Below are 252,299 nucleotides of genomic sequence, written 5' to 3' on the forward strand. Positions count from 1 at the left end.
TGTATGACGTGACACCCATTCAGATTTTACTGTGGGATTATGTGGTGATTTTTTTACATGGATATCAAGGTTTTGTGCTCATCCTCCAGGAGAGTGAAGTTCAAGATTTTTTTTGAAGAAATAATTTTAAGATTTATTGCGAGAAATGATTTAAGGATTTAGTGAAAGAAATGATTTCAGGATTTAATGAAAGAAATGATTTCAGGATTTAATGAAAGAAATGATTTCAGGATTTAGTGAAAGAAACAATGTCAAGATTTTTTGAAAGAAACAATTGCAAGATTTTTTGAAAGAAACAATTGCAAGATTTATTGAGAGAGATAATTTAAAGATTTAGCGAAAAAAATTATTTCAGGATTTAGTGAAAGAAATGATTTTGGGTTTAATGAAAGAAATGATTTCAGGATTTAATGAAAGAAATGATTTCAGGATTTAATGAAAGAAATTATTTCAGGATTTAATGAAAGAAATTATTTCAGGATTTAATGAAAGAAATTATTTCAGGATTTAGTGAAAGAAATTATTTCAGGATTTAATGAAAGAAATTATTTCAGGATTTAATGAAAGAAATTATTTCAGGATTTAGTGAAAGAAATGATTTCAGGATTTAATGAAAGAAATGACCAATATTTATTGTGCGAAACAATTTCAAGATTTTTATAAAGAAACAATGTCAAGATTTTTTGAAAGAAACAATTTCAAGATTCATTGAGAGAAATAATTTCAAGATTTACTGAACGAAGTATTTCAAACAGCTCACGGGGTCACTTAAATAAGTGATTTGGGAATTTGCCGTGGGTCACTCGAGTGGTCCGGAACAGTGCCGCGCTTCACTTAAGGATCGGTAAATGTGCCGTGTGGGCTTCAATGCTCTGGAACTGTGCCGCGTGTCGCTTTCATGATATGCAAATGCGCGTGGTACGTTTGAGTGATCTGGAACTGCGTTGTGTGTCACTTAAGTGATTTGGAACTGCATTGTGTGTCACTTAAGTGATTTGGAACTGCATTGTGTGTCACTTAAGTGATTTGGAACAGAGCCACGGGGCCTTTTTAGTGATCTGGGATAGTGCTCTGCGTCGCTCAAGTAATCCGTAAATGACCGCGGGCCGCTTGAGTCCTCTAAGTGTGCCTCGGGCCGCTTGAATGATTTGTAAATATGTCTCATGCGCCCGTTAATAGATTAGTAGATGCGTCATGAGCCGCTTGAATGATCTGGAACTGTGCCACGAGTCAATTGAGAGATTTGTAAAAATGCCACGGGCCGCTTTATTGTCAGTATTTTGCATGTTTTCATAAGGACACGGCCCGATTCCCGCATGCGTAAGAGTAGTATTTGCCAAGTACCTCATGATTTTTTTGGGGGGAGGGGGCAAAATTTAAACAACAGGGGGTTCTTGGGTCGGAATAACATATTTTCGGTCTGGAATAACATATTCAAGTAAATTACTTTTTTGCCGAACCCCTCTGTAATAAAATTCTGCCTTCGATCCTCCGGCGCGAGTGACAGGTTAAAGATTCTAAATCAGGGGTTCTTAACCTTTTTCCAGCCGCGACCCAAAAAGAAGATTAGCTTTGCGACCCATCGGACTGTCTTTTCGTTTTGTTTTTTTCAAGATTAGTGAAACCAAAGCACAGGGCCAAACCAAAGCAAATACATAATTTGCAGACCGGCAAAAACAGAAATACTAAAAATCTCTCTTTTGCGGACACCGATGGGACAAAAAAAAAATCGTCCGTATAAGAAGGATGGCCGTTAATCAGGGTTTTGAAATGCATACTTTTATTTGCATGGGGGAAATTATTATTTGGCCGTAAAGGAGGGGTGATTGTATCTGAGGGGTGTCCGTTAAGAGAGGTTATACTGTAATATAAAAAATCTAGAGCGTATTTTATTCTTTAAATATGAAATTGTAATGGCTGCATAGATTAGGCAAAAAATTTTCTGGACCTCTGCTGAAAGTTTCCACCGACCAATGGAATTGAAGAAGCACCAGAGAGTAACCCCCTCTGCTAAATAAATTCGATCTAAATTATAGAATACGTGCTGCCACCTACTAATTGGAATGACCATACGTCCCGTATTTCCCGGGACAGTCCCGTTTTTGCATTTTATTTCCCCCTTTCTGTCCAGACTTTTGGTAAAAGATGTGTCCCAGTTCTTTTCCGTTTTTTACATAAAACGCACGTGAATTTTTACTCTTTATTGAAGATGAAGATTGAAATTATTTTTCATCTCATAAATTATATATTATGATAATTGCAACTATAAATAAGAATATTGTTCTCTCAGATATTTGCTATGGGTGAACGTTTTATTTCGCGGAATTCTTTGCAATCCACTGCAATGTACAGTAATGCTTCATTTCCCACCATTCTGATTTCTTCATAATTTCAGCAATATTTAACAACTTTGTTCACTTTTGGCGATGTGTCCTATATTTCCCAGTATTCAAAATCCCAATTTTTCTCGAGGAAATATGGTCAGCGTACTCACTAACACAAGGGAATAATCTCAGCATGAAACTAACAATAGATGGCAGCACAGTTTACGCAATCGTGACTTTTAAACACAAAAATGTCTTGTTGTTTCAATGAAGCTAACAATCTGTCAACTTCAATGACAAAAAACAAAGTCATAGTAAATCAATGTCATAATAAATTAAAATTGATATAAATATTTATGCAAAAAGAATTTTAACAAAAATTAATTCTCTCACTTTCTGAATTTTTTGGTGATTTTTTTTGATAACTGTTATTGAAACAATGTTTTTTAATTCAAGAAACAATATTGATAACGATTTTAATGATTGACATTCAGTGGTCTTTTATTTTTTTGAAAAAAAATTGGTTAACCTTTGACATTTTTTTATGTCAACAGATGGCAGCACACACTCGTAATCTTCTTATTCGTGTTAATTATCTCAATACATACTACTTCATTAAAACAATTTTGCGCGGTATTAAACGTTTTTGTGTTTCGTTATCTTTCTTTTAACATTGTTATTTTTCCTCTTTATTTCGTTAACAGGTATACGTTACGGCCGAAATCCGAAATCGGCCAGTTCTTTCCATAAATCTTGAAATTGTTTCTTTCAAAAAGTCCTGAAACTGTTTCGCACAATAAATATTGAAGTCATTTTTCACTAAATCTTTAAATTATTTCTCTCAATAAATCATGCATTTGTTCTTTCAATAAATCTTGAAATTGTTCCTTTCAATAAATCTTGAAATTGTTCCTTTCAATAAATCTTGAAAATACTTCGTTCAGTCCATCTTGAAATTGTTTCACACACAATAAATATTGAAATTGTTTCACACACAATAAATATTGAAATTATTTCTCTTAATAAATCTGGAAATTATTTCTCTTAATAAATCTGGAAATTATTTCTCTTAATAAATCTGGAAATTATTTCTCTTAATTATTTCTTTTAATAAATCTGGAATTATTTCTCTTAATAAATCTTTCTCTTAATAAATCTGGAATTATTTCTCTTAATAAATCTTTCTCTTAATAAATCTCTTAATAAATCTAATAAAAATTATTTCTCTTAATAAATCTGGAAATTATTTCTCTTAATAAATCTGGAAATTATTTCTCTTAATAAATCTGGAAATTATTTCTCTTAATAAATCTGGAAATTATTTCTCTTAATAAATCTTTCTCTTAATAAATCTGGAATTATTTCTCTTAATTATTTCTCTTAATAAATCTGGAATTATTTCTCTTAATAAATCTGGAAATTATTTCTCTTAATAAATCTGGAAATTATTTCTCTTAATAAATCTGGAAATTATTTCTCTTAATAAATCTGGAAATTATTTCTCTTAATAAATCTGGAAATTATTTCTCTTAATAAATCTGGAAACTATTTCTCTTAATAAATCTGGAAATTATTTCTCTTAATTATTTCTCTTAATAAATCTGGAAATTATTTCTTAAAAAAAAATGTTGAAATTATTTATTTAAAAAAAACCTTGAAATTATTTCTCTCAATAAATCTGGAAATCATTCTTTCGCTAAATCTTTTATTAAAAGCGTTTATTTTGGAAATGCGATAAACATATTTGGATAAATCGAGAAGAGCTATCCATACTTAGGTAAGACAACCATAATTTTTTTATGGGGGAGGGGAGAGGGCGGTGTATTATCTAGTATTAATTATTAGTTTCTTCTTTTGTGATGTATGCTATGCTATTAGGTTGCTGTATTTTGGTTATATTTGACATGAGAATTTTTATGGCCATCCTTTTTGGGCCACCTCGTTGGGCATTTTGCCTGTTGTGGCCTTTGTATTTGTATTTGGATTCCCAACCCGCTCCCCACTTACAAAATTTCACCAAAAGTGTGAACAGTATTCTGGAGAAAATAAGGGGAAATAAATTGCATATAGTCTCTAGTTACATTATTATTATTTTTTTTCTCATATGCCTTCACGTACAACATTCCTTGCGCAAACAGGTTTTAACAGGTTTCAACGATTCAATAACAATCGACGATGTGGCACATGGAGATTGGGAGGGAATTGTCTACGAGTGAATATTCGTTATTGGAGTATAGGTAGCGATTTTCGACCGAAGAACGAATATTTGTCGTTTGTTTCTAGTTTAAAAACAAGCCTCGTTGTGTGCCTCTTAAACGAGCCTCTAAATGTTTCATTTGGCAAGCGTTGAAACATCCAGAGATAATTTTTTCGAGAGGTAATTCTAAAAGCAAATGAGGTACCCTAAATGCTATTACATGACAAAAAAAATTATTATCATTGCTTGAAAAAAATTGTGGAGTATAGCATTTTTAGAAGAAACACGCGGTATTTACATGACTTATATGGATTTGAATATTATAATGATATCACTTATTGTTTGCCAACTTAATTTTTACCATTGGTTGAAGAATGCATAGCAATATATCTCCTCCAAGCATGGTATTTCCCTCGATAATGCAAGGATCAAAAATTGTTTGTGATTGGCTTGCAAAGAAATGAGCGAAATGTGTGAGAGCTGTTCTGCTGATAATTATATGAACTTCACGAACAGCTCACAAGTAAAAAATCGAACGTTTAGGACTTGCTTTGAAGCATCGATGCCGAAACGGGCTCAACATATAGGAAATGTTTACTTGAAAAATATGTTAAAACCATGTTGATTTCGAGAGCAACATTGCCAAATAACGAGTTAAACCAAAGATTTAAAAACTTCCTACATTATGAACTGTTTATACAACTTCGTAGGTAAAACTGTTGCGTCAAAGCCATAGGTGTGCGTCGAACAACCCCCAGTATTTTTTGGCACACGTCCGAGCAAACCAATAACCCATCCTTCTGACGATAGGCGATAAAATTCCCTAGCACAACTAGTATCTCTAACTCCTATCTCTGTTTTCGAGATATGGTGGATAAGGTATTACGGAAAAAAAATTCGTCAAATCTGGGAATTTGTGAAGTTTCTGAGCGATTTGCACGAAAACTAAGCATATACACTGAAGAGCCAAAAAAATTGGTACCCCTGCCTAATATGGTGTAGGGCCCCCGCGAGCCCGCAGAAGTGCCGCAACACGACGTGGCATAAACTCGACTAATGTCTGAAGTAGTGCTGGAGGTAATTGACACCATGAATCCTGCAGGGCTGTCCATAAATCCGTAGGAGTAAGAAAGGGTGGAGATCTCTTCTGAACAGCACGTTGCAAGGCATCCCAGATATGTTCAATAACGTTCATGTTTGGGGATTTAGGTGGCCAGTGGAAGTGTCTAAAGTCAGAAGAGGTTCCTGGAGCCACTTTGTAGCAATTCTGGACGTGTGGGGTGTCGCATTGTCCTGCTGAAACTGTCCAAGTCCGTCAGAATGCACAATGGACATGAATGGGTGCAGGTGATCAGACAGGATACTTACGTACCTGTGAACTGTCAGAGTCGTATCAGGGGTCCCATATCATGCCAACTGCACACGCCCCATACCATCACAGAGCCTCCACCAGCTTGAACAGTCCCCTGTTGAAATGTAGGGTCCTTGGATTCATGAGGTTGTCTCCATACCCGTACACGTCCATCAGCTCGAAGCAATTGGAACCGATACTCGTCAGACCAGGCAACGTGTTTCCAGTCCTCAACAGTCCAATGTCGTTGTTGTCGGGCCCAGGCGAGGCGTAAAACTTTGTGTCGTGCAGTCATCAAGGGTACACGAGTGGCTCCGAAAGCCCATATCGATGATGTTTCTTTGAATGGTTCGCACGCTGACACTTGTTGATGGCCCAGCATTGAAATCTGCAGCAATTTGCGGAAGGGTTGCACGTCTGTCACGTTTAATGATTCTTGTCAGTCGCAGTCGTCGTTGGTCCCGTTCTTGCATGATCTTTTTCCGGCCACAGCGATGTCGTAGATTTAATTTTTTATCGCATTCCCGATATTCACGGTACACTCGTGAAATGGTCGTACGTGAAAATCCAAATTTCATCGCTACCTCGGAGATGCTATGTCCCATTTCTCGTGCACCGACTATAACACCACGTTCAAACTCACTTAAATCTCGATAACCTGCAATTGTAGCAGCAGTAACCGATCTAACAACTATGCCAGACACTTGTTGTGTTATATAGGCATTGCCGACCGCAGCGCCGTACTCTGATTGGTTCCATATCTCTTTATTTGCATACGCATGCCTGTACCAGTTTTTTTGGCTCTTCAGTTTATATTTGGAACGAGCAGAAAAAATCCTTTAAAAGCATTAAAACATTTCCATCAGAATGTCTACTACTAAACCACACAAGCACCTCATCCACATTCCTCTGCGGAATTTCTAACGAATTGTTACACGCTGGAATGTGTGTGTCCGTGTTGTGAACATAACAAAGTTTGTTACTACGTAATGCTGGTTCCCTATGTGTGTAGGGCTTCCATCCGCCATCAATTTTTCTAACTATGATCGAATTTCAATGAATAATTGTACCGTTATAAACATGTTGCTCTTTGTGACGGGACTGTTTAAGGGAGAGATTGGCTCGAAGTTGGAAACAAAGAAAACCAACTTTATCCGACCATCACTAGGGTTCCAACCCGGGTCCATCATCAGAATATCTGGTTTTAATGGTGACCTACAAGCGCCGAAAGATTGGCGAAGTGCAAAATCGAATTGTCGCCAAAATCTATATTCGTCTAATCCGCAAACAGCATTCTAGCTACAATCGGTCAAATTCACCAAAAACTTGTCTCCATTGCACCAGCTTTCGGAAGATCTTACTACAAACCATATTGTGGTCTAGTTCAGGAGAAATTTAACCTTTCCTACACAAAACGCATCATGAAAACAATCTTGATTCGTGATTCATCCACATGCTTGCACACACTCTAGGTCAGTCATTCTCAACCTTTGGAAGCCCCGATTTCGTCTACTTTTGTAAGTAGAAGGCTCGGTCAAACATACGACTAACGGGAAATGAATGGGAAAAAACGAAACAGCCAATCACCCGCGGCCCGGTATTAATGATGTCAGGGCCCGGTACTGGGCTACGGCCCGGTGATTGAGAAACACTTCTCTAGGTCAGCGTTTCTCAGCTGTCGGGCCCTGACAACAGTCATACCGGGCCGAGAATGATTAGACGCTTCATTTTACCCATTCATTATTCCGTTAGTCGTGTGTTATACCGGGCCTTCCACTTAAAAAAAACGAATGAAACCGGGCAGTGAGCTAGCAAAAGTTGAGAACCACTGCTTTAGGTCACTCACTGACCTGGTCCCCCGTATTCAGTCACTCTATTCACATGCTCTCTCACGCTACGGGTCACTGTTTTGCCCACTCAAGTGCATGAAATTTCACTGGATCACTCTTTTGGTCGCTCACCGACTTGATCCCTTACAGTCTCGGTAGCAGGTCCGTCTAAAGAGCATCAAGAGGCCCTAGGCAAAGTCATTTTTTAGTTTTAACCTGATCAAAAATGCTTGTCCGTATTATTTACACACTTACTCTCGAAAATTTTAACCGGATCTCATTTTCATGAGGCCTTTCTCTCTGCTTTCGAGGTGCCCGGGAAAGTCCATGCGTTAAGACGACACTGCTCAGCACAGACATATATTTAGGATTATACAAATTTTGCCACCCTTCTCCCTGATTTTCCTGGCCACTCAGTCCTCAAATTTGCCCTCTAAGCCCCCCCCCCCCAACCTCCCTGTAAATACGCCACTGCCGATAAGTCGCCATTTTATAAGATGCATACGCATTTCCTCCAAGTGAGAGACACTCGTCTTTTAATCTGCCCTCGTTTCCACCCGGCAAATGGTTGAAGATAGAGGTCAGAGGGCAAGGGAACAACAAAATGGAAAGGTTGGACTCCTTCGTAGAAGAAAGGCCTGTGCACGAGCCATTCTTTTCCCACCGCATGATTTTCATAAGAGGAAAAGAACCAGTGGAAAAGAAACCAGGCGACCGACGGCCTCATATTCAGCCTTCTATTATGTATGCACTGAACTAAAGGGTAAAAAAAGGGGCATAATTTAAGAGATTTCCTTTCCTACCCGTTTTCTGCAATGTCTTTAAACGTGATGACCGCCATGACGGAGGTCGACATTAGGATGGGAAAAAAAAAATTATTATACAAGGGGTCATTTTCACTCATTAAAATTCTACTTGAGAGCTAAAAAAAAAAAAGTGATTACATTCTAGCGCAAAATCTTGAAAATGACCGAAAACTGGTGATTATGTGACGCTACTGTTTGTGTGTCATACATGCCAGGTTAATTATCATTCCGTTTCCTTGTACGTTTTGTGAGTACGTATCTGGTTATTATTAGGAGTCTTGGGTTTCCTCTCGATCATGATCATCATCTTTCGTGTTTCTTGTAGGAGGGGGGGGGGAACTTTTCGAATTGAGTTATACGCCATTCATTATTTCATAATTATAATGGTGTCACATGTATCTTCTAATTAAGACTTCTGTTCCGTTTTGTTTTGAAAGCGAATGGACATGTTTTTAATGTTAATTGCCGTCTCTGTAAAGAAAAAACACCACAAGGAAACATTTTTTGATTTGTCACATGAGCCAATGTCACCTGAGTGTGATCGATTCCATTGAGTATTGCTTGAGGAACCTGTTGGATGAGAATATTTTTCGAACGTCGTTTGAAGAGCTTATAACGTGAAGCATTGTTTCGAGAGTTTGCTTGTTGAATCTTTGTTTGGAGTGTAAGCTTGTTGAATCTTTGTTTGGAGTGTAAGCTTGTTGAATCTTTGTTTGGAGTGTAAGCTTGTTGAATCTTTGTTTGGAGTGTAAGCTTGTTGAATCTTTGTTTGGAGTGTCAGCTTGTTGGATCTTTGTTTGGAGTGTAAGCTTGTTGAATCTTTGTTTGGAATGTAAGCTTGTTGAATCTTTGTTTGGAATGTAAGCTTGTTGGAGCATTGTTTGGAGGTTTCACGGCCATCTTTTTACAGCCAACTCGTTGGACAATTTGCCTGCTGTGTCCTTTGTGTCTGTATTTGTATTTGTAAGCTCGTTGGAGCACTGTTTTTTGAAGCATTGTTTGAAGAACTTATAATGTGAAGCATTGTTTGAAGAACTTACAACGTGAAGCATTGTTTGAAGAACTTACAACGTGAAGCATTGTTTGAAGAACTTACAACGTGAAGCATTCATTGTTTGAAGAGCTTGCTTCTTAAACATTGTTTGAAGAGCTTGCTTCTTAAACATTGTTTGAAGAGCTTGCTTCTTAAACATTGTTTGAAGAGCTTGCTTCTTAAACATTGTTTGAAGAGCTTGCTTCCTAAACATTGTTCGGAGAGTTTGCTTGTTAGACATATGGCTTGTGAGTTTTCTTGTTCAAGCGTTGTTTGAAGAGCTCTTGGCGTTAAGAGTTGTTTAAATAACTGGCTTGTTGAACATTGTTGGTAGATTTCGTTTGCCGAAGAAGAGCTTATAACGTGATGCAGCGTTTCATTGTTGAAACGTTGTTTGAAGTTATAACGTGAAATGTTTAGAGAGTGTCATTGAATCATTTTTATTCCCAAGTGCTAGTTTCTTTAAGCATTATTTGAAAAACTTGGGTTTCAGACATTTGCGATTTTTTTTTCCGGGAAACATACCACATATTCATGACCTGTTAAAGATTCCCCCAATAGTGCTCTTCCCCCCCCCCATAATTGTATTTTCAATAGAGTGCTCCAAAGCTCGCAATCACTCCATAAACTAAAGCTACAATAAGTATATGATAATCGCCGATGTATATACACACGCGTACTCTCTGACCCAAAGTACCACGCGTCCCTTAGACAAACGACACTTCTTTTCAGAACACGAAAAGCGATTCATTTCTTATTTCCATCCATAAACAATCAATTTATACAGTAATTTGAGAAAATAACAAATGGAAAATAAACCACGCGAACAGATCATTTCTCACGCAAAATATGGCGAAAAGAGGTTTTCCATTGTCAGTTATTGGTTGCAGGATATTGTTTTCCGACAAACAAACGTGCCCGGAATGCCCTAAAATAATGATAAAACATTATCAACGAAACATACATATAAATGCGCGTGCTTTAGGCACGATAATCTCTGGAACATGACCATTTCACTTAGACCCACACGCACATATTTCTCATGTGGTCACTCCACTGACGTCACAATTATTACGACCGTATTGTTCTGGAATCAGTACGCGAGTGTGTGTGTGTGTGTGTGTGTGGAAAGCGATGCAACCTCTGCGCGAAATTCACTTTTCGATTCTCTGTTCATTTTACGATGAAATACTTGAAAATAATACATATTTGGCGCATCTTTTTCTGTAGGTATTTTTATCACTATGTATGTAATTTTGAATTTATTGCGTTTTTATTTCACGCTGAAAATGTTCTTTTATTACACTGAAAACGTGTTGCATGCCGATACCTGTACGTTCGAGAATGGCACCTGTGAAAGTAGGACCGAGAAAATTTTCCAAGTCGAACTCAGCTATAATGGCTTAGGTTGTAACGGTTTGAAGCAATTTCACCTCAGACATTTCACCCCTGGTTTCGTCCCCGGTACATTTCGTCTCCGGACGTTTAGCCCCAGAAATTTAGCCTGCCTGAGTGATGAAATGAGTGACTGTATGGACCAACTGAGTGACTGTAAATACCAATTGAGTAACTTAATGGACCAATTGAGAGATTGTATGAGTGACTGTATGGTCCAATTGAGTGACCTTATTAGTGATCAAGTTAGTGGCCAATGGAGTAACTGTATGGTCCAATTGAGTGACCTTATTAGTGATCAAGTTAGTGGCCAATGGAGTAACTGTATGACTATATGAATGGCTGTATGGACCAATTGAGTAACTGTATGGACCAATATTGAATGACTATATGAGTCGCCAAGTGAGCAATCGTATGAGTGACAGAGTGATTGGTGAGCCACCCATATGAGTGATCAAGTGAAAGGGTGAGCCATCGTATGAGAGAAGAAGAGAGGATGAGTGAGTGGCACAGTACGTGACCGTATGGGGGACCAAGTAAGTGTGGTTACTCATGCGGTTGCAAACTTGGCCACTCATATGAATCATACAATCACTACCCAAGCACTTCGTCACTCATACGTCATGTCATGCCATGTTACTTCGTCACTTAGGGCTGGCGAAATGTCAAGGGTGAAATGTCCGGGGCGAAATTTCCGGGAGCGAAACGTCGAGGTAAAATGTCGGTTATGAGGCGAAATTTCCGGTTGTAACGACACCGTCAATAAATCTCGGTCGCGGCTGATTTCCATTATAACGTCGATTGAAACGCAATGACTTCTGATATTACGAAATTATTACGACATAGATTCACTAAAATACTGTGTGTTGAGTGTTATATAATTCAAAGAATTACAGTTCTTGAGGAAAAAATCCGTAAAGTAGAAACTATATATGTATCGTTAAATACAAATACAAAAACAACGCTACAACAGGCAAAATGCCCAACGAAGTGGCTGAGGAAAAAGGGGCCCATAACAGAAATATGAATGCCATATATTTCAAACATGCAACCCAATTAAAAATGCAATTACAAACAATATATATAAATAATAAAATATTACAAAATGTAAAAGTGTAAATAAAGCCGAAAATATTATTATTTGGCAGTAAATGAGAGGTGACCGTTAAGGGGGGAGGGGGTTTACTCTTCTTCCATTAACTTCCTACTATTTGTTTTTATCTGCGCACAACTTTTACATCAGTTTCAATGGAAAATTGTGGACTTTGTGTGTATCGTTTGTGGAAATAACCTACTGTAATTGCTTTATCTGACAACAGCAATGAGTTATGATCTGGACATTCAAATCATAATTTCAACTCACTGGAGTCGAATCGGCAACGATTAAGGCAGGCCCGTAGCCAGAAATATCGTTCGGGGCGGAACACTTTCATTCCGGAGGGGGGACCAAAGTGGTAGAACAATAGATTTGGCCATCTTTTTCACTTTTTAGGTCATTTTCCCACATTTCGGGAGGGTCCGGACCCCCAAGTTCCCCAACATCGCTACGGCCTTGGTTGGAGAATAAGGCTTTTCAAAACTATTTAGTATTTCATACTAACCATAAATTCATACCTTCTTGTTACATTATCCATGAAAGATAAAAGCATTATTAGGCTTACGATTTGTTTTTAATTCATACTTTAAATTAGTTTTAAATGTCTTTTTCCGTGAGTGACTTTTGAGTTAATTACGAAGCTTTGAGTTAGTTTGTTACGACGAATGACATCGACCCTACGGAATATTCATTAAAAGAAGATCCAATGTCATTACATTTTATTGCAGTTAAACGTCTGGTTCATTAACATTACTATCTATATGAAGTAGTCGGGGCTGCGTCCTATTGACTTCATAGCTGAGATGTCGTTATAACAGTTGGAATCCTAAGAATTTCTTTGGAATTAAAGGAATCAATATTAATGAACCTTTTCGAATCAGACATCAAAAATGAAATGACAATTACAATGATCCCAATATCCGGACCTTTTCATTTTTCATCAGAAATGTTAGCGCCCTCTATTGGCTCAACGTATTGAAGACAATTTGAATACGTGTGGGCTATGCGTGCTCTATAATTTATTCATCTTAACTTAGTGTTACATATTTTCCATCAATTCCAAATATTTTATTTGATATAAACATTATGTGTATAGCGGTTGTTGTGCATTAACAGTTGACGTGTGAAGCGTAATATTCGATTAAGCGGTGAGAAATCGTTGAATTTATCATATACATATATATGATGCGGGAACTTCAACGTTGTCTCTATATGAGAAATTGTTTTCTTCTGAAAGATTTTATTCGTTTAAGCGGGGCCGACTGTATGTCGCTATACTTATCAACATTAAAAAGCGAGGTTCATTAGTATTATTACCTGAAGGAACTGGTCCGGGCAACTAATTCACGTTAAATTCGAACTGTCGTTATACCCGAGTTTCAGAATAATGTATTTCCGATTCTGTTCGTTAACAGAGATCAGAAGACACAATAAAGTTGAACCGATCATGACTGATGATTGATAATTGCAGTTGTAATTACTTTTTCCGTGGGAAACATACGCTGTACATAATTTGCTATTTTAATTTCGTGAATAGTTATTCAAAGAAATGAGTGAATGTCAGCAGTTTTCAGCAAAATTTTGATTTTCTATGGCTCTCATTATCTTTAGAGAGAGAGCTCTTTCTTCTCTCGTCAAACCTCTACTTGACCCTCGATGACGTACAGGGTCAAGTCGTGATTATCCGCCATCTTGGTGTTCAAAATGGCCGCCGTTCCCATCCTCCTCTACCTGAAGAGAAGTGGTTGCTGTTATTACTGAGGCGTGATTTCCCGACCAAAATAATCGTGAAATAATTCAGCGATAATGATAAGAAATTGGTAAAAATAGATATAGAGTTTATTTTCATTCTCACACAAATAGAAGGCGCTGAACAATAAGAGGACTGTCAGTCAGGGGTCATCATCATCACCCATTCATAGAAGAGGTCATCCACTCGAGTAGTATATTCTGGAATAGCACATAACTCTTTTTACAAAAAAATTAATTCATGAAATTGGACATTTGTCATTTTAAAAAAGCCTCCGTCAACATGTCTGCCATAAACAAGGTATGCTAATATGACCCCATATGCTAATAATTAAACATTGAACAGTTGGAAAATTCGATAGAGAGCACCAATTCGATAGAGATTCCGTAGAGGAGTGTGTGTAAGCTGCCTGTATGGTTGAGTAGTACTACTGCATTTCTTTCTTTGCATTTTATTGCCGCCATAGCAGCAGAGAAGGCTTACTCGCATAGATATGATGTTGAAAAGGACAAAAGTGCGTTAACTGCTTTCTTCGTTAGATCAATAAGGGGCCATTCAAGTATTACGTAAGCAAAATTTTAGCCATATTTTACCCCCCCCCCTTATCAGCAAAAGTCAGCGAAACGCTGACCTCCCCCCCTTCTCAGCAAAATTTCGTCATCAGCTCTGACCCTCTGAATCCTAACTCATATTTTCATAAAGGGTGGTTGATGACGTAAGCATTATCCAAACCCCCCCCCCCCTTGTCATCAAAAGTCAGCAAATCGGAATCCGCCCCCCATCGATGATGACGTAATACTTGAACGGCCCCTAAGATACTCCTCTCTCAGTCCAAGCCAAAAAAAGCAGCCACCGACGCTTCACTCTTTTGGTGAACTTAACTTTGAGTGGGGAATCGGCGCAGAGATTGATGAATTCATCTCGTTCGCAAGCAATGAATGAATGAACGAACACCAGAACTTTGCCACTGGACTTACCCCGTTGCCGAGATCTCTTCCAGCCCAGCTTCGTGGCAGAGTCTGGAACAGTCGTTCGCAAGCAGTGAATCTATTTCCTCAGCACTGTCTGCGAAATCAAATGGTGGGACAACCCAGTCGAGATTCTCAGTGGAAAGAGATGAGATGGAAAGTACATATATCTATTGGATCTTGCAATCTTGATAAGTATTGACAAATGAGGTCTTTCAGCTTATCCGAAGGTGATGTCGCTCTCCGCTGTTAGAGCGAAGAGTTCGACAGCTGGCTGATGCGAAGATAAATCCAAGAAAGAAAATTCATCTGGCCGGGTGAGCACCCAAGAGACCATTAAACTACAAAGCCAATGAATCCTTTTTCCTTAAGCTCGTGCGTGCCGAACCAATACCATCTATAGCAGAAGGACTCCACGCGAAGCTTTGACGTCACTCAAGAAGTCCATTTCACTTGCAGCCATTGGATTTAGCAGGCCGACGCATGCGATATCGTTACCTTTTTTTGCAGTATATCCAATGACTATAGATGGAATGGACTTCTTAATTGTCGTCACGAGCTTCGTATGGAGGCTTTCTGTTATACAGTAGATGGTGTTGTCTGAACGGGGCCGTACATGGGCAGCTAGACCTAACGCAGGCCAAAGCTTACATTGCTGACACTGCCACTAGATGGAGGTTTATCCGATGAGTCTGTCACGCATGAGAGTAATTAATTCGACTTTTAAGACCTTAAGTGGACTGTCTTATGTTTTTTATCTATCTTTATAATATCTCGCGGCACACCTTAGGCGATATTGCGGCACCGTAGGGTGTGGCACCCGGGCACACCGGTTGGAAAACACTGTATTAGAGTAATAACCTCTGATAATAATAATTATTATTATTATATAGAAGCGTAGATTTTACATTCGAGCGTTAAAAAATCATTGTTATATAGTGAATTAGAAACATTTGCACTAATGCTTTATTTATCAGCCATTGTTATCGAGATGCACAGTTGATATATGGAAAAGTGATTGGCGTGTGCGTGTGTGTGTCAGATCTATTTGTTATATTTGTTAATGTTATCGTTCACGTCAGATTCAAGATCAAGATTTCAAGCCGGGATTACAGGTGGATCTTGTGACCCTATGGGTTTTCACCTCTTTTATATCCAAGAAAAAACAATAGCAATAATTACCCCCCCCCCCCAATTAACTGGCTTTCTTTTTTCCCTCTAAGCTAGAATCATGCATTTTTGTTATTCAGCCATTTTGAGGCGTTAAAATGGAATTCTCTAATGCAGTGTTTCTGCCAAGCCCGGCCGTTAAAGGTTCACCTTTTCAATATAATGGCTTTCAGGGGCGAGAATGTTTACATGGGTAATTCTTTTTTTTTTTGGCTTATAAGAATAATTGTGTACACAAATTGAGTTGTTGGTGCTTGGGGTTGGCGGGAATGATTGGCGACAGGGGCCACCTGTAGCCCCTTTATATTCGCGCTCCGGCGACAGGGGCCACCAGCCCTGGCTCCTAGGGCGGGATGGGGTGGGGGGTGCACTGCACCCAAAGCCCCCATCTTTGACTCTCTTCGAGCCCCTCCCACGAGAGGGAGAGGGTTCTCTTGGGTGTCCTCCCAAGGGAGGGCCCCTCTCGACTCTCGTCGAGCCCCCACAAGTAGTACTTTCCTATCCAAGGATGACGTCACTCTCCGCTTTCCATACGAAGGTTTGTAACAGTTGGTTGATGTGAAGATGAATTTGGAAAAAGAAAGAACGGAATATAGCGGAGATAGGCATCATCCTTGGATAAGTCGCCATCTCGTGGCAGTGCCAGCAATTGTGAGCTTGGCCTGAGTTAGGTCCGACTGTCCATGTACGGTCCCGTTCAGCGCACGCGAACGCTAAGGAAAGATTGAGATTCGTTTGCATTTGTAGTCTAGGGCAGTGTTTCTCAACCGTCGGGGACGCAGCCCTGACATCAGTCAAACTGGGCCGTCAGTTGTTTGCTGTTCAATCAATTTTTTCTCATTTATTTCACATTAGTCGCGTGTGTGTGGCCGGGCCTTCCTCTCACAAAAAAGGACATCAACCAGGCCTCTGACTCCCAAAGGTTGAGAACCCATGGTCTAATGTATATCACTAATTACGATAATTTTATTTTATGTACAATACGTTTCGTTGATCCCTTAACGAAGTCTTTCGGGAAAAAACGAAATTTGAATTCGGTGGTAAACTGAATGAAATTGATCAAAAACTGAAGGGCAGGGCTTTTTTTTTGTCATAAATTTGCCTTCGCTATAAGAAGGCCATTGCAAAAAACAATCCACGTGCTTACAAGGATCACAGCTTTCTATGGATTCATATCCATATCATATAAGATTTTATATTCGATCAACCGACAGCTGCAAGTGCGGGGAAAGAGGCACCCCCATGCACTACTCCACAAAATGCCCCCTCACAAAGGAGTTACATTTTGGTGCGCCTTCAGAAGAAAACATACCTTTATGGAGAGCGGAACTTCTGAAAAGGGCAGACCACACGGAGAAAATTGGTAAACTTATACGCCTTCTTGAACATAACCAAAACGACTACATGCCTATAGAAGCTCGTCCACAAAGTAACAGAAAACCCTCGATGGCTGCTTCGTCAGAGAAAGACTCAGACGAGGTGGAGGAATAAAGTGATAAAAGGACGCTCAACATCGCCAGTGAACCGCCCTCCAACACATCCGAAGATACGTTTTCAACTTTCAGCTTAGATACGAAAGCAAACGACAAGTACCGACAACCTCATCTGCCCCCGAAGTGGCACAATGTCGCGAGGCAGAAGATGAACTATACACAGGAAACCCCCAGAGGAGGCGAATGCTCGCGAAGCAGTTTCTGACATTTTTGTAAATAATTGTTAAATTGTTATTTGATGATCACGAAATTCTGCAGAGGTAGGGCTTCGCTGGGTGGTGCGCATGTGCGACATCGGGAGCCACAGCTTGGTAAGGAGCCAGATGGCAGAATTGCATCAAATCAGGTTGGAACGAGCGGCCCACAGGGACACCACTAATGCTAAGCTGCTTGATGGGGCGGGGGGGGGGACTGGATAGTGCCCTCATCATGGATAAAAAGAGGAAAGAGGGCTGGATGTGCCGGACCGGGTGGCCTTCGAATGTATCGCGAGGGCTTCCCGGTCGGACACCTTCAGCACTCTCCAGCACGGACCAACTCAGCCGAGTAAATGGCTAATATCCCTAGCGGGACAGAGCCAGGTCCCTGCCTGGTAAGAAGAAGAAGCTTTCTATAGACTATACTATGGACCGATAATGGCATTAAGTAGGGAAATGCTTAGCAACAAGGAAAGGGGAGGGGGGCTGAAATCACCTTCTAGTCTCGTAGACAGTCTTGATGAAGATAACTTACAGGGAAAAAAGCAAGTTTGTCCTTAAACCTTCAAGCTTTAACATTATACAAATACAACGCCACAACAGGCAAAATGCCCAACGAGGTGGCTGATAAAAAGATGCCCATAAAAATATGGATGTCATATATTTCAAAAAAAAAAAACAGCAACCCAATTAAAAATGCAATTTAATGCAACACAAATTATAAACATTAAAGCTTAAGCTTCAACCTTAAAGCTTCAGAATGAGCAAAAACAAAAAACTTTCTACGGGGAAATTGATAACATTATCCGAAGTCCTGATAACTATAAACGAATTTTTCCCGTGTTATGAAATCAGCCCGTCCCGTTTTTTTCAAAAGTGGAAGTAGAATAATAACATTGCCCGTGATTCTAATATGCAGCGTAGACTTTATTTCGTTCCCCGTAACAATGGTCTTTCAACATGATTCAAAAAAAAAAAGTATCACTTTTGTTGAACAAAAGCTTTCCTTTGTTGTTCCCTCTCAAGTTTCGTCTTTTCATAAAGTTTTTGTACGAAAGTTGAGTAATTTTTGCCACAATAATAGGCGTTACGCCTGCATTAGAAACAATACGCGCGTCAAATGACGAAATTTATCACATGTAACGCTTCGTCTACCTTATTCATAGAAATAAACACTTCCACACTAATCATCTGAAAAAAAGCGTATCATTAATTCGGATGCAGTCACACCAAAAGGGTCAAGCAAATAATTATAAAAAATACAAGAAAAGTATATCCGTTTATAATGTGTTGTATAACATGAGCTTCGTAATCAAAACTGAAAAAATTAATTATGATTATTCGTGCACTTGAATGATATACGGGATCAAATGCCTTTATAATGTCAGGTCTAGACGAACGGGGCCAAGGCTGGAATGAAACAGTGCGCTGAAATGAACCCATAATACGAAAAAGTACGAATGAATATGCATGGATTATTCTCGCTTTTTCGTGCGTTAAATGAAAGGATAATAATAACCTGATGTTTAAATAATATTTCCCGAAATACGTAAAGACGAAAATTACGGAAATGAAACCAAACCGTGACGTCTCGCGATGAAAAGTCTCTCGTATAACATTCACACACCACCTCCCATGTATATTACACGGACAATGCTGAGAAAAATACGCGCCAACAATGCTCTCTTGGAAGTCTCTTTTCTGTAGAAAGAGATAGTTCATTCATCAATCTTCCTGTTTTTTTTTTGTGTTTTTAATTTAGGTCAATGTTTTGACATTGAATGACAGGAAACAATTTTACTCGACGTGGAATTCGTTTCGGGACCGCGTGTGTCTTTTTTGAAAATTGTACGTGCGAAAAGATGGAAACTCTATAGTGCATTCTTCTCTTGTAAAAACCGTGCAATTGTTAGCTTTCCAGTTGTTTTTCTGACGTGTCTCTCTTAGAAATAGTTACTTGTTTTTCAACTCAAAGAAAGTACTGACACACATGACTGACCATATTTTTTCGAAATAAAAACTGGACAATATGCCGAATTGCATGGAAAAAAAATGGATGAATACAATCAAGCGAAAGCCACTAGTTTGAGACTAAAAACGGGACGTATGGTTGGCATAAGTTTCGCCATCACGGCTAGGTTGAACTAAATACGATGTCTCAGAGAACCTTAGGGTTTCTCGGATCCTTTGAACAAAAAAAAAAGTTACATCTAACTAAAAGCGGTGTCTTGGATTACCGTAGAGTTTCTCAGATCATCGGTAGAGAAACGCTGCCTTAAACTATACGTGATATCTCGGGTAAACTTGGAGCTTCTCAGCCAGAAGAGAAACGCTGCCTTAAACTATACGCGGTGGTTTAGGGGAACCTGGAAGCTTCTCAGATCGCTGGTAGAGGGAACTCTGCTTTAAACCGAACAAGATGTCTCGGAGGGACCTCTGAGCTACTCAAATCGCTGGTAGAAAAAACACAGCCTTGAACTATACGTGACGTCTCTCAGGGAACCTTGGAGCTCCTCATATCGTCGGTAGAGAAGCGCTGCCTCAAACTAAACATGATGCCTCGGGGAACCTTGAAGTTTCTCATATCACCGGTAGAGAAACGCTGCCTTGAACTATGCTTGGTCTCGGAAAACCTCGGAGCTTCTCAAACCCCTCGCTGAAAAACGCTACCTTAAACTGATGAAGATATCTCAGGAAACCTCAGGGTTTCTTAGATTCCTTCAACAAGCGAAACGTTATCTTAAACGGAACGAGATGTTTCGGACAACCATGGAGCTTTCCAGATAACTGGTGGAAGAAATGAAAAAGAATGAATGAAAGAGATCACTGGTAGTATAGAGTAAAGCTGCCATATAAACCAAACGCGATATCTCGGGAAACCTTAAAGTTTCTCAGATCACCGGTGGAGAAACGCTGCCTTGAACTATGTGATGTGAGCTACGTGATGTGTCGGGGAACCTCGGAATTTCTCAAATCCCCTTGCTAAAAACGCTATCTTTAAACTGATGAAGATTTTATCTCAGGAAACCTCGGAATTTCTGAAATTACTTTAACAAGAATTTTCTTTACCTTAAACGGAACGAGATGTTTCGGGCAACCATGGAGCTTTCCAAATCACCGGTGGAAGAAATGGAAAAGGAATGAAAGATCACTGGTGGAGTAATGCTGTATTACAAACCAAACGCGATGTCTCGGGGAACCTCGGAGGTCCTCGCATCACCGGTAGAGAAACGCCACCTTAAATTAAAGCGCTTATAGGGAAGAGCAGACTCTTCGTCTTTCACTTTTGAACAAAAATCTAGTTTGCCCCGTGTCAAGTAAAGTCTAATCGTTGAAAAAGGAGCGGGACAGGAAACGGTGATTGGCTGTAGCAATAAATACTCATGTCAAACTTTTCCCTTAAAGATGGGGGATCAGTTAGCCTGGTGTTTCAAGGAGCTCTTCCTTAAAACTAAACTCAGTGATGCAACGTCTTGGGGAACTGTAAGATTACCCAAATCCATATTGAGAAACGCTATCTTATAAACTAAACGGGATTTTCCGGGAAAACTTGATGTCTAGGGTATCTCATATCCTCTTGTTGAGAAATGCTACATTAACTCTTCTTTTGCGGGCGATTTCCAGCTGCAATGATAAAAGTCTTTCATCATTTCTTTTAAGCTGGATCCACACTAGCTAAGGATTCGGTAACACTCGGTAACTTTCTGCAGCTGAAGAACGAGCTTTGAATTCCAGTCAGTGAGGTTGGACTGACATCTCAGTCCCACTGCTAACGATGTGTTAAACTAAATGCGATGAACGCAATTAGGAGAAGTTTTTTTATTACTTCTTGTGATTGAGAAACGCTGCCTTAAACTAAAAGCAACGAACGCAGAATGAATAGAAAAAAAAGCTTTAAGAGAGATTCTGAAGATTGATTTCCTATCTGATCGATAAGGTTTAATGGCCTGATTGACCAGATAAAGTATAGAAATCGATTCATAAACTCTTGATCATAAGCGGTACTTGATCTATTATAGCTCAATTTATAGATATTGGTTGTTTTTTCTCTTTATTTCTTAGTTCATATAATAAATTACCTCGTCATCAATCAGAATTCACGTCACGGTGAAGTTTTGTGACGTCATAGCAGCGAGGATGGCATATTTTTAACCTCTGGCAGTTCTTGGCCTGTTTAAAGTGTGACTTACCTGAGAGAATGAATGACCAACGTATGGTCACGTCTGGAAATGAAAGACATTCCTGAATATTTTTTTGTTCTTAAAATGATAAGGATATTCAAGAATTTTTAATTTTTCTGTGTTTCTTTCAGAAATAGCTGAACGTGTTGGTTACGAATGTGTCCCATTTTGTCCCAGATGTCTACATGTTTTTTTTAGACTTGCTATGAAGATATAATTGTATCCAGTTTCTTCTTTTTTGATGTAATTTCAAATTTCTCGTGCAGTCCATTAAATAACGATACATGGTTTAACAAGGGGTGAGCTGACAGAGCTTTAGTTTTTTAGAGGATCAACCTTACTTTTTTTTAACTTTTTAATCTATGAACTTTACTAGAAAATCATTGTAAAGCATTTTGGTTTTCACAGCCACTGTCGTTTTAATAGACTGCCGCAAAAAGCATTTTTATGTCAACAGCTTGTTATGCAAATCAATGTCATTTTAAGAGACTGTTGGCGAAAAGCATTGACGTTTTGAAAAAGTATTGCGAAAAGCATTGACGTTTTGAAAAAGTGTTGCGAAAAGCATTGTCGTTTTGAAAAAGTGTTGCGAAAAGCATTGTTGTTTTGAAAAACTGCTGTGAAAAGCATTGTCGTTTTAAGAGACTGTTTGCGAAAAGCATTGACGTTTTGAAAAACTGTTGCGAAAAGCATTGACGTTTTGAAAAACTGTTGCGAAAAGCATTGACGTTTTGAAAAACTGTTGCGAAAAGCATTGACGTTTTGAAAAACTGTTGCGAAAAGCATTGACGTTTTGAAAAACTGTTGCGAAAAGCATTGACGTTTTGAAAAACTGTTGCGAAAAGCATTGACGTTTTGAAAAACTGTTGCGAAAAGCATTGACGTTTTGAAAAACTGTTGCGAAAAGCATTGTCGTTTTAAGAGACTTGTGAATACGTTGTCGTTTTGAAAAACTGTTGCGAAAAGCATTGACGTTTTGAAAAAGTGTTGCGAAAAGCATTGTCGTTTTGAAAAAGTGTTGCGAAAAGCATTGTTGTTTTGAAAAACTGCTGTGAAAAGCATTGTCGTTTTAAGAGACTTGTGAATACGTTGTCGTTATGAAAAACTGTTGCGAAAAGCATTGACGTTTTGAAAAAGTGTTGCGAAAAGCATTGACGTTTTGAAAAACTGTTGCGAAAAGCATTGTCGTTTTGAAAAACTGTTGTGAAAAGCATTGTCGTTTTAAGAGACTGTTTGCGAAAAGCATTGTCGTTTTGAAAAAGTGTTGCGAAAAGCATTGACGTTTTGAAAAAGTGTTGCGAAAAGCATTGTCGTTTTGAAAAAGTGTTGCGAAAAGCATTGTTGTTTTGAAAAACTGCTGTGAAAAGCATTGTCGTTTTAAGAGACTTGTGAATACGTTGTCGTTATGAAAAACTGTTGCGAAAAGCATTGACGTTTTGAAAAAGTGTTGCGAAAAGCATTGACGTTTTGAAAAACTGTTGCGAAAAGCATTGTCGTTTTGAAAAACTGTTGTGAAAAGCATTGTCGTTTTAAGAGACTGTTTGCGAAAAGCATTGTCGTTTTGAAAAAATGCTGCGAAAAGCATTGTCGTTTTGAAATCTGTTGCGAAAAGCATTGTCGTTTTGAAAAAGTGTTGCGAAAAGCATTGTTGTTTTGAAAAACTGCTGTGAAAAGCATTGTCGTTTTAAGAGACTTGTGAATACGTTGTCGTTATGAAAAACTGTTGCGAAAAGCATTGACGTTTTGAAAAAGTGTTGCGAAAAGCATTGACGTTTTGAAAAACTGTTGCGAAAAGCATTGTCGTTTTGAAAAACTGTTGTGAAAAGCATTGTCGTTTTAAGAGACTGTTTGCGAAAAGCATTGTCGTTTTGAAAAAGTGTTGCGAAAAGCATTGACGTTTTGAAAAAGTGTTGCGAAAAGCATTGTCGTTTTGAAAAAGTGTTGCGAAAAGCATTGTTGTTTTGAAAAACTGCTGTGAAAAGCATTGTCGTTTTAAGAGACTTGTGAATACGTTGTCGTTATGAAAAACTGTTGCGAAAAGCATTGACGTTTTGAAAAAGTGTTGCGAAAAGCATTGACGTTTTGAAAAACTGTTGCGAAAAGCATTGTCGTTTTGAAAAACTGTTGTGAAAAGCATTGTCGTTTTAAGAGACTGTTTGCGAAAAGCATTGTCGTTTTGAAAAAATGCTGCGAAAAGCATTGTCGTTTTGAAAAAATGCTGCGAAAAGCATTGTCGTTTTGAAATCTGTTGCGAAAAGCATTGTCGTTTTAAGAGACTTGCGAATACTTTGTCGATTTAAGTAGCTGTTGTGAAAAGAATTTTTGTTTTATGAGACTATTTCAAAAACATTATTGTTTGGAACGAATCTAACGAATTGCATTAAAAATCTAACGAAATCATTGAAAAGCATTGTTGTTTTAAGAGACAATTACGAGCATTGTTGTTTTAAGAGACCGTTACGAAAAGCACTGTCATTTTAAGAGTGAAGCATTGTAGTTCCATGTGAGAATGTTATGAAAAGCATTGTTGTTTTGTAGATTGCTACAAAAATTATTGTCGTTCTAAGAGAAAAGCAACAGATTGGTGCGAATGCGTTATCGACTTAAGAGACTTTTGTGAAAAGTTGTTTTTTTTGTTTTAGGAGAGTGTGGCAAAAAGCATTGTTGTTGTTGTAAGACTGTTCCGAAAGCATCGTCGATTTAAGAGTTGTGAAAAGCATCTTTGTTTTACGAGACGGTTGGAAAAAACATTTTACACAGGCTTATATGCGAAAAGAGTCTATTACAAGAAGGGTCTTCTTTTTAGCTTAGTTATGAAAGGCATTATCGTTTTAAGGAAATCGTGAAAAGCGTTATCAATTTAAGAGACTGTTATGAAAATACTTTCTGTTTTAAAAGACTTTTATGAAAAGCCATTCTGTTTTAAGAGACTATTGCATAAGTTATTGCTGCAACTCCCCCTTTTCGAGAAAATCCTGTTTACGTCTATGGTTCCGCACACACTTTTCAAAACGCAATGAATATCTGTATACTCTCATTTTTTAGGGGTGTTTTGTCTTGAAGTTGCTGGCCCTTGGCCCCAAGCGATGGTCCCCATTATCCTGATGAGGGACAACTGGTGGTATAGTTCTCATAGCTCTGCCGAGAGTTTGAATCAGTCAATTTAAACCATTGAGTAATCATTGAATAATTCCAGAATTATTTCTTTCATTAATTCCAGAATTATTTCTTTCATTAATTCCAAAAGTGCTTCTTTCATTAATTCCAAAATTATTTCTTTCATTAATTCCAGAATTATCTCTTTCATTAATTACAAAAATATTTCTTTCATCAAGTCCAAAATAAATCGTTTTGCAATGTTTTGAACTATTTTCTGAAAATGATTGGCGTGCCACGCGAAAAACCTCCGAGGGCCAAATGTGGCCCACGGGCTACGCGTCGAAGACCCCTGTTTTAAACAAACGGAACCAAAAGAGCGATGACCTCGTACATTACATACCATATCAACAGAAGCAACAACATCATCAATTCACTTCTCTCAATTTCACTTTCCCACAATACATATAAGCTCAAGTCTTCATCATCATCCACCCAAGAGAACAAACAATACGAACATGAAATCATTAGGGTCACGTATCCATGATCCTTTTCCCAAAAAAGAAAAACTAAACAAAACATAGTTGCCATATTTTCCACCTACATACAAACGATTGTTATTATTATTGAAAAAGAAAATGATTTTTCAGGTTTTTCACTGTTGTTTTTTGTTTGTTGTTGGTGTTGTTCCATCCCAAATTTCAGCCAGCAGGAATGGGAACGGGGATGGGTGTCAGTTTGATACTCGAAGACAAAGACGTAAGCAATCCTTACAACACTAACAAAGTGTAGAGAGAAAAAAAGAGAGATCATTACACCAAAGTTCACCGAGATATTTTTGGATCGTGGCATTCGGACAGGGGTCACGGCACCACCTTGCGTGGGCAGTTATGCTCGGCTCCTTCGTTTATTAATCACGATGCGTTAAAGACGTTCCTTTCTTCTCCCCCTTTACCCATTTTTAAGTTAAGGCCTGTACGTACGTCTCGGAATGTTTTCGCTCACCCTCAATGTTTTTCTGACCTAATGTTCTTCAACCACTGGTCCTCGTATAGACGCCGGTACGTGGGAATAATCTGCCAGTCCTCGAGAAATTTCTCCCGAAGCTGCTACATATTTTCATATTTAAAAATGTATATATAGTAATATCTCCAAATTTGTGTTTGTTTCTGTTTTAGACGTCACAGCCAGTCTGCAAATTATTTTTCCTGTTTATCTTTTGCCGGTCCGAAAATTATTTCTCACATTCATTTGTTTTCTGTCGGTCTTCAGATTATTTTTTCCTATTTATTTATTTTTTGACGTTCCGCAAAAATTATTCTTCTCACTTACTCATCTTTTGCGGGTCCTCAAGTTATTCCTCGTATTTATTCACTTTTTGTCTGTCCGCAAATTATTCCTCGTATTTATTCACTTTTTGTCTGGCCGCAAATTATTTTTCCTATTTCTACTTAGTCTGTCCGGAAATTATTTTTCCTATTCTACTTAGCCAGTCTGCAAATTGTTTTTCCTATTTCTACTTAGCCGGTCTGCTAATTGTTTTTCCTATTTCTACCTAGTCGGTCCGGAAATTATTTTTCCTATTCTACTTAGCCAGTCTGCAAATTGTTTTTCCTATTTCTACTTAGCCGGTCCGGAAATTATTTTCCCTATTTCTACTTAGCCGGTCTGCTAATTGTTTTTCCTATTTCTACTTAGCCGGTCCGCAAATTGTTTTCCTATTTCTACCTAGTCGGTCCGGAAATTATTTTTCCTATTCTACTTAGCCAGTCTGCAAATTGTTTTTCCTATTTCTACTTAGCCGGTCCGGAAATTATTTTCCCTATTTCTACTTAGCCGGTCTGCTAATTGTTTTCCTATTTCTACCTAGTCGGTCCGGAAATTATTTTTCCTATTCTACTTAGCCAGTCTGCAAATTGTTTTTCCTATTTCTACTTAGCCGGTCCGGAAATTATTTTTCCTATTTCTACTTAGGCGGTCTGCTAATTGTTTTTCCTATTTATACTTAACCGGTCCGAAAATTATTTTTCCCATTTCTACTCAGCCGGTCCGAAAATTGTTTTCCTATTTCTACTTAGTCGGTCCGGAAATTATTTTTCCTATTCTACTTAGCCAGTCTGCAAATTGTTTTTCCTATTTCTACTTAGCCGGTCCGGAAATTATTTTTCGTATTCTACGCAGCCGGTCCGCAAATTGTTTTTCCTATTTCTACTTAGCCGGTTTGCGAATTGTTTTTCTTACTTCGACTTAACCGGCCCGGAAATTATTTTTCCTATTTACACTTGGCCGTTCTGCAAATTACGTCACACATTTATATGTTTTTTGTCGGTCTTCAAATTATTTTTACTCTTTGTTTATTTCTGCCTATACCCAAAATTATTCTTCTCAATTATTTATCTTTAGCCGCTCTGCAAATTATTTTTTTTCCTTTTTATTAATCTTTTTATGCCCGCAAATTAATTCTTATATTTATTTTTTGCAGGACCACATATTGTCCTTCTCAGTTATTTATTATTGACCGTCCGCGAGACATGATCCCTCCCATTTATTTACCTTTTGCGGGCCCTCGAGTTATTATTATTTTTTTTCCTGTTTACTTATCTTTTGCCGATTCTCAAATTCATTTTTAATATTTATTAATTTTTTTTCCGGTCTGCAAATTTTCTTACTTCTGCCGGACTGAGATTTCCCCTCCCCCCCCCCCCCCGGTTTTCATCGGTCCGCAGGTGTGAAAAGGTTAAGAAACACTTGACTGTTTTTCCAACGCAGATAAAAATTTAACACATAAAAGAAAATTAAGTTGTCATTTTGTTGTTTTACAGAACATTTACTAAACGTTGAACTACATAGTGGAACAGCACATTGGATATATTTACATTGTGATAGCGTGTTATACGTTGATTGAGGTAGTTTCAAAATTGAATCGATGTTTTTACAGAAATATGCAGTACAATAAGTGACACAGAAATCAATGGTATATACAAGTATTTCAAAATAATAGAGACCGTTTGTCTCTGTGTCTATTTGAAAAAATATGTATAATGTGTCCGTATGTAACTTTGAATATAGGCAATGTCTTCCAGCATCCCTTGTTCACAAATATGGTTAGGGGCGGGGAGATAAACAACATATAGGCTACAGAACACAACCAGGTTTTGAGTCCCTTCTACTCAGACAAATGCCATTTTAAATCGTTTCTAAGTTCGGTAGTTGGTGAGCTTGTTGAAGGAAGGCCGGGAGAACGTGTTGCCGTGAACACCATCATTCATTCGCTCATCCGACGTTTCGTGAACAGTATCAACTAGAGCAGAAGCTCTAAATTTTTCATGATTCCATTTACAAAATGATATTCATTACTACATAGCAATGTGAAAAAATAGTTAAACGTGTTTTATTATATAATCGCACGGACACCTTGGTTAAAACCCTTAATCTAGAGGCAAAGTGATTTTGTGTCACCTCTCTGTGCAGCTACAAAAGTTGTACATACAGCTGTCCTCCAGTTCTAGCCTAATTTCCTTCACTCTTCACTAACCAAATCTGACAATCTGGATTACGCAATTTTTTCAGCTCGCCTTTCATTCTTCTAATTTCCTATACCCCCTCCCCAAATCTGCCACTCGAAGCAATAATCTTCCGTAATCTTCTTTGGCATCACTCATCGGATCATACAATTCACAGATCAATGACTTATCTCTGTGACGTTGTCACAGTTATTGTGGTCAAGGAACCACCAATATGACGATGAGGGCTGTGAGATGAGAACTTTTTCTCACAGATGGCGGGCAGGAAGTACACAAATGCCATTCAATCGCAATTGCTGGGTTAACGAAAACGAAATGTTGGAAACCATTGGCACAGAGGGTTTGGTTTCAATCGTAGTCCGTGGTTCCCAAGCCTGTGGATGCGCATACTTCCCAGGAGAAGGTACACCGTTAGCTACCCGAGCCATGTCGTGACAAGTTCATGACACGCAACCGCACATTCCAACATGTACCAATTCGTTAGAAGTTCCGCAGAGGAATATGGATGAAATGCATCCGTGGTTTAGTAGTAGTGTAGATACAAACATATAGGAACTGAAATTATTATATGGTCCTTTTCAAGGGTGGGGCTGGCGAGGCCTCAGCTCTGGGGTTCGGGACAATCACCTTTCATTTTTTGCTTTTTCATGCTATAAATTCACTATAGAAGAGCCCATGAAAAGTCTGGCTTGGGGGCTCGCCAAAGATCCCAGCCTAGGGGTTCGATTACAGGATGTGGGGTGGAGGGATAGCATCATCCAAGCACGTGCCAAAAATAATCGGTAACAGAGTTAATACGAAACATCGTACAAAGAAGGTACGCAATTCGCAGACACAAATACTAGGGGGAAGTCGAAGCATAAGAGATTGGGTACTACTGTATTATACGAAAGCCTAGTTTGTTAACGTTACAAAAAATGGCGTCTGTTCAAGCGCAAGAGAAGCTGGAAGACATTGAACATCTGCAAAATTACAAAAGCGCGATTTTTTGCCTATAGTGTTACGAATTGGTCCATGCACTTGAAAAATACATTGAATCCCATACGATAGTGAATAGTTTAAAAATTCATAAAAATTTAAAGAATTGACACATTTGAATGCGATCAGCGAAAAAGATTTTCTTACGAAGGATGATTTTTTTTCGAACAAAAAAATAGCTCAAATTTTTGTCGATGGAGGGCGCTACACGAAAACAAATCACAAGAAATATAAAATGCACAGGGTGAACGATTAACAGCTGGTTTCTGGATTTTCATGTTATTGGTGATTACTTAAGGTTTTCGTTGTGATGTTGGTAGTACTGGAAAAAGCACTATTGGTGGAGTTGTTTCACCTCAGCCGTGAATCGCCGGCTGAAGTTTTGCGAACATTTCGGACACAGAAAGAGATTGAAGAAAGGTTCAGGTTGAAACACTGCTTTTGGATTTTCATACAGCGCCTCCTGTCGATTTGAACTAATTTTTTAACCAAAAAAAATGTCTCACTTTGTGAGAATAACTTTTCCGCAAATCGCATTTAAATATACCAATTCAGTGCCTCAACAGGTGCACCAACACAGGGCCCAATTGGAAGAGGCCATTCTTGGGCCAGAACGGGCCAAATCCTTGCACACGACACAGGAATGGCTAATTACGTACCAATTCATTCGGTTTTTATGAATTTCTTTTAAGAATTATTTACGAAATTATGGGATACCTAGTATATTTCTCATACTCTATAATTATGTTAAAACGGAGTTTATAGTGTCACGCCATCTATATGTACATTGCATTGGGAAATTCTTTTTTCTTTCAAACCGAACGCGGCCTAATACATTGTGACTAGAAAAGTCTCTAGAAGAATATTGCACAGCTTTGAAACTGCAGCGATTTTTTACGTCGCCAACGTTCACTAATGCTCTTGGCACGAGTTATTAGGCTTTCGCGGTTGAAACGCCGGTGGCATCAAAGCTATAGGAAAAATGGCGAATACTCGAGTCACACAAAATGGGTGTCACGAGTTATAGCTTCCTGCATGGACGCCGTCAATGTCCGGTTTCAGTTCCTTCAGCAGGTACAGTAGCGTCTTCAGTTTCTCTCGAGGCTGAGTAAGAGGCAAGCCACCATCCTGCTGAGACATCACGTCCAACAGTACTCGTTGAAGATCAATGTCCTGCTGATGCTTAATCGCTGGTTGCGATGGAATTCCGTTCCCGAAATGAAACGTCCGTTTTGATTTCTTTTGTTTGAACTTCCACTTGGATTCTCCCGTCCAATCACCGTGAAGCCGGTTCGCATTCACGAACGTGTCCAAAGGCATCTGCGGTATTTGGTTCGGCGAGTTCTTTGGGTTCGTTAACATCATGATATTCCCGTGATAGGACGATGCTGATGGTGGAGGTGGCGGGAACGGATGGCCGATGTGGTGAAACGGAACGGGCTTGCGTGTGCCCGAGGAAGCTCGATTCAGGTGAAAAGGCATCACGGGTCGTCTCTTGATTTGCCCCAAAGCCCTGGTTCTCCCGTTGATCTTGATGTGATCTCCGTACTTCCCCTGTTGCCGGAAGGGTAACGTCAGCAGATTCAGGGCCACTTCTCGCCAACTTCGCACCACGTTGAAGAACTGGTCGAGTCCGGTCCAGAAGTAAACTAGGCCCGAAGGGTCCCATACGATTCTAACTATCCGATCTAGAATGTTCCCGTCCTCTTGACAATGTCCAGTTTGATATGATGAAGAGATGACCAGAAGAATTAGAGTGAATTTCTCCAGAAGCATCATGTATCATCCTGTAAGAATCACAAATAATCAATCCAAGTATTCACATGATCAAAGTATTAATAATAAAATCATTATATCATATCAAAAGCTCTTCAGAAACATGTAATGATGAATCCTTTCCTCCAACTAACATCACGCCACGAGAGGCTGAGAATACGGAACCTGCTCACCAGATTGGAGTTCTACGAAGTCATGTTGGCTCTGGCTTGGAAAATTTTGTATTCTTGATAATTTTTAGGACCGCTGGACCATTTGTTCGTACCAGCCACTCTCTATTAAATTCAGCACACATGGACATGTAAAATTCTCGAGAATACTGGGACAATATTCTCTGGAAGGCCTACTATCAAGGGCGTAGCCAGGGGGGGGGGACTTGGGGGTCTGGTTCCCCCCCCCCGAAATGTGAGAAAATGACCGAAAAAAGGGAAAAAGATTGCCAAATCCATTGTTCTGTCACTTTGGTCCCCCCCCCCGAAATGAAAGTGGTCCCCCCCCCCGAACGAAATTTCTGGCTACGCCCCTGCCTACTATTATAAATAACTTGAGAGAATATTCCTATCGTTCTCAATGAAAATATTCTTCAGTTATTTCAAATAGTTCTTCTGGAAAAGATTCTCAAGAATATTTATAATAATGTATATCACACAATAAATATTCTTTATAAATAACTTGAGAATATTCTCATCGAAGATAATACTGGAGAATATTCTCCGGAAGGCAACTATTATTTAAATAACTTGAGAATATTCTTATTATTCTCGATGAGAATATTCTCCAGTTAATTTTATATAAATGTAAAATTCCCTAATAACCTTACGGAAGATTCTCGAAAATATTCTTGAAGTCACAACTTCGCCTTATTTTTACTCGCTAATGTATGTCTGAAAAATTTCAGAACTGTTCAAAACGGGTTTTCAGACTAATTATTCACATTAGATTGAAATTGAATAAAGTAAAGAAAAAGCAGTGTAAAGACTAATGATAAGAAAAAACTTGGATCCTTGGCATGTTCGTACATAACAAATTAGCTAACATGGTACTTCAAATTACCATCAGTAGATAAAGAGTTAAGCGGTCACATACCTCTTAACATGGGGAGAAGTTAAAATATGACTAAAAATACTATTTAACCATCGATTTATTAGAAATTTTTTCACATATTTTTGATTAAATATGCTATCCTATATGCTGGTATAAAATTTTACATATCTTTAATACTAAAGTTTTTAAAAATTTTCAAAAAAATACATTAAAAACAGCTTGAGTGCATGATAAAATGATATGACATCAATGTAACCCTACGATGCTAAAATTAAAATGAAGAAAACGGTTCCTTTCATAAAATGAACTAAAAGATTTCAGATCCATTCATAAATATTTGATTTATTTAAAAAAAAACATAATTTTTTTAAATTTTTAAAAATTTAAATTTTAAATTAAATTTTTGAAAATTTAAATTTTAAATTAAATTTTTGAAAATTTAAATTTTAAATTAAATTTTTGAAAATTTAAATTTTAAATTAAGTTTTAAATAAGTATGAGCCAATGCAATTTCAATCTTTTAGTTCATTTTATGTGAAATGAACCTTTTTCTTCATTTTAGTCTTAATATTGTATGGTTATATCAATGTTATGTCATTTTATCATGCGCGCAAGCTGTTTTTAATGTATATTTTTGAAAATTTTTAAAAAAATTAAGTATAAGAGAGAGATATGTAGAATTTTATACTAGCATAGAATAGAATATTTAATCAAAAATATGTGGAAAAAATTTCTAATAAATCAATGGTTAAAGAGTATTTTTAGTGATATTTTAACTTTTCCCCATGTTAGGAGGTATGTGAACCCCTTTAGCAAAGATGAGCGTGGATCAGAATTTATTCAGGATTTGGCAACTGCAGAAAATATGCTATATGTTTGTATAGTCTGTCATATATCAGATGCACTGCCTGGATCCTCTCTGTAATGAATATGCCGACTGTAAGCCTAATTTCAAATATTATTGAGCGCGTTCGGGACACTAGTGAAAAGAGTACCCGCACGTCATACAATACCAGCGACTCCACCTTAATCATGGACAGATTTAACCTAAGATACCGTTACGAGAATAGAATATTCCAGTTTTCTGTGGTTGCTAAATTTCCGTCTAGGCGTAGGATAGTACTAGGTAGAAATAGAAGCAAGGACCAACAATAGAACAAAAGGAACCAAGTTTGAATTTAGATTCACTTTCTCTTGGATAAGAATTTAAATTTATTTTTTTTATAAGTACGAGTTTTGATTTCAGTTAGCTTAGATAGGAATTTCAATTCAATTAACTTAGGTGGGAACTTTGATTCAGTTAACCCGGATAGAAATTTCGATTCAGGTAACCCGGATAGAAATTTCGATCCAGTTAATCTAGTTAGGAACTTTGGTTCAGTTAGTTGGTAGAAAAATTGTAATTCAGTTACTTGGTAGGACGTTTAATTCAGTTACTTGGTAGGACGTTTAATCAGTTACTTGGTAGGACGTTTAATTTAGTGTCCAGGTACGAACTACAATTCATTTCCTAATTAAGAATTTCTATTCATTGGTTGCGAATATCAATTCATTCACTGGTTGCGAATATCAATTCATTCACTGGTTGCGAATATCAATTCATTCACTGGTTGCGAATATCAATGCATTCACTGGTTAATCAATTTTCATTCAGTGTCAAGGTAAGAATCTCAATTCAATAGAGGATAAGAATTTTAATTAATTTTTTTAGGAAGAATTTTTAATTAATTTTTAGGAAGAATTTTAATTTATTTTTTAGAAAGAATTTTTAATTTATTTTTAGGAAGAAATTTTTAATTTATTTTTAGGAAGAAATTTTGATTCATTTCCCCAGGTAAGAATTTCTATTCATTTATTTGTTATGAATTTTAACTTAGTTACTAGGTAGGAACATCAATTTAGTAACTAGATACGAATTTCTACTCAGTTACTAGGGAGAGTTTGGTTCGATAACTAGGTACGAATTTTTATCTCAGTTACTTAGTAAAAATTTCAATGCAGTTACAGTGGAACCTTTCCTAACGGACACTCCACGTTAACGGACGCTTCTTTGATCCCCGGTCCAGTGGATTAGGGCTTTAATGTATTTCTCTCCCCGTTAGCGGACACTCGATGGCGGACAGTAAAATCAGGAAGACTCTAATTTGTTAATTTTTGTTCATAAACCGAGAATATTTACCATATATTCAAGTATATAAGATTATGTTCAATCCCAAGTTGGTATTGGTAAATATGATGGTTCGTCAATTAATTGCTTGATTAACTGAGCATAACTGTGGACCAGGATGTTGAATTCGAACTGTAATGGCGGTTTTGTTTGTTTATACACGTGAAGAAAGCCAACATTAGAAGAATGATAATGTTGTTATCAATGTTTTTTTCATTTTCTCTTCACACTTATTTTAATTTAATTTAATTTTTATTGCAAAATACGTTTATTGCACGTATCATATACGGATACAAATAATTAATCGGTTTAATGAAGATATAAGGAAGGTTATACACGTAAATTTTCCCACATTTATCAGATTTTTCAACTGTATTTGGTAATTATGCATTATCACCGGTAAAAGTGATAATGCAGTGAAATTTAATCAACCTTTCTTTATCGAGGCGATTGGTGATTATGCATAACCGCCGGTGTACCACTTTTACACACAGTAACATATACATTTTAAAATGCATAGGAATCAATTGCAACCGAAGTAAAACGTCGTACAAATGTGAAAGTCGTATAAAAGAGCTTACACTGTATATCGTACCTCCTCATTAGCGGATACTTTCCGTTAGCGGAAGCAATTTTTGGTCCCGTGGATGTCCGCTATCGAGAGGCTCTACTGTACTAGTTACGAACTTTAATTTGTTACTAGGTACGAATTTTAATCCAGTTACTAGGGACGCATTTCAATTCAGGTACTAAGGACGCATTTACATTCAGTTACTGGGAACGCATTTCAATTCAGGTATTAAGGACGCATTTAAACTCAGTTACTAGGGACGCATTTAAATTCAATTACAAGGGACGCATTTCAATTTAGGCAGTAGGGACACATTTCAATTCAGTTACTTGGGACGCATTTTGATTCAGGTACTAAGGATGCATTTCAATTCAGTTACTAGGGACGCATTTATGTTCAGTTACTAGGGACGCATTTCAATTCAGTTACTAGGGACGCATTTCAATTTAGGCAGTAGGGACACATTTCAATTCAGTTACTTGGGACGCATTTCAATTCAGGTACTAAGGACGCATTTCAATTCAGTTACTAGGGATGCATTTCAATTCAGTTACTGGGTAGGAATTCGAATTCAGTTTCTAGTTACGAACTTTAATTAGTTACTTGGTAAGAATTTCAATTCAGTTACTAGGGACGCATTTATGTTCAGTTACTAGGGACGCATTTATGTTCAGTTACTAGGGACGCATTTCAATTCAGTTACTAGGGACGCATTTCAATTTAGGCAGTAGGGACACATTTCAATTCAGTTACTTGGGACGCATTTCAATTCAAGTACTAAGGACGCATTTCAATTCAGTTACTAGGGACGCATTTATGTTCAGTTACTAGGGACGCATTTCAATTCAGTTACTAGGGATGCATTTCAATTCAGTTACTGGGTAGGAATTCGAATTCAGTTTCTAGTTACGAACTTTAATTAGTTATTTGGTACGAATTTCGATTCAGAAGCACAATATATACAATATTTTATCATGTTTATTTCATGATTTTATATTTTATAGTTTTGCCATTTTTATTTCGTATCAATTTCATCATTATTTGCCGCTGTGGTGGTCGAGTGGTTATAGTGACGGACTCGCGATGCGAGGACCCGGGTTCGAACCCCACAGTGGTTGGTCGGCTGAAGTTGGTTTTCTGTGGTTCCCAACTTCAAGGCACAAATGCGAGCCGATCTCCCCGTTAAAAAGTCTCGCCACAGATAGCAACAGTCCTACAACGATAAATCATCCAATCATAACACTTCACTCATAGTTAGAAAAACTGGTGGCAGATGGCAGCACTACACATAACAAGCATTACAGAGAAACAAAAAACTTCACGTCAGGTTTCACTACACGTACACACGCACGTTCCCGCATGTACCGATTCGTTGGGGGTTCCGCGGGGGGGGGGGGGGTGTAGCAGTGGTAGGTAGGGCCTCCAAAAATGGCTCGGGGATCCATGATGTTGTTGAGTCAGCCACCTCGTTGGGCGATTTGCCTGTTGTGGCTTTGTATTTGTATTATTCGTCTTTAACATCAAAAAAATCCTAGAGTAAAATCCTATCAAATAGGTTAATGAATATTGATCATCGATAAAGTATTTGTGATTTCTCCCCCATCAATTCGATTTGTATCGCATATTTATAGCGAAATATATCTAATGAGTTCAATAACCTACGAACGGCAACGGAATACTGATCAAATTGATTATAATCAAGCGCTTCTTCTCTCTCGAAACTCTTTCACGTTCCGAAAGAAAAAGTGACCTTAAGGCGGGGAAAGAAGACCTTGACCTCAGCTGTGAAAGACATTTTTTTAGGACATTCTCGACTGAAGGCGATTTCACACGCCATTAAACGACTTGATTAAGTCTGACGTCACAGTTACGTAGGACTCGAATCCGCTTGCAAACGTAGTTTCAAATGACCATGTCTTAATTACAGTATATCCTACATTACATAATTACTATATTTGGGTTTTAGAAGCTGAAAATGTATCAATAACTAGTGACCAGACATCCCGAATTTCAATAAAAACTCCACTGTTTAAAAGCATAGTTTTCCAAATTTATTGTTCCATCGCCCTCTTCTTCACAATTTTTTTCTCTCTCATCGCCCCCCTTCCTACTCAAGCGAACCCATAGGATCCTATGTTAAACCTGTAGCTTTTATCGCCCCCCTGGACCGTTCCATCGCCCACCAGGGGGCGATATTGCCCAGTTTTGGAAACACTGGTTTAAAGGCTCGTTCGACAACATTAGGTTAATTTTTACAGAAATAATTAACAAAATTTTGTTGGGATATGGCCCGTATTTTGCCATCTCGAATTATTCATTAAAATGTCCCGTTTTTTCTTCTTCTTATATTTAGAACAATATAGTAGCCCTAAATGAAATAGTGGATGAACATAATTTTCATAAATTATAAATCATATCACGATAATTACAATTTTAGCCATAATCGGCAATATTTTTCCACGTTTGGAAACTTTCTCTGGCAAGATTTCCCGTATTTTTTCATTTCACTATTCATGCGATTTCTACTCCTGACCATAAATCAATGAAGTAATGTCAAATTATGCCATAATAAGAAACACAAAAATTTCCAGAATACGCATGCATACGTACTCTGTTACAAACAGTGCATACCGCTTTCCTCGAGAAATTCCGCGTGTTATACATTAAAAAGGCCATCGGAGTTTCTTAGACGTGGATTATAGACCGCCGCTTATTAACTACTAGTAAACCACACATGCACTTCGTCCATATTCCCCTGCGGAACTTCTAATGAATTGGTACATGCTAGAATGTGTATGTCTGTGTAGCGAGCCTGACATGAAGTTTCTTTCTGTGCAATGCTTGTTGTGTGTAGTGCTTCCATCTGCCATCAATTTTCCTAACTAAGAGCGAAGTTTAATGATTTAAAAATTTTATTATTGTAGAAGCCACTGTTTTTCTCTCCGTGGCGAGACTTTTTAATGGGGAGATCGGCTCGCGATCGCGCCTCGAAGTTGGGAACCACAAAAATACCTACTCCAACCGACTTTCACTGTAGCCCCGTTTACATGTGCAACAATATCCCGGGAAATTCCCGGTAACAGGGATTTTCGCTACAACCCGTTTACATGTCATTTAGTTTATATGCCGGTTTCGCCCCTTCCCCCACTTCTTTTTGGAAGTCGTCACTGGTTTCGTGGGTTGAACGGATGTGGTTGGTTCAAGATGTCTGATGAAGCTTACAGTAGTTTTCGCGGCACAAAAGATTATGGGAGATTAGGTCGGAGTCACTCACCATTATTCCGCAACAAAGACGGGACTCTTTTCACGGATCTTCGTCCCTCCTTTTTTCCCCCTATGAGGAAAAAAAAGTTGCCAGACAGGTAAGGGGTCATTCAAGTATTAGGTCAGTATCGGGGGGGGGGGGGGGGAGAGGGTTTCGGATTTGCTGACTTTTGATGACATTTTAACGAAGTGATTCCTCCGGTCTCTTGGCGTCCGTTATAACGGGATTCGACTGTAGTAGAACGATATGTTATATGTGCGGGAAAAAAATCATTAACAGGAGTATAGAAAAACAGGAGGGAAAGAAAAAAAGCAACTTCTCGTTTGATACGGGGTTATTATAATGCTTTGCCATGGTGAAGAGAGACGGGGAAAAAACACAGAGAACTTGTTTGAGTTTATTCCACTGGTGTTTGGACGCAATATTACGTTCGTGATAGTAAAGGGGTTAATATTCCATTATTGGTGACCGAAAATTTGCGAATGAATACGGAGTATATGCAGAAAATTACGTTACACCTACATACACGCAGAGCCAGAGATCAGACGATTTCCCCTTCCTAGACAATATCACTTTCCCATAAAATACGGAACGATCCTACGAAACTGTAGAATTAGTCGCCCCTCCCGGCACATCACTTCCATGATTACAACATTCTCTGCGTCACTTATTTTGTCGCTCACTCTCTCTGGCAGGTTTCCTCGTTTTCCACATCACTCCCCCCCCCCCCCCCCGATGCTTTAACACCCTCTAGGACGCTCTTTTCATCCCCTCGCTCGCTTGGTAACTCTCTCGGAAATTCCCTACTCACTCCCCAGATCATTCCTTCGTTCATTACCTAGCTAACATAATCTCTAGGTCACTCTTTTCGGTGCACACTAGCCCAGTCCTTCGTCCTGTAGGTTGCTCAGATACTTGAAGGCTCTTTAGATCATTCTTTTAGTCGCTCACTGACCTAATTCCTTCATCTCTAAGCAGAAGCGGATTTATGTGTTTTCGTCTCACCCACCCTTCTCCCATTTTAGTCCAATATTCTTCACTCATTCCACAAATTTACCGCCCTTCTGTAATTGGCACCATGGGCTTCTTGCCTTCCCTCTTCCATGTAAATACGCCTCTGTGCACATTACTTCATGATGCTCATCATTATCAATCCAATTCGCGATTCGCAAAGCAGTATAGGCTTAAAAATTTCATATATGCTCTCAGTCATATTATTTCCGCCGATATATAATATAAATTTAAATTATTAATTATAATCATCAGCAGGGCCGCAACTAGACGCTTGATCACCCGGGGGAAGTACGCATTTCGGCTCCCGCCTTGTAATGTTGAAGGTAAGGTTTGTGAGAACGGAATTCGCGCCCCTTCTGGTCCACCACCCGAGGCACGGGACACGCCTGCTCCCCCTCCCCCTCCCCAATTGCAGCGCTAATGATCAGTTTTCATTTCACATATTTCTAGAGAAAATTGAAACAACGTACTCACTTCCATCCCTGCTGACCACCAGCCACCACGGAGCGCGAATCTCAACGTGTCTCTAACGTCTAGGATGAAGAAGAAGAAGAAGAATCGTCACTTATCCTTTCTTCGGTGAGTGAAGCGAAGATGACAATGGGCAAAAAAAGGGATAATCTTCTTGTTTTCTTCATTCATTCACCGAATGATGATAACGACGGCCATGAAATGTTCCGAACTGAAGCATCTTTCTGAAAGGTTCCGAGTCCAGTCACTCCTGCTGCAGACTGCCGTAATCATCAGCATCATCCTACTGACCTACTCTTCATAAACTAACGCAACCTGTTTCGAGCAGCAGCTTCGTTTCCCTTTTGTTTGTTTCATATATTTGTCTTTTTTTATGTATGTTTTCTTCTACAGCAAATCATTTTTTTAAAAGGAAGAAGAAATTCCTTCTCAATCCTTCAAATTTAAATTGGTTTAAATCCGTATACACATTATAAGAGAAAAAAATGCGTTAATGTGGAACAGGTTCTGAACTTCAAAACGTCAGAAGTTCGCTGGAAAAAAACCAAAAAGTGAATGGGAAATCACTCATCACTCGTTTTTTGGATGATTAGTAGGTTAATAAGGAACAAATTTTAGCATTTTGGCACTTTTGTGTTGTTTTCTCAGAGAATAAGTGGGAAAGTTATTTTTGGCTTCTACGCGACTGCGTTTCGATTTTATTAAAATTATATAACAATTTCCATTCCTGGTTTTGTTAAATCTACTTTCGCAATGAAGGCGGTTGCAAAATTACAACAACTGTTGCGCTAGCCTGATTTGTGCGTTGAAATGAAAAGGAGGGTCGTGAAAATGTATATTTTTGGCGATTGTATTCGGGAAAAAAGGTTTGAATGGATTTTATACCGCAGTATGGAGTAATTGAGGTAATTAATCATGTACAAACTAACCACTGTGTGATAATTCTTCCAAAAAACATGAGAAAAAACTAATTTTTCAGCCTGCTGGATAAACTGAGAACGAACGAGAAATTTCATGTGTTGGGTTGAATTGGACGGCGAGCATTACATTGACAGTTGAAGAGTCGATAGCGTACTTTGACGACACTGGATATGATCCCGACAGTACCAAAATATGCTCGAGTGGCGCAGGTCAGTGGTAAAATGTTCGTCTTCCACTGCGGAGGTTGCCGTCAAGGTCCATGGGATCGAATCCAGCCAAAAACAACACCGCATCAAGTTTTTTACCTATCAAGCCTAGGACGACCACCGCTAGATTGCGCGCCTTCATTTCCCACCCAACTCCATTAGCTGGAAATTGCCATATGGCCATATATGACTGGAGTTGGTGTGCGATAAAGTAGTAGTACCAAAATCTAAAATACAGCAGCGAAAATTCCGACAACACAGTTTTCCCAACCTAACTAAAATCACGACAGAGCGAAATCTCGGAAAAAGTCTTGACTATACCAAAATCTGGCAGTACGTAGTGATTTCTCGCAAATACCAAAATATCGTTCATACCGGAATCACGACAGGCCAATGTCCTTACAGTACCAGAATTCCAACTGACCTAATCCCGATATTACTGAAATCATGACAAACGACAGTCTTGACAACACCGAAATCTATTTTGCATTTGGGGGGGGGGGGGGTCTATGGTATTTTACTGGTGAACCATTGATCCTAGAGAGGCCAGTTAGAAAAAATTTTCAAATAGCATGTAGTGCTCAGATATTTCATTCATATTTCAGGGATTGTATAGCTATCAAAATTAAACAAAAAATTAACTTTTAAACAGTCCCCGTGTACCCTAAAACCCAATTAGAAAGTTTCCCTGCCTCTTCTGATGCCAATAAGAAACATTCCACGTTTCAAAGTTAAATATTCGCTGAGATATTTGATTTCGAAAACAGAGGAAAGTTGGGGTGGGGAAAAACAGCTCTAAAAATGCGGAAAACCCGTTTTCACCCCGCATTAAACGCTGTTTTTTCCTCCCCAAAACTTCCCCCGTTTTTCTAGTTTGAATATTTCAGTGACTATTGCATTTAGAAACGCGGAATGTTTTTTTTGTTGCCATCAGGAGGGACGGCAACAACTTCGTGATTGTGTTCTTGAGCATAGGGTGTCCGTATAACAAGTTAACATTTTTATTTCAGTAACTACAGTCGAATCCCGTTATAACGAACTCCAAGAGACCGGAGAAATCACTTCTTTATAAAGGATTTCCAGGTTTTCACATTGTTCCTATGTAACTTATCTGGGGGATTAGAAAAGTGTTCGTTAAAACGGGATTCGACTGTATATAAAAAAAATGCCCCTTGCAACGTGAATTACCTATCTGAATACTACATGTTATTTGGATACTTTCTCTAATAGGAAATATGGTTCTAACGTAAACGGTTCACCAGTAAAATACCATACGCGCTATTGCCTATGCACCCTGTATATACAGTATATACTTTCTTTTTTTTAATCTCTTAAATTTTTCATTCTTATTTTGTATACAGTTTATAATTGTATGTATGCGCTTTTCTATTGTAATACTGACAGTACCATTACCTATGGCCCTACGTTATACACTGAAGAGCCAAAAAAACTGGTAAAACCTGCCTAATATCGTGTAGGGCCCCCGCGAGCCCGCAGAAGTTCCGCAACACGACGTGTCATGGACTCGACTAATGTCTGAAGTAGTGCTGGAGGTAATTGACACCATGAATCCTGCAGGGCTGTCCATAAATCCGTAGGAGTAAGAGGGGGTGGAGATCTCTTCTGAACAGCACGTTGCAAGGCATCCCAGATATTTTCAATAATGCTCATGTCTGGGGATTTAGGTGGCCAGCGGAAGTGTCTAAAGTCAGAAGAGTGTTCCTGGAGCCACTTTGTAGCAATTCTGGACGTGTGGGGTGTCGCATTGTCCTGCTGAAATTGTCCAAGTCCGTCGGAATGCACAATGGACATGAATGGGTGCAGGTGATCAGACAGGATGCTTACGTACCTGTCACCTGTCAGAGTCGTATCTAGACGCATCAGGGGTCCCATATCACGCCAACTGCACACGCCCCATACCATCACAGAGCCTCCACCAGCTTGAACAGTCCCCTGTTGACAAGAAGGGTCCATGGATTCATGAGGTTGTCTCCATACCCGTACACGTCCATCAGCTCGAAGCAATTGGAACCGAGACTCGTCAGACCAGGCAACGTGTTTCCAGTCCTCAACAGTCTAATGTCGGTGTTGTCGGGCCCAGGCGAGGCGTAAAGCTTTGTGTCGCGCAGTCATCAAGGGTACACGAGTGGGCCTTCGGCTCTGAATGGTTCGTTGAATGGTTCGCACGCTGACACTTGTTGATGGCCCAGCATTGAAATCTGCAGCAATTGGCGGAAGGGTTGCACGTCTGTCACGTTTAATGACTCTCGTCAGTCCCGTTCTTGCATGATCTTTTTCTGGCCGCAGCGATGTCGTAAGATTCAATTTTTTACCGGATTCCCGATATTCACGGTACACTCGTGAAATGGTCGTACGTGAAAATCCAAATTTCATCGCTACCTCGGAGATGCTATGTCCCATCTCTCGTGGACCGACTATAACACCACGTTCAAACTCACTTAAATCTCGATAACCTGTCATTGTAGCAGCAGTAACCGATCTAACAACTATGCCAGACACTAGTTGTGTTATATAGGCGTTGCCGACCGCAGCGCCGTACTCTGATTGGTTCCATATCTCTTTATTTGCATACGCATGCCTGTACCAGTTTTTTTGGCTCTTCAGTTTACAATGCAGTGCATAGGGAGAAAAAAATTCGGCCATACTGAAATCTTGGCAGGCCAAAATCCCGAAAAATTCCCAAAAGACCGAAATCCTGTCATACCAAAAAATCCTTACAGAACAAAATCATTACTAATTATGACTGAAAATTGTTAAAGCAGAATTGACAACGAGTGAGAATTTAGTGCCAATGAAAACTCGAGATCGTGTTCTGCAGAAAATGTCATGCCAAGTATTGCAAATTATAATATCTCTCGCTCATATGAAATGAAAGTTTTTCCCCAGTGGAAACATGCGCGTAATTTGGGTCATGAGTGGTCATAAAGGTCGACTCAGAGTTCATGAAGGTGGTGGTCATTTTAAGGAATCATCAGCGGAATGCATTATGCCCAAAAATGAGTGAAATATCTCCATAAATATGTTTGTAAAACCTTTCCGTAAGTAGTAAAAGTAGTACGGCTATGGATAGCATCATAATAAAGACGCTGCCACGAAATAAAAGAAGGGGGGAAACGCGGAACTCTATATATAAGATTGGATTTTCACAGCTCGTAAGCACCCCAAATATATGACGATTTCAGCACTCGCTGATTGTTCGGATTGACAACAAGCATGAAATGTGCGTGTGAAGTTTTCGGTTCATTCGCGTATATGAATATAATAACCGGCAAGAAGCGCTTTATGACCGCTGGAATCGCATTCGCTCGTGCAGAAAGAATCGCACTTCCTTAACCCAAAATGGCACCGAATAACCGAATAACGGCCATTTATTACCTTATAGGAGAATGTCCTCCAGACCTGCACCCAGAAATGCGTGACAGTCGTGATGATCATCATGCCCCCCCCCCAACAACCCCCAATTCCCAGGAACGATGACTATGACGACACGCTACAGCATCTCCTCCCCGACTTAAATAAAAGTACATATTTTGCCTTATATATACAGGGTGTTCTGTTAATGGACCGACAAACTCAGAGGGTTGTTAGTAGATATAATGAGGGACACCAGTTGCAGTGGAAAAACTCATGCAGGTTTCGACGGCACACTGGAACGACAATAATAACTACAAAAAGATTTATTTGATTAATTATTGCAAGAGTTGTTGGCAGTGGCGGGCCTCTGACATCTTTGCGCAGTCTGCAACAACGTAAAAACAATTCCCGGACGCGCTGGAAGATACCAGGTATGCTTTTGATGTCCGTTTCGTCGTCCGCAGCGCGTGATCCTACTCCAGCGCGTGCGTTTCGCGGCGCTGCTTACGTCAGATACGGTGAGCGAAACCCACGAACGCATTCAGCGATCAACTGACATCCACCTTTCGTGTCCTCTGGACTCGGAGCCTGCGTGCGTTTTTTCGCGATTTCCGCCCTCTCCACGTGGTTTGCGACACCATGCGCCATCGCAGTTTTTGTTCCTCTTGATGCCTACTAACAACCCTCTGAGTATGTCGGTCCATTCACAGTACAACTTGTATATAGCTGCCTGCACTGCCGCCTGGTAGTCGAGTCTTTAGGGATTTAGGTAGCTAGACTCTGACCGAGCAGATTCGGGGTTCGAATTCCGGTTCGAGTATGGGTGTGTTTAGGGGGGGGGGGTCACCGTTCCATGTAAAAAAAAAGTTTTAATTTCTATCCGCCACAGCACGAAAAGGGTGCCAAATGATGTCTTTAGCTCACATATAAATTTGTGACTTACTTACTAACCGAAACGGCGACCCGGTCCATATTCCGAAGAATTTCTGACCGATAGGTCACCGCCGAGGTAAAATAGAGTGTGACAGTGGATCAGAGATATATTCTACTTCTGCCAGTCAATTCTACTGCTGATTCACGGATGTGCGGTTCAGAGCCGGTCAGCATTGCGATCACAAGAATTTCCAGGGTGTGCGAAGTACGTGTTTCTTTGAGAATCACGGGATATATTTTGCCTTTCAGTTCTGCGGGCAAATACATACCTAGTTGCAGCGATGAGCTTGAACAGGTGCTGTGTTCCATCTTTACAGGAAGGGTGAGTTTTCATGGCAAACCAAGTTGGAGAGTAAAACTTGACGGCATACGTTGCTAGAATTATAAAATTTTCAGAAGGAGATTCCATCAAAACGTACAAATGTAGAATTCGATTAGCACGAGTTAGCTATAGGGCATGAGACATTTTGCCTGACGATTTGTTGACCATTTTGGTCATTTTTTGTCGCACCGTGGTCATTTTTCTGCACACGATGGCTAATTAGACCGGGAACCTACAATTTATTGCAGATTCCGAACGGCAGGCTTGTTTTTTATATTCATCTAGAGGTTGGTGCGCTAACCCCTCGATGGAGGACTCCCTGCGGTAGCAATCTTTTTCTGCGGTCATGTCGCTGTTTTTTGTTGTACCCCTGTGTCAGGAAAGTTTTCTGACAAGGACGAACCGGGTATCGAACTCGTGACACCTCTAAACATCCTTTGGTTTTTAAGAAAGTATCTTATCGACCTGGGCTACCGCGCTCCCCAAAGAAGTTTATAACACGAGCTATTATTACTTTCTTTCAAACCATGCACAATTCAGGTCTATCACCATCTATGGGCGATTTACTATCTAGTGCCGGAAATGTAACTGAGTGTGCCTAACATACCTAACAGTCTGAGTGTGTCTGTAGTGGCGTGTTTGATTTTTTTTTCAGTGCCGCCATCTACATTTCAGAAGTAAAGTGATTGGTGTGTTATGATTGAATTACATTTGTGCTGTTTGTAGGTCTGTTGCTCTCTGTGGTGAGACTTTTTTTTAAAGGGGAGTCGTCCCGACGTGCTGCCGTCGATATGCAGAAACAAGTGTCCGAAGGGAAATTCGTTCATATATGCAATAAACAGACAATCCACCACAACGGCTTATCTAACCTTTTTTTTGCAAGAAGACGTATGACATCTCCATACTTACCAAAGTTCACATTAGTTCCACGTCACACCCAACTGCCACTAAAGACTCCATAGATATTTATGATTCCAAGAAGTCGAAAATTGCTTGTTGTATGCATTCAGATGTGCCAGAAGCTGGTGCTTGGACGATGGTTCCATTATCCGTGGAACATTCTCTTCTCTTCAAGAATGCTCTGTCTATACATTTTTGTGTCCTTTTCTGATATATCATTAAAGTTTTATCTTCCGTCTGTCGAAGTATAAAGCAGTTATTTGCAGAATTCTGGTCGCTCGTTGGTCGATTAGGAAACTTTTCTCTCTCTTTGACTACTACTACTTAACCACACATGTACCTCGTCCATATTCCTCTGCGGAACCTCTAACGAATTGGTACATGCGGGAATGTGTGTGTACGTGTAGTAAAACCTGACGTGAAGTTTGTTTCTGTGTAATGCTTGTTATGTGTAGTGCTGCCATCTGCCTTTCTACCTATGAGTGAAGTGTAATGATTGAATAATTGATCGTTGTAGGCCTGTTGCTCTCTGTGGCGAGATCTTTTAATGGCTCGAATTTGCGGCTCGAAGTTGGGAACCACAAGAAACCAACTTCAGCCGCCACCATTATGGCGACGGTGTGGTTCGAACCCGGATCCTCGCCTGTCATTATGACCACTCGACCACCACAGCGGCTCTCTCTCTCTCTCTCTCTCTCTCTCTCTCTCTTTGACTGGTACATTTTGTACTTGGGGGCAAATGCACTCTTCGATGTTCTTACACTTGCACAGGATGAAATAAATGTCAATCAATAATTTACGACAAAACTCTTCTAATTGCTTCTTCGGTATTTTTGGGTGTGATTTTAAAAGATTTTTGTGTATTTCGTACATGATAGGCATTTAACATCGCTTTCACTCGTTTATGTTGGACAGAAGAAATGGACGCTCTTGCCCATATTTCTTTAATTTTTGCTCCGACAATGTCCTCTAGCTCTTTATTAGTTTCATTGTCACGTTTCATTTTATGACGGTTCCACTCATAGAACTTCATAACATCTTCGTAGGTTGGTAATATATTGCAATTTAATGTCACTTGAATCACGGAATAACAGACATTTCCACTTTGAACGAGTATGATCCATGATGAAAATGGCACAAGCGAGCTCAACACAACCTCGTCTTATTTCAGCCGGAGTTATACTGGGAAACATGGGCGCGTCGCATGAGCACGCGTAGGGTCTTCCTAGACTCTCCCCCACCCATCCACCCCTCACAACTACAACGAATTGTCTATGTTTGTAGAAAGTAATGTAACTGGTCAAAACCCTACCTGAAACCTACCTTGAAAAAAAAAAATTGAAAAATATCGAAAAATATCGAAAAAATCAATATCATTCCGGAGGCAGTTACACTAATCAGAATGTAAAAAAAAAATCACATGTGTTATTTTGAGACCATTTTAGCACCTTTTTATCGCTGCGCCCCTTGAAAAATGTGAATTTTATTTTTTTGACCCACCCTAGTGTGTATACCAGCACTAACGAATTCCCCGGACAGATCGTGCGCATGGCTTGGGAATACATGTGTATGGATCAAGTTGATATTATTATTATTCCTTAGTAAGCTGGTGTGAGCAGGATCAAATACGAACCAATGATGAACGAATATTTTAATTATGCTGGTGAATATTTATCTGGCTTCAAGTGGCATCGCACGCAGAAGCACGATGAAGGCCTTCAAGTTATCTTTATTAACGTTCTGGTAAAAAAGGGGGAAACTTATGCTATGCAAATAATACGTTTGAGTAATTCAAAGTGAATGCCTAGCAGTGAACGGAGGCTCTGTTTGTTTATTCCCGTTGCAGTGGAGGCTCTGTGTGTGTGTGTGTGTGTGTGTGTGTGTGTGTGTGTGTGTGTGTGTGTGTGCATTGCATATTATGTAAAGAGAAAGGGAAGCGAAATTGCTTAGCACTGCGGACGGAAGCTTTGTTTCCTCGTTTCCCGTCACAGTGGAGGCGTTGTATATATTTTGTATGTATTGTATATTTAGATCATTCGAATCTTACTCCTGAACATGCCAATTTCACCTTTTTACTTGGCCAGCAAGTCTTCTCCTCACTTTTTTTGAAATCCCAAACTGCGGTCTGCAGCCCTTATGGGGCACTGGGCGCACGTGTTATTTTTCTCCCTAGTCATTGGATTCAGCTATACATTTTAGTCGAATGGCTTGTACGTTGCATCGAGTTGATGGCCGTCTTCATGGGGGGAACGACGCGAGTGATTCGATACTTGCGAGCACGGGGCAAGGGGAGCCACCACTATAAATCTTTGCTAACTTTTCCGACACAACTCTGCCTCTTTTGAGGTAACCGAAGTAAGGTGCTTTGGATCAGTCCGGGGTTGTGAGCGGTTCTATCAATCTATCTACTAACGCTCGCAAAATCAGATCTCATTCTGTAACTGTTATACACTGTGAGTCAATTAAAAAGCGCATGAATTAACTTGCATATATGCGCATACGGGGAGTTTCAGAAATGACTTCGAAATGACAAGATAAACTTTACAAAGATTTTTAACAGCCGGCTGATGCGAAGATATATTTTGGAAAAAAGAGAAACAATTCAACTGCGAAGAATCGAACCCACGTCCTTTCACTTTCCAGGTAAACGCTCTAGACTACAGGGGAAACGAATTTCTCAATCGCTGCCTGTCTTCGCATCAGCTAGCTGTTAAAAACCTTTGTATGGATAGCGGAGAGTGACGGGCAAAATATGTTTGTAAAAAAAATTAAAATAATGAAAGAAAATAGTTTTCCACACTTACTGTGTTTACCAATTTCTATTAACTGGAGGGACGAGATATCTCGTCCAAACGCAAATAGAAGAAATTTTTCACCTCTTTTCTCGTCAACGCGAAGCTTCATTGTAACCCTATAAATGGAAGTTGTTTTCTCCCTCCCCGATTTTTTCGATACTCCTGTTTAGGGATCTTCCCCCTCCACTCATATAATGTATCTTTCCACTATAGGTCTATTGTATTTATTAAAATAGAGAAAAAGACTAAATGGGGGAGAGGTGAGCACTTAGGCGGAGATTGACGTGAAGCAAAAACATTAGGTGACAGCCCCCCCCCCCGAGGGCATACGCTCGGAGATGAACGTGAAAGGCTGAAGGGGGAACGACACGATGATGAAAAGTTGGTTTGGGGACATGTGATGATGATGCCAGTTCATATATATGGTTATACCGGCTCCGTCGTTGACGCTGGGAAGGCATTGCCCCTCCCCGTAACCCCACCTATGGGTGAGCTAAAGGGATGAAATCTACTACACTCATACCCCCCCCCCCCTTCTATTTCTCACATACGAACAATGAAACGAGTTTTTTTAGTTTTATCGCCGATACTTCAAAAACAGATCATCCATATTTTTTGCCAAAAGCCTGCACGTGAAGGGGGTTAATGTTAGTTTCAAAATTACTCAAAACTCGAATTTCACTTGAAGAAATTCCTATGCGCCCCTCCCAAATATTGTGCAATTCACCTTTGTGCCTTTTCCCCAATAAAATAGGTCCCGCACACAAACGCTCCTGCCTGCATAGGAAAATGGTAACCGCCGTATTTGGATCCGTATTTCACTCTTTAGGGGACAGACCCACTTTCCAATATAATCCTGGTCTGAGGAGGGGAAGATTACGCCATCGACACCCCACTCCCGTTTCATGCTGCTCACTCAGCAGTGTGTACTACAACGGTACAATTATTCAATGATTACCCTTCATTCATAGTTAGGAAAATTGATGGCAGATGGCAGCACTACACGTAACAAGCATCACATGCAAACAAACTTCACATTAGATTCGCATCACGTACACGCACATTCCGGCATGTACCAATTCATTAGAGATTCCGTACGAAGTGCATGCACGGTTAAGTAATAGTAGTAGTTGTAGCAGGGGGTGCTTATTCGTGCGCATTTACTCGTTCGGCGATACGATTTATACTTATCGAAAGTGGCGCTGAGATGCTGTCAGTGCCGTCTTAACGAACAGGCATACCCGGGCACCGACCGGGGGGCCCTCAAGAAAATGGATGGCCTCACAAAATAAGAACGGGTTGAAACTTTCGAGAATCCACCAGGAAGGGTCTAAGAAACATCACTTGGAACGGGGGCCCATGATGCTCCGAGCACCCCCAAGTAGTCTATTCCGTATCACGGTTCCGAGCACTCCCCCTCCCCACAAGAATTAATTCATAGAAATCATACTTTCCTACGTAAAATTCAAGTCCAGCCAACCCTCTGGTCTGAAACCACTTCCGACGCCAATGGAAACTAATGCTACTTAATTATTGACGAACCTCTTCAGTGGTTTGGCACCCTGTGTTCCCGCCATCAACTATCCCGCAGAGATGATGGGTTTTGATGTCTCTTGACCCATTTGCGTCCTTCCCTCTCCCCATCCAAATCGGTACCTGGCCTGGTATCAACAAGCAATCGCTTAAAGTAACGGGTTTTTATATTACGTATTACAAGCGGATTATTCCGTTCTCGATGATAAAAGGGCATTCGCGAATTCGAGGGCAACGTTATCCCGCTTCCGGATGCAAATCGATTGAACATGCACACATAGCCGGAAGCGGCCTAGCATGAAAACAATTACACAGTTGTCTATAATTCTATTTGCGTATATTTAAGAAGTTTTATATATATTCAAATAATATGTACATAGAGTGTATCATATATTTGTAGGTTTTAAAAATCATAAAAATCAAAGAAATTGAAAAAGATTTTGAATTTTGTTTGTGAAAGAGTTATTTTCTCGTGAAGAGGAATTTTTTTGGTATTAAAAAAAGTCGTCGATGGAGGACGCTGCACGAAAACAAAAAGCACCAGAAATATTCAAATCAGAGTCCTATAAAATACGGTATACGATTGAGAGCTCATTATACAAATACAAATACAAATACAACGCCACAACAGGCAAATTGCCCAACGAGGTGGCTGACTTAAGAACATCATGGATCCCCGAGCCCTTTTTTACCCTACCTACGAGCCCTACCTACTACTGCTACACCACACATGCACCCCGCCCACAACCCCCCGCGGAACCCCCCAACGAATCGGTACATGCGGGAATGTGTGTGTACGTGTAGTGAAACCTGACGTGAAGTTTGTTCCTGTGTAATGCTTGTTATGTGTCGTGCTGCCATCTGCCACCAGTTTTTTTTTTTTATTATGAGTGAAGTGTTATGATTGAATGATTTATCGTTGTAGGACTGTTGCTCTCTGTGGCGAGACTTTTTAACGGGGAGATCGGCTCGCATTTGCGCCTTGAAGTTGGAAACCACAGAAAACCAACTTCAGCCGACCACCACTGTGGGGTTCGAACCCGGATCCTCGCATCGCGAGTCCGTCACTATAACCACTCGACCACCACACTCGGTACTGTACATCAATTGGCGACGTTAAGAGCTCATTACTCGGTATTGTGCATCAATTGGCGACGATAGAGCTCATTACTCGGTATTGTGCATCAATTGGCGACGATAGAGCTCATTACTCGATACTGTGCATCAATTGGCGACGTTAAGAGCTCATTACTCGGTATTGTGCATCAATTGGCGACGATAGAGCTCATTACTCGGTACTGTGCATCAATTGGCGACGATAGAGCTCATTGCTCGGTACTGTGCATCAATTGGCGACGTTAAGAGCTCATTACTCGGTACTGTGCATCAATTGGCGACGTTAAGAGCTCATTACTCGGTACTGTGCATCAATTGGCGACGTTAAGAGCTCATTACTCGGTACTGTGCATCAATTGTCGACGATAGAGCTCATTACTCGGTACTGTGCATCAATTGGCGACGTTAAGAGCTCATTACTCGGTACTGTGCATCAATTGGCGACGTTAAGAGCTCATTACTCGGTACTGTGCATCAATTGGCGACGATAAGAGCTCATTACTCGGTACTGTGCATCAATTGGCGACGTTAAGAGCTCATTACTCGGTACTGTGCATCAACTGGCAACGATAAGAGCTCATTTCTGAACTTCCTGGTTAATGGGAGGCAGGGATTTGTTGGTGCATGCAAATTTTCCGAGAGAAAAACACCACATTTTCAAATTTTTTCAATTTTAAAATACAGTCGAATCCCGTTATAGTGAACTATAAGAGACTGGAGAAATCACTTCATTATAACGAAATTTCGTTATAAAGGAATTCCAGAATTTTACATTGTTCCTGTGTAAATTTATCTGGGGAGGATTAGAAAAGTGCTCGTTAAAACGAGATTTTCGCTATAACGGCATTCGTTAAAACGGGATTCGACTGTAGTATGAAATTTTCTGCGTCTGTGTTGAAGTTTTCGTGTCCTACCTGTACTAAAAATATAATTCTAAAATATTTCAATATAAGCTGCTGCAGGCAGTTTATTATACACACATGCTTACGTTTTCCTCTCACTAAAATGTAGTTTTTTCTTAGATAAGGAACAGTTTTTCCCGAAGAAAAACTACTCATTCAAAAACTTCTTTGAAACTTTGTGTGTCTCGCAACACTGTGGTGTTACATACTTCAACGTTAGGATTTTTTATTAAAATTATTTAAATAAATTTTCATGGCACAAAATATGGGTAAATTTTGGTGATTTTTGAAAAAGTTGGATGTTGCTAAAGTTAAAATTCAAGAAAGAAGTAATCAACAATTAAAATCCTAAAAGCACGTGTTAAAGTATGTAGCACCATAGCGTTGAGAGACACATACAAAGTTTCAAGACGTTTGAATGAGTAGTGTTGGACAAAAATGTTCCTTATCTAACACACACAAAAAAACTTAATTTTGAGAAAAACGTATTCTAGTGAAAAGCATTAGCATGTGTAACGCCTGCCAGCAGTTTATATTAAAATATGTTTATTACAGGTAGAACAAAAACTTTAACACAGTTACACGCAGAAAATTTCATGCTATTTACAGATTGAAAAATGTGGTTTTTTTGGGAAATTTACGAGCACCAATCCCCTTAATGGCGCTTGCGTAAGGTTTCCTTTGTGATGTTGAGACATTGGTGGATAAAGCACGATTGATGAAATTATTGCACCTCAGCCACGAATCACCGGCTGAAGCTTTACGAACGTTTCAGACACAGAGATTTAAGATAGGTTCAAGTCCGTAACTCTGTGATTTGCTTTCGTGCAGTGCCCTCTATCGATGAAAATTTGAACTATTTTTTTCTGCGCCAAATTTAAAAAAACATCCGACATCGTGAGAAAAATGTTTTCGTAAACCCTATTCAAGCAGGGCCGTCTTAACCATTGGCCCACCCGGGCACGGCCCAGGGGCCTCAAGATAAGCGGGGCCTCAGAAAAACGAGAAGTAATTTAATTTTTGGCAAATTTTCCAGATAGGGCCTCGGAAAAATCACTTGGCCCGGGGGCCCGTGATGCCCTTAAGACGGCCCTGCATTCAAGTATACCAATTCATTAAATTTTGAACACATTTTCAACTGCTTACGAATTTATTGGGACACCCTGTGTATAGGTATCCATCGAGCTTATTTATTACTGGAGGGAGTATGTGACGTCAGCGGTCTCCGCCTTGGCAGTGCTGAGAACGGTGCCGCGATCATTCGTCGGGAGATCACGTGACTCGGTGAAAACACACGATTCTCGTTATTTTCTAATGGAATAAATAGGAGTTTAAAACAATAAATGAAAGAAATAATTTCAGCATCGATGAGATAATTCCAAAATCAATGAAAGATATAATTTCAGTCTTAATGAAAGATAATTCCAAAATTAAGGAAAAAAAAAAGATAATTACAAAATTAGTGAAAGCGATAATTCCAGCATTAATGAAAGATAATTCCAGATTGATGGAAGTGATTTTCCCCTACCTGATAAATTTCCGAAAATTCCAACCGGTTCTAATTTCTGTGCGGCCTTTCTTCCCTTAAGGCCCCGGGCCTTGCCCTGGTGGGCTCATGCGTTAAGAAGGCACTGCCCCTCTGGTGCAGAGCCCGGGCACCACATCCACCGGCTGCCCCCTAATTGGTTCCCTGATCTTGAGAAAAATGTTTTCCCCACTTCGATACATCACTATATCTCTTCACCGACATGAGTGTTTTTGTGGAAGGGGGTGGGGGTTCGCGTTAACCAATAGCTGTCGAAACTTCCAACTTTTTTCTGTTTTTGCTTTTTTTAGCGCTTCTATTCTAGTTGGGGAAAATTATATTGTTGAGTCTCCAATTATATTGATCAGAACAGTAGTGCCAATGGCCATCTGTTCTGGAAATTAGGAAAAGTGATGTCACTATGGATGCGTGCGCAGGCATCCTCCTTTCTCAGTTTTCGAATCTAGTAACCCTATGCATATAGAAATGTCCTCTCCACTTGTCAATACAAGATTCATTGAGAGACTGGTTATTTGTGGAGATGAAGATTACAATTCTATATGCATGATGGCCATCTGGTTGGCCTATGTCATTTAGGGGTTCGAGTCCCCGTGGGGAGCAATGATAAATTATCTTCCTTGTAATCTTCATCTCCACAAATAACCAATGAATCTTGTAGTAACCCCATCTTTGCCGTTATTACTTCAGAAGTTAAATTTGAATTTCGCGCGTTTAATTACTAAAATTTTCAAACAGTGATATAGCTGCTGCCGTCTATTAATAAGTCATCAAATTAAAAAGTATCTGGAGAGTTTGATTCACACCATAAGATGGCAGTACATGTTTTACAATCCTAAAATGACGGCTAAAATTGCTATACTTTCTAGTAACTTGAAAACAAAAATATAAAAATACATTTGATTTTTTTTTATTACGTCACCATATAAACTTTTTCATTTATTTTTTTGAATCTTTTTATTACTTTTATATTACTTCCCTTTTATTTTTATTATTTGTTGCTTGAAAGTGGCAACACCTAGACTTTGTTGACATCTCACACAGCCCACTGGGATCATTTGAACAAGTTCATGTTGATATGAATAAGTTGAGTCAATGTTATCAAGAATAACTCAGAAATCACATGAATCTCAACATAGGAATTAATCTCGCTTCTCCATCGAAGGTATGTAGAGGCATGTTGCGATCACAACATGGATCATGTTCATGTATAATAATAATAACCAATCTCTATACCAGATGTTATCGTAAATTGTTACGCATAATTCAGTGAATCTTGTCAATAATGCAATTTTGGAGTGCTCACAGAATAACGGTGCAACTCATTATTTGGTGATATTTCGATTTCTGTTGCCAAAAAACTAATTTGGTGGTCATAATCGACATTTCGCTGGAAAACGTCGCCAAATCAATGGCGACTGAGAAAATTATTTGTATTGCTTTGATATATGCAGTCGCAAAATTTTCATACCTTTTATCGTGTAAATATAATGGCCCTTAGGCGACAGTGTTTACACGGGTGATTTTTTTTGGCTTATAAGAATGTGTACACAAGTTAAGTTGCTATTTGGGTTGGCGAGAATGATTGTTTACATGAGTGATACTTTACTTATCCAAGGATGATGTCACTCTACGCTTTCCATATCCGAAGCTTTTTAGCAGCTGGTTGATGTGAAGAGATGAAAGAATGGACTGCGTAAAGTGGCATCATCCTTGGATAACTCGCCACCTGGTGGCAGTGTCAGCAATTGCAAACTTGGCCTGAGTTAGGTCCGACTATCCGTGTACGGCCCCCTTCAGTTCTCGCAAGCTTGAAGGAAAGACTGAGGTATTTGTTCGCCTTTGTAGTCTAGTGCAGTATTTCTCAACCGTCAAGCTACGGCCTGGAACTGGGCCATGAGTTGTTCGCTGTTCACCCATTTATTTCCTAGTAGTCGTGTGTATGAATTGGCCTTCCACTCACAAAAAAAAAAAATCAATTGGGCTGCAAATTTCCAAATGTTGAGAATCACTGGTTTAGGGGACTTACCCAGCAAGTGAGAGGACGTGCGTTTGATTCTTTTCAAGAGCAGTTATATTGGTTAATTTTCCATAAGTGCTGTCAGCACCAGTGTGGTGACTTTTTTCCCTTGCTAAAATTGGCAGTCTTCATAGCCGATGCGATGTTTGCTAGTTTTAGCAACCCCTTATCGAACCCCCATAATCAACCGCATATTTCGTTACATTTTTTCTGAATACTTTCTTGTTTATGATTGTTTATCCAATTGATAGTTTTTTCTGTATAAGAATGATTGTTCACATGAGCAGGCTAATTTTTTGGGTATGCAGTTACGTTAGTTAAAGTTAGTTAATACTACGAGTGTTAGTTTGAGTTGGCAAGAAAATGATTGTTTACACAATTTTTTCAGTTTACAAGAATGATTATTTCCTCTCATATTTGGGTTTACGAGAATGATTTTTTACACGAGTATTTGGGTTTACGAGAATGATTGTTTACAGGAGCATGTGGGTTTACAAGAATGATTGTATCCATAAATTATTGTTTGGATTGGCAAAATTGATTGCTCACAGGAGTTTGGTTCGGCAAGAATGATTGTTCACATGAGTACTTGTTTTTGCTTGCTAAAATGCCTGTTTGAATGATCATTTGGTCATTTTATACATGCAAGGACTAATTATACTACTACTTCAAACACCAACTCTGGCCATATCGCTATATTGCAATTTACTGCCATTAGTGAGATGGGTTGGAAGTGAAGGCGCTGCAAGTGATTCCGAATGGCAGCAGTTCTTTTTATAGGCCTACTCACCAAAAGGTTGGTGTGGGACTGGTCTGCTGTAGTTGTATTCTTCTTTGTGATCATGTCGCCGTTTCTGTTGTACCCCCGCATCAGGAAAGTTTCTGATAAGATCGAACCGGGTATCAAACTCGCGACACCTCTAAAAACATCGTTTGATATATTAGGAAAGTCCCTTATTGGCCTGGGCTACCGTGTGTACTGATTGTTTGTATGAAAATTGGTTCGGATTGGCAAGAATCGTTTTTCAACACTCTGTGTTTAACGGCATTTTAGTGCATTGTTTCAAGGCTTGACAAAATTTGAGCACAAAGGTCATCATGGTGACTAATAAAAAGTATTCTTCCGTTATAACCATACTACACTTTTGACATAAAATTGGCTTGTTTATTTCGGCATGCCTTTTTTAAGAAAAAGAACAAATTTATAGACATCACACTGAAGAAAATATTTAAGAGTTACCAAGAGGCATAATTTTGAAGGAAATTCACCAAGAGACAGACAAAAAAAGGTGTCAAACGGTGTAGTCAGGAGCGGCTCTAGCTTACCTATCGCCCCCCTAAAGAAGGCTCTTGCGGGAAGCTGACAGGGCTTCACCATAGGGAACCCTGGAAAAAAAACCAACACAATGGTTGATTAAGCAGTATGTGAGTGTCCATACGTCCTGCTTTTAAAAATGTAGTATTTTTTGTCTTGAGTTACTTTACCATTCTTAATTATGCCAGATAACGCAATTCACATTACAGCTCTTGTTGATGAAGTCATCGTTGCTACTTCTTTACCGCACATCAACTCCAGTCATATATATCACCATATGGCAATTTCCAACTAGTGGAGTTGGGTGGGAAATGAAGCCGCAATCTAATCTCGGTGGTTGCCCCAGGCTTGATAGGTAAATAACTTTTTCTGATGATCTTTTAGCTGGATTCAAACCCATGGACCTTGATGATAACCTTTATAGTGGAAGACAAGCATCTTACCACTACGCCACTCGGGTGCCAGAGTCATCATTACTGGCACTAATCTTCTAAAGGAGGAAGTATAACAAGGCCACTTTTATTTTAAAAAAAAATTATTTTTAAAGTTGTTTCTGATGTGTCAAATATCAGATAAGCAGCCGAATTCCTAGTTTTCCCTCGTTTGGCCATTCCAGAAAAATTACTACATGATGGCATCAAAACGCACTCTTGCCCCTTTGTGGTAGAGTACATTGTTGTTTCTGAAATTATTATTCGAGCGTTGTCTTCTGCCTGAAGTTGTGTCATCGTATTCAATCATTACGCTTCACTCACTTTGCTTCTGTAATATAGATGGCAGTACTGAAAAATCAGAAACAACACTATATACGCACTGAGACGGTTAGATTTACACTTCCGGCACAACTCATTCGGTAGTAAATTGCTCATGGCGACAGACAGAGCGGAGTTGTGCTCAGTTTGAAGAAAGAAAAAAGTTGTATCACCATCTCTTTGTCTGCAAGGTATAACTCAAAAGCTTGATCTCATGCACTAAGCATATTCGAAAGGGGGCCTCACAGACCCAGGGCTCCCACTTATCCTACTTTTCGGTAAAATGTCCTACTTTTCCTACTTTTTTACCAAATCCTATCGACAAAATTTGTGTAATTGATTTTAATTGAGCAGGAAATTATTGATATATTGCCAAATATTACAAATGTTGGAGAATGCAATTAATGATTCTGCCAAAGCAGAAATTGTATCGTTTTTAAGGTAATTTAGAGGGGGGAGGGGGGTATGTGGACCATTTGATTGATTAATTTTTCATTTGTTTAGTTTGAGGGTTCAACAAATATAGTAGTCATTGAAAACTTCTGTCTGGATGGAAAAAATAAGTTTGTATTTATGGTCTTGGACAGTAACTTTCATCATTCAAAATTATGGTGAAAACTTCAAATAGGTGAAACAACAGTTTGCATTCCAAAGCAGTTGGATACATAGGCCTATTCTAGGTTTGGTGATTCTGATGCTACCCAATAGCATTCAGTTGTCTTCTGTATTTTTAAGGCATGAACAATATTTACAATGCTCAGCACAGAGCTAGAAATTGAAGTGCTTCATTTGTCAAAAGTGATTGCACTGGCAGTGAACAGTAAAATGTGAATAAAACAGAAAAATTTAAAAAATGATGAACAACGCAGTAAAACTATCTGGTTCACCTTGCCTTATTTACGTTGGATCTTGTAATTTACACATTTTGCATTGTGCTTTCGAAAGTGGTCTTGAAGGTGTGTCATTCTTAAAAAATGTACGTCTTCGAAATTTGCTGTGCCTTGTTGAAGAGAGTTGACAAGCTCGTCACTTTGGAAGACTCCAAAAAAGAATGGAATATATATGAGGAGAGACAGCAAAGAATTATCTGTGGTTGTTAGTGCACTGTTTTGGCCAAAAATTGGCTAAAATTGGTCATTTGGTTTTGGCTTGACTGAAATAGTGCTAGGGGGGAAAAGAAGTTGATTAAAAATTTAAAAAAAAAAAAATTATTAAAAAAAAATTTTGTTAGTATTTTTTTTCCATTTTACTATGATTATGTTGTCTAAGGGGGTTACCCTCCCCCATCCTACTTTTTAGTCCTGCGTTTTCCTACTTTTTCTCATTTTTTGAGTGGGAGCCCTGCAGACTATAGCCCAGTGTGGCAAATTCGAGAAATGAGTGGTCAAGAAAATTAGTATAATGAGCGCTGAAATTTGTCAAGTTATAAATCTGTCTCTGCCTAGATAGTGAGGGACTAGGTCGGTGAGTGACCAAACGAGTGATCTAGAGCTTGCAAGCCTGTGAATGATGAAAACAGTGTGCCAGCATGTCAGTGACCAGTAAAGTGACCTAAAGAACAAGAGACCAGGTCAATGAGTGTCCTAGAAGGTTTGCAAGCACGTGAGTGACCAAAAAGTGACTTAGAGAAAGAGTAACGGGACTTGGTCAAGAGGGGAAACAGTGACGAAAAAAGCAACTACAGAGGCACATTGACAGGCTGAACGGGCTATAGCCGAGCAAATTTGAGAGGTAAACTGTCATGAAAATTAGACTAGTATGAAAAAAAGACTAGACTGCAAAATTTTCGTACCCAACAGTCAAGTAAACCATAAGTCTGCCTCTGGTCATGTGAATTTTTAGTATTTGATATTAAAAAAAAAAAAAATTGGTGTCTAACACTAAATTTCAAACTGCCGCGCAGGTGCACCCTTGCTTAAGCTGCCCCTGGGTATAGTTTTAACGAAAAAGTGCTCTACAAAACTGGCATTGGTGCCTTATAGTTACACTATTAGCCTACAGTCTGAGGTCAACACAGAATTGCTGGAATTCATGTCAGCTCCTTCGCTAAAATAGCTAAGCAATCATTAAGCCTCAAGTTTTAAAAGAGTATTTAGGACATTTTTTGAGAAAAAGAATCCATGCTTAGAGTCCCCAGCCCCCCGTAAAAAATTTAGTTGTCCTAGCGTCTGTTTTTCTTTTCTTAATTTCTCGAACACCCTACATTGAATTTACATATGGACGAGAGTTTGAGTCTTTTTTTTTTTTTTGAAGTACAGTAAAAAAATTGTGTTTCCATATAAAAAGTGTGTTATATTGTCATTTGCATGATGTTTCTATCGAATGTTACAGGAAACTTCTGTAAGTACCAGATGACTGTGTCCTCATCCAGATATGTACACATTATTATATGGGCTGTGGAAGTACCTCGTCCAAAAAGATGAGTATTTCGTACTCATCCTTGGGTTGGATAATGCTGGGAAAACGGTAACATTTGTTTTGTACTTATCACTCATTATTAGAACCTGGATTAGATGCACTAAAAAAGTGGCGAAATGTGCTCTAAAAGTATGCACTTAAAATGCCAAAATATGCACTTAAAATGCCAAAATATGCACTTAAGACGCCAAAATATGCATTTAAGTATCTCAAAACATGAGGGAAAATGAGTTGTCATGCAAAGAAAATATCCTCACACATGCATATACTTGCATATGGAAAAATAACTTTTACATATTTTTTAGGAAAGGCATTTTTTTTATTTTCAGTTAGTTATGGCTGCTCTGTAACGAAATACCAGTAACAAAAGATTTTGATGCTATTTCTAAAAAAAAATGAACACTTTTGACGCTATCTCTAGAAATAGTGTTACAATGAAACAGTTGATATTTGGAAAATATTAAAAAAAGGCCAAAATATGCAAATGCATATGCAGGCTCTATTCATTAGTATACATTCAATGTTATTTTTGTTTGTGCGTGAAAACCCATCCACTACAGCGTTTCTCAGCATATGGTGCGCGAAGCGCAGGTTGTCCGCTGGTGGACTTGGTGATTTTAATTCTAACTAAATGAAAAATGTTCTTATATATATATTGGTCTAAGCAAATAATCTATCAATAAGTTTTGTTGATTTTAGTAATATTCTTATGTGTGAAAATAGAAATTAGACTTTCACTCCTGGGTAACCATATCTTATTGAGGAAAATGCTGAGCATCGCAATACTAAATATGGAGTAAATTGTAGTCAAAATTTGCTGATTATTGCTAAAATTGCTTAAGAGTGGGGGGAAATAGAAAACTTCTGCAAATCGCAGTTAACCATAATATATTTCATGAAAAAGCATTCATCATGTTTGGGACAGTTTTTATCGAGAAAAATACATAGGGCACAGTCGTATCATGCAATCATATCTTTTATTACGAGAGAGTCAGCCAGAGTGCCCCCGTTGTCAGAGACCATTGCTCATGCTTTTACTTGTTCACATCGTTGACATCATTTTATGACCTCTTTTGGTCAAAGTCATCTAGCACTTCGTGACATTTTATCTGACCATTGCGATGCATCTTGCATATTTAAATTCATCGAAGCCATTAGTTTTTACAACAAATTATAGTATTTTACAATCTACGTCATTGTTTTATGCAACATTGTTTTATTGATATACAGTCGAATACAGTTATAGCAAAAATCTCGTTTTAACAAACACTTTTCCAATCCCCCCCCCCCCCAGGTATGTTTATATAGGGACAATGCAAAGACCTGGAATTCCTTTATAACGAAATTTTGTTTTAACGAAATGATTTCTCCAGTCTCTTGGCATTTGTTATAGCAGGATTTGACTGTATGTACTTTTACTTCCTTTACATGACAAGAACAAATTTTACGTTATTTTTACATGGTCATTTGTTTGGCGCAGTTTGACCAAATTGATCCTTTCACCGGTAAATTCAGAGTCCAATCCTAAAAAAAATGAAAATGAGAGTTTGCATCGTCTATTGAAATTAATAATTTGAATAATGATTTTTTTAAATGCCATGTGTGTGAGTATATTCTGTTCTCTCTCTCTCTCTCCCCTCCCTCTCTCTCACACACACACACAATTCATGATGATAAAAATTGAAGGACCTTAAAGAAAAAACTTTAATTTTGGAAAAGCAGTTGTGTAAGAAGTCGGCCAGTTTAAAAGAAAAAGTTAAATTCCAAACCCAAGTGTTTTGAGAAAAAATAAATAAATTTAATAATGTGTATTTTTCATCAAATTGTGTTTGTTATTTGCGTGTCGTTTGCTTCGATTGTTACTTTTTGAAGCTACTTAAAAAATACAGTTGTCATTATTATATTATATATAAATTATATCTATTATATCTAAATTGGCACTTTAGCATTTCACTAAAGCTTTTTCTTCCATTTTTCTTTTCTTTTGCTAAAGGGATCTTTTATCTAGCTTAAACCCTGATATTTAGGCATTTTTAAGTGCAAATTTGCATATTTTGCCACTTTTTTAGTGCATATAAATTCGGGCTCTAATAATAACAATCTATATATATAAAATTGATTTTCTGTCTGTCTGTCTGTCCGTCTGTCTGTGTATGTTCTCTATACAAATCTTCAATTTTAAATCGATCGTCGCCAAATTTTGCATATATGCCAAATGGGACCCGACTTGAACGATAAGCTACATTAAAAGTTCATCAGAGCTGGGCAAATGCCGGGAATGGGGAAAACCTGTCGGGCAACAATGGTCTGGGGGACGTTCAGAACATTTACTTTGGTTACCGTGGTTCCCTGGCAATGCGTTTCAGACATGTATATGCCTTTACAATGTTTTGTCACTTCTTTAATGCTGCCAGTATATGTGTTTATGCCTTCATAATGGTTTGCAACATTTTCAATCCTCCCAGTAATGAGGCAGAATCATCATCAGCATCACTTTGAGGGTCAGGCAAAGGATGATCCCCCATATAAATCAGTGTTAAAATTACTGATTTAACTGTAGAAATGCAGAAATTTAGTCAAGTTTTCAGCCATATCAATAATTTTAAAAATTGTATTGAACTATGGATTTTTGAAATAATGAGTTGGCTTCGAGATATATATAAAGCCCAGAAAATGAAATATGAAGTAATTAGTCAGACCTACTCTTGAGTTGAATATTCATGTAATAACATTGATTTCAACTTTTTATTTACATCTTCTCAAGCATGAAAATTAATGTCTCCATATTGTCTTTTAATATTCAACTGTACAAATTCATATAGTTTAGGTTGTTTTAAAATTAATTATGGGCCCACGAAGTATATTGAAAAAATTCCACAGATTTAAGCATTTTTGGAAGCTGAAGTTCAAGTGGGGGAGGGAAATCGAAATAACTAGCGCCCCTTAAAAAGGGGGAAAAAATTCATTTCTACATTTCTTTAAATCTAGATTTGTTTATTTCATGAGTAGTGCAGGAAATCGCCATATTGGTTGACTTAGACACAGTTTGTATGCCCCTCAAAGAAAGAGAGAGATATCACGTGATCCAAAAAGCCTCATTGAAGAAAACCCGGGCAGGGCCAGGTATTATAGCTAGTTAAGGGTCATTCAAGTATTACATCAGCATTGAGGAGGGGGTTTCTGATTTGCTGACTTTTGATGGCAAGGGGGGGGGGGGTTTGAACGTTGCATACGTCATCAACCACCCCTTTTTGAAGATATGAAGTATTCTAAGCTGCTGACGGGGGGGGGGGGGGGGGAGAGGTCAAAAATGGCTGATAATCTGTTTATGTAATACTTGAATGGCCCCTTATATGTAAAGCAAAACAAAGTTCTTTAAGTAATTCATGAGAACATGGGATATCCGTTTTAAAAATTGCTGTCCATATTTAAATCCTAGTATTTGATTCTATTTATTTATTCAATTGAATCACAATTACTAAGAGGTTGCAAATCACAAGCAAGGGTGTGAAATTCAAAATTAAGATGCAAATTTGAATTTGTGGGAAAACTTCCCTAATTTTCATTATCCAAAGTTGGTAGCTATGCAGTAGTTTTAACCAATTTTTGGCCAGTTAAAACGACTTTCGGCTGGCCAAAATTACAACCCTGGTTAATTTACAATTAATTGCATGCTATAGAGTCTGCAAAAATTCATGAATTATAATTTCCTCTCTATCCGGAAAAAAAAAAAAAAATTTGGTCGATAAGAAAAATTGCCAAAAAAATTTGACTGAGGATAACATATAAGTATAGCCCTCCGAATCTTCCTGAGATTTCGCTATTTTTATATTGTGTAATATTTTGTATCTTTCCAGACTTTCTTAGAACAGACAAAAACAAAGTTCTCAAAAAACTACAAGGGCTTGAGTCCAGCCAAAATAACGACTACAGTTGGTCTGAACAGTGAGTGCTTCTTTATTTTAATATAACCGATAATTATCAATTTTTTTTTTATGTGTAACATTCTAGGCAGAAAAAAATCAATCGTGGGAAAAAAGCATTTCAACCAACGTAAAGTGAAATTATGCAAAAAACAAAACCAGCAATCTTTGCCGCAAGATGAATAAAACCTATGAAATCCATTGGTTTTCAACAAATATGAAATAAATACCAATTGGTATGATAAAAACTACAGTCAAACCTTGTTAGTGCATCACCTGGGTAGCGTGTTATTCTACTTACCTGGTAACTTTTTGGAAATTCCATTTGTCCTCTATGGGGGGGGGGGGGGGGTTCAAATGCTATTAAACTCCTGATAATACATCACTCACTCCACTTAATGAGTCACTTTTCTGAAAGCACCCTTTTGAAAATTATCATTCAAATGCCATGGGTCTCAGATTCAAACCCGGGGGGAGTATATATTTAAACATCTTATAAGATATTTCCCCTAATGAGCTTGAGGTGACCACCAATAGATGGTGCCTTCTTATTTCCAACCCAACTCATTAATGGCAGTAAATTGCAATGAAGGGATATGGTCAGAGTTGGTGTTGGTGTTTGGTGAAGTAGTAGTGCTTATTGGGAAAAACACAGTATCCTTATCAGACTGGTGATAATTAGGTTGTAGTGATAAGTAAATTCTTAATTTTCATTATAGACTTATTAAGCAAAACATTTGCTGCAGTGAAAACTGTTATTTTATTCTAATTTGTGTTTTATCAATCCAGAGTGCGCAGGGGGGGGGGGGGATCTTCCCTTTCCAAGAGCTGAATAATATGCGGTAAATTTGTTCGACTCGGAATGATCCAATGTACCTGCACAATAAGTCGCTTCTCTGACACCTTGCCCTGGATCCGCCTGCCTCCACTCCATTTGCAGCTGAAGATATCTGCCTCTGCTACATTCGGTGCTGAAGATGTCTACCTCAGCTTCATTTGCAGCTGAAGATATCTTCGGGCTTCATTTGCTGCTGAAGATGTTTGCCTTCTCTCAAACGAGATTCTTTGGAGGGAAGCATAGGAACGATCGTCTCTTCTAAGAGCTGAATAATATCGGAAATGTTATCTGTACTGTAAAATACGAGACGATTTGAAGAACGTTTGCAATTCGCCCCCTCTCAAGATGTTGTCCTGGATCCATGCCTGGTTTACTGTGCCATTCAGTATTTAATACAGATTGATATTGGTCTTTTGAATGTATCATGTGAACCTCATTGAGTCTCGCTTTTCTTATTTTTTTTCATATTCATAACTTCAATGGTTTCAGCTCTGTGGCGAATCAGTCAGAACATATATATATGAACACATGAACTTTGAAAAATTAACCTATTTTCTACCGATTCTTTTTCGGCATTATATCTAGAAAGTCTTTCCTAGATGTGTTGCAGCCTGGGAAAAAATCTCTATATTTGTACCTCAAAACCATACTATCATATGTTCATTACGATAGAATAGGGCGGAGGTCTTTTCTCAACCTTTTTCCAGTTGTGAGCACCCTTACAGCATGTTTAACATGCGAATGCATGAAGTAACGATATTTATCCTTAAATGCGATTTGCCTGGGCGTTTAGTTGGAACGTTGATCAAGTGCTCGCGAGCACAAAATCGAACACGAGCATCGAGCACTCTGGGTACTTCTGGGAGCACCATGGTGCTTGCAAGCAATAAATCGGCCTCCAACGTTCAGAAAACTGATGCTTGAATTGATTAATTAATACACTGAATTAATTGTTCTTAAAATAGTAAAAACTCTCCTGCTTTTTACGGCATATAATTTGTTATCAAATATATATATAATTAAAGTGGAAAAAGGCGGCAAAATTCAAATAACCATATTCAATGCAACAAAGCCATAAATCCACCCCTGATTTTAGTCTGCTTCCGGATATGAACTGGCCATCAAGTGTATAGTCGAAATTTTGATCATGTCACAAGGAAGCGTGTTTTGTTTTCATCGTTGTAATTCTCCGTATTTTTATTTTTTCAGTTGGCCGAATCGATGTTCATGGTGTGAGGCTCAACTTCTGGGATCTTGGTGGTCAAGAGGACCTGCAAGTTCTGTGGGACAAGTATTATGCTGAGTGCCACGGCGTCATATACATCATCGACTCTTCAGATGGGGAGCGGTTACAGGAGTCCAAAGAGGCTTTTGGTGAGAATGACATGCAAGTAGATGCGAGTGTTGTCTAGTTTTGATTTTTTTGTATAGTCATGGAGCAGCGGTTCTCAACCAGTGCTCTGGGGAGTCCTTGGGGCTCCGCAGCCGCTAGAGGAAAATAATAATAATTATCAATATTTTTTAATTATAAAAATAAATCAGTAACTTTGATGAAAAAATAGACCAGAAAGGGATCCGCTTGTGAAAAAAGGTTGAGAACCGCTGTATCATAGAGAAACTGAAATTAATCTCAATAAGATACTCATTTGCATAACTGAACATTTTCTCTTTGTTCGTTATAGTAGTAGTGATTTCTTATCCATTCTTCGAAAGTTTGTGTTTTTGTCTCTTTTCTCACCAGATAAGATGATAAAAAATGAAGCTTTGAGCGGAGTTCCATTACTCGTTGTTGCCAACAAACAAGACATTCCAGTAAGTGGAAGATTTGCCAGTAATTCATTTGTAGTAACAACCTAACTTGAAAAAAAACAAGTCGAGGTAAATGCTTCCATTGATTATATATATATTCCCCCCCCCTCCCTCCTTAACACTAGAACGAATTACCATGAAGTCATTCTGAACCACTTTTCAGACTTTGATGGCTATTTGCAACTGTATTTTTCGAAATTTGAAAATTTCTCTCGACGTGTTTCAATTTGTCCAAAGAAATCTTTTGGAGCAACAACAAAAAATTCTTATAAAAATAATAATAATATGGGACGAGTGCTCTCGTCAAGCAAGAGACTAGAGATCGATTCCCTGTGGGGGCAGTGATGAGTTTTCTTCCTTGTAATCTTCATCTGCACAAATAACTAATCTTTTAATGAATCATAAAAATAAGTCATTCGGTAGATTCTTAAACACTGCTTCTACATGCGCGGAACTGCCGAGCAGTCATTTTGACTGCAGTTGAAAATTTTCATTGCTTAACCAGATTATTTTAAATATAATATGAATGCAATTCATTTTCTCTTATAAGACTAGAGGTTTAGAATCGTTGATGTCTCGGTAAATTTCAGACATAAGCAATTATACAGGGTGTTTCGAAAGTAGATTGGCTAACTTTTTTCTAAAAGGTTGTAGGATGCATCAAAATAATCTATTTTTTGTCTTACAAATACTTGGTCGAAAATGGGATGCAGAGGTTCCAGAGTGCCCTGTAAGGATAATGCCAAGGTTGTGGGGCACATTTTATTTTTGCGACCATGCATTTTGCTACTGCAGGTACAGGTTTGTACGTAAAATGGTCAAGTGGGAGTTCTCTCAAGTTGTGCACTGACTTTGGATCCCATATTTTATCGGACGGAGTCCTTGTTTCCCATATTATTTGGTCTCATTATACATGATGAGGGACAAAACAATTCACCTATTGCAGCAACTTGAAAACAAAAGCGGAAAAGTTGTAACGACCCTTCTTTCTGCTAGTAAATTGAGTATTAACTTTTAACGTAAAAGTTTTTTTGACTGCTCCAGCTAGAATGGGGGGGGGGGGGGGGAACAATAGGTGACATATTCAGGTCACTTGAGCCAGGTTAGGTTTGGAAGTTCACGACCTCAAACCTAATTTTGTGAAAATAAACAAAGCTCCACATTTCTGGATCACTTTAGGGATCTGTGGCATAGTCCCAGATGACTTAAGCGGCCCACTCCACATTTATAGATCACTTAATTGAACCGCGGCATAGTCACAAATAGCTTGAGCAACCCGTCACACAGTTCCACTTGACATCTTCCAAGCAACCTGCAGTATTGGTGTACATCACCCAAGTTACACATGACACAGTTCCAAATCACTCAAGCCACCTGCAGCGCACTTACAGATCTTTTAAGTGAGCCACAGCACATTTGCAGATCACTTAAGTGACTCATGGCACATTTACGGATAATTTAAGTGGCCTGCAACACAGTTCTAGAGCACCTAAGGGGGCCCGCTATGCAGGTCCTCATCATATAAGTTACCCCAACACAGCTCCAGATCACTCAAGCTACCTGGGCACACTTACAGATCACTTAAGTGATACGCGCATGACTCCTGTGGGCTAAAAGGGCTCCAAGACGATTCTGATCTTTCCACGCTATAAATTAACTATAGAGGACCGCGTGAAATGTCTGGCGTGAGCGGCCTGCCAAATATCTCAGCCTAGGGGGGGGGGTCTGCTCCAGGATGTGGTGGCCATGGATCGACGGCAGAGTTCAAGCGCTCTGCTGCACATACTCTGCTCCAGGTTGCTTAAGTAGCCCATGACACATTTTCAAACCAATAAAGTGACCTGCACTCTCCTAAAGGTTGAGTACCCTTGCGTTAAATATAACCATGAAACTCTCTCTTGTTAATTAAAGGTTGCCTTATTTGAGTTAAAATGTTCTTTTTTGCATAACGTAGAATTGCTTGACTGTTCGAAGGATCAAGGAAGTCTTCCGTGAAAGCAGAACACTTATCGGTAAAAGAGACTGTCATGTTACTGCGGCGTCAGCTCTTCGAGGGTATGTACACATTAGACATTTCCAGGGCTTCCACTCTTCCTACTTTTTGGTGAATTGTCCTACTTTCGAGTTTTTGTCCTACTTTTTTACCAAATCCTATATCTACAAAATTAATGTAATTGGTTTTAATTGAGCATGGAATCATCGATATATTGCCAAATAGTACAAATGTTGTGGGTTGCAATTAATGATTCTGCCAAAGCAGAAATTGTACCGTTTTCAAGGTTATTTGGAGAGGAGGGGTGTGTGTGTGGACCATTTGGTTTATTAATTTTTCTTTTGCTTAGTTTGAGGGTTCAACGAGTAATCATTAAAAACTTCTGTGTCTGGATGGAAAAAATGATTTTGTACTTACTTTTCATAGTAACTTTCAGTCATCATTCAGTGAACATTTTGTGTGTAGGTGAAACAACAGTTTGCGTTACAAAGCAGTTGGATTCATAGGCTTATTCTAGGTTTGGTGATTCTGATGATACCCAATAGTATTTCATTTTATCTTCTGTATTTTTAGGGCATCCAGAGGCATAAGCAATGTATACAATACTCAGCGAAGAGTTAGAAAAGAAAGTGCTTCATTTTTCAAAAATGGTTACACTGGTATTGAACAGTAAAATGTAAGCAAATCCCTTTAAAAAAGGGGATTTCGACGCAGTAAAACCATTCAGTTCACCTTGACCTCGATGTAAATAAACATCACACCTTGTAATTTACACATTTTGCACTGTGCTTTTGAAAGTGATCTCGAAAGAGCATCATTCTTAAAAATCGTACATGCCTTAATAATTTGCTGTGTATTGCCGAAGAGAGTTAGTTGACAGATTGGACTGGAAGATTCCAAAAAAAAATGTAATTTATATTGTGAGAACGCACACAGAAAAGAATTATCTGTTGGTGCTAGTGTTTTGGCCGAAAATTGCTTTTGTAACCAAGTCATTTTACTTTGACTCGAGTCAATCTTATAGGATACTGAAATAGTGCTATATAAGGGGAAAAAATTAATGGATATTTTTTGTTATGCTATGATTATATGTTGTCTTGGGGAGGGGGGTGTTTTGACCCTCCCCATCCTTTTTTTTAGTCTTGCTTTTTCCAATTTTTTGAGTGGGAGCCTTGCATTTCACAAGTTTGCATTGGAACTTTGCTCTTTACCTGTTGCTCGGAATAAAAAAGTATTCTTTGTTTTTCCAGGGATGGTGTTCATAGTGGTATAGAATGGGTCGTTCACTGCGTGCAGAGAAATACGATGAGACCTCCAAGAAGAAGTGACGACACCTGATTTACACAAGACTTCGTAAAGATGAGATAACTGTCTCGCAGGACATGGATATTATACAAATTTTGTTTAGAGTTACGAAGAAAAAAACATGGGTTTTTACAATTATAATAAATTATTTTCGATTTTTGCTTTTCCACTTTTTCTTTCATTTAATAATGCTTTGGACCTTGCATTGCTTCTAAGATATATATACCACTAGCTTTTCGCTCACGTGGATTTCGTTATCTGAAAATTACTCGCCAATGATTCCCCCATATAACATTTCACCCCCCCCCCCCCCCCCAATGATCTTCTTAGGATTTCTGAAAATTTGTCCTGTCTTATTAGTGGGCGTCTACATTATAAAATATAATACTAACCAAATATTTCATATTTATAGCTTCAGCGGTTTCAACGAAACACCATGATTGCTCCATATAACCTTTGAACCCCCCCCCCCCACTCTTAGAGGTTGAAATATCAATCAATTTCATATTTTTCACTTCAGCGGTCTAGGCTCATCAGCATGATTTCTCTGTATAACCTTTGAACCCTCTTCGTAAAATGAAACTACTGACCAAATTTCATATTCATAACTTCAATGGTTTCGGCTCGGTGGCGCCAAAATACATATTATATATATATATATAAACACATGAACTTTGAAAAATTAACCCATTTTTAACTGATTCTTTTTCGGCATGATATCTAGAGTCTTTCCTAGATGTATTGCAGGCTGGGAAAAACATCTTTGTCTGTACCTCAGAACCATACCATCATACGTTCATTACACCCCCGTATGGCGAATCATATTCGCCAGGTCGGGGTAAGTAACTCATATGTTCATTACGATAGAATAGGGCGCAGAGGTCTTCTCTCAACCTTTTTCCAGTCGTGAGCACCGTTACAGCAAGTTTAACATGCATGAAATGACGATATTAATCCTTAAATGCGATTCCTTCAAGGTGTTTAGTTGGATCGTTGATCAAGTGCTCGCGAGCACCATGGTGCTTGCAAGCAATGGGTTGAAGATGCCTGGTATATAGGACATGATAGTATGGTTCTGAGGTACAGATATGTTTGCAAATCTATCTGGAAATGGCAACTCAGTGTAATTTTTCTGTTCTATTTCAAGATCTCAGAAAAGCAAAACCAACTGAAGTTGGGTTTTCTAACTTCGAGGCACGAACGTGAGGCAATCTTCCTGTTAAAAAGTTTTAAGACAGATATCTTCAACTTGTTGGTCGTGAGCACCCTCGCTAATCAATGTTTATTTTGTGCTCAATTAATTGAACTAAATACCTTGCACAAATCACATTCAAGGATTTAATTTTTTTTTTCATGCATATGTATGCCAAACTTGCCGTAAGAGTGCTCTTTTTTTGATGATGGGTACAGGCAGTGCTCATGGTTAGAAAAAAGTTGAAGACTTCTGTCTCTTGCAACACTACAAATATGTAATCATTACACTTCACTCAGAATAGGGAATTTGACCTGGGGCGCACAACCTATATCCTGCAAAAGGTGTTCCGAACAAATGTATCTCAATATATATATATATATTACCTAGGCTGACCATATTTTTTAAAGTAAAATTATTCAAAATCAGTTCCTCACAGGGAAAATATGAAATATTGGCAATCGCACATACATCACAAATTTGCTGAAAAAAATTGCCAAAGACAGGTTTAGTTGCCATCTGTTTGCTAAAATTGCTGTAAAATCACCAATGGCCAGATAATGAGTACTATTAAATCACACTTGTACCTCATCCACATTGCTCTGCAAATTGATACATGTTGGAATGTGTTCTGAACCCAACCCCTAGATGGTAGCACTACACAACAAACCAAGTGAAGTTTGTTGTGTAGTGCTACCATCAATTTTTGTCACTATGAGTGAAGTGCAGTAATTGAATAATATATGTGATCGGGGTTCTAAGACTTCAATTAAGTTTGAAAATAACTGGACATTTTATTAAGAAAGATTCGGACAACCAAAATTACAGGAATGCCTCCATAAAATACAAGTCGTATGGCCCACTGCTGTATCTCAATAGAGATATTAGTAGATGGTTAGACGACCTGGAATCTGTGTGTGTGTTATGAACCTAACGAGAAGTTGTTTCTGTATAGTGCTTGTTATGTGTAGTGCTGCCATCATTTTTTTCTAACTGAAGTCATATGGTCACTCAATATACAGTTATAGCAGAAATCTCATTTTAACGAAAACTTTTCTAATCTCCCAGATAAGTTTACATAGGAACAGTGCAACAAACCTGGAATTCCTTTATAACAAAGTGATTTCTCTTGTGTCTTGGAGTTCATTATAATGGGATTTGACTGCACAGGGTGCATAAGGGGCGTCATTTTACTGTTGAACCGTTGATGCTAGAGGCACACTTCCAAATAAAGTGTAATACTTAGATATCATTCATGTGTTGCAAGGGTTAATTATAGTTATTAAAACTTTAAAAAAAGATTACTTTGCATACAGCCCTGTGTGCCCCAAAACCCGATTAGAAAGTTGATTCAGTCTTTCTAAATGCAATATTCACTGAGAAATTCAAATTCGAAAAACTGGATTAAATGCAGAGAAATAATTTTACCCACATTTAATGGTTTTTTCCAAATTTCAAATATGGTGAATATTGCACTTGGAAATTTTTTTTTGGCATCAGGAGAGATGGGACAACTTTCTAATTGGTTTTTGGGACACACTGGGACTGTATGAAAAGTTAATTTTTTTTTTTAAATAACTATACAACCTCTTGCGCCATGATCGGCATACATCCAAGTGCTACACATCATTTGGATACTTTCTCAAATTGGAAGCACACCTCTAGGATCAATAGTTCACCAGTAAAATGTGTATATTACAGGGTGCGTAGCAAACAGGGTATGGTAAGTTCCTGGCCTAGGAACAGTAGACCACGGACTGAAAAGATTACATCCTTGAAAAGGATGGTTCACGCACAATGCTGGAAAATCTCGAAGACTGTTAGCGAGTTGTGCTGGAGGTGTGTGTGTGTAGTAAATGGCCTAACCTCTTGTCTTAATAACATTAGACCAGAGTTGTGCTGGTTTAAATGAAGATTAAGCAAATAGGTATTTGCTTAGAGAATAGCTAAAGCCACTTTTGAAGGTGAGCCCCGCACAAGGTTCTACTCTCAAGAATTTTTTTATAAAACATAAGTGGGTACAGGCTCCTCAAATGGGCGAGGCAAATCACTTGGTGTGTATAGTGAATGGGACACTGCCAGTAATAAATTTTCAGACCTGCCAACTCTAATTTTTAATCCTTCTTCCTGAAAATTAGATATTTTTGAGTTTTTGCATCATCGTTAGGGAAAACACCTATCGAGAGCAGCCGTAAAAAAAGTCATGGTGACCACATTTAAGCAACTGGCAAAGACGTGACTGTTTACGTAGCGTTTATCGGCAATCATTTGTCAGGGGAAGCCTTTGGTTGTCGAAATTCCTGTATAATCATTATTGTATTCCATTAACAGCCGTGCGGTAAACACAATTTTCGTCAGCAGCTTTGTAAATTATTTGTTTCCTCTGATTAAATGTGTCTTCAAAAAGAAAATATAAATCTAAGCTATATAAAGCTAAATGTAAAGCTTTTTTAAGAGTTCATATACCCAAGATTATCAATCACTGATAGCATCCACGAAAGGAAACACTTATGCATTATAAACAGTATGTAGACGTGATTTCTCTATTCTGCATGGAAAGACTGACATGGAGTTATATTCTGCTCAGGGGCAATGTAGTACCTGCTTGGGAGAGGAGATAATGCAACTTTTTCTTAATTGATTTAAAAAAAATTGAATTTTTTTTTTTGATCGGGTCTATGAGAGGCGAGGTACCCCCCTTGGAATAATTTCTGGATTCTAAAAGTTGGCATGTCTGAATTTTTTTCATACTACAGATGGGGTGGAATCGATTGTCTACCCCTGTATCTGCCTATGGACACAACAATCATTGGCGGAGATAGACATGAAAGGCTGGGGGACAAGATAATGAAAATTCATACATATGTATATACCGGCTCCGTCATTAGAGGGAAAAAGACATTGACCCCTGTGTATGTATATCTCCTAATACCAAGTGTCAAAGCCAGGGGCGTTGCAAGAGCACTCACTGTAATTTATGTTGGGCCCGATTTGATTCAGAATTTGAAATTTCCTAAAAATCAAAATTGAATGAGATTTAAGCCAAACTATTCACCCTGCGAAGGATGCCCCCTTTTTTCGCAGATTGGGACCAACTTCTGGTGAGGCTGACCTAGCGCTTGTGAAGCCATTCTTAAGTGATTCATCGCAAAAAATTCCAGAGTACTATATTCATCGTCAGAATATAAGAAAGCCTACAATAGTTGTCATAAATAACGAAAATCAATTTTTCACACTGAAAACAAATTGTCAAAAAATATACAATATAAACAATTTTTATTATCATTATTGCAGCCTGCTATACAGATACAAAGAAAAGCGTATTAACAGGCACCATTTTCGAGCGTTTCCACCAGGGAAAGGCTCAACATTTATTCATGTTTTCGTTTTTTTTTTACACAAACGAAGCTAAACAAAAATGGAACATTGAGAGAAAAAAAAAATTTAAACTTTTTGCATCTAAAAAAACAAATTCTCTAAAAAGAGGAACTACAAATATTTACAACTTATATTCGGAAAAAAGAAGCAGCCAAGTGCTAAAACTTTACAGAAAAACAGACGAGAGGAACGTATCACAGTCTTCTGCTAATCTTTAATACTGGGAGAGCTAATGTTTCTCCGTTTATCGTGAGGGTCAATTTAAAAAAAATTCTGGCCAGTGGTGAAAAATGACAGCAATAATTTACGCAAGTAATAAACATCTTGTTGGTCTCGATTATCGACACATGATTGATTGCATTCAATATTCATGTGGCCAAGGCTTCCTGGTGTGTCCAGATGTTCTCTCCAAGCTGTGCATACAGCAGAAATACCCCAGAGTAAGTCACCTGCCCCGCACACACCACAGTAAAAACTGGTGTTTGCTTTTGGCAAAGGATTTATAATCTAGCACTACCGGTTTTTCTTGTTACAATTAGTTGCCGAACACCGGTGTGTGCTGGTAAGAAATCCCACCGTTACAATATGAGCAACAGTGATCGTTACGAGTCCTAGGCTTAAGTCTGATTAGTATTTCCAGCAGCAACTAGTGAGACTGGATGCTATCAAATCAATTTCTACTAATAGGTAAAACATTCGGGGATGACCTGCACTTCCTGCCAATAATTATCAGAACACCTAGAGATGGATCAAGACTGGTTGAGGTCCTGGGTGCAAAAGATGGGGCATTGTTAAATTAGAAAAAAGTAAAGTTTGAGTCTTTTTAGACCCTTCAGGAATCTGCACCCAGTGCTCCCGCCATTAAATCCACCTCTGCGGACACCTACGTGTATCAGCATTGGGACGATTGAGAGTATTTGTACCACAGATGACCAGGAATAAATAAATTAACATTTTAGACCAGTATTTCAGCAAAATAGGGGGGTGGGGTGTTTCTTGGAAAGGCGATAGAATCTACAGATTACCACACGAGACCTAATACATGGTTCAACAAAGGGAGCAATAGTACAAAAAAAAAAGAATAAGTGAGCTGTGGGCAGAAAAGTTTAGTTAAAATCTATTCTAGACAAATGGATCATTCAACACTGTTGCTATCCTTTTTACCAGGATGACAACCTAGTACATCGGGTATAAATCAGGCAACATTGTTGACCGCTCTGAATCTTGATCCCGACCCATTTGAACATGTTTTGGAAACAACAATCGAGGTCCAGACCAACACTTTCAGGTCTAGTAACCCAATTGAAAATCTACTTGATTTTACCAACCTTTTCACCAATTAGTCCTCTTGTCCCGAACAAACAACATGTAATTTCTCAGCATATCAGCTAGAAAATATATGTGCTTCCTTGAGAGAAAAAACTGTCTATCAATCTCTTCAGTGTGTTGTCTGGTCCTCAATCCACATTACGATTTACTCAAAAAGGTTCGGGTTGACACCAGGATCCTGAGCAGGAACAGAAAAATCATTTTCACTCGCAAATCTTCGTACCACTAAATTTCTGTTGTGTGATGCATTCTCCTCCTGGCCCCCAAAGCACAATGTGCCAAATACTGTGGCATACATCGCAGAACAGACAGTGCTAACTGCAGAATAATCTAGGGGAGAATTTGAAGAAAAGTAACAAAACTATCGTAGGAATTTTTACATTGACAACACTGAAACATCTCGCTTCACATCTCTAAGAGGAGATTACAGCACACCATTTCCAGTCGGCTCACAGCTCATTGCAGAATGCAAAAAATTGCTTCTAGGACTCCTGGTAGAGACAGTCTGCAGTGTACAAATCATGAGCTGAAGTGCTTCGAACTTGTGGGTGCATGTCTTGAGTTTTACATAGGAAACTTATTTCTGAATTCTGGAGGTGTTCGGAGACCTGCTCAACAAATTTCTGTAAATGCTCACCATGGCTTCAACGCCACTGATAAAAATGTCAATATGTACTCATCTGTATATATATATGAAATTTCTGTCTGTTTTTTACACAAATCTGCAATTTTAGACTGATTGACGTCAAATTTTACATATACACCAAACGGGACCAGACTTGAACGATATAGGCTACTTTAAAAGTTCATCAGAGCTGGGCAAAAAACTATCGAGCAACAACGGTTCCTGGGCCTCAACAATAACTTTCAAAATGTTTACTTTGGTTCTCTAGCGATGGGTTTCAGACATACATATACCTTCACAATATAGGTTGTCACTTCTTTAATGCTGCCAGTATTATGTATAATGCTTTGTCAACCCTCTTAGTAATTGAAGAAAACCCAGGCAGTGCTGGGTATTATAGCTAGTCTGGTATTATAGCCCCTATAAAATAGTATAAATAAATGGTCAATGGCCATCTTATACAAAACTACCCACTTTTGATACACATAGGCATTCGGAATAATATTAGTAACACATCAGATACCTCTTTTTTGATAGCCATTCATTAACATCAATCAGATAGGGAATTGTCGCCAAACAGATACAGTATTGATTCCCTTCATTACACACCTACCATACACTCAGCCCACATACAGGGTAAGTCAGAAAATTCGTTAAAATTTAAAATATATTAAAAAGAACAAACGGAAATAAAAAAAATGGTTAGCACGAATGAGATCAGATGGGGGGGTTTTTTGTAACTTTTTTAAAAAGTTAGTTTCAAAAGTCAGTGATAGATGATGCTGACATGCAACATAGATTATGCAAATCAAGCTGCTCGCATTGAATGAGGAATCCACTTTATCAATGGCCCAATTTGCATGAATCCATCTTAGTCGTATCACTGACTTTCGAAACTGATTTCTTTCCTCAATCCATTCCTAATTTTCCCCTCTGATCCCATTCGTGCAAAACCACAATTTGGGGTTTTTTTTATCACTGTTCATGCTTATTTAATTAATTTTTTAGGTTTTAACGAACACTGTATTTCATTCATCACACAGAAAAGCGACAAAAATAAAATTTCTACCTAATTAACTTCCTTACCTTTTAAAAAAATAAAACGGCATGAATTCATAGTCGCTATTATGATTTATAATGCCTAAATTTTGGCACTTGACTGTTTTGATAAAAACTTAAAACACTGTACAGTTCTCTACTCGAAAGAACAGGACTTGGGAATCCATCGCATGTCGCGATAATGCACAACTGATCTATTACAAATTTGAAATATCTACCATAACTGATGAATGGGTTTCTCCCTTGAAGGATTAAAGTACCACAAAAAGGTACAGTAACGATACAGATTAAGAATCCTCAATCAGCGACAACAACGACAGTCTTTCCCTGAGCCATCTCTAATTTTAATTATAAAAATATGAGAATACACACTTGATTCTAATCTACACGGAAAAAAGAGTGTAAACTTTGAAATGTCGCTCCGCTCGACATCTGTTCATAATATAGTGCACAAAACAATACAAATTTCTTAATGTGAAATAAGAATTTGATTGACGATTCTGCAGCATTTCTTACACATGAAAAACATTAATATGGACTTTTAAGACATTTCGAGGAAAAAAATCAAACCGTAAGACACTTGGATAATATAAGATGTCAAGAATCATGATCATATTAGGAAAATTTTGGCTAAGATTACGTAAGCAAGGTTGAGGCAAGTTTGACAATACCTTTTGCTGCCAATAAATCACTGGCGATTTGGTTTTTTGAAAATTTTTCATTGGTGACAATGTTCAAGCTAACGTGCTATCCTCATCTATTGCAGAGCCAATTTCAATTCGTATTACAACCATTTCGTATTGTCATAGGTCTCATTATCATGAATTTTTCAGTTCCTTCATGGGTGAACATTCTTAAAATCAGATGATAATCGCTAATGTAGACTACCTTTAGTTTCTTACCCGAAACGTATCGCTAAAATGACAGCGAACAATCAGCATAAGAAATTTGGTCTGCATTGGGTTCACTGGAATAGATGCTCCCAATGCAAATGTAATGTTTCAGTGAGAATCCTGTAACCACCTTCTTGGATGGTTCCAGAATTACTCCTCGCAATATTCTCGCTGTTGTTTTCATACTTGTCCTAGAATTACCGATAAACTTTGGTGGCCATCTTGAATATTTACGATACTGAAGATGTCAGGAGAGCAGAATATTATGCATCGCCACGGGGGGTGGGGGAGGGGGATTGGAAATTACCAATGTGGCACAACCTTGCTTATAGAATCCAAGCCAAAATTTCAGGTCATTCGACATTTGCATAGCAACCAATTATGTATATTTGTTGGTGTGTGTATATATATATATATGTCTATTTTGCTGTACAAAATACTACACAACATGATTTCATGTAAGAAAATATGTATATAATAAAAAATGCAAATTCTGGAGCAACTTGGTCAACTGTCGATCAGACTCGAAAAAGCCGATTCTGTTCAAAGCACAAATGTAAGCAACATGATATAATATACCTCTGAAGATCGTACAGGATTTCATAACACGTATATTCTTTATATACACAAGATAATTAAAAAAAATGATGTGTCGTAAAGGCTACATCATACTCACATATTGTCCAATTATATTATGTACACAATTTTTATTTTTCGAAATGACACTAAAATTTGCACTTCACGGCTTTATTTTAAATGGGCTGAAGGCTGTCGACATCGTTTCGAGAGAAAATTCGGACTAAACACACACAATCATTTATTTTGTATATATATATAATCTCCCGAACACATGATTTGCGATAATTTACAAACAAAGAAAAGAAATTGTCCTTTTCCAACAAGTGAAAGAAAACCGTCAGTATAACACTGATAATACCTTCCCGCATGATGGAGGGAGATGTTTCTTTTATCTCTTGACGTGTGCGTCCCATCTTTAAAGTAGTCGAGTATTGCATCAAGCACTCACTTCCACGTGCGAATTTGGAGATAAACACGATTTAAAAACACTTTCGTTATTTTGTCCCGATCGTGCTCGCGTCAGATTGAACAAATAAGTAAAGATGAATATGAAAAGTCCAATTCAGGGTCTGTGGAACCTGAAAAGAAATAAAAGATTATGACATTACGCAGGGTGCAAATTAAAAGTCATCATACAGTGGAACCACTCAATAATGGACACCAATGGGACTAAAAATTTGTCCACTAATGGGGAGGTACAACACTGTTGAGAACCTCGTTTATACAACTTTCACATTTATATGACATTTGGCTTCTATCGCAGTAAGTTCCTATACATTTTAATGTTAAAATGTATATGTTACTGTGGGTGTGTAAAAGTGATACATGGGTGGTTATGCATAATCACCAATCACCTCAATAAAGAATTTGATTAAATTTCATGACATTTGTCACTTTCTCCTAGAGATTATGCCTAATTCCCAAATAAAGTTAGAAAATGATAAATATTGAAGAATTTATAATCTATCTTTTCATTAAAACAATCAATTAGTTTGACCTGTACATAAGTGCATTGCACATATTTTGCTATGACAATTAAGTGTGAAAAAGATAAAACAGTCATTAAAAATAACATTATCACTATTGCGATGTTGGCTTTTTTCACACATAAAACTAATGCCAATGTTGGTTTTGTTTATGTTCCGTTAATTAAGTAATTGACAATCATTCACCAACACGACCTTGAGATTTCACATAATCTTAGTTGAATACGATAAATTCTCTGTTTATAACCAAAAATCGATAAATTAGAGTTTGCCTGATTGCACTGTGTGCGATTGAGAAAGTACTACTAAATCATACATGTACCTCGTCCATATTCCTCTGCATAACTTCTAACGAATTAATACATGTTGGAACAAGAGTGTGCATGTTTTGAACCTGCATGAAGTTTGTTTCTGTGTAGTGCTTGTCATATGTAATCCCATCTGCCATCAATTTTTCTAACTATGAGTGAAGTGTGATAATTGTATCATTGTGGGCCTGTTGCTCTCTGTGGCGAGACTTTTTAAAAAGAAGATTGGCTTGCATTCATGCCTTGAAGTTTGGAACTACAAAACCAACTTCAGATCGCGAGTGTCTGCTAACGGGGAGTGAAATACATTAACACCCTATACCACAGGACCGGAGATTAGAAAAGTGTCCATTGCGGGAGGTTTCACCTTACAAAATTATAGCATGCATAGAGAGAGATTCAAGATAAGTCATTCATTTCACAGGGGGCACTAGCTCTACTATGTCTTATACCACACATGCTCAACCCATGATCTGCGGGTCAAATGTGCCCCTCAAAATCATCTGATGCTGCCCATGAGCTCTAGCCAAATTTCATAAAAATGAACCAAGTGGCACATTTCCAGATCATTTCAGTAAATGTTGCAGTTCCACATCACTTAACAGGCCAGTGGCATATTTTGAGATCACTGAAGTGGCCTACAGCACATTTTACAAATCACATCAGTCAACGGAAAATAATTAAATCATTCCAGACATCTTGAAGTGTTATAGAAATGACAAATTTTAAAATGCACAAAGATTTTTTTTTTCTTATATACAACAAACTTGAAATTCAAAGCTCTTGTTTTGGAATTAATTTCATCCTGTCCTTAATCAGTGCCACACATTTCAGGGTACTGCTGAAACGGCTTTAGATTGGACAGTGTGTCACGAGATATTTAATCATTTCCAAGGATGTGCAGTGGATATGAAAAAATTTTTTAAATCCCTGCCCTGAAATGCTTCATTGTTTTTATCTCCTTTAAATTTGGTATTGTCGAAAGGTTACCTCGTTAAATGCCTGCTCTCCACATGGACTTCCATCTCTGTGCTCTTGAACTCATTCAGTTCTTTTCTTATAGCAGCCTATAATAAGAACAAAGTATTATTGAATATACACAAAAATTTTCATATTATTGTCAATCGATCAAACTGATACTTTACTCAAAGAAAAACTACCAATAATCAAACAGTTATATAAACAATTTTCTGAACTTCTGGCTAAAGATATAGGAAGATAATATTTATCGTTCATTTATACAACTTTCTCTCATTTACGCATCATACTCATTTATACTCATTTTGTAACGTACCTCAGTTGTAAGTCACAAAAACAAAAATTGTTTCTCAGAAAGGGTTTCGAAAAGAGTGCAAAAAAGATCATCAATGAACAAGCTATTGTGGCTAATTAAATTTGTTATATTTGTGCTCAAGAGCGTATTCATTTGCTACTTTCATAAGACTGCATTACTGTTTATGACTGACCTGGATATTAATCGGAATAGGGGTTCCTCTTAGAGGTTCTTTTGCACTATGTACACTTCACAGAGGGATTCTGGTATCTATTATCAGTTTGCTCAGTGAAACTCATCGGTATTGATAAAACATACTGCTCTACAAATACTATAAATTTCAACTGTAGGGGTTGAATTGATGTGATGAGAGATTGGCAATAGGGATAAGAAGTAGCAACCAATTTGTGCTGAATAACTCGAGAAAGACAGCACAGATTTTATTCAGAAACGTGTGAAGCATTTTTGTTTTCACTGGAGACTGCATTTTGAGTAAATCTAGTCATTCTAACCTGGATAAGCTTTGCTATATGAATGGGTAAATAAAAGCAATTATCACTTTCATCGAAAATGAACAAATAAAAGTTTGATAAGTTGTTTACGAGAACTACAGAATATTCCATGATAATACAACTGCAACAATGAAGAGATCAATTCAACAGATCATTTTCAAAATTACGACATTTTCAAAAGCTACAAAAGCACAAACCATGATTACATAAAACTTCTCTCACAAACTAGCGTGACTTTCAATTATACAAACTTGAAAAAACTGTTTTCAAAGTTAGGCGGCAAGAAAAGCAGTCTCATCAATGAAACATTGTAATGAGTGTGAAAGAAGGGAGTTTTAATGTATTTGTCCTACTCAAGGACAAGATATCTGTAAAATGGAAGCTCTGTTAAAACAAACTAAAATTTATAATCTATTACAGCGAATGTTTAGACAGCTGAATTATGGAATAATGGATGTTCAGTGGGTTTTGACTGTGATAAATATTGTAAGGTTATTTAATCTTCAAACAGATGTGGTGCCTGATGCAATAAAAACAGGCATGGTGTGTCAAAATGGTAGTTCAATTCGGGAAAGGGAGAGACGTTCATCAACTAGATCAGGGCTGTCAAACTGTGTGCTGCCAACCTTGTGCAAGGGCGCTGCAAGTGAAAAAAAGTTCAAGAACCTCTTAACTGGATCAAGCATTAACAGCACAGAAGAATAAGGATCGTCTTTACGGTTTCACCCAACCACTTCCTACCAAAAAGGTTAAAGCAAAGAGTTCTAGAAAGGGTTTGCAGGTCAGCTGAAGTTGGTTTCCTGTAGTTTTCCAGCTTTGAAGCACGAATATATGAGCAGGCCTCCCATTAAAAAAGTCTCTTCACAGACAGCAGGCAGGCCTACAACACTATACTGACATAACATGAAAATTCAAGCATTTCCATCTTTACTTCAGAAAATGGAAGAGAGAGACACAAAAAAATTATTTATATAATTTATATAATATATATATATATATATATATATATATATATATATATATATATATATATAATAATCAAGCTCAACTCTACAACGTAGATATGTTAGGAGACTCATTCACTTAGAACACACATTCGGGCATGTGCCGATTCATTAGAAATTCCAAAGAGGAATGTGTACAAGGTTCATGTATGGTTAAGTAGTAGTAGTAATAGCAGTAAAAATCTTGAAATCTTGTTTACGTGGGTAAGATTAGGGTGAATATAAACCGGCTTAACATTTCCTGCATAGGGGAATCAGAAGATTTTTAGATATTTTTGAAAATATCTAAATCATCCTCTATCCTCTCCCTTGTCATCCAAATTTTGTCTGCTCTGCCCCCATATCATATTCAATCAGAGGTGTATGTGGGAGGTGCATGGGTCCCCTATGCACCTCCCCCAATCTTTCTATAAATTTCAATGCTATTTGAAGGCTAATAACTCAAAATTTCTCCAAGTAATTCATTGTGACCCGTCCCTAATCCTTTTGTGGCCCTGCAAAGTGTGTCTCTGATTGTCCCTCCTGTGTATGCCTCTGATTTGACTGCACTTCGAGAATATACATAGGGAGTCTGGCCACCACCTTCTGACACTGCAGTAGTGAACTTTGCTATGTACGCACGGGGATTGTTTTTCACATGATTATAGACAACACTATTTTTAGCTTGCGTTTCAAGTTTATTGATTACTGGTTTAAGTTTTGCCATTGCTAGTTGGTGCAAAGTACTGAGCATTGAGCTCTTGTCCTCTTCATGGTTTCCCTAAATTAGAGATGTTGATCAGTTAATGGAAAGATGGTTGCTTAAAAACCACCATTTGAGAGTACTTCAAAATAATTTCTTTCTATTTAGCCATCAATATGATTGATGGAATTATTGCTATGTGTCTGGTCTTGGCTACATAGCCAATGATTATCAATTTTTTTCCGAGTGCAAGAATTTTCAGTTTTGACAGTGATTTGTTCAAAGTATGAAGGGGGATATAACACAGCAATGATAAAATATTTTGCAATAAATTTTTTTCAGAAAAAAAAAATGGGGAGAAAATAATTCCGGAAACCTGAAAATAAGAACGAAAGTTGTACATTTTAAAAACCATAAGAGAATTCTCAAAATGACAAAAAAAAACCTGGTAACCCTATTCATACCTCTTCTCATAACCCTTCAAGATTTTTGTTATTGTCTGTAAAATATATTTTTTTGTTTTTAAATTTCCACAAACGAAACAATATTCTAAACGGAACTATAGATTTCTTGAAAGGGAATCACAGAACACAACACTATTCCATGCTACTTTCTGATAAGGTCAGAGACAGAATTCCCAAAAACATACAGGAAGTAAAGGTCCCATTCTACAACACAATACAAGATTTCTTTGAATAATCTAACATATTCAAATTATGAACAGTAGAATCTGATTAATGTGTCTGCAAGGATTGTAACAAATTTAGTTCTATACAAATTGTTCCTTCTATGCATATTTACAAACCGCAGATTGTTTCAAACAGTTTTGTGGTACAAAATTAAACTGAAAAAACCATATTTGAAAGATATTGCATTTAAAACAATTTTTTTGTGTGTGTGTTAGTTCAAAAAGGGGGAAGATTGGAGTAGTAAGAGAAAAAAAAATTTATACTTTGTCTCTGGGAGTAAGCCTTGTCCATGGCTTGTCAGCTCGCCTATCGTAATCTTGAGCTTGGGTAACTTCAACATAATCATTGAACCTGATGATTTTCCTCTCCTTAAGTTCTTCAATAGTGGGACGAAAGCTCAGCTAGACAAAAAATGTATAAGTTGAATCCCCAAAATTTGCATTATGCATGACAAAACTGACGTCTTGGAACAATGAATTTTATTAGAAAATTTTTTAGCCTTTTTTTTTGGCTGTTTGATAGTCAGTGATACATAAAATCGTCAACTGGTAGGAAATTGAATGCTACATCACTGTAATGCCTGCCCGCATGTAACTCGCTACTTCTGTTTAGCAATACCTTAATAGATACAATATTAAAATCATGCTACAACACCCTTACAGTCAGGATCTTGCACCGTGTGATTTCTGGCTGCTTTCAACATTGAAGGAGAAGCTCATTGGTAGAAAACTTGAACATGCTGATGAGAAAAAGACTTCTCTACTTGCTTCGAAAAATGGATTGAATGATGGGACACCACTACATATCATCTATGCACTTTGTATACTAGTTTGAGGTGAATACCAGGGTTTAAGCTGGATAAAAAATTCCTTTCGCAAAAAAGTGAAAATGGGGGGAAAAGCTTTAGCAAAATGCTGCAATGCTAATGTAATGGTTGATGGTCTCATTGCGTACCTCCTGTACGTATTTTTGCGAAAGTGGCTGCTACTTTTTTCGCATTCTATGATTTTCTTTCGCATTTTGCAAAAAATGCGACCATAGCTTACACCCTGGTGAATACTTTTAAGTGCATTTTTCTGGGGGTAGTAGTAATGCAGATTTACAAGAGATGTCAACAACAGTATAAATTTTATAGCATGATGGTGATGCTTCCTGATATAACAATTTTTCTATAATGCTATTATTGCATAGTCCTCAATATAGTTATCAGAATTTCACTGTTTTATCAATTTCACACATGCATAAAAGAAAATATTTTGAATTCCCGGGCACTTGACAAATCTTGCAACATTTTCAACACTAACAGCTATCTATCCAATAGGCTATAACTTTTATCAACAAAAAGCCAGTTAACTTGGAACTTGATTTTACAGATAATAATAAACTATACGTTTTAAACGACTTATAATTTTTAAAACAGAATTTGAATGTAATCTGTAATACATATTGGAGCTATATTTACCTTCCTGATTAAAGTTTTCTTCTTTTGTTCTTTTTCCTTTTCAAGCTCCTCTGCAGTTTGAACTGTAAATAAACAAAAAACAATTTAATACTTTTCAGTAAATTATATTAAACACCTATTACTTTAAAGAGATACCCTTTACACTTCAAGTGCACAATAGACAATAAATAATGCATTCATAATATATACACAAGTGATAATTACCTAGCTTACAGTTGAAATTGGTCCAAGAAACCAAGAATTCATTTAACAAGAATTAACAAGACATCCACCATTTTACCAAGCCAAGTTACTTAAATGGTCTGATTGCTGGAAGTTAGTTGAAAAAGCCCATTTAAATAATATTAACATCTGCACAGTGACATGTTCCCCCACATATAAGCTTGAAGAAAACCCGCCTAAAAACGCAGATTACTGCATGGGCTAGACTAGTGCAAGACTGAGAATATTGACTCTACTGTATTTTAAAATGCTGCCTAACAAGCTAGAAATAAAATTTAGAGGATTTCTTTCCAATCTGACTAAATTTCTCTACCGTGTGTGTTTTAGCAAGAGTCTACTATGAAACCATGCATTCACCTCATCCACGTTCCTCTGCAGCATTTCTAACTAATTGATACATGCTAAAAGGTGTGCGTGTGTGTTGTGAACCTAAAGTGAAGATTGTTACTGTGTAATACTAGTTACGTGCAGTGCTGCCATCAATTTTTCAGACTGTGAAGTGGAATGATTGAAGATTTGTGCCATTTTAGGGCTGTTGCTCTCTGTTGAGTGACATTTTAACGGGAAGATTATTTTGCATTCGCCAATCAAAGTTGAAAACAGTTTCTGTGAGTGATGTAGCAAATCCATCGATTTGTGCCTTTCTAAAAATTTCCCACGACACTAATATAATCATCCACACTATATACTTTGTATAATATAATGATCACAAAAGCATAGTTATCCTAAGTATATGTGGGCTTCTTGAGAAAGGAAGGCTCTATATTTATATAAAATCAAATCTGCATTGTCAACTCAGCAAAATTTGTAAGATCTAGATCAAGTTTTTTATGAGACAGTCATTTTGCAATGAGATAACATGAAACTCCATATGGTCACCAAAACTGTGACAACAATTAATTTTTAGAAAACTGCTGAAAGACACTGTCAACCAAGTCTACAGTAACAACTTTGCTCCAAAAAAAAAAGTAACCTTTATGCCAACATTCTTATGGGACAAAATGTTCACTTTGTAATTTTGATAATTTTTGTCACATGTAGATTAAGTTTATAGCTAATTTCAAATGAAGTGTAATTCTCCTCACTATAATATAATGGCAGAAAAAAAAGCAAATGAATTAAAATAACTTACATTTCAATATATTTCTCTGCTCAAGCTCCTCTGCAGTTGGCCTTAAACTCAACCGCCTTGGGGGGAAAAATAGACATAAATCTCTAGTAATCAACTCATAAACATATGTAACTTGAATGTTCATGCAAACAAATTAAATATAAGATATTAATATAACAGGGGAGTTGATAAGCAATAAGCATTCCATTTCTCAGAATAAATAACAATAGATTTAGAAAAGACGTTTTTCACAATAAAAATTGACATTCCTCATGTCAATGTTAGTGCTGAAAAATCTCAAATTTATTCATCGAGACATAAGTACCTGTGTGCCTGAAATGTGGTAGACTCGCTAATCTGGCACATCAGACCAGGGCGAGCTGAATTAATGTGGAAATCAATTGAAAAAATCTATTTAAAATATAAATTTCTGTGAAAAGACATGCAGTGACATGTTTTCCTCTTCTATAATTGAAGAAAACCCACCTAAAAACACTGGATTATTGAACAGACCAGACTAGTGCTCGGCCGGATTATAGGTTTGTAACTTGGTGTATTTTTAAATAAATCAAATTTCATACTTTAATATTCTTATCTTTTAAGTATCTAATTCTATTGATATTGAAATCAATTTCATTAAACTCTATATAATTCAAAATTATTCTTCCAATAATTTGAAAAATCTAATTTTTAATAGATTTACAACATAGTCAGTGCTGTACAAATCCTAGATGACAGGTCACCATGGTGATTAAAAAATTTGTTTTGCGTGATTAGTAGTTAAAATTAGTAGTTACTAATTTACAAGCTGAGAGCAGCACAAAATGTTTGGAATTTATGAAGGGTCACTAAGACCTGAAAAAGTAAAAAAATCATTTTTTTACCTTTTTCTTTGGGTAAAAAATTTTTAGACAGCAAGATTTTTTTGCGATTTGTCCAGCTCTGAACATAGGTATACAGCAACACAGAGTAGGGCTACTGAACCAACAGATAATTTTTTTCTTTGCAGGCAGCTGAAATCCTGAATAAAAGAAATATTTCTACACCTAAATTAATGGGGATATTGCATGGTAGTTTGCGAAAACTTCGTCTTGCGTGTGTGTGAATCAATTTTATTCTTTTATAATAAAGGGCCCATAATTAAGATATGAAAAATAATTTTGATGTAACACTAACTATGTGGTGAATTTTGTACACTAGTTTCGGTTGTTTCAAAGGATTTTGTTTACGTGACCATAGACTTCATCCACCATATATATACCTTGAGGTTGATTCATCAATAGGACAGTGATAGTCACAATGGCTATATTCAGAGGAACCTAACCTTACTGAACTGTAGCCACCATACAGGGGATAATTATATATCTATGCATAACATAATCAGATGGACTCCTTGAGAAGGATGGGCAAATATCTGCCTCTACCAAAAATAGTTTTTCGACTGAATAGGAAGCTTCCCCGTATCCACCTATGATGCATGAAGTATGATCTGTTAACCCTTCTGCACAGATCTCAGTACATAGTAAGTCACAGATAGCAGGCCCTATTTGAGAATCCTAGCATGCTGTACATCTCTCTCTACCCCCTCTCGGTTGAGATTTATTTCTATTGTGTCATCGAGCTTTCTGAATATCTATGGTTAGCCTACCATAGAATAAGAAATTCATACCTAAATCAGCCGCTTAGAATATTGAGTCATCACAATCAATGCGACAAAAATGATCAAAAATGATCAATAAATGATCAATCCCTTCGTCCAAATTTCTGAACAGGCTTAAAGGGTTAGGAATGAATATAAAATACATGAAGCCTCTGCACCAAAATTTAAACAGGTTTTGATAAAAAGTGAAATTTATATTTATTTCATCTGTTTCAATAAGGCTTTTATATCACCCACAAGAGCTATCCTGCATGGAAATGCAACTTCTAAAGTTTATGCATTTGTTATAAAAAAAATTATGTAGAAAAAATGCAAAACAAATTATTTCCACCATATATATGGCATGATTTTAATGATGCAACCCAGAAACTTGGGATTTATCACACCTTTGCTCATGAATTATTTTGTTTAAACAATAAGGCTGCAGGTACCACCACCACACCTTATAAAAATAACGAATTTCTAACAAATTGGTGCACGCCCAAAAATGTGTGTCCAACACACATATATGGTTGTGTACACAGGACTCTAATGTTATGCCAGAATCATTGCTCTAGCAATGCTGCAATCTGTCTTTCATATTAGAAGTGAAAGCGGCAGGTACTAAAATTTTTGTGCTGTGTAGAAATGGTTATGGAGGTCTGCTTGCGGAGATACTTTAAAATCGGACTTTTGCACATACTGCAATCCTACAGTACATTCACATCTACAATTAATATTTACAAGTAATAAAGGTTATTACAACGGGAGAACTTGACAAATTGGACATATCCTAAATTAATCATTAGGCATGAATTAATTTTTCTTTCAATAATTTTCACAGAAAAACTGAGCTTTGTTCATGTACTCGCACTGAAATTATTGCAAGATTTTTACCTGATGAGCTTTTTTCCAACATCTTCCCTCGTTTCTTGCCTTTCCTTCTCAGACTGTGCAATATAAATGTTCTTGTCTATAAGCTCTTGTATGTTTGGCCGCTGAGCTAATTTCATTGCTAGGGAATCTTTCCTGGCAACCTTAGCTGCTTGCCGATCTGAAAAAAAGAAAGAACTCTCAGGTATTTTGAAATAGTCATTGTAAACAACTCCACCCACAATGCACTATATATCAATTTATAACTAACAAATATAAAGAGGAATCAATTTTGCATTATAACTATACACATACGTTCTTCATCCTCCCCATAATAATCACGCCAGAGAATTGGGTTGCCATCTTCTGAATCAGTGTCAGATGCATCGCCTTCATTTACAGAGATCGCTGGAAGTGGACGGTTACTCTCATTACTCTTCTCTGAATCGGTTCTTGAATCGCTGGTAAAAATAAATAAAAGAATCCTTTGAAATGGTATCAACCAAGACTTTGTTGCATGATAATCTGTAGCTGCAGACTTTTTTTTTTTTGTCTATAAAATAAAAAATTAACATAAGCAAAGCATAAATCAAAGGGAGTCAACCTTTTTTTTGTAAAAAAATAGCTATAAACAATGATTGAAGGGTTTTTCCATTGTTCTGCAGATCAGCAGTAATTCACATAGTTTGACCTCATTTTATACATTGTCAGAAGCCTGGGCACTGAATCCTGGAGAAGGGGTCTCAAAGCAATTTCATTTTGGCCCCAAGAAATAAAATTGCGGGGAGGACAAATGATGCTATCGAAAAAAACCAGCTTCTATTGAGTTGTAGCACACATCAGAAATTGTAGCAGATTTTCCACCCCTGGGTCAATGACAAAGGCATCGTTAAAATTCATTTCTTAGTGATTTATCTCAATTGCAAATAACTATGGAAAATCCTGAGCATATCGTTACTTTGACCAAAAAATGCAGGTGTCAGGACTAACTATGCAAGAGCAACTAAAATATTTCCCCGGGGACCTCTCTAGCTTTAGTCGCTTTGCCCTCCCACTAGCTAATTAGATGAATCCTCATCCCCTGGCAGTCCACAGTAAGGCTCTGATAGGTACTGACTTTTTCATTGCAACTCCTAAATTCTGGTCTGAAGACGATACAGTATTATACAATAGATAGAAAAGATGATGCTGTTAATTAAATTATGTGTATCAATGAGGAAAGCTGATGAAATTTATTATGCTTGGTCCAAAGAAATTCAGCTTCAGCCTGTGATTTCTCAAATTTGTCAAATGGTGTGTTGCAAGTACTTTTTTTTTTTTTCTTCAGAGGAAAAATTATCCACAAGAAGGTTTTCCACTTTTCTGTAACCTGGACCCTTTCCATGTTAGTAGAAAACCTGATATGAATTCTAAATTCACACTTTCATAATGTTTATTGCAGCTTCATAAGTATTGTAGCCACCAATATCAAACCAATAAATTGGACAAATTAAACAAAGCACTAAGAAAGTCGTAGTTACAAGACCCTCAACTAACCTTTCATTCATGTGCTGTTGAAACCCATCACTAGGAGCATTTTGGGTGGTGGGCGTCATTACACCTTTCTTTTTAAGAGCACTCTTTTTGGGCATAGCATTCATTGGTTGCGGTTCTTTGGCTGGAATTTCTTCAACCTTAGACGTATTAATGGAAGGATCTTTCTGAGGAATGTACATGACACATGGACTGTCAGCCCTTGGTAAACATTCATTGTCCTCTTCATCGCCTAAAATAAAATTCATTTAGATACTTTACAGCACTTCACTTTAAAATAGGACTAATACAAAATGAGTATACACAACATGTTAAACAATAACTACTTCCTTGCAGGAAGAAATCTCCTTTCTTAGCTGAAACATGATTTCCTCATACTCATTTCTATGGAAAAAGTTTTAATTCATTCCAAGTGTAGCCCAAACTTTTGAAGGTTAAGTTTTATAAAACACTGAAGAAGCACTACACCAGGGCTTGATTAATCAAAAAAATCTAAGCCAGAAAAAAATTCTAAAAGCAAAAATTTTTTTTCAAAGAAAAAAACATTGTACAAAATATTTTTTTTAACTTTTCCAGAACATAGCGGGGGCTCCCTTTCCCATGTTGATAGATAATACACCTGTATGAATTATAAACATTTTTTGTTCTCCTGACTAACAAAATTTTAGGGGTCAATCTTAATTTTTTAGTTGCTATGGCGACCTGGGCACTTGTGATTTGTCCAGCACTGCACTATAAAAAAGACAACAGCAATAAGTCAAATGAACAGCTTTGCGGCTGAATGAGGGGGGAATTTGAAGCAAAAGCTATTGAAGGTCTGCTTTTTGGCACAATACACACAACTCAATAGTGTTATTGTTTTCTCATGTGATGTGGTGAGCTCCTTTCCATGTCTCATACATGCAGATGGAAAATATAATTTCCAAGGAATGCCCGAAATGTTCAGTTTGATTTTAAAAGTCTCTGAAAAAACATATGTACCGAAAGCGACAAGTCTTTTAAATACATTTCTCTTTAAGTTAAATGATTCAATTTACATGAAATGACTCAAAAGCTGATGAAATGACATAGAAGCAGAGATATAGAAGCATGTCACAGAAAAAAATTTGAGACAGACAAGAAATAAGGCTGGGATAACAGTTTTGTTAATGAGTGGCACAAAAATTCATCTCACAATGAGGCTGTCTTATGTCACCGAGTGAATCCGCACCCACCTTCATTGTAAGTGATTGTGAAAAGATTATACAATGATCAAAATAGTGCTTAAAACAAGATTTTTTTACTACTAGTCGAAATGACAGATTTTTAAAATTTGTTTTTCCAAAAAAAAAATGTTAACACCATTACTACTACAACTTACCCATACAGAATGCACCTCGTAAACGCAATAATTGCAATGAAACTCTGGAGAGTTTCCAACAAATTGGCACGTGCTAAAACTTGTATTTTGAGTGTATACGAGTCCTTAACATTTTGTGGTGCCAGAGTAATGCTTGTTCTACGTTGTAGTAGTGCTGCTGCCATCAGTCTTCCATGTTTAAAAGTAAATATAGGAGACAACTGAATTTGCGTTATGTGTCGTATTGGAGGTCTGCCTGCTGTGTGTGTGGAGAGTCCTTTTTTAAAAATGGGAGACCAGTTTACATTCATGCCATGAGGTTGGTTGAAAAACTGCAAAAAGTAACACTTCAGCTGGCCAAACTCATATGACTAGATAAGCAGACTAAAATCTGACTTCCGTGTTGCTTCGAACCTGGATCCTTGCAATCAGTCAAGAACGATGCCCCACATCACATCAACTAAGTGTGCCTTGTATTTTAATCTTTAGTTAGCATCCATCATGATAGCCAGATTTTTTATCTTTTCCCATTCAAGACCATTTTATATATTTTATCCTTTCAGAGCGGAACACGTGGTATTCTGAAACGATCATAGGGATCAGGTTTTATGTCTTATCATTTGGATTTTAATTTGTCAAAAGTGATTTATTACTTTTTAGTTCACCTTTAGTAATAACACTTGTGACAAAAGAAAAGAAAATTGCATGAAAAAACTTACTTAGATATCGCTTTCAAAATATGCCATTATAATTTTATCATTAATCCATAATACTAGGAATTAGTAAAGTCATTTACCTGACTGTGATTGTGACTGAAACTTTGCAGTAAGCAGTGGAGATGGATTAGAGAACATTGGTGGAGGTGGAATCGGACCAATCTCATTTACAGATATCGGAGGCTCTGGTAAAAGAGAAAGAACCATTTCTCCACCTTGCGAAGGCACCTCTTCCACATCTGGAAGATTTGGGAGTGAAACGTTATGTATCACAGGTTGAGCTAAAGGAAGAATAGTAAAAAAATTAATATACATGAATTACGAAACTTCGGAGGGAGAAGTATAAAGATATGATGAAAAATCGATACTTGTTGCTGGCACATGCAAAACTAAAGTATCAATACACAAACTTATCGGATGGTAAAAGCTAAAAACAAATATTGTCATACATATAAAATGATAATTAATCCTGATAATTTTAGTTTTCATATCATAGTAATATTGGTCAGTCGGGCCATGACAATTGTCCGAGCGCATAACTCTAGATTGGAGGTTCCCAAACTTTTTGTTCCATCAATCTACCCCCTATTCTTCAGAATATTTCTTAATCATCACCCCAACTCAAGACAACCCATAGAATTCTATGTTATACCCATAGCTTCTACCCTTCCCTGGATCTTTCTATCGTCTCCAGGGTGTGACATTGCCCACTTTGAGAAGCACTTCTCTAGATAGACTCGCTTACTCCTCTGGCATAAGATCATTTTTAAAACACACCTCTTGCGGATAAGTACTGTCATTCATGGAAGGACATGACACATCACTTCATTACGAAGGTGTAATCCTTACTGTTTTAGGGGAGAAGAGTAGGAAAGACAGCAGTCAATATGGGATGGATTTTATTACAAAGGCGAAAGTAACAATAACTGTATTCCTCCAAATAACCTTGTGAATAATGAAAAATATTCTACAAGTTCCTACTACTGAGATCAATGGTGGCAGTTATTTTTAGAAAAAATATTTTTTGATTCTGATAACTAACAATTTTCCTGTGTTAATAGTTTGGTTTTCATTTTGCTGATTTAATTGTTATAAGCAGTTTATTTTTATAACCAGTGATTCTTATAAGGGGTGGCTATTGTATGTCTTATTATTGGAGCATAGAAAATTCAAGGAGAAGTGTCTTATAAATAACTCATTTGTACAGTGAGCACTCATTTTCACCAACCCTCACTGGAATTGAACATATAGTTTGTGAAATCAGTTTGTAATTGGAAAGGACATTTAAAGGAATGATGGTAGTAGTGGTAATACTGAAATAAATAGGTTTCTTGGATATCATGCCAAGGTAAACAGGGAAAAAAAGTGTTATTTCTCTCAGAATCAAATCAAGAACCTCTAGCATACGGGCAAGCACACTGACCATTATACCATAGAGAAAAGAGTGATTCCCAGTGGAGAGAAATGACACTTTTTCCCCTGTTCACCTCGTTATAATATCCAGAAAGCCTATTGATTAAATGTATCTTAGTCGAGCAAAAAATCATCCATCTCTATTGGGAATACTTTCCAGGACCAAAGAAGACTATCATAAATTAGAAGTTCTTAAAACCCAAGCATTGACTGAAGACAAAAAATTGAATTTCAAGATAAATTTGTTGCACTACAAAATATGAAAAATTAAAGTGAAAAGACTGAACGGTACATCTTTTATGAAGTTATTTTGGTGGAACAACACAACATCAAATGTTATACATAGTACACAGAGTTATTAAAAAGAAATGCTACTCACATAGATCGTGCTGACTCAAAATGGAAGATGTCAAAACCGTGACATTCTGTGAGCTTGCAACGACTATGGAATTACAGAAATAACTAGATGATGTAGTGTTGTTTTTATTGTCTGTCACCACAGTATCTCCAGAAGATATGCTTCCGTTCGATAGAGGAATGTGGTTATCGTGGCAGGAGTCTAAATAAATGTAAAAGAAATGTGAACATTCAGTTTGAATTGCTTACATGAAGATTACTTATTATACATCAGAGAGAGTTAGAATTTTTTTTAAAAATACATTTTTTTGAAGTAATCTATCAAATCTTCTCAAAGTTTCATCAAAGGGCTATAGAAGATAGTATGAAATCAAACCAATGGACAAGTTATGTAATGCTGGAAATGGTACATGGGTCCTTCTCACAAAATTAGCCTAAATTTTGTCTTCAGCGATTTACATTAAATATATCTGGCATGGAAATTTTTTTTTTTAGTTATTTTCTATTTATGTTCCTGTCTCTAAGAAAATGTCTTTTTCCTGGCTACACAGCCCATTTTTCGATTTTCAAAACGATAGAAGAAACTATCTTAAAACAAAAATACTGTATATTTTAACTTCCAATATTATGAATTTTTTTTATGACCAGTATTTTTTCTGGATTGTAAATATTTTTTTAGTTAATAGTTCATAGCTAAATGGTAATTTTCTCTAACTTTTTCTTTCCATTTGTGACATTTAAGTCACGTTCACGTGTGCAAATATTGCGGTGGCATTGGGAGTTCTAGCTCCCGCTTGACTACTTTTTTCCTTTGTAAGGGGAAAAATGAAGAGCAGTCATTGGTGAAAATTCTTGAAGTGGGTTTTAAACAAACTTTTTCTATTTCCCATGTGAACGGGAGTTTGGAAAACAAAGCTAACAACTGGTATTATAGGAATCAAATTGTGTTGAAAATATTGAAGAATGTAGTGAACTTTCTTTCAAATCAATTAGAATTACTTTACAAATTTGATTTATCCAGGAGAGAGTAGCACAAATATCAAATTATCATATTTTAATATGTATAAGGAAACCTGATATTTTGGGCATAAAATTAGGAAAACAGTTTACAAATATATATATACTAACCATGTATAATATATTTCTATTTCTGGGACAAACTTTTAGGTAAAAAAATGGTTCCTTGTACATGTTAAAATATGGTAAGTGCTGAAACAGGCAAAATGCCACATTAGATTTGCCTATCTTTCAATACGGTTAAACTTGAATTGACATTTTCTCCATGAATTTTGAACAAACTTCACTATTTTCTGTTGAATAAAATATAATCGGCAGCGAAGTCTCATTAGGAATTTTTTGGATGACATTTAATTTTGATAATTTGTTCATTTATTGTCCAATTTCGTGAGAATGACCCATATAAAAAGAATGGCTATTTGAATATCACTCAACATTGAAAGAACCTAGTAAAAGACACCTATCAAATCAATTAAAAGCAATTGCTTACTATTAAGATTTGGGCTATTTTGCTGATCTTTCTCACCATTTTCAGGAAGAAGTACACCTTTTTTTATAAGCTCTTCTTTGGTAGATCTCATAGAAATCTTTCTCTCAAGCGCTGAAATTTAAGCACCAAGTTAAAAAAAATTGCTAATGTTAAAATTATTAAAACATTTCCAACTATTGCTCCTAATAAATAAAAAGGGTTGCATTTTTAAGAGATTAAGAATCCATAAACAAAATCATAAAACAAGGGCGATTCATAAAGTATATAGTTTCCAGATGCTGTGAAACTGTAACAGTTGAACACAACAACCATAACTGCGATTCATTGGGTAGATGCAATCACTAAATTTCCCTCGCTGTTTAGGGAAAAAACATAGGTGATGTGAATGTCATGTGACTAGTCAGTCAAAATGACAGTGACTGCAGTGCAGAAGGCATTTTGCATTTCTGAATTGAGCAAAACTGGATCAGTGACCAATGGTGCTATGGCATTTTCAATGCAATTAAAGAATAAAATTTTCAGTCTTCTTACAAGTATAGCATAAGTCACAGACTTAACATATCCAGAGATGAGCTGTGACAGTTCTCTCTCAAAAAAAGAGACTCAAGAACAGTGCTGTCTTAAGGCACAGCCCGGCGGCCTCAAGCAAAAAAGGCCTCACAAAAATGAGATCTGGTTGAAATTTTAGAGAATTTGTTTGGTAGGGCCTCTGAAAAATCAATTGGCCTGGGGGCCCATGATAAGACGGCCCTGCTCAAGAACACAAAATGCCTTCACTGCAGCTACCACCATTTTGACTAAATATTTGCATAACACCAAGGCTTGACAAATCCCGGGTGGCCATGGAGACTAAAATCTGTATCGACACCTAATATTTCTTGAATACGGGGTGGACAAAAAGTCTGTAGAAACTTTATAAATTCATAAAACCAGAAAAATAACCAAAATAAAAAACGGTTTGCAGGGTTAGCATCACTGTCACAGGAATTTTTTTAAGACAGGAAAAAAACTCAAAAACTGCCAACAGGTGGCACTGACATACACAAGTCAAAGAAAGATACGCAAATAACAAACAGAATACCTCCAAATAGTTTATTACAGTAGTGTGTTTGAATGACCACCACCACAAGGGATAACACATTGCAGGCGAGTCCCAAATCCAGCAACGGCTGAGTGCAGCAGGTCCACATACATGGTTTACAATAACTGGTTGTGGATTACCAGCGCAAGTTCTCATAACTGTCTCATTTGCATATTTCCACCGAAGTTGCTCACACTAATAAATATATATATATATATATATATATATATATATATATATATATAGTGCCACCTATCAGATGGTTTTTTCTTGTCTTAAAAAATTCCTGCAACCCTACAAACCGTTTTTATTTTGATCTTTTTCTGTGGTTTTTATTCATTTTTAAAGTTTCTATTGACATTCGCCCATCCTGTATGAATACTCAGTTGGAGTCTATTAATGACAAAAATATCGTTGACTGACTTCGTGGCAGTGTTTTTAACATAGGAAAAAGATTCCTGGAAAAGTCGAAAAAATATTTAGCACTGTTTTTCCTTAAGATTAAAATCATTTAACCTTCCTGGAGATATTTGGCTGGCAATTAAATTTTTTTTAATTTGTCAAGCCCAGTGTAATACACACATGAACATAGTGTGATTATCTCCTTCGTGTACCACACTAAACATGGAATATGAATGCACACCTAAGGAGAATGTCATTCTATGGTTGAGTTGATAAATTGCTTTAGAATTTAAAACAGTGGTTCTTAACTGGGGATGTAGAAGAGCATTTTTCGGGGCATGAGATAGAAAAAAAATGTCAACATGTTGATTATTCAGGAAAAATAAAATGATAAAAACTGAATTCTTAAAAAAATATGAAAACTACCAATATTTTGACCTTATCATCTCTTTGCTTTCACTTGCAGAAATATGTCCCGCAAAATTTACATTGCAAGTTTCTTCTTCGATTAGGCGAGTATACTTGTTTTTCCATTTCAAAATTGAGAAAAAAAAAAAATCACTTACCTAAACTATTTCATGGTTTGTTTACATTGGTATCTCATATTATTAACATCTTCATTCTCCTGAACAAGAGTCAGGAAAAACAAAAAAATTTAGTCAAGTGTCACAGAAACGTTAATTTCTAGTTGTTGCTGCTGGAATTCAATAAGTGAAGAAACTTTTTTCCAAAAATGTCAAAAAATATTTTTCAGTTTCGTGCATTTTGAATTAATTTTCAAAATAAAGCCAAAATTAAATATTAGTCATATCCGAAAAGGACATTGAATAATACGTAAAAGAATTAAAATAAATTATTGGATAATTAATGTGGTTAATTACAGGAAAAACTGAATTTTTCAACATAAACACCTTCTTGCACCTCCTTCGATAATGCAAGTCACATTGCACTGGGGTGCGGGAAGGAAAAACAGTTAAGAACCACTGCTCTAGAACAATATTGGGAACCCTGAAATCAGTGATTTTAAATTAGAACTTACTTCTTGATGTCTGCTCAAATTTATCACTTTTCTTCTTCCGCTTCCATTTCCAAGGCTTGAAGAGCCTACCAAGGACTGCGAAACGACTGTGTTTGCTACTCTCCATGGGAGATGTAGGGGCAGTTCTTGAGTTTGACCCAAGTAAGCCGGCTTTCATAGCGCCATTTGACTTCTTGCCTAGAAAGAGTAAAACATTAAAATATAACGATTGTTAATTTTTTTTTTCTTTTCAAGAACAGACATTAAGACATATGAAATGACGAATTTGATATCATGAAAAACAAAGTTCAAGTTTCTATTTCTTAAGCAGAGAAACATTTCAAAACACAGGGCTCCCACTCAAAAAATAAGAAAAAGTAGAAAAACGCAGGACTAAAAAGTAGGATGGGGGAGCGTAACCCCCTTAGACAACATAACCATAGCATAATGGGGGGGGGGGGGGAAATCCCTAAAAAAGTTTCTTTTGCACAAAAATTTCATTTTAAAAAAATTAATTTTGAATTAACTTTTTTTTTTTCATAGCACCATTTCAGTTTCCTATAAGATTGACTTGCGCCAAAGCAAAATGATAAATGACAGTTACAAAACCAATTTTTGACCAAAACAGTGTACTAGCAACCACAGATAATTCTTTGCTGTCTCTCCTCATATATATTCTTTTTTGGAGTCTTCCAAAGTGCAGAGCTCGTCAACTCTCTTCGACAATGTACAGCAAATTTTGAAGACGTACCTTTTTTAAGAATGACGCACATTCGAGACCACTTTCAAAAGCACAGTGCAAAATGTGTAGATTACAAGATCTGATGTAAATAAGGCAAGGTGAACCAAATAGTTTTACTGCGTTGTCCATCATTTTTTAAAGGGATTTGTTCACATTTTACTGTTCAATGCCAGTGTAATCATTTTTGACAAATGAAGAACTTCCATTTCTAGCTCTTTGCTGAGCATTGTAAATATTGTTTATGTCTCTTCATGCTTTAAAAATACAGAAGACGCTGATTTTATTGCTTTTATTTTCTTTTATTAGGGGCCGTTGAAGTATTACGTAAGCAGATTTTTTGCCATTTTTGACTCTTTCCCCCTCCCCTCGTCAGCAGTTTAGAATATATTTCATATCTTCAAAAAAGGCGGTTGATGACGTAAGCAATCTTCAACCCCCCCCCCCCCCGCCATCAAAAGTCCGCAAATCCGAAACACCCCCTCCCCCCTGATGCTGACGTAATACTTGAATGACCCCTAAACAGTTTGGAATTCACTAATTAGATTTGTCTAATTTACTTCTCATAAAGAAGTCTTTCGGACTTCAGTAACAAAAAAAAAACAATTAGGCATCAACACTTATTTCTCAGTTTCCATGGCTACTATACATTTGAGATTTGCTGGGTGTGAATATACATTGCAACATCTAAATCTAGCTGGGGCTTGCATATTAGCAATATTGTTTTACACCAGGCATCTTCAACCCTTTGCTCGCAAGCACCATAGTGCTGGGTGTATCTCCATACCTTTTTTCTTGGTTTGCTCTTCTTTTACACTCCCCCAGACTTCCTTATTGGTGATTTTTATCTTCCCAATGAATATTTATTATTTTCCTCATACAACAAATATAAAAACATTTAGTTTCTCGTCCATGTTTCAGAACCAGAGATCATTAATGACCACACAGAAATACAGCAGCCATCTCTTTAAAATTATATTTTCCTTTTCTCTTTCTCTTCCCCCCCCCCCCTCAGCAGTATTTCATTTTTTTGGAATAACCATAAAAAGAATGATTGCGAAGACAAAAGCTGTATCTTTAAATTGTTTCAAGAAGGAAAGAAAAGAACTTTCTTAGTCTGGAAAAGGTACGAGAATCTTGGCTGAAAGAATCTTCAAAAATTTCATGCTGTCAGGGATGTAACTTAAAATAGCCCGATACGTGCCAAATTAACATGCTGTTATTATCATAAATAATTACGATTCTTTTTCCCATCTATATCAACATCAAGTGATAGTGCATGGAGATATGCTTCAAAATATAATAAAAATTTTCATCATTTGAATTTATTATGAAAAAATAATTTAGGATAATTTGTCCACTCTGTTACTTCCAAAAATTCAAGTAATACAACAAAATGGAAACTATGATTCGAAGTAAAGTTTTCTTAGTTAAGAGGTTTTGAAGTTTTATGTTAAATTTAATAAATTATATATTCAATTGAAACCCTTTATTACATTCTCCCCCCCCCCCATGTTATTTTTTTGAGCTAATTACAAAAGTTTAGAACAAATCGTCAAAATCACAGCCTGGCACGGATCCAAGGAGATGTGTCATAAGGGCCATTTCATTATTAGTAAAGGTCGTTATATGACAACACACTGTATTTTATGGGACAGAACCATTATCTAGCTATATTTTTGTTTCCAGTCCCGATTCTCCCCAAGTCCACTTCTCAGCCTGTTAAGAATATCTGAGATATCTTTCTCTCAATTAAACATTTCTGTGCACTTTGTTACAATGATGTCCCTTTTGTTACAGGAAGTATTTTTGCAGTTCACAGGCAAAACAATTCAAGAACACTTCAAACTAAGGTGTTAAATTATAAATAATTAACCCATTGTCTGTCAGAAATAAAAAGTTTTGATTTTGAGTAGCTAAATATATGCAAAAAATAAACTTTTTGTGTTATTTCGAAAAAATCATAAAAACCATCAAAATGACAGAAAAAAAAAAAAAACAGCTTAAAAATTCTTTTTAAAACTACTTTTATTTCAGCATTATGTGTAAGAAATAAGTTTATTTCAAGACATAAAAACAGCAGAAATATTCATTTTTTTACAGCAATATTTGTTTCCGTAACAGAGTGGACAAAATCAATGCCTTTCAGTCATAAAACCCAAAAAATAAAATATTACAAAATAAAAGTGACAAATATCTATAAATTATTAAACTTCAAGTCATTGGCTATAATTTCAGATCAATTTTATTTTGGAAATTCAACTTTTAATTCTTCATTTCAAAAATGTGGAATGCGTGCACACTTTTATTGGGAATGACCAATACATATAAAATTAATTTTCTGTGGGTCCGACTGTGTGCACGTTCTCTATACCATTTCATACAAAATCTTTGCTAAATTTTTTATTTGTAACTTGAACGATAGGCTACTTCGTCAGAATTGGGCAAATGCCCCATAGTGTCAAAAAACTGTCCAGCAACAATGATTTTTTGGAATGTCTACTTTGGTTCCCAAAAAAATGGTTTGTCACACTTTTAATGCTTTCAGTACATGAAGAAAACCCGGGGGAGATGTCAGGTATTACTGCTAGTTTGATATATAATGCCATTCACAATTCTTTTTCAAAAGTTTAAGAAAATTGATGTGAATTTAAATAAGTGATGAGAAAAAAAATCCCCCGAGTGATAAACATCGCCCCTATGGAAAGGCCTAGGCCCAAAGTTGCAATGTATGTGCTAGCGTCGGGCATGTGGTTGAAAAAACTACATTCCTGGTCAAAAGTTTTACATGCCCCGACCAAGTCAGACAATAGTTTTGTCCAACTCTAATGGACATGCACTCAAATAGTTGCCGATTGATAGAAACACCTTTTACTATCACGGGATGAACTAATTTTCTGCAGTTCAGTTTGCATCATAAAACTATTGCCATTCCCCCTCCCAACTTTCCAAGCATGGGATGGGCGGAGATACGAAGAGGCGTGGAGGGACATTGTGCGCCTTCCCCCCCCCCCCCAGCATCAAAGGTGAAGTCCACTGATCTAATGCATCTAGGCCTATGTATAGATTAACTGACATCATCGTGCCGCCCCTGACTTCCACGTCCTATCTCCGCCTATGTTTTCAAGTGTTTACTTTGTACTATCACTATTTTAGAAACTTTTGCAAAAAAAAATCAAGTATTTTTAAATCTTTTCACGCATCTAGACTAATTTGAGGAATTGCTTAGAACAAAGGCATTGTACCTCCTGAGCTGTGAGCGTACGTGACCACTTTTACAAAATTTTCAGACAAGCCTACACTATTGGCGTATATGGGTAGCATCTGTACTATAATACAACAGTTATAAACCATTGTTTACTCGCGGAGCTCTTTTTTGTGAATACTTTTTATGGCGGAATCCTGCAGACTTTTATTTTTATTTTCCTGGAGTCGTCGCGGAGCCCCTGGGAAGTGCACACGAAGCCCCAAAGGGTTCAACGGAGCACCGGTTGAAAACCACGGCTATAATATAATACAGCGCAGGGAGGGAAAAAAAAAAGGTCCGCGAACGGAAGAAATTCTTAAGACAACAAAAAAAATTCGAAAACCCCCGGCTTTTTAACAACTCAGGGGAAATAGATTACTGGAGCTAATGTTTAGTGTTTTCTCATCTCCCCCCCCCCCCAATTCCCTACATCGTAAAAATCGCCATATCATTTGAAAACACAGCCAAGCGAGATATTTCACGTCATAAACTCAAAAACAGGAAAAGAAAACCGCAAAGGCACCCTGGAAAAAAAAATATTTCACCACGTCATCCATTCGAATCGATACGAACAAGTATATTTTCATCCATTCTCTCGCGAGGATCTCCACCCAAGAAATATACACACATTCGTCATGCTGGTCACGTACGAGCATACACATTGGGCGACCCCCTCCCCCCCGGTTGCGTTGTGATGACTCACCGAAAGAAAAGAGCACTCAAATATTACGAGAACGAACGATAACCCATCTCCTATGACCAAGTGTATCAAGTCCACACCCATCAGGAATGAACAATGAAGGTCAATTTTTTTCATGGTACGGAACGATCTTTTACAGACTACTAATGAATGACAAGTTGAGTTACGCATGGCTTGGCAGAGTTACCACTTTTTCCTCCGAAGTTAAATGCAGAGTAACAACAATCTCGATTATCCGAATGGGATTGTGGAGGTTGATGGATTGAAAAATCTACAGGTGATCGAGTATGAACCAATTTCCAGCTCCAGTATCATCTGTATCAGGGGGTGCACAACCTCCGGCTGCCAAGGGGTTCACAATCCAGTCCGCTAAGTGTTCAGGTAGAAAAGTATCGATATACACAACACGATAAAAACATAGGCCGAACATATTCCTTCATAATACGGAAAATCGGGATTCACACAGGATATCAGTTACCGCCAAAAGACATTGTCAAGTGCAAGTTGCAACCAAAAAATCGTCAAAGGCAAGTAAAATTGTCAATTATAGCCAAAAAATTAAATTCGAATAAAGTTGTCAATTACGGCCAAAAAGTCGTCATAGGCTACAACAGTTGACAATTATATGAAAAAAATAGTCTAAAGCAAGAAAAGCTGTCAATTTTTGCTAAAAAATTTTCAAAGGCAAGTAATTCAAAAACGCGCGTATGTATTAACATTTGTGGTGTTTGGTCAGAACATATTTAAAAAAAAAATGGCTTTTTCATCTAAAAATAAGTCTTGCTAATTATAGCTAATTACAAGTGAGATAAATGCACAAATACGTGCATACGGCTAAACAACATGCTAATGTATGATATTTTAATTTGTATGCGTGTATGCTTTTTAAGAGAATGAAAATACTTAACTCCAAAATCACAAATTTGAAGTTTATGTTCTGACCAAACAGCCACAAATACGTGAGATGAATATATTAATACGACTATAAATTAATTACAATGGAATCATGAGTTATACAGTATTATTATTAGTCATGAAAATAAGCTTATTTCTTTATCTCAAAAATTCAAGTAAAGCCTCGTTGAAAATAAGGGACATTGAAAATAAAAGTTGACACGGTCCAAATTGCCGAAAATTGTCCCGTATCATACGCACCATATGGCCACGCTTCACAGTAAAACGTTGTAAAGTGTAAAATCTTTATGAGAATTAGTTGGAACCACAAAAGTGAGTCGTACTAAGAGGGAAAACGTTCTCAGCGGGATCGATTATATACAAGTTTCTAGCCCGCAAGCAATGGAAATACGGCATATTTGGCCTGGCGGACCAAAAAGGTTTTGCGATCCCCTGATCTATACACTAATTATAATTGAATACATGTTCGGGAGAGAGAGGACATAAACGAATATTCGAGTAGATACTATGGGTTCACAGACGATCTGATAAAATTTCATTGATCGAGCTTTTTAGCCACATTATTTTTGACAGACGCTATGTTCTGGGTGCTCTTAATAAATCAAGTAAAACCTTAAAGGAAGAAATTAATACATTGTTGTCACCTCATTTTGGCCATATGACGGTTACTGCATAATCTCTATTTTAACCCATTATACAGTCCACGCCGTTTAATGTGATGACGTCGGAACTCGGCATATACGGTAATAACCGAATGATAACTATATCCGAAAAGTTCCGTTTGAGGTACGGTGAACATACAATCCAGTCTTGTTAAACGAGACGTGTGGTATTCGGATGTTATTAAAAATTATATTTCCCACATAATTGTATGCAAAATGTTCTTTCTCAATGATTTCATTTTTTTTTTTTTTTTTAATATATTCAAAAACGGGACTTTTTTCCGGCTTTTAACTAAAATTCCACAATTTTTGTTATTCTGTCATCGTGAGGCGTTTAGAATAGAACTGCCAAATGTATATTAGGAATTACGATATTTTTCTTAATGTATACAACACGTTTCATGGATCCCTTGAGAAATTCTCCCGGAAAAGAAATTTGAATATGGTCAACTGAAAGAAACTGATCACGAACCGAAGAAAATACTTTTTTGGTCATACATTTGGCCTCACCATTGACGAGCTTTTTCTTCTAAATCAGCTAATCATAAATTGCTTCAACTTATCGCTACGGTCATCGCTGAACAGATGACCGAAATAAGTCGTTTTTCTATTTCGATACACAGAACCTCATATATTGGAAGTTCCTTAACGGACACGTTTCCGTGTTCAGTGGAATAGAGCTTGAATCAGGGCTAGACAAATCACAAAAAAACCTGGGCACCGAAATTTTTACTCGAAGTCCAAAATAATGCTTCTTTTGACGTTTTTAGGGCACAGTGACCACCTTTCATGTTGGCAGATATGCTGCTATGCATTCCAAACATTTTGTACTGTTCTCAGCCTGTAATTTAGTAGCCACACAAAAAAATTGGTATTGGTGCCTAAAATTTTCTTCGTCGCAACGACGACGTGGCACCTGAGATTTGTTCAGCCCTGGCATAAATGTGCATGGCGTCCATAATTAAAAGCCCCTATTTTAAAGTAGCCTGAAGGCGAAACCAGTCATCAGAAAAGTGTGAAATTTGGTGAATTTCATGAAGTGGATGGGAATTTGTTTCGGGGGGAAAATAGGTGTACATATCGCCACCAGAGGGCGTTTCACTTTGAATACTAGCCGTATTAAACATGTAAATTTACGTTATTACGCAGCAGCTGTTATAAAACCTAGAAGCATTCGCGAAGATCTTGTTTCTAAAGGGGTTTGCTGCTGACAATGACAAGTTTACGAGATCGCGTTTTCTTGGTCAAATTGTTTCACCAAAACAGCAATTTCGCACTAACTGCACTACACGGGAATATCCGACTTGGATTCGAAAAGGCCTAATGAATGTTAAAACCATCGAAGTATGATAACGAATTTGAAATCACAGGATCGTTGGCTGTTCGTCCTGGAAGAGGAAGAAAACCCGTTTCTATAGACGCAGTACAGGAGGAAGAGGGAACTTCTAATTCTCGTGGTAGTGTCAGGCGTGTAGCACAGGCGTTGGATAGGCCAGGTTCAACTGTCCATAAGATCATGCAGAATATTATCTGTACAAAATTTTACTTTAGTGGTTGCTTCCACATGATTATGACGCTCGACTCCGGTTCCCGACTCATGTACACAATCAACACCAGCTTTTAGTCAACTAAAGCTCGTTTTGACACAACATAACCAATTCATAGGTGTCCCCCCATCCATTCGTGATTTGGTCAACTCATTTCTGTGTACGTTAACATGTAGATGGAAAAGGTAATCGCCATCTCCTAGAATGTCCTGACTGCTCAGCTTGATTTTTTTGCACTGAAGGAACGCGTGCTATAAAAACACACACGGGCTCCCTTTTTTTTCAATGCATATTTTCTATTGACTAAATCTTTCATTTCAGATGGAAGTTCAAAGAATTTCAAAAAGAGAAGTGAAGGTACATCTGGGGAAAAAATTCCGTGGTGGGCATATATATATATGATCGGGCTCTAGTGACAGTAATTCTGATGTGATGATTGGTGCTAAAATTCAGCTAACGAAGCGGCTATTTTATGTTAGTGCATACATATATATCAATGAAAATGTTCATTAGCCGAGGCAGAAAAAAAAAAAAAATCACGAAAAAAAAAAATCTTCGTTAGCCGAGGTATTCACTGTACTCTAATGTTCAACTGTGCCTCTCGAAATAACTATAATCCCTCCACCACGATATTTTTTTTTTTCTTGGTCCACAGAATGTCATTATATCGAGGTTTACTATTATGAAACAGAGATTGGCAAAAACAAAAAAATTGGATTGCTTCTTTTACAAGAAACACTTCTTTATAATTTGAAAGGCAAGCAAATGATCCCTTCAGAAGTGTTAAACGGCTTTTCAACAATAAAAAAGGTAGTTTTCACAGCAGGAGATGAAAACTGATACAACTCGAACCCAGAATTAGATTATGGTTTCTCCTCGTTAGCAAACATGGAAATATCGTACAGAGAACAAACGCCAGAACAGTAATTTAATGACCGACCCCACCTCGTAACACTATATACGACGAGAAAACAAACATCTGTGTCTGTTACTTCCCAGCACATAACACTTCATATCTCCTTGTCAGTTCATCAATTATGTATGCATGTGTATTTATATATATTAACAGGACATGGCAGTAAGAACGAGACAAAACCAGCTGGGAGAGAGGTGAAGGGCTGTCGCCTCTCCCATCGCGCTCAGTAATTTATAAGTGAAGCCCGCTTTTCCATCTTGAACAGCAGCCAAACCAAAATAATGTAAAGAGCCCAACGAAGGACACGGTCACACACGTCACAATGCGATCCTTTGTTACTGTCACAGTTGCATTTAGAAGTATGAATGGAAAACGGAAAGAAAAAAATTTCTGTGCATAACACCATACTGTTTTGAGCTGTAACAAGATAAGGGGGAACAACTCATGGAGGGAAAAAAGTATGAAAACAGTTCTTACTAAAGATTGGAGGAAGAAAAATTGTGATCAAATAGTGAAATCTAGAAAATGAACCAGTCAACACTATAATGAACTTTTAAGTAGGTTATCAGCTTAAGAGCATATCAGAGGATCGCAGCATCAACTTTGCCACTCCCCACTTAAATTTACTGCAATTGTAAACGAACCGTTTGGAAAACAAAATTCTGAACCATACAAAGCTGTTAAGCACGGAATCTTCTTTGACACTTACAGAAGAAGAAGAAAAAATCTATATTCACAATCCTAATACAACATGGTACTTCAATTGAATAATAATTTTGAACCTCGGACAAATTATTTTGATGAATAATACGGCTGAAACAAGGGTGTTCACTGGGACCACTGACGCAACTGGGGGAAGGAGGCGGGGCTGTTTGCTACGGAATTAGACCAGAGGCGGCACAGAATTCACCCTTTAACTGCTCCTGCATTACACGGAGCAGCAAAATACGTGCTTGCCCCGACCAGACTGACAATGTATCTATCTAGTGTTTGGCCGTTATGACTGGGACAACGGTTTCCTTGGTCTTGTTTTTATTGATGAAAGGCACATGAACATCGGCTAGACAAGTAGTTCTTAATCTTTTGTTTTCCAGAAACATTTTGTTCTAACAAAGCCGAGGCCACATAAGAGTCCACTCTGGCCCAATACATTCGAAGGTTGATCATGGGCGAGTAGTGTGGCGGCTGCACCATTGGCAGTGATCGTCAAATGTTGCAGGCTAGAAGGTATCGAAAGACTGGTCGAAAAGAACGGCCAGAACCTTCCAGCCCCAACTCAAAGGAGAGAACTATCTTCCTTCCCGATCTTCCAATCCGTCTGGCCACATATTTGTTGAAGAACGCCAAAAGTCACAATACGGAGTGTTCTAGAAGTAAATATTTGCCAAGAAACACTGGGACAGTGTGTAGACAGTCTATGCCGCTGGTGCTTCATTCCAGCAGGGAAAGGCAAACATTGGAAGCAAATATTTGCGAATGACTATTAGAACAGGCTGGACATGAGAGCTGCCCTAGTTGAGGTAAGTCCACGGAACCCTCTGCATTCATTGCTTTCTCATTTAAGCTCACGGACACCCTGAAATCTCTCCCAAGGATCTCTGGCGAAGGCCGGAACTAGAGGAGCAACAAATGGAAAACTGACCTAGGTGGCAAATTTTAAGGAAGAACAAAAATAATTCATTAAAATTTAACTTTACGATGGGGAAGGGGGCAAAGTCATATCCTCACAAAAACTCTAGTTACAGCCCTGCGCTGGGCTGAACCAATGTTTCCCAATGCGGTGATATCGTTCCAACATAGGATTCTAGGGTTGGCTGAAGAAATGCACGCTGCGAAAAACAATAGAGAAGGAGTGATACGATAATTAAGTTATAAAGACTAACGCTACGTTTATTAATTTCGACCACTTCACTAACTAGGAAGTGTTTGAAGTGACTAAAATACATACATTGACGTAATATAATAGTTTTCCATAGCAAGCATCAAAACTAGGGATGGAACTGGCGTTCGCCAATACGCATATAGATGCGCGATTCACGCATTAAAAATTTAATTTCACTTTTCCAAATTTTGAGTGAAAATAAAAAATTTTGGTAACTTTTTAGTAGAGTTATTTCTTTGTTTTCATAAAAGCCTCTTTTCAAAATTACTTCTTACAATTTTAAAGAAAAGTGAAATTACTCTTCAAAATTAATTTTTCGCATAACACTGGATGGGACGAATAGCAATTAGGCCGAATAACCAATTCCTTGAAATTCATCATAATTATAGATAAAATTGTTAATTTAAAATACAATTATTGGTAATTTCAAATGATTGATACCGAATTTTAAATTGTGCAATTTATTATTCAAATGAATATATAAAAAAAATTGGTCAATACCAAGGCAATAAAAAAATCTTTCAAATTTAACGACGATTGTATTCAATATTACTTAAAGAACATTATTTTTTAACACTTGTTACAATTTCTAGTCCAGAAAATGTCAGCCATTATTTACAGCCAACTAGTAATGCATAAAATTTACGACACATTTGCTTATTTTTCTTTTTTAGATGTTCTTTGCCCCCCTTTTGTGCTTTTTCAGTAGCTCAATACGTATCTTGTCTAATGTCTAGGTACATCCTACAGTTAAGCCGAGATTGCACTATAAAAGTTAGATAAAATATATTTTACAAAACTTGAAGAAACAGTGAATAGACCTATGTGTTACATTCGCTCGAATATAACCGATAAGCTTATTAGTTGCATTTTTCAAGTATTATAAAAGAACTTTTATCAAACTTTTATAGTGTAATCCCGGCCTTAGTGAACTTGTGTAGCTAATCCATGCTCACTTCCACCTTATTGCAGTAGGATTCTATTTCAAGTACCACGTTTTCCTTATCTTAGAAATCCCAACCTCTTTTACAGAAAGTCATGCACCACGCAATAAATAATATAATCAGTAAATGTTTAGTTCATGGAGAAAATTTCAATTAATATAATTCTTTAAAATTAGTTTGTTGAACGTAGATCTTCACAGATATTCAGCAGAACCGAATAATCAAAGCCGTATCTCAGTGATTAACTCACGACTTCTGAAACAAAACAAGTACCATGTACAAACAAAACTATATCAATGCAACAAAATTAAAATTACTGTACATGTCGACTTTTAGTGATTAACTTTTTTCATGAAAAATGAAATTTTGAAATTGAGATTCATTCTTTGAAAAGGCTACCTGCATTGCTACATATTATCTACATTCAAACGATTTAAGGTTACCGTTATCACAAGCAAAAGTGATGGAAACTCCTCCTAGTCGCTACTCATTTGCGAAATGAAGTGTTTTCAAAGCTGTCTTCCCTAGCTTTGGAAAGGATTCCAACTGAGCCCATGGAAATTGTTCTAAATAAGAGTTTTGAAATTCCATTTAAATACGTGCTCTGGCTCTCATTTATCAAGATAATTTATTAAATTACCATCATTTTATTATAAGCGAAAAAAGAAATTCATCTGAATTCGATAACACAAAAAAGAAACTGCAAAAGCATCTGAAAGTGTGTGAACCCCCCCCCCCCACCCCTTCTCCCATGCAACTAACCCATCTGATAAGAGGGGAGTCTAATCCCTCGGATTTGATTGATAGATTTTACGAGCAGTGCAACTGACCCTCGTCCATTCGGTTTGCTCCTGAAACATTATTTCAAACAAACCTCCGTGACTGGGTTTGAAATCTTAACATTCAGCCATCCATATGAGAGAGAAATTTTTATACTTATCGCTCCGTGGTGCTAGTGCCCATGGTACATTCATCTCACATATTCAGAGCACAGTTACACGACCTTTATGAAAATCGATAAACATATAACGCGCATTCATTGCAATGCATGTACCATCTCAAGGACGAAACAATTAAGATGATATGAACGGAATCTGGCTTCTAACAATAATTCCATCGAAGGAGAAAAGGGGGAAAAAAATGGGGGGAAGCTCCCATGAATCATATGCCGTAAGCTAGATTGACGTTAAGTAGCACTAAAAATTTACTTCGTTACTGGATACAAATGAGAACCCGACAAAAGGTCCAGACTCGATGCAGATTTCACCGACCCAGACAGAGGAGACTAGACAGAATCAAAAAGCTCTCATGCTTAACGAAATTCATTGAAGAAATGAGCGAATCGTGTAGAAAAAGAACGATTTTAAAAAAAAAAAATTGCTTTCTCGCGTCTAACAAGACAGCTACCTTTGATCGGTGAAATCAGCGGCGTATAATTTGACCTTTAATGCATACACACATTTTTAAGCTTTGATTTCGCGAGAGATTGAAGCACCGCTAAACCCAACACCATGGATAGATAAGATAATAAACTACAGTGAATCCGAACACAGCAGTTTCTATTCAAGATACAGATGGAAATTGGAAAGAATAACAAGAGCATCAACATTTATGAGCATTGAAAAGCCGCCATCTGGTTGTTTACTCCGAACAAACCGATTATTGGAGGGGGGGGGGAGAAACTTTCTCCGACCGTAACTCGGTCCAGTTAATAGCTTTACACCAAGGGTGCTCAACCTTTAGGAGAGAAGCGGGCTACTTCATTGGTTTAAACACCTCACCACTTCAGCGGAACCGCGGCGCGGGTCACTGGAATGATGCGCGGCGCACTTACAGATCATTCAAGTGATCTGAAAATGTGCCGCGGGCCGTAACTGATGATCTTATTGGTAGCATTTTACTCAAGTTTCATAAAAAGGACTTATCAAACTTTTAAAGTAGAATCCCGGCCTCACACGAGAACAATGAAAACCGGCAGATGCTAAATACGAAATAACGCGATTGAAAGCAAAGATTTTTGGAGGGTAAAATAAAAACATACAGTGAATGTGCAAAAACACAACACTCTTCATCACTGAAGTTTTGAACAGAATCTCTGGCAAGTAATCAAAAATCCACAGCAGCAGCAGGTGCAAGAACAGGAGCAAGGAAGGCCCTGTGGGGTCCTCACCGCGAGTGTGGTGGGAAACATGGATCAGCGGCAGAAAACAGAATGAATGACGTCACGAGGTTGGATATCTATAATATAAATAGTAGTTAACGTATGTTGCTTCCACCACCTCCGTGCAAAAGAAAAATGCTTGGCGCATGACGTCAGAATCCAGACGGTTATCTTTTTTTTCTTTTGGAAAAACGAAGAGATCAGAAGCTGATGTGATAACACCTACGTACGGATTTCGAAACATAAGAGATAGTTCCGGGTGAGAATTTTGGCGCTTTTGAGGCAGTGGGTGGTGTGTACGACCACAAAGCCTCCTAGATGCTACTTCTAGGAGGCTTTGGTATGACGCTGTTATTACTTACGGGCGATTTGTTCCAATATTTATCGGTAGCATTTTTAACGGTGTGATTTATTTCTCTATATCAAAGTGTTGGAATATTATGTTAATGGATAAACAGTCCTGTTCCTTTGCAATACAAGTTCCATTCTAGCGGACAGTGTCACTAATCTTGGCTTGTGCAATGGCTTCGTCTCATTCACCAACTGATCCTCTATAGACACCTTTACTACAATTTATATGATTTTATGACTGTCACGAATGAATGAAGAAATGCTTAATACTAATGTGCTATGTACGGCAATGGAATTCTGGATTTTGTGTCTCATACAGTTGCCCGATTATCACTTTGGGGCACTGGAACTGCTCTGTAAATCCTTTGCAACCAAATTGTTTCTTTACAACATCCGTTCGCTGTAGCAAGTTCTGCTTCATTATTTGATGAAGTCGATGTTGCTACCATATATTTCGTTGACTGAGCCGTGAGATAGCTCCACCAGCGTGAAAGATCATCACTCCTATAGTTGCACGACACGTCTTTTGACATTCTCCAAACTCAGCATCACTATAGCATTCTAAAACTAGGATTGTCAGAGCACGTTTAGCTTTCACCAATATTCATCTCCCTCCCCCATTCGAAAAACTCTTCCCGCAGAGATCAGACAGACCTCCGACAAGATATTTACATAACATGAGAATACAGGCTTAACTCTGATAAAATTAAACTCGTTAAGTGCAATGCATGTACATATACAGACAACAAGCTCCTGCATGTAACCGATTCGTTACAAATTCCTGAGATCACGAGGTGCATGTACCAGGGCTTTTAGCCAGAAATTTAGGAGGGGGACAACTAGTATTTTAGGGAGGGGGGGGGGGCAAAGTGATAGAATAATAGATTTAACCATGGAACCAATAAGCTAAAGCTATTCTATAAAAACTAGTTTTCTAGCATCCTCCCCTCTCGTCAAGTAGATTTAATCGCGTAATTTTCTACCCATCTCTTCCCTCCTACAGCTCGTTGTAATTTGTCAGTTTTCGCTATAACGACAATCAAGAGAGACAAATGTGGTATAACTAACCTCAGAGGCTGAGATTTTTCCAACTTATTGTTTTGAAACATACCCAATTGCCATGCCATGTGAAGCGGTTAATTTCACCCAAATCCCCCCCCCCCCCGAATATAGGAAAGATGATATGACCAGGGATCCGGATCACAAGCTTTTTACAGTAAAACCCCCTTTAACGGTCACCTGTTTCAGGGCTAAATAAAAATATTCCGGCGAAAATAGTATTTAAATACTGCATTTCGAACACCCTGTTTAACGGTCATCCTCAAATACGGTCACGGATACCATTTTCATCATTCGTTCCATAGGACTAAAACCATTGTACCAACACCAATAGTTGAAATTTCGGTTCGAATTATGCTCACTAGATAATCAATATTAAAACTTTTGCTGTCAACTTTTCATGTTTGGCTACTTTTGAATGAAATTTTGGCTTGAAGTTCGTTAATGTTTTAAAATTCCGATGGACGTTTGGAAGCTGAAGACACGTGTTGCTGGTTGTTCCCGTATATTTTCTCAAGATGTTTAATATGGCCAGCTTTAGTATAATTGTCGCTATCTATCACTAAGAGAAAAAAAATTGTGTCTTCAATACAGTGAAAAACGTAAAATAGTAGTTGATGCTCTTGCAAATGAATTCAATGCATTGATTAAATATATTTTCCTGTAAACGCAATGACGGAAAGTCATTTGATTTAGTTTTTCAGCTTAAAATATATTTTGAAGGGGTTGAAATACTCGGCATAACTCCCACACTGCGACTGATCGGTTTTTCCAAAAAGATGTTAAGTAGCCTGTATAAACTTTGCATAATATTTTTTTCGTAATTTTAATTCCCGTTTCTATGTATTTTCGTATTTAAATTTCGTAATTCCGTAATTATGCATTTTTATGACTTTAAACGCATCTCATTGTCAGAATTTCATTCATATTTATAACTATTTCCGTTACTGTTAATACTATACAATACAAATTAATAGGGCCCCCCCCCCACCAATACGGTCAACCCTCTTTTACGGACAATTTTTGTCCCGCGAATGTTTGCAAAAGAGTAGTTCAGTGTATATTATAATTCACCTCCAGAGGAATACGCGGAGGGAGAGGCTTTTTTTCCTATTCCCCAAAATATTTTTTTTTTCTAACATGAAAATTTAAGCAGTTCCATCTTTACTTCAGAAGATGGAAGGATGGCAGCACGAACACGAAACAAGTGCAACTTGGCGACATAAATACGTTAGGGCCGCACATACACTCAGAACACACATTCTACGGCATGTGCCGAGTCCTTAGAAATTCCGTAGAGGAATGTTAAATAGTAGTACTATCGCTATATCCAATCACTGTCCCCTACTCAGTTTTTTTTTTTTTTCCTCCAACGATATCAGAGATTATTTAATTCCGTTGGCGTAAAATGCAAGGTTTAACCATGAAAATCCACCAGGCCTGTAGCTTATTGACATTGCTGTTGAATTGTTAGAAAGGGTAAGTGAACCGAGTTTGTGTGGTCCATGTTTCGTTTTGAAATTTTTCACAGCATCATGAACAAAAGCTTTCAAAGCATATGTATTGTTTTTTCATTTGACCCGTACGAAATTTCGTAAATTTTAAATCGTCAGTATGACTAGTATCAGAGCCACGTTGTGTATGTATATTTTATCTTTATTTTTGTATGGCACTTCTAAGTACGGATCACACTGAGCGAGGGTGACGAATCCGAATAAAACCACTGGCTGATTTGTATCATAAAAACAGACATGCCAACATTTGCATAAAGCCTCTCAGTACTGATGAATGTTGAACTTTGCCATGGAGGTGGGGGAGGAGAATCTCCCCGGAACAATCAGCCCAATTAAAAAAATCATTCAAAATGCTATTAGTTTTAATTTCAATAATTAATGGAGATATGCAGTATACGAACGTTTAGCAACCCTAGAGACCTTCCTTCGTATCTTAGCACCTACAGTAAAAAATTCTCCCCGTAACAAGTTCATCGGGTACCATGGGTTCAAATAAACCGAGATCCAGACTCGTCGCGCTGAACTTAAAAAAAGCTCGCTGTTTTTAGCCCACAGCGTGGGGCGATTCCGATCACAACACTTTTTTGGGCATTCAGTAGCATGGCGGGTGGATTTAAAACCACCTTAAACAGAAGTGGATACCAACCACGGGCCATATTGGAGGATGAATTTCACATATTCGTTATTTCCGATGTTTCGAAGTCCGATATTAGATATGTTATTCGCCCTATTGTCACGTTCTGCTGTCAGCCTGGATTGCAAGCTTGCCATCGTATTCCTCTAACCTTCGCGTTAGGGCTAGGCGCTCTGATTTCTATGTCCTACATACGCGCGCCCGCTGGAAGGCTAAATTTGATCACAGACGCTTTTCAAGTCGAAGTTTGTCTTCTCTCGATCAAAACAAAAGAGGAAAATACAGCAAGAAACCCAAAGATACGAATTTTTTTTTCGGAAAAAACATAGAAGTTTGAAGAAAACCCGATTTCCATAGAACTGAGCGGGACAAATCTCCTAGGCGCCAGACAGCTATGGCGACTAAAAAAATGGTACTGGCGCCTAAAATTCTCTTCGTGTAGCTTCTAAATTGCAGGCTGAAAGCAGCACAAAATGTTTGGAATTTATAGCGGCATATCTGCCAACATGAAAGTCACCGTGCCTTGAAAAGATCAAAAGCAGCATTATTTTGGAACTTTTCCTTCCGGTAAAATTTTTTTTAGCGCCCAAGAAATTTTTCTGGCAACCAGATTTTCTTGCGATTTGTCCAGTCTTGGGATTGAGAGTCTCTCGCGTAGTAGAGTGCGGCCGTCCGTACAAACTACGGACAATCCGTAGCAGTTGGCAATTCTGCAATAAAGGACAATGATGCTGAGGGTCCGAAAGCAGAATATGCCGAATACTACGACGTACGTACGTCGCAGAACAATCAGTGCTGCTGCAGAATTTGAAAAAAAGTAGAAAACACTACTACGGAGTAATTTTTTTTTTTTACTGCAAAAAAAATATTTCCTATCAGCTGATGGCTCGTTGCAGAACAATGCAAAACATTCTAGTTTGAGAGGGGGTACGGGGTGCATAGGAAAGTACTTTTATCCTTGAATAACTCGAGAACCGTTGGTCCTAGGAGCATACTTTCTATTGGAAAAAGTATCCAAACAACATGTAGACCTCAAACACATCCTTCATACTGCAAGGGGTAGTATATGAAGTTATTAAAATTAACTTTTTTTTTTATTTGGCCACCGTCTTTAACCGACTGACGGTTTGAGGGTGTTGAGAAAATCTACTTGAAAAAGGTTCAGGTAATTGTCACAAAACCTCTTCGAAAAAAATCCAACAATTTTTCCTTCCCCCCGTACAAACAGCGGGATATCGGATTTAGTGTTGTGTGGTTTAAAATTTTTGTTCCGCCCACTGTTGAATGCTTCTTTGTAGGAGAGGAAAAGAAAAGGTGTTCTCTCGTAAAAGGATTCAAACTAAGTACAATACTTGGCTTTTTGTGGGCTCGTCTTTTTTTCCCATTCCTCTGCCAACGTATTTTTTACTTTTCAAATAAAGACCTCTGGGCAAAATGGAAGTGATTACACGAGCGCTGATTTGAACAACTACCAAATTATTTTACTCAAAAATTTCAATAAACTTACCGTATTCCCATGCATTGGCCGGCATGCCGTAAAACACGAGGGGCACCAGCTTTTTGTATGTTGTGGTCTTGGCCACTTTCGGCATGCCGGAAAAAGTGAGGTTATAATAGGATCACAGCATGCATTCAGCTGAATCAGTGGATTTTCCGAATAAAGTTGATATATATGCGTATATTTTTCTAAATCACACTTCCTCATTTTAAAAAAAAATCAGTTTTCTTTAAATATTAATTTGTCTCGTTCTTCCTCAGAAATAAATTGAATCTATGCATTATCTTGTGTTCATAAAACTTTGAAAAGAAAGTATTTTACTTACATAGTTCCTGAATTTTATAACTCTATGCCATCTGATATGAATTCAACTGTCAGCCTTCATTCATAAACAGGGCCGCAACTATGGGGAGCAGACGGGTCTCGTACCCCGGGCGCTGAACCCGAGGGGGGTGCAAATTTCATTCTGAAACATCTTTACCATTACAAGCGGGCGTAAAAATTCACGCTTGCCCCGGGTGACCAAGCATCTAGTTGCGGCCCTGTTCATACACATGTATAGAAGACTAATCAAATTTTACCTTCTTTCAATTACAGTACCGACATTGAACAATATTTCTGATTCTCTATGAAATGTTTCATTTCCTTCTTCCTCCCATTCAGTTATTCATTCTAATATTAAATATTCAACTGTTTGTTTTCAGTAACATCCAGTAAGAGCCAACATTGTTGGCTCCGTGGATATGTATAATCTATTTTCCTGATAAGAAATTAATAAAAAATAAAGATATTCAAGAATTTTCCAGAATCCGTGAATCGAATTTATTGGCATTCCGGAAAATACGGATATTTTCAGCATGCTGGTCTGCCTCACTGTTTCCCAGCATGCCAGCTAATCTGGGGGAGTACGGTAATTATTTTACTAAGAAATTAGTTTTTCTCACTAATTGAATTCAATTGCTGTGGCCCGTTTTACATCCAGGAGCTGAACTGTTTTTGATCGTTAAATTTCTTCCTAAAAACATTATTGTGCAAATAAATGTTATGTTAGGTTGTTTGACCTCAAGACCTGAAAGACCTTTCTATTATATGGACAATGGTGCTATTGGAAGAGCCGTAGCCAGAAATTTCTTGTGGGTTGGGGGGAAGGGAACTGACAGTGCAGTACTTAGTCAAGATTCCACAATATATAAGTAAAATTCTGGCATTTAGGGGGATGACTGGCAGTGGGGGTGGAGCCAGAGGATGCAGTGAGTGCTCGAGTACCTACAGTATTCTGTACCACTGATCTGAGAATCCCTAAAATTCATTCAGGGATCAATAGTTTCCATGTAAGGGCCCTTTCACACGGAGCGGATGCGGATGCGGATGCGGGTCCGGAAGAAGTTTTAACAATTGGGATATACTGCGCCTTTCAGACGAGCCGAAAAATCTCCGCACCTAGGAAATGTTCATGCGGGTCCGGACGTCGTCCGCATGTGTCAAAACCTAAGTGCGGGCTCCGCATCCGCACATAGAAGTTTTGACAATAGGTTTATTCGGGGCTATTCAGACGATGCGGATGCGGAGCGAATTCGTCCGCATCTTTGGGTACTTTTTGAAGGTGATTTTTCACGGAATTTTTTTTAATTATTTGCCATAATGATAAAATGACCATCATAAAACACCATATGATGGTCCCTGCTCATTAATATAATGTACCTACATACGTCTATCCCTTTGTTTCGTTCTGAGATGGAGATATAGCAACTTTAACTGCCTTTTGTCCATACTTTACAATTTTATACAATAAAACCTGCCAACAACGGCCACTGACGGAACAAAAATGATAAGCCGTTCTGTGCATTACGAATATTTAACTGACTACATACTTTAATAACTTTTAAATTTAATTTAAAAATTTTAATTTTTTTCTTTTTAAATTTTTTAAATTATTTAAAAATATAAATATCTGAAATATTATTTTAAATATTTGTTATTTTTTTAAATTTTTAATCTGTTAATTTTTTTAAACTTTAAAAAAAATACTTTTATAAACAACGTTATCCCCGTACGACGTTCACTCAGGGCCGGATTAAGTCGTTTGAAGACCCTAGCACTTGAATATTTTTGGTGGTTCCCCCGATACCTACAAGTTTATTTTACACGATAAACGTCTATAAACTTGAAAAAATGAAATTTTATATTTCAGAAATGACTAATCTAAGGATGGGATTTCACTATAAAAGGTTTATGAAAGTTATTTTATAAAACTTGAAAAAATCAACTAATAAATTTATCGGTTGCATTTGCTCTAATGCAACCGATAAATTTATTAGTTGCTTTTTTTTAAATAATTGTTATAAAATTTTTATAGTGTAATCCGGCCGGGATTATACTATAAAGTTTTATAAAAGAACTTTTATGAAAGTTGAAAAATTCAACCAATAGGCGCATCGGTTGCATTCCAGAAAATGCAACCGGTGCACACACACAAACACGCACACATATTTTGCATTCAAAAAATTCAACCAATAAGATAATATTGGTTGAATTTTTCACGTTTTATCAAAGAGCTTTTACAAAACTTTTATAGTGTAATCCCGGCCTAAGGCTGGTATTACACTATAAAACTTGAAAAATGTAATCAATAAACACATCTGTTACATTCGAGCGAACTTAAGTGATCGGCCTATCGGTTGCATTTTTCAAGTTTTATAAACTAACTTTTATAAAACTTTTATACTGTAATCCCGGCCTAAGACAGAATTGTGATGTGAATATTTCTAAGCACAGACATTTTGAACGTCCCCACCCCTCCCCTTTTTTTCTACTTGCAAATTCTTTGATATCTCCCGAATTTTTTTTTTAGGAACATATTAGTTTCGGATGTTTTTGGATTGGATTTTTCGAACATTGGATGTTTTTGGAATTTTTCTTTCATATTTTTCCGGAAAGACAGATTTGTTTTCAAAATCTTTTGAAAATATTTTAAGACATTTTCTCCCATCGACTACTTGTGAGGATCGGAATGAAGATATCTTTATTCCCATATTCTATGTGGCTCTAGACTAAACCACCAAAGAATACCTCTAGGCTGCATATGGGCACTGAATCAGGGGTGAAGGAGAAAAACAGTTACAAAAATTGCGAAAAAATAGTTTTTATGCACGAATTTCAACCTAAAGATGCGGGCGAAACACCCGCATCTTCAGTGCTCGTGTGAAAGGGTATGCGGACCCGCATCCGCATCCGCATCCGCTCCGTGTGAAAGGGGCCTAAAGCTCAAGTCAAGCACCCACGGTTTCGTAACTCTTCCGACGTATCTAATGGCTGGGCCACCAGATCACTATCTTAGATGGGAAAAAAAAGTCAGTCAACCATTTGGATGTTTCGTTTGTACAATGAGCACACATTTTATAAGTGTGATAAATGACCCAAAGATACAATAAAAAAAATTGTATTTTTTTTTAAAATTTAAATGTACTTTTTTTTCGTTCAATGTTGAGGCATTGTGCTTGATCAGCACGTACAAGCTTATTCATGTCCTGTCACATAAGTGTGAGGAATTGATAGATGAGCTGCACATTGTTTTTTTTTTTGTACGGAATGCTTAATCATAAGCCGTGGCTCGGCTTTTACAGCACAATACTTTTTTACTGGATTTTCACCCGTGGCCACTTAGTATATTCTAGAGCTACTGTGTCATCGCGTGGACATCATTCTGGGATCTCATCACGAGCATCCAGGTTTGTACCTTACTGGCGGCAGAGTGGTGGTCCAACGAAGTTCGTTTTCTGTGGTTTTTCCACTTAATGAACGGTTACAGCAGCGGTTCTCATCCTTTTTGCTCTCGCCCTTTTCAGTATATAATTTCTATGGCGGAGCCCTGTTTCACTCGAGGAGCACTTTTTGCATATAATTTTTATGGTAGAATCTTGTAGGCCTCTTATTTTTTATTTATCTATCAAAGTTACTGATTTGTTTTATTTTCCTCGAGTCACCGCGGAGCCCCTGGGAAGTGTACACGGAGCACCGGTTGAGAATCGCTGGGTTACAGGTTTATCCTGCTTGAAAGTTCGAATTTACTCATGACCGGTCAACAATGTGATAACATGATTATATTTATTTCCACTTCCAACTGCTTTTTTTTTTTTTAATTCTTACTATAACCGATAAAATTTAAATAAAAAAAAGCCACACACGAGTGCCCTTGACTTATTTATTTTTTAGAGCATTGCTCAACAAAGCGATGAACAATGATATAAAAATGTATATATTTGTATAAGTAATGGTACTAGCTGAAAATTATCAACTAAGCAATAAAATGTTGCAGAGATTGAATACATGCGTGGATTTAGATATTGCAAATGAGCCGCATTCTCGATTTCACTGAACATTGGCATGGCATAGTTTGCAAAGCTAATAGAATTTCATACATGTTACGTACGTCTTACCACAAATGTGATGCGCATACGTTCCCATATGCTTTCTCTGTGTACGTTCGCCCAACTCTGGTTCACAAGTATGGGCTGATCCAGGCATAGTCCGGGGGGTATAATGTCTTCATGGGGCCTACATGATAAAATTCTGGCAAGCAATAATTTTCGAAAGTATGTAAATATGTAAGCTGTTACTTCCATCGAAATATTGAACCCCCCCCTTCCCGAAAATCACTTTGCACGCGGGAGGGGGTGGGTTGGCGCGATCTTGGCATCACTGCCCAGCATATAACCTTCACAAGAGGGAAGCTCGCTGGACTCTAGAGACATGACACTCTTGACAGACACTATGACAGTCTTTGTTTATAAAATTTTCGCTTTCACTGTAAATTTTTTCAAAAAGAAAATAGTTTGTATACTTTGAAATGGTTTAGTCTGCTGGGTGAGGTTAGAGGCCCAGGCAAAGGCTAAGAAACAAGAAGTGAGAAGAAAACATGGTCCAAAGAGGGTTACAGGGGGTAGGGTAAAGGAGTTAAGAAACACTGGTATCAATTATGCTCTGCATAAATAAACATGATACTGTATTTAGTTTTCTGATGTAGGGCTTTCCAATCACATCGGATAATTGAGGTTCTGCCGTATCGTACTTGAGTAGTGATAAAGACGTAAAGATAAACAAATGAAAAATAAAATTAAAAAATTTCACCTATACTGTAAAAAATTAAAATCACTGGAAAGCCAGGATGTCACAATTCGGGGGGGGGGGGGAATCCTGTTTATCTCTATGCATTCAGTGTTTCGCAATCAATGAGTTTTAATACGATGTAATTTTTTCATGCCAAAATAAAAGTGAATGCCAGTACATATCCTACAATCAAGCGATAAGAATTTCTATAATAAGATAAAGACGTGCCTTTTAGGTGGGGCATTTCTTGCTGAAGAGCAGCCTTTTTTATACTTTCTGAAAATTCCTCTTCGTTTACAAAAGGATTAAGGCTTCTTTGAACTGACTATTCGAGAGCTGCTTGTCAAACGTCTATCTGCTAAGTTAATTGAAAACTGTCCCCTCCTGCCGAAGAGGCAGAAGCCATTTTGTCGTTTTCAACGCCCAGCGCTGTTGCGAGTACAATGGTCATTTTGTGGAGAAAAGAGAGGGGCGTATGCTAAGCCAGCTTAGTGATTCTTTATGGGGGGAAAGCAAGGCAGTATATTTACGGCCAGGACCATTTGGAAGTCGAAAAGTTCACACGTAAAAATACGGCCCAGACCGTTTGGAAGGCATCAACTTCACACGTACATATACGTGCAGGACCGTCAGTCGGTTAAAACCCAATTAGAAAGTTATTGCCCTATCTCTCTCTTGAGCACAACAAAGAAAATTCCGTATTATTGACTATGTGCAAATATTCACTTAGATAATTTAAATTCGAAAGTTGCTGAAAATTAAGAAAAGACGGCATTTGAAGCGTAGAATGGGCTTTTCCATTAAATTCATGTGGTTCTTTCCGTCATTTCAAGCGATTTTTGAATTCAAATATCTCGGCAAGTATTGAGCTTGAACTTCGAGATTTTTTTTTCGGAGGGTCTCTCAGGAGAGAAAGGCAATAAGTTTCTACTTGGGGTTTTTTAGAACGAAAGTATTAATTTTAATTTTTTTTTAAATAACTATACAACCACCCCCCTCCCTTCGCAATATGAATGACGCATCTGAAACCTACACGTTATCTGGATACTTCTTCCCAGTTGGAAGTATGCTTCTAGGATCAACGGTTCGCGAGTTATCCAGGATAAACGGACTTTCCTATGCAACCTGTACATTAACTTCACGGTAACTCCTCAGTTTATTTATTGAAATCCAATGATATACGTTTTCCCATAGACGACTTGCAAATGAAGATTAGACCATACTAAATCGAATCCGCGTCATTCCGGTCTATATCAATAATACAGCAGAGGAATAGTGTTACATTAATTAATAACAGGTCACGGCTAATAAATAAATCAACGTAAATTCGAAGGTTGCGGTTTCGTAACAATCAGTCATTTGCCGATGATTAAAAAGTAATAAATGCCTCGCCAAAATCACGTTTAATTAATACTTGCGTTTAAAAAAATGCATCGGGAAAACATTTGGCTTTGGGACAATGTAAAAAAAAAAAAGGCGGGGTCTGTTCGAGCTGAAGGCCAATGTTCCATCCTTATAACGCTCGCCAGCGGGTCAGACGGCGGATAATCGATAGAAATAGGCCAATGTTGTTTGCTACAGGGACAAGAGAATGTTTCCGTATAAATAATTAAGCACCACATAATGAACACCGCATTTCAATAATAAATTCCCAAATGATCATTCAAAATGGTGTCTGATGAATAAAATAAATTCGCATTCATACCATAAACATTTGGCCAAGTACTCCGTATATTCGGCGTCAAAAACTTAAAATTTACTTTATATACATTTTAATCATCCTTAATGTATATTTTCCAAATAAATATGAAAAAAAACACACAAAAGCTGATTTTTTTTACGACCTTTCATATATATATAGTGTACATTTGAATATTAATTAAAGCATAAACTCATCCGAACACTTGTTTTTCCCATTGCAATTTCAGACCATGGTAAGAAATATCATTAAGCCGGCATTTTACTATAAGAGTTCATTAACAAAGATCTTTTATAAAACATTTAATTTATTTTATAAAATGTCTTACAATATTAATGAACAATATTTTTGAAATATTTTATAACAAGTTTTGGTCAGTTCAAGTGCGCTTGTGCTGTTACTGGTAGTTACGGAGATTTTTACTAATTGCTGTAACAAATTCATAATCAGCATTAATTGTAATGGCTTCAATTTTGAATAGGAAGAAAAAGAAACGTGTGGGTAAGACCATGAATTGCTCATACAGAAATCTTTCATTCATATATCAAGATCTTTGTAGCTCCCACTGACAACCTATCTTACACACAAAAATACAAAAAACATTGTGGATGCCAAAACACCAAACAGTACATTATAAACAAAAAAAAAGGGGGGGGAGGGAACAGACTCGTGACCTATAGAGATTTTGCCAATTCTTCCATAGTCTAGATGAGACATACTTGAAGTTGTTACATTGCAACAGCGTTGGTTTTTATGGTATTTTAGTTGGTTAATATAGTTTCTCTCGTTAATCTTATCCCAGTAATATTCGGGCAGGAACAGTGAGAGATGATATACCTTTTTTTGGATGAAATTTAATTTTTTTAAACAGTAAATGAATCCCCCTGTATCGTATCTGCATGCTGTATATAAGTTTTATTATACTTTTATGTAGTACGTAATATGGATGGCACAAGAAAGTATTGCGATCGACACACTTTAGTGGTTGATTTTCAAGGTCGCCAGATGAATGCCAATTCGTTTGAGGTCATTTAGAATAGACATTAAAAAGGATGCGGGAGACACAATGAGCAACCAATTAACCTGTATTACCCGAATAATTAGGGAATTATCATCGGTTTTGAAATTGGGGAGCCATAAAAGCCGGCTTTTAAATAATCACGACAGAAGATAACTGGGAAAAGAGCATTGTTTTCTGCCGAGATGAATCGTATTTCAAAATAATGAAATAGCAGAGTCATTTTTTTCCAGTTACTCCGACTAATTGCGAATATTTTCACACAAAAAAAAAGCCAACTGGTTTTCGCGAAGTCCCCTGTGACCCGAATAATGAAAAGAGGAATTCGGGTCAGCATCACCATCATTCACTTGGAGAGGAAGTTTATATTCATCATCATAGGCTCGCTCACAGCTAAAATGATGCTGCGGCATATTTCAATTGCACACACACACACGCCCCCTGTTGCCTTCTCTCTTATATATACTCGAAAGAGTGTCGACGGCAGTAGTAGTAAACGAGTGCAAGGTCAACTTTTATTTTTCAACGAAATCCCTTCCATAATATACACTGCAAGTGCTATCCGTAAATTCATCCTTCAAAAGCGCACACACCGAGGAAAATAAAAAAAAACCCTGGAAGTTATTTTTGTTTCCCTGAATGAGCGAGAAAATAAAACCCATAACAGCACTTTCTTTTTTAAAGTTTGGCTCAACATCCGTTATCATTTTACGCGCTTTTAAGAATATATAATGAGCAAACAACTTTTGTTTTTCCCTATTTTTTTCAATCAAACAAAACGAAGAAAGAACAAACAGGTACGACGACTTTGGAGATGTACATGCGCTCCCAATTGGTTGAATGTCAAGGAAATTCGGCCAATATAGAAATTTACCGATTTAATTGAAATAGAAAAATCAAGCAATCAGTTTTCTTCGTGAAAATAAGGAAAATTATTTTCCTTACGGCATGAACATCTACAATGTTTTCAAGATAAATTTCTTTAGGCGACACCCCAAAACCTCGAGTAATACGTATCGATTCAAGAACATGTTACAGTCCTGTGGTTTGGATTCTTCCATTTCTATACAAAGGCCACAAAAATAGAATTGTTCAACGAGGTGCTTAAAATGACAAAAAGAAATACTATTGGGGGGAACCCCCCCCCCCCTAATAAATATGGATATCTATAATAGCTCAGTATAGCAACATGAATTTGATAAAAATCGCAAAGAAAAATTTATTGTTTTTTATATGAGTAGGGTGAGATATATTCAATAGTGAATTATGGAATTTGTGCCTGGAGGAAACGGAAAATTAAATCAACTGATGCAATAAAATAAGATCCCAAACAACGAACACTTACCAAAATAAAACAGAATACCATCAATCACACTTAGATAAAATTATAAAGTAAAAGACTATAAAATTCACATTATCAAAATAACAAATAAAGCACTTTTTTCAAAAACAGCTACCCGTACACAGCCCCCGATATAGCGAGATAAATTTAATGTTGAAAAAAATCATTCTGCATTGATATTAAAACAAACTTTTACTTTGATCCCCTCAATATTCCGCCACAATTTTTGTTCTTCAGTTTAATATTTATATCAGTTTCATCATTAAACATACGTAACTAAAATATCTTAACCAACCCGCTGTTAAAGGGCTAGACAAATTGAAAATAAAGTTGGGCAATAAATTTCTTATTAGAGCCAAGAATGGTATTCTCCACGAAAAAGAAGTCCCAAATATTACTTTACTTTTCTGGAGTTAATAATCCCTTCCCATGTTGGAAGAAACATTATTACGAAATCAAAAACAAAATTGTCATACACTTTAGCAATGAATATAGAATTTTGGGCGCCAATACCGATTTTCTAGTCTCCATGGTTACCTGGCGTCTGGGATTTGTCCAGCCCTGACTTATCTATTATCATACTCTACTTGATCTTTTGAAATCATTTCATTCTTTTCTAATCGATAGTTACGTGAAATTTCTATTATCATTTTTTGTTATCTCTTCTTGTCTGAAGACGAAAATTGTATGAAAAATTCGAGAAGCTAATGGAATAAAATGATTTGGGGTAATTCAAACACACACGCCAATAAGAAATTCGGCAATTGTATAATGAGTCTAAATGCGCCCCCTCCCCAGTGGTCCTGGGATATTTTAAGGTGCCCACGGTTGGAATTAAATCAAAGGGGAGACATGAAAAGCAATTAAGGCGACCACAGAGAGCTGTAACTAGCAGATCGCCATCCTAGAATATCGGAGATCAATCTCATTTATGAAATTATTGTACACCATAAACTTATTGAAAAAACAATTCAAAATGTAGAAAAAAATCTCGCTTCTGGATAAAAGCGAGAGTAGGGGAGGGGCTGGATAAAATGGGGGATACTGGTATATTATGCAATTCTCTGGCAGGCATACTAAGGAACAGATAGTGTTATTTGCATACTGTAAAAAAAAATTAATAGGTAAAATTTACTGCGTATTTGCAACATCTTTTCAACTAAAGCCTTGAAATAGAAACCAAATGGAAGAACACGTATGCTTATCGAGCGAACGGAATGGGTTTAGAAATAAACAGCACACCGGCACGAAGCCCTTGAACAATCGCAAGCCTCGGCCAAAATAAAAGAATTCCAACGGCAGAGTTTGAGAATAAGCACTATACCGAACCCTTTCCCGTTGCATTCATTCGCGACGAACAGCATTCCACCTAAATCTCTCATTCAAAGCTAAAATTATCGGATATTAAAAAAGAAAAAAAAAAAAAAGCGGCGCGATTCTTACAGAGAGAATTAATGTTTATGCACGAGACGAGTTTCCCAAGGAATGCATATCACACGTAAAAAAGACACACCACCTTCGCAACGAGGCGGATACGTGACGAGAAACACAGTATTGCGAAAGAGTTGCGGCCTGCGCTAACCCTTCTTGGAGGAAAAAAAAATGGACGGAATAAACACAATGAACACATTCTCCAGTCCACCCACACGCAAAATAGCAAAACGCAATGTGGTTGGGATATATATGTAATTTTTTTTTTTTTTTTTGAAAGATATTCCTCCGACCGGCAGCAGAATACTAGTAGTATTAGCAGAGTTTCTCTTGGAACCGAGCCCAGGTTTCAGATTAATGCGCTTGGTCCAATGCCAACACAGGAAACCATTAAAGAAATAATAAAAAGAAAAATACTTAATATAAGGACACTCACGAAGAACTATTTCCCCCAGATTTACGGGTATATTTTATATACAAAAACATCGTCATCACTAACTATACACATCGAAACGTATTCGAGAAAGGAAAAGAAGTTCTCTTAGATTCATATAAGTTTATACAGCTCAGAAATTTATGCTCCAAGCACTGCGTTAAACATCGGAAGGACATAAAACCTTGTCCTCTTTCTATTTGGATGTTTATTTGATAATAAAAAAATTATATATTTTTTATACTCCTCGTTTGTCTATGTACAATTAAACCATCGGTCTAATTTTTTGTTTTCAATTTTAAGATATATAAAAGGCATCTTCCGCCCTACATATCATCTCGGAAGACTGAGCTCCCAATATATTTGTTAAACGATAAAGAAATGGGTCTCGTCAAAATCACGAGTGAAAAAAACAGCACAGTCACGCAGCGTCCATCAGAGAGGAAATGTTCTTTTTACTATTACGTGTTTTACGATAATAAAATACGCGATCCGAAGTATCGCTCACTTTTGGGCCTTCTTCCACGAAGTTTATACATAAACGAATGCAATACTCCGCTTTCGCAAACACCTTTTTTTCCCCAAACGAATGTATTTAACCAATGGTTTGTCTACAAGTCATCATGTCAGTCCAGTGTTTCTCAAAGTGAGCGTCGCAACTCCTAAGAACGTCGCGACGACCAGGCAATACTGATGTGTGAGCCTATTTATGCTCTGAAGTGGTTCTTTTAAGAATGCACAATATCTACTCAACTATTGTAGGGAGTCGCGGATTAACCATCAATAGGTAAGGGAGTCACGAGTGACAAATTTGAGAACTGTCTTAATCGGTGTTCAATGCTTCTCCCTGATTTCGTACTCGCTAATGTTATTCATCTACATCTCAATTAAACACAACATTCAAAGAATTAGTATTACCAACAAAATCCGCTTGATCATTTTCCTGACCAAAACTCCTGAAGAAATATAATTCAAAAACTCGAACTTTTCAAAAAAAAATTTCGAGTTTGTTTTAAATCCCTTCACAGAATTTTCCCTTGAATTTTATAAATGAAAAAAATCAAATTTCCCTGATTTTTTGCCAAATATTTCACATTTTCCTTCAGTTTTTTTTTTACCCCCCCCCCCCGTTCTTCGACATCCAGATGGCTAGAAACCTTACAATATGTTGATTCGAGTCTGAGGCTATTTCAGAGTTTCTAAAGTTTAAATCTGTTAATCATTCAGTTTAAATCTCTGACAACATTTCAAATCTAACTTCGTAGGTTTGCATCAAAGAATGAGCATACCACCCCTCTTGAAATTGGAGAGCTTACTTTCCCCATCTAGCCATCAGAATAATCACAGTCCCAGTAAGACCTAACGTTGTACGGGTGTAAAGGCTGAAACACATTACACTGACGTGACGTGATTATCGTATAATGTCAGAGATGTTCTGATTCGTGGAAAACTTGACATGAGAATTATGATACGTGCAATTTCCACGTCACAGAATGTAAACGAATCAGAATTCACAATGTCTCTGACATTGTGAAATCACGTCACATTAGTGTTGTGTGTTTCGGTCTTTATATACAGTATGTACGCAGAATCGATCTTTGAAGAGGGCACGACGTGTTTGGAGAGAAGAGGGCACAAGAAATAACTTTCAAAAGCATTTTTCATGAATAGAAATCGATTAAAATAGGATATAAAGGTATTACCTCTCAAAAACACTAATTTTTTTATAATTATATGAAAAATTTCAATTCAAGACCTCCTCCCTGAAAGTAAGCCACTGGCGAGGATCACTAAATACCCACCCAAATCTTTTTTTTTTAGGTTTGATTGTCAAAGACGTAGCAGAACATGGGCAAGATATTGGTAGAGGTATCTGTCTGGTAGCAAAAATTTGAAACTGAAAATTTGTTACCACGGTGTTCACTGAAGCATTGAGCAACAAGTGTTTGATGAATTTGCCCGATTTCGTGCCCGGGAGGTGTTAATCGACTCAAATCAAACGACCCATTCAATTTGCATTAAAGAATTAGCATCAAGTTTATACGGGTCTAAACATATTTACGACGTAAACTGACCTACCCCGAAGAGTAAGAAACTGCCCTGGCAGTCAAGTACAAGAACACGTTTCCAATACAATGTGTTGATATATAGACAGGTGCTCGCGATTCGAAAGGGGTTCAAGGCCCGTTGATTCTCTACGAAACTCAAACATATGAAAAAAAAAGAGGGTGGGGTAATATTAAGTGGCTTGAATTCAAATACTTCGCATGTGGTACATTTCGATTTGGGAATGAAAATACTCTTTCAAATTTGAGGAGTTTTTCTCCAAAGTTATCAGTTTTTTTATATAAAATATCCTCTTTTAACAATACCCTTGAAGTTTTCAAGAGTGAAAAATGACTTTTCCAAATTATTTTTTCGGATAATGCTGCTTTCCACACTAAAACGTATAAATTGCACTTATATTCAAATTAACGATTTTATTATGTGATAATTAACAATTAGTAATAACGACAACTATAAAAACTAAATATCCGCTATAAAATCGATACTAAGTGGAAAGTATCCGTTTTAATGTGCAAAATATCCGATTTATAGCGGATATCATCCAAACTAAAGAGCAGTTAATTCCAACCCAAAGAAAAGCCATCAAAATTTAATATGACGGCTCGTAACAGTTTATTTGAATGGAAATGTGTGTGTGGCCTATAACAGCGAGCCGCGAAAGGGAATAGCCGATCTATAAAATTTTATCAAACGAAAACACGTTTAACTGCCAGTATCATATATCCCCCATCCCGAAAAATATCAAAATAACATTACACATGTACTTGCAAAGCAAAGCGATTACAGAAGCTCGCATGCTCCATTACTAGAAAACAATACTTGGACGAAATGGAAAAAAAAACTCGTACCACCTCGCAAAAAGTACGTGCACACCTTGGAACAAGTTGAGAACGCATATTTGTAACAACGAGCGGGGAAATCGATCGACGTTTCATGAATAACATCAGTTTTATGCACACCTAATCGATTCTCTTCACAGGGAATTAATTCCAGTATGATAAAATGTAACTGGTAAGAGTATTGAAAAAAACATTGGAATTCATCGACCATGAAGCAATTCATGAGCGAGAGTTTTTTTTCCCCCCTCTTTCTCATCGTTCCCCCCAATGGGCTGTTAGAAAGCGATTTCTTCCATGCTAATGTCCGAAACACGATAATCGGAAAGACATTAGAACGAAAAACGTTCATTACTAAAACACACGCATTTACCAGGAGCAAGGCCGAGTAAAGAAACACACAGCGGTAGCTATAATTTCCAAGACAATCAGCTTTCGAGAAAAAAATCGCTAGTTTGGGCTATCGAATAAAATTTCCATAAATTTTTGTGTAAACACGCGGGCAGATAGGGGAAAAGCAAAATTGCAGATCACGTACTGTTTGTTTGTACGCATATCGAGATAAACAGCCGACGAACGCTCATTGATAAGTGTTCGTATTTCGCACTTGAAATACATTGCACACCATTTTTCAAGAAGTGGTGAGATATACAGTGGCGTAAGCAGAGAGAAAGCGTGTGCCCCTATCCTCCAAGGCAGTTAAAACTTTTTCCCCTTTAAACTACTAAATTTTTCTGCCTAACCCTTTCAGCGGTTTTTAAAATTTTCCTGATCCCCATTATAACAGTCTCAATGAAAATCACTAAACTTTCTAGAAATTGCCACCCGTTTTCAAGATTTTTTCGATCTCGTGAGCTGATAAATGCTTCCCCCAAAAATAAAAACAAAATAAAACAAAGGAAAAACTATCGTTCTGTTATGATGTAAGCATTTTAATCGTATACAATCCCGAGGAAAAAGAAAAACATCTCCCCCCCCTTCTGTTATCAGACTTTGAACTAAAGCTGACTCCGCCCACTAGCAGTTGATTGACAGGGCAGGGGGAGAAAGGAAAACATGTTATCGGGAGAAGAAAACTTACGATGGTATTATCTGGGCTCAAGTTTGCCGATGTGAAAAGGTCTTAAAAGAAAGTAAGAAATGTAAGAGTTAATCAATTCTGATATTTTTCAATTTAATTGCTCTAAATGTCTTTGAAACACGTTCCCCCGCCTCTTTAATCTACTGCTTCTAAACTGCAACACCGGGATATTTGCAGGGGTTTATGAGGGGAAATCAAGTAAAAGCACCATGGCTGGTGATTGGGGGGGACTGATATCCGTAAAAAGTACAGGTGTAAAGCATTTACGTGAAACATGGCGGAAGAAAATGCAACTTGCATAATCCGGTTGAGCTACCCAGGGCTGCCTTGCGAGCATCGATGCTCCCTCCTAAAACTGGAAACGCTCAACTCCCAACTTACACGCTTACTCTTGAAAATTTAAAATCAGATTTCAGTATCATGGGGGTCTTGGCCCAAGCCAAGACGGCACTGAAAGAAACTACCCGTAGTAGTAGTACTAAGTAAACTACCTGGAAGGATGACGGGTTTCTAGCATGAGAGTATGGAGATTACCTTATAAAATTTTTGAGCCCTATAAATTTACCCAGAAATCAAGTTGATCAGTAGAACGGGGGCACCACAGAGAGCAACAGGCCTACAGCAGCACAATTATTCAATCATTGCCTTCATAATTTAAGAAAATGGTGGCAGATGGTAGCATTACACAATGACAAACTTCACGTCGGGTTGTTAACGCGTACACTCCAACATGTACCAATTCGTTAGAAATTACGCCGAGGAATGGACGAGGTGCATTTATGGTTTAGTAGTAAAAGAAATGCGGTTTCACTCCAGGATTTTAGGGTTTCCTGGTTAAGACGGGGGGCACCAAGAAATAAATATGCTCCAGAAAGGTCATGGGTGACAGGAGGGTTGAGAAACCCTGCTGTTATCCACTAGTGCGCATACCCGAGTACGCCCCTGGTGAGTTAAGGAGCCGGGAACTCTTTCAAATAGAAAAGCAGAGTGAAAAACAAGTTTAGGAACTCAATTTTAATAATCATTGAAGTGGTAAAAACAAGCTGCAACGCGTCGGGGGGAAATCTTGTAACGCTTGTATTGTTTAGCACTCAAAATACCAAGCAGATGTTGGGTTTTTTTCCCAATAAACATCTAGCTTGTTCGTCACACACGGGACGATCGGAAATCCCAAACGTCTCTGTCACTCACGGCCAGAGAGAACAATGGCCAAGAGGACAGCCACGTCCGAGTTTACTCAGTTAATAGTCATGAAATGTTGAGCCTATGCGTGCATCACTTTTTTTTCTTTTAAGCGACGCAACACAGTGCTAGTGAATCTGTCTTTTTCGATCTAACCACACGACATCATACCAACGTAGTATGTCGTATATTGACCGCTCGTTCTTCCGAGGTCAATAGCGTGCATTTTCATCGCTTTCTCTGGCCGTATACGTACAACACTCACCCGCTTCCCCCCTCAATTTTTATTTAATATTTGAATTGCTAAAGGTGCATAAATTCTCTCAACATTCAAAGGGCATATTTCCGATACAATGTCACAGACGTGGGTAAGTAAATCTAAAAAAATTAGACTCACAAATAGCGTTTATCACGCAAAATAATTTTGAATTCGTCTAAGCAGATTTCTCATTTAAATACTGCTGTGTCTCTAAACACATTTTTCAACGCCTAATGTTTTTCGGATATTGGAAATTCAATAAGTATTCAAAACAGTTTAATTCATGATCGTTCATTCTAGTGCATGAAAATATCTCGACTAGCTGAGAAATTTTTTTTTGAGGCGCACTCTACAGCAAGGGGTCTTCAACGCGTCCGTCCTCCAAGCTTTTTGCAGTGACCCGAAAACGAAACGACTAACATTACAGGATTTAAGAAAATGCTGAAAAAAAAAAAAAAAAACAGTGAAAAGATTTATTCCAGTATTGGTAAAAGACGTAATTTGAAAATTTTTTAGAAAAAATTTCAGAATTAATGGGAAATTTTGAAATTAACGGAAGAAATGATTTCATCATTAGAGGAATAATTTCAGAATTGGTAGAAAACATTTGCAGTTGGACTTGCTGATGAAAAATATTTCTAGGATTATTGAAAAAAAAAAATTTCCATAATTGATAAAGATTCATACCATTTTAAATCAGCAAATAATTTCAGATTTCTTGAAAAATTCATAAGAAAATAATTTCGAAGTTAAATTCAAATTCAAAAATAAAGGGTACTCATAATTAGGGCAGTAACTAGAGGGGTCGGGGGGGGGGGCACCTGTCCCAGGCTGAAAAATTTGGGGGAAGCAGTTTTAGGTGGGAACAAAGAACACCTTTACAAAAATCATCGAATTTTAAAGTTGTGGGGGCGGCAAAAATCCCAGTTACGGTCCTGCTCATAATTAATGTAAATTCCTATTTAATGGGAGAGAATTTCAGAATTATTTTTTTCTTCATTATATATTAATATGAATTTTCATTAGTTCTGAAATTATTTTTTCCATTAAATATCAATTTCGGTTGATTCTAAAATTAATGAAAAATCACATTTAATGAGAAATAAATTTTAGAATGAAATCATCTCATAATATGGGGCCTCATGGAGCCCATTTTAAAACCCACCCTTTTAAAACATCACTGTGAATCTAGATAATCACAGTACGACTTCATGGCCCTTGGGCTTCATGGAAATTTTCTTTTAGGCGAAATGTCTGAAAAAGTGAAGACACCTGTTCTATATAGAATCCTCAAAAAAAATATTTTTTTTTAAATTAAATTATTTAAAGTGGATCCTGCTAACACAGTTTACCAAGAAACCTTCATTAAAAAACGTTGTAAGCGAGAACAGGTTATGAAGTCACATCCGAGGCTCGCGCTCCCGTAAAGGTTGAGCAACCTCCAATTTTCAGAATAAATAGTTTGAATAAATTCAAACTGAAAAAAAAGATCTCTCACAGACTGCACTAAATTTAAAAAGAAAGTGTCGACAAATAGTAAGAATCTCGGGATTCCGAGTCTATCACCTGGGATGAAAAAAAAAGGAAGGTGTGAAGATAGATGATGGTGTCAGAGAGAAATTTCGAACTAAAAATACAGAACAGACGTCGGGTCGGGGATGAACCGGCATCCGGGTTTCCAAAGTGACATCATAACTTCTATTTCCCTCAGCGATTCATGCGCGGGAGCTCCACCCACATCATGATCTTAATGAAAAGGGTGAGAAGAGCAAAAGAAAAAAACCCATCACCACCGAGACCATTACGAACATCAAAACCCTTCTCCCACGACGAACGAGCAGAAAGAATCATCTTTTAACGGAGAGCAGCTTTTATAATAATCACCTGAAGGAGGCATTGCCCTTGGGAGGCAGGCAGCAACGAAAAATGATACACTATAATAATAACAAAGAAGTTGAACGAGTCTCTTCTACTTTCTTGGATGGAAAAGAATTCTCCTGTAGAAAAACCGAAATGGAAAAAAACCGTTTGATACTCAGTTAGCCACAGTTCTGCAGGCAGACATTTGCAAATTAACAAACAATAAACGCGATGAGCCGTTTTATTTCTTACTGAACGATCAATGAAATAATCCGCTTTTTCATTTTACTAAGTTGATTCCGGAAGAAAAACTAATGTATTTTCTTTAATTCTTCCGTGGAATACTCGACGTAAATGAACACTGCTGGGATTTTTTATAATGAGCATTAGAGTAATAAAATCATTTTATTTCAAAATGACTGCCCATGAAAAAAAAAAAAAATTTAAGCGAGAAAACAGTTGGTTTACGAATATTTCAGGACAAGAATTTTCCAATTTAGACTGTAATAGTCGTTAATTCCAGCAATCATTGAACTAACAACTGACTACGTTCAAATGACTTTTTTTGAAAATTGCCAAAAATGGTTTTATTTTTTTTTAACACAGAGAATCAAAAAAACTCTTGTTCTCATTACACTTAATAAGTAAAAAAAGTTATGGGTGATTTAATTCATTTGAGGAGTTAATTTTCAAAAGGGAACGTTTCCACTTTTTTCCAAAATGCACTTTTCAACGGTTTATGATTCTTTGGGATGAGCTCCGTCATTATTATGCAACCGGGAAAATTGAAACGGGAATATTTTTGGTAGAAACTATAATGTAAAGTTAGTCGTTTCTACCAAAAGAGAACATATCCACCTTTTTCATATACTTCGATATTTTTCCATTTTTCGACAACGGACACCAATGGGATCAAAAAAAATTTCCGCTAACGAGTGCCCGTTAGGGATGGCGGTTCCACTGTAGAATGATCTTGTTTTTTATGTTAATGACGAGAGGGCGGTAAAGGTATTTTCCTGAGCTCAACTAGTGACATCGAAATTTCCAATTTTTCAGAATTGACCAGCTTCAATTTCAATCAAAAGATAACTGCCACTAATTTTCATTCAAAACGGAACATTTTCACAATTCAAACGTGGATAACTCTCTTGTACGTTGATCACGAAACATGGCATTAAAATATTCTGCTACCCCAGTTGGGCTATTTTCCACTTTTGAAAGCAAAACGTATGGTTTCAAAAGGGAAAAAAAAAATTTTACATAGACAATTTATATTTAACTAGGTGAAACACATACAAAACATTTCGGGGATGAGCTAGCTTGTGAGCCCACAAAAACAATTGATACATGTTTGTGGGTACAAATAATGAGATGAATTTTCAACCGCGTATTTAGAAAATTCATTTTTCTTTACTTTATTCCATGTGAAACTAAATTTAAAAAAAAATATGAGAGATAATTCATTGACACTAACATAAAGCGAGTGGAAAGACAAAACATGAGTAAGGCCGGAATTACACTATAAAAGTTTTGTAAAAGTGCTTTTATAAAATTTGAAAAATACAACGAATAAGCTGATCGGTTGCATTTGCTCGAATGTAACCGATCAGCTTATTCGTTGTATTTTTCAACTTTTTTACAAGCACTTTTACAAAACTTTTATAGTGTAATCCCGGCCTAAGAAAAACAATTGGGATGTGAGGGGAGTAAATATAAAGCACGGGCCGGACAAATCTTACGTCCCTTTCACACGGAGCGAATGCGGACACGGGTCCGCATACCCTTTCAAACGAGCACTGAAGATCGAAATTCGTGCATAAAATCTGTTTTTTCGCCATTTTTGTAATTATTTTTCTCCTTCACCCCTGATTCAGTGCCCATAGGCAGCCTGGAGGCATTCTTTGGTGGTTTGATTTAGAGCCACATAGAATATGGGAATAAAGATGTCTTCATTCCGATCCTCACAAGTAGTCGATGGGAGAAAATGTCTTCAAATATTTTCAAAATATTTTGAAAAAAAAAAAATCCGTCTTTTCGGAAAAATATGGAAGAAAAATTCCAAAAACATCCAATGTTCGAAAAATCAAATCCAAAAACATCCAAAACATTCGATGTTCCAAAAAAAAGAAAAAAAAATTCAGGAGATATCAAAGAATTTGCAAGTAGTAAAAAGGGGGAGGGGTAGAGACTTTCAAAATGCCTGCGCTTAGAAATATTCACATCACAATTCTGTCTTAGGCCGGGATTACACTATAAAAGTTCGTTTATAAAACTTGAAAAATGCAACCAATAGGCGAATCAGTTAAGTTCTCTCGAATCTAACAGATGTGTTTATTGGTTACATTTTTCAAGTTTTATAAAATAACTTTCATAAACCTTTTAGAATGAAATCCCATCCTTAGATTAGTCTCACTTCTGAAATATAAAATTCCATTTTTTCAGTTTATAGACTGAATATTGAGTAAAATATACATTGTAGGTATCGGGGGAACCACCAAAAATATTCAAGTGCTAGGGTCTTCAAACGACTTAATCCGGCCCTGAGTGAACACCGTACGTGGATAACGTTGTTTAATAAAAGTATTTTTTTTTTAAGTTTAAAAAAATTAACATTAAAAATTTAAAAAAATAAATATTTAAAATAATTCAGATTTTTATATTTTTTAAATAATTTTAAAAATTTTAAAAAAAAATTTAAAATTTTTAAATTAAAAGTTATTAAAGCATTTAGTCAATTAAATATTCGAAATGAACAGAACGGCTTATAATTTTGGTGCCGTCAGTGGCCGTTGTTGACAAGTTTTATTGTATCAAATTGTGAAATATGGACAAAATGCAGTTAAAGTTGCTATATCTCCATCTCAGAAAGAAACGGAGGGATAGACGTATGTAGGTACATTATATTAATGAGCAGGGACCATCATATGGTGTTTTTAAGGGTATTTTTGGCAAATAATTAAAAAAATTCCGTGAAAAATCACCTTCAAAAAGTAGCTAAAGATGCGGACGAATTCGCTCCGCATCGTGTGAATAGCTCCGAATAAACCTATTGTCAAAACTTCTATGTGCGGATGCGGAGGCCGCACTTTGGTTTTGACACATGCGGACGACGTCCGGACCCGCATGAACATTTCCTAGGTGCGGAGATTTTTCGGCTCGTCAACTTCTTCCGGACCCGCATCCGCTCCGTGTGAAAGGGCCCTTAGGCGCGATAAATACTAAATATCGATAGTAAAAAAAACCGCACAAATCTTAAAAATGAACGATACAATGAATATGCCAAGAGTTTGAGAGAAAATTAAGATTAATGCAATAATACACAAGTACGATTGCCGGAAATCTGAGAGAGAGAAGCAGCAGAACCTGTTCAGGTGGGTGGCTTCGAGTGACCCACAGCCTCGAGAAATTCCGATCCTCGCGGTCACAGGCGCGCTTCAACTATTAATAACAAGATTCTGGGGGAAGATGCACCGAGATCATAGGCGCCAAATTTTCCTTGCGTAGGGGAAAACTCAGATTGAAGAGAGAATAGATTGGGATAAAGCATACTATTTCAGGGCTCCCACTCAAAAAAATAGAAAAATTATGACAAAGGGAAGGGTAACCCCCACCCCAAGACAGCATAATCATAGCCTTATGAAAAAAAATTCAAAAAATTTATTTAAAAAAATAATTTTATAGCACTATTTCAGTATCCTATAAGATTGACTCGAGTCAAAGCAAAATGACAAAAATGGCTCGATAACAAAAACAATTTTGGGCCAAAACAGCGTACTAACACAACCACAAATTATTCTTTTCTGTCTCCTCACAATGTACTGTATTAAGTTATTTTTTTCAAGGAGTCTTATAAAGTCCAGCCTGTCAATTCTATTCCCCGATGCACAGCCAATTATGAATATGTACATTTGTTTTAGGAATGCCTCTCCTTCGAGACCACTTCCAATAGCACAGTGCAAAATGTGCAAATTACAAGGCCCACTGTAAAAAAGGTAACCGGAAGGTTAACTGTGCTGTCCATCTTTTTTAAAGGGATTTGTTTACATTTTACTGTTCAATGCCAGCATGATCATTTTTGACATATGAAGCACTTAGAGCTGGAAATGCAACATTGTTTATGCCTCTGCATGTCCTAAAAATACGGAAGACAATTGAATAATATTGGGCACCATCAGAGTCACACAAAGAGCAAATTTTTGACTAAAAATAAGCAAACACGAGTAAATTACTCCAAGTGGGTGTTTGGAATTTTCGGTTTTTTTCCCGTTTCTGCACGAACGAATTAGATAGAGAACGTTTGCATCAAAAATTTACATGTCAAAAAGCGTATAGGAATAATTTTGAAGTAAATTGTATAGCAAACGATCCTACTTCGAACAATGATGAACCCAGATACTGTGGTGCTTTTTCCCACACTAGATTACTGTCGATCAACAGCAAGCGGGCGGAATCATTACCTCCTAGAGATACATCTCTAGGAAGTAATGGCGGAATCCGCTACTGTTCACGTTTGGACAACAGCAGAAAAGATGGTGTTCGAAATACAGTGTAACCTCTATTAACAAGTGGTTCGGTTAACGAGCAAAAATTTGAAACAAATTCTGATTCGATTAACGAGCGATGATTAGCATTACGAGCAAAAATGTTGCGCTTTATTTTCACGTTATCACAACTGGCCGATGGTTTTTCACTTTCGTTCCCGCACGTGCTGTGAATAGGGTAATATTCTCCCCTAGTCTTCTGTTAGCGTGCTAACTAGAAAAATGAGCACCTCTACGAACGTTACTGTTTGATACGAAACTAGATGATGGTTTGGTTACATTCAAGGGAATGTAACCAATAGGTTTATTGATTGTTTTTCAAATTTTGTAAAATAAATTTTATGAAACTTTTATAGTGTAATTCCAGCCTTACTCTGTTTATTGTTCTCGGAGTTAGGATGGAAAGCACCATCACCTGCACAAAATTGGAAGTCTTGATCTTGAAAAGGACGCGGCATTTTACGAAGGGTTTAGTTATTTCCACTGAGCCAGTCATAACGTCGATCAGGGAAATTTATAAAACGGCTTAAAGGAAAACCATTTCACATTTTTCGTAACCGGGTAAGTGAGAAACTACTTAACACATTGTTGACAGGGTGCCTAGAGTTGTCACATCCCCTGTAGACCAGACGTTTTACAAAAAACTTGAGCACTACTGTACACCTACAAACATTCTACTCGGAGATCTATTAAGAGATTCAGTAAATACCGAAAATAATTCAATAACAAGATTAATTCCAAAAACCAAAAATAGCGTCCGTGAATAAAACTTGGATTTCTTAGGACTTGTGACCAAACGCTCGCAAAAGGTACTACGAGATTTCTCAGGGCCCTTTGCTTAAAAACATTCACTTCAGTCCTAACGGTATCTACTTGGAGAGGTTTGGCTCCATATCATATTCTTCCGTACAATCCGAACGTCGTGGAGAAGGGGGGAGGAAACAGCTCTCAAACGTTGAACGTCTGGTCATCAAATGTACAATATATGAATCTTTACAAAAATTTCCATGCTTAACCGGAATAGTGAGCTCCTGACCTTTAGTGACCGCAAGTCCCAAATCGAACACGATGACCGGTAAATAAACACTCGTTCAACATACACGCTGGTGCTCTTCGAAGCGAAAAACTTCAAAGTAAAAACGGACGATTCGCATCCTTTACTTCCTTTCAAACTAGAGAAACACACGCAACAAAGTATAAGACTAGGAGTGTGAATACTGATGGACACACACGTTTACGCTGACGTATGGTCAAAATCGTGTGGGAGGGGGGAAAGGAAACACGACATCAGTCAAAACGTTTCAGCTCAGAAGTTCCATGTCCATCACATCGAAGAAAGAACACCAGGTAAGGCCAGCGGACACGCTTTGACTGTCCATGATTCTCGGTTCCAGCGCCAACGGCGACGAAGGACTAGACAAACACGCGCAGATAGGCTTCGCTCTAGTTCAACGAATTCGCGCTTTGGTTTTCTTTTTTCCAGGAGGAGTCCTGTATATAATCGATGCGGAAAATATTATTCGGAATGTAGAACGACTAAGCTTACGGGCATTAACATCGCCAAAACGCTTTACTCTCCGCAATGTCGGAAATCTGAAATCGAGAACTCAGGAAATCGAAAGCGGAACGGGTTAAATGTCTCCACCTTCCCCCAACCCGGTTATTCGCATTAGTGGTCACCAAACCGCACAACATTACATACAGCATCACTTACGCGGGCTTTGGAAGTCGGATTATCCAACAGTGAACTGAGCGTGAATTAATGCACAGCGATCGCTTCAGCTTTTCGGTACTTGGGGCTAGGGGTTTGATTCTTGGACGGTCGAGCATGTTCCAATGAATTTGTAGGCTCCGGAATAGTGTTTCTCGAAGAACGATGTCGATTCCTAGAAGGGCATCGGAAAACCAAATGGGAACGTTGATTCTTGACAGACCACACAAGTACTTAATAGAAGCTGTGAGTGCAATACAGGATCCAATGGGTTGGCAATATGATGGGCGGGGGCATCGGTAGAGCAGATAAGTTTGGAAGGCAGCTCTAGAGAATACCTAAATCCCGCAATTTAAATTATGACAGAAAAGTTAGGATTTCACGCAAACAATAGTACCTCAACTTACGAGGATTCGGAGTTTCTAGAACGAGTTGAAATTTCCAGTATTTTAAATGGGGAAGTTTGATTCAAGATACGTTTCTCATGACACTAGCAACTTGCAGGAACGAATGAAACTCGGGACAGCACAATACGGGCATAAATACGGTTCAGACTGCCGTATGTGTTTCAGTGTAAATGTTAAGCAAAAAAAAAAAGCAGTCCAAAACACCTGTAGCTTGAGGAAACACTGGTTCAATAGCGTTGTAACCCTTTCATTCAAGGGTTAGATATCTGATGTCTTGTTGTCACGCGGACATCTCAAACGTCGTTACGTTTGTAGGTGAAACGATCAAACATGCAAGGTTTAAACAAAAGGGATAATAGCTGCAGCAGTACATGACAAATCCCAGGCGCCAGGTCACCAAGGCGAATAAAAAAAATTGATATTGGTTCTCAAAATTTTGTATGTGTGATTACTAGCTCAGACAAACAAAAGAAATACGCTTGGCTCCTAAAATATTAGGTTTTAGAGCCTAGGTGTTTTTTTTTCACGATTTCTCAAGCCCTGAGCGACACGTTCAAGATCATAGGCATAAACAGCAGCAGAAACTCTTCTAAATCTAAAGTATTGATACCACCATGCCCCCCCCACAAGTCCAGATTTTTAGAAAGGACCCCGGCTAGGATTTTTGAAGGGGCTTTTAGAATTTATAGAGTAAAAACCAAAAAGTACTGTAATGGAATTCACACATCCCAGGGCTACAGCCCTGTCAGAAACCGTGGGTATCTGCAAATTCACCAGAACGCATTCTTCGACCTCACCAAAATTCGTATTCAATTACGTATCAGATACGATTTATGGAGCTTCCTTGGAACTATGCTCTCAATGGCGATTCGATGTAAAATCTTCGGTTTTAAAAATGTGACCAAAATCGATACGTAAAAAATCTAATTTTTCCACTATTTCAATACTCCGCGATTACTCATATGGTGCAAGGACTTGTAAGGCCATGCTGCGTCAACAAAGACTCCACGGAAATATGTAGATAGATAACCGTGGACATTACAGCAAGGGAAAATTATACAGGCATCACTACCTTAGAACTCTATCCGTACGTCTACGGGTCACGTGAATACAAAAAAACCCAAGGAGATCACTTCCAGTGCTCAATGCCAAATGCAATTACAAATGAATCAATCATTTAGGGACAGGGAAAAAAGAATCGCTTGTGAAATCAAATGATCATCTCACGTATGATTCGGGCACGGGAAGTACGAAATTTCCCCTCGAGGAAAGGTTTTTCTTTTTCCCCATTTCTAAACATCAATACATAGTTCTCAACCATCTCTCGAACGCATCGATCTCATCGTTTCCCCCCCCCCCCACCTTTGTTCGCCACTCGTCATCGTCGATCTGTGAAACAACGGAATTGCGAAATGCATCCACAGGAGAAGGAGAAAAAAAGCCAAAACCCGTTTAGGCTATGGAGGAAATAAAAGAACATTCCGTTGGAATTTCGGATGACTCTTGCTACGAGGAGGGGGAATCAAAACCATTCTCTCCGACGATGATGTAGAAAGAACAGTGGTTCTCAACCGGTGCTCCGCGAAGCCCTTGGAACTTCGTGGGCACTCACAGGGGCTTCGCGGCCGCTCGAGAAAAATAAAAAATACAACGTAAATTTGAAAAAAATATATATTTAATTTTAAAAAAAAGTCGGTAAATAAGGAATACATAGAATATATGGGGTGTCGATACAGAAATTACATACCAAAAAAGGCTCCGCTAGTCAAAAAAATGCCAAGAAAACCACTGATATAGGGGTCGTTCAAGTATTACATCATCGATGGGGGGGGGAAGGGTTTCCGATTTGCTGACTTTTGATGACAAGGGGGGGGGGGTTTTGGATAATGCTTACGTCATCGAACACCCTTTATGAAAATATGAGTTGGGATTCAGAGGGGCAGAGCTGACGACGGAATTTTGCTGACAAGAGGGGGGGGGAGGGGGTAAAAAATGGCTAAAAATTTGTTAACGTAATACTTGAACGGCCCCATATCTGTAGAAGATGAATATTTAGTTTTTGTACACGCGCGTGTATATTGAAAAAAATTGACAAAAATTTTTGAATTCATCACTTCAAGGCCACACTCGTGAGTTTACGTAGCACACTGCCTAGTTTCAGACTGACCTTGTCATCCCCTATTCACGAAGTGACCAAGAACTGGCCGTTCACTTCGCGATGTGCCTGTAAATCAGACATCGGCCGTAATACAATAAAACCCCTCTTTTGCGGACACCGGCAGGACAAAAAGAACTCGTCCGTAATATAGATGACCTTTAATCAGTAGTTTGAAATGCATTCTTTTTTTAAAATAAAACCTGTCTTAGTTGGACAGATTTCAATAGAACCGTAGGTGCCTAAGTTAAAGTGTCCAAAATATGAAGGTACATTATTGTGGACATTGTTATAGGATTATACTTTGGTTCCATTTAGAATTGTCTAATGTAAAAAGATGCCCATGATGCAAAAGGGTCAAAACTGACAGGATTTACTGTATTATACAAAGGAAATTATTAGGGGGCAATATAGGGACTACTACATCTGAGTGGTGACCACTTTAAGGAATTTTACTGTATATGCAATCTTGTGGTCTTAAAAGAGTATGTGGAATGAGTTTTATAACAAAGCAGAAATTAGTGCAAATATGGCTTGCAGGGGGGAAGGGAGGAACTTTTTTTCTCTCGGTGGTTCCACCAATGGGCTCGCGGATGACGGCTACAGTAACACCTGTAAAAAAATAAAGATACAGTATTGTGGACATTGTATCACTAGATGATGACTAGTTGAAATCTACAGGTCCGCCACTGGGGAAGGTCTCATGCCCCGAACATAAATTTCCCCCTTTTACCGGTGCTTCAACATTACAAGGGGGCGACAAAATGCATGCTTGCCCCGGCTTAACCAAGCATCCAGTACCGGCCCCGACCAACACTCCCTAAAGAGGGCGTCTTCTTTAGGGGGTGTTGCCCCGACAATCTAAACCGTTTAATGTGGATATGTGTCCAAAATCACAGGTGTTACTGTAATCGAAAAGCACCGATATAATCTCCGATATTTATTGTAAGAACGTGGTGTCCCAAAAAAAATACGCTGCGCTCGATTCCTGCGGATTCAGAGTGATCGTCCAGAGCGGTATTTTGATATGTAACGAGTGGTCTCTGAATATGGGATCATAATCCATAGATTATCATAGTCATAAGCCTGCCGCTATGGAAGGACACCTTATTAGAGACGACACCCAACGGGTATATCAAAATGTTCGCAGCAATAACTACAGGAATCGGACAGCACTCTGAGACTCTAAATACCTCTCATCACAATCACTTAACAACCGTCAAATAGTTTTTGAAAAAAAGAACTCGCTTCTCAGACGCAATCTACAGTCGCAAAAAGCCTCGACCGATGCTCTCAATTCTGTTATTGATGAGAGGAATTACCTTGAGAGTATTGCTTAAATGTATAAATAATTACTGCAAGTTGCTTGACGTTTACTTGAAAATGCCGATATATGCTGAAAACATAATTGATTGGCGATGCAGTAATGTAGGAATTCCACTCAAAATGATGTATATGGGTCGATCAGATGAAACCTGTTTCAATCAAAACATACCAAAAACATACAAGGCAGAATGCATTTTTGTTCATGAGCAAAAGCTACCATAGGCATTTTGACGGCATCAAACTTCTCAGGAAGGCCGTTACCGTCCGCAAGTACTTTTGGTTGGTTGGTTCGCTAAAATGGCAAAAGGTATGGTACTGGCTTCTTGAAACCTTCAATAAGAGGCTTCACGTGGTAGAATGTTGCATGGCAGCGCTCGTCCCCCAAGACTTTAGAGCAGGCATCTTCAACCAGTTGCTCGTGAACACCACGGTGCTCCCTGAAACACTCGGAGTGCTCCATGCTAGTGTCCGATTTTGTGCTCGCGAGCACTTGATCAACTTTACAACTAAGCACCTTGTACAAATTGAATTTTCAAGGACTGAAATCACCCTATTTCATGCATTGGTATGCCAAACTGCCGTCAGGGTGCTCTTCTTTTGATGATGGGTACAAGCAGTGCTAGCGAGTAGAAAAAAGTTGAAGACCTCTGCTTTAGTTTAACAAACTTTTTGCTCCACTGACCCCGCTCAACTCAGATGAACCCATGGGATCCTATATTATATCCGTAGCTTCCATCGCCCACCTGAGGGCGATATTGCCCACTTTGGGAAACACTGCTTTAGAGCAAGGGTGCTCAAGCTTTAAAAGTGCAGACCACTTCATTGGTTTGGAAACGTGTCACGGGCCACTTGAATGAATGGAACAGCGTGCCGCAGAAATTTAAACAATTTTAAAATATGCCGCGGGTCACTTAAGTGATCTGGGCATGCGCTGCGAGCCACTCAAATGACGTGATATTGTACCGCGGGTTACTTAACTCAATCAACTATAATTTAAATACCTTATGTTTAAACACTGTACTCAATTTTATCCAATCAACTCGTATGACGTCACGTTGACATTCTTTCGTTACTGGGCCTTTGAATGTCACGCGCCGTGCATAAAAGTTAGATAACTTGGAATTTACACGAAGATATACAACACGAAAGGACGTAAACGTCACGTCACACGAGTTGACTGGGTAAAGTGATCTGTAATTCAAGATATACGGAAGACTGGATATTGTGAAGATATTTATTATTTCAGATGTTTATTTTTTAAGGAAGGAAAAAACTCATCTCTGCCTCCACCGGGAGTCGAACCCGGGTCCCTCGATTGCCGGACGAGTGCTCTGACCACTAAGCTACAGAGGAGATAGAGATTTTCCTTCGCTAGAGCGTATATGTAATTATGTAATTATGCTGTGGGTCCCTGAAGTGATCTGGAAATGTGTGCCACTTGGTTCATTTTTACAAAACCAGGTCTCAGTTCCCAAGCTACATCAGACGACTCCGATAACCACATTTGACCTGCGGGCCATCGGTTAAACATGTATGCTTTGGAACTTATTTCGAAGGTGTGAATGAAAGTCAGAAGGCTATAGGATGTTGGAGCGGAATCTCAGTATTTTTTGCAAAATGACATTGTCTTGCAACACTAGAACATAACGAATGCTACTTACTTAACCGTACATGCACCTCGTAAACTTCATAACGAATTGGTACATGCCTTAACGTGTTTATGTTGTCAGACTGATGCGTGTTCTAGCGGCGATGCAATCTGTCTCCCATATTTTGCTCCAGAAATGCCGAGTAACTTATTTTAAATGGATTTATGCAGTTTACTCGATTTATCAATATGGCGGCTCTAGTTGTGATGCTTGTCTGAATAGCCATGACGACTTTTTCTAACGAATAAACGTGCATTTTGGCTTCCTTATAGACTTCAAATTCTGCCACAATATCAGGTATGTACCTTTAAGTTCGTCTTTATACTTATAGCGAGACACACAATAGCGAGATATTTCGCCTTGTGTTTCGGCGATCACGAGATATCTCGCTTTAAGACCCTCTTATTTCGGCAATGCCTAGGCCAGCTAGCTCTGTACAGGGGGCTTCAATCATGAACAAGTTTTCCATCTCCCACCACCAAACAGATCAACAGCCGTGCTTTTGTTAGGCAGGCTCAGCTTTTGTTACGTACAGTATAAATAGAAAAATGTCAGCATTTTTCTTTCTGGTTTTTCTTATCACTCTAGGTGTTGAAGCACTTATTTGGACAAAAATATTCTTGCAAAAATGTGTGGCATTTCGCAAAGGCTTTAGTGATTTCCACCGTGGCAGTTTAATCAGGATCAGGGAAATTTCAAAAACCTCTTAAAGGGTTAACAAAATTTTTTCGAGCTAATCCCATTTCGTCGTCATCACCATACAATGGAACAGCGATCAAATGATTCAAAAGTATTTTGAATTCATGAAACACCGATTAAAAATAAACGAATTGAGAACAAATTATATAGACATGTCGCACATCTTATCAACATGAAAAATCAACCGTAGGTATAGTTAATTTACTCACGGCTTCCAAAGATGCTGCTGACGAAATAGCTCCGAGCAGGGCTCACGGGCACTACAGTCATCATCTTGTTATCGTCGGCACTAGAGCACGTACCGTTGGTATCCTCTAAAAGCATGATGAAGACCTAAAAATTTCACGTAATATTCCACCGTAATGGGAGAGATTTGAAGGTGGGGTTTAACAAAAATCACCAGAGGAGGAGACACACAGAAGCACCGCACATCCCGTTAATGGTAGGATTCCATAAATGCCAATCACAGATGCACCACAGCGACACCACGACTTGGAATCCCTATAAAATAAACACTAAAGTCGCCATCAAGAAATCCGCCACTGCAGGTAACTATTGTTCCACATGCACCTGTTGATCGCAACGAGGAACGGGTACAGGTTGCATAATAAGGCACATTCCAGCCCGAAGAGAGCCACACACACACACAAGTCAGATCGTCATCATTCAAGATATAAAAAACTACATTGCTGGCGCACTTGTTTCGACGTTACAGATGCAGCGGAAAAGCGTTTTCCTTGAGAAAAACTGATGAAATATAAGATGGATTTCATTCAGCCAGAGGAGGAGGAAGGTGGTGAAACAGCTGTGCACTAAAAACCATTTTTTTTTTCACCCCTATTGCGAAGAAACCAAGCCAAAATGAAAAGGAATTCCAATCTCCACCAAAAAGCAGGTACGCGGATGCCGCCGTCGCTGCTGCTTCTTCGCGTACGCAACACACACAAGCAGCACAAGCCGTTTGTAGTTATGTTTACATCATTACGCAGGGTTGTACGGGTCGGTGGCAGCGCGACTTGGAGCAAAATCCATCGCCAATGACGATCGAAAAGATGCCAAAGATCGCTCGAACGGATATTCGAGACGTCTCGTAACAAACTGGACAATATCATCGCATTTCTACAAAAATTTCGATCCATTTGCAATTCGACCCCAAACTGGACTTTTTTCTCCTCCTCAAGTTTTGCTAAGTCGTAAAATTACTACGAGACGAACATTCAAATCGGAATTTCACTGAATGAAAAAATTCGGTTGAAATTTCATAAATATAGATTCGGAAATATTCGACAATGAAAAGTCTGCTTCAAAATGAATTTTTCAAATCAATTTTTCGACGCAATTCGAACGAAATAGGCGTACTTGTATGAGTTGGCTACCTAAACGTGGGTCGTAAAGTATCTACTCATAATTCGGTTAGAAATCCTTTTGTTGCGCCACAGGTTTCAGAGACATTCCGGCGGGTTGAGCAAGGCGTTTTTTAGGAAAAGTCTGTATTCACAACGTTATTACAGAACGCTTTGAAAAGTACTTGGACAAAAACATGAACACACTGAAAAAAAAATTAATGAAAATTCGGAATTGATGAGATTTTGAAGTTAATGAAAAAATTACTCGAAAATTGAGAGAAATAATTGAAAATTGGAATTTTGAAATTTTCATAAAATCCTGAAAAAAATGGGAGAAATAATTTCAGGATTGGTGAAAGCTTTCAATAACTGGGGTTGTCTTGTTGGCCCACTCGTTAAGATACCACTGACTTTTTTCACAATTATTGAAAACCAAAGCATTTTACTACTCAGGAATTTTTAATATGTATATTTATAAATTCGAAATGAAACCCCCATCGGTCACAAAAATGATTGTGGTGTTGATTTTGGGTTGTGGCTAAAGAAAAAAAAGACTACACTAGTTACGATAATCGTATTGGTTGAAATTTTTCCTATCTGTCGGAGGTAGAGATTTAATGAAATCTCATTGATCAATTGTAAAGTAGTCGAGAAAAATCTCGTAACATGTTTTGAAATCGAGAGATGAGAAAGCGGGAAATCTGATAAAATATTTATAAAGCTAAATCAATTAAGGCTCAGATGTAAAATAGATGTTTTATCTAGTCTACACGTGATTAAAATGACCGTCGTGTGATAAAAAATGATAATTTATCATATAACAACAAATGACAGTAATCACTCCATTGGGAATCTGATACATGAATCACGAATTTCTAAAATCGATTTCATTTCGAATTCCCGAACTAGTCAGGAACGGGTCCAAGGATGTAGATACGTGTTTCTCAGTGGTTATAAAAAAAATCAAGCAATAGTTTACTAGAATGTGCGTTTACTAGAGAAAAGCAATAGTTTACTAGAATGTGCGTTTACTAGAGAAAAGCAATAGTTTAATAGAATGTGCGTTTACTAGAGAAAAGCAATAGTTTAATAGAATGTGCGTTTACTAGAGAAAAGCAATAGTTTAATAGAATGTGCGTTTACTAGAGAAAAGCAATAGTTTAATAGAATGTATGATCGATATCCATGAATTTCGGGGCCCTCCCCGCATAAGCAGACACAGGCTCTTCGAATGGATGGGAGGATTTTCCATGTCCACCCTCCTGCAATGCTAGTAATAAAAATGGTTTTGGGAACGGAAGGGGGCGATGACCCCCTAAACCCCCCTATCTCTCTATGCTTCAATGGAGGGGATGTTAACAGGGTTTCAGAAGGGCATCTTTTCATTTTTGTCTCGCAATGAATTAACTACAAAGGGGTCGTGGAAAACCTTTTACTAGGATCATCAAAGATCTCGGATCTAGAATGTGTGGTGGTGGTGGTGGGGGGGGGGGACAACTAGGCTAAAGGAAAAGCGACTGTCAAGCTTGAGAAACACAGCATCAACTCATTGACTTGATCAATGCTTCTCAAACTTTTGTCACCAACGGCTCCCTTGCCTTGGTCGACGTTCTTCCACAACTCCTCAGTATAGCCCAACACAGAAACCTCCAAAGAAAATAGACATACACCAATATCGCCAGCTCACCGCGACGCACATTTTGAGAACCACTGGACTAGAGTAGAAGATTTCGCTTACGTAACAGTCATAATAGTGACTCTACAAACATGAATGCTTATCATGTGTTATATTATTCGTTTCTCAAAGTACACGTCGCGCGGTTCCTAGTGCCGTTGCCAACCTATGTCAGGGGCGTCACGGTGTGAGCTGGAGAAATTAATTTGTGTGCCTATATTTATGCTTTGAAGAGGTTCTTTCATATTAGAAAATATCTACCATACTATTTTGTGAAGCCGCAGATGAACCATGAATTGGGCAGAAGAGTCGAGGGTGACAAAAATTTGAGAACCACTGGTGTAATATATGAGAAAATTAATATAACACCCACTGGAAAATTCGCGTAAATGGGTCATAAGTTATTCTGGTGGTCATACCGATGACCATCCAATGTTGACGTCCACCTCAACAGCTCCCAACTGGTTATTTCAGCGACCATAGAAGAAAATACAAAAAACGCCAAGACGTCATAAACTACCAAATGTGGGTAACTTCGAGAGCGAAAACTCGATGCGATTGCCGTAAGCTTCACGGTTGGCTACCGCAGGGTCCTGGAACTGGATGGGCAACATTCGCGCCGCCAATTCAAGGTCGGATTCCCACACACGCGCGATCGGTCCCTCTGGCACTGCACACCTCGTCTTCTCTTATTAGCCGAAAAATCGAGCTCGCTCTCTGTGTTATTCAACTTATAATATTCGGTATCTTTCAGCACAACACCATTATTTCACTACTTCTGCGTTATATCTAGATTTTTCCAGCATTCTGTGGAAGAGCGATGCGTTCTGTGGATACACGGTACAATGTATAAGCGCTAGAAGTTTTCCACTAACGCTGAAGCAGGGGGGGGGGGAGGAACCTAGTTTACGACGGAACCGATCAGCTACCTTTATATTTACACACAATGGGTCGATTAAATAGTAAAAAAACATCTCTCAGCCAACCATCTCTCGACACGTCTATCTCTTCAACTGCGAATCGGAATTCTGACACACTGTACCATCTCAACACCACCATGGACCTCTGAGATAGGTGATATTCCTCAGCTCCACTACCGGAACCGGAGTACCGGCCGCATCAATTGAAGTATTTACTCTTCTAAATCAAAATGCAGGAGTTCTACATCATAATGGAGGAGTTCTCAACCCAAACCTGGGTCGCAGGGGCTTCCGAGATGAGTTGACGGGGATGAAAAAAATGTTAAGAATCCCCGTCATAATACCATTCGGGGTGGTGGCTAACACACCACTTTCTTCGGTGACCACTGCATAAGATATACATTACGTAGATTCTCCTGGTTCCAAAATTACAATATCCAATTACCATTTTATTTTATGAGGAGAGGGGTAGATTTATCCATGAGAAACTGAAATGGTACGCCAAATAAGTTAGCCAACCCATGCGTGTACATTGAGCGCGATGATCATGAATTTCACACATGAACACGTATTCTGAAATGCAACGCGCGCGAACCCATCCCTTGCCAGTCTACACAAAGCATCTTCGACCTGTAACTCGGGAGTATCGAATACATTGGTGCTCATTGAAGCACCCAGGAGTGATCAGTGCTTGCGTTTGATGTAGCAGATTCTTGCCAGACATCCCCTAATAAACCAACCTACTCAACAAAAAAAAAACGCATCATGCTAATCTTCAGTTTCAACAAATCTTAACTTTGCCAAAAAAAATCATTTCTGATGCTCATAGTAAACGGTGTTCGTGACTCAAACCCTTTTTTGAGTCACGAGGACCTTCAGTCAACATTATAGGCCCACAACCGACTATACCTTCTAAAGGAGAGTCAAATGCGACGGCTACATCGTCAAACACTGTATTGCATCGCCCGATTCAGAAAACATCAAAACTCCCGCCGACTGCACTTGTCACTGGAAATGAAATGAGTTACCATCGCTCTTGTCATTTACTGATCATTTCGATGTCTTGTGAGATAAGATCCGGATTATGAACATCAAGTTGAATTTAAAAAGAAAAATCTTGATGAGTCGAATCGACATAAAGAAGGAATTCTTAATTCAATGCAGAAAAACCGTCAATCAAATAATTCCATTTCGGACTGGAATTTCATCAAGGTCGATGAACGATGAGGCTTCCGATTACTGTTTCGATAACGGGTGAAATCTTGAGGCTTTTCAAACGATGTGTAGCCATTTCGATACTTTACGTAAAGTTAAGGCGCCTGTAAAAGAAGAGCGGGCTCGTCACACGATGGGCACGTCATGATGGGACATATTGAGCAAACAGCAGATTTGCCGTTCCAAGTGATGTCTCGGAAATCTTTGAGTAAAAAAAAAGCAAGATAAGAAACGGCGATTCACAACGTGCAACTGATTGCTCAAAGATGGTGGACGAGTCAGCCTGGTATTTCAAGGCGCTTTACACAAAGTTCAATCATTCCATCACCATGCGTAATGAAATCACTTCAATTAGTTGAGCCATCAAAAGCTTCATTTTTGATGTGATAAATACGATCAAACTCTGTTGCAATGGCACCTCGGCTGTAACGTTCATAACTTGCGGTCCGAGTTGATTCCCCATAAAAAAAAGTAATGTTGATTGATTATAACGTCGAGGAAAACGCACTGACCTCGGGGACGATCCTCCGTTAACGACCATTTTTCTTCTTTTTTTTTTTTAATTTCAATTTTATTGTCATTATTATTTTTTTGCTACAAAACATATAAATCAAACAAACAAAAAATCCATCAAGGGGTCCTATAGGATACATACTGGTGGACACACCAATTTCATAAGGATACAATCATTTTCAATAGTTGAATCATGTAGTAGTTTATTTGTGTTCATTAAATTTGTGTATAATACATCCATTATATAAAATGAAAAGCTAACGAGAAGAAAAGAATTATAAACACAGAAACAAAAGAAGGGGGAGGGCAGTGGGAAGAAAACAGAAGTAATATATATAAACAAATAGGTCATGATTTGCACAGATATTGACATTTAACGGTGAATCTGGTGTATGTAATGAAATTAGTGTGTAATCATGATTAGCAAAAAAGGAAAAACAAAAAATAACAACATTTTATTAGGTATAGGCAATGACCGGAGGATATAAATGTATCAATTAACGCAATTATATATTACCATATGTGTCAATTCAGACTTGAAAAATCAGTAGGTTTATCCCGTGGTGACACATCATCAAAGAAAACATGTCAAACAAATAAAAGGGGAAAGACCGGGAACTTTTTTTGAAATTGCAATGCGTGACCATACATAGATCCCGTTTTTCCGGGACGAATTTTTAGCAATAATTACCCACTTTGCTTGCTTTAATCATCATAATTGATGACAATTACCGATTTTTCTTACTTGAAAATCCTGATTCCCCATATTTTTTCCTGAGAAAACGGGGTCAGCCTGAAATCACAAGGACTAGAAGAGTATTTTCCATTCAAACAAAGCTCAATTTGAGGACTTTTTTTTATGAAGATACGAAAAAATCGGAAGTGGATTTCCGACAGGACGATTTTAATAAGGCTGATAAATCGGAAGCGTTGGCACCTATATTTTACCTATAGCTCAAAAATTGTGTGTATATGCTTTTGCTTCCGTTGTTATGGCTCCCCACTCCCAAGAAATTCCTAGAATTAAGGCTCAGAACATTGAGAAAATTTAGTAATTTCACTAAAAGATTTATTACATGTTTGACCCACAAACTTGCTCATTAATATGATCCGTAGGTCGTATACGAAACTTTTCCAGTGATTTTTCTCTTGTCTAGACTTTTATTAAAAAAGAAAATTGCCTCGTTTTTTCAAAGAAAATTAATTCATAATCTTTACTGAAATCAGGGAATGATAAAACGATTTGCATAATTTTAAAATGTATTTGTGATGAATACGATTACAAATATAAATATCCATCCCATATTTTGTCAAGTTTAACTTTTAACAACCATTTTACAACGTTAGTACAGTTTGTACATTGAAAACTGATGAGCATTAATACAACTTTTTGGAGTAAATGAGGAATCAAAATGAAATAAAAATTATATTGAATTACAACGATCGCAATTTCCTAAAATTTTTTCTTTTCATTGGAGGAAGTTAGCGGCCCTATATGGGCTCAACAGAAAACGAAATTAAAATAATTAACTGCACATACTGAAGAAAACTTGGATACTTCACAAGGTCAAAGAAGTGCCCACTCTCAAGTCAAAGTTTTGTTTCCAGGTCTTGACTAGGCAACATATTTGCCATTAATTCTAAATGGTTTATCCGATAAAAAAATATCATATACATATTGGTTGATGTGTATTAACACAATTGTCATGGGAATCGTAATATTCGATTAAGCGGGGAACTAGATAGTCTCCATGAAAGAAATTTTAGTTCCAGAGAATGTTATCAGTTTAAGCGAGGTACCCGTTAAACAGGGCCGGCTGATTTGATTTGGAATTGCATCCGATTATATTTTCTATCAAATCTTGAAAATGTGAACCTCGGTTATAACGACAAAATTTCTTCGAATCTACATTGTCGTCATAACCAAGTTCGACTTACGCGATTACGCAATTCTTCTCTCTCACCAGTTCCATATTTTTAAACACATCATGAGTGGATATGAGAAGTTTTTCTTTCCTTTTTTTTTCACATTTTCGGCACGTCTGTCATACCATGCACGTCTCTCCTAAGAGGTACCTTATTAAAAAAAAAGTTCAATTTCCAGCAATAAAAAACGAAATCAAGGAAGAGGAAATAAAAGCATAAAAAAATATGTGTTAAAAAACTCAGAACCACTAACAACATACACAGTATGGAGAAAAATAAATGGGACAAGAAGGGTTGAGAACAAAAAAAAAATTCAAAGCGAATCTTCAGCGAGAGAAGAAACAAGCGAAATAACGGAGTTCGAGCACGAAGGTCACTCGTTAACGGGGCCCCTCACTACCCGAAAACAGGTGCATTATAACCAAAGACCGAAATAAGGAAAAAAAAAAAACAAACTAAAACGGACACAGCATTTAAAGATGGTGGAAGGACGGAAAAAAAGAGAAGAAACGGGGCATCATGAGAACGAGTATTGACCACGCATCAAATCTGCATAAACGTCACCGTGCGAAAAATGCATGGAGAGAAGCGGGCCACAGACAAGACGAACTCAAGCGGCACAGTTACATAAAATTTGTTTCATTCCAGCGTCGGCTCGTAAATACAATTGCAGCATTTTGCTCGAACGATTCCGGTCATCAACGTCTCGAAAGAAAAAAAGGAAACAGTAAGAGCATCGCTGCTGTATTCGTATGGACGAATTCAAAATTAATGGAAGGAATCGCGAATGAAGACGGTAAAGACGTTTCGACGTCTCCAAAAAGGCCTTATTTAAGAATTTAAAACGGGCGTTTTTGTGTTGGACTCCTATTCTGCGATACATAAAAAATAATTTCATAAAATTGTTGTATTTGATGGAGTTACAATAAATTTTTTACACAATGTTATAGGTGCCAATTCCCAGACTTCAAAAATCTGTAGTTTCTCACGTGACAAAGCATTTCGCTGCAGAAGAAATATGTCATACGAATAAAAGGGAAAATTAAGAATTTTTCGGGTCGACCTTACGACCCGGAACATTCCGGTATTTTCCTGTAATTTTGACCCTACCGGCTTTCCTTCTTTTCTCTCTCTCTCTCTCGTTTCTTCCCGTATTTGTTATTCTTTACTAGAATCAAGATGATCATGATTTTTTCATATCTTTCAAGTGAACGCATTTCATATTTTGAACTCGTTTCGGCATTGATACCTCTAAGCAACTCCTAAACATTCGATTTTTACTTGTGAGCTGTTCCTGAAGTTTTTTTTAGAATTATCAGCAGAATGGTTCGAAGGAACACGTGTCTCCTATTTCTTGACAAACCAAAGCAAGAAGCAACAGTGATAAAATGTAGAAAAGCAAGTTGGAAAACAATAAATTACATTTTTGTACTATTTAAATCTACGTAAATCGTAAATCATAAATACACCGTGTGTTCCCTGAAATGCAAAATCTCACTTTTTTTAAATATTAATATTTTTTTGTGATGTAATAGCATTCAGGACACCTCATTTGCGTTTTAACCCCTTTACGATCACGGACGAAATATTTCGTCCAAACTGCTAGTGGAATAAATTCAATCTAGTTCCCTGTATTCTTTCTCCTTCACCATCGCAAAGCTTTATTGTAACTTTTTTCTTCCCCGTTCTTTCTGTACTCCTGTTAGTGAACTCCCACACCCCCCCCCCCCACATATAATGTATCTCTATATACGCGCAAGAGCGAAAGAGAACACATAAAGTGAGGGTGAAAAGAGATCTACTATATACTTTATCTACTAATCTATTACTGTTCCCCCCCCCCCCCGCTTTCTTTTTCTTCTATTCTTTCTTTCCACTTCTTACGTTTAACGTGCGGTTGAGTTAGAACAAGGTCACCAGATTCATCATCACCCGTCGAATAGGGATCATCGATGTTCGTTGTCAACAGCCTGTACGTGAAGGGGTTGACATAACCCCTTAAATTGGTCCCTCTGGATATTTAAATGCTTGCCAATTAAAGAGTTTTTCTTCTCTTTTTTTCGTGAAATTCCTTCTAATCGACTGTGATTCGCAGCAGTACTTCATTTCCCTACCTTTAGCCATTTTATTGGAAATTTCCAGCAATAATTGAAAGCTTTCCTAGGTTTCGGTATCACATTTGGCGACAATCGGAAATTTCTCGAGAAAAAATTATCACCCCTTGAGATAGCAAAAACTGGGGGCTTTCCTTGGGGACTTGAAATTTTTGCGAAACATAATTTGAGGATTTTTACTGAGTTTTCTATAAAGATACGAAAGAATCTGGTTTCCTGAAGATTTTGATGTCTAAAAAATCGAAACCACTGGCATCTATGACAAGCGCTTCGGTTGTGTATCGCATGTTCGCTCACATGCGATTGGCAAGAAATTCGGATGATGTGTTTGATGAATCTGCGATAAATACAAGTTTTCATAACCTTGTTCTAAAATATCGGCGTGTTAGAAAAGGAAGGGGGAAAAAAAGCAAATGGAAGGAAAACACACACACAGTATATTACTATATTCTCTCTCTTATCTGTAAATAAAAGATAGTAGGTATGAATTATATTTCTCTTTTCACCCTCTCCTACCTGTTTCTTTCCCCTCTTATGTGCATGTATATAGTAGAACCTATTTAACCTTAGAATAGTAGCTTTTTACCTCCTCATCAAGGAGATGAAAGATTTTTTTTCATAAGGTTGCAACAAAGTTTCGTGGTAATAAGAGAGAGAAAGATAGACGAGTTTATTCCACTGGCGTTGGACGCAATATTACGTCCTCGATCGCAAAGTGCTTAAGAAGTCACACATTATATAAATTTGATTTCTTCTCCCAAGAACCAAGTTTCCTTTGAAGCGAACATTCAGTGGATAAAACACCGATTTCCCCCATCACGAGGTCCTTCATCTGTCTTCGATAACAGTGCTTACCCCGTTATCTCAACAACCTGAACGATCAGCAAGTGTTTTTATTTTTCGTTTTTTATCGAACCTCCTTGGATTTGCTTTAAGTAAAAAAGTACTGATAAGAGAATTTACGTTTTATTCGTGGGCGGAAAACGCAAGAATGGACGTTGCTGATACGGCAGTAGAAAACTGCACAGTATCGCGATATTCTGGAGGTTCTATCTCTACGGGCCGTACAATGGTGATCCTCCGAGGTTGGTTTCTCACTTTTTAACGTGAATGCGAGTCGGCTTCCGTCACTTTGTTTGCAGGTAGGCAAAAGCACAAAACAAAAAAATAATTGCACATTGTAGTTAGTAGTTAAATAATGCACATTGTAGTTAGTAGACAAAAACTCAAGTATCTGCCACGCTCTTTTAAAATATTTATAATTTAGAAGCAGATGGCAACACTTCGAAAACATACACGTCAGACACATGAATACGTTAGAGATAAGGGTTCTTAACCTGTGGGTTACGGTCGTAGGGGCTTAGGATAAGGGTCGTTCAAATCCACCAACGAGTTTATCGCGAATTGGAAACCTCTTCACTGAATAACGTTGTACCATTTTCCATGACGTTTGGTAGGGGTTTTTCTTTCTTTCTCAGAATTTGTTTTTCTGCCCGGGTTTTCCTCCAGCCTCGAGTTAGTCTATCCACATAAAATATGAGATACGCCACATCAATTAAAGAGCGAAATACGGACTCTATCCGTATAGCGGATCGTGTTTGTCCAGCAGGCTGATGCATCGCGTATCACACGATCCACAAAATCCAGAACGTGCATCGGTGAATTTTCACTGTGAACACGAAAGATGAAGCGAAATTGGACATACGAAGAAAAGATGATTGAACAAACAACACAGCCAGCACGAATCGTGCCCTTAGAAAAATTATCAGCTGTCACGATAGAAAAAAAAAAGGTTTAATGACCGTTCCACTGATTTTCTAAATAAACATTAGCTCTATCCGGAAAACATGAAAAAAAAAAAAAGTCGCACGCACGATACCATCACAAACGATTTACATGCGCATTTTACGTTGAGTCCGCATACGACGATTTCCCCTCAGTTGAAATTTTGATTTCCCTCAAAAAATTCATTCAAAAAAAGTTTTTTAGGGAAAAATAAATTTTAACAAAGAATTATATTAAAAGGTTCCAGGTACAAAAGAAAATTAGAAACTAAACTTTAATTTTAGATTTCTCTATAAGTTACGGACCGGGAAAAAAAAATTCATAAATAGAAGAAATAATTTGAGGACTGGCAAAAAAAAACATTAAAATCGGTAAATAACTTACGGACTAGAAAAACTACATGAATAAAAATAATTTGCGTACCTGAAAAAAAATTCAAACACAGTATGTAGACTTTTATTTAATCAAATCTAAAATTACGTTGCTGCTAAATATGAATTTAGAGAAATGTTTTGCGGACTGACAAAAAATCACATGCACTAGCGGTTGAAGAACACAGAGTCGTACCTCTATTGTGTGTGTGTGTGTGTGAACATGAATGCAATAATAGCAATGTCTCTGAATAGGTTGTGTGTGAAATTGTAAAAAAAAGCAATAGAAAGAAACTGAAAACTCATTGCACAAGCACTATACATATAGAATACTTCGTTAAAACACAACAATAAGCATACGTATTCCCGTAATCATGAAGATCCTCGGTGTGACTCCATCTCCATTTTCTTAAAATTATACAATTCATAATCCGAAATAATACACAAAAAAAAGTATGGATTTCTTTGTGCGGGTTATAGACCAACCTCCAAATATTATTTGCAACTTTTTTCTTTCTTTTTTTTTATCCTGAAACGTTGGAATATGGGTGCCGTAATTTCCGGTAATTAAGCCGCTGATACGTATATCCCGCACAAAGCAAAATGACCAAAAGAAAAATAAGTTTCGATGGAGACGCAGCATCGTATAAGCCGCACTAAATTCTATCGAAGAACTTTGTTGTTTTTTTTAACTGAATCGAAAATAAATATGGAAAAAAAATTCTCCAAGATTTTCTGAAGTTAGGATGTAGGGAAAAAAACAAGTTTGCTACGACTTCGAATTAGCCGCTAACATTAATTAATGTCACTAAAAATTAACTTTCAAAACCAAAATGATTCACCACTGTATTACGGTAATGGCTTTTTTTTTTTTAATTCACAAAGTAATTATTTTTAGATAACGGATGATTTATAAATCGAGTGGGAAAATGAATAGAATTTGGGAGAAAAAAATTTTGTTCCAAAAAAAATATTTTAAAGAACTTGGCCAACACCCCTTTTTAATCACCTAAAATTTTATCGTCGGTGATAAAGGTAACAAATGAGAGTTTGCACGTGCGGATAATGCACAGGAAATTACGGTACTGCATTTGTTCTCTGCATCTGTTCCCTCTCTTTCTTTATGGAAAATGTACTTAAAATCACGTTTCAACACTAAAACGCGAATAAATTTTTTTGCGCAATCAATGAGATGGAAAAACGATTTCAATAACATTCAATTCGTACCTTTGTTGTCACTACTATTCGGTACTTTCTTGCGGCGAACAATCATCCATGTACGCTCTTTCATCATGACGGTATTTCTTATTTCCTTTCACTTTTCCCTCCTCCAAGAAAGAAGAGAAGAAATACCACAAAACTCAGTATCTCCTTTTTCCCTAGGATCCCTCGAACCGGTGCTAAGTCGAAAAGAACTCCAGCGGGCGCGATAACACAAATTCACCGAAAAAAACACACTTTCTCCATTCGCCTGAGAAATAATATTCATCTGTAGATACCGAAGCGAGGAATGACTTTTTTTTTTCACCTCCCTTCGGCTTTGGCGCCCCGAGGCAGCGCCGGAGATATTGAGAGAGCGAAAAAACTGCGCTTGGCGACAACACAACTTTATCCGGTCGACGGCGCCGGAAAATGGGTTTTTGAGTCCATCAGAACTACTCAGAAATGCACTCCGTTTGATTTCTTTTGGCATCCGATGAGGAATATAAACGACGACGACACACACACACACACTCCGATGTTGAATAATTAAAATAACGAAAACTTCGCACTTTTCCAAAAAAAAAAAGGGTGATTAATCGAATTTTGTTAAACGGGATCCCAAAGAAAAACAATAATGTTAAAATTATCGATAACCTTTCATTTTAAGCACTTGAACGCCTTCAAATCCGAAAGGCTGTCAAATAAAAGATAAAGATCGATAAGCAAACTCCTGTGTCATCAGACAGAGAACACAAAATTTTCTATTTCACATTTATTATTCAAGCATTCTCCCACCTCTAGATTATATTAGGTGTACATTACATACGCAGGGTGATTCAAAAATAATCATCGGGTTTAAAAATATAACTTGAAACACATGAATTATAGTAATGTTTAATAGGAAACGGGGTATGAAGAAGCAAAGGTTAAATTTTCATTCCCACACAATTCAATACTCCAAAAATGTTTTGTGTTTTGGAATATGCGACATCTTTATCGCTTGTTTCAGTGCAACGAACGTACCGATGAAAATATGAAGCACTGTCAAGTCAGACGAGCCTCTAAGGCAGGCATCTTCAACCCGGTGCTCTCTGAAGAACCAAGGGTGATCGACGCTTGCGTCCGATTTGGTGCTCGCGAGCACTTGATCAACGTACCTTGTACAAATTGCATTCAAGGATGGGAACTAATCCTAATTTCATGCATTCTTCTGTCTTTTCTTTTGATGATACGTACAGGCAGTGCTCGCGACTATGAAAACGTTGAAGACCTCTACTCTAAGGTCGCCTGATCTCTTACTGTTGGTGGCTTTTTACTTTGGGGGTTTCATTAAAGACGCTGTTGTGTACGTGCCTCGACAGCCAGCTACTTTGAATGTGCTCAAGAACCAAATTACCACCGCTTTTACAAAACATCAATGCTGGCATGCTTTATCAGGGATGAAGAGTGTAGACTTGTGCCGCGTAAACGAAAGGACATATGGAACATTAGTGGAAATGTCTCCGCTGCTTACAAGGTATTATCAATTTTGCTATCTGTAATAGTTTTTGAAATATATTACTTTGAAATCGAATGATTATTTTTGAATCACCCTGTACACTGACGGCGGTATATACAGGTTATCCCCGTAAATAGTTCAAAAATTCATAAAAATTGAAGGAATTCATACATTTGAATGAGGTTAGCAAAACAGTTATTCTCACGAAAGGGGACTTTTTTTTGATACAGATAGAAAAATTAGAATAAATTCTTGTGAATAGAGAGAGCTGAATGAAAGCAAGTCATTGGAAATAGGTAAATCAGTCATAAAATGCACGGTGTACGATTAACAGCTCATTTCTGAATTTACTCTGGCGCATCATACGGTTTCAATTGTGATGTTGACATTGGTGGATAAAGCACTATTGGTGAATTTATTTTACCTCAGTCACCAATCACAGGTTGAAGCTTTACGAACGTTTCGGACACAGAAAAGATTGAAGAAAGGCTCGGGTCCAATTACAACTTTTGTGCAGCGTCCTCCACTCCACAGACAAAAAATTTCATTTTTTTTCCGAATCAAAAGAATCCCGTTCGTGAGAATAAAGTTTTCGCAAACCACGTTCAATTGAAATTCTTTCAATTTTTGAGTTTTTAAACTATTTAAGAATTTATGGGACGACACCACCCCCCCCCCCTCGTTTTTCAAGACTAGTATTAAAAGTCCTCCCAGCAGGTTAACATCATTTTCTAAATTATAATAAACAATTTATAAGTTTTTAATAATTAATTTTGCCCCAAGTATACTTATAGACAATAGAAAAAACATCAAACACAGAGATCTTCAGCTAAACGTAAGAGTACCATCCATGTATACGCCGCACACACAGGCACATCTTCCGTCTGGTTCAACTCTAACAAAAAAAAAAGATTTACTTTTACGCCATGAATAAATGCATATTAGGAAGTTCGGTGTTTGCCTAATGGTCACTATCACGAATCAACTACGAATACATATTTTAAAATCAATTAAAAAGAACTGATAAAGTATTTGAAAATGCAATCTAATAATTATTCTTTCTGCTGTGCTTTTCTTCTGCTATTATTAAAATTGCCTTCTTCTTTATGAAAACTAACATATGGGACGCATCAACGTAAGCTCAAAAATTATTTTAGAAAAGCTGAGAGCAGCTTTTGTCTCAAATACTATGGGCTCGTTTAATGAATCATTTATTTAACGAGAAATATTACAGTTCCATTCAGAGTATTTTTTTATTTATAAATTTCCATTTATCTAAATTTGGTGGACACGCATGAAGTTACTTAATTCGGGCAATCATTCTATAAAGGAATGAATTTAGGTACTGCATATTACAATATCAGATTTAAAATATCTCTGAACTATCTATCTCATGCATGGTTTTTCTTTTAATCCACCAAAAAATATTATGATATATGATACATGTAAGCTGCATTACTACCTCTATTAGAAGTCCTGGCGTTTGAAATGGTTTCGGGAAAAAACGAATTTGACATCATTTTGTTTGGCTTGCATAAATTTTACTACCCGCTTTACTTTCGTTGGCGAAAACTGCTGATACACAATGTGATATCTTAGCCAGAGTATTTGTAAATTTAGTTGTTTTCTTTAAATAGCCATCATCAAGCACCTCTGGCACAAAGCTTTAATAATCAATAATAAGGGACAACTTATCCGTCCTTATGAGGCCAGCGTGCCAATAGGGTGGTGATATTGTTTTGTAAATCGATCAAAAGAAGCCAAAGCTAGATCGAATGACGACAATAAATAAATGTAATTACAGGAATAAATCAAAAATAAAAATTTTTGTGCTACTCATAGTATACTGATTGAAATTGTTCCAATTTGAATAGGCCTAAATCTATTACGATGAAAACTGCACCTTCATTTCCACGATGTGTTCTAGTTCTTTTTAAATTTCTATCACGCACAGGTTCATAAAGCTCGGTTATAACGACATCGAAGATTCCATGATATTTTGTCGTTATAACCAAGATTGACGTTTTCAAAACCTTTTTTGAAAGAAAATTATAATCAGGCAATCAAATACTGCGCATTAAGTTTTCATTTCTTTATGATTAGGGTAGTGTTTCTCAAAGTGCGTCGCGAGGAACTGGAAACAGTAGTCTAATGTGCGCCTGCTCAGTGCTTTAAAGAGGTGGTCTCCCTACACCGTTCTGGGAAGCCGTGAATAAACGATGACTAGGAAAAAAAACCACGGGTCGAAATGGTTTGATATAATCATCATCATATCAGATCTGTCCTGCGGCTGGTTCCAAGGCCGTAGCGAGGGTGTGGGACTTGGGGGTCTGGTCCCTCCCCCCGAAATGTGAGAAAATGGCCCAAAAGAGAGGTAAATGATGGCCAAATATATTGTTCTATCGCTTTGGTCCCCCCCCCCCGAACAAAATTTCTGGCTATGGGCCTGACTGGTTCGCCCCCACGTTGAACAGCCGCCACTCATCTAGGCTTTGTTTTTCAGTTTGTTATAGCGGCACATTCGGCGTCATTTAATAGCGTTGAGATCCTGGTGACTCCAAGGGAAAAGACCCAAGGGCAGCCCTGGGTCTTTTTCCTTCAATAATGATCACTGAATTAGAATGACCGATTCATTATATATTTATGGTCATATTCATTATGTATTTACAGTCATATTCATTATATATTTATAGTCATATTCATTATATATTTATAGTCATAATCATTATATATTTATAGTCATATTCATTATATATTTATAGTCATATTCATTATATATTTATAGTCATATTCATCAAAACACAATTTATAAATTATGCAAATTATCATCATTCCTGATTTTAGCGCAGATTAGGAATTGAAGCAAGACTCATTGAAAAAACTGGGCATATTAATAAGAAAAAGTCGAGAAGGGCAAAATACGGAAACGTTTTGTATTGTGGTGGTCATGTCAATCATCAAAGAGGCCATGTCAAATCATGCGCCACGCATTTAATAAACCTTTTTTTTTAACGTTAGGTGTAAACGGAACAGACGAAAATTCCCTGGCTGTGATTAGCTCTAATCTAAGGAATTTCTTGGAAAAACTTCATTGAGAAACAGAAACAAGTAACAAAAAAATTGTCGTTCTATCCGAGGTGATTACTTTTCAGGGACGTTATAAGCAAGGCTCACTAACATTTTCCATAGGAATCAATTCGGACCGTCAATTATTGAAGTTAGAGCCGAGGTGTCATCACAACTGAGGTCATTATAACCGAATTTAACTATGTTTAAAAAAAAACAAATCTCAGTAGATTGAATATGCTATGAAAGTAAACTTTTCTAGCCACTTAAGAAACACTGGGAAAAGTAAAAGAAGCAAAAGGGAATCAGTAGAAATTCATTCACAGAGCAGTGTACCAGGAGGAAGAACACACAGGAAGCCAACATCTCACAAAAGACGTCCTCGCACAAAAGACTATAGAACAGGAAATGGGGGAGGGCATTAGAAGAAAGAGAAAACATACACTCTTCAATACAGGAATACCATTTGCTTGAGACAAAAAAAAAAAAAAAATTACACAGGCATCCAGTGAGAGAACTTTAAAACAACAAATAGTCTCGAGAGAGATAATTACGTCGGATACGATCCTTCCGGAGATCCGCTGCCAGTACGTATTTCTCTTCACTAACCCCTTTTGTTTCTTTGGTTCTGGTATTGCAACAACAGAAATGAAAGAATATGTGAGTAATGGTGTTTCTAAAGGCTTTCTTTCAGAACAGATGTGTGGAAGGGGGGAAGGAGAAAAGTGTGCGCTTCGGAGAAATAAAAGAAAAAAAGCTTTTATATGAATCACAAACAAAAGCATGATTTGAACCGAATGGGACTTTATATGTGTAAGTTTCGAAATCAAATAAATATTTGCCAACGATGGCAAAGTATGATATATATGATGCCACATCTTGAAATATTTCAAAAGGAATGAAATTCAATTTTCAGTATCAATTCTGGTGGTGTGTGTGTTATTTAGCGCAAATAAATTTATAAATGCTGTATCGTTTACAGCGATAATGCCATAAGCGATACAACGGCAACATCAGCACGAACCTCGTAAAAATTTGAATTTCAGGTTTTTCAACCAATCGTTGTAGTGTGGGTCCAGTATGAATTCGGCCTAAGAGAAATGTGTGGCAATGCACTGCCAGGGCCGGACTTACGAAGATTGCAGTCGCACTGAGCAGTAAAACGGACACGTTGATTCAATTTCGACTTCAGCAGATCAAAACACCCCAGCTTAACAAAATTTGTCATCATTATAATCTATAAATATACCTAATTCTTGCGTCTTATCAACAAACACGCCCACGCCCTCTGTTCCAGACCATAGCTACTCCGTATATTTTCACTCTAATTTTTGTTACGATATATTCCAGGTATTTGGGTAGGTGTAAATTGAAAATCGCTATCCTAGGATCATGAGAATCAACCCAATATGTTTCGTATTTTCTTGTAAAAGAAAATCAATGTAGGGGGTCCACTAAAGATCCTGGCTCGAAAAGAACGGCAAAAATACAGGCCTGAAGCAACTCCTTTCTGTATATGTACACCAATAAGATATGAGATTATATTTTCGGCATAGTAACGTACCGGGAAAAAAATTATAGAATTTTAAGCAGAGACTGTTCACCAAATGAAGTCAAAATGAAATACGACTGCATAATAAATAAATGATGTACGAAAACGAATAATTGTATCTCAATTCCATTTTAAGGCACAGTGTGGAGCGGCATTATTCGCAGCTAAGTGCGGCCCTGCCCCGAAGACCAGAGTTTTTGACGGAGGCATTCGAGCCGTCTTTTGGAGAAGTTCTAAAATGATATTCATAAAAAATTCATGATGAAACAATAATAATAGGATCAAGCAAAGAGCTCTCTCTCTCTCTCTCTCTCTCTTTCAGGCAAAATTCCAATCACACATCTTCTCACGGAGAAGCCACGATTACTGATATTGAAGAAGGCCGCAAAATATCGAAGCTCGGCCCCTTGTTTTTCGCTTGCTCAGGAATAGGGCTGACAAGAACCGAGTGATCGAGGCAGAAGACCCAAGATAACGTTACGAAGGTGTGTACGTGTAGGAAAAAAAGAAAATCGACTCGACATGTGGAAAGAGATTTTCGTTGTTCATCCTCCGACTGAATTCCTCTGATTAAAAGAAAAAGAATAGAACAGAAACGCGATTTACGACACGCCGTGAGTAACAAACAACTACACTTGATACTCTAGCTGCAAAAAAAAGAGACACTGCTGATGCTGACAAGAAACCCTTAAAATTGCCGTAAATTTCGAGTAGCGATCTTTTAAAAGTCCTTTATAAAGATAAGGTGGCTGTGGTAAAGAGACGCCTATAAAAGCCGCTTCCACCGGAATTTAGAGTTTATTTTCATAAGTCGACAACATTCCAGATAAAACGGAATCTTCCATCTCGTCATCTTCCTACGCAGGTATATTATACAGGGTGATCAGCGAATAAGCCCTTATTTCAAAATTAAATATCTCTACAACAAAGATCAATAGAATTATGCGGTAAACAGTACGTTTATTAGCAAAACTTTAAGAATGCTTTACAGAAATTTCGAAAATTTAGTTGTTTTTTTTTTATTTTAAAATTAAAAAAAAAAACAAAAAAACTGGAGATTTTGGGGTTCCGAAAATCCTCATTTGTGTGAAAAGAAACCACTGCATTCGCCTAAAGTTACTGCATGGGCTGCGGTATGCGCCAGAGGCATTATCGGCCCCTTCTTCGTGCGAGAAACGATTACTACTGAACGTTACGTTACAATTTTCGAACAATTTGTCAGCACACATGGCGCATACCGTAGCCAATGCAGTAACTTTAGGCGAGTACAGTGGTTTCTCTTCACACAAATGAGGATTTTCGGAACCCCAAAATCTCCAGTTTTTTTTTTTTAATTTTAAAAAATTTAAAAAAAAACTAAATTTTCGAAATTTCTGTACAACATTCTTACAGTTTTGCTAATAAACGTACCGTTTACCGCATAATTCTATTGATCTTTGTTGTAAAGATATTCAATTTTGAAAAAAAGGGCTTATTCGCTGACCACTCTGTACCTATTCTCTGTTCGTCGCCGCTTCCACCTCTGGCAGATAAAGGGGAATCCAGGACGTTTGCATCGCATGATCAACATTATCATCACAAACACCTCAATGTGGGGCCGTTCAAGTATATGTCAGCAAATTTTTAGTCATTTTTGACCCTCCCCCCCTTGTCAGCAAAATTTCATCAGCACTGCCCCCACCTCCTAACGCATATTGGTGGGATCAGAAACGTACGCGGGGAGGGGGCATGGGGGGGGCTGGTGCATCCCCCAGACGAAAAAATATTTTTTAATGTAAAAAACATTTTTTAAAAAATTAAAAATTCGAAAGAAAATACCTTTATATGCTATTATAATCGATTTCTGTTAATTTCAATGCTATTTGAAGGGTAAGAACGCAAAATTTATCTTTAAGAAATTCATTGCGACCCACCCTTTAAGCCATATATGGTAAACCTTGACCAGCGGACCAAATGTTGCACTGAAGGTTATCTAATGTGGCTTGCCCCTCAAAACCAATTTTATAAAAATGAACTAAGTGGCACATTCATAGATCACTTAAGTAACCCGCAACACAGTTCCAGAACATTTAAATGATCCGTGGCACATTTAGAGATCCCCATGTGGCACAATTTAAAAGCGGGCCCCCCCCCCAGTGCTGTTCCACATCACTCAAGTTACCCGCGGAACACACACACACACACACATTCCCAGATTATTTAAGTGTGATCTGGCATAATTACGGGTCACTCGAGTGATGCATTGCGCAGTTCCAGAGCACTTAAGCGGTCCTGACACATTTCCAGGGCACTTAAGCAGTCCCGACCCATTTCCTGAGCACTTGAAGGATCCGTGAAGCATTTAGAGATCGATGAAGTGACTCTGTAAGGGTGATTTATCATTAGGGAGAAAGTTCAGGTGCTCACAAACTAGCGAAAGATTTTTCTCATTTTTGGCGGGCCGAGTAAGATGCCATTAAAAATATTTCACATTTTCATAAAGGATGGTTGATGACGTAAGCATTATCCAAACCCCCCCCCCCCACCCTCGCCACCAAAAGTCAGCAAATCGGGAAACCCCCAATTGATGCTGACGTAAAACTTGAATGACCACTACAATATTCGAGAGAGAAGCCTAAAAGCTAAATAATTAAGACGACACGACACCCCGTAAAAGGAAAAAAAAAGGATTGATAGGATACACAGTATATTGCGTTGAGACATAAATGTTGAAAAAAGTTCACTCGAGCGCCATATATCATACGGAGTAAATAAAATAAAAAAGTGCCCACATAATATTTATTCATTCACACGAAGAGTGAAGCAACTTTCGGTCATGGTGGTGGGGCACGTGAAAATTGCTTATGGGCATCCGAAAAAATATATTTCACGGATGAAAGCCACTCCCGTAATTGGAACTTCAACGAACCTCGAGAAGCAAATATGCAAATGAGGTGACAAAAAACTCAGCAATGTAACGTGCCTCATGCCAACGTCGCGTAGACTAAAGGAAATGATAGGGAAATTGGATAGATAGTAACAGATAGGCAATAATCGAATTTCACACATCGGGAAAACCATTCAATGCCAGTTTCTTTCAACTCCGTAAGATAGATAGCAGTACTTGAATGCAAACATGAAACTCTTACATAAATTCACAGTTAGAGTTCACAATAGTGATTAATTTCAAGCTTGTCGTGGGGGGCCATACCTACAGAGAGACACTAACTTGGTTGAGAGAGTGCTTGTCGGCACACAAACCGGAATCTGAAATACGGACGCACTATGTTCACACCCTAAGGGGCAATTCCAGGTTGTGGGAGTTTTTCACTAATAGGGTTGTTAATAAATGGAATACCTTACCTTCGGGGGTCGTGAATTCTAACACAATTAATACGTTTAAAAAGACGTACGATAACCATCATGGGATAAATCGAGAAGCTATTTATATTACAATAAGACAACCATAACCTTTTTATGGGCTTTGTATTATATAGTATTAATTATCCGTTGTTTCTTTCGTGACATATGCTTACATTGGGTTGCTGTATTTTGGTTATATTTTGATATCCATATTTTTTTATGGGTATAATTCTTTCAGTCACCTGGTTGAGCAATTTGCCCCTTGTGGCCATTGTATTTGTGTTTATATAACATGCAACCTCTTCGGAGGTAAAATAGTAGTAAATGTGACGGCAAGAGCGGAGCTGTGTACGGTTGTTAAAGTAGATAGACACGATTTTAGTCAAGAGATCAATACAATTATTAGTATTATCAGTCCATGGCATAGGCCGAGATAGGCTTCACAATCTGGGCGAGGGTCATGATGATGTCAATTCATATATATGTATAACCATTAGATAAGTTGGCCCCACCTTTAAAGCTGGAGGGGGGCAATGACCTTAGTGTTGCCAACCTAATTATTTTCCAACTAAATCGGGGGGTTTTGTCGGTCATTTAATTGGAAAAAAGCGCACCTAGCAATTTTTCTAGTGTTTTCCAAAAATGTTTCCAGTGTACTTACTAGTAGGCTATTATTAAATCACGTGAAAATAACGGAATGTCTCGGGAAATACGCGACGTATTGTCATATAAATAATGACAAAGTTTGTTGTTTTAAGCCCGGTTTACAGTTGTTTTCGATGAAGAATCTGGTTGGAAAAATGTTCTGACTGTTGGCAAAACTGAATGCCCCGTATCTCCGTCTATGGTACTCTCTCAAAGAAATAAATTTAATTTATACCCATGGAACGGGTCCACCAAACCAATGAACCTCTTCCCTAAGGCATCTGTATAAGGACTTATTCTAGTGGCTGTACCTCCCCCTATCGCTTGAAGATGACATTTTCGTCCATATGTTATATATGGTTCATTCAAATCATAACACAGTATCCGAAACTTTGTTCTATTGCCTTGCTTCGTGCCCACTTCTTGGAAGAAAATAATTTTTTCTCGCTACCGCTTCTTCCCCCCTTCCTATCATTCCCGAACCCTTTGAGATCCTATACTTATTTGACCGAAAATTGTAACAGAACTCTACCGCCCGGTACATTCCATCACCTCCGGAAAGTGCGGGGAGGGTGGTCGCTCATTTTAAGAAACACCAAATAAAATGGTCTCTCACATCCCTGAAAACTTGTAAGAGTTATTTTACGGAAAGCACTAAAATCTCCAAGAGAAAAATTTTGAGGAGGTTATATTAAGCAAATGGGATAACTTGAATGTTATTACATGGCAAAAAAAAATGTACTGCCAATATTTAAAGTATGAGATGTTACACTTCAGGGAACATACTGTATTTATATGATTTACGTAGATTTGAATAGTATGAAAATGACATTTATTGTTTGCCAACTTATTTTTCTATCATTGTTGAAGAATGCACAGCAATATGTCTTCTCCACACATGGTATTTCCCTCCAAAATGCAAGGGTCAATACTTATTCTTGCTTGGCGTCAGGAAATAAGAAACGTGTACCTTTGAGGCATTCTGCTGGTAATTACATAAACTTAACGAACAGCTCACAAGTGAAAATCGAATGTTTAGGAGTTGCTAAGAAGCATCTACGCCGAAAAGAGCTCAAAGTACATACCTTTATTTCAAAAATATAAGAAACTGATGTTGCTTTTTTTGAGAGCAACACTCCCAAATAGAGGGTTAAATAATTGGAAATCCGCAAACAGTTCCGTTTGATACAAAGCTATCAAAAAATGATTTATTTCCTAAAAATGCAAAAACCGATTTTTTTTTTTTTTTCTGTATTTAATATATGTAGCCTAACTTACATTTAACACATTTTCGGCATAATTCAATTGGTCATCAAACAAACTGATATTGCTACTTCATACTTCATCACCTCCGTATGCTATATAAAATTCGAGTCAGATCCGGTAGTGCGATAACCACGGATTATTGAACGCATTTAAAAAATGTGGAATTCCAGGAATCCTACACGGATTCTCATCATTTTAATAGGAGCCTCAATTACCTCATTTTGCTCTTCCTGCCTATATGAATCAAGATTAAATATGTACGTATAATCAGCTTACTTTTTCATCATTTATTTAATGATTTGCTTTTTGATGTCTCTAAGTAATGTCGACTAAGGCAGTCGGTTTACGGTCGAGAACCAAACTGGAACCGGCAGCACAAAAACCCTATAAACGAGAAGGAAGGTCGCAACGAAAGCGATGCAATCGGTGTCTACTTTGAAGTGAACGCAAGCGTAAATAAACTTTTTTTTTTTCCTTCGAACGTGTATGAAGATAAGGAATTTGATCTTCCAAATGTGGTGATCATCGTCATTATAGACAACGCATCAACGCCTCGCAACAAACGCGCTCGTTCCAACAACACCACTATCAGGCAGTGAATAAATAGAACGCGAAATCTATCTCTGAAGCTGTCTTAACGGCTGCGCGTTAAATGCTAAATGAGGAGAAAAAAAATTATATTTCTCGTATACATGATGAGACAATTTCCTAGTTCAAGCGCTGACAACAAACAAGAAGAAATTATAGAACAAATACAATAACAATTGAAGAAGAGAACGCGGAAAAAGAAACAACGGCTAATTAGGAGACATGATTATAACCTCACCACTCGATTTCCACATCCAGGCTCGACCTCTAGGAGCACACTACGTGACTTTGATGTCCATCACCGCGATGTTAATTAAGGCACCGTAAGGCATTCCTGTTAACAGGAAAAAAATTATAGTCATTATAATGTTTCTAACATCTTGTACGCACGCATACAATAACTGTACATGAATATGAAACAAATACACGAATCAATGCACTGATCAGAAACAAAAAAAGAAACAGGTACTCGGAAAGTTTGGTCGATTTACCTTAGATACAAAAGCGATAACTGTAATGATCATTCGAAACTGTTGTGAGCAATTTAAGAAAAATGCATACATTGTACACCGCTTAATGTGATCACATCTGGGGTTTCAGATAACAATAACCGATTGTTAACTATATCCGGGAAAAAAATCCTGGCAGTAAGTGCGATGACCGTTTGGTTTAACGGGACAGACTCCATTTTTCTATCCCATCTATATAACTAGCTCCAAAATATTGAATCCTTTTTTTCCCCCGCATATAAAAAGAGGATTTCTTTTCATTTGAACTAACTTTTTTTTATTAAGAAATTATGAGGCAGAATGGAGAACTGTGGAATTACGATACTTTTTTTTTATTATACATATTGTACAGATCCCTTGCAAAAGTCTTCAGGCCGGGGAACCGTAAATGTGGTCAGTTGAAAGAAACTGACCAAGAACTGAAGAAAGTAACTTTTATTGGCCCTATATAATGCCTTCACTATAGGAAAGCCATTGCAAAAACAGCGCTACATGGATCATAGAAGCTATTATGGCCCGATTAGAACATTGGGGACCGAGTGCGGAAAGTTTCATCACCAAAAGGGTTTTCTGACATTCCCACTAAGTTTTGCATGTTGATAAATATAGCTTATACGGCACGAGTCTCGTCCAACCATAGCTTCAAAATACGCAACAGAAAAGAAAAAAAAAAACTTTCAACGAAAAGAAAAAGATAACACAAACCGAATTCCTCATACCTATAAACGAATTTTTTCCCTGTGTTATGATAATGGTCCGTTCCATATTTTGCAAAAGTGATAACAATACCCGAATGATAGCATTATCAACGATTCAAAAAAAGGATAGACTATTTCCATTAAGGATTAATTACACTGTAAAATCCACATGTTCGTGAAAAAAGGGGACAAGGGGGGCGATACACAAATCAGGTTAATGACAGCCCTAAGACTGATTGTCCCAAACATAAAACAAAAAGTAGATCACACCACAGAAAGGATTAATGAGCAGATCTTGTCTTCGCGGCACTTTGGAACGATGAAGGATAACTGGCAAATTGCTTCTTTTTTATCTTTCACCGACACACACAAAAAGCGTGCTTCTCTTCAAGAAATATATAGGCCTACCTATAGTCGTTCGTCTCGGATCTGATAACGACGACGCAAACGCCATCAATTGCCTTCGAGGGGGGAAAAAATCAGATTTATCTACCTTCCACTCGAATTACAATTCTTCGTTTCAGATCTTATGATGCTCTTGTGAACATCCTTTATTTCTGGAAAGAATAATAATTTTAAAAAAAAGGCTTCGCGCTCCAACACGAGTTACAATCTTCAGCAAATTTTCAAAGAAAAAAACATGCGAATTTTTTCTTTGAAACTTAATTAATTGCAATAGTAGGCAATTCTACCTCGATAAAAGTTGCAACTTAATTAGCACTTCACACAAAAAAAAAGAAAAAAAAATTAAAAGGAGGAAAATAAAAACAGCAGCATTCGAAGTGCTTCAAATCTCCTTGATTAATTATTACTCCAGCGAACACGCTGGCAAAAAATAATTCCGAAATTTAGGAAAATTATTTCTCATGTGTGCAAGAAAAAAATTTCTCGAAAATGATACGATGACATAAATCGTTTGAAGAAAAGAAAAATTCTGATGAGTAATTTTCTTTTTCTTAACATGTCGGTACTAAATTACCGTCATTGTTTTCCACCTTTGATGTGTTAAAGTTGACCATAATTTTCCAAAGCGTATCAAATTTTTAAGAACTCCGAACTAAAGTTATTCGTTTCCAAAAAAAATTCTAATAACTTGAGCTGGAAGTTGGATTAGGAGTATAATGTGACACGTAGATTGAAAATGCAAAAAAAAAAAAAAAATGCGTACCATTATCTCTCTGAAAATTGCCTGTTCCAAGACGGTAAGTGATATAATTCATGAGAATTTTGTAAAATAGGAAGGCCGGCACAAACTGGCACACCTTTCAAATAAATATTCTTTTTTCCCACTGCCTCTAACAAATGCAAAGGCCACAACAGTCAAAATGCCCAACGAGGTGGCTGAAAAAAGATGTCCATAAAATGCGGATGTCAAATATAATCAAAATACAGCAACCCAATATAAAAGTATAGGTCACGAAAGAAAAACTAATCATTAATACTATACGCTACCCAAAACAAGATTATGGTTGTCTTATTCTAGGTATGGATAACTTCTCGATTTATCCCACTATGCTTATCGTGCTTCTGTTTAAACGTATCAATTGTGTTAGAAATCATGACCTCCTTAGGTAAGCTATTCCATTTATTAACAACCCATTAAAGAAAAACTTCCTGCGACCCTAAAACTTGGAATTTTCCCTTCACTAAAGGGTACTGGACGACAAGTGTCCTGTACACATTTTAAAAATTACTAACGAATCAACCAATTCACTCATAAAAGATGCAGTTTAAACAAAAATACTTATCATGGTCTAGAATTATTTTCTTTCGGTATAATTTAAAAAAAAAAAAAAGCTCAAATTTCACACACAGGGGGCGCTGTAAAACTCGACATACCACATAAAATGTAACGCAAACAGTGCATAATTAATGTTTATTGCAATATTTTCGTTTGATAAAACTACCACATTTCAATACGAGAGCCCTTTTAAGCTTGGGCTACATCCAAACGGATGAGAGGATGGTCATGTTGAAATATGGTAGCTTTGTGCAACGCATATTGTCATAAACATTAATTAGGCTATGCACTGTTTGTGTTATATTTTATGCGTTATGTCGAGTCGTTTCATAGCACCATCTGTTAGTGAAATTTGAACTTTTTCTTTTAATTTACCAAAAAAAAAGAACTTTAGGCCATTATAAGTATTTAGGCGCAAACCGTACCTTTTTATGGTGCGGTTTGCGCAACCGCAACAGCAATCAACATTGGTTGATTTGTTGTTAATTTTTAAAATGCGTCCAGGACCTTCTCGTTCACCCTGCATTATTTCTTGATACTATAATGCTTAGCTTTCTAAAAATTGCACTATACTGTAAAACCCTCTCTTTTGCGGACGCCGGCTAATCTAACGGCGGGTACGAGCACCGAGTCCCGACTTTTGAAGGACCTCGAAAAACCCCAAATTTACTTTTTTCTGATTTATATAATGGGCCCCAATATTTTCTTCTGCACCTCAACCGACCTCAATCCGCTTCTGCCACCGGCGAGGGAAAAAAATCGTCCGTAAAAGAGGGATGACTCTTAATCCGGGATTTAAAATAGGTACTTTTTTTATACAGAGGGAAATTATTATTGGGCCGAGAAAGAGGGGTGTCCGTTAGGAGGGTGTTTTACAGTATTTCCATACATCAACTTTAATAATTCATAGGAAATCATATACAAGGTAGCAGCGTAAATTGAGCTGTCATTGAGACGCTGAATAACACGATAATAATGAGATCTAATTATACCTAGGAGGAACACAAGAATTTCCCTCTAAATACAAAATATAGAGCAGGAGTCCTCAACTTGTGTTCCGTGTTCACTTCCCAGAGGCTCCGCTACCGCTCAGGACAATAAATAAAACAGTAAATTTGAAAAATAAACAACAAAAGAGGCCTAAGGGACTCCGCATGGAAATTATAAGCTGAAAAGGGCGCTGCAAATCAAAAATAGTTCAGAACAGCTGGTCTAGGCGAAAACACTTATGGAGGGTGGGGGCAATCCACTGTCGTAGATACTCTCTCACTAGTCCACCGGGAATACTATGATCACGATATTCTCAACACGGGTAAGCCGATTAAAACAGAAAGACATGGAGTATAGTAGAATAACACGAAGATATTTACAACACACACTCTATCCTTCCTTCTATAGAAATTGTATGAATATAGTCAGCGTGCAGTTTATTTTTCTTTCCACCTCTGCGGTATGCGAAAGCTTGCGAAGACAAAGGGATACAAATATGTCAGCCATGATTATTGCGATGTCTTATATTTCATGATAAGCGCAAATGATTTTTGTTCATGCTCAGATTTTTGGTTATTTAGTGGCACTCACACGTATCCTTGCAGCACAACTTCTTATCCCATTTCTTCAAAGATAGAAGGTATGTATAACATACACATATTAAAAAAATCTCAAATTTCATCACTGATTCAGAGATTCCGCTACGAACTTCCGGACCGAAGGAAAACCCTGAGAATCTCGAGAATACAACGCACCATAAATCGTCGTGATTTGACTAGAATGATAGGACGTGACTCTTTAATGTCATACAGTTGTAGCCCGGAATTGACTAATTTTTTCCCAGATTTCACGAGAATATTCGGCAGAATTTTCTTTCTCTTCTGAAGCAATAAATGTCTCAGAGCTTTTTTGCTCTTTTCGCACCCAGCGTACGTCTGCCGTTGTAACCATTAAATTAAATTCTGATAATTTTTTACGAGTTGATAATTGTTTTCACAGTTAATGAAGCGTATATAGAAAGCCGCGAGGAAAAATATTAAAAAATATATTTTTCGAATTGTACTTATACAGGACCTTAACGCAGATGTGCCTCAAAAATCGCACATAAAATAAATATATTGAAGTGTGAGAGATATTGCTTTCCAAATAAAAATAACCACCTTTGTGATTCAAAGTACAGATTGCAAAGATCAAGGTAAAACCTAAGAAGAGAAAAATGGAAACAAAACAACATAAAATAGGAAAAAAACACCACAGATGCACTGTAGTAAACAAGTTGTTGTCGTCTTTAATTGTGACATCTGCCAGCAAATTCGAACTATAAAATGGGAAGAATATGACTACACCTTATGTCAAGGCTTGACAAATCCCGGGCGACTTACCATGTTACCATGGCGACTTAAAAATTTGTTATTGGCGCCTAAAATTTTCTTTGTATAGTTATTGGTGCCGAAAGATAGCATAAAATGCTTGGAATTTATATCAGCAAATCTGCCAACATGAAAGAGAGTCAGTATGCTATGAAAAAGTTAGAAGGAACAATTTTGAACCTGTTTAGCTCCAGAAAAAAAAATATATTGGCTCCTGAAAAACTGTCCTAGAGCCTAGATTTTTTTTGGTATGTCAAGCACTGCCATATATATGCAAAGGGAATTTTTAATTTTCATTCACAAACCGGAAGCAATAATGAGCGTTTCAAGAATGAAGCTACGCATGTAAGGGTTAAGACATTGTATTCAGTTTTAATTTTCTGAAGAGAAAAAAAGCCTCGTAAGTCTTATGCGTATCAATCACAGAGCAAAAGTGATGAAACAATATTATTTAAAAAAACGTTGAGCGAAGCATGACTCATGAAATATTCACGCAAATGTAGCAATCGTCAGCTCTTCCACATCATGAATAAAATCGCATCACAGGAAAAGTCAATTGTTCTCTCCTTTGAGGGAAAAAAAATCCTCTTATTACTCAACGGAATATAATACTATAAACCGATACTCGGCCACGGAATGAAACACTGCAAAATTTATAACGCATTATAGGATTTTTTACACGCTACCGGAGCAGCACAAACAACTGAATTTAGGGGCTAATAAAACAATCTAAAAAAAGAGGATCAGCAAAGGTCTGGATCTGTAAATGTTGGCAATTAAAAAGTACAATAAATAAAACGGTAGGAGGGAATACTAGCTACGGCTACAAGTTAATACCAACATTCGCACGCAACAAAAAAAAAAAAATCATTAAGCTTTTCTTAGGATAAAAAAGCCACGCTCCATCGGCAGACGTCGTCAGAATTCCGGGTCCTGGCCAACTATGATGTAGTAAGTTGTCCAATCAAATAGTAGCTCTTCCTGGTACGGAAGAAAAGAGAGGACACCGGTCGGAGATTGAAGCCGCGATTAAAATACTACAATCAGAAAATACGAGAAGATAAAAGCAAAAACAGAATTGCACCCATACGTTAAATTTTACTGAGCTTTCTCCTCTACGTGTTAATCTAATCTCGAAACTTACGGGAGATTATAAATTAGAAGAATCGAGATGCTCTTGTCTCGGAACATACTTCGTGTCAAGTTCGAACAGTTCAAGATTCAACGATAGCAGAAGCTAAAAAAATATATAAAGAAGCCACAAGAAAAAAATTCACTTAATTCGTCGGTTTGTCATAACAGTAAAATAAAATGAAGTACTGCTAGCAAATGATGCATTCGATACAAAAACAAGTTGTCGAAAAACTAATGAACACGTCGGGGGGTTGAAATGAATCAATACGCGACACAGAAGTCCGTCGGAATCTTTTAAACACATTACAAGTATGATAAAAAACAGAGTTGGGTTTTTGACATGGCAAGCGTCAAAAACTGGTTTAAACTGTCAAAAACTGGCTTAAACCGTAAAAAACCTAAATGAATGCTCTTTGATAATGTTCTGAACACAATAGGTATATAACACGATGAAAAACTTACTTTTTGCATATTACAATGTTTTATATTTTAACATTAATTTATTACAATTAAAACAAAATATTAATTATAATTTTGAATTTTTCAACATAAGAGTCTGGAACATATAAAATATAATTTTATGGTTTATAAAATTACAAAGCTATAATACTAAGCTACTCATTACCTGTGTTCAATTTGCTAAGCGGAATTGATTGTTTATTCAAAATATGTACAGTATGATAGGGCATCAGGGATAGGTTTTTGACTTCAGAAACTAAATCAGTATTAAAACAGTCAAAAACTTATAGTCAATGTTGTCAAAGTTCTTTAACCTGATAGATATGTTAAATAAAAAAACACTGACTTTTTGTAGATTAAAGGGTTTTATATTCGGAATTATAATTACTGAGAAAATATATCTATTTCGGTATCTCAAAATTTTATTCCATATAAAAATTCTCACGCAGCATCTGTTAATACGCTAATTAAACTCATTTATTTTCACTTAAAAATTTCTTAGCTCAGGGCGTATAAATTTACAGTTTTAAAGAGTATTTTCAACCAAAGCAGAGCTGGCAGGACTCGATACCCAAAGCATTTGTTTTGCACGTTTAAATACAGCTTCAATTGGGTAACCATTGCATTACAAATTCTAGTAAATATACCATATCATGGTGCAAAAGTAAGAATAACTAAGTTTGACTAAGGATAAATAGCAAGGAGTTTAAGCATCATGTACAAGCTATATAGCATTGCCAAATTAAATGGCATTTCAGTCCTACAATTTAGTTTTTTTGATTTCTAGATATATTTCAATGTTATGCACAATAAGAGTATCTCAGTGATTATCTAGGTAATTTAATAATAATAGAAATCAGCATTACATATATGATGTAATAAAAAAAAATTTTAAACACTTATCTGTTGTAAAAAGTACAGCAGATGGTTCATATCAATGCACATATATATATATAAGCAGGTGAAGAAATTTTGCAAGGTCAAGAATCATCTTCAGACGTGCCAACTTTTGAAATCCAGAAATCCGGAGATTCTCCCGAGGGGGGTACCCCCCCCCCCCCGACACTCATAGACTCGATCAAAATAAAAGAAAAAAGTTCATAAAAAAAAATTTCAAAAAAACATTATTTTTTAAATCAATTAAGAAAAAGTTACATTCTTCACCCCCCCCCCTCAAGGCAGGTTCTGCATTGCCCCTGAGCAGAATATAATTCCATGTCAGTCTTTCCATGCAGAATAGAGAAATTGCATCTACATACTGTTCATAAGGTATAGGTGCTTCCTTTCCTGGATGCCATCAGTGAATGATAATCTCGGGTATATGAACTCTTAAAACTTTATATTTAGCTTTATACAGCTTAAAGTTTTATATTTTCTTTCTGAAGATGTTTAATCGGAAGAAACGATTTAAAAAAATTCAAATTACAAAGCTGCCGACGTAAAAACGTGTTTCCCGCACGGCTGTTAATGGAATACAATAACGATTATACAGGAATTTCGGCAACCAAGGTCATGCCCCTGATAAATGATTGCCGATAAACGCTACGAAAACGAAGTCGCGTCTTTGCCAGTTTCTTAAATGCGGTCACAGAGACTTTTTTTTTACGGCTGTCCTCTATGGAAATGACTACGGCTGTCCTCTATGGGTGTTTTCCCTAACGACGACGGTAATCATTGACGCCACGACAACGTGAAAGCTCGCGTAAAATCTAATTTTTTGCCTAAATCCGGAGAAATTTTAACAAATCCGGAGAGCGGGAGGAAAGATGAAAAATCCGGAGTCTCCTGCCTAAATCGGGAGAGTTGGCAGGTCTGCATCTTGAATCAGAGAATGCCAAATCATTCCATAGTTTTCCCTTCAGTGTTTATGCTATGCTTTATTCAGATTGTATATTTTATAAGAAAAAAAACCATATATTGTCTGTAGAGTAGAATAATTCTGTAGAGTAGAATAATTCTGTAGAGAGTAGAAAATTATTTTACAATCATATTAAATATTTATTCTTTGTATGACATAGTCACTTTAAACATTACATGCAATTAACGCGTGTATTTCCAATGGGAATTTTTATATTGAAAAGCAATATTTGAGGTGTTTGACGAGACGGTTTAAACCGACAAAAACCTGCCCACCCTTGATAAAAGTATTTCATGAGAAAATTAAGTGGGGTTTTTTTTTTCGGTCATGGCATTTCGAGAAACATCATACAGTGGGATGTTCACGATAAAAAAATCTGACTTCGTACTCGTGCATTACTCATAATAATTGCTCATATAAATTTTGTTGGCAAGGATCTCCAGTGTGGCAGTGTCACGTGTTTTTTCCCTATACATTGCATTTCCTACTAGAGATCGGTTAGAACTTAGAAAGTCGTTTTAGAATGTGATTAAAGTATGCGTTGTGTGAGTCTAGTGCAGGCTCATCCAAATCTCCCATTTGAAAAAAGGATAAAACTATCTCTGCAGAGAGCAGACAGACATTCAACACGATGCTGACATTACATTGAAATCTAGGATCGCCATTCGTCAAAATGTTTCAGACAGATGGCAGCACTACTACAACACAAAACAATTGTAACTCTGACAACATAAATGAGTTAGGGCCACGCATATAATTGCACACGCAACACACCTGCACGTACCCAGTTCGTTAGAAATCCCCCGGAAGAATGTTTACGAGGTACATGTGTGGTAAAGTAGTACAGTGGAACCTCCCTTAACGGACACTCCCCGTTAGTGGACACCTCCCGTCAACGGACACTTTCCTGATCCCCTGTCCGGCGGAATAGGGCTTTAATGTATTTTACTCTCCGATAGCGGACAGTGAAATCAGGCAAACTTTAAATTTTTTTCTATACTCTAATTTGTGAATTTGTTCAAATATGGTTTTTGTTTTGTTCATAAATATATCATATTCAACTGTGATTATGTATAATCAAACGCTCGTATTGGTAAATATGATAATCCATCAATTAATTACTTGATTAGCTGAACATACCTATGGTACAAGGGTGCGAATGGTATACGAAAGGATTCCGAATGTTAATGTTGGTTTAGTTTGCTCATGTTGATACGTGGGCAGAAAGCCAACATAACTGATAATGTTGATATGAAAGTTTATTTCTCCTTCACTTATTTTAATTATTATTACAAAATATGTGTAGTGCACGTGCGGGGAAAATAATTAATTGGTTTAATGAAGAGAAGAAAGGCTATAATTTTCTTTTCCATATTTATCAGACTTTACTTGGAAATTATGCATAATTACCGGTAAAAGTGATAAATGTAGTGAAATTTAATAAAACTTTCTTTATCGAGACGATTGATGATTATGCATAACCACCGGTGTATCATTTTTACACACAGTAACAAATAGGAACCAATTACGACCGAAGCCAAACGTCGTATAAATGTGGAAGTCGTATAAACGGGTTCCCACTATACACCGCACCTCCCCAATAGCGGAAACTCCCGTTAGCGGACAAAAGTTTTGTCCCATGGGTTGTCCGTTATCGCGAGGTTCTACTGTTGTAGTAACTTTCACCGTTCGTACATACTCGTAAATTGTTTTCCTACTATTATTGCGAACAACTGTCTCCCGTATAGCTGCATCTCGATGAACTGATGCAATGCCTTATAGGCCTACTGCACGCTTCCACGATAATGTTGCACATAAAACACGTGAAAAATTACCAAAAATTATAAACCTACAACATTTCTGGGACATCTCATACATATAGCAAGAAACTTTCCATTTTAAATGGGAAATATTTAATTCAGCATTCCCAGTACAATTTTGAAATTCACGTCAAAGTTCAAAAATTGGGACAATTTGAATTTAAAAAGAAGAAAAAAGTCATTCTACTACGCACGGTACAACTGTATTGTAGTTCCAATTTCCGAACGCACACACACATTGGTACGAATTTCCAAATACTGCAGTACTAATAATGCTGAATTAAATATTTCCCATTTCGAGGAAAAAATTTCTTTCTTTATGTAATAACAAGACCTACAATAATGGCAACAGGCTATTTCGGTCACTCAGATCTTCACACAAAAACGCAGTTTTCGGTCGGTAACTCCGAGTCTTGGTCAGTGGGCATCAAACAAAGCACCGATGAAACCACGAAGCAAAAATCAATCGCACGTATTCATTCAATATAAAAGAAATCACGGAAAAAAAAAAAACAACTCCGCGCAGAAAAGGTTGTACAGTTACGGTGAATTGGTCTAACTAAAGGGCTGAAAGGGATGAGAGAGAGAAAAAAAAGTCACGATGCTATTACAGTCTGATAACTTGCGATGAAACTGGAACATGCCAAAGTATTTGACGATGGCAAAAAAGGCTCTATCCTGTATCACATTAATTTTTTTTTTCACTACTATTACTATTATTTTGCCTTAACCTTCAGAACAAGCTGGCCTGTTATTATCGCACAATGACACGGTCAGGACAATGGCTAGCGAAACAGTAATAACATACGCGTGCGTTTTCTCGTAGTCCCAAATTTCGATTGAAAGTAATAAGTAGATTCACTCGCTAAGAAAAGTAAAAATTAGTAAAGAGGAGGTTTTTTGAACGTTTCAAGTGTTTAGAAGGTATTAATTTCAGTTAATACACTGTATAGCTTTCACTTTTACTCACGGCTTTTTTTTTATTACCTTCCCATACTACCCCCCATACCCAAGGAAACGAAATTGATGGCTAGTCGTACTAGGTATGCTCTCCCTTTTCAATCACAAACAAACAAAACGGTATGTTCGATCAATGGCTAATGGCTATTTGGAACTTCAGCCTATCAGTAAAAACAAAGCAAGATATTCATTCTCCGAAATGCAACAGTAATCTAATAACCGAATTAAAACCATTCAACAATACCGGACGATATGAAACTCACATTTCCTTCGGCTACTAATTTTTTCCTTTTTTTGTATGTACATTCATCCTACCTAATTCATGTAGGTTAGGTAGCATCACAAAAAAAATGTTGAAAAAAAGAAAAAAAAATTTTCTCCTATACGCTACAAAAGCAATCCCTCGTGATATACGTCTATATATACACTCTTAGCCATTGATATACGAATGGGGGGAGGGGGGGGGAGGGTGTTTCACACCTTAAGTTCCGACTCAAACTGTGGCTACCAAGACACTTTTCTAGCAGGGTTTCCAGCAAAATCTGCTTAATCAGTTCCCTGACCAAAATGAAAAATCCGGAAATAATAAGTATTATTCAAAATCTTAACCTTATAAATTTCGAATTTTTGTTTGTGAAGTCCCCCCCCCCCCAGAATTTTTCCCGACTTTTGCCAAATATTTTACATTTCCCTGACTTTCTAGGTCGTTAGGAACCCTGTTTAAAACCCACTAACCCAGCTCAGCTGCGCTTGTATATCAACATTCGACAAAAAAAAAGCATGAGCAACGAAAATTGCAAAGTCTTATTTATAATTACACGTTTACAACCATGCACTTAGGCCATAAATCGCCGAGAATTTCAGAAATTCCACTGCGGCGAATCTTTTTTTTAGCGTAATCTGCAATGTGGTTTTCCTATCCTCCTACACATAAATAAATATTACCCCTCAGGAAATTTAATGGGGTGCCACTACGAAAAACGCAACTTTGTGACCGAATTTAAAAGAATACACCATGTGTTAACGAAACAAAAATGATGAAAATAAAATTGAAAATTTTAAATCCAGGAACTACGTAAAAAAGAGGAAGCCAACTGCGAAATAAAGCAATATTGCCAAGTGTAGTGGGAGGGGCAGATCCAATTAAAAATCTCGACCCAACAAATCATTGTGTTCCGGGTCACCACTTCTCATCCAAACATAATAATCCTTTTCTTTCCTCCTATTATACCTTCCCCCTTCCGCTCCAGAGGTCACTGGCGTAAATGACCGGAAGGACGAACAAACCGAAGATGATTTGAGTCTCTGGTAGAAAACACGTAATTTTAAGAGTCAAGATCCTCCTCCCGTTGTTTGACAAACGGAACAAAAATAATGCTGAATAATAATAATACTGTAGACCAGTTAGGTTACAGCTAGTGTGAAATGGCATTAACGGTCATCAAACACGATAATAGTGGTTACAAGCAATTTCAGTGAGTTCCAAATACATTGCACGAGATATAATCAATGTGGAAGAAAATGGTGACGATAATGAATCATCACAATTCACGAAAGAACGAACGCCAGAATCATCACAATTCAGGAGTAATAATACAGACATTTCACGGGGATTGTGCTGAAGAAAAAAAATCCTCTATCAAGAAATATAAATTCAATTTAATACTTGTAACTTACGAACATGAACACAAATGGAGATTTCTATCCACAATTTCAACTCGAGTGAAACATTGAATAAGACTGCTCAACACAGATTTGGTTGCTATTTACAAGATATTCCAGTGGTTTTGGAGTGATGATTCAGAATCCGGCATTGGTTTTGTCAGATTGATTCTTAGTTTTTGAGGTAAAGTTAAAATTAAATTTTAATAGTAATGAGAAAAAGTAGCAGGCGCAAATCACATATGAAACTATATGCGAAATTCAAATCAACAACAAACTTATGTGAATGTAACAAATCAATTTGTTACATTCAAAAACCGTTAAACTTCGTTGGCAACTTCATTATTATTATTTATTTATTTTTATTTTTTTACGCACACACAAAGCAGTGTAATTATACGTGAATGACCAAGCCAGCATGAACTGAAAGCAAAATCGATCAACATAAAAATAAAACCGAATCGTGATAATCATTAATGCTACCTGAAAACTTCTAAAACTACCTAAAATTTGTTTCATATATAGCACATATATTTTCCTTCTCGACAGGTAAATAGATTATCGACTCCATTTAGGAAAAGAAAAACTTAATGGGAGAGAAAAAAAAAACTGCCTATTTGAGGAGACGCACCTGAAAATACTGCGCAATACAAATTTTGAAGCGAGTTCTGATAAGTAGATAACTAATTACGACCCAGTTCAACGATCGATAAAAAAACCGACGGAAAAAAAATATTTCTACAATGAATCAATGCATTTTCCGATCACCACGCAAAAAGTACCAATGGAAGGGGGAAAAAAAGGCAAGTTGGGAGTGGGGGGGGGGTCCTGTCAAAACTTTTTTTGTAGGGTCCTGTTTTTGTGAAAAAAAAAAATCTTATTATGAGGTCATTAATTTTGGTGAAAAATAAGTAAGTTTGTGGAAATCGAAATAATATGGTTATCAAAAAAGAGGTGAAATGTTAAATTTCATCAATAAAAATGGTTTTCATCAACCGTTTAAAGGCCAATGTTCCATAAATGGAACACGGTTTTTATTTGCAAAAATATCTGATAAAAATTGATCCAAATATTTCGGGTTTTTTTTTATCGTATGTAAAGAGTTCAAAGTATTTTTTGAAATAATTTTTTGACAGAATTTTGAAATTTGACGCTTTTTGCGCATTTCCCCCCCCCCCTCCCATTTCGATTAAAATTCGCCAAAATTTTAATTTTGAAGTAAATTGAAAATTATTTTGTGTTTCTACCACTTAACACATCAAGGTAAATCAATTAGTTTTTTTGTACTGTAAAACATTGAAGAGCGTACACATACGCGCGTTCAAATGTGCATGTTCCCTTTCAAGAGAGCTGGATTCTAGGGATATCTAATGCGCAGTGCGATGCTTCGATTTTCTCGTTCGAACCCCAGGGTGGTGCCATCATTCGACATGTGTATGGGGGCGAATTCTGGGTAATATGAAACAGAGAAATGTGCTTTCTGTGGGGTGAATCGTTTATATTTATATTGGTTGAGTACATTTTATTCTTGCATTCTTGGAAATACATGTTCTTGTGAACCGCAGACTAATCAAACTGCGATCGGTAATCGCAGATAGTCTTTTTATGTTCAGCTGTATGTAACCATGTCCGGAAGATATCTCACATTAGAAGAAGCTGTAGGATATTTAGAAACATTAAGATATATACATAATTAATAGGATATTCATAACTTGCATATATATGCCAATTACTTGCTAATGAAAATGGGAGCATCACTAATGATGATGTTATTGTTGAAAATGATCTAGTGACAACAGTTCCAACTGATGTATGTGGAATGCTAGATATATATTTTGCAACATCGAGGATGCGGTATTAGAAATTTCCGTGACGCGTTTTTAAAAAAATGTAGGGCAAAAAAAGTGCAACTCTCTTGTGAAGGTTTCAAGAAAAGGCAGTTTTAAGCAATCCGAAAAAAAAACAATGTATGCGATAAAAAAAATTCTTTCTAGAATCCGATCAAAAACCTCAGCTCTGGATTCCATTTGAAAAGATCTGCCATATAACCACTATAGCACATTGGGATAATTCATTCAGAGTTGCGAGAAGCAAATCTTATTTTGCATTTGGAATTCCGAAGAGGAGTGACAATGAACCTTCTATGAAAGGAGGGGTTAATTATTCATCCAGGTCCACATTGTTAACTGAAAAAAGATGTCAGGTCATCTGATGGTCATTATATTGTGTCTGCGACGCAAGGACGGTGTGCGGTTTGCCAAAAAGCACTATATATGCTACCAATGTGACAAACGGGTCCATCAAAGATGTTTTCCTTCTTTCATCATGAACATTATAAAAAAATTTGAATTTTCTTCACTCACATTTTTATGCTAAAAGAATCCGCATGTGTTGCGAATTTGATATCGCAGTCCAAAATAGAAAATTTCGTGAGACAACAGTACTCCAGAAATAAAAAATCGTGAGAATATAGGCGATTCCGCTTTCACTTCTCCCCAAGTGCCAATGTTCCATTTATGGAACATCGTGAAAAACAAAGAAAAAAAATCGCATAGGCATGCAAAAGGACCTCAAATTCCAAATATCAAAACAATGAGCGATTTTCTTCATAGTTCGGCTTTTAAACGGCTAATTCGAATTTTGTGAAGGGTTCGTTTTGCAGATCCGAAATTTTGTGAAGGGTCCGGAAAACGGACCCAAATTTTGGCTGGACAGACCCCTAAAAAGGTCAGATTTTTTTCCCGATTTCTTGAAATTTTGATGATTTTAAAATCAAGGAAATATTCAGTCGAATTCATTCAACACAAGAGGAGAAAAGGTCCAGAATTTTCTCGTATTGGTAGCTACTCTTGCAAGAAGAAAAAAAAAATAGAAATTTAACCTTTTATATCTGACATTGTGAAAAAGTAGAGTAAGAAGATAATTGTAATCAATTAAAATAAAAGTACGGTCGATATAACGACTCCCTTCGTCCCTTCGAAAACGGACGTTATATTGGGATGGTCGTTATATCGAAAAAAAAGAACAATATTTGGTAGACGTTATACGAAAACATTTGAGGCTTATCCTACCAGTCGTTGTAATGGAATGGTCGCTATAACGTGGGGTAGTTATAACGATCGTTGACGATACAAATGTAAGGGTAATAATAAATAGTTATATAAATTATTTGGTAGATCATTTCAGTTCCAATTAAAGGCAAAAATGAATGTTTTTGAAACAGTTCAAAACAAATTATTTACTCTGGTACTTCAAAATACCTTCCAAAAGTACCCTTTATATCCTGCTTTACCGCACACCAACTCCAGCCATATATCGCCATACGGCAATTTCCAACCAATGGAGTTGTGTGGGATATGAAGGCGTCATCTATCAGTGGTCACCCCAGGCTCAGTTGATAAAGAATTCGTTTCTGATGTTCTTGCCCGGATTCGAACCCGTGGAACTAAATAGTGGAAGACGAGCATCTTACCTCTGCACCACTCGGGAGCGAAGGCTGATGTGGTTCAAACCCATCAACCTTCGTAATTTTTACTAGTTTTATACTCTACCAACTAAGCTATCAGGGGATTTTTTTCAAGCATCGCAGAAGTCGAAGAAATAAAAACTAAGCTTCAAAGAAATTCGACTGGTTTTCTGAAACAGAGAAAAATTAGGACTTTCGTCGGTAGAGGACACTGAACGAAAACAAATCACTGAGAACTTTTTCGCCAACCGCGTTCAAACACAATTCCTTGAATTTTTAAACTATTTACGAATTTATGAGACACCTTGTATTTTCTTGCCTGGTATAAAATTTCAAATACAGATCGACAACTCCTTAGCGGAAGTCTGCCCACGGGTCCCCGAACCAACTTTTGACAAAACTACGAACTAGTTTATTTAGGATTTTCTCTTTTGGGATGAAGATTTTCGAAAAATTCCCTCTCAGGAAGTAAAAAAAAAAGAAAGAAAAAAATTATTTCCACGCTCGTAAAAAAGCATGAAATTTCTAATGCAATCATGAAGCAGAGTGTCGAAGAAATGCGCGTATAAAATGAATTCGACTGAATTATTTTAATAATGTAAACATGATTTCTATCTATTTTTCCCCCAACAACTTCAATTCGCTTTCGTCCAATATGATCGAATTGATAACATAATTTGTTCGGGCAGCTTTAAAATATATAGTGGAAACCAATAGGAAAAATATATATATATTATTTTTCGCTTTGGTTTCTTCCGTCCACGTCGTGACTACGGGAATTTTTCTCACGATCGTGATTCACCGACAAAATGAAAAACAAGCAAATAAATAAAGCCGCTATTAAACCTGAGAATCTTCCGAAGTATTTGGGTCACAAGAATTATACGACAGGCCATTTCAACTTGATTCGACGAATCAGTAGGACAAAAAAATAAATAAAGCCGAACGTGATCCGAACAAAAATATGGATTAAATTCAAGAAGGGTAATTGGGAAATCTTCAAAGTTCAGCTAAAATAATAGCACTGAGCAGCCTAATACGAAAAAAAAAAAAAAAAACAGATTTATATTCTCGGCCAAACATGGCTAAAATGAGGCAAAAATATTGATTGCAATCTTCTTAACTGGGACTTTCTCCTCAAAATGAATTAGACTAGCATCAGAGATACTCAAAAATCCACTGTGACATTTTGGTCCATTTAAAATAGAACATGTTTCATAACTATTTTCGAATAAGTGAGACGTATTTCACAATTTCCTTTGTTTTTTCTGCTCAAGTACAGTAGATTTTGCTTACAGGGCATTAAATTAATAAACAAATTATAAATTTATAAAAAATTGAATTAGTCGGGGAATTTGAATGTGGTTTGCCGAAAATTTCATGTAGGGTTTTTTAGGTACATAAAAAAATCCAAGATTTTTATCTATAGAGGGCGCTTGCACGAAAGTCCGGCAGGAATGGTTGCACCTGAGCTTTTCTTCAATCGCTTCTGTGTCCCAAACGTTCGTAAAGCTTCAGCCAGCGATTCGTAGCTGATAAAACTTCATCAATAGTGCTTTTTCAAGCATCATCATCATCATAATGACAACAAACCTTATGTAAGCGTCAGTAACAGAAAATTCCAGAAATGGTTTGTTAATCCTACACCCTGCATATCTGAAGACTGATTTGCATATTTCCAGTGATTTACTTTCATGAAGAGCCCTCTATCGGCAAAAATTAAGGTTAATTTTTTCCCGTGCACCACAAAAATCTTGCTACGTGTGGATAAATTTTTCGCAAACCCCACTAAAATTTATAGATTCCTTCACACTATTTATGGGTCAACCTGTATATTAAATAGAAGCAAAATTATATTTTATATATGGCATATCCGAAAATACGTTTGGACTGAGTGATGATTTCGTTAGGTATACAAATTTCCTCCCTGATGCATTATAAAAATGGAAACAGCTTTTGATGAAAGAAGGCCGCGTGAAATGCTTACGAAATATCACCACCATAATTTCGTCCGAACAATGGAAGCTTTCTTAAAATAGAAAAATTGTCGTGGAAAGCCAAATAGTTAATTGACGATGCACAACTCATTCTAAGAGACGAGGGCAGTTTAGCACAAACCAGAATATCCCCCTCCCTCCCCTCTTCCGCAATGTTATCAGTTAGCAGATATATTTACTGATAAAGAAATAAAGACCGATATATTCCGACCGATTATATTCCGGAAGATATCGGGCCATTCAAGTATTATGTAAGCATATTTTCAGCCATTTTTCACCCCCTCTGCCCCCCCCCCCCCCGTCAGCAAAATTTCGTCAGCAGCTTAGAATATTTCATATCTTCCAAAAGGGGTGGTTGATGACGTAAGCAACCTTCAAACCCACCTCCCCATTGTCACCCTCCGAAACCCCCCTCCCCCCTTCGATGCTGACGTAATACTTGAATGACCCCTATTCCACTGCAGTGTTTCTCAATCTTTCTGAACACAAGGACCAGCAAAAAGTCTGAAACAAATTGACGGACCACTTGTGTTCTCGTATCACTGGACATTCCTGTAATTGTTTGTTTCGATTATTTTCATATATTTGTCCCGTTTTGCCGTTTATTTCGATTCGTAATATTTACTGAAGTCGTGAATACACAACGTTGTCGTAATATATAAATTATATGATAATTATGGCAAAAATATAAATATTCATCTCAGATATTTTTCAGGTTCAACGCTTTTTTCCGCAATTTTAATAGCAATTGATTGTGCCTACTTCTGACAACGTTTTTGATTATAATGTGCGATGTCTTGTATTTTACCCTATTTAAAATCTCAGTTTACCGTATTTTTCTCAATGAAATATGGCAACAGGATCATTTGAATATTATTTTTGTGAAGTATGTTTTTTATTGAGATTTGTTGCAGTCCTGTATTTCCCCCACCCTTCAGCAATTTTAGCAGTAGTAATTACCGAATCGCATTTAAGGCAATAAATTGGACTTTTTGGCAAAATTAGTGATATTAATGATATCCCGTATTTAGGATCACATTTTTCTCAATGATGTATGGTGAACCTAAGTATGAAGGTGTAATATTCTTTTGAGCCCATACCGTTATTGGTCGTAATATCAATATCGTAACTGTTGAATAGTTTTTCATGCAGTTAGAGTTAAATTATGAAGAATGCCTGCGGACCACTTATGCCATCGTCGCGGTCCACCTCTGATCCGCGGACCATAGGTTGAGAAACGCTACTCTACTGTAATCAGAGAAATTTCTTAGCACCGAGATTCAAAAAATTAATAAAAATTTGCGAAGTCTAAATAATTTTGGAAAATTGCTAGATAAGAAAATTCACTAGAGAAACCAATTGTCTTCGTTCGTCTCTCAGAGTGATACAATCCTTCTACTTAGAGGTCAGGAAAGCCACTGCGAAAAAAGTTTTCGAAACTGTTGTGTGTGTTAAAATTTCACAACTGCTAACAGTAACGACGACATTCTGTAGGTGCGTATTCATGACTCCTGTACATGACAGATATGGATAAATGCACAAACAGCGTCATATCCATTTATAATGAGCTGCCAGAGCAGGACAAGCCTTTCGGCGCCGAATTGTGCTTTCATTATCTACGGTGGTCTTTTATGCTGCTGACGTCTGATACCAACGATATATATTACGAGATTTTCTCCTGAACACTTGAGCCACCACGCTTACCATTTTATTGCGTCTGCAAAGAATTTCTACTCATTTTCATGCATTCGCGTGGGCGTGAGGTTTCTTTGTTCTAGACAAATACAGAACTTATCCACGGAAACTGGAGTACTGAGAATGGAAATTTTCTGAACCCCAAGAGCTCTTGACGTGGCTTAAGTACATAAGCTGTTCAAGTTGAATTTCCGAAAATCGAATAAAAACAAGCAGTATTTCATTCAACTTTTCCTGAGGCTGCAACCACAGCAGGGGTCTTCAACCTTTCTCGAGTCGCGAGCGCTGCATATGCCTATCATCAAATGAAGAGCACCCCCTGACGGCAAATTTGACATAAGTATGCCTGAAATCTGCACAATTGTAATCTTTTAATGAAATTTTTGCAGGGTGTTTAATCGAAGCGTTGATTAAGTGCTCGCAAGCACCAAATCGAACACGAGCACTCTTTATTGTTCGAGGAGAGCCATGGTGCTCGCGAGCTACAAGTCGATGATGGCTGAACTAGAGGGGCGCAAACGAGTCTGGTGCACTGGACCAGGAGACACCGAATTAACCCACTAACGATTCATCAAACATTACATGGGAGTGTGAACCAAAATTCATTGTTGCCCCAGCTGACCATAGCCATAGTTGGTTGGAAGTAAAAACTCTGGAAGTAGCTTTGGCTCTAACTCTTATCTCTCCTTTTTGATGCAAACCCTGAAATTCAGAGCTCTCAAAGGACAACTTAGATTGATTGATTGATGACCGCTCACGCCCAGAGCTGTTGTGCAAGACAACTTCCTCTCTTTACCTCCTAGGAGGCTGGGTCGTGTCGGAGAGCATTTTCTATTTATTCAACAAATGAAAAAATTATATACATTCTCTGGAAACAATCCATCAGAAGACAATGAGGATACATACAATCAGGATTAACTAAGAGAAAAATAAAATATAAAAACCATCGAAAAAGATTAAATACACGCTAATTTGCAATAATTAGTTATGCACTATTATATACATTCTGTGGAAACAATCCAAAAAAACAAAAAAAGGACAACTTAGATGGAAATATATTTGAAATTATAGTATAATCTCTTCATTTCTTAAAGAGACATGATTGTCAATAAAAACAATTTCTCACATTAAAAATCCGAAAACGATTTTACAATTATCATCATATTTATAATTATCAATTTTCCCACACTATATCACAATCTTAATGTCACAAATTCGGTTAATCATGAACGTCTTCGACATTTTGAATTACAAAAAAAATATATACGTAGAACCTCCTTATAAAGACAACAAACGATGAGCACGCACACAATTCATCAAAAATCATCAATTTATCAATTTTTTTTTTAATTTAAAATTCGGATAGGTTCAAAAGTTCCTTTGGTATCCTGAAATAAAATTTGCCTGCTAATATTGCAGGGGATTTACAAGAGCTTTCTGGTCCGGTAACATGTGGCGTCATCTATCAGCGAAATAAAAACCGAAAACTTTCCTTCCCAAAAAAAAAATACATGCCCAATCATACATTCCTGGCAGTAGATCAATGATTCCCAACGTGGGCGTTAACACCTCCTAGGAGGTGATGGAATGTTCCGGGGGGCGGTAGAAGCTACGAATATAACATAGGATTCTATGGGTTAGATTTCGTTGGGAGAAAAAAATTCTGAGGCAAGGGGGCGATGGGACAAAAAAGGTTGGGAAAATATGCAGTAAATAAATTTGGGGGGGGGGGGATGGTCAGAATCCTAATATCCTTCAGAAATAACTAGGTGGGGAAAAAATATGTCATTCTTCATTATTTCATATTCATTGGTAAAAACTTCAAATACAAAATTTCAGTTAAATTCATTCTCAATTATTCGTATAAAAATTTCAGAAAATTCACATAGATCAATTTTTAGTAGGCCTACATCTGAACAATATTCATTCAATCAGAATGGAATGCATGCTGAAAATCCACTGAATGTTCGGAGAAATTAAAAATAAATGGTACAAAAATAAAATACTTCTGAGAGACTGCTGTAATTAATTTAATTTCACACATATCAACCCCAAAGTAGAAAATGGCAAAATCGGCGACGAACGTCGCAAAATAATCAGTGTTGCTACGGAACAATCTAAAAGAATTTTAAGAAAAGTGTAGAAAACAAAAAGCAATGTACAACATTTTACTTTGAGACGTATCAACAGAATATGAAAGGTTAGCTCTACCAGTTTCATTCGGCAATATGTACTAAAAATCCGTCATTACTTGAATGTTCCCTAAAAGGGCCAATGAAAGCATTAACAAATAAAAAGTTTCAGTGGGCTCGAATAGGGCTTGACAAATTGAAGAAAAATTTAGGCGCCAGACATATTTCTTATCGACCTAACTGCCGAAGAAATCTTACACGATCCACTCCCCAGTGCTACCCTTTTCCGCTCACAGATTGTAAAGACGTATAAATACACCTGTAGCAGTTAACGCATAAGACTTCAGGCGTATATACACCCGTGGCAGTTAAGGGGTAAAGAGCCAAGCATCTTTTTTTCCCAATGAAAAAACTGTTCTAAAAAGAGGTTTTTTTCCAACTTGGCTATATGATAAAGCATCCAAGTTCCACAGAATATGGCCTCTGAAATTCACAAACAAACCTAAAACAATGTTAAAATAAGCATTTACGGCAAAAAAAAATTCAAAAAGACGTTTTTACAACAAAAACAAAAGTTGAAAAATGGGCAGAAATTGGCATTTATGGCATTTTGCCTGAACTTCCGGGCTCTACATATAAGTATCCTGTTGGATACATAAATTTTTTTTTAATAAATCAGCTTCGTTTTCTGACGTTCACACAAATTCAAATGTCATTTTCCCCTTTTCTTCCAAGGACACTGTATTACTGCTTCTGGCACGGGGGTGGGGGGGGGGGAAGACGATATTAAATCAAAATCTCATTAATGCTGTAATCTTTGTAATACTAGACACCAGATAAGTTTGTAGAACTGAATGCCAGGGCTTGGGACAAATCAAATACAAATTTCTTAATAGTCTTTTTTTTCCCTCTTCTGTCCACCATAAACACTTCGTTTTGATTTTTTTTCTGTGGCTAGAGACTAAACAAAAATCAAAGGGCGGTTCATTATGGGACGCTCCCTAATTAATTTTTTTATAACAAAGTTTCAAAAACAGGGAATCGTTTAGTTAAAAAGAAGTGACTGTTAAACGTTTGCTAAGATAAATACACGAACCTACCGTAATGTCTTACACAGGCCTGTAATCAGGCACATGCAGATTTTCCTATTATGAGGACAAGTTGTAACCTGCACTTGCAAAATTTCCACCAGTCATCTGTATTCTCCCTAATTCTTAAGGAATTAAAGAGGGTGAAATGCTGATTACTTCTTTTAGAAAAAAAATTCAATGCTTCTGCATACAGGGTACCAAAAAAATCTGCTTCATAATTCCCCGCCCATAACTCTGGAAAAAAAGACATATAATTCAAAATCTTAACCTTCCAAATTTCAATTTCCACCCCCCCCCCCTTCTTCCAGTACGTCTTCCTAACTTTTATCAAATATTTTAAATTTTTCCTGACCATTTTCCATTTCCCTGACTTTCTAGGTCACCAAGAACCCTGGCATTCTAACATCCATACCATCTGACACTTTCATTTTACAAAAATATTGATTATCCCAACGTTTCTCAGAATGAAAAGCTGTATCCAATATGCAGTGGTCTTACAATCTACAACATGGAATTCTGATGCTTTTATAAAGTATAATTAACAATTTCAATATTACAATTAAATAATAATTATAACTTACATACAAGAAATAACAGTAGATGTTTTTTGTGAGACATTGACAATTTGTCCGTGTGTCGCCACCACACGGTACAAGTATGCTTGCACAAGAATCACTTTGTAGGAACAGAGTAAAACTTCGATTAACTGTCAGTTTCTGTTATCCGTCCATAATGCCATGGTCTGTGCAAATGCCACCAACAATCATAGATTGCCCCTGCTTGTAATTGGTAAATCCAAAAAACCCTGTGCTTTCAAAAATTTAAGTATGAATGCATTGCCTGCGAACTATTATCCCCAAAAAAAGTGCTTTGATGGACCAAACAATTTTTTATAAATGATTCCACAACGTTTTCATTCCTCAAGGTAGAACTCATATGGCCAAAAATCCATTGCAGCAGGAAGCACTGCCGTTAATGGACAATGCCCCGACACACCGCTCTTGTGAACTCAAAAGTGATGATGGCAAAATAACATGCCCCTTTCTCCCAGCAAATGAAACTCCACTTATCCAACCTATGCACCAGGACATAATTGAAAATATAAAGCGACATTACAGAAAAGTTTTTATTGAAAGATTGCTTTCATCTGATGATGATATGACTGTAAAAGAATTTTGGAAAAGATACACAACATAAAGGACGCCATTTTCAATGTCACCACTGCCTTGGTTGGCCTTATATTGAAGTTTACATTGATTGTTTTGTGTAAAATTAAATACTATATATATATATATATATATATATATATATATTATTCAGTTTTAAAGGATTTTATTTTCATTTCCTTTCCAAGCCCGTAGTGAAATCACATTACTGTATGTGTATATATATATATATATATATATATATATTATTTCTGTTACTCCTATTGAGTTACCGGTCACAGCCCTGGTCCGATGATGATGGTTAATGGAAGTTTTACTGTACTTACAATATGTTGAGCTTGGTTTATAATGTGCTCGCTTTGGCTGCCTTTGTTGTTATGTACGAAAGAAAAACATCACCAGTAAATACCAACACCAAGCAGGTCTCACTAAAGTGTTAAGATTGATACATGCCATGGTACACCCTTCCACTTGCATAAACACGGCTTGTACAAGCATGCATGATCAAAACGCATTTAATCTTCAAGCTGCTTATACAATCAGAAAAGGCTTGTGCGAAATTATCCTAAAGAAGCTCAAACAAGCTTGTACAAAAAGATTGAATATGCGTGCTCGTCAAGCTTGCAGTTACATGCGTCTTTAGTCAATTCACTAACATAAAATGTGCTTGTATAAATATTTGTGTGCATAATGCATTTCTAATGTAAGGAAAAAATATAAAAAATGTGATGGGTAAATACAACTGTAGTGGTTGTAAATAATTGTTTGTTATTCAACGAGGAATGTCCTGGAATTCAAAAATACAAGACCCTTACAATTCAAAGAACAACAGGTTTTAATATATTTTTCAGGCTGAAAAAAAGAATTCTACCGCAATGTGGAAGTGAGGGAGCATCAATTATACACAAGTTCACTAACTGAAGCCACAATTGATATCTTGTCTAGGTACATCCTAGTGAGTTGTGCCGGAAGTGTAAATTTGCACCTGAGGGCCTGAATGTGCATCAAGTGTTGTGTCTGATTTTTCAGTGCTGCCATCTATATTTCAGAAGTGAAGTGAGTGAAGTGTAATGACTGAATACTTATAGAAAAAGACCACCGCTGTGGCAATGATGGGGCTCGAACCCGGGTCCTCGCGATGCGAGTCCATCACTATGACCACTCTACCACCGCAGCAGCTACATCCTCCAGATAATGAACTAGTGTAATTCATGCTCACTTCCACATTATTGCAGTAGGATTCTATTTTCAGTTTCATGATTTACTTACCCAGAAATTCATCTTCACTTAACCTTTTGCGCAAAAGGGATAGGTATACACCACACAATAAAATATTATTGGTAAATTTTTAATTTATGCAAAAAATTCAAATTAATATAATTTTTTAAAATTTGTTTTGCTTCGATTTACACAGATATTTGGTGGAATACTTAAGCATTATTCGGCAAACGGCCGAATAGCAGCCGACGAATATTCATCCCATCTCTCTGATATGCCCCAAAGCAGAATGTTTAGCACTGTTCTGCGACGAGCCCTCAGCTGACTGAAAATGTTCTGCGGTAAAAATCCCCATACATGTAATAATGTTTTTTTGCACTTTTTCTTAAAATTCTTCCAAATTGTTCTGCAGTAGCGCTAATTGTTCTGCAACGCACGTCGCAGATTTTGGTACTTTCTGCTTTGGGCTGATACGGCTACTACATATAGCCAAGCATCACACATCGGCAATAAAAAAAACTTTGCTAACTTCGAGTGGACCCTGATTACAGAAATCTTGCCAGAAAAAAATATTGTTGTAGAGGAATTATCGTTATATGCAGAGAGGCAGCAGTTTAACATTAGAATAAAGACATTTCCAAGCAATATTTGAAAAAATATCGTTCCAGTAGAATCTATTATTATATCAAGTGTTGTTCGAGGAATGTTTCACTGTACATTAGGGTCCCACACATACATTCGGAACATGCATTCCGGCATGTACAGATTTGTTTAAAAATTCCACAGAGGAATGTGTATAATTAAATAGTACTGGTATTTAGTTGGCTAATCGGATTAACTGTTCAAAGGCCAACGTTATGGAACAGTTTTTATTTGCAAAAATCTGATAAAAATTATCAAATGAGTTAATCTGAAATTAACTCAAACGATTCCAGTTTTTTTTGTTTTTTTTTCGTGTATAGAGGAGAGTTGAAAGTACTTTTTGAAGTAAATTCAAAAACTTCAGGTTAATATAAACTTTTTTGACAGGATTTTTGACAATTTTTGGGTATTTTTCTTCGATTTTAATTAAAATTTGCCAAAATTTCAATTCTAAAGTAAATTAAAAATTATTTTGTGTGTTTCCACCACTTAGTATAAAAATCAAAGTAAATCACAATTCGTTTCTTTGTACTGTCACACTTGAACAAGCTGTGTGCGTTTCATTAAAATACATGTTCCATTAATGGAACATTGGAATTTCAAGAGAGCGGGATTCTAGTGATATCTAATGTGCAGTGCACTGAATGAATGAACGCCAGGGTCTCTGCCACCGGACTTATCCCATTGCCGAGATCTCTTCCAGCCCAGCTTCGTGGCAGAGTCTGGAACAAAGTGAGTGAGTGCACCTAACAGTCTTAGTGTGTAGCTAGTGTTGTGTATGATATTTCAGTGCTGCAATCTATACTTCAAATTGTGAGTGAAGTGTAATGATTGAATATTTGTAACGTTGTAGGCCTGTTGCTCTCTGTGGCGAGAGTTTTTAATGGGGAGATCGGCTCGCATTCGCGCCTCGAAGTTGGGAACCACAGAAAACCAACTTCAGCCGACCACCACTGTGGGGTTCGAACCCGGATCCTCGCATCGCGAGTCCGTCACTATAACCACTCGACCACCACAGCGGCAATGTGCAGTGCACTGCTTCGATATTCCCGTTTGAACCACCAGGCGTTGTCATCATTTGGCAAGTGTATAGGGATGAATTCTGGGTAATATGACACAGAGGAATGTGTTTTTTCTCTCTGGGATGGATTATTTATATTCCGTGAGTACTTTTTATTCGTGCATTCTCAGAAATCCATGTTTTGGCGAACTGCAGACTAATCAATGCTCAAACAAACAGAGATGGGCGCAGTAGCCTCAGTCGATGAGATGCTTGCCTAAAGTGCCAAAGGATGTTTAGAGTTGTCATGAATTTGATACCCGGCCCCAAAGCAGAATATTTAGCACTGTTCTAGGACAAGCCCTTAGCTGACTGGAAATATTCTGCAGTAAAAATCCCCATACATGTAATAGTGTTTTTTGCACTTTTTCTTAAATTTCTTCCAAACTGTTCTGCAACATACGTCGCAGATTTTGGCACATTCTGGTTTGGGGATACCTGGTTTGTCCTTGTCAGAAAACTTTCCTGACACAAGGGTACAACAGAAATGGCGACATGACCACTGAAAATGAAAATTATAAACAACAAAACATTTTGGCTACAAACACAAAAGGCAACAAAAATAAAATATATAAAAACGATCATCAATCTAAAATCATATAACAGCTATTTAAAATCGAAACAACAAATGCTAATAGGCAATCAAAATTATAAACAAGATTATACGATGATGACATATAGTCCCTCCCATAAGAATCTAGCCATCATGTTAATCGAATAATTGTCAATAATCTAAATCTATTGATTTGCAATATAATGAATATAAAACTTAGAATCGCAGTAAATCACAGTCATCCATTGCCCAGCCTCTACATATCAGTTTGATTGCCTGCATCTGTCTTCAGCAGTTGTAGGTCTGCCATCGTCTAGGCTGCAATTTGTATATCCTCGCCTGACTGCCGCTCTCTCGCGAAGGTAGGTATGTGACGTCAGTAACTCCTCTTGGCAGTCTTGGCCGTAAATCGTACTCTCCCACCTGACTGCTGCACTCCCTTGATGGCACATCTGTAGGGTCGGTGCCTCCTCTAGGTTCACATGCTCCTCTGGTTTTGTCATGCATATGGTGCAAGTTCTGCTCCAGAAACCTGACAAAACCTATGAGGCAGCAGAAGTTTGTAGGACTATGAAGGGTCCTTATCTTCCAGGATAAGGTATAAGACACTGGCACCTTACCAAAGTGGAACTGAGCCTTCTTTAGACACTGCGTTGCCCAGTGCCGGAGAGATCCATAAGCTCCCCAATTACAAGCAGAGTGAGTTATGCATTTCAACCATTCTAAATATATGAAGAAGCATTAGAAGCTGTAGGATATTTAGATACTCTTTCAGATTCCTGAATAGAAGATGTAGATATATGCCAATTAGCCGCTAATGAACCTATGAACATCACGGATGAAGGGGATATTGTTTGAAACGGTCTAGTGACAACAGTTCAAACTGATTGAAATGGTAGATATAATCAGAAACGAGGATGAAATGTGTAGAAACTCCCAAAGTGTGCTCTTCAAAAGATTTAGGGCAGAAAACAGGAACAAAAGGCAAGTGCAACGCTTATGTGAAAATTTTCGAAAAAAGGCATAAGGTTTTAAGCGATCCAAACAAAAACTATTGCATGGGATAAAAAACATTCTTTCAACAACCCGATCAACTTCAAAACAAAGCTGATGGCTGCTGAACAGAAGTGAAATCTTCAACCAAGTATGTTCTGCGAACCAGCCCCGTAGTCAGAAATTTTGTTTGGGGGTGGAGGAACAAAAGTGGTAGAACAATAGATTTGCCCATCCTTTCTCCTTTTTTCTGTCATTTTCCCACATTCTGGGGGGGGGGGGGGGAAAGGTCCCCACTACGGCTACCCTCTATAGGTGCTGTTCCCCAGTGATGATGGCAGTCATTGATGTGATGACATCGGGAAAGCTCAGGGAAAACCCAAAAAATTTTGATCTAAAAGAAATAAAAAACTTTCTTCCAAATCTAATTTTCCGCTACAATCAGGAGAAATTTTTAACAAATCCAGAGAGCCAGAAGAATGGCAAAAAATATAGAAAGTTGGCATGTCTGGATGGCCATTATATTGCGTCTGCGACATAAGAACAGTGTGTGGTTTGTCAAAAAAACACAATATGTAATTGCTACGAATGTGATAAATTTGACCATTTATAGCTCAGTTTCGCCCATATATGATGGGTGCCATAAAAAATAAATTACCATATTTTAATGTGTATAAGGAACCCCCTGATTTTTTAGGCTAAGTTTCGGAAAAAAGTTTAAAATATATATCTGTAATACTATCCATACAGTAAAACTTCAATCAACTTTAACCATCACTATTCAGACCACGGCTGTGACGGATAACCGAATACATGAATAACAGAAATATCTTAATGTAGGCCTATATGTGCTGTAACATGATTTCACTGCAGGCTTGAGAGAAGAAAATGAAAATTAAATCCTTTAAAAGTGAATAATACATACATATTGTATTTAATTTTACAAAAAGATTAATATTAACTTCAATATAAAGTCAGACCAGGCTATGGCGATATTGTAAATATCGTCTTTTATGTTGAATTCCTTCTGAAATTCCTTGACAGTCATGCCATCATCAGATGAAACCAAGTCTTCGATATAAAATCTTTTCTGTAACGTCCCTTCGTATTTTCAATTATGCTCTGGTGCACAGGCTAGATGTAAGTGGAGTTGTATTTGCTGGGAGAACAAGGCATGTTATTTTGCCGTCATCACTTAAGTTCACATTTAAAGGGTGTGTCTGGGCATTGTCCATTAATAGCAGTGATTCCTGTGGCAACTGCTTTTCGGCGATATGAGCTCTAACTTGAAGCACAAAAATGTTGCGGAACCATTTTTCAAAAACAATTTGGTCCATTCAAACACTTTTTTGGGTATGATAGCTCACAGGCAATGCGTTCATATTTAAATTTTTGAAAGCAGGTGGTTTTTGGATTTACCAATTACAAGCAGGAGAAATCTATGATTGTCGGTGGTATTTGAGCAGACCGTAGCAGTGACCCGATCTTTTTGGACTCAAAACTAGGGGTTGTTTTTCCCGTATTTTTTTAAAGATGATGAGGGATAACAGGAACTGGCAGTTAAACGAGTGATGGTTAATCAAAGTTTCACTGTATCAGAAATCCCCTCCTATTTTTGAGGCCCAACTTTTGGCAAAAAGGATATCTTATACACATTAACATACGGTAAATGAAAATAAGTGTTACGAGATTAAAAAACCTATAAATTATTATCAGCGTTGTAATGTCAACTTTCTTAACAATTATCAACATTTTTTAATATAAGCAATATATTACTGATCGAAACTATCATCCTAAACTGAAATTTGAGCTAAATTTAAATAATTCATTGACGATTTGGCATATTTGCCAATACGAGCTGGGGGATTACGTAATCATTGGTAAATAGGAAAAACAATATTTATTAAACATACAAAAATGGTTGGTAACTACACATAATAGCTGGCAATTATGCATAATAACCTGATTCATCAAATTTCCATAACAAATATAGCGGTTGTTTTAATTAGGAAAAATTACTGTGGAGGTCGGTATCTTTTTTTGGGGGGAAATGACATCACCAAGTGTGTGTGTGTGCGGGCATCCTCCTTTCTCAGTTTCTGAATCTGGTAGCCCTACATTTATGGGACATTGTAAAAAACTGAGAAAAAACTTTTCAAAGTTGATTTATGTCCCCAAAGCAGAATGTTTAGCACTGTTCTGCTACGAGCCCTCGGATGACTGTAATAGTGGTTTTTTGCACTTTTTCTTAAAATTCTTTCAAACTGTTGTGCAGTAGTGCTAACTGTTCTGCGATGTATATCACAGATGTTGGCACATTCTGTTTTGAGGATTTATGTACAGGCATGTGAAATGACTTCGAATTCCAAATTTCAAAACAATAAGTAACTTTGTTCATGGTTCAGCCCTTAAACGGTTAATGGAATGTATGTCACAAATGCTGCTGACGAGCCATACCATATCAAATATCTGGAATTTCGGAAAAAGGGGACACAAAAATTTGATTCACACATCCCATGAGCTGCAGTCTGCAGTAGTACACAATAAGCCCCCTGCAGCAGTCGAGTGGTCATTGTGATGGACTTGCATAGCGAAGACCCAAATTCGAACCCTACCGTTGCCACAGTGGTGGTTGGGCTTAAGTAGGTTTTCTGCGCTTCTTAACTTCAAAGCGTGAATGCTAGCTGATCTCCCCATTTAAAAAGTTTCGTCACGGAAAGCAGCAGGCATATAACGGTACAATTATTCAATCATTACACTTCACTCGTAGTTAGAAAATTTGATGGCAGGTGCAGCGCTACACACAACAAGCATTACTCAGAAACATACTACCCATTAGATTCACAACATGTACACACACATTCCAACATATACCAATTCATTAGAAGTTCTGCAGAGGAATATGGACGAGGTGCGTATGTGGTTCAGTAATAGTAACAGACAATGAAAGCGAAATAACCTGGTCATGAACTAGTAAACTGATCAGTCTTTCAATGAACCTTTGGATCGAACACATTTTTTTAGAAATAATTTTTCATTTGATTCACAGGGATACCAGTGACTGATGGTGGGGGGACCCAGACCGCAACCAAATATTAGTCAGCAGGGGGTGCTTATAAACAAACCCCACATCCCTAGCTACATTATAGAAATTTATTACATCATGATTGGCCGAAATGAGTGATGAACCATTACATTACTCAGTGAAATTTTTGCTGGTGGCGTTTAACAATAGATGTAATTAATTGAGCTTGAATCCAACATCCACAGTTGGAGTAATAGTTACAGTACAGGACACGCATACCGTTGTGAGTTTGATTCCCTTGCAAACCCGTTCAAGATTTCCCCACTCCATCGTTCCATCTTTGCGGTCATTTACTGATTCACTAAAAAATTCTTTTATTTTTTTTTTCTGATTCAATTAAATGCAGTTCAGGTGCATCAAGAGGACAATAATAATGGCTCACAAGAAGCTGGGCCCAGCTTTAATTTGTTGATTCAGTAAGAGATGCTTTAATTTTTCATTAATGAACTTCAGAAATGTAATTTAGTTTCACCAAAAACTCTGCCCTTTGTGGCGTTTTGTTATCTTTCTTGCTCGCAGTAACCAATCACCGGCATGCTAATGCCTCTTGTGTTACTAAGGATGTAGGGAATTGTAATTACACAGCCGGAGCAAGCACGCACTTTCGTGCCGCCTCGTAATATTGAAGGGTAGGTTAAAGGGCAAAATTTACGCCCCCTCCCCTCTCTGGTCGGGCTCCTGGGGCACCAGACCCACCTGCTCCACCCACCCCCAACCCCAATTGTGGCCCTGGAAGGACCACACTTCAATTTTTGAGAGGGACAGACTTTCACTAAAAAAAGACCCAGATTTTGCCACTAACCTGGGTCGAGATGAATTAGAGTACAGCAGCAATTCTGAGTGTGCACTTTGTGTAAGAATCCCTTCAGCCGAGTACATTAAAACTTTGACTAACCATCACTTGTTTAACCGTCAGCTTCTGGTATCTGTCATCGTCTAAAAAAACAGGAAAAAGCAGTCCCAGGTTTTAAGGTCCAAAAAGATCGGATCACTGCTAAGGTCTGTGCAAATGCCACCAGCAATCATAGATTGGTCCTGCTGGTAATTGGTAAATCCAAACAATCATGTGCTTTAAAAAATTTAAGTACGACCCTGTGAACCAAAAAAAAAAACCACTTCGATGGACCAAGCTATTTTTAATAATGGTTCCACAACATTTTCGTGCTAAAAGTTAGAGCTCATATAGCTGAAAATAAATTGCTGTAAAAAGCAGTGATATTTATGGACAATGCTCCGACACACCCCCTTAAACGTGAACTCAAAAGTGATGACAGCAAAATAACATCTTTTTCCCCAGCAACTCCACTTACCCATAATTGAAAATACAAAGGGACGTTACAGAACAGCTTTTATCGAAGTCTTGCTTTTTCACCAGATAATGCCACAACTGTCAAAGAATTACGCAAGCGATACAACATAAAAGATGATATTTACAATATCACCACTGCCTGGGCTGACCTTATACTAAAGTTAATATTGATCGTTTCATAAAACTAAATATAATATGTATGCATTATCAGCCACCTCGTTGGGCATTTTGCCTGTTGTGGCGTTATATTTGTATTATTCACTGTTAAAGGATTTCATTTTCTTCCCAAGACAGCAGTGAAATCATATTACTCATTGGCGGAGATAGACTTGGAAGTCTGGGGGGGGGGCGTGATATCTATACATATATACATTAGATCAGGCGACTCCACCTTTGACACTGGGGGGCATTATCCCCCATATCTCCGCCCATGATCTTACTGCACATATGTATTAAGGAAGTTCTGTTATCCGTCCTGGTCTGGACAGTGACGGTCAATCGAAGTTTTACTGTAGATCATATGTACTGCTTCTACTCATATTTCTATGTATGATACTTTCAAGCACATTACACTACAAAGCTTCGAGCGTACTAATCATAACCAAAACAGTATAACCAGGGTCATAGCGTGCTTTCTTGGGGGGTCCCCTAGGGCAGACTTTTACTTGCCCTCCCTTCCTGAGAGAAATTTTCGTGAAAGGGGGCCCCCCATTCGGCTAGGGGCACTGACAAGCCTTTAAATTGCAAGCACCCATGTGAAATATTTAAAACATTTACAATCACAAACACAAAAACAGTTCTATATCGACACACAATATCAATAAAATCGGTGAATAAATTTTAATTAACAGTGATTGTCTCGCTCTTCGGTGATCTTATTTCTAGCGAGCTATATAAACACGGATCATTTGAACATGAATGTGAAATCACTATTAGTGAATTGCTTCATTCAATGAATTTTACAATGAAATGAATCACAGTCCAAATTATTATTGAATCAACTGAGTGAGAGAAAGATTGACATATATATACCTGTGGAGGAATAATTATAGCGGGGGGGGGGGCGGAGTTATCGCCTCATTTTCGGATAAATCAGCGACGCACGAACTCACGAAAAACGGCCATAAGTTTTCAAAACAATTAAACACCAGCCGCCATTAAAAAAGCGCATATTTCTCAAGTGTTGCCACACCTCGAATTCTAAATCACGGTGAATTCCAACATACTTTGCACTTTGGATTCTAATTTATTGTCGCCATCTATTATCGCGAACCGGAAAACTTTGTTTGAAGTGCGGCAGATGCCGAATAATCACAGCTTTTTGCTGCCATCTATCTAGCAATTTGAGAACTTCATTTGGTATAGCAAACAGGAAAATAGGTCTCGTGCTGCCTTCTATCATTCAGAAAGCAAACAAAAAAACTTGTTCTGTTTCTAAACTATAGATGGCAGGAAAATAGTGGGATAAAGTATTCATCTTGTTCTGGTCAAAGCCGTTTATATATGATATGTCAACAAACATGGTGGCCCGCATGTTTCATATGCAGAGTGGCCCTGATGGGATGATATTGCTGACACATGCTGCCATCGATGTAACAATCTCTCCCTAAAAAAAGCGCCAGTTGGAAAAAACTTGCCAAATGTTATCCAGATAATCGGCAAGTATAAAATGATCGATGAACTTCCAATTTATATAGTTAGCAATGTAAATATGGTCGACTTTGACTTATTCTAGTTTCGATAGCTATACGGCATGGATCTACATAATTTCATAGTGTGAAATTTCGCGATGATGGGTGGAAAGCTGCCATCTAGTTTTGTATGGATGATACTAGATGCGCACTCTATTTTCTTTTTTAATAATAAATATTAGATGGCAGCAGCTGTTCCGTGATTAGTTTAATTTTTTTTTTTTGTGTTGATGTTTTCCAGTCTGTAGGATAGATTCCTCGAATGTCTAGAAGTTAAATTAATATTCAAAAACTCTGAGCGAAAAGAAATTGTTGCGCAGCCCCATGATTAAGTTGCTTCAAGTTAAAACAGCATGTATTCAAGGGTGACTAACCCAACATCTTGGGGGGAAGAGGGAGGTGTCATGTGTTTTCTTTGCGCGAGAAGAAAGATTTCCATAATAAGCCCTTAAAGATCTTCACACTTGAGTAAGACCGGGCCTCAAAATTTAAATTTTTTTCTTTTTTTAATCCGATTATAAAAGATTTTCATTTTCTCAACAAATTTTTATGCCTTAAATTTATTTATCGTGAATTTTTTTTTTGCCTTGAATTTATTATGCTTTCACATTATGCCTTTCCATTATCATTCTTTTGTGGCAATGAGTGGATACTCCACCCCTCCAACATCAAGATGTGGGCGCGCGTCATCTAACGTATATACAGGGAACCGGGGATGCTCGAACATCCATATTTTGTGTCATGCTTCAGAGCTCCATCAGAATTAATTCAGAAATCAATGTTTCCTACGTAAAACTCGAGTCGAGCAACCACAGGTCTGAAACACTTCCGACGCCCCTGATAAGCCCGATTATATACAAATTCATTTCACAACATATGAATAGAACCAACCATAATCCTATAACGCAGGATGTCCACAGCACACTATCTTGGACACCGTAGTTGGTGTCCAATATAAACTGCTTTTACTGTAAAGTCTCAACTTTTTATTTTTTCTCCTTTGTAACAGTAAGTATAGTAAGTAAAACAACAAGTTGCAACTTTAGAAAGAGCTTCTGCTGCCCATACGTCTCGTTTAAACCAGAGGCGACAAGCTGGCCAGCAATTATTGTTTGTTCTCTGAGAGTTGGAAATATGAAACCAGGAGGCCTCGAAGACAAAGTCCTCCTTCATGCGAAAATATTTTCGGCGTGTGAGTAGGGACGTCTTAAGAGCACCATGGGTCCCCGGGACAAGTGATTTCTCTTCCACACCTTGCTAAAAACACTTTCCTTCAAACTTGAATGCTTACTCTCGAAAATTTTAACCAGATCTCGTTTTCGTGAACCTCCTTATCCCGTCTTCCCGCGTGGGCGTTAAGATGGCGCTACGTATGAGCTGTAGCTTTCAAGGATAGAGAGAAATAGGAAGCATTGGCTGGTATCGTCACTCACTCAATAGTTTAATTATAGCGTCATCTTCGAATCGAATGCTTTAGCAGATGTTTCTTCAGCTAGAGTTCTTTGAACTCGACTCATTCGCCATCTTTGAGCAAAAGTGTGACGTCAGTATCATAGCTATAGACAATAACTGTCTTCCCACCTTAAGGCGACTTTAAAATACAGAGCAGACTCCTCGCTCTCCATCATAGAATGACAAAACCAGTTTTCTGTTCAAAGTGACGTCTAATCGTTGAAAACAATAAGGATAACCTATAATCAACGGAAAGAACTCTCGTCCTAAGGATCCAGATTTGAACCCCGTTGACGGCACAGTGGTGGTCGGCTGAAGTTGGTTTTCTTCTGTTTTCGAGGAGCAAATGCGAGCCGGTCTCTCCGCAGAGAGCATGCAGGCCTACAACACAATACTGACAAAACATGAAAATTCAAGAATTTCCATCTTTACTTCAGAAAATGAGAGCCAGATGGCGGCATGAACACAAAACACGCGCAACTCGTAACATAAATACGTTAGGGCCAAGCATACACTCAGAACACACATGACATGGGGAATGTGTCAGAGGTGCATGTTCGGTCAAGTAGTAGTCACCGGAAAGATCCAGACCGACTCGTCATCCGCCATTACTGCGACGTCATTGTTATTGCTACAGCCAATAGTTGTCTTTTATGCCTTTTTCTTTTTAACGATCAGGCTGTCACTTCGAACAGAAAACTGGTCTTCCCGCCCTCTATGACCCTTGAAACCTAAGCGTCCTAAATAAGGAAGCCTAAGCTGGAAGTATAAGCCTAATCATAAGGTTCAGCCATTGGCTGAAGGGATAATATTGACGTCACACTTTGCACAAGTATGGCGGTTTGCATGGCCTGGGATTTCCAGTAGCTCTATCTATAGCCACTAGAATAAGCCCTTATCAAGTCGCATTAGCTCTATCCATCCTGATAGTTTTTGAACGATTTGCCGTCACTCAGAGAGAGGGGAAAATCCAGTTTTTTGTTCAAAGATAAAGGCCTAGCCTCTTCGCTCCGAACAGTTACACGTATGTGTACATACTCATTTTTAACGATTTCAAATGGTTGTTAATGGTTTTTTTCCAAGTTAAGAATAAAGGTATATATATGTGCACGTGCAACTCAACTCGTCCTAGTAAAGATATTGACCTAAATTATTCATTTTTTTCCTCTTTTGCATGGGCATTTCGACATACAACAAACACAAATCAATCCAAAAAAAAAAACTTTTTTACAGTCAGTTTTGGATCAGGTGCAAAGAGGATATGGATATTTATATCCTTTATAGGCGCCTTACCTCTGGCTGCCTCTGCCGCAGAATTGTCAACAAGATGAAGAAGTCGTACTTATTCCTTCCATAGGTGGAGATAGACGTGAAAGTCTGGGGGGGGGGGGGGAAGCCATGATGATGTCAATTCACATATACGAATATACATTAGATCTGTAGGTTCCACCTTAGACGCTGGGGGGAGGGCTATCTCCGCCCATGTTTCACATAAGAAGATAGCTCTCAAATGATTTCTTTCTTGCTTAGAGCAGGGATATTAAACCTTTTCACTATATAGCTTCCAAGGGTCATCTGTTGAACTATTTATAAACATGCTAATTATTTCTCGCCGCCATCTATTCTACTTCATCTATCTTCGGCAATAGATTTGGCATCATCCAAATCTCACTTCATCGAGTCGCGTTTTGACTTTTGTTTCAAGTTTATTGAGTATCATAAATTTGAGAACTCTATTTTTTTTCAAAGGGGTTCCTAATCCGGGGGTGAGAAAAGAAAATAGCAGGAAAATTTAGAAAGAATATTTTGTCGCGAAATTCAAATTATGATTGCATTGGATAAAACTGCTTGTGACAATTATTAAGTATTATACTCAGTGCCGTCTTAAGGTATGGAGACACGCGGGCACGGCCTCGCAAAAATTAAGATCTATTTGAAATTTCCGAGAATTTACCTGGTACAGCCTCAGAAAAATTACTTAGCCCGGGGGCCCATGATGCTCTTAAGACGGCTCTGATTATACTAAATTATACTTTAATAACTTTTTCCTTAACAGAAAATATGATCAAATAAAGCGGGGGCTGGAGTCAAAAAATTCAATGGAATTTCAGTAATTTTGGCTCACCAATAATTATTAATCATGTACAACTGAAAAAGTTTTTCCCAGAAAAGTTTAATCATTTATCATTATTCATTGCGTAAATTTTTCGAATCAATAACACTATGTAAATAATCAATACGCATTTACATAGACAAGATAACATCCATTTACCAGATAAGGAAAACTGATTAGGAAATCGTGATGATTTTTTTGCTCCACCAAGATACATGAAATCAATAGGCTCTCTGGGTATTATGCAGAGGTGAACAGGAATAAAGTGTTGCTTCTCTCCACCGAAAATCGAATCCGGGACCTCTTGCATACAGGGCAAGCGCACTTACCATTATACCATAATGTTTTAGGGGGAAAAGGATTGTCTCTCTATGGTATAAGTATAATGGTAAGTGCGCTTGCCCGGTATGCAAGAGGTTCTAGGTTCGTTTCCCGGAGGAGAGAAACAAAACTTTTTTCCTGTTCACCTCGGCATAATATCCAGAAAGCCTATTGATTTCATGATTGAACAAATATCAAATACAGTGTTATGACTTTCACAACAAGCGCCATTATTTCTGAAATGATGTAAAGCTGACGAAAAACTGTAACGCCAATACATACGCGGTGTTGCAAGTTGCAGAAATTGTCATAGGACATGGTATCGCTGACCACGTTTAGTCGGTGAAAATCGCAAAAATACTTGAGGGGTGTGGCGTCGAGTGGGACAAAAGGTCAATAATAAGTAGAAAAACCATTTACTTCAGAGCATGATTGCAATACAGCCTGTGCAGCACAGTTCAATGTCAGAAAGATCGCGAAGAGAAATTATTACAGTTGTTCGAAGTTATTATTGTACTTTATTTTGTACACAACAGGCACAAATGCTGTCAAATAAATGTTTTTTTCTACTTATCATTGGCCTTTTTGTCCCACTCGACGTCACACCCTTCATAAGTATTTTTGCGATTCTCACCGACTAAACGTAGTTTGCGATACTATGTTTTATGGCAATTTTTTTCCCTCTTGATGCCTACTATCACCCTTCTGAGTTTATCGCCACTTCAAGGTAACATCCTGTATACGTCGCATAAACCATGGGTTCTCAAACTGTGCGCCGCGGAGTGGTGACCCTGACAAATGTTTTTTTTTTTTTGAAAATATCCTTTGTTAAACAGTTCTGGGGAGCCGGCGGAGCTTGCGGATAAGCATTGAATAAGGAAAAGGGGCGCCGAGGGTGGAAAAAATTTCAAACCCCCCCCTGGTATAGACTAGAAACAAATAGTGTTGATTTCATCGAAAGACCATATTTCGTCTATGATACGTCGACATTAATCATTAAATCTTTTTTGCTTTTCTTACCATTCACTCGTTAATGCTATTTTGAAGAGGGAAAAAAAAGTGACACTTACCGACTGCTTCTACTTTCAAGGTCATCTCAACAAAAACAGTTACAGTAAACAACCACTAAAATAAGTCAGATTTCAAAATACTCTCAAACCAGTACTGATGAGAAGGGGGGGGGAGAAATTCATTGAGAATACACACCAAAATAATGATTTTGTAGCGTGAAAATATAATGTTATTTTCATTTTTTCTCATTTCCAGAACATTCTGGGAGCCAAAAATGTGTAAGCAAGTTTTATTTTAGCTTCTACGCTATACAGTGATATCGTTATCACGTTAGAGAGATGACCTTTTTCAGAGAAGAGAAACGCATTTTTATGTTATTCACACATCATGACATCATTCGAGGATTGATTTACTGACCTATTATGTATAAATCCGTGAATGTTTATGGTTGTTTCTTCACCGCAACGGCTACATTTTTACGAGTCACTCTCCTCATAGTACTACACAGACACATTCTCTATGATGCCATTAATGAAGAAATTTTAAAATTTCATTTTTCAGTGTTTGTTATCGCAACAGGCCTACAACGATTAATTATTCAATCATTAAATTTCACTCATAGTTAGAAAAACTGGTGGAAGATGGCAGCACTACACATAACAAGCATTACACAGAAAGAAACTTCACATCAGGTTTCACTACACGTACACGCACATTCCCGCCATGTACCAATTCGTTAGAGGTTCCGCAAAGGAATATGGACGAGGTGCATGTCTGGGTTCAGTAGTAGTGGTGTTTGTTATAGCCCCATGTAAGTGTGTACAGAAACATGCCCTCGCCTCTTGTTAATGCAAGATGTACTGAAAACCGACTGCTTATGCAGAGATACTGTGATTTCTGGAAAATAAAATTTACCTCTTACTTCAGGGACACGAACCTACGCCCAAGCGCATTCCGGACGAGTGCGCTACCAGTACGCTATTGAAGCAGATATAATATTTGTGTCCCGGAGAGGTGAATTTTTCTTTAAAAAATCATAATTTGTAGTTTAAATAATAGCCGTTTTTTTATTATCTTGTAAAAACAAATGGAAAGAACATCTTTTCCTACCTATATGCTGCCATCTGGTGGCTTTGATGTCATTTACGAGGTTATGCATTTAGCTGATTGGTATCACCATACACCGCAGGATCCCGTCATATATGCTCTAAATAGAGAAGGAATATTTTATCTGCTTCTATAGCGTAGTGGTAGCGCACTCATTCGAAATGCGAGGGGGCGTAGGTTCGTGTCCCCGAAGTGACAGAGATAAATTTTCCTTTCCAAAAATCACAGTATCTCTCAGCCCCGTCATCTCCCCCCCCCCCTCTCCCGGCTCTTGAAAATACACTAAAAATGGTATATATAAACACAACATGTATACACAAATATATATACATACATTAAGTGCATGTGCTTTGCCCCGCCCCCCCCCCTGGAAAAAGTTGAAATGACGGCCCTGGTATCTCTACATAAACAGCAGTTTTCAGTATATCTTGTACAAAATGCAAATTTCAGTGTTTTCAATTTTATTAATCAATTAATACTGGAAATTGGATTGAGGCCAATGTTTCGCACTATTTCAGATATTCTGTGTAGGATTACAAATCACAACCAAACTTAAATGTAGTTATTTTACAAAATGTTAAAAAACAAAAATATCATCGCGTATTACGGAGTGCTAATTTTAAACCGCATTTGTGTTTACTTTTGGATGATAACCGAACACGTTCTCGAGATTTCGACCGATTGCTTTCACTGGTTTTCTTTTCTACAGAATTCTAATCTCTATGTTATCAATTGACAAACAATCAAATCATCGCCCGAATGAAACGAAATGGAATTACCTACTGGTATTCATACCGACTTTGATAACTTTTATCAACTGAAGATCAGGGCCGTAGCGTGCCTTCTCGGGACAGACTTTTTCTTGGGGCATCATTGAAAGGAATATTATTTAAAAGAAGTGTGTGTACATTTTCTGTGGGAGCCCTATTTGGCTTGGGCTCTGGGGCTCTCGTAGTTACGGGCTTATTACGTTTACTTAAAGATGCATCAAGTCCTCAGAACGTTTCAGACATTCACTGAAGTTTAGATGAAATCGAAACAAAAGATCAACAACAAATATGGAACCGACTTTTTTCATCTACGGCATCACCCCCCTCTTCAGAAATTTTTTTCTCCTAGCGCCTCACCCACCTATGCTATGCCCGTAGCTTCTACCTCCCCCCTGGAACATTCGAAAAAAGAATATTTTTCGCTCATGAAAGTTATGGATTTCTCTTGAAGGTGTGAGATAGATTCCAAACTTAATTAAAAAAACAAAAATTTCATTTATTTCAGCACTTACGTCGGATGTAAATTTGATTTTTTTAAACCACCTATTTTTAAGAAAGAATAAAATTTAACTTTATTTTATTATTAACTTTAATGCTGTTTAATAGCATAATATTAAATTTTTTCCATGATTTTTTTTTTTTGGTTGATATCTCCAAATCTAAGCTAGAGGATCAGAGGGAGAAATAAAACGTAAAAAACAATGAAAAACCTAATCCAAGTCTGAAGGCCCGTAAAAGGTTAATTTTGCTGACAAGCGGTTGGGGGCCTTGCTTACTTTTGCTGACGGGCGGGCGGGGGGGGGGGTGAGAAATGGCAGGTGTACGGTAACGTGTACGGTCCCCAAATATTGCCAAGTTCAATTTCACTATTTAAACGTTAAACTTAACTGTTGAACGGTTAAAACTGCTCAAAATTGAAAATTAGTAGTGCGTTAGAAGAAAAATGGCGTATGTAGGCATTATAGAAGACCTTAAATACCATAACAAAATGATTTATAACACATTACTATCCGAACAGAAGTTTCATGCTTTATCTCGATTATATACTTGCTATAAACACGAGGGTAATTTCTGTGATGATTATGTGGAAACAAATGCTCCCGCGCAGATATAGAGTAATACATCGCAAAAGGTAAAAATATCATCTCGTAGATAAGAACTACCGATTAGGGGGATAAATAAAAGTATTCGCTCATAGACCAGGCTTTCTGACTCGGGTTTTTTTTTTCTTTCTTTTTTTTCATTTCCCCTCATTCTTCACCACCCAGCACGAATTAGCTGCCCACCAACGCAATGAGTGCAATGGAACTGCAGGAGAAAGATAGCCCTGCTGCTGCTGTCTCGATGCCGAAATTCACTAATTACGAACTTTCTACTTGTTCCGAATCAACAAAATGGTACTTGGAGAAGAGGAACTTGTGGATTTCCGGTGGAATAGTGAGCATTTAAATTACTTTCTGTCCTTCCAATGGCAATGAGCTTGTTAATTGTTATCGAATGGTCATATCATACATACATCATCAGAAGGTATCTAACTAAGTTGTACTACTGGACACTAAACCAGAAGATTCATCTCTAGCCACAAGTCAGCTGTTGAAAAGTTTTGGATTTCTTGCTAGAGTTTTTGTAAAACTTTTACTAGTAAACTTTTATAAAGTTTTTACTAGTTTCTTGCTAGAGACACACAAGAGTTTTCTGGTTCAGGGTCCGGTAGCGAAAATTCAGCCGCTGTGCGATCAATTGGGCGTCGTCCGCGAGGACAAGGATTTCGATCCTAGCCAGCGGCAATAGTGATGGTCGGCTGGTTTGCTTCCTGTAGTCTCTCTCTCAAAAAATAGGAACAAGCACCAACACGATCCTACCCCTTAACGGGCGCAATGTTTAAAATTGCCAATAGAGCCTGTGCAGAGTATGGTCTGAAGGCAGCACGCATCTGCTAGCCCAGTGGTTCTTAACCGGGAGATATGGCTCCCCTTGCGGTCCTGGGATATTCTAAGGAGCCACATGGGAAAATAAAGTGAAAGGGTGAGCCATGACATGTGATTAAGTGTCACACGGACCTGTGAAAAATAGAGATGTGATGCATTTAAGTGAAATATAGCGAGAAAAAAGCGTGACAATTTTTGAAATCCATTAGAACTAACCATAAAAAAAGAAGGCTGAGGGATAACTAACCAGGGGCAAGATCCACCTTATTCAATAAAATTATTGTCGCTTTAAGTAGAAAAATTTCCACTCCTAAATGTTCGGGGGGCCTCTAGTTAAAACGGAGAGTGGGGGGGGGGGGGGAGAGAGCAGAAAGAGAGAAAAGGTTAGGAAACACACACTCTCTCTCTATGCCAGCCTAATAGTTATTATATCAACGTCGGTATTTCCGACAATTATTGAAATGGCATTAACTGCAAAAACGTCTTCACCGTACATGCACCTCGTAAAACGTTCCTCTGAGGAATTGTTAACGAATTGATATAAAGTCGGAACATTTGTGTGGCCCTAACGTAATTTTTGTCTGACTTATACATGTTTCGTGTTCTACTGGTGCTGCCATTTCTCTTCCCATACTTTGAAAGGAAAATGACGGATGCTCGAATTTTCGCGTTATCTTAGTATCGTGTTGATGGTCTGCCTGCTCACTGTGCGAAGAGTCTTTTCGAATGGTAGACCAGCTCACATTCGTGCTTCGAAGTTGGGCATTAATAAGTGTCAATTAATGATACATTGTTTCCGAAATATGACCATATTTCCCGAGATATTTTTTCCTTCAGAATGATGTTATCTGTTCGATGTGTTTGAAATCATATCTGGATGCACACGAACTTGTGGGTCCTTTTGGTCCCACGATAGGAACCTCGATTATTCTTTCTTCGTAACTTCGAATTTTCTCCGGCATGACCACGCCCTCAAGGGTAATGAGTTTATATCGCGTAAGCCACAGTGCCTGGTCCTGTTCAGTCCATCCTGTCCTGTCCGATGTCTTGCCCGTCTCATAATGTTACACCAAATTAGATACTGAATGTACCGTATGCAAACTGCTGGTCATTATCATTATTCTGGCAAGTAGCAATACCATTCGGGAAAAAATTGATATGCTACTGGGTTATGTCTCTTGTGAGTTGTGAGTTGGCAATTCAAAGTAAATCATCATAACCTGACAATGGGGTTGCAAATTAATCATTGATACGATTTTTGAATATATAACTGAAGACGTGAAATTTAGAATTTAATTTGATACCTCTTAACAGCTACAAAAATGATATGTTACACACGGAAATACGGAAAGCCTATTCTAAATCCTCTAATATCGTCTCTTGACAATAATGCCCCTTGAGTTTGATCGTCAATGTCTTACATCATTGATTCAAAAGAATAGAGCTTTAAGAATGGGATTAGCATGGATTTATGGATCACTAAAACAAGAACCACTTCTGAGAACTTATACAAAAGCAAGTGAGAAGACAATCCAAATGAAATAAATCAACCTAAAATGTAATGAAAAAATTGTTTTGCATAGGCATTGGTGGTTTGCATCGCTCTCTTTGTTGGCGGCTATTATGCTGGCGTATCATCCGTGAAGCCGGTCGAGGTTCCTGGTACAACAGATAAGATGCAACGCAGTAGTACTGTGATCACAGAACCAGCTACAGTCACATCAACTCCAAAACCTGGTGAATATTGTTCATTTACTGGTTTATTAGATTTTTTTCCCCCACATCGACTATAAAATAATACTCTTTTCACACATTATACTACTGCACATACGATTAAATATTGTGACACTTCATAATTTATTTCAGCCCCAGAGATTGTATGGGATGGCTTTTGCCCTCAGAAGAAAGCAGAATGTCCAGAAAGGTAATTTACATTGAAAAAAAAGCAAGTTAATTATGCATCTAAATTAACATGCATGAATGTATCTCAATGCTACTACAGCAATTATCAAGCCATGTTAATCTTTTCTTATATTCTTACAGTTTCAAAGATAAACAGCCATTGCTTCTGCTGACTTATGATGGTTTCAGACCAGATTATTTGTATCGCAACTTGACACCAACTTTCAGAAATCTTAGCCTTTGTGGTGCAAGTGCACCACATATTTTTCCAGCTTTTCCATCCAAGACGATTGCAAACCATTTTACTATGGCCACAGTGAGTATGATTTAGTGAGGTAGAATTTCAATGGAAGGGTCGTCATGCACCTGAATCCTTTCTACTTCATACACTTGTTTTTGTTTTTGAGAAAAATCATCCCCTTGTCTAGGATATCAAGAGAATACCGAATTTTACATAATGCATGGCTTTTCTGCATTAATAAATTTTAATATAATTGAAAAAAGAAAAAAGTTTTGTAGAATTTATATTTCATATTGGTTCCAATTGTGCTACCGCAGGTATACACATTTAGGGTTCCCGAGATGCATATGCATGAATTACAATTGCATTAATTTCATTTATCCATATGTTATCTCCTTTATTACTCAGGGTTTACATCCATCAACTCATGGTATTTTAGATGGTCAGATGTTTGATTTTGAATTGAATGAGTCTTTTCATGTAAGAAGACCCGGATATCTAGAACAAAAATGGTGGCAGGGAGAGCCAGTAAGTTTTATTATAATTTTTTAGCATAAAATAACTATTTATAAATTATAAAATGGATACACTAAACATTAATAGCATATTTTAAATACTATACTTTTCCATCTTTTCCCATTAAGCTATGGATAACTGCACAGAAGCAAGACAAGAAGACAGCGTGCTTTAGTTATCCAGGATCAGAAGTTAAATACGATGGGGCATTGCCGACGTACATGAAAGAATATGGCCCGTAAGTGTTGGAGTAAGTGTTACTTCAAGTAATGTTTGTGATCTGATTCCGTAGCTTTCATTTATTAGTAACTTTCAGTGCAATGCTATTCAGAGTTCGATTACTGCTCTGGTTAACTCGTTTCAGTTTTAAATTTGAGATTAGCAACCTTTTAAAGAATTCTTAGATGTATCAATATCTCTAACAGCCTATCATTCATGAGAATAATTATCAATTCATGCTTTAAATGTTAAACAAGAATCTCGTTTTTTATTGGCTGTCTTGCAAAACCAATTTATTTCATCTTCAAGAACATTCTGCAAAATGTATGCATTTTTCGTTGGTAGTGACACAACTATGCAAGAAAGAGTGGCAAGTATTTTTGAGTGGTTGGATCTTCCTGTTGAAGAGCGACCAGACTTTGTGGCAGTGTACACAAGTATGCCAGATAAAGCTGCTCACCATTATGGAACGGCTGCAAAACAGGTAAATTAACTGCACTGATGATGGTTTACTTGGTTTCAGTTCATTTTTTAGAAATGTTATAATTTTCAAAAAAAAAATTATCACTTGATAGCAAGTTAAAAAAACCATTAAAAATAAATGACGAATATCCAATATTCTGGATTAGTGTGGTTATATAGCTTGAGAAAGACATGCGACATGCACCAGTAATATTAATCATACATACTAGTATGTTAAACAATATTTCTGTGTGCCAGAGGTAAAGGGCACTAGGTCACATTTTGTCAATCTTGGAGTAAGGCTAACTAATTTACAGTTCTTTTGTTGCACTAGATATAGGTATAGGACACTACGCCCTAATTCAATAAATAACCGAGATATTCAATTTGTAGAACTAGCGAGCTCCATAGGAAGAGACACTAAAAAAATCTTTAGAATGTCCTTTTTGTGACATGGATCAAATGAATGCTCTTTCATTATAATATAGAAAATATGGAAGACAGGTGGCAGCATGACTAGAACACAAAATACACATAACTGACAACATAAATGAGTTAACCCACACATACACTCACATTCTGGCCAATTTGTTAGAAATTTCTTATAGCAGGGGTTCTCAAACTGTGCGCTGTGGTGCTCTGGTGTGCCTCCAATCTTTGTGAAGGGTGCTGCGGAGCAGTGACACTGACAAAGGTTTTTTAGAAAATATTCTTTGTTAAACAGCTCTGGGGAGCAGGCCGAGTTTGCAAATAAGCATTGAATATGGGAAAGGGGCACTTACGGTGGAAAACGTTTGAGAACCCCTTGTCCTAGAGCAGCAGTTCTCAACCTTTTTGACTCGCAGAGCCCTTTTCAGTATATAATTTTTATGGCAGAGCCCTTTTTGACTCAAGGAGCCCTTTTTGTACACAATTTTTATTCCGGAACCCTGTAGGCCTCTTTTTCTTTATTTATCTATCAAATTTACTGATTTATTTTACTTTCCTCGAGTCGCTGGGGAGCCCCTGAGAAGTACACACAGAAGGGCTCTGCAGAGCACCAGTTGAGAACTGCTGTCCTAGAGGAATGTTTAGAAGGTGCATGTATGGTTAAGTAGAAATAATAGTCATGCAATTCCTCACCAGGGTAATCCACTTTAAATAAAATTCACGAATGTTCAATTCACCCACAGGATAATTCCCCATACGAGAAATTCATCACTGCTCTAGATTGGTGATTATAGATATTGCATGTTTATTTTGAGAAATAATATAGTGAAGAAAATGCTATGATGAATTTTCTGAACATAGATCATGTCTTTTAATTTTTTCATTTAATGAAATATCCTTTCTGTGATTTGTGTGAAGCTAAACGCATTGAATATACTCAGACATGGATAAATACATGTATTCTAATGAATTAATGAAGTCAATCAAAATTATTAAGTGAGCATAATACATAAAATATTTACTTTTTGTTTTCACAGGTGAATGAGGCTTTAGTTGACGTGGATGAAATGATGACTATGTTATTTGCTGGTCTGCAAGAGAAAGAAATTCTGAACTGTGTTAATGTGATAATTGTGGCTGATCATGGTATTATTTGTATATATTACAAAATATGTGATACTAAGGAAAAAAAAATCACAAAATATTTCCTTAAGCCTATATGTTTACCCCCGATAAAAATATATTGAATAAAAAATTACAAAAACGGATGTAAATTGATGCTATTATTAGCATATTTTTAATTGAAGTAATACATAAATACAGCAATTTAATTAATTAAAATGGATTTTTTAATTAACTAAAATGATTAATAAAGGGTAAAATATACAGTTTGCCTTGATTTTAATGTTATCTATAAACAGAAAAATCTTATGAGCAAGATTGAAGAGTTTTTGCCTTATCTTATCTCTGATACCCTCAATTTGGTGTGATTTTATAAATCTCTGAACATGTAAAGTTTCAGCAGCTCTGAAAAAAAATGGCACTAAAAAGGAATGAATTTTGTCTAGATAAAAAACTATTGCACTTATTTACGTAGGTGTATTTTATATCGAAATGATGCTAAAAGATATACTTTTTAAATACCAAATACAAAATACCAAAAACCCATTATACTAATTTTTTTTCTCAACTATTTGGCATGTATATTCAGATATATATGACATCATAGAGGGTTAATAATGGCTTACTTATAACTCTAAAAACAGTTAAGCAGACTGTTGTGTAACTTTGTATTATAAATTTAATAAATTAATCAGACAAATTAATAGGTAATATTGTTAATATAATAATGATGCACACATGTACGCGCACATACACGCAAATGTTTTTGATACATGCGCATTCATTAATTTCCAGCAGTATAAGAAGATATGCTCACTACTTTGGCTTACATAACATCAAATTCGAAAATTCTCATTCTATGAATCCCTTTCAGTTCATGTAATTTTACAACTTTAAAAACTTGTGTTTTTATTATTCATAATAATTTACCCAGGTATGAGTGACATAGGTTGTGAAAGACTCATAAAACTTGTGGATCATATAAATGTTTCTGAAGCTATGATCATAGGAGAAACTTTTGGACGCCTTTTCCCGTATGACAACAGCTCAGGTGAGTAAAAGTAGTGAAAAATATAGACATCACAAGAGTTATCTATAAATGCCTCTTAAATTAACACACAATAAAATATATATGAAATTCAAAACTTTCACAAAAAATATTTGTTACTTATATAGAAATTCATAATAAAATTCATAAGTGATAATTATTAGAGCCCGGAAGTTCAAGAAAAATTCCATAAATGTTTTTTTGTCTATTTTCAAACTTTTTTGGTAAAAATACCCTTTCTGAAGTTTTCCAACCATAAATGACTATTTTAACATGTTTTTCAGTGGCCATATACTATACAACTTGAATATTTTGAGCATTGAGAACAAAAGAATTGTTGTTTTTAAAATTTTCCAACTCTTTTATAATTAGGAAGTCCCAATCCCTTCCAGCCGCATTTAAACGCGAATGTGACCTGAGAGATAGAGAAGTTGGTGCAGCCGCGCATTAAATTTGCTTTGACCGGATGGTGTTAGACGTGAATGATTTTGTTTCAGATGAATGCAGCCCATGTTAGAAAAATTAGAAATATTTGTTTTTCCACATGCTTTACATAAAAATGTCTCACTTAGGCATTGGACTGCATTGTATATGTATAGCTGACAGATGACTGTCCCAAGAGGTCATCAGTTGACATCATGGCTCACACAAGACAGGGCTCTGGGTCCCATATTGTTATGCTGATTTTGTGTTTTTTACACCATAAATGCACTGCAAACAACCAAGGCCATTTATTTTACATACATATTTAGTATTCAATTAAATTTATCAGTCACCCTCAGGAGTGTGCGACAGATGCGGCCAACACAGGGCCCCGCACTTGGAGGGGTCCCGCATGCATGGTAATATTAAAACACACTTTTTTCACTATATTAGAACAAGGTAACTATGCTCCAACTATAGAAATGATAATGATCATTCGAAATGATACAACAAATAAACGAGAATTATTCACAACTTGAAGGAGCAAAGTTCTACAGGTAGTTTTCTCTACAGGCTCTGCATCTGGTAATTGTGGTCCAACAATTGACCTAATAATCAGGACCTATAAATCACTGACATTTTATTTTGGGCTTGACATTAGTATAACTTGCATTATAATGCAGTTATTATAAACCATAATTAAAGCAGTAGAGGGAATTAAATGCAACAAATTTTTCAGCTAGTTTTTAAACCCTTAATACCTTAGTTTAAGTTCTTTTCCCCCCATAAATTATAAATAATTTTTTCAATGCCTATTTTAGGCATTTTAGTACCTTTTTGCCTGTCTATTTTGACAATTTTTAGTGCCTAAACTTCAAGGCTCTAATAATCATGATCTGTGTAGCAATGCTATCCCCTTGATGGGAAAGGGCTGAAAGGAAGGGAAATGGTATGGATTTGCTACAAAAAAAAATTTGAAATCCTCTGATCCATATTCTCATTTTAATAATGAATGTGTATAGATACAGGCACAGTAAAAAAAAATTTCTTGAACTTTAGTTAATACTTTTGTAAGTAGAAAATAATGATGTTTTTTTAGAATGTTTTTTTCCCCTCTTCTATAATAACAGAAGGTATTCAAAAGATGGTGGAAAGTCTGCAGTGCAAAGACAAGCATATGAGAGCTTATCACAAATCACAACTTCCGATCCGTTTCCATTTTTCAAACAGTCCTCGCATCGAACCCATTTTCTTGGAGCTGGATATTGGATGGATCATCTCAAGGTAAACAGCTAGCATTTTGGTACTATTCTTTTCCAGTACGATACGGAAATTGAAATTCATTTCTGAGGTATCATTTGAATAACAAATCATGTGGTTATATTTGCACATCAAAATAAAAACTGAAATTTGTGAATGTCCTGTCAGCACATATTTCTTGGGGGAAAACCATAAAAAATGGGATACCCCAACATGGTAGGACAAAAATAAAGAAAAGTTATTATTTAAATGGAAGGCGCCCTATTCCATGAATAATACTCAATAAATTGGAACCCAAAGAAACACATACTGTAATAATTTCATACATTAAAATCGCCTAAAATCGGATAAAATATATGGATCAGAATGAATGATCAACTTTTACTTTCTTGGGTAAAACGCTGTGAAGCGAAGCTGAATTCCAAGGTTATGACCCATATCTAACAGATTGTGCTTCATAATCCACTTAGAACTAATATTCTCTTAGAACAGTGTTTCTCAACTATTGGGCCCTGACATCAGTCAAACCAGAACATGAGTGATTGTTTTATTTTTCTCCATTTGTTGTTCATTAGTTCACATGACTAATGAGTGAGTGGAAAGCCCAAGTGCTTTTCACTCACAAAAAAGAAATAAACCAGGCTGCGGGCTTCTAAAGGTTTAGAACCACTGCCTTCAGAAGTACTTGACATCCATATTGAATAAGGCAGCAGTTCTCAACCTTTTTTGACCCATGGAGCCCTTTCCGGTATATAATATATAATTTATATAATTAAAAATAATACTATTTTTTTATTCTTCAAAGTTACTGACTTATTTTTGTTATTTAAAAATACTAATAATTATTTTTTTCAAATTTAGTTTTTTTTATTTTCCTCGAGCGGCTGTGGAGCCCTAAGGGCTCTGTGGAGCACCGGTTGAGAACCACTGCGATAAGGGATATTTTTTTCTTTGTTTTTATTCAGCCACCTTGTCAAGTATTTTATCTGTTATGACTTTGAATTTGTATAATCTCTGTATTCAAATACAATATTAGTAAAATATTCAATTCTGATTTCCAGCGATGAAGGCCCACTATACAGATGTCGAAGGGGAGCTCATGGTTTTGATAATTTCCATGACCAAATGAAGGTAGATTTGTTTCCCATTATTACATAAATGCACAACATAGCCTTATTATGTTTTAATAGCAAAATGACACAAAAATATAGTGATAAAACATTTTATTTAAAAAGATAAACTTTTGCTCACATTTTTAAGAATGAGCCATGGAGTTTTTACTGATCCAAACCATTCCAATGATGCTATAGTTTTACCAATAAAATTTTCAAGCTCTTACAGCATATTATTCTGAAATTTGCTTAGAGAAGGAAAGAAAACTTATTATTGTATATAACTGTGGTCTTGAAACTAATAATGACTCAATAAAAGGTTATCAGTTTTTCAATGTTTCATCTAACTACTTGTAAACAGAAAAGTTATTTTATGATCGTGAAAATAATTCTGATCATGCAATAAATCAGGGCCGGACAAATCGAAAAAAAAAAAAATCTAGGCACCAAAAAATTTTTGCCCAAAGAAAAACGTACAAAATAATGCTTCTTTTTTTAGGGCATAGTGACCCTCTTTCATGTTGGCAGATTTGCTGCTAAAAATTCCAAATATTTTGTGCTGCTGCTCTCGGTCTACAATTTAATAATCACACAAATAAAATTTTAGGTGCAAATTTTGGATTGCCTGGGATTTGTCCAGCCCTTCAATAAATAACTAAGCTGTAATTGAAAATGTTTTATAACAATGCTTTTAAAATGTTTCTTTTCTAAGGCACTCTTCATGGTACATGGACCAGCATTCAAGTTCAATTACACAGTGGACCCATTCGTAAATTTAGAACTTTATGAGTTAATGGCAGGTAAGGCCTATCAAAAAATTAAATGTCAACATGTAATTCTGTTTGGTTATGGATATATACACTGCTGGCCACCATAAATGCAACACCCTGAAGGAAGCATGCAAATAATATGAAATTTACAACATGCATTAGCGGAGGTGAGATATACAAATGATTAGAATTTCAGCGCAGACGCACATCACGCGCGCCTGTGGCACCACTTCAAAGCGCTATTTAAGGCTTGGAGATTTCGACGATTTAAAGTACGGAAATTGTGGTTTTCTTGTGGTTTTTTCAAAAAAACGATCAATTATGCCTCGTAGAAAACAGCGATCATCTTTTGATCAAGTATCCGAGTTCGACAGAGGAAGGATAGTGGCCTACCGAGATTGTGGATTATCTTTCAGGGAAATCGGTAGTCGTGTTGGACGAAACCAAACAACTGTAATGCGGATATGTGATCGTTGGATGCAGGAGGGTACGACGGACCGACGTATTCGATCGCATCCACCTCAGTGCACCACTTCACGTGATGACAGGCGTATTATGCGTATGGCAGTGACGGATCGCTCAGCCACATCACGAACCATAGCACAACACATTGGGGGACGGTATGGGGCGGTATTGGATATCACTCTCGCACACCTCTAGTACGCATTGCCGGTACTTTAAAAAGCCAGAGCTACATCTCCGAGGTGTTGGAGCCAGTTGTCCTTCCTTACCTTCAGGGCTTGCCCACAGCCATATTTCAACAGGATAATGCGCGACCACACGTGGCACGCATTGTCCAAAGGTTCTTCGTCAATCGCCAGATTGAATTGCTTCCCTGGCCAGCTCGCTCTCCGGATCTTTCGCCGATAGAAAACATGTGGTCCATGGTTGCTCAACGATTGACCCAGATTACATCCCCAGCTGCCACACCAGATCAACTTTGGCAACGCGTGGAAGCGGCTTGGTCTGCTGCACCCCAAGAACACATCCAAAGTCTCTTTGAATCAATGCCGAGGCGTGTGGCAGCGGTGATCTTCAACAATGGCGGCTACTCTGGCTACTGATTTTGGCAGGAACCACACTTCACAGAAGTCTATAAATTTAATCATTTGATGCTTGGTCAACATGTTATCTACAAAATAAATATTGTTGCGATATCTCTTGTCTTTCTTGGTGTTGCAATTTGGGTGGCCAGCAGTGTACATATATATTGCATTATACCCGAAAACCATTGTATACAATAAAATCTTAAAAAAACAACCAAAATAATTTTATATTTCTGCATATTCAAAAATATTGTCAACTGAGAGGGTGTAAAAGAAGTTAGTGAGAAGAAGTTAAAAGTGATAAAAATAATTTTCACCATTTCAATATATATACTTATTATCTATATATATAAATATTATCACTATTTAGTAAATATACTAAGATATATTCCCGAAACACTTTTTCATTTTTTAAATGTACAATAATTATTACTGTGCAATAATGTAGATATTTAGCATGAATATATATGTACATGTATGTATATGTTTAGCATTTTCTTTTATTTTGGGTCTTTTATATTTGCACATTTTGTGTGTTTGCACGTTTTATTTTTTCCCCATTTTTGTTCCTCTTGTACGTTCTTTGATTTTGCTTATCACTCATCACTGGAGTGATGGTGTTTGTTGTGAGTGAACAAATATATAAATAAATGGGAGGAAAATGAATTCTGATTCCTGGTGAGCAATGGGTAAAGATATGATAAGACAAAAAATGAATGAATGAAGTCATGATGACAAACATTTTCTGCATCACACACACACACACACATTCTGTTCACACTACTTTAACTTCAAAAATAGAACATTTAAACTTTTGTATTTCACCCAGTTCCTGTTACTTTCAGAATTACTGAATGTTACTGGGAAACCAAACAATGGAACTAAAGGCAGCTTGCACCACATATTGAAGGAACCCAAAGTAATGATCCCAGAACAAGAAGAACCAGAACCTCCAGCTACAGGAAGTGTTCCATCAAATGATGACGACTACAAATTCAATGTTTATGCATCAAATTGCACATGCAAGCAGGTAAAGTGTTTTTATTTTAAGTGAAAATTAACTTCTCAATGAAACAAAATTAACAGTATTCTGCATTTTAAACTTTTAAAACATTCATGAGCAATTTTAAAATTTTGCAAGGACTTTTTTGCATTAGGATATCAATTAATATTGCAGATGTTTCAATTTAAAGTACACATTTTGAATGATTTTTTAAATTATTATAAAAAAGCTTCATGTGTAATAATTCATGTGAAAAAAGAAAAAAATATATGATTGTGATAAAGTTTGAAGGAATAACAAACACATGTATTTTAAACGGCTTGTTTCATTCATTTTTTATAATAAATGTAAATATTATCTACACTATAGTCTTATATTCAAGAAGAATATGACAACATAACATACCTCAAAGCGAAACATTTGCCGTTTGGTGTACCCTATAGTCCAGAGGACATGCCAACACTCCGGCTGTTACATAACAATGACTACATTGCAGCCTATGACATCAAGTATAGATTGCCCATGTGGAGCTCTTTCACTCTCACAAGAAAGGTGAGTTAGTATCCATCCTAAAGCTGTTAAAAATTCATCGGATGTTTTATGATGAGTGGAATGATTTCATTGTGATAATGAAATTTTTTTAAATTTCGCACACCAGATGTTAATTGGTATACATATTGTGATTTTTCATCATTCTAATAACCTATGCAAATAAAGAGTTAAATTTTCTTAGGAATTCCCATTATATTTTTAGCGATCACCTCCAGCTACATTAATGTTTTGGCTTTATCTCTTGTACAGCCCAATTATTTTTTATTCAAAATATTTTATGCACATGAAAATTTGACGTTAAAAAAATATACGCAATTCGAAAGTTTGAAAACAGCGAAAAGTTTTACTGTAAGAAAATAGAAAAAATATATAAATGAAGTTAAATCTTAAGCTTAGATGAATCCAAATTGATTCGCTAAACGAGATTTTTCCATGTCTTTGTACGTAATTTTAATAAATTTCCCAGAGATTAAATAAGTGAAATAGGAATATATTTCTCATACGAGGTTATTTTTCTAATCACTTCTTAACCATATTTTAACTTGACCATCTTTTAATACGGCTTGACATTCAAATAATTACGGATAACATTCATCTCATAGATATTTAAAAGTGGCCGAAAAGTTTGAATCACATCTTTTGCAGGTAAAGACCAAAATTTCAAAAGTTTGTTGGAAAGGAGATTCAAGAATATCATATGAAAATGCATCAAAATGCAATGACTACAAAGAAGCTATAGTGACAAAACAAGGAATACTCCAAAGTCCACTTTTTTCTATAGGTAAGTTTTCTTTGAAAATTCAGTCAATGCTCGATATAACAATCATTTTGTCCCATCAAAAATGGATGTTATATTAGGAGGGTAGTTATATCGAAAGTATATTATTATATTATTAGGGGCTGGTCATTATAATGGAAAGGTCATTATAATGAGTATCGACTTTATATGGTAGTAGAGTCAATTTTCAGTAATTTTTGATCCTATTAAAGAACTGATAACTCTTTTTTTCCCTTTTCTTTCCCTTAATGGTTATCATTAATTTACCATAAGAAGTTGGTAGCATCACAGCTGCTAATGTGTAAAAAATAAATTCTATTATTCTACAGAATACTCGAGTGAAAATTACACAGAAGAGGCAGAATATATCACAAATGCTGTTCCTAAGCATGAGAGATACGTAAATGTCATTCAAACAAGATTCCACCAGATAATAGACTCGCTGCTCAGAATGAAAGACTCCTTAAATGTGATAACGGGACCAGCTTTCAATCTGGATGCAAATGAAGTGAGACCACATATTAGCACCATAATGTAAGTAAATTTCAAAATAGTTTATTTTCAGTACATCATATAGCTTACCTCGATTCTCAGATTAATATTTTTTAATCAAACGGAAGTTTATAAATGATTAAATTATCTACATTGAATGTAGAAAGTATTTGACCTTGGCCAAACCACAGAAAAGCAATGATTGTAAATGTTCTGAAGAAAAATTACAATACCAGACTTTGAAAGAGAGGATACTGAATGAAATGACCTTTAAATGATTAGTATTCCAATCAGGCCTGTCATTTAGGGGGACAGGTGGGGGGGCAACGGCACCCCCCCCCGGCTTTTGAAAATACACTAAAAATGGTATATATATACATACATTGAGTACATGTACTTTGCCCCCCCTTCCCCGGAAAAAGTTGAAATGATGGCCCTGATCCCAATCGATAATTATTTTGATGGAAAATGATATGTCAGGATTCAATGGAATCTGTAGGTATTTTGGCTCTCCTTCAAAATCTGGCAACATTTCAGATCTGAAGTTCAATTTACCATACTATTATCTGGAGACATTTCAATCAGCATTTCTCAAATTTGTTAAAACAGGATGTATAGCTAACTTGCTTTGCTGCAAATAACTTGTGTACTGTTGATCTTAGATGGATACTTCTGATTAGAAAAAGTAGTATAACGTGTAGACTTCAGATGTATGCCATTCATATTCCAAGAGGTTGTATAGTTATTTAAAAAAATAAAAATTACTTTTTATATGGACACTTTCTTGAAAAATTCAATAAGGAAATTGTTGCCGTCTTTCTTGAGCCAAAAAAAAAAAAAAATCCACGTTTCCAAGATATTTGAGTTGAAAAATCAGAGAATGTTGAGGAAGAACAGCATAAATTAGGGAAAGAAGCATTGTTCGTTAGTTTATGCTGTTATATTCCAACTTTTCTTCTATTTTTGAATTCAAATATCTTAGCAAATGTGTACTTGAAAAAGTCGAATTTTTTTTGTTAGTCTGAGGAGAGACAGAGCAAAAACTTTGATAGGATTTTTGAGAACATCGTTGTCAGTATAAAAACCCTTCGTCAGATGCAACTGATCTAATAGACACAGCCCCCTCCACATTTTTTCTTCTCTCTCTTCTTTCCTAGATGGCACTAGCACTATTAAATAACTGTCACTTAATCTAGTCAGATTTCAGTGAATAACAGTAACAGTTCACTCAAAACCTTACCAAATGCAGGCGGTGACCAAAGTGATCTGCTAGGTTCATTGCACCCGATTACGGAAAATGTTTAAATTCAAGTATTTTAACCCTCCAGTGTATGGGTTGAGTCCGTGAGACACATTTACATATGTTTCCTCTTATTCACTCACAGGTGACTGGAATAACTTTCTTGAGGTTCCCACTAATTTTCTTCTGTCTGGCACATTTGATTTGCCAGACATGATGTGACAATTTTTTCACCTCGCCCAGCTGCATTAAAATTTTCTTGACTGGTTTTACGTCAAATACATGGTTTTCTGCAGAAACTTTTGTTTTTTCTACTATTGACACACCTAATAATGATGTTAATCAGTTGGCAGTTGTATAAAAGAACTTAATTAGGTATTTATTATGTTTTTCGAATGTGTGCCCATCAAGTACATTGTGCCTGAACTCTGTGCTATACAGTCGAATCCTGTTATAACAAACTCCAAGAGACCGGAGAAATCGCTTCATTATAACGAAATTTCGTTATAAAGGAATTGTAAGTTTTTGCGTTGTTCCTATGTAAATTTATCTGGGGGATTAGAAAAATTTTCGCTAAAACGAGATTTTCACTATAACGGTATTCATTAAAACAAGATTCAACTGTATATAATAGACATTATGTATAGCACAATCCTTATATATAACAACTCCTTGCAATATGAATGACATATCTGAGGTCTAAACATTGTTTGGATACTTTTTCTAATTGGATGTATGCCTCCAGGATTATCGGTTCACCAGTAATTTGAGGCAAGGAGAGTTAGCTACGCACCCTGCATATTGGGTGACCATGTCCCATTTTGTATAAAAATGTCTTATCAGCCCTGAATTTTTCTTGCCAAAATTTTTATTTGTTGCTACGCCAGATAGTTTATTCCCTAGTATAGCTCTTATAGATCAGCTGACATTGCTGGTGTTAGTACCATCAAGAGGAAATAATGAGGCAATGTTCATGATGGCATTCGTTCCAAAAGGGCTGAAATACAACAATTTCAAAACAAAACCATATTCAGGAAAAAAAAACTCCTGGAAGATAGCTTATTTAAGCATTTGTTTCAAATAATTTCTTTGTTTTGGAGTTGCATTTTTGAAATGCAGTTGAATCTAATTAAAACAAAACAGCATTATGTGGAATACTACTTTAACATGTATGTGTGTTTGGCCCTGTATTAATGGTAGATATTTTCTTTTAATTTGAACATATTCCAAGCCATACAGAAGGGAGGGAAATCCAGGAAAAGAATGAAATTATGGCATTACGCTTCTTGCAGTTTAGACATTCCGGCAATTATTAATATACATTCTTAAAAATAAAATTATTAGTATTGTAATTTAAATTGCATTTACTAATGTTATTGCCAAACAAGACTAATATAAAAAAAAGCAGTTAAGTTTCTGTTGCTGATAAATTTATTTTTTCTCAAACATCAATATTTTTTAATTTTTTTTATTTGACAATAAAACTACCAGTACAATCTGATACAAAAGACAAAAAACAGAAACAAAAAAAAAACACATAAATACATGGATTAGAAACATTCACTCTGGGACCCCAAGGGGTTACGGTGTTCTTCCAGTAGGAAGTCTACAAAAATAATCTATTGTCTGTTGGCACCATGGCAACCATCATTCATTTTTCAAGGATTTTTTTAATTTATGTTATTTTCAAAATAATCTTCTCTATCTTTTTTATTTTAATATAAAGTAGCACAAAAAATTATTTAACATCAAGTTATGCGTACCTCTACCTTCCATCTTATTTGTGTAATCAGTATTGCATACTGTTTCTATTATCCATCATTTGTTAAGCATTTTGTTACTGTTACCAATCATCTGTATTTATTACATGATTTCTTCAAAGTTTATATCTTTTGCAAATGAGTAAATATTGAAATTTGAGCTCATGTTACTCATATTTGTATGGTTCATTGTATGAAAAAGATTTAGTATTTTAGGGGCAATGTAACAGAAACTCTTTTAAAAATTTTTTTTATTGACTTGTGGCACTTGATAAATATTCCTATATCGAGTAGATGTTCTATCGCTTTTCAATGGTTAGCCTTATATTATTTGCTGTTACAAATTTTATAATTCTATATATATAGATTTGCCTTATGTTTAGTGTGTGACACTAAAGATAGTGTTAGATTGTTGTCAGAGTTAGTACTTGTTATTAGTGATCTAATGTTATTGTAAGTGCTATTTAAAATCCTTGTATATTTGTATCATATGCTCCATCCCCGGCACAAATTCCATATATTATTATTAAACAAATCCATGCATAAAAGATGCCCTTTAGAAAGTTTTATCAATCATGTTTTTGAGTTTATATAGGATTGCTGCATATAGATCCTAATTTTTCAACTATTTTTTTCACACTGCAGATTCCACTTAAGGTCATCCTGTATTATAATTCCTAAATAGTTATAGAAATAAACTCTTTCAATTTCTTGACAATTGCACTGCAAGCTGAATTGAAACAAGCAGTGATTGTGTATCTTTATGTGTATATCAGTTTCATGGTTGATAGTTTTAGTTTTTAAGCAAATCTATTTTGTTTTTCAAGTATTTAGTTTTAATTTGTTATTATTTAGCCATATATATTTATCTTAAATAGGTCCTCTTCAACTTTTATTTTAGACTTGTCATTTTTGAATCTTCAACATAAAGGATAGTGTGATCTGCGAATGATATTAATTTATCATTTAAACTCATTTTACATAAATCATTGATATAAACAAGAAATAATGATGGCCCTAGGGCCGATCCTTTCATTACCTTGTGGAATGTGCTGATTTCACCATTTATTATAACAGCTTGTTGCCTACCATAATAGTATGTTTTAAACCAGTTTAGTGCATTTCCTCTCTTCATGCCTGTTGAAACGATTTTTTTGTTAGAATATCCAAATCAACATAATCGAATGCATGTTTTAAATCTAAGAAAACTAATAAAGTATTTATTTTTTTATTAAATCCATTGCTTAAATGATTTTAAAAAGCTGATTAGTTGTTTTTTTAATACATTTCTCTATTATTTTTGAAAAAAACTGAAAGAATTGATATTGTTCTTTAAATTGGGTTTACAATAGAATATTTTAACTCATTGTAAAAATAATAATTATTTTTTATACTTTTATTGTACTTTTTTCTTCTTATCTAAGGATGCAGCATGCAAAATATGGCCCACTGGTAGTTCCAACGCATTACTTTTCTATTGTTACATGGTGCAAAACTAAGAGTGTTCCTGTTAATGAATGTGAAGCATCGCAACTAGGCGTAGTGTCATTCTTACTGCCTAATGTGCCAGTGGAAAATAATTGCGAAGTGAGTAACTGTAACCATCGTGATCATAATCAGTTTGGAAATATTTTGTATTCAACAATATAAAAACTTGTATTGCATTTTATGTATCCCTTCAAACTTTTACATGCAGGAATTCTTTTAATATACTATCTCTAGTGCTGGACAAATTGCGTAAGAAATATAGGCAACAGAACAATTTTTAGGGACCAAAAAAATTTTTACCTGGAAAAAAAGGTCCAAAATAATGCTTCTTTTGACTTTTTATAGGGTATAATGACTCTCATTTATGTTGGCATACATGCTGCTATGAATTCCAAATATTTTGGGCTTCTCTCAGCCTCCAATTTAATAACTACACAAAAGAAAATTCCAGGTGATAATACCAATTTTTTAGTTACCATGGTGACCTGGCACCTGAGATTTGTCCAGTCTTGCTGTATCTACTACAATCTAATATGTAACTAGTTTGTCAGCCGCAAAAATGCATATTGTTTCTTACAGAGGCTTACACAGAATTAACCTTTTAAGGAGGTATGCAGAGTTTAGGGGTACAGCCACAATGAATTCTTCTGATGTTCTAATTTTTCACAAAAATATTTAAAAACATTTTTAATTTTGTATCGTTTTGAAGTGGAAGACATAGAACCCCCTATGGCTATCATGCATGTCTCTAGTACATTAATGATGTTAGTGGATGTCACCAATTATAATTCACACCCTTATAAATAGGTTTGATTTTTGGAGTGGGGAGGATCTACGTTAGGTTCAACTAAATAATTATTTTTCCAAATTTTTTTGTATTATAAATAAATAATTTTTAAGGATGGTTTAGATCTATTGTTTTTTTTTAATTGCAGTCACCTGATGCAAGAATCAGAGAACACATTGCTCGAGTAGGTGATGTTGAAACTCTGACTGGAATATCATTCTTCACTGGACTCCCAATATATGAAGCTATAAGACTTAGGATAGCCATACCTGTTCTTGATGTGTAGAATGTTTATATCAGACAAATTGGAATCATGGATAAGCAAAAAATGATGCTTGGGCTGTACGATAGGATGAATGGATAGGATGCTGCCATCATGACAGGGAGATTGCTATTTCATAATAATGTGATTTCAAATTTCCGTCTATTTTGAATTTGAAATTTCATTCCCCTGAATGAAATACCAGACATGAACCACAGACATTTCCAACAAGAAGCTAGAAACAAAAGATTTTTTTGTTTTTTAGATTTGATTGAAAATTGTGTCCAGATAATCGAAAGTTGAGATTTATATATGTCTGTAAATGTATTATTTTTTTAATCAGTAATCATCGATGTGTACCAAATTCAAAAATTATAACCATGATGATTTGAAATAATTTTCACTGCTATGAAAAAAATGTTTAATTTATAGTACTTGAGTTCATAAGAATTTATCAATCCATTGCATAAAATATTTGATGTAACTTACCTAAAATGAAATAAAAAATTACTTGTGGTTTTTTTTCTATGGGTATTGAGGGGAAAAGTCATGGTTCATATGAGGCGTTAAGAATTTGTAGCATGAATTTGTGATACGAGTCAGTGCAACTCAAGAATTGATTCCAAAATTAAAACTTACTATATAAAGCTCAAAATGAGCACTCACAGGGTTGAAACACTTCAGATGCCCCGCTCACGTAAAAAGAATACATGTATCACACATATGGTTTTGTCTGTACAATACAAACGATGAATGTACTGAATGAATAATTTGCAGTAGAAACTACAATTTTTGATGCATTGCATTTAGCTGGGAACACAGCACAAGATAAGTAGAAATTTTATGAAGAAGAGGAATTCAAAGCCCCGGGGTAAAAGCTGAAGAACTAAATTGCCCGTATTTCATCATATTACTTTTGAGGTATGCAAATCTGCAAATTTTCCGGGTGGGCTTATATGCTGGAGCGATGTCCCTGGTGTGGCCCACGATGCTGCTGCTGACCATTATGTTGGCCCCTGAACAAATAAAAGTTGGTCACCCTCTGCTTTACGTCATAGGTACAGAAACGTTTTGTCTTGTGGGTCATTTTTCATCCAGAAATAGGCCTACTATTGTGTATGTACTATCATGTACAAAAGCTAAATTATTTTGAGGGGTTTACAGAAACGTTTATGGAAACATCACAAACATTTTGCTCCTGGCAAGTTTTGTCCCCAGTACATTTCGCCCTTGACAACCATATGAGTGACTGAATGATTGGGCAAGTGACTGGTAGAGTGATCAAGTGGGTGGGAAAATAACCAAATGAGTGAATGGCGATAAGATTGACTAAATGAGTGATCATTTGAGTGACCAAGTGAGTATGTGAGTGACCATACAACTGACCAAGTGAGTATGTGAGTGACCATACAACTGACCAAGTGGGTGGGGTGAGTGACTGTATTAGTGGTATTAGTGACCAAGTGAGTGGGAGAGTGATTGTATGATTGAATGGTCATATGAGTGACCAAGTGAGTGACTGAGTAAGTGACAGTATGAGAGACCAAATGAGTGTGAGTAGTGACACTCATTTGGTCTGGTCATGGTCAGAGGCGGAATTAGAGGTAAGCGTGTGGCAGTGCGGTTATGAGTAATGCATCGGTTACTTATACGGTCACTAACTTGATCACTCATATGGTCAGAGAGACGGTGGGAGCACTGGGAATGCGCTGGGGGCCCTGAAAAACACAAACTTCATACTTTTTCTAATTTAAGGGAGCCCAATGTTTTCTTCTGTGTCTGGACTTTGACTGACTATAATCCGTCGCTGCATATGGTCATTCCCTTGATCAATCATACGGTCACTCCCATGCTGACTTGGTCACTCATATGGTCAGGGCGAAATGTCTCGGAACGAAATGTGTTGCAAAAATGTCGGGGCATAATATCAGAGGCAAAAATTTCCGGATCTCATTATGAGGGAGGTCAAAATTTTAACATCTTTTTTAATAGGAGTATGTTTTTGAAAGTGTTTAATCACTATTCACAGCTGAGCCTAAACCTATTTTTTATACATAGGCCTATTATGTTTAACTTCACATTCTATATCATATTCACGGATCGGATATAAGAATGTTTTTATAATTATTATTATCTGCTGGCAGGATAAAATTCTTGAATGGGCCCAGAGTTTGTGCACCCATGTTCTATGTGTTAAATCAGAAGCAATATCAATAACAAAACTATTGATATGTGAATATGTGTGGTAGCAACATAAAATTATGTTCGTTCGCAGAGGTAACAACCGGCAATAAAAAAAATTATGAATTAATAATTTCATAATTTCTCACGTACCTTCTAAATCCATGGATCAGAAAGAAAGAATTCCCAGCAAAGATGAATCTACTACGTCATCAGCAAGGTTGAGGAAATCCGCTTGAAAACTTTCTTACAAGAGGTATATACAGTAAATGAATCAAGATAGATATGTGATTTCCAATGTTCTCCTAGAACAGTTATAGAAGAGTTCATATCAAATATAATCACGTTGAACATTTCATACACACGTAAAAGACTAATTGAAATCGAAACAACATCCACAATTGCATTTCATATGTAAATGAATATTCATGACACTTTCTTCTAGTACAATCTTCTTTATTCATCGAAAATAAACAATGTTCAATTACTTTTTCTTCAGTGTTGAAAAGCTAAATTAGGCATGGTTCCCTGATGGAACGATAAATCACATGTACAGGGTAATTATAATTAAAGTTCCTGAACCCTGAGAGTAGTTTTTCTACTCGTCCAAATACAGCCAAACTTTCAGGATATCTTAATGAGACCATGGGAGATAGATTCATGCAATTAAAAAACAGTTACATTTTTGACCACCAGGTGAATAAGTGACGCTTTCTTATTTAACTATATTTTCTTTCCCATGGGTCCATATAGCATAGGCCTATACAGTTGAATATCATTATAATGAACTCTAAGCGATCGGAGAAATCCGTTAGCTATAACAAAATTTTGTTTTAAAGAAATTCTAGGTTTTTGCATTGTTCCCATGTAAACTTATCTGGGGGATTAGGAAGTGTTTATTAAAAGAAGGTTTTTGCTATAATGGGATTTGTTGAAACGGAATTCAACTGTATACTAAGTTTTTATGGAATACCTCCATCAGAACAGGCGCTTCATAGATCTGAACAGTGTCAGTATACTGAAGCTACTCAGACTTATGAAGCGCCTGTTCTGATGGAAGTATTCCATAAAAATTTTGTATATACGCTATATGGATCATGAGAATAAAAAAAAACAAATTCAATAAGAAAGCATCACGTATTGCCCTGGTGGCACAAAATGGAAGTATTTTTTTGTGCAATAAAGTATCAGCATCTGAGTAAGGCAGATGCTGATCTAGGACGAAGTATTGGAAGAAGCGAATTGGTAAATTTGTTGAATCATCTCGTATTTTACAGGGCAGACAAATTTTTCTATATTATTTTGGTCTTGGGAGGGGTGATCATTTCTATCACAGCCCCCACACTTCTGGATCAATGCCTGAATGGAGGCAAGCATCTTCAGCTGCTATTGAAGTGAAGGCAAATATCTTCAGCCAAGGTTCGAGCAAAAGCAATGAATGTACAGTAGGCTACCTAATCGTCTGGGGAAAATGAATTGTAAAAATTTTGTATGTTTATTAATTTTTTATTTTATTTTTTTTGACTCAAAATAAAGTGTTCTGGACTCTGCCACAAAGCTGGGCTAGAAGAGATCTCGGCAATGGGATAAATCTGGTGGCAAAGTTCTTGCATTCTTTCATTTGAGCAGAGGCAGGTATTTTCAGATTCAAATGGATTGAAGGCAGGCAGCTTCAGATTCAAAGGGAGCAAGACAGATATCTTCAGGTTGAATGGAGTGGAGGTAAGAATCTTCAGCTGCAAATGAGGCCAGAGCAGATATCTTCAGTTGCAAATGGAGCAGAAGCAGACATTTTCAGATTTGAATGGGGCGAAGGCAGGCATATTCAGCTGTGAATGAAGCCGAGGCAGATATCTTCAGAACAAATGAAGCTGAAGCACATATCTTCAGCTGCAAATGGAGTGGAAGATGCCATCTTTAGCTACAAATGGAGTGAAGGCAGATATCTTCAGCTGCGAATGGAGTGGAGGCAGGAATTTTCAGCCGCAAATGAAGCCAAGACAGATATCTTCAGCTGCGAATAGAGCAAAGGCAGACATCTTTAGCTGCATGTGAAGTCTAGGTTCTAGGCAGATGTCTTCAACTTCGAATAGAGCGGAGGCAGGCGGATCCAGGGCGCTGTGTTAGAGAAGTGACTCATTGTGCAGGTGCATTAGATTATCCTGTATTTTATATGAGCAGATAAATTTACTCCATATTGCTCTGTGCTTGAGAAAAAAAAGAAAGGATTGGCGCCCTCTGGATCAGCATTTACATTCAGGTGTATAGTAACTATTTTCAAAAAGGGGGTGCAAAAACAAATAGATTTTTCGAACGGGAGAGTGAAATAATTGAAGTTCCCTAGGAGTTAACAGCCTTCAAGGATTTGAATTATAGTTCAGTAGGAGTGTGGCTTCACTTAACAAAAAGGTTTAGAGAACCACAGCTGCAAACATCAGGCATTCCGAAACGAGCAAAACTTTTAAAACAGAATTATACAAGAATAATGACATATGAAAATCATTGACCAATGCTTCAAAGCAATAGTGATTTTTTTTGCAAATAAAGTCATGGTGGGTTTCAGTCAGTCATCATTTCGACAGTTTTCACTCTTTATTGCCCTGGTCCTCGTCATCATTGTTTTTGAGTTGCTCTTTAGCTTTCTCTTCGGCTTCCCTTTGCATGGTCTCAAGTTTCTCCAGCGTGACGGATTTCATTGGCAACAGTTTCGGTTTGCACAACAGGAACGACTGGAACTCTTGCTGGAAAAATATGCCGGTGCTCGGGAGCACCTCCTTGACAGTCGCCATCCTTCCAACTCAATTCGAGATATATAAAACGATTCCTCAATTGTTCAGCTCCAAAATAAATAAATGCACTAATAACTTGAAAAAATTGCTTTTTTTCCCCTTTCAATTCTTATCTACAACCTGTAATGAGATTGAATCGGTTCGGAAAACACGGATAAACAAAATCACGAGATTGTAAACAATAGAAAAGACGGACGGCCGTAACAGACCACAGAGTTGCCAGATCCGTAAAAAAATTTCAACCCAAAACCGTCTTGAAAAACAGCCGAAAAGTGATCTCAACATATTAACTTGTGCTGCCATCTACATAACAGACAACAATCTAGCGCAGTGGTTCTGAGCCCGGAGGTCATATCTGTGCTCAGATGGCAAAAAATGTGTTAAGTCACATTTACAAAATTTCGCGAGGGCAAATTTGTAAACAATATTTTGCAAAAATGCGATACTGTGGCTTTTTTTTTACTTATTGCAATTTGTCTCCGTTGGTTCCTCATAAACCGAAAGATATGAACAAAATTTTGTCACCTTCTAAAATATTGACGAACGAGACTCCAAAATGCGAACTCAATTTTTTGGGAAAGTGACTTGTGACATTTCGCCATCTGACCACTGATATGCCCCCTTCCCCTTTGTGGTCCTAATATATTCTAAGACCCATAGATTGAAATCAGCTGAAAGGGAGAGCAATAACAACTGATAAAAAGGACCACAGAGAATTGTGAAGAAATAAGAATTTCAAGGGAGATATGGTGGAAAATAAAAATATAGCTATCGGCCGAATCCAGCGGACCTGTTGTCTGTTTAATCAGGATCATTTAAATTCATGAGGCCCAGGAAGGCAAGAACGGGCCTAAATATTTTGCTGCCCTATAAAACCTGTTTTTCCATTTGTCCGTGGGCACCCTGGTATACATTGGCACCCGAGAAAAAGATCATGTCACGGCAAGGCAGCCTTCCCTGACCACCCCAAATGACGGGCCTAGGGCACAGGTGTAAAAATCCTATTTTCGGACAAAGCCATTCAAAGTCACCATGGCTCCTCTTCCATGGTTTTCACACATGGGTCCCACGACCACAAGGGGCCATATAACCTAGGTTGAGAAATATTGCTTTATTGTATTCGTAGCTTCTACCAATCCCTTGATAAGATCCACTGTTTTAACAAAGTGAGGTTTTTTTTTGTGGATGCGGTAAAACCCCCAAAAGAGGGAGGCGAACGGGTGTAGGTCAATATCCCTCACAATGAATAGTGCGAGACAAATTAATCGCATGATTTTCATCACCCCGTTTAAAAAAAAAAAAAACAGGTCGTTTGCGCTTACCCCACCCTAATTTCTTAACATGGCAGGTAAATCCTATATCTAAATTATTTTAGCCAGATTATCCTTACTCGGACAGCAAGCGAAACCGTTTTATCCCCTTTTTCCTATTATAATATGCGACAGTTGGTAACAGGACCATCTTAAACGCACCGTGGGCCCCCCGGGACAGAGTGATATTCTGGTGGGTCCTTAATTAGCTGAAAGCACCTACTTCTAAATTTCTAAGCTTTCTCTCAAAAATCATAGTACCAAATTTCATTATCTGGAGGTCTCCTTATGCACTTGAGGCCCAGCGTTAAGATGGTACTGGTTGTCCGAGGATGATACCACTCTCCGCTTTTCATACAAAGGTTTTTAGCAAGCTGGCTGTTTCGAAGATATATGTATTTTGGAAAGAGAGAAAATTCACCTGCCCCCCCCCCCTGCGGGGAATCGAAACCACGTCCTTTCACTTTCTGGGTGAACGCCCTAGACCACTAGACTGCAGAGGCAGCAACGAACATCTCAATATTTCCTTGGAGCTCGCGTGCACTGAACGGGACCGTACATGGACGGTCGGACCTAACTCAGGACAAAGCTCACAATTGCTGACAATGCCACCAGATGGAGACTTATCCGAGGATGTTGTCACTCTTCGCTATCCATGCAAAGCAGCTGGCTAATGCGAAGATATATTTTGGAAAGAGAGAAAAGTTAACTGCACGTGCGGGAAATCGAACCCACGTCCTTTCACTTTCCGTCCACGTACGGTCCCGTTCAGTGCACACGAGCTCCAAGGAAAGATTGAAATATTCGTTGCCTCTGCAGTCTAGCGGTTTCGATTCCCCTCAGGGGCAGTTGAGTTTTCTCTCCAAAATATGTCTTCGCATCAGCCAGCTGTTAAAAACCTTTGTATGGTATTGGTTGGTAAAGGTAGTGAGATCTGAACTAGTTTCATCCGAAATTAATCGGAGAAGAGACATTGTTTTAACCGATATTTCGCTGTATTCGATTATCTTATAAGTGAATGCGACTTATCAAAATAGTCAAGCATATTCTGTAAATTTTTGGGAAATTATTTTTCGTACAAAAGAAACGATAGAAAGTAAAAAGATATCGCCAAACTTCATACTTGCGATGTTAGAAAGTATCATTTCAAATCAAAGATACAGATGACACCGAAAAGTAAACATGTGTTTCATGGCTTGAAGTTCAAGAAGTTGGAAGAGAAAATCGTGTTAACCGGTATTTCAGTGTATCCGATTTTGTTGTAAGCGCGCTTAACCTGCTTAAATATTGTTGAAATAATAAATTTCAGCACGTATTTAAAAAATAATAATTTTTTTTCAAAGAAAAAAGAAAATAATATATCGTTCAGCGTTATACATGAAATCAGAAAGAGGGAGAGAGAGTGTTATCTAACATTAACAGCCTCTAGTGAAACTGAAACTAATTTTGATTGGAACGCGTACATAACGAAACCAAATCTTGAGATGGATATTAATATGGTTATGATATAAGTATAAGTTATTATAACAGATATTTCATTCTATTAAATTTCACTCTGGGTTTATTTAATTGTAATAAATTTCATCAAAATAACAATTTGCGATGTAAGTATCTCCAAAAAAAGAAGAGTTAAATGCATTGCTAAAATGCGAATCAATACATAAATCAGTGTTAGAAATTAACAGCAGATGACGCTAGTAAAAACATTTTTTTTGTGTTCTGCACATCAACATATTTTTGATCGCTTTCAGTTCTCAATCAAATTGCACATGATTTTCATATATGATCACTGGTCACTCAAATAATATGTCTGAGAAATTTCAAAATCCTCCCCTTCCCCCCACCATCACCTACAATGACGAAAATCATAGTAAGGACAATCGATCTATAGTGGGAGCATTTGGTTCATCGTGCTGTAGTTGCCTGCGGGAAGTCCTGGCCGAACTGATGCTGAAAGGTTCTGCTTAAACCCCTTGGTGGGAGAACGGGGGACTATGCTCTGGTTTGGTGGTGTGGCGGGAACACGTCTAAAAAAATGCAGTCACCCATTCTGAGGGCAATCGACCGAGCCTCAGTTCAACGGATATCCAGCCCAAGGTACGGACATTCGCCTAGTAATGATTTCTTTTTTCGCACAACGATAGTTTTAATTAAAATATTTAAAAGGATAAAATATAATAATGATTTGGTCCGCAACCAATTTTGTAAAAATGACCTGGGCGGCACATTCCCTTCAATGACTCAAAGGGTTGAACTCCCTTGGAATATACTGTGTCAGTTTGCGTATGAGTACAAATACAAATACAACGCCACAACAGGCAAAATGCCCAACGAGGTGGCTGAGAAAAAGATGCCCATAAAAATATGAATGTCATATATTTCAAAAATACAGCAACCCAATTAAAAATGCAATTAACAAAAATTATAAACAATATATACACATGATAAAATATTATACAATGCCCATAAAGAATACTTACGGTTGTCTTGTTTTAAGAATGGATAGCTTTTCGATTTACCCCAACATGTTTATCGTATTTCTTTTTAAACGTGCCAATTGTGTTACAATTTACTACCTCCGGGGGTAAATAAGCTATTCCATTTATTAACAACCCTATTAGAGAAAAATTCCCTGTGACACCATAACCTTGCATTGTCCCTCACCAATCGATACTGGTGTCCCCTTGTAAAAGCAGTCGATTGGCGGTAGTATTATGAGAAACCGAATTTTGACGAAATTGGGGTACTGGGTGATTTCGGGTACAACAAGACTAAAATCCAAAATCACAAGAATAAACGCCTCATTCCATTATAATAGCCAGAATAAAGTTCATTCTTCTTTGAGTAACAATGGGATTCACCTTTAGATGGCGGAGGGGGGGGGGGTACAAGGAACTTTTTTGAGAGAGTTTTTGTTACCAACCATCAAGTTCCTGTAGCTGGAGCAAGGGTGGATCTATGAAGGGGGGGGGGGGTGATCAAACCCTCTCTAAGTGAAATGCGATAATTCATGAAATTTTCGGAACTTCTATATGGTGATATTGCAACAAATTAAACAACAAATTCAAGAAAACTTCGAAAAAAAAAAAACGGGTGAAACCGTGGCATTTTTAAAAAAAATTCGGGATGGAGGAAAAAAAACAAAAACAGAAAAACGGGACTGTCACGGAAAATACGGGACGAAATGCAGGACAAAAGGTCACTCCATGGTGAGACTAATTTTCTAATGATTTATGAAATCACGCCCTCCCAACAGCGAGCTCTAGATCCATTACTGAGATGAAGACGAGATTGGACTGAGACCTCAGTTCCCCGCTTGCGATGTGTTCAAAAGAAAACTGCGATTTTTTTTTCCTCCATCGAACTTTTAACACAGCATTCCCCCCATTTAGAGGATTTCCTTTGATGGAAATTCTATAATGACCGGGAATTTCAACAGCCAGCAACAAATTTGCTCTGCAGAATTTTAAAAGATCCGGCATCAAAGTGACCGCACTCATATAGCTGACTTCAATGAAATAATACACACAGTTTATATTTCTTCAGCGCAGATACACACCATAAACAAAACTGCGCATCATGGCGTGTCTTGATTTCCTTCATGGACCATGAAATTCTCAACAGCCCACTACCACCATCATCAAATGAGACTTTTTGTCTTTTCCTTCGGCGTCGTACTTTTTTTCTTTTTTTTTTCATGGCCACCCTCGTCTTGAAACGTAATGGAAACTGTGCCAGCGGTATAATATGTATGGTAAAGAATACAAAAAAGAAAAAACAGAGCCTTATATTTACCTTGCATAACGATGCAACGTAATCGCTCTAGAGAGAGAGAGAGAATAAGACGGAATTATGATAACGATATTCTTTTCTAGACATAGTATAGACGGCACAACTTCCAGTTGAGTATTGTTATTTTTTTGTTGTTTTTTTCTTTCCTTTTCGGATTTTATGGTGCGGTTGGAGTCACTGGAGCAAACGGACGATAGGCGTGACTAATGCCTTACTTGAATTAAAAAAAAAGAAAAAAGAAGTGGCGTAACGATATACCACTGTGTACATAGCTGTTTTTTGAGAGAATGTAAGTATAATCTTGAATATTCAGCGTGAATTGATCCTGAAGCGACGTGATCGGAAGAACATGGCCATAGCTGTTTTTTTGAGAGAATGTAACTATAATCTTAAATGTTCAGCGTGAATTGATCCTGAAGCGACGTGATCGGAAGAACATGGCCATAGCTGTTTTTTTGAGAGAATGTAACTATAATCTTAAATGTTCAGCGTGAATTGATCCTGAAGCGACATAATCGGAATAAAGTGGGCACAAGGAAACTTTAGTTGATATGATGAATCCTTGCAATCAATGCCTGCACTGGAGAACATAACATTCATCGTTAGGGCGACTCGCGGACCTGCGCTTTGATCAATGGTCTGTACTTTAGATTATATCTAAGCTTAACTATTCATCGCTTCCTGGATAATTCGTGGATTGATGTCCACTTTGATGAGCAATCCTTAACTTTAGAGCAAGCTGGGTATAGAATATGTTTGCAGATCTGATTATGCCGGCTGAAGTTGGTTTTCTGCGGTTCCCAACTCCGAGGGCTTCTGCAATGGAAAGGGTGTGGTGACGATGATGATTCTTTCCGTAGAAGAGGGAAAGAAAAAAAAAGGGGGGGGGGAGCGAAACGAAGAAACGAACCAATCAGCATATAGCGAAAATCAGCACATCGAGGTGAAAACAAACAGGATTTTTCAAGTCGCGCACTTAGTAGAGTGGCCTCTTTCACTCTCTTGTCTCGCTCCTCGAGTATGTGCGGCGCAGAACAAAACAATACAATTGATTTGGTCGCTAGTCTTTATTATGCACTCCTGCACTTGGTGGTCCCCTCACTGTGTTCGGTCTTCGAGTTCATTCTATTTGAGTTTTCAGTGTAACGTTTAGCTCAGCGTTTCCCAACCTGTGCCCCGTCACGGAGCATAGGTTACTCCACTCTTACGGATCCATACCATTCCAAATGAAGATGATCACTGCATTTCTGTTCATAGGATCAAAATCAGGAAAATATTTACGCCATTGTGGCAGCATGGCAGGAATGTCCTTATTTGTGATACGTCCTCAAGTTGATGTGTGTATATTAACCATTCCGTCATCCTCTACTTCAGTTCATTTGAACAATCACCATCCACAGTAATGCTCTGAATCACGGAAATAATGAAGATTCGATATAAGACCGCTGTGACGTGCTATTAGTTACGGTTTCCTTCATTTCAGGACTGTAGTATGGAGAAAAAAATATATAAAACAAAGGGACTTTATTTATGATAACAATAAAAAAACCGCCACCATCACCATTGCACACGTATTTTTCTTTTTAGCTGCGACATCATTAACGTTTTCTAATAAACACTTCGATTCGCTTTCATGAGCAAAAGAAATTCCAAAGCTCTTTTTTTTTTGATTGAAAGCTCTTTTTGCGGAATGGAATTTCTTCTTCTTCTCGCACTTGAATGATGCGATAACAATGGCAAAGATAACAATAACGAATATTGTGGATAACTTACTGCTCACATAACCGTGTCCAACTGATCATCACAACTAGAGGTGACCATATATGACTCATAGTTTACGGGACACTCCCCCATATCAGGTGCGCGCAATCTCCTGCCCGCGGGTCGAATGCGGCCCGTCGAGGGGTTCCATCCGGTCCGACAAAGTTGTTCCTGTAGAAAAGCATGAATGCATAAAACATGATAAATAACAAGAGATGGCCATATCTCTTTCATAAAAGCGCGGGATACCGCCACAGAATGTTGGCAAGGGAAGTAAAGTAGTTCCCATTTACAGCCGGAAAAATGTCAAAGATAATTACAGTTGCCATTCACAGGCGGAAAATTTGTTAAAGACAATTAAATTTGTCAATTACAGCCAACAGCATTGTTACAGGCAAATAAAATTGCCAGTTGCAGAAAAAAATTCCGTCAGTGGCAATTAAAGTTGCCACCTTTCACTAAAACTGTTAAAAATCGCTAATCACGGAAAATGTACCCAAAAAAAAGTATATTTGACAAATATGATAAATACCGTATTTTCCGCATCAGCATGACGGCTAATGTGGATGGAATACGGTATATTTGTTTGACTACAATTAATATGATTTATATTATCCTAATATAAATTCATAAGAAATGAAAATAATCTTAATTCTTGTTTCAAAAATGCAACTAAGTCTTGTTGAAAACAGGGCAAAAAACGGGACATTATACAAAATAGTTGAAACGGCCAAAATTACGATCCGTAATTATGCCCCGTTAAATATGGGTCATATGGTCACAAGTTCCATTCCCGAGGGCTGTGGTGGTTGTGCACCCCCTGCCCTATATTACAATTTTTTGGCCGTCCCGTTCATAGAAATATCCAGTAAAGAATCTCAGGTGGATTTTAGTAGGAGGAGTGCAGAGAGAATTTTTTTTTTTAATGAAGATAATTTAGTAAGATAAATGAATTTGGAATCACAAGTTGGCAACACTTAAATCAACAGTTCCAGCACATACTATCCGATTAAGCGGGATAATCGATTATACAAGGAAGACTCTAGTTGCCGTTTCACACTGTTGGTATAGCCTGTGATATGTCTTATATACAGGGTGTCTTGTATGTCCTGATTCGGTCTGTATTTCATCAACCGTTCGTCGTAGAGGTATGGTTTTCATTTGGAAAACACTCAAAATGCGTACAGAAATCACTCTGTACTAATTTTAAGAGCGAAAAATAGTGTATCATACATAGAATGAGAAATCTAAATTTTTATACTGTCCTCCTGTCCTACCAATTAGAAAAATGTTGCTCTGTCTTTCCTGAGGCCAACAAAAGAATATTACATGTTTCTACGTGCAATATTCATCGAGATATTTGAATTCACAATCGGAGAAAAATTGGAAAAGAACAACATAATCGAGGGAAAGAAGCGTTGTCTGTTAGTTTAAGCTGTTCTTCCCCCTACATATCTTACCGAATATTGTACTCAGAAATACGGAAATATTTTTGTTTGCCTCAGGAGAGACAGGGAAACGACTTTCTAATTGATTGGTTAGAGGTGGGGGAAGGACTACGTCATAATTTAGATTTCACTGTATTTTTTCACTCTTAAAATTCATACAGAGTGATTTGTAAATATATATATTGAGCATTTTTAAAATTAAAACAATACCTCTACGACGAACGATTGATAAGATAAAGGCAGAATTAGGACTTACAGGACACCCTGTATAGTGTGCAATGCCTTAAACAAAGGGTTACCGTATTCGAAAACCGAGAAAGGAGAACGCCTACGTGTGCACCCTTGAGGACGTTATTTTCCGCAATTTACACAACAGATAGCGCTACTTTCTGATAAAAAAAAAGAAATAAAAAACCTACCAATATAATAATTTTTCCCAAATAAAACAGAACCGCTACATATGTTCCGGGAATTTAATAAATCCGCTTATTACGCATAATCACCGGCTATTATGCGTAGTTACCAACCATTTTTATAAGAGTAATAAATTTTGTTTTTCACATTTATCGGTGATTATGTATAATTACCAGCTCGTATTGGTGAATATGAGATGAATCATCAATATATTATTTAAATTTAACGGAGATTTTACTCAAATTTCAGTCTTGGATGATGGATTCGATCAGTAATGTTGCTTATGTTTAAAATGATAATTTCTGTGAAGAAAGCTAGCATTAGAATTAACAACCTTATCGAAACATTCGTTACTGGGCAACAAGTGGCGCACTCTGCTTCCCACCGGACTCTGACCAGCTGAAAACATAGATATCTATCACGGAAGCCACCTGTGAATATACATTTCCTTTTCGGCATGATGGGAATTAGCCTTAAATGAAAACATGACTAAAAAAAACCATGTTTTTTAACCTTAAAATATTTTACCGATAATATACTAGTTTATCTTAAGTCAGCCACCTCGTTGGGCAATTTGCCTGTTGTGGTGTTGTATTTGTATTTATTTGTATTTGTATATACAGTCGAATCCCGTTTTAAAGAATACCGTTATAGCGAAAATCTCGTTTTAACGAACACTTTTATAATCCCCCAAATAAGTTTACATAGGAACAATGCTAGGTAACCTGAAATTCCTTTATAACGAAATTTCGTTTTAACGAAGTGATTCCTCCGGTCTCTTGGCGTTCGTTATAACGGGATTCGACTGTAGTAATATGTCTATGTTTGATAGTTTATCAATAGAGACCGGATTATATGTACTAAAGAATGCCCAAAAATATGCGCCAAAAAAGAACCTCCAAGTGGTTAAAAATTCCAAAATATGTACTAAAACTAAGAAAATATGCATTTGAAAATTACATACCCTCAAAGAAGAAAACATGTTTCTTTTTTAAACGTATATTTCAGTTTTTCAGTGCATGCTCATTAGAAAAAAAAATTCTCATACGAATTATTTCTACACGTTTTTTATTTGGAAATTTCTAGTTTCTAGTAATGGGTGAGTTGGTTACCCTAGTAGTGATGCCTGGGCCGCAACTAGGTACTTATTCAGCCGGGACAAAAACTAATTTTGATGCCCATACGTAATGTAAAAGAATCAGTTCAAGGGTGCATTCGGCACCCCTTTCCGTCCAGCACCCGAGGCACTAGACCCACCTGCTCCCCCATCCCCAGTTGCGGTCCTGAGCAATGCTTGC

At 37.3% G+C, this 252,299-nt stretch overlaps 5 protein-coding genes across 9 annotated transcripts; 2 read left to right on the top strand and 3 right to left on the bottom strand.

Annotated features, from left to right (window-relative positions):
• Positions 1 to 27,702: 27,702 nt before the first annotated feature.
• Positions 27,703 to 39,967, bottom strand: LOC149064946 (uncharacterized). 2 transcript variants are annotated; one of them, XM_089254806.1, is made up of 2 exons: positions 39,700 to 39,967; positions 27,703 to 31,175 (listed from the first exon to the last, which is right to left on the bottom strand). In XM_089254806.1, the coding sequence occupies exon 2, from the start codon at positions 31,165 to 31,167 to the stop codon at positions 30,403 to 30,405; it is 765 nt and encodes a 254-aa protein (XP_089110932.1). In that variant the 5' UTR covers positions 31,168 to 31,175; positions 39,700 to 39,967; the 3' UTR covers positions 27,703 to 30,402. The 2 variants fall into 2 exon arrangements, with proteins under 2 accessions (XP_089110932.1, XP_089110931.1); XM_089254805.1 differs by having other exon boundaries at positions 39,696 to 39,967.
• Positions 39,968 to 55,262: 15,295 nt separating this feature from the next.
• Arfrp1 (ADP-ribosylation factor related protein 1) lies at positions 55,263 to 70,777 on the top strand. Its single transcript, XM_089255059.1, has 7 exons — positions 55,263 to 55,407; positions 60,661 to 60,795; positions 64,605 to 64,692; positions 66,718 to 66,882; positions 67,250 to 67,320; positions 69,272 to 69,372; positions 70,561 to 70,777. Exons 2-7 carry the CDS (start codon positions 60,703 to 60,705, stop codon positions 70,646 to 70,648), a joined length of 606 nt encoding a protein of 201 aa, XP_089111185.1. The 5' UTR covers positions 55,263 to 55,407; positions 60,661 to 60,702; the 3' UTR covers positions 70,649 to 70,777.
• A 4,287-nt stretch (positions 70,778 to 75,064) lies between these two features.
• LOC149064948 (phosphatase and actin regulator 2-like) lies at positions 75,065 to 214,932 on the bottom strand. Of its 4 annotated transcripts, none has more exons than XM_089255519.1 (14): positions 209,034 to 209,183; positions 174,632 to 174,727; positions 99,819 to 99,995; positions 97,297 to 97,407; positions 95,812 to 95,991; positions 94,100 to 94,300; positions 91,968 to 92,196; positions 90,747 to 90,892; positions 90,456 to 90,612; positions 87,941 to 87,996; positions 86,587 to 86,648; positions 85,388 to 85,525; positions 81,955 to 82,031; positions 75,065 to 80,248 (listed from the first exon to the last, which is right to left on the bottom strand). In XM_089255519.1, exons 2-14 carry the CDS (start codon positions 174,645 to 174,647, stop codon positions 80,233 to 80,235), a joined length of 1,566 nt encoding a protein of 521 aa, XP_089111645.1. In that variant the 5' UTR covers positions 174,648 to 174,727; positions 209,034 to 209,183; the 3' UTR covers positions 75,065 to 80,232. The 4 variants fall into 4 exon arrangements, with proteins under 4 accessions (XP_089111645.1, XP_089111642.1, XP_089111646.1 ...); XM_089255520.1 differs by lacking the exon at positions 209,034 to 209,183 and adding an exon at positions 214,649 to 214,932 and having other exon boundaries at positions 80,082 to 80,248; XM_089255516.1 differs by lacking the exons at positions 174,632 to 174,727; positions 209,034 to 209,183 and adding an exon at positions 149,578 to 150,363.
• A 2,742-nt stretch (positions 214,933 to 217,674) lies between these two features.
• On the top strand, positions 217,675 to 237,838 carry LOC149064949 (venom phosphodiesterase-like). The gene is made up of 18 exons (XM_089255521.1): positions 217,675 to 217,903; positions 219,978 to 220,131; positions 220,261 to 220,318; positions 220,438 to 220,612; positions 220,946 to 221,065; positions 221,182 to 221,291; positions 221,618 to 221,756; positions 223,201 to 223,309; positions 224,220 to 224,336; positions 225,887 to 226,040; positions 227,078 to 227,147; positions 227,841 to 227,928; positions 229,790 to 229,974; positions 230,317 to 230,499; positions 231,145 to 231,280; positions 231,607 to 231,811; positions 236,194 to 236,356; positions 237,193 to 237,838. Exons 1-18 carry the CDS (start codon positions 217,760 to 217,762, stop codon positions 237,328 to 237,330), a joined length of 2,448 nt encoding a protein of 815 aa, XP_089111647.1. The 5' UTR covers positions 217,675 to 217,759; the 3' UTR covers positions 237,331 to 237,838.
• Positions 237,839 to 239,934: 2,096 nt separating this feature from the next.
• On the bottom strand, positions 239,935 to 242,466 carry BBIP1 (BBSome interacting protein 1). The gene has a single exon (XM_089255522.1). It carries the CDS (start codon positions 242,274 to 242,276, stop codon positions 242,073 to 242,075), a length of 204 nt encoding a protein of 67 aa, XP_089111648.1. The 5' UTR covers positions 242,277 to 242,466; the 3' UTR covers positions 239,935 to 242,072.
• Between the last annotated feature and the right edge of the window lie 9,833 nt (positions 242,467 to 252,299).

Source organism: Pholcus phalangioides, unplaced genomic scaffold (assembly GCF_987345545.1).
Source record: "Pholcus phalangioides strain wild (caught in Gottingen) unplaced genomic scaffold, Ppha-v1.0 ptg000042l_1, whole genome shotgun sequence".
Classification (NCBI taxonomy): domain Eukaryota; kingdom Metazoa; phylum Arthropoda; class Arachnida; order Araneae; family Pholcidae; genus Pholcus; species Pholcus phalangioides.

Bases quoted from the DNA above. Each gene is read 5' to 3' on its own strand.
- LOC149064946 (XM_089254806.1), bottom strand. From the start codon at position 31,167: ATGATGCTTCTGGAGAAATTCACTCTAATTCTTCTGGTCATCTCTTCA.
- Arfrp1 (XM_089255059.1), top strand. From the start codon at position 60,703: ATGTACACATTATTATATGGGCTGTGGAAGTACCTCGTCCAAAAAGAT. The intron at 64,693-66,717 runs GTGAGTGCTTCT...TTATTTTTTCAG, and splicing joins GACTACAGTTGGTCTGAACA to TTGGCCGAATCGATGTTCAT. The intron at 66,883-67,249 runs GTGAGAATGACA...TTTTCTCACCAG, and splicing joins GGAGTCCAAAGAGGCTTTTG to ATAAGATGATAAAAAATGAA.
- LOC149064948 (XM_089255516.1), bottom strand. From the start codon at position 149,692: ATGCTTTTAGAGGATACCAACGGTACGTGCTCTAGTGCCGACGATAAC. The intron at 99,996-149,577 runs GTGAGTAAATTA...TACTCTTTCTAG, and splicing joins CAGCAGCATCTTTGGAAGCC to GCAAGAAGTCAAATGGCGCT. The intron at 90,893-91,967 runs GTTAGTTGAGGG...TATTTTTACCAG, and splicing joins CAACAGCACATGAATGAAAG to CGATTCAAGAACCGATTCAG.
- LOC149064949 (XM_089255521.1), top strand. From the start codon at position 217,760: ATGAGTGCAATGGAACTGCAGGAGAAAGATAGCCCTGCTGCTGCTGTC. The intron at 220,613-220,945 runs GTGAGTATGATT...TTTATTACTCAG, and splicing joins ACCATTTTACTATGGCCACA to GGTTTACATCCATCAACTCA. The intron at 221,066-221,181 runs GTAAGTTTTATT...TTTCCCATTAAG, and splicing joins AATGGTGGCAGGGAGAGCCA to CTATGGATAACTGCACAGAA.
- BBIP1 (XM_089255522.1), bottom strand. From the start codon at position 242,276: ATGGCGACTGTCAAGGAGGTGCTCCCGAGCACCGGCATATTTTTCCAG.